The sequence below is a fragment of the Ranitomeya variabilis genome, chromosome 6 (genome assembly GCF_051348905.1).
Source record: "Ranitomeya variabilis isolate aRanVar5 chromosome 6, aRanVar5.hap1, whole genome shotgun sequence".
NCBI lineage: Eukaryota > Metazoa > Chordata > Amphibia > Anura > Dendrobatidae > Ranitomeya > Ranitomeya variabilis.
In genome coordinates, this window is record NC_135237.1 from 538,675,025 (window position 1) to 538,963,382 (window position 288,358).

Below are 288,358 nucleotides of genomic sequence, written 5' to 3' on the forward strand. Positions count from 1 at the left end.
TCAATGACCAGAAGAGCTGGGACCACAGTCTCAAGTATTAGTAACACACTAATCATGGATTAAAATCCTGCAGGGCACGCAAAGTCCCCCTGCTCACACCAGCACATGTCCAGGCCCGTTTGAAGTTTGCCAGTGACCATCTGGATAATCCAGAGGACACATGGGAGAAGGTCATGAGGTCTGATGAGACCAAAATATAACTTTTTGGTATCAATGCGACTCACCGTGTTTGGAGGAAGAATAAGGATGAGTATAACACCAAGAACACCGTCCCAACCATGAAGCATGGTGGTGGAAACATCAAAGTTTGGGGATGCTTTTCTACAAAATGGACAGGATGACTGCACCGTATTAAAGGGAGGATGGATGAGGTCTTGAATCGTTTTATCGATTTATATAGGCTAAATATAAGTATAGGCTATAGCTCTATTAATAATATGCTATCACAAACCATCCTTTCTGCCGTACAACCAAACGTGCTTATAGAAGGCATAGAGGAAACGTGGCTGGGGAAAAATGAAATCGCCCATGAAGGGCTATGGTACAGGTTACTCCAAACACCCAAAATGAGTGGCTGGGTCTTCTAGCATGACAATGACCCAAAACACACAGCCAGGACAATGGAGTCGCTCCGTAAGAAGCATTTCAAGGTCCTGGAGTGGCCTAGCCAGTCTCCAGCCTTGAACCCAACAGAAAATCTTTGGCGGGAGCTGAAACTCAATGCTGTCCAGTGACCGCCCCGAAACCTGAAAGACCTGGAGAAGATCTGTATGGAGGAGGGGGCCAAAATCCCTGCTGCAGTTTGTGCAAACTTGGTCAAGAACTACAGGAAATATCTGACCACTGTAATTGCAAACAAAGGTTTCTGTATCAAATACTTATTTCATGCAATGAAATGCAAATTAATTATGTAAAAATCATACAATGTGATTTTTCTGGTTTTTATTTTTTAGATTCTGTCTCACAGGTGAAGTGTACCTACGATAAAAATTACAGACCTCTCTATTTTTTGTAGGTGAGAAAACTTGTAAAATTGTCAGTGTATCAAATACTTATTTTCCCCACTGTATATATTCCGGATGAGGGGGGTCCACATCTTGCACCGGGGCCCATCAGACTCCAGTTATGCCGCTGCCCATAGGCTTTGAATATAGGGGGCACCTCGCATGATCCAGATTTGCTACATGAAAAGGGGGGGGATGTAGGAAGCCCATTCTTGTGATTGATCAGGATCCCAGCGATCTGACACATCGCCAATCCAATGTATTATTGTGATTCTGGGACAACACCACTAAAGAAGTATTCTAGAATCTGACTAATCGGAGCTGCCCTAAACCACTTGGGAAGTGAGCATCATCTGTCCCGTGACCCCGGGCCACCAGGGAACATATCTCCGCCAGCAGACTAGGCCAATGGGATGATTACTTCTTTCAGAGCCCTTTTTTAAGAGGCACGACCCCAGTGTATAAATACCTGTGTGCTCGTGCTGTAGCGTCCAAGAACAGCCATGCCTACGAAGACCATTTCCATTCAGCTATTCTTCGTGTCGGCTGGAACTTCTGGGCCGTATGATTATCTAATCCTTTGTATACGCCGGTCAGACCGCGGCTCAGAAAAATCCAAAGCTTCCCTCAGCAATAGCTGCAATTAAAGTATTTCAGGAGCGTTGTGTGTAAAGTGTGGGAAATGTACAGATCGTGATGAACACACCAGGCCGACGTTCATTTTTATACTTTTTTATTTACAATAATTGTCAGCAAGAAGTGTTTTATCAATAAAATTACAACCAAATTATCCAATTAAAAGCTTTATAGAAATAAAATCTACTAAAATAATTAACTGAATCATTATTTATTTTTAATTTTTTTTATGAAAAGTACCAATATGTTGTATCCTGTGGGTGCAGGGGTCTCGCCAGGTCTCCTCGTACAGAACACAACAATTATACGAAGAAAAGGACTTATTTATAGACTGTACACAGATGCTTGATGCTATGTGAGACACGGCTCCCCATATAAAATAAATCTCTGGGAAATATGTCACTGACTCTTACGCTTTTGAGAAAGCTGGGTTACAGTAGGGTCTAGAAAAGCTGAGTCACTCATGGTGGCAGATGTAATTGTGGCCATATTGTTTGTCGCCCAGTTTGGTGACAGGATACAGCAGGGCATAAAACCTGCTTGTATAAAGTAAAAAACAGAATTACCATTAAAGGTCTTTTTATAATTCTCGGGGAAATGTTATTTTGCATATAAATTATTATTACAGGTACTTAAAAGCAATATCTTATGCGCTTGGAAAATGTAGATTTTGTACCGGGTGTTAATGCTGCTGTTCTCCTGAATCCGACAATGTTTCTCTTTTGTTCCTGCGCCTCTCCGTTCACGAGATATGCCTCCTCTTCCAGGTATATGAATCTAGTCTTGCTAGCTCAGTAGGCGTGGTCAGCTTTGTGGGCGTTTCCTTGAACCACACCCCCTGACTAACAAGACAAGATTTACATACAAAGAAGAGGAGGCCATATCTCAGGAACAGAGAGGCGCCGGAACAAAATAAAAATATCGCTGGATTCAGGAGAATAGCGGCAATTACACCGGACTTATTTATGAAAAGTGACAGGTCCTCTTAAAATTGAAGTGGGCTGCTCATTTGATATTTCCGCTTTAGCAAATGTTGTTTCATGTGAAATACAATTAAAGGAACTCTCTGCAAGTTTTGGCTACCTCATCTGTGTAGGAAAAAAATACTCCGATTTCAATGATGTATCACTTAATTTACTGGGTGCAAATGTTGCGTTGTTAGATGTAGCAAAGCTCAGAAATCTGACCCTGCCTACACCATAGCTTTCGGAGTAATCGTCTATTGACAGTGAGCTGCTTATCACAGGAGGGGGCGTGGTAGGATGTTTCGGCACAAGGCGGCTAGTCCCAACAATGCTGATGTGCTAGTGATAAAACCTTCATTATAAGTAAACAGCACACAGCCTGGTTTGTTACACATAGCTGAGTTTAGTGTTTTAACCGCTACATCGTGCTGTCCTCAGATTACATAGCAAAACCTGCTGACAGATTCCCTTTAAGGAGCATCTTTTCTTATTGTCTGTCCTTCTGTTATTCCTCATGGAATTGTATGTATGAATTATCTGGGTTTTACAATTTCTCCATCCATCGTTTGCGTGGCTGTAGTCGGTGTGACATTATCCATACCGATTGGTCAGTGTGAGTACGCGCCATATTGGCGAGGAATGGAAAGACTCCGTTATCATTGGTGTTCTTTAACAGATTTGTCACCAGGGGCCACTATCTTTCTGGGGCAGTCTGTTGGTGCGGCCTCTTTTCCTCCAGTCTAATGGCACCTTATGGTATTAGAAAGTGAATAGGGTTAATACGTGAGGGTGCCAAGTCCTCCCGAGTGCTAACATTGCACCCCCCAGCTCGTTGGTTTCTTGGGATGCAGCTGGTGAAATGGGTAAGTACACAAGATGGCACTGTTATGATGGCACAGACTATGGTGGTCAATGTAATAGGGTCACTGTGGCATCAAAAAAAGTTCGGTTTTGTTCAGGAAATTTGTGCAAAGAATCCTGACGTGTGCACATAGCCTTAATGGGAACCCAGACAGCGGGTACATGATTGCCAACGTAAGTATTTTAGAAATTCTGGAATTTTATTATATAAGGCCCTTAGGAAAAAAAAAAGTCTTTCCAGTGTATAAAATGTATTGAGTTGTGCGTTGGTTGGCGGGGGGCATTAAAGAACCGTAGAGGAAGCGCCAGACTTTAATAAGATAATTGTGCCATAATGTGTCTCATAAACCAGACCGATCGATCGATTGAGTCTTGCTGTGTCTATAGCAACGGTGGACCCCCACCAATTATCCATATATCAACCATCTCGTGGATGGGGAGGGGGATAGGTTTATATGTAAGCCCCTTGTTAAGACCTGATTGGAAGGTCAGAGGAAGAGGGGGTCAAGGTGAGAACTGACAGTAATGAGCACCGATCTGATGTTGTAAAACCCTTAATGGGGTATTCTGGTTGGAAGAAGTTATTGCCATGGGACAGGTGGTGACTTTTATATCAGTGGGTCTCCGAGGGCTGGGACCTCAAATGACCTCCAGAATGGTGCCTAGCAGAGCACATGTTTGACCACCGCTCCATTTATCGGTCTTACGGCGAGAGGAATTCTGTATTCTCCAGGAGCCCTATAAGGAATGACTGGAGCAGCGGTCAAGCATGTGCAAAGCCGCTCCACAGTGTCAGGGATTAGAGCTTCCCCTTTCTGGTAATCCCAACATTTGGGTCTGTGTACAGGTGATAACGCCTTCCAACCAGAGTACCCTAAAGAGATGACCTTGTAATCTGTATCGATCATCCAAAGACAAGACATCTTGGGCAAAGCAGGACGATTTTATTCAGAAACCACCATATTTCCATCTGATCCACTGCAGTACCAGTCAGGGCCTTTAAATTCGAGTGGCGCTGTTTCGGGAAGATGGCAGTCATGTTTTTCTAATAACCTTTCTAATATCTTAAATCATTGCTTGTACAGCAGCTCTACGCTGGTGACATCTGTTTTATAGGTTCCTCACAATAACACTCCTTTCAGTAGATGAAGACCCCGGACCTTGCTCCCTCCACTGGATGGTCCTTGTTTAGGAATTTATTTGCTGCAGGCAAAAATCACAGTATTTATTCCAAGACTCCTGTTATAAAGTAATGATTAGAGTTATTACCATGACCCGAGGGTTCCTCCCCTTCCAAAAAATTAATAAAAACCTATGATTCTGTGCTGCCGTCGGCTGTAGAGTTCCCCACCCATCGCTCTGCTCCGGAGATTCTCTCCATTCAAGTACCTAGTAGTAGAGAAATTCTGCTTGGAGAGTTTCCTTCTCGATAGTCCTCCATGGAGCTGGGGTCCGGCTCTTAAAACCTGGTGGACGCCTCGTTCTGGAGTGACGGTTTCCCCCAAATTGTCCTCACGCCACTAATCCTAGTCTTGTGATCTTGGCAGAGAGGAAGGAATGAATGATGAAGACGATGGGCTTTGGACAACACTGAAGATCCAATTGCTGCGGAGAGAAGAGAAATACTGTAAGAATGAGAAGTAGGCAGGAACGACAGCTGCTCGCGTCTCCTCTGCCTTAGGAAGTACAGTGGATCTGCTCCAGCGCTCCACCATGACTGAAGCAGCTGTCAGATGACCGCTCGTGGATTAAGGCTCTACAAAAAGAATTCGGAGGCCACCGGATTTGCAATGACATTTGACGACTTTAACTCCTTGGTGACATCCGTCGTAGATGTGCGCTCTGCAAGTAAGGAGCAGATTCGGGAGCTCATAGTGCGGAGCCGGCACCCGAGAGTACCTGATGAAATCAGAGCCAGATCTGATGGTAACCGTTAAAACTCTTGGGTGGCGCTGACAATTGTGGCACCTAGGCGGAAAAGTTGGGTATTGGGTAGGGTTGAGCGAAACGGATCGGTCAATTTCATAAGTCGCCGACTTTCGGCAAAGTCGGGTTTCGTGAAACCCGAGCCGATCCCAGTGTTGGATCGGCCATGCGGTCGGTGGATCTTCGCGCCAAAGTCGCGTTTCGTATGACGCTTTAACCACTATTTTTTCAGCCAATGAAGGAGTGTGGGCAGCGTGATGACATAGGTCTCGTCTTGCTTCCTGCGGCGTCACGGGGTGGGGGTATAAACGCCATCTTACCGTTTTGGATGTAGCGATTTAGACTGTCCGAGGAAAGAGAGAGAGAATATGAATATCCCCATTGACTTGCATTGGGTTTCGTGTTTCGGTTGGCCCCCGACTTTTCACAATAATCGGCCGATTTCACACGATCCGACTTTTGAGAAAGTCGGGTTTCACGAAACCCGACTCGATCCTAAAAAAGTAAGTCGCTCAACCCTAGTATTGGGTATACACAGTCATGGCCAAAAGTGTTGTCACCCTTGATATTGATCCAGAAAATTATTGCAATTACACTTGTTTTGTTATAAACCTATATTTCTTTGAATTTGAACAACATAAAATAAAAAAACCCATAAAAACGCAAAGTGGACATAATTTCACACAAAACCAAAATGGGGCAGACAAAATTGTTGGCACCCTCAACTTAATATTTGGTTGCACACGCTTTGGAATAAATAACTGCAATCAATCGCTTCCTATAACCATCAAGCTTCTCACACCTCACAGCTGGAATTTGTGACCACTCTTCTTTTGCAAACTGCTCCAGGTCTCTCATTTGAAGGCGCCTTCTCCCAACAAAAAGATTTCTCCACAGATGTTTAATGGGATTTAGATCTGGACTCATTGCTGCCACTTCAGAACTCTTCAGTGCTTTGTTTATATCCACTTCTGGGGGCGTCATGAAGTATGTTTAGGGTCATAATCCTGCTGGAAGACCCATGACTTAGACACTGGGCACTACATTGTGACGCAAAATCCTTTTGGTAATCGTCACATTTCATGATGCCTTGCACACAGTCAAGGCACGAGGGCAGCAAAACAACCCCAAAACATCTTTGAACCTCCACCATATTTGACTGTAGGTACTATGCTGTTTTCTTTGCAGACCACATTCTGTTTTAGGTAAACAGTAGAATGATGTGCTGTACCAAAAAGCTCTATCGTGGTCTCATGTGTCCAAAAGATGCTTTCAAAGAATTCTGGCAATTTTTTTCAACATTTTTCATCCATTTTAATTGAGAAAAAAAGCGCATTTTCCACAGCGTTATTCCTGCCAACATTACAGTATTTTTCTGCTGCAAATTCAGAACATGTATTGGTATTTTTATGAAATCGTTTTTTTTTTCCCCCCAATTTCACCAACCTTGGATTTTCTTTTCAGTTTTTCACTACATTGTTATATGGTAAGTGAATGGCATCATGCAAAACTAAAACTGTAAACTAAACAATCTCTCATACGGCTTTGGAAGAAGGGAAGAGAAAAAAAAAGAAAACAATCGAGTCTCCATGGGGTTGATATTCATTCCCCTTATACAACAGTGTGTTACAAGGAACTTAGCGGCCATTGTTGAGTTTTAGTTTTTTCCCCTACAAAAACAAGAACTTTTCTCTTCCAAAAAAATCACAGAAAACTATCGCAACGAGTATTTGGACAAGGATTCGAATTAAAGGTTGAAATCTCTGTTTTGTTTTGCAGCAGATTGGAACATCCATGCTCAGGTTTTTCCGTGCGAACCACTTCTTCTGCACGTGAACACTGTAAATTGCTGTGGATTGGCATTCCAGAACCTGTACCACAAATCCGCCATATCTAAATTTTCATCTGTTCTCTCCATCCTGCACTGATCTTCAGTAATCACGGGGTCGTCAACCACTGAGTAAAGGGACATTAGCTTAAGTTATAATATACCTATCTGTTAAAGGGGTTGTCACTAGTGATGAGCGAGCATGCTCGTGTGCTAATGGAGTGACTTCGGCATGCTCGAAAAATATGTTCTAGTCCCCGCGGCTGCATTATCTGGATTTCCTAAAAGCCACGAGACGTGCAGCCGCAGGGACTCGAACATATTTTTCGAGCATGCCGAAGACACTGTTAGCACCCGAGCATGCTCAGATAACACCTTATCCCAGCACGTTCACTCATCACTACTTGTCACATAAACAATGGTACTGAGCATGTGCAACCATATGGGAGCAGTGGTCGCACATGCTCAGTATGACTTAAATCACATGGTGGATTTTACACCCACACCACAATCTTAAATGAGATTTTCCAGTTCTACGCTCAGACCCGACAGCTCTACAAATTTCCTCGCCATCTCTGTTTGCTGTCAATGGATGAAAACGTTTTATTTTTTTGTTTTAAATTTCCTTTTTTCGTGTCGCATGGAAACGGTAAAAGTTTCACTTCACTGACAGCGAGAAGAGATTGTGGGAACATTGAGAAACTGAAATGCAAAACTTGGATGCCGGCATTTTTTATGATGACAGTCAGAACCGGTATTATGTTTTTTTTTGTTTTTTTTTTTTTTTTCCATATTGCGGTGATCCTCATACTTACTACGTTTCCATCTTTAGCTTCAAATTCTAAAAACAGCATTTTAACTCCGTCATCTGAGGACATTTTCAGTTTGTCGTAAGGAAATTGTGCTAAGAGCTTAGTAAAAGTACCGTCCGGCGCCTGAGCGGCAATCGAGAATCCGTGCTCGTAGTTTATCACCAGCCGACATTCCTGGTATCTGTAAGAACAGGCTGAGAACAGAGAGAAAGCCGTCAGTATGTGTAATGCACGACTTACTGATCCTGAAGCGACGGCCGTCCTAGTCATTATTCACATGACCGCTGCAGCCAATCACCAGCATCATGTGAACAACAGAGCGACATCGCGAGTGGCGGCACTGGATTTAAATACTAGTTCTGTATATTCCCTTTTTTTATTATTTTTTTTTTTACATGAAATGCATTGACAGAAAAACAGCAATTTTATTGTCTTGTTTTTAATACTTTTTTTCACACCATTTACCATATAGATTAATTTTAGATTTTTAATCTAAATTGGGCTTTTCCGGATGCAGCAATACCAAATATTCAGGGTTTTTTATTTTCAGATTGGGGAAAAAGAGGGGCGATTCCAATATTTTATGCATTTTTTTTTTTCTCCTTTTTATGCATTTTAGATATTATTTATTTTTCAGATATATTTTTTTTAGTTTTCCAAGAGAGTTGAACCTGCTATCGTTTGATTGCCAATGGCATTTAAGTGGTTATACCAGGGCTGCGGAGTCGGAGCCCATTTTGGTGGAGTCAGAGTCGGTGTCATGGAAATTGAGGAGTCGGAGGTTTGGCTTGCGGACTCTACAGCCCTGGGTTATACAGAAGCTGCAGTTGCCGGCTGTACATCACAGCTGACACCTGTATTGCATGGTGTTGGGGCAGCATTTAAGCCTGATCTGTAACTCCTGCATGTGCTTTGGACAATCCCTGCTTACTAGAAGGGTCTTTCCCAATTTAGATGATCGCAAATTAATCGCTTTCTAAGACCGTTAAAATCAGTTGTACTATGGATGGTGGAAAGAAAGGCCAGCAGTAATTTTCAGTTATCCTGCAGCTCCCCCACAGGAGAAGTGAAGCATTACACATTAGGCATTCATATCACTGTGCTCACAGTGTAACGTAGGAAAGGACAGGTCCTCCAGAGCAGGAGACACTTACTAACTACTCTCCTCTCTGGATCCTGATTGTGACCCCTCTCTTCACCTAAAATTCATTATTCTAAACTAGACACTTCATTAAGAAATTAATTAATACAGAATTTTGAATGCATTTAGGAAAAAAGGGATCCTCAAGGGTTAATATTTGAATGGTGCATTAACAATACCTTGTAGGAACCTTTCTTCCAGAAACAGAACCACAACGGTTCATGGGTTTTACAAGGATGCTTGAAATTTTGTGAACCCTTCAGAATTTTACAAAATTCTGCATAAATTTGACAATATGACTTAAGCAATGTTCTTTTTGGTGATTCTTATTGCAATTCTGCCATGCACACCATTGCTGTTCAATGTCCTCCTGATGGTGGAACTCAAGAACGTTAACATTAGAGAGAGGCCTTTAGTGACTTAGAGGCTGCTCTTGGGTTTCTTTATGACTTCTCAGACAATTATTTGCCTTGTTCTTGGAGTGAGTTTAGACAGTCCGCCACTCCTGGGGAGGGTAATAATGATCTTTTTAAGTTTCCACCATTTATACACAATCTGACTGATTATGGATTGGTGGAGTCCAAACCTTTTAGAGATGGTTTTGTAACCTTATCCAGCCTGATGAGCACAAACAATTCTAATTCTGGGGTTCTCAGAAATCTCCTTTGGCCATGCCGCAATGCGCATCCACAAACATGTTCTTTAAATAAAACAGGTCGCCCATTCACATGTGATTGTCATCCCATTGATTGACAACACCCGATACTAATGTCAACTTCAAATTATCTGCGAATCCTAAGGGTACGTGTCCATGGTCAGGATGGCCGGCGGTATCGCCGCAGCGGAGAAGCCGCTCGGCGCTAAGCCCCGCCCCCTTTCTGGGACGCGATCATGCCGGATGTGTACAGTACACATCCGGGATCATCGCACCCCTCGCCATAGGGTCCTGTGATATTACCTGCGGCGACCGAGCGTCGCCGCAGGTAGCACGGACATGCTGCGATCTGAAAAGACGCGCAGCATGTCCGGAGTCGCAGGGCCGCCGCGTGCGGGTTTCCACGCATAGTGGACACGGGATTTCAAAAAATCCCCTCCACTATGCTGGAACATCTGGACGCTGCGTGTTTGACGCTGCAGCGTCAATCACGCAACGTTTACTTACCGTGGACACTCACCCTAAGGATACATTCCACAATGCGTTCCTGATTTTTTTTATGCTGCGTATTTTCGAAAAAAAATGCAAGTAACCTATTTTACTTAATGGGTGCAGAAAATCTGCAACATCAAAAACTCCCCAAAACCTCATTGTGAGAACGCAGCCTTACAGTTCACATACTTTTGCCAGTCACATACATGTGATATTGGATCTTTCTTTTTTTCATTGAAAAATGGGAACGTCTAAGGAAATGTTCACATGCTGCATTTTTTCTGCAGTAAAAACACTGTTCAGAATGCCCGTTTTGCTGTGTATCTGTTGCAGCTTTTTTTTAATTTGCATTTTTTTTGGGTGTGGATTACATCTGTGCTTTGTACATTGTGATATATGTGATGCAGTAACCCCTGTAACAGGTAGGGGGCGCTGCATGGTCTCCCCGGGATGTGCACGGAGTTGTATTGAGGCCGTGAGAATTGACCTGCAGTGATGTCAGGATCACGTGACCAGCCCATGTGATCCATTACTGTGGGTGTGGTTACAGGTACATAACGTGACCAGGGTGTGGGTCACAAGTTCCTGTGTGGTTCCAGTGTTGGACCTGAAGGGTCCAAGTGCAAAATCCCTGAGGGAGTTCCTGAGGGCTCGGTGTGTTCCTGTGTTGGAAGCCTGAGAGGAGGCTTCCTGGAAAGCACCTGCTGGCGCGGGAGATCCTAGTAGGAGGACCGGATCCCGGAGCAGTGCACAGTGGAACTGGGGAAGCTGGAGTCCTTCGGTGAGGTCTGGACTGACTACTGTATGCCGGGCAGGCAAGTTGGGGATCCCTGTTAGGCAGCTTACCCAGAAGAGTGTTGACGGAGTCTGGGGAAGCTGGAGTCCTTCGGTGAGGTCTGGACTGACTACTGTATGCCGGGCAGGCAAGTTGGGGATCCCTGTTAGGCAGCTTACCCAGAAGAGTGTTGACGGAGTCTGGGGAAGCTGGAGTCCTTCGGTGAGGTCTGGACTGACTACTGTATGCCGGGCAGGCAAGTTGGGGATCCCTGTTAGGCAGCTTACCCAGAAGAGTGTTGACGGAGTCTGGGGAAGCTGGAGTCCTTCGGTGAGGTCTGGACTGACTAGTGCGTGCCGGCCAGGCAAGTTGGTGATCCCTGTAAGGCAGCTTACCCGGAGGTGCGGACTGGCAAGGAGTCAGCAGGTGGAGCCGGAGCTCCCGTCAGGTATCGTACAGGCCGGTAGTGCTTGTGAAGTTCTATGAACTGTGTGGTCTCCCTTGGGAACTGGTTAAGGGAGGACCAGCGTGTTAGTGGCCGTGAGGCAAAGCCGTACACTGAAGTGTTAGAAGCTGCAAGTAAATATCACCAGTTGGTGCCTGTTGTGTTTCATGTTATGAACTGTGCGTACCCCGGTTTATGAGGCTTAATAAACCGCATGGACTGCTTTGTTTTATAAACCCATGCCCGTGTGCTTGAATATCGCGGCCAAGTGAGTGTCCCCCAACACTCTCAGTAAGAGAAACCTTACAACATGTTTAATAAAAGTTCATTTTATTCACCGAAACGCTACAAAAACATTTTGTTTATTTTTTTGCAGCATTTTTCACTTTCTCATAGCGTTCTATGGGAGAGAAAAAAAACGCTGAAAGAATCGATATGCTGCAGATTTCAACACACTGCCAGCTTTCGACACTGTTGACCACCCTCTCCTACTCTCTAGGCTCCAGTCACTAGGCATTAAGGACACTGCTCTCTCCTGGTTCTCTTCCTATCTTTCTGACCCCACTTCAGTGTTCTGTTCTCTGGCTCCACTTTATCTCCTCTTCCGCTCACTGTTGGGGTACCTCAGGGCTCAGTCCTTGGCCCCCTTCTCTTCTCCCTCTACACAGCCCCAATAGGACAGAACATCAGCAGATTTGGCTTTCAGTACCATCTTTATGCTGATGACACACAACTATACACGTCATCCCCTGACCTTACCCCCGCTGTACTACAGAACGCCAGTGACTGTCTGTCTGCAGTCTCCAACAGTCCGCACTCTATCTGAAACTCAACCTCTCCAAAACTGAACTTCTTCTGCTCCCGCCTTCTACTAACCTCCCTAAATCTGACATTTCCCTCTCTGTGGGTGGCACCATAATAACACCCCGGCAGCAGGCGTGCTGTCTGGGTGTTATGTTTGACTCCGATCTCTCCTTCACCTCCCACATACAATCTCTTGCCTGCTCGTGCCGCTTACACCTAAAGAACATCTCTAGAATCCGCCCTTTTCTCACCATGGAGACAACAAAAACTCTCTCACTGTCGCCCTAATCCACTCCCGCCTGGACTACTGCAACTCTCTTTTAATTGGCCTCCCCTCACGCGACTTTCCCCTCTCCAGTCTATCCTTAATGCAGCAGCCAGGGTCGTCCATCTGGCTAATCGTTACTTGGACGTGTCCGCTCTTCGCCAGTCATTACACTGGCTGCCCATTCATTACAGGATACAATTCAAAGTACTTGTTCTCACCCACAAAGCTCTCCACAGTGCGGCACCCCCTTACATCTCCTCCCTCATTTCTGTCTATCGGCCTAGCCGACCGCTGCGCTCTGCAAACGACTTTCGACTAACCTCTGCACTAATCCGTACCTCACACTCCCGACTCCAAGACTTCTCCCGTGCTGCGCCAATCCTCTGGAATGCTCTACCCCAAGATATTAGGACCATCCACAACTTGCATAGCTTTAGGCGCTCACTCAAAACTCATTTGTTCAGAGCGGCCTATCACGTTCCCTAATCAGTCATTTTATGTTTGTGTGTGTGTGTAGCCCATTCACTATCTCATCTACCCCCACCCCCGGAAGATGGCTGGACCATCATTGTAAATACATCATTGTAAATACACCCCTGTACTTTGTATCTCCCCACCTCATTGTAGATTGTAAGCTCTCACGAGCAGGGTCGTCTTATTTTGCTTTATTGCTGTATTGTTAACATTGTTACCTATGACTGTTGTGTTTGAAACTGTTAAACTGTAAAGCGCTGCGGAATATGTTGGCGCTATATAAAGATTATTATTATTAAGTGTGGGCATGAGATTTCGGATATCTCATCGCTGGTTCTGTAAAAAACAGATTTTAATTTGCAAAAAAATGCAGCATGTGAACATAGCCTAATATTTTTGATTAGCGTGATTTGATCCTCTTTATCTGCTTTTAGCACTTCTATGATTTTCTCATGTAGTTTTGGATCTAGGAAGAAATGTGGAAAATTCTGAATCGTTCACAAACTTTCCACTACAAGAATATGGGATATTGCAGTTCAGCTCCATTGACGTGAATGGGACTTAGCTGCACTACCACACCCAACCTGTGGACAGGCGTGGCGCTGTTTTGTGTAAACCTACAGCCATTTATTACTCCCCAGACCTATGGATGGATCTGGTGCTTACGGGTGGTGATCTCCTTGATGAGCTCCGCTGCGTTGTGACATCCCTGCACGATATGTCTGGTCCACAGTGAGAGGTCTCTGCTGGTTTCCACTCTGAACAGATGGGTCTCTATCCCTTGTCGGGAACCAGTTCTTGTGGCAAAAGAAAATTCTGTTCCCAGTAGTGTAGAGCTTTTTCCTGGTCCAGAATGCACCAGCCTGTGGGAAAATAGAGGAAAACCATAACAGTTTACGGCGCTCGTGTCGGACGGCGCTCGTGTCGGACGGCGCTCGTGTCGGACTGTGCTTAGATTGGTAGTAGACAGCAACAGACATCCATGGTTAAAGGGGTTTTCCACCTTTAGAAAACATTCCAATACTAATACCAAAAAACCACAGATGCTACTTATCCTCCCTGGGTCCAGCGTTTGTGATTGCCTGCAGCGGTGATGTCAGGGCTGGACCTGATGAAGGCGAGTATTATCACCATTTGGTTTTTTTTCTATTTTTCTCTACTATCCAACTTTTTCTAACATTGGAAAAACCCTTTTAAGGGATTTGTACATTTTTTTTGCAAATAATTTTAGAATACAACAAAACTTCTAATAGTTTTGATTAAAAAATAAAATAAAATCTGTATTGTGCGCACAGCACAGTTCCAGACTACAAATAAATCCTGAGGTCTCGTCATAGACAACCCATTTTGTATCGGAGCTGGTGTCGAAGAGGATTTAGTTCCCAGCACCCATCCTTCCCAAACAAACGCCCCGGTACCCCTCCAGAGGATGTCTATACCCCTTTAAAAAGCTGTTAGGCGCTGGTTATTTCTTACCCCTACATATGGACGCTCGGCTCTACAGTCATGTGATCAAAGGGAAGACAGGAGAAAGCCCCTGTCGGACATCTCTGCCGGTGGCTTATTCTTCATGGAGAACAATTAAACCGTTGGATCCTTATTTCCCCTGATATAATCTGTTGGGGGGAGAGTTGGGAGACCCCCATACACATTAGACTGTTGATATTGGCAGGATTGGCCAACTTTAATCTAAAGTGAGGACCCCCGTCCATGACATCTATAAGGTCCTGATGGGACAATCACTGTATAGTTACATTTTTGGTGATTTATCCGCTGATTATTACATCTATAATTGCATTTCACGGCTCGGACCCCCAACAGAATATTATAATTAGGCAGCTTGTATCCACTATTCTTAATCTAATATTGTGTGCTATGTATGACCCCCACCCCTTTAAAAAAAAAAAAAAAAAAAAAAAACCTCCCCCACCCACAAACGACACGCTTTTTCTTCTTCAAAAGACATTATCGCGGTAATAGATCACCTTCCCCTGAAGTGTGACACTAAATACACCCTGTACTGACACAACCTGCACTCATTAATTTGCGCTTGTGATGCTGGATGTTCTTGATGATGATCAGCCCGAGTCGTGACCGTTTAAGCACCTGACAGAAAGGGTTAATCCCCGTCACGCCTTCTTCCAGACACTAATTCCCTCTCGTTTTGTACCGACGATCAGAACGTGTTCTCCGGTGACAAAGCAAAAAAAAAAAAAAATAATAATATCTACCTGAAAGGGAACGGCTACAGAAAGCTTCACAGTTCACTTTTTAGGTTATTGGATAATTTTATTTTTTTTCTATTTTTTTTTCCTTTTTTACTAAATTTTTCAGCTAAGTTAAGAAGCAAAAGAGAATTTCAGGTCAAATCCTTCGATGACCAGATGAGATTAATCCTAAAGGATTTTGTATGTTTTTTTTTTTTTTTTTTTAACCAATGGTTCTGATTTTTTTTTTCCTTTCATTTTAATTTTTTTAAAGCACCAAAATTGGTAACCAACCCAAACTCAACAGCTTCATCGGCACACAGTCCTAACGTTGGCACCATTGAAATTGTTCCAGAAAATTATTTCAATTATGTTTTGTTATACACGTGTTTATTTCCTTTGTGTGTATTGGAAAAACACAAAAAAAGAGAAAAATTGGATATAATTTCACACAAAACCCCAAATATGGGCCGCACAAAATTGTTGGCACCTTACCATGCTTGTGGGCAAAAACAACTTTATTTCAAGCAGATGATACTCGTTTAAACTCACCTGTGGCAAGTAACAGGAGTGGGCAATATGAAAAGAACACCTGAGAACAGGTAAAAAGAGATTCAATCTTTGCATTGTGTCTGTGTGTGCCACACTAAGCATGGAGAACAGAAAGTAGAAGAGAACTCTCTGAGGACTTGAGAACCAAATTGTTGAAATACACAGGAAAATAAGTATTTGATACACTGCCGATTTTGCAAGTTCTGCCACTTACAAAGGATGTAGAGGTCTGAAATTTTTATCGTACGTACACTTCACCTGTGAGAGACAGAATCTAAAAATAAAACTCAGAAAATCACAATGTATGATTTTTTAAATAATTAAATTGCATTTTATTGCATGAAATAAGTATTTGATCACTGACCAACCACCAAGAATTCTGGCTCTCACAGACCTGTTAGTTTTCCTCTAAGAAACCTCCTACTCTGCACTCATTACCTGTATTAATTGCACCTATTTGAACTCGTTACCTGTATGTGTGGACAGGTGTCTTTTAATCAATCGCACTCCAACCTCTCCACCGTGGCCAAAACCAAAGAGCTGTCTAATGACAACAGGGGCAAAATTGTAGACCTGCACAAGGCTGGGATGGGATACAGGACAATAGGCAAGCAGCTTGGTGAGAAAGCAACAACTGTTAGCACAATTATTAAAAAATGGAATAAACACAAGATGACTGTCAATCTTCCTCGGTCTGAGGCTCTATGCATGACCTCACCTCCTGGGGTAAGGATGATTCTGAGAGAGGTCAGGAATCCGCCCAGGAGTACATGGGATGACCTGGTCAATGACCTGAAGAGACCTGGGACCACAGTCTCAAAGATTATCATTAGTCATACACTACCCGGTCATGGATTAAAATCCTTCAGGACATGCAAGGTCCCCCTGCTCATGCCAGCACATGTCCAGGTCAATTTGAAGTTCGCCAATCACCATTTGAATGATCCAGAGGAGGCATGGGAGAAGATATGATCAGAGGAGAACCAAAGTAAAACTTTTGGTATCAATTCCACTCACCATGTTTGGAGAAAGAAGAAGGATGAGTACAACCCTAAGAACACCGCCCCAACCGTGAAGCATGGTGGGGGAAACATCATACGTGCTTTACTTCAAAGTGGACAGGAAGACTGCTCCATATTGATGGAAGGATGGATGGGGTCAGGCATCGCAAAATTTTGGCCAACAACCTCCTGTCAGGACTCTGAACATTTTTTATTACCTTTTTGTGCATTACTGCCCTTTTCCAAGATGGCGTCTTTGTTCTCATGTGCACTGTCTTCCTGCTATAAAACTCCACCCCAGCCTTCAGTCTGTGCTAGAGTATTCTGCCTTGCATCCAGCTCCTGACCTCTGGTGACTCCCTGGCTATACACCTGCTCCTGTGAACCTGTGGGGTTATCCCGCTACTCTGCTCTGAGTTTCTGGTGCATACACCAGTTCCAGTAATCCTCCTTCATCTGCTGCTCGTGTTTACTTCCATCTGCATTTGCTGGACATGTAAGCTGTTTCTGCTCTGCAAGAACCTGAGACTATTACCCAGACCTCCCTGGTTGATCTAAGATATGATTTGAACTGCCTATAAGCATATCTATCTGTGCCTGGACTAAGACAAGGATTTATTCGTGTCAAGTATCCTCAAGAATAATTGTGCTTCATAGACTTTCTGCGTGATTGCATTTTCCTCTGAAGTTTCCTATAGACTGCTAAGCTGCGTTTAATATTTACTCCAAGTGTTGTGGACTTGAGTTTCTCTCTGCACCTGTTTGAATCACCGTGTGATAATATAGACTTTACCACTTATAAAACTGTGTTCTGTAGTTGTCTTGTTCCACGCAAAGAGTCTCCTGAGTTATCCCCTATAATTATTACACCTCCTTCCCTCAGTAAGAGCATTGAAGATGGGCCATGGCTGGGTCTTCCAGCATGAAAATTACCAGAAACACACAGCCAGGGCAACTAAGTAGTGGCTCCGTAAGAAGCATTTCAAGGTCCTGGAGTGGCCTAGCCAGTCTCCAGACCTAAACCCAATAGAAAAGCTTTGGAGGGAGCTGAAACTCATTGTTGCCCAGTGACAGCCTGAAACCTGAGAGATCTGGAGAAGATCTGTATAGAGGAGTTGGTCAAAATCCCTGCTGCAGTTTGTGCAAACTTGGTCAAGAAGGTTGTCCAGCTCGAGAGACCTTTATGTTCCTTTGCCCACGATGCGCAACATAATCAAGAAGTTTACAACCCATGGCACTGTAGCTAATGTCACTGGACATGGGTGGCAGAGAAAAATTGATGAAAGAATGCAATGCAGGATGGTAGATAAGCAGCCCCGAACAGGTTCTAAATAAATTCAAGCTGTCCTGCAGGCTCAGGGTGCATCAGTGTCGGTGTGAAATATCCGTTGACATTTGAATGAAATGACACACTATGGTAGGAGACCCAGGAGGACCCAGTAGTGACATAAAAAGCTAGAATAAAGTGTGCCCAAATGTATGCGAGTAGGACAAAATCCTTCTGGGAAAGCGTCTTGTGGACAGATGAGACCAAGATAGAGCTTTTTGGTAAAGCACATCATTCTACTGTTTACCAAAATTTAATGAGTCCTACAAAGAAAAAGAATGCCATACCTGCAGTCAAATATGGTGGATGTTCAAAGCTATTTTGAGGCTGTCTTGGTGCCTCTGGCACTGGGCGCCTTGAGTGTGCAAGGCATCATGAAATCTGAAGATTACCAAAGGATTTTGGGTTTCAATGTAGTGCCCATTGTCAGAAAGCTTGGTTTGTGTCCTAGGTCATGGGTCTTCCAGCAGGATAATGACCTCAAACATATTTCAAGAAGCACCTAGAAATGGATGGAAAAAAAAAGCGCCGGAGAGTTCTGAAGTGGCAGCAATGAGTCCGGATCTAAATCCCATTGAACACCTGTGGAGAGATCTTAAAATTGCTGTTGGGAGAAGGCGCCCTCAAATATGAGAGACCTGGAGCAGTTTGCAGAAGAAGACTGGTCACAAATTCCAGATGAGTTGTAAGAAGCTTGTCGATGGTTATAGGAAGTGACTGATGGCAATTATTTATTCCAAAGGATGTGCAACCAAATATTAAGTTGAGGGTGCCAACAATTTTGTTCGGCCCATTTTTGTCCGTTTGTGTGAAATTCTGTCCAATTTGCCTTTTTTCTCTGTGTTTTTGTGTTGTTCCGATACACACAGAGGAAATAAACATGTGTACAACAAAACATGTGTAATTGCGAACATTTTCTGGGCGAAATACTTCATTTTCTGGAACAATTTTTAAGGGTACCAATATTTTCAGCTAAGACTCTTTATAACAGCTAAGTTTGGGACAGGAAACTCACGGTCGGTCGGTGCATCATGGTTCATACTCTTTCTACCCGTAGCCTGAAAGGGAGTCTATCAGCATAAAATGACGGTGCAAACCAAGCACAGATGCACGGTGCACCATTGACAAGGCCGAGAAGTTCAGCGCACCTTCCCAACTACTTCTTTTCCTCTCTATCTCAGCCCTTCTCTTCCCTGATTGACTGGGAGCTATAGAGCCATGGCAAACATGCAGGTGGGAAGGTGCACTGAACTGTTTGGCCGCACCAAGGGTGCACCGAGCGCCTGTGCTTTGTTTTAATAGTTAGAGTTCCTTTAAGTGGGCACCATGTCAATGAATTACTATCTGGACTGAAATCATTTTCAAGGGAGTCCCTGAGTTTGTGCACTGCCCTCCCCCAGCTTGTATAGGACATGGGTCCCACTCCTGAACCTTAGTGGAGGTAGGGTTCCTTGGCCTGAAGAGGTTCGGTACCTGCGGCTATATCCTTTAGAGTCACATAGAAGATATTGAATGATGGATGATCGGCCAACTGGGGACTCGTACAATCTACACATCTTATTACTAAAGGAATAAGAACAAAGTTGTGATTATGATCTGTATGTCCCTCGAGTACTTTCTGAAGATTTGGGATTTTTTTTTTTTCTTGGGGGCAGGGGGTTAAACAAGAAGTGGCGCAGTCTCCGCTTCCCATATAATAGATTGATTGTATTCACTTTCAGTTGTAATCCGGCCTCATTATTCACAGTTGTTACACAGATAGGGAACCAGGACAGCGTGACGGAGGAAGTGTAACCGCGCTGTGTTTCATTTCAGTTATCTAACTTTTCTAATGACCTCAGAAAAAAATCCCCAAAGTCCATTATAATAAGAGTCCGATGCAAACGAGGCAAATAGGTAATTAAAGCCAATAACAAATCTTTGCTTTTTATTGTTATAACTGAGCCCCGTTACATAGAATTACTGCCCAGCGTAATGTACAAATTACAGGTTGATCAGTACAGGATCAGTAATGTAATGTATGTACACAGTGACTGCACCAGCAGAATAGTGAGTGCAGCTCTGGGGTATAATACAGGAGGTAACTCAGGATCAGTAATGTAATGTATGTACACAGTGACTGCACCAGCAGAATAGTGAGTGCAGCTCTGCAGTATAATACAGGATGTAACTCAGGATCAGTAATGTAATGTATGTACACAGTGACTGCACCAGCAGAATAGTGAGTGCAGCTCTGGGGTATAATACAGGATGTAACTCGGGATCAGTAATGTAATGTATGTACACAGTGACTGCACCAGCAGAATAGTGAGTGCAGCTCTGGGTATAATACAGGATATAACTCGGGATCAGTAATGTAATGTATGTACACAGTGACTGCTCCAGCAGAATAGTGAATGCAGCTCTGGGGTATAATACAGGATGTAACTCAGGATCAGTAATGTATGTACACTGTGACTGCACCAGCAGAATAGTGAGTGCAGCTCTGCAGTATAATACAGGATGTAACTGAGGATCAGTACAGGATCAGTAATGTAATGTATGTACACAGTGACTGCACCAGCAGAATAGTGAGTGCAGCTCTGGGTATAATACAGGATGTAACTCAGGATCAGTAATGTATGTACACAGTGACTGCACCAGCAGAATAGTGAGTGCAGCTCTGGGGGATAATACAGGATGTAAGTCAGTATCAGTAATGTAATGTATGTACACCGTGACTGCACCAGCAGAATAGTGAGTGCTGCTCTGGAGTATAATAAACGATGTAACTCAGGGTCAGTAATGTAATGTATGTACACAGTGACTGCACCAGCAGAATAGTGAGTGCAGCTCTGAGTATAATACAGGAGGTAACTCAGTATCAGTAATGTATGTACACCGTGACTGCACCAGCAGAATAGCGAGTGCAGCTCTGGAGTATAATACAGGATGTAACTCAGGATCAGTACAGGATCAGTAATGTAATGTATGTACACCGTGACTGCACCAGCAGAATAGTGAGTGCAGCTCTGGAGTATAATACAGGATGTAACTCAGGATCAGTAATGTAATGTATGTACACCGTGACTGCACCAGCAGAATAGTGAGTGCAGCTCTGGAGTATAATACAGGATGTAACTCAGGATCAGTAATGTAATGTATGTACACAGTGACAGCACCAGCAGAATAGTGAGTGCAGCTCTGGGGTATAATACAGGATGTAACTCAGGATCAGTAATGTAATGTATGTACACAGTGACTGCACCAGCAGAATAGTGAGTGCAGCTCTGGGGTATAATACAGGATGTAACTCAGGATCAGTAATGTAATGTATGTACACAGTGACTGCACCAGCAGAATAGTGAGTGCAGCTCTGGAGTATAATACAGGAAGTAACTCAGGATCAGTAATGTAATGTATGTACACAGTGACTGCACAAGCAGAATAGTGAGTGCAGCTGTGGGGTATAATACAGGATGTAACTCAGGATCAGTAATGTAATGTATGTACACAGTGACTGCACAAGCAGAATAGTGAGTGCAGCTCTGGAGTATAATACAGGATGTAACTCAGGATCAGTAATGTAATGTATGTACACAGTGACTGTACCAGCAGAATAGTGAGTGCAGCTCTGGGGTATAATACAGGATGTAACTCAGGATCAGTAATGTAATGTATGTACACAGTGACTGCACCAGCAGAATAGTGAGTGCAGCTCTGGGGTATAATACAGGATAAATAATATATTTACAGTTACTAAACCTTTTTAAATATCAGCATATACAGTTTATAAAGGAAAATTGACTTCAATCAAACAATCCTACATTGTGATGTGATAGATTCGGGAAGGGCGTACATGCAGCATTACATTGCATTATTCCCAGTCCTTGTAGGTAATTGTCAGTAGTGCAGTGGACGTGGTACCTGGTGGCAATGAGGGGGTAACTGTGCACGGGGCTGCACCAGGCGTCCTTCATGCGGGGCATGCTCTCATACATGAGTAGGTCTTTCTCTGTGACAACAATCAGGACCGGCTTCCAGTGTTTCTCATTTTCTCCCGGGACCTAAAAGAGACAGACGGTGACCATAAGAGATTGACCGGAGGCGGTGAGTTTTTCAGGTTATGTGTCGTCTATCTTATCGATCAGAGGTTTATAATAATCAGATGATACAGCCATTCTGACATGGATTTTCAAAGTAAGTACACCAGTCTTATCCAGTCTAAGAGATCAATTTAATAATGTTTGCAGGTTTTCTAGTAAAATCTAGTGACAGATCCGCTTTCACAGACACGCACCTCTTAATAAATCCGTTTAAAATCGATTAGAAATGGTAGTAGTTAGTTGAAAAGTTATACAGTGATGTTGTGCACTTTCTATTAAAACCAGAACATCCCTTGATAACAAAACAAAAAAAGCAGCAACATTCCCTGAGTGAAGAGTATAATGTGCCAGAGTCAGCCGGTACAGAGTTTCCTCCGCAGACGCCTCCCTGGGCTGAGCGCTGCTCCTGAGCACAGCCTGACTGCGGTTTGTAGTGGAGCACAAGCTTCGGATCTCTGGTTTCACCGGTAATTTTCAGGACCGTACAACGTTGTGACTCAACCACCCTGAAAAACTGCCAAATTCTCCCACATACGAAGGACGTGACTGGAGCTCTGGACAACCACAAACAGAATGTCTGACACGTCTTTACTCTTGAGTTGTACTTCATGTACCCGGGATATTCAAACCACCGGATGACCATGAATAGAAGATTGTAGTGAAAGACAGGTTCAGTCTAATGTGCGTATGACGGGGCGTAGAGGAACCACACACCCCTGAGACTAGGCGAGAGCTAAAGACTCCACCATAGTACCAGTAATGATTGTCACAGCTAAGGTGGGCTCAGGAGCTTAAATTCATCACAAAGACCCTACAGTCTGCACCCATTGGGGCTCACAATCTAAATCTCCGATCAGTATGTCTTTGGACTGTAGGAGGAAACCGGAGCACCTGGAGGAAACCCACGCAAACACGGGGAGAACATACAAACTCCTGGCAGATGTTGTCCATGGTGGGTTTTGAACCCAGGACCCCAGTGCTGCAATGCTAACCACGAGGACATGGTTAAGCCCCAACCCATCCACTTTTGGCCGTTGTTTAGTGTATTCCACCCCATTTTAGGTGGAGGACACAGGGTTGTTCCAGCAAAAATTGGGACTATTGGCAAATGTGCGGAGGTTACAATGTGTTTTCTTGAATCTTCCCATACCAGAAATGGACTTAAGAAAAATCCCGGAAAAAAGGGACCGTGCAGTAAGAGAAAAGTTTGCCTCTTTGAAAATCTTTCCTGCTATGTATGTCTGCTATGCTATATATGCTATGCATGTCTCTGAAGTTCCAAGCAATAAATTTTGGTTGTTTTTTTTCTGAAAAGGAGAAATGGTCCAAATAAAAACAAAACAAAACAGTGCTTTCAGACTTCAAATAATGCAAAAAAAAAAAAACAAGTTCATAATCATTTAGAAACAACAATACTGATGTTTTATCTCAGGAAGAGTTCAGAAATCAATATTTTGTGGAATAACCATGATTGTTAATCACAGCTTTCATGCGTTTTGGCATGCTTTCCACCAGTCCTTCACACTGCTACTGGCACAAAAATTTAAGCAGTTCTTCGTTGTTTGATGGCTTGTGACTATCCATCATTGGGCTGCCTATGACATGACAGGGATTTGATGTGGTTGTCTCTTAATTTTTGCCAGAGCTGTATTCATGAATGAGTCAATAGTTTTACGCTGGTTTCACATTTGCGTCTGTGCGCGCAGTGTTCGATCCGCATATATCCGCATGCGTCATGCGTCCATATATTTAACATGATGTATGCATGGACATGTGTTTGTATGTCCTTGCGTACGCATGTGTTCGATGCGCTAGCGTACTTCGGACTGCGCATGTCCAGGAACTGATTGAGACATGCCCTCCTGGAAAGGAAAAAATAAAGTTATTGACGCTAAATGTAAAACCTGGTCATAAATGAGGCCATACACTTGCTAAAAGTTGACCAAACTTCTGGTACACGCACTAAAGTTGAAAAAGGAGGGGTTTCTTGAACTGTCGTCAAGCCTATGAGGTGTGCCACAACCGGGCACAGAAATAAATGAGTAGTCCTGCCCGCTCTTTCCATTTGCTTCAAAGAAAGTTATGGCCACCTCCCCAAGAGGACAAAGACTAAAGTGAGTCCCATAGTTATGAAGCTGCACCTAGCCAGCATTTATTGCGTAAACTGTGAATATATCAAAAAGGTCTTGGTTGGGAATACAACTTTAATAGAGTGTTGTCAATGTTCACCATCCATTTTTATCGTAGTCCCGGCTGGTGATATTTAAAGGGGTTGGCCTACGAAAACAAGTTTTCTCTTATCCACTGTTGAGCAGCTCACCGCTCCATTCTAACGGGGACAAAAGTGCCCAGTTCTGCCAATCTGTGCTGAGCCCAGTGGACGGACCCCCCACTGGTCAACAAGTTATCACCTATCCTATGGATAGATGACAAAGGGGATATCCGGTGGAAGAACGTTAAGCCTGAAATGCAGGTGACTGGATGCAACAAAGGCAAGGACAGTCAGTGAACGATATAATACGGTTTAAATGCAATAGTAATTTACAGTTAGTGATAAAAACAAGGCAAACCAAACAATAAACCAAATAACGATAGGAGTGAAATAGCAACGAAAGTTCTTCACTACATAATAGTAAAGTTCTCTTCACGAAGGTAGAACGCCCGTTCACAGGAGTTACCATGTAGGTTTTCTCTTTAACTCCGGCCCTAGCGGGGGGGGGGTCATCAAGTTTTTCCACTAGGACTCAGTCTCTCTGACAAAGTCTATTAAAGCACAATGAGCCTCCCATGCACCAACCGCCCCCCTCCCAACCTGTTGTCCTCACACTGGACAACCCCAGTACTGTATGTTAAAACTGGAAGTGACGGCCCTGCACACTCACAATCGCAAGCGTCTCTCTTTAGTCCTTGCTTCCTCTCGGATTGTCGCTGCTTGACCATTGATGAACGTCTGCTGGGTCTGGAGCGGAGAGAGCTGGGGCTCGGCTCTTGACAGGCGACATCTGGTCTCTGAGTCTTGACCGGCGTAGGGCGCAGGTCCTGGTCTTGGAACTCTGGGTCTTTCCAGACATAGTGTGAACCTTGACAGTCGGTGAACAGCACCCTTGTAACTCAGCGCCATCCCTGGTTCTCGTCTGCTCCTCTCACTTGGCCCCAAATCTGCCTGTGGTTTGGCGGGCAGGGCTTTTATATCCTGAGACTCTGTCCTGTGAGCAGTTCTTCCTCACTATGGTCACATCTCGCAAGGCCCTTCAGGGGTATCACTGCTTCCTCTTACAAGCCTGGGATGGTTTTCTCTAACTGAATCCCATAAACTAAATTTGGTTAACTGGGTAGTGGTCCATTGAAGTCCGCCATCATTTAGGGCAGCCTGTATTCTGTGACAGGACACAACAGACGGGCTGCAGACCATAATTAATCACATCAGTCCCTACAATATATTCTGTTTCATACACCATGGTCCAGTACTTTGGAAGCCTATCGGTATGTGGAGCCATTAATACGTATTGAATGAAGAAGCTTGGTCCTTCCATTATTCCCCTCGGGTTTTCGTCCTCTCTCATTAATCCCTTTTGCTTTTCCAACCAAGGTTTCAGCAACTGTATTCTCCTCCCGAACAAACACTTTAGCGCTGCTACTTGAAGTAGAGCAATGTCGCCGCTATAATCAGCGGGCAGGTACTAATTATCTTTGTTTTATTACACAAGCAGTTGAGTGTAATTGCCGGCTTCAGGATGAAAAGAATCGGGCACGGGAATCGCATTCACATTAGCAGCACAAGAGCCTGCGGACGGAGGGGAAGGAAGGCGCGGGCTCCTCCGATGATGCTCACATTCCTGGCAATAGTTCCCTTTTTTTCTTTTTGTAGTTAACCGAGAAATTTTCATAAAGCGTTTGCTTTGATTGGAACTTGTGCCATGATTATGCATTATTCACAGGTTGTGAGGCCGGAATTGAACCGGTGGCAGGAAAATGCTGAATTCATTAAGTCTGTGTTATCCAGCGTTCATACACGTGTCTTATATTACTCCGTGTCTGCGTCAGGAGAGGGTTAAACAGAACAAACCTGATCTAATAATATCTGTAGAATTTTATTCAAAGCCTTTATCACACATCCATGTTTCACGTTCCGAGTACGGACCGGCCAAGGGACCCCTGACCCAAACTAAACTCCCTCAGAAGACCCCCAGGGAGTCCGTACATTGTGGTCTGTGCTCGGACCTTGAAACATGGATGTGGGAAACCAACCTAAGAAAGAATAATACTACATACGTTTACCCATTCGTACATATATCACCAGGACCTTAGGATAGGTATATCAGTGGGCATCCGAAGGCTGGGACACTACTAATCCTGACGAGTCTCAGTAGTGGCCATGCTCAACCAGAGCTACATTTACTTCTACAGGACTGACGAAGCGGCCGTCTCCTTCAGACCCATGTATGTAAGTGGCGCGGTGACCAAACATGAACACCACTTCTCTACTCCTACAGGGGCGTTGTCCGGTGCAAACAAATCCACAGGATATATTATCATTTTTTGTTCAGTGGATGTCCAACCGCTGGGATCCCCAACCATCGGTGGAAAGGGGAACTTTTATCCCCAGCATAGAATGGGGGGGCAGTGCCGATGCTTGACCGAAGTGCCATTTCCTATGGAGCTGCCGAGTGCGGTGCTCCACTTTTAACATCAGTCCCATAGAGAATTACTGGAACTAACGTTCAATTTTGAAACGGTGATGAAAGTTCCCCAACGGGGATGAACATTTCTCAATCTGCCGATCTCTGTGGTCAGACACCCACAGATCAGGATTTTCTAAGGATAGGTGATGACTTGTTTTCACAGGTAACCCTTTAAGTATCAGCTCACTGATTTCAATGAAAAATGGGTAATGCTTAATTTCACCTGCGGAGGCACTGTAGAGAAACTGAACACTTGCTGACAAGTTCCTCCCCAGATTACACCCAATCTCTGGAGGTCCCGGGACCCTGTGATCATCAAATCATTGAGCGACCCTTCTAATAAAAGCAGACCTCCCCCTTTAAAAAAAAAACCTGTCCACCCACTACAGAATAATAATATACTTCACATCCTGTGGAAATATGCTCACAAGAGTACGCGTGCACGGCGCTGTGCCCACACAACATGGAGGAGGCTTATATAGTCCTCTATCACATCATCAACTTTTTGATGAACTACGGTTTCAGGTTGATTCATTCTAGACGATGGTTGTACATCTATGAACTAAAATTTTTTTTTAAAAAAAATACCCCCCCCCCTCCTTACCAGCTGAACTTTATGAGTTGTTTTCCCAGAGTATTTTGGGAAATCCCTGTCAACACTTCACCTCCGACATATAGATGATGATGGTGACCACATTTTTCCAAGCAGAAGTGGTAGAAGATGTGGAATAAACAGTCGGCCGGAGTTAATGTTTTGTCTCGTCCGCTGTTCAAATTTGCTTTACGGGGGGAAAAAAAGAATCCTGGCTCCCGCCCAAGTTCTCCAAATATTAGAAGTCCCCTAGCAACTCGACCCCTCTGATGCTGGGAGCTCAGTGACTACGTCTTAGCTATCATAACACGACGTCCTCCGGCCACCATGTGTTGTGCGGGGCACAGGTGTTTCCTTCAGCCGACTGATGGAGCCGATGATCGTGACGACTCTCGGGAAGTAACATCATTTGTAGAAAACACTAAAATTATTTCATCTGTTCTCATTTCTGCAATCACCAGCTAGAAAAAAACGTTTTATCTCATTAATTTAATTGTGAAATTAGAACCTACGCCAAAAATGATGGTGGGTCGCAGTCCCTGCTGTACCACTAGACAATCATGTTTCTCTTACCTTCATTTTTATTTATTACTTATTTGTAATGTATTAATTTAGAATTTATTCATTCATTTACCATCTTTATTTTCTAATTATAACATTTTCCTCTCTAAACATTTATACTGTCAATGTTTTTTGTTGTATTTTTTTTTACAATATTAATTTAGAATTTATTTATTCATTTACAATCTTTATTTTCTAACATGAATATATCCGAGTATATATAAATATATACTCCTGCCCCTTTCATTTAGATTAAGCTCTGGAGGCAGATTCTCGGGGAGATCTATGTCCGGCCCATAGATCTTAACAGCTCATTTGCATATTAAGAAAAATGTGGATTTCTCTAGAATAAGACATCGGATCGCTGATATCATGGTATCATTTTATTCAGCTTCCTATGACCTACAAGCTCATATAAAACACCGCCGAGTGACTCCATGCTTGCTGATCGAGGTTGTTTAATGTCCAATTTAGACTGGTCGACCATAACTCTATGAACACAAAAATCATTAATACGATCGTTTTGTGTTCTCCTTACTCACCCTCTCCAGGTCCAGCGCTGAGTCTTTCCTGCTTTGTTATTGTCTGCAGCGCTGATGTCATGTCGAGAGCACTGCAGCCAATCAGTGACTTGCGCCGTACACTCGGGATTTGTCTACAGTGCTGTCGACATGACGTCAGACAATAGCAGCCACTGTTAAAGTGGACACTCAGTGCTGGACCTGGGAAGGGAGAGTAAAGCTCTTTTTTTCTAAACCCAGAAGGTGTTTTTTTTTTATAAGGGAAATCTTCTTTAAGTTTGTACACCCCCAGGCATCGAGCGCCCATTTGGCATAACTTTGACTCAGTCGATGTCACCCTGCATTAAAGGGAGTGTTCCTTGTACAGATCGGACTCACGAGTCTTATTTCCCAGCAGCCCCTCCAGACCTCCCGGCCTGTGGCTTTTCTGTCACTATTCATTAGCCCGTTCCGTTAATGACAGAGCGGATCTCGGGCCGTGCTCCCCCCACATCAGAGCCCCCGACGATCGGCACATACTCATTTCACGTCTTTCCTCGTCTCAAATTTATTTTTGAAAACAAACAAGTTAATTTCAGCTGCAAAGTCCAAACATAGAAAACTTCAAGTCGTCCCTTTTTGTTCTAGCCGCAGACCCACCCCCAATAACAAACACTTTCTAGCATCCCACATGCCGGGAGAATTCACGAGCCGCATTTCTGTGGTCGCTTTGTCTGATTGTGCAAGAACGAGGATCGTGCTGTTGTCAGACGCTGTATATTGTGGGACGGCCCGAGACCGGAGACGTGCAGATGTAGCACTGATGAGGTTGTCAATTCACTATTTGGGGCTTTACCCACTGTGCGTCAAGATTAGGTAGTTACTATTTATGGGGGTACATGGGAATCTTGGGGACCCCACGATCTGGACCTTCTCCTGTGGGCACCTGCACAAGAACCTTTTGTGTTCTAGATGCAATGGTCGCAGCATCTAAAGGGTTAATTGGAGATAGCGCCAATCGCAGCAGGTACTGGCAAGTGCCGGCTGTACATGTACAGCTGATGTCGGGAGAGGTGGGCATACATCGGGGGCAACGAGCAGCATCAGGGCCCCAAACCCACAGGATCCATAGCAGTGGTGTCGCCACAGACCGCCATTGGTGGTGCGCCGCTGTTAGCAGGCTTACCGGCAGCCTCATCACACCGGAGGTGCTTTGCACATGGAAACTGAAAATTGCATAGTGGCATATTTCCCCTCTTCTTAATGCCACAAATATATGGTGATATACAAGGGGCCTGGTGTGTATAAAGTGCCCAACTCAGGTCTGGCACTAAATAAACCTCCCCCATCTGAGTGCAAACTTGGTCATATAATTACACATTACAGAACGGGTAGGGTTGCAGAGGTAATTATCTCAGAAGTAATAGTTGCAGAGGTAATAGCTGCACAGAGATAAGCATTGCAGAGGCAATATTCTCAGAGGCAATAGTTGCAGTGGTAATGGGTACAGAGGTAATGGTTATAGAGGTAACAGTTGCAGAGGTAATGGTTACAGAGGTAACAGTTGCACAGGTAATGGTTACAGAGGTAACAATTGCAAAGGTAACAGTTACAGAGGTAATGGTTACAGAGGTAATGGTTACAGAGGTAATGGTTACAGAGGTAACGGTTACAGAGGTAACAGTTGCAGAGGTAACAGTTGCAGAGGTAACGGTTGCAGAGGTAACAGTTGCAGAGGTAACAGTTGCAGAGGTAACCGTTGCAGAGGTAATGGTTGCAGAGGTAACCCTTGAAGAAGTAATGGTTGCAGAGGTAATGGTTGCAGAGGTAATGGTTACAGAGGTAATGGTTACAGAGGTAACAATTGCAGAGGTGATGGTTGCAGAGGTAATGGTTACAGAGGTAATGGTTGCAGAGGTAACCGTTGAAGAAGTAATGGTTACAGAGGTAACAATTGCAGAGGTGATGGTTGCAGAGGTAACAGCTGCAGAGGTAACCGTTGCAGAGGTAATGGTTACAGAGGTAACAGTTGCAGAGGTAACAGTTGCAGAGGTAACGGTTTCAGAGGTAATGGTTACAGAGGTAACAGTTGCAGAGGTAATGGTTGCAAAGGTAACGGTTGCAGAGGTAATATTTACAGAGGTAATAGTTGCAGAGGTAATAGTTACAGAGGTAATAGTTACAGAGGTAATGGTTACAGAGGTAATGGTTGCAGAGGTAACCGTTGAAGAAGTAATGGTTGCAGAGGTAATGGTTACAGAGGTAACAATTGCAGAGGTGATGGTTGCAGAGGTAATGGTTACAGAGGTAATAGTTACAGAGGTAACCGTTACAGAGGTAATGGTTACAGAGGTAACCGTTGAAGAAGTAATGGTTACAGAGGTAACAATTGCAGAGGTAATGGTTGCAGAGGTAACAGTTGCAGAGGTAACCGTTGCAGAGGTAATGGTTACAGAGGTAACGGTTACAGAGGTAACGGTTTCAGAGGTAATGGTTACAGAGGTAACAGTTGCAGAGGTAATGGTTGCAAAGGTAACGGTTGCAGAGGTAATATATACAGAGGTAATAGTTGCAGAGGTAATAGTTACAGAGGTAATGGTTACAGAGGTAATGGTTGCAGAGGTAACCCTTGAAGAAGTAATGGTTGCAGAGGTAATGGTTGCAGATGTAATGGTTGCAGAGGTAACAATTGCAGAGGTGATGGTTGCAGAGGTAATGGTTACAGAGGTAACCGTTGAAGAAGTAATGGTTACAGAGGTAACAATTGCAGAGGTGATGGTTGCAGAGGTAACAGCTGCAGAGGTAATGGTTACAGAGGTAACAGTTGCAGAGGTAACAGTTGCAGAGGTAACGGTTTCAGAGGTAATGGTTACAGAGGTAACAGTTGCAGAGGTAATGGTTGCAAAGGTAACGGTTGCAGAGGTAATATTTACAGAGGTAATAGTTGCAGAGGTAATAGTTACAGAGGTAATGGTTACAGAGGTAATGGTTGCAGAGGTAACCGTTGCAGAAGTAATGGTTGCAGAGGTAATGGTTACAGAGGTAACAATTGCAGAGGTGATGGTTGCAGAGGTAATGGTTACAGAGGTAACCGTTACAGAGGTAATGGTTACAGAGGTAACCGTTGAAGAAGTAATGGTTACAGAGGTAACAATTGCAGAGGTAATGGTTGCAGAGGTAACAGTTGCAGAGGTAACCGTTGCAGAGGTAATGGTTACAGAGGTAACAGTTGCAGAGGTAACAGTTGCAGAGGTAACAGTTGCAGAGGTAACGGTTTCAGAGGTAACGGTTTCAGAGGTAATGGTTACAGAGGTAACAGTTGCAGAGGTAATGGTTGCAAAGGTAACGGTTGCAGAGGTAATATTTACAGAGGTAATAGTTGCAGAGGTAATAGTTACAGAGGTAATGGTTACAGAGGTAATGGTTGCAGAGGTAACCGTTGAAGAAGTAATGGTTGCAGAGGTAATGGTTGCAGAGGTAATGGTTACAGAGGTAACAATTGCAGAGGTGATGGTTGCAGAGGTAATGGTTACAGAGGTAATGGTTGCAGAGGTAACCGTTGAAGAAGTAATGGTTACAGAGGTAACAATTGCAGAGGTGATGGTTGCAGAGGTAATGGTTACAGAGGTAACCGTTGAAGAAGTAATGGTTACAGAGGTAACAATTGCAGAGGTGATGGTTGCAGAGGTAATGGTTACAGAGGTAACCGTTGAAGAAGTAATGGTTACAGAGGTAACAATTGCAGAGGTGATGGTTGCAGAGGTAACGGTTACAGAGGTAACCGTTGAAGAAGTAATGGTTGCAGAGGTGATGGTTACATTCACTGCTGTGAGATTCTCGATACAACCGAGTGCATTTGTTTGGATGTATTCAGAACTGCCATAGTAGTGAGTGGAGTTGGTCACTGGTGGGAACGAGGATCCAGCCGGTGGTCCCTGGACTCCCTGCATCTATTAGGCATTTGTGGCATATCCTACGGATCGGTGATGAGGGGCCTACAGATGTGCGCAGATGAATACACTCAGTCATGCTGCAAGTCTCAATAAAAGGTCCGACATTGACTTACAGGATAGCTGCTGACTATAGGTGGCACTGGCAAAGGAGAGAGCTAATTTGCATGTTTTCCCATGATGCACTGCCTATAAGACTCCATACTCCGCTGGTAAATCAAAATCCCTTTGCAATCCATCCAACTGTACTTTGAAAACTATTGTAAAGTCCACGTTATCTACCAACTCCCGCACCTCCCGTCAGGCTGACCCTAGTGTACCTGCACGCAGCTGCGTGTACTGAATGAGTCCGCTGTACAATAGCCTGCCTCTGCTTCTTGCACAGACTTGTTTACATGCATGAGAAGAATTTACAATAAATCATTACATTTTAGGAGAAAAACACAAGTGGCAAAACAAAAGATTCTAACATGTTTAGTACATTGTGCCGAGGTTTTCATGCCATGTGCGCCATTTTGATCCATTTAGCGCCATTTTTGCTATTGGGTAAACTGATGCATTTTTATGATTACTGATAAATCTCCCGTGTGAGCGATGGAGACTTTCTCGTCTTTGTCCGCGTTCCCTTGTGTGATCTCCATATTCTCAGGAACAGACGGGCACAGCAGAGACTGGAGGACGTGGAATACTCTGCACAGCGCTGCCCCTCTGTGGTCTGTCCGTCTGGGGGGCGAGAGACGAGCCGCACGGGTCCCTGTGGGGGTCTGAAAACTCTCCGAGAGCCGTGGTGGGAAGAGGTGAAGAAAACAAAACATTTCCATTTCACAGTGTCGGCTTCAATTGATGTCAAACTGGAGCGCGCACATCATCATCTGGGAGAAGCGTCGCATCCTCTCGCGTCCCATTTATTTCCACGGAAGAAATCTTGTCTTACAATGACAGAATTAACTTTTAGCTGATCCATGTTTTCAGCGGAAATTATTATTATTTTGTATTATTATTACATTAAAACATTTGCACTATATATAAACGGTGTTACACTGGCTGCAGAATGAGTCAACCGAGAATCTGTCAGTGAGCTCATTCTAAGAGTTTATAATCTTATCCTTTCTTTTTTTGAGCTCCTCTCAGTTGATTTATGACCACATGGCCATCAAAGAGCCGAGAGGAGGTCAGAAGATGGTTTCCTTCAGTCCGTGTACACCTATCCGTGCTCAGATCAGGCCGACTATTAGATCTCCTGTAGCAGATAACGGAGTAGACCCAACGTTTGAACCCAATGTTTGAACAGTCCATGTTTTATGGATATGTGATACCTGCCTAAGGCCTCATTCACACGTCAGTATTTTTTTGTTCAGTATTTCTCTGCCAAAACCAGGAGAGTCTCCAAAAAGCAGAACAGGTGTCAGTCTTTCAATGAAAGTTTTCTCGGTAAGTTCCACTCCTGGTTCTGACATATAAATATTGTTTTTTTCCACTTCAGGTCTTGCTACCATGCTGGATTTATCATATGGAGTTATCGTTCTATCGGCCTCCTGAGGAAGCTTGACACGGCGAAACGTGTAGAGACTTTACCCAAATGACAGCAAAAAATTTCATTAAGCTAAATGCCTTCGGTTTATTGACCACAGCATTTTTTTTTTTGTTTCACTGCCTGTTTGAAACATTATATATTATAATTTTGTCCCCTCATGATTGACCATGACTGGTTTTCGATTGTAATCAGGGAAGGTACCTTCACACGAAGCGACGCTGCAGCGATAGCGACAACGATGCCGATCGCTGCAGCGTCGCTGTTTGATCGCTGGAGAGCTGTCACACAGACCGCTCTCCAGCGACCAACGATGCCGAGGTCCCCGGGTAACCAGGGTAAACATCGGGTTGCTAAGCGCAGGGCCGCGCTTAGTAACCCGATGTTTACCCTGGTTACCAGCGTAAAAGTAAAAAAAACAAACAGCACATACTTACATGCGTCCCCCAGCGTCTGCTTCCTGACACTGACTGAGCTCCGGCCCTAACAGCAGAGCGGTGACGTCACCGCTGTGCTTTCACTTTCACTTTAGGTGCCGGCGCTCAGTAAGTGTCAGCAGACGCTGGGGGACGCATGTAAGTATGTGCTGTTTGTTTTTTTTACTTTTACGCTGGTAACCAGGGTAAACATCGGGTTACTAAGCGCGGCCCTGCGCTTGGTAACCCGATGTTTACCCTGGTTACCAGTGTAAAACATCGCTGGGTATCGTTGCTTTTGCTTTCAAACACAACGATACACAGCGATCGGACGACCAAATAAAGTTCTGGACTTTATTCAGCGACCAGCGACATCACAGCAGGATCCTGATCGCTGCTGCGTGTCAAACGAAACGATATCGCTAGCCAGGACGCTGCAACGTCACGGATCGCTAGCGATGTCGTTTCGTGTGAAGGTACCTTAAAGGTACCTTCACACGAAGCGACGCTGCAGCGATAGCGACAACGATGACGATCGCTGCAGCGTCGCTGTTTGATCGCTGGAGAGCTGTCACACAGACCGCTCTCCAGCGACCAACGATGCCGAGGTCCCCGGGTAACCAGGGTAAACATCGGGTTGCTAAGTGCAGGGCCGCGCTTAGTAACCCGATGTTTACCCTGGTTACCAGCGTAAAAGTAAAAAAAACAAACAGTACATGCTCACCTGCGCGTCCCCCAGCGTCTGCTTCCTGACACTGACTGAGCTCCGGCCCTAACAGCACAGCGGTGACGTCACCGCTGTGCTTTCACTTTCACTTTAGGGCCGGATCTCAGTCAGAGCAGGAAGCAGACGCGCAGGTGAGCATGTACTGTTTGTTTTTTTTACTTTTACGCTGGTAACCAGGGTAAACATCGGGTTACTAAGCGCGGCCCTGCGCTTAGTAACCCGATGTTTACCCTGGTTACCAGTGTAAAACATCGCTGGTATCGTTGCTTTTGGTGTCAAACACAACGATACACGGCGATCGGACGACCAAATAAAGTTCTGGACTTTATTCAGCGACCAGCGACATCACAGCAGGATCCTGATCGCTGCTGCGTGTCAAACGAAACGATATCGCTAGCGAGGACGCTGCAACGTCACGGATCGCTAGCGATATCGTTTAGTGTGACGGTAAGGGAGAGTTGTCGAGTTCATCATCAAATAGGGTGCGAACCGCTGCAGGACAGGCAGGTGTGAGGGCTAGGGTATTAATTAGTGAATTAGCAGTTGGTCATTGCCAGAGGATATCTGAGCACCAAAACAATTCCGTTTTTTGTTTTTGCACACCATTTTGGCATTTTGTTGGCCTTGGTATATTCCTTGCCAGAACGGTACTGTGCACTTATCTTAATCACCCCACTATTACCTTAGGGATACCTAGGAAACGGAGAGGGATACCAAGGAAACGGAGGGAAAGCCGCCGAGCAGCGAGGAAGCAATTCTTGTTAATATAGGGTGCCAACCTCGGCTAGCTGGTTGGTTGGTGCTGGAGTCAGTGTATATCCAATAAATGTTAATTTTTAGGGGTAATTCATGTTAGACCTATGTGTTCGCACTCCAAATACAAATATATGTATAGTGAAATGACCACTTCAATATCTTGAATATCAATCTCTCGGCAAAAGGAAAGAGCATGAAGCATCTGGTGATGGAATACGCTCCAAACTAGGCATTGTCCAATTAAAAGGCTGCAAAAACACATTTCAGGGGGGAAAAAAAAAAACTTTTTCAAAACACTTCAAAAACTTTTTAAACTGCTTCAGGAAATGAAAAACTCCTCCAACTCCCCCACCCCTAAAATGATCGTTTCCTAAAACAGTTTACGTTCGAATATTTGACTTTTTGATTGCCACAAAAAACGCTCCATGAGCACATATCCTGCTTTCTGTAGCTCACTTTTTAGCTTTGCTGTATAGACTGGGAGATGATTAGCAGAGTCATATCATTATCATTGGAGAATGAAAGAGATAAATGGATATTTCCATCATAAAAAGTATTGGCATAACATCAGTTTATGAACAGTGAGGGCTGATTCGATTCTAAGAACGAAGGGGTCACAGCACTAATTTGTTTGGCTAAATTTATCCAATTAGCGTATAGATGGCACAAACATACCTCCAAAACATTCTGAATCTAGCGGGGCAGTCACAAATTTGGGGAGCTGGCTGTCCCACGATGTTGGGGATATGTCACAACTTCAAATGCCTGCTTCAATACAGTTGAATATAATGGTGGAGTAGGGAGCATGGCGGTTACATGACTGGCAGTAGAGACAGTCCAGCAGCACAGGAGCAGCAAACAGGGGTGTAGTAAACATGTGTGACGCTTGGGTGGTGCATCATACCGTGTGGGAGCGACTAGAGGGGTCGTCATACCGTGTGTGGGAAGAATGTAGTGGCTTCATGCCGTATTGAGGAACTGTGGGGTAACATACTGTGTTGGGGGACTGTGAAGGGTATCATACTGCTTTAGGGGAATGTGGGGCATCATACTTTGTGTGGGGGGGACTGATGTTGACATAATTCTGTGTAGACAAATGTACTGTGAGGCATCATACTGTGTAAGGAGAACTACAGGGGAATCATACTGGGATCGTGTACTCTGGTGGCATTAGTGTGTGTTTGGGTGAATCATTTTGTATTTGTGGGGAAATATACTTATGGGGCATTATACTGTGTGTGGGGGAATGAACTGTGGGGAATTTATACTGCATGTTAGGGACTATGGGGCATCATACTAAGTGTAGCGAGATGTACTATGGAAGCATCATATTTTTGTGTGGTGGGATGTACTGTAGGGGCGCTATACTGTGCGAGAGACTGTGGGAGCATCATACACTGTGTGGGGGACTGGGTGTAATACAGTTTGAGGGGGAATTTGGGAGCATCATACTGTGCGTGGGGGAATGTACTGTAGAGACATCATACTGTGTTGGGGTATCGTGGAAGCGTCATACTATGATTGGCGGAATGTACTCTGGAGGCATTATACAGTGTAGGGGGGACTCTTGTGGCATCATACTGTGTGTGACGGGATGCACTATAAAGGCATCATACTGTGTGAGGTGGACTGAGCGTGAATCATATTGTGAGGGAATGTATTGTGGGGACATCATACTGTATGTGAAGGAATGTACTGTAGGGGCATCATACTGTATGTGGTGGAATATAGTATGTGCGGGGCATCATACTGTGTATGTGTGGTGGGGGTTGTAGGGGCATACTGTATGTGGAGGAGTGTATTGTGGGGGCATCATACTGTGTGTGGGGGAATATAGTATGTGCGGGGCATCATACTGTGTATGTGTGGTGGGGGTTGTAGGGGCATACTGTATGTGAAGGAATGTACTGTAGGGGCATCATACTGTGTGTGGGGGAATATAGTATGTGCGGGGCATCATACTGTGTATGTGTGGTGGGGGTTGTAGGGGCATACTGTATGTGAAGGAATGTACTGTAGGGGCATCATACTGTATGTGGTGGAATATAGTATGTGCGGGGCATCATACTGTGTATGTGTGGTGGGGGTTGTAGGGGCATACTGTATGTGGAGGAGTGTATTGTGGGGCATCATACTGTGTATGTGTGGTGGGGGTTGAAAGGGCATACTGTATATGGAGGAATGTACTGTAGGGGGCATCATACTGTGTGTAGTGGAATAGTAGAACGTGAGGGGCATCATACTGCATGTGGGGAATGTAGTGTGTGAGAATCACCATACTGTGTGTGTGGCAGGGTTGTGGGAACATCATACTGTGTGAAGGGAAGTGGAATTTAGTGTGGGACATCATACTGTGTGTAGTGGGAGCACTTTGGGGGGCCATGAAAGCAGTACTATATTGTGTGATAACTCAAATGGGCTTCACTTGGAGCAATACCTCTGTGTGGTCACATACCGTATTAAGAACTGGGTGAGATAAGAGAAGTGACTTTATCCCGTCTTTCAAATTTTGGGGGAAAAAAAAAAAGACGCTGGCAGAGCCTGTCGGTAGCTTCTCACTATGGCACATGCCATCACGACTGGATTGGAGACTGTAAATCAATTCTCCAGCTGGAGATCTGGAATGTAGGCATCAAGGAGAAAACGTGACAAAACTGCGCATGTACAGATATTCACAATAAACTTCGACTAATTCAAAGACAAAATATTTAAATGACCGCAGTCTTCGGAAAAGAAGCGGAATGCAGAGTGGACGAGAATAGAACGCGGAGCCCCTTCATGGAATTAACTACTTCAGTTCCGAGCTAAGGTTTTGTTTGTTTGTTTTTTACATTTTTAGATGTGGTGAGGATAATGCATGTTGGTAGGCTCAGGGTTAATGCTGTGTGGCAAAGGAGGTGTTTTGTAAGCACGGGTCAGCGTCTTGGCCGCAGATCTGTCATCCATCAGGGAAATAATAAGGCCAACTAGCGCTGGGCCTCATTAAAAAACAGAAAAGAGTTAAACCCCTTTGAAAGTCTCAACTATCAATTTATTTGCAAGTCTTTATTAAGCTGTAATAATGCTGCTCAGACAATGGGGAGCTACCGGCCAAGTACAATGAGTTATGAGGCCGTAATCACCTTTCAGGGTTTTTGTTTCACTCATTAATGCTGGATAACAGTGGTAAGGCTTCCTGAGCGGAATTAATGCACCGAGCATGGAGGAGAATACAGAAGGGCTCCCACCGGCCTGCCAGTCTGCAGCCAGTCTGCAGCCAGTCTGCAGCCGTGCCCTCCACAGCTAAACCACTGATCACTGCTGAGCATGAGATCAGGGCGAAATACTCTCTGAAAGGAGTCCTCTAGAGGAACATAGATAGCCTCCTTTAGACCGCCATGAAAGGGTCCTCCAAGATGATGCAAAATATATTCTCTTAGGAAGTCCTCTAGAATAACATGAATATACAATCAAAAATGAGTCAAGTAAAATAAGTAAAAAAAAAAATTAATATAAATATATATGTATATATATATATATATATATATATATATATATATACATACACACATATACACATACACCTATATATGTATATATGAAGAGAGAATCATATATAACTCTTTTAAAGGAATCTTCTAAGATGATAGAAACAGACTCTTATTTTAGAAAACCCCTTTAAGTGACTACTTTAAGACAGTCTATTTATATCATTCTATAGGACTCCCTTAAGAAAGTTTATGTACTCGTCTCAAAATTGAAAATGCAACGCCAAGAAGGAAAAGTCCAAGAATGATGGAAATCACAGGATGGATAAACATGTTACTTATCTGGAAATCATGGGAAAATTAAAAAAAACAAAACATATAAAATATGTCGACTTATTCAGTATGGAGAAATTCCGCCATCCCAGCTTCGACTGCTATCTGTGAGGTTAATAATGGTTGACTGAGGAAGGTTCTCCCGCGCTGAATGCATTTAGGTAAATCATCAAGATCCGCTGCTGGCAGCTCCTCTGTAATCACAGACCAAATGACATCCCTGATGTGCTCGCTGGGGAGACAAGTCTGGAAACGCTGTCGGCCACGGTAGCACGTTTAGGCTACATAGGCTGTTCATAGTTGCAAGATCAACATGCTGCCTGACAATTTTGTGTTAAAAAATGCTTCCTGGGAGACTCAGGAGTAATTGCCATCACAAATTTTCAAGTTTTAAAGAATATTTGTCAATAGGAATCAACCCCCCCAACCTGACACATTTATATATTCTATTTGTCATCACATTTTCCTGAAAACCATAGTTTTAACTCATATGCAAGTTAGGTGATAAGTGCTCTGGACGTGGCAGAGCACTTCCCGAGCCTCTACTTCCCGCCATTATTTCCCTGCCCAGCACCAGCCTCTTTAGCTTGTTTGAATGGTCACTGTATTATTTCCTTGTCTGGCACCTGATGCGACAGAGACTATGAGCTATCAATCAAGCTGGTTGCAGGCAGGAAAACAACCTAGAGAGACAGAGGTATCAGAAGTGCTATGATACGTCCAGAGCACTTAATGCCTCATTTACATATTTATTATTTGGTGTTATTATTTGGAGAGACGCATGAGCAAAATAAAATATCTTTTGGGGCAGTTTAGATTTAAGATCGAATTTATACGGAGCGAATCAAGCAAGTCTGCCATAATCTGTTTTAGTAGATACGCTGATCTCTACTAAGTAACCTAAGAACCCTAGGCAGAATATTAAAGTGCTACCTGCAATGGAGGCTGGCATTACATTTTCAGCATTAGGGAGACTAATTTAGCACAGAACTAATCAATTTAATAGCCAAAAACCTTATGAGGAAGATGCTAATCCTTCTATATTATTTCTGAACACTCTTTTTCGGGGATTACTTTGTATCTCCATTCATACTGCACCCACACACACAAATGATGCAACATTTGAAAGGTAAACTTACCCCCTTCAGCAAGAAAATAGCCAAACAAACCACACATCCATGATGTGATCACAAAATACAGTTTAAACATTACTTTTCATAAACCTGCAGTAAGGAAAAATGACCTGCAGGTGGTATCACACTACCCCAAAGCACAATGCCACAAAGCTGCTTACAGACATCACAAACAAATCCTAACAGTTGCTTTGGGGGCTTTCCAGCTTGCCAAACTCCTTACCCAGCCGATTTCAGGAACATTGGAGGATTGCACACTTCACTGCAGGTGAGTCACATATGCAAACACATTTGTAAACATGCACTGGCTATTCAATTGCACACTTGCTCCATTTATACTCCACCGACACACAAATGACACACCATTTCAAAGGTCAAATTACCTGCAGGTGGCATTTGCCTTGGGGTCTTTGCAGATTGCCGAAATGCTTGCCCAGCCTATTTCAGGCAAATTCGAGGATTGCACACTTCACTACAGGTGAGTCACATATGCAAACACATTTGTAAACATACACTTTTTATTACTTCGCCCCACACACAAATAATACACCATTTGAAAGGTAAACTTGACCCCTTCAGCAAGAAAAGACACAAACAAACCACACATTCACGATTTGATCAATAAATACAGTTTAAACATTCATTTTCAGAAACCTGCAGAAAAAAACAATAACCTGCAGGTGGCACCACAACCTCAAGACATTTTTTTAGCCTCTACTTATCAAACTAATTAATTGTATTACCAATCTACATATATAAATACCTCTCTGTGTTCATCATCGCATTAAATACATTAACATTTGACCAGCTTGATTTTCCTGAAATTGCCTGCGCCCCGACAACCAATGTGCGAAAATTTCGCAGGGGCCAACTAGTTACCTCATATTAGGAGAAAAAATTCCTTCTTGGTTCCATATACGGCAATCAGACTAGTTCTCTGGATCAACGTCCCATCACAGAAATGTGTTCCTGCCCCTAAGGATTCATCAGGGAGTGGTAGAAAGTGGATCAATGGCTGTGCATAGTGCTAGAGGTGCAAAGTTTTTGTGACACCTCATGTATTTCTTCAGCTGAGGTTTCTAGGGATTCCACTTATACATTCCGACAAAATGCTGATGGCACTAACGAGAACACATATCCTAATTGGCAAATTAGGCAAGTGCCTGGGGGAGCCGAACTCATCATCTTAACAACTCTATAATTATGGTTTCATTCCTCTAGCTCTCCAGAACGTCTCGCTGTCTATGGAGAGACAAGATATATTATATATGTGGCCGCCAAACCTCACATACACAGTTCCCGCTAGACACACATTCTTAAAGAGTAACCATAGTTTACTTTTTTTTTTCATGACTCCATAGTACATGGACGGCGATTGCGGGGACAGAGGAGGCGTTGAGTACACTGCGGAGGCTCCCATAGGATCGGATGGCGCCAATTAGAAAGTGGAGAGGAGCAATAATAAAAGGTATATTGCTCAGGTATGGGGGGGAGCAGTGATCTTAAGAAGAGGTTGCAGGAGAGCTAGTAACGATGACCGATGGGTGGAGGTTATAGTTTCTGTAGGGAAAACAGTGACAATTTCCCGTAAAATTATGTGGAGTTTCCGGTCTGGGGGTCTTCATTTGTTTAGGGGGCCTGGTATGGGTTTGTATTTGCCAAGGTGATTGCGTCTGTATTAAGTTACGGGTCTGTATTTGTCTAGGGGTCTGGTCTGAGCTCTTGATTTGTGTAGGCCGCGTGGTGTGGGATTAGGTCTGGGGTCTGTATTAATTTAGGGGTCTTAGGTCTGTATTTGTCAAGAGGTCTGGTCTGAGGTCAGTATCTGATTATATGGTTGGGTCTGGGTCTGTAGTTGTTAGAGGGTTAGATCTAGGGTCTGCATTAGTTTAAGGGGATGTCCGGGACTTTACTATTGATGGTCTATCCTTAGGAAAGGTCATGAATGTCTTATCGGTGGGGGTGCCTCAACCGGCACCCCCACAAATCAGCTGTTCCCGGTGTCGGCGTTGAACAGAACTGCTTGGTTATGGAGATGCACAACACAGCTCTGTCGATGGAATAGTGGCCGCGGCTGGGTACTGCACATTCACTCCCGATTGATTTGACTAGGGACTGAATGTGCAGTACTCATCCACGGCCACAATACTGTAGACGAACCTGTGCCATGCAGCTCCGTAACTGAGCAGATTTGGCAGCCGCCGACAACAGGAACAAGATGATCGGTGGGAGTGCTGGGTGACGCACCCCCACCAATAAGACATTGATGACGTATCCTAAGGATAGGCCATCAATGTTAAAGTCCCGGATATTCCCTGTAAAGGTTTGGTGTAGGGGTCTGTTTTTATTAATAGGGTTAGTTGTGAGGTATGCGTTAGTTTAGGAGTCTGCTTTGGGGTCTGCAATTGTTTTGAGGGTCAAGGCTAGATATCTATTTAAATGGGGTCTATATTAATTTCAGTATCTTGTGTGGGGTCTTTACTTGTTAAGGGTGTATGGTCTGGGTCTGCCAGTCATTTTGGAGTGTAGTGAAGGGGGTCACATGCTCTACTAGGGATTCAAATGCATACGGTTTTAATGGTGCCATGAATAAAAGATGGGCATATGTGTAAAAAAAAAAAATTGTGTGGCCACTTGATACAGACTGTATCTACGGGGATGGCCAGAAGTTTTGAGACTGACACAAATTTTGGTTGTTGTAGTTTTCTGCTTCAGTTTTTATAGTAGCAATTTGTATAAACTTTGCATTGTTATAAAGAGCGGTGAGATGAATTTGCAAACATTTGGAAAGTTACTCCTTGGAATAAAAATTAACTTAATCACGAAAAAAATAAAATAAACATTTCCACTAAATTTCAGCCTTGCCATAAAATGACCTGCTTACATCACTTGAGAGATCTTCACTTTAGCACAGGAGAAAGTGTTAGGCTAAGTTCACATTTGCGTTGGGCAGAACTGCGGAGGGCTGCGTACTTCCTCCGTTAAGCCCTGCCTGCTGTCGCACCTCTTCCATTCAGCTCCGCCTATATCTGCATGCGTCCTGCATACCTATCTTTAACATTGGGTACGCAGGCCATGCGGATGTATGTAGATGCGTCCGCATGGGTCGTATTGATGCTGCACCGACCGCAACATGTTGTGTTCGATGCAGTTCGGCGCAGTGTCAAAATGACGCATGCGGATGCATCCGCATGGCCTGCGTACCCAATTTTAATGATAGGGTACGCAGGACGCATGCAGACATAGGCAGAGCTGAATGGAAGAGGTGCCGCAGTGGGCGGCGCTTAACGGAGGAAATACGCAGCCCTCCACAGTTCTGCCCAATGCAAATGTGAACTTAGCCTTAATGGGGACAAGGCAGCTGATATTCTGTCATACTGATTGCTTTATAAGTGCAAACTGTTGGTTTAAAAGGAAGCTGGTCCTTGTAATCATTGTCTTCTTCTGTTAACCATGCTAGCTTCAAGAATATATGTGCAGTCTTTATTGCTTTGCATCAAAAAGGCTTTACAGGCAAGGACATTGCTGTTTGTAAGCCCAACCCATTTAATGGATCATCGGGAACTTCAAAAAAAGAGGTTCTGTTGCTGTGAAGGTTTCAGGGCGCCCAAGAAAATTCAGCAAGTGTCAGGACCAACTCTTAAAGAGGATTCAGCTACGGAATCAATTCAATAATTCAATACCGATGCAGAGCTTTCTCAGGAATGACAGCAAGCAGGTGTTAGTGCATCTGTGCGGTAACCTACACGTCTTCTCAATGCCTTCCTACTCAATGCGTTCACCTCTTTGCTCAACCCAGTGTCAGGCCATCACACTGTCTGAACTCCCTCTTGCAGCATTTCCATCACTGCCAGAATCCGTCCCTTCCTCAGACCACAATCTACTAAAACTCTTGTGCATGCCCTCATCATCTCCCGCCTCGATTACTGTGACACCCTCCTCTGTGGCCTCCCCGCTAACTCTCTGCATCGCTCCAGTCTGTCCTCAACTCTGCTGCCCGGCTAATCCACCTCTCTCCTCGCTACTCCCCTCTGAAAATCCCTCCACTGGCTCCCAATTCCAGAACGAATCCAGTTCAAACTACGAACACTGATGTACAAAGTTATCCACAACTTGTCCCCTCCCTATATCTCTGAACTAATCTCCCACTATCTTCCCTCACGTAATCTTCGATCCTCCCAAGACCTCCTACTCTCCTCCACACTTATTCGTTCCTCACACAACCGCCTCCAAGATATCTCCCGAATATTCCCCATCCTCTGGAACTCCACGCCTCAACACATCCGATTATCCACCACCCTCGGATCCTTCAGACGGAACATGAAAAGCCATCTCTTCAGGAAAGCCTACAGCCTGCAATAACCATTCTGCTGCCTCACCACCACCCGAGCTGCCGCATCAACAACTGCCGGATCTGCCGCATCAACAACTGCCGGAGCTGTCGCGTCACCAACTGCTGGAGCTGCCGCTTCACCAACCGCCAGAGCTGCGGCTCCCCCGACCTTCTGTCTCCTCCCCATTATCCCGTAGAATATAAGTCCGCGAGGACAGGATCCTCTCCCCTCTGCACCAGTCTGTCATTGTAAATTTGTTTATTGTAAACGTTATCTATAACCCTGTACGTAACCCCTTTCTCACGTACAGCACCACGGAATTAATGGCGCTATATAAATAAATAATAATAAATAATAATAACTGCTGTATTCCCTTGTTGATGGAGAGTCTCCTCCTGGCTATAGGGAGGCACGGCAAGACTCTGCAGAATTTAACCCACCGTACCCAGGAGAGTTTTGCTTCCATAGCATATCCCCTGCCAGCTGGGGATATATTAGGAATATACTAGGCAGCACATCCCTCCCCACCTTGCCTGAACTTAGGTTCCTAGTTTCCAGTCAGTCTCTAGTTACCTATCTTGGCGCATTATTATTTTTTCTCTCCTGTTACTGACCCGGCTTGTTTACTCATCTATTCTGATCTCTTCGCTACTAACTCCGGCTTTGTATTCTAAACCAGTGCTGCCCACCCCGATCTTGGACTGTCTGACCATGGTCAGCTGCTTCAGGTCCGGGCAACTGTCCTGGAGTAGGATCTGGTGACTACCCTAACGGCCAAGTCTGTTCTCGCCACTGGAGCCTCTAGTAAAGACAAGGTAGTGGTACAGTGGTCCACACCAACTGCCGTAACAATCTGTAGAGAGGCAAAACCATTTGGAGGTTGGTCTGGTGTCAATAAGGGTAACATATAAGTCACTTCTCTCTAAGAAAAACACCAAAGACAGGCTGATGTTCTGCAGGAAGTACAGAGATTGGACTGCAATGAACTGGGGTATAGTTATTTTCTCTGATGAAGCCCCTTCGGAATGTTTGGAGCATTAGGAAGAATAATTGTTCGGAGTCCAGAAATGAAAAAGTGAACGCTATCATGAGTCCTGTGTCATGACAATAGTAAATCCTCATTAGACCACTCATGTGTGGGGGTTTTATCAATGGAAGGGGCTCACTCACAATTTTACCTAAAACACTCTCATGAATAAAGAATGAGATCTAAACCTCCTCCAAGAGAAATATCTCCCAACGATCCAGTAGCAATGAGGTGATAACCATGCTTTTTCTAGCATAATGGAGACCATGTCACAAGGCAAAAGTGATAACTCAGTCTGGTTTCACATTTGCGGTTGTGTCCGCAGCGTTTCTACCGCATATATCCGCATGCGTTGTGTATTCCTATATTTAACATTAGGGATGCATGCGTTTTTGATTTTTCGCATTTTGCCGCGTTTGACGACGCATGTGTCGTTTCGTCGTTTGCCTCGTCAGATTGGTAAGTATTCACTATCACATCTACACATGTGACAATTTGAATTTTTCATTTTTTTAGATCTCTTCTTCAACTGCGGCACCAACTGGGCAGGAGCAGCGGACTCAAGGTCGGGTGGAAAGACAGCAGCGGCTTTCATCTGTGACTAGTGTTGCAGTCAAAAGAGAAAATGGCGGACATACAGTGCAGAACTCTACTGAACAGGTCAGGTGTCAAAAAACTCATTAGTTAGGACACCTGACCTGTTGAGTAGAGAACTGCCTTGTGTAACCTCCATTTTCTCCTCTTTATACATAATCTATTACACACAAATTGAAGGGACGATGGTGATCACACACTACATATCTATGCTCACCTGCACAGGTGTCAGAAGTAGGGAATTCATGAGGCTGTAATATGTGCATCATGAATTCATTATTTCTGACACCTGACTTGATGAGTATAGATTTCTTTAGTGTGACAGTCATTGTCTCTTCAGTTTGTGTCCAATGGATACAGCAGAACAGAATCAGGAAGCAATGACGTCAACAAGCTTACCAATAAAGCAACATGGCTGCCATAACACTAGCAGTATGTGGCCGGTGCTTTATATCAGTATAAGCCAAAACAAGGAGTGGAACAATTAGAGGTAAATTATGATATTAACATAATAACTAGCACCTCTGCCTCTATCACTCACTCCTGGTTTTGGATTACAAAAACTGATATTAAATACAGACCAAATACTGCCAGTTTTAGGACAGCCTTGGTTTGTAGAAGAAATACATAGGAGACACGGTCAACACAACCAAAACTAAAGTTTATTAATGAGAAATATTATTATCATTGTAGAAAATTACTGGTACCGATCGAATTACAACAGGACATTTACACAACATTGTCCTGCCATGACACACGTCCAATATCTGAATCAAAAAAGGCAGCAAATTGGTCCCGCATGTGACCAACGGCTGCAGTTGACCGCAGCGGGTGATGCTGGAAATCGGGCAGTGGGTGTGCAACTGGTTCATCCAGTTCAATGTTGGGTTGCTCCTTAACCATTATATAATTGTGCAGAACCACACAGGCTTTGACCACCTCGTCGACTGTTTCCACTTTTAGATTTATGGCTGATGCTAGAATGCGCCATTTAGCAACCAGAATGCCAAAGGTACACTCTACAGTTCTTCGGGCCCTGGTCAGTCTGCAGTTAAAGATCCTTCTAGTGTGGTTCAAGTCCCGACTGGAATAGGGCTTCAGTAGGTTTTCACACATCTGAAAGGCCTCATCCCCAACCATAACAAATGGCATCGGTGGACCTTGAGTGTTGGGGAGAGGTTGTGGCGGGGGAAAATTGAAATTTTTGCCATACACACGGCGGCCCATATCCGAGTTCTTGAAAGTCTGGGAATCGTTGCCACGGCCAAAAGCTCCAATGTCCACGGCGATGAAGCGACAGTTCGCATCTGCTATTGCCATGAGCACAACACAAAAATATTTTTTATAGTTGAAATACTCCGATCCTGTTCTGGCAGGTTTGATAATGTGAATGTGCTTTCCATCCACCGCTCCTAAACAGTTGGGGAAATCACACACACTCCAGAATTTTTCCGAAATTTCAAGCCACATGTCGACGGTGGGTAGGGGTATAAACTCATCCCGGAGTACATTCCACAAAGCCCGGCAGGTGTCCGCAACTATTCCGGACAGGGTGGATATTCCAAGCCGGTATTGGAAGTGGAGGGATGATAAACTCTCTCCGGTTGCCAGAAATCTGTAAGAAAAAGAAACCCCAAAAAACATTACAATCTATTCTTTTTATGGTGTGGTTACGCTAAAGAAAGAAAGGAAAATACCCAAAACATACATGTCAGAAAACACAAAATTTGGACTGTCATTGTTTTAGATTTGGAACGTACCTTATTGTAACCAGCAGACGTTCCTCCGGTGGAATCGCTCTACGGAGCTGGGTGTCCTGTCTCCGTATGGCTCCTTGGACACGAGCAAGCAAATCCCAGAACGAATCTTGCGACATCCTTGTGTATTCCTGGAAATTCTCCGGGTTGGCATTAAGCTCGCCATACAGTGTGTGATAGGCTCCACGGCTCTCACGTAGTTTGATAATGGGGTGCCTCCAAAAACGCCTACGTTGTCTCCTTCTCCATCTTTCGCGATTTCTGTCTTGCTCCCAAGCTAAAGCACAGTCAAGAAACAGCTTGATGCTTAAATCCAGGTTGAAATAAAAGCTCTCCATGTGAAGATCCATCATGACACAGGATACAGGAGCAAAATCTGAAGATTCCAGCTGTTCAGGGGTCTATATAAAGAAATCCCATAATACACGCCCTCTGTAGTCCCATTGACGGTGTCTGGTTATCTTGATTTTTCTCTTGTGAAATTTCTCATCATGCGCACCAAAAACGCAAACGCATGAAAAAACGCATATAAACGCGTACAAACGCGGTGTTTTTTTAACCGCAAGCGGGAACGCATGCGTCTAAAAAACGAAGCGTTTGTTCGCGTTTATATGCGTTTTTTCCAATACTCGTGTATGCGGATTAAACGCTGCGGATTTAAACGCTAATGTGAAACTAGCCTCAGTGGCTCAATGAACAAAACATTTACATTTTGGGTCCATGGCCAGAAAACTCCCCCCGATCCCAATCCCATTGATTACCGTAGGTTAATCCTCAAAAAAACAGGTTGACAAATGAAAACACAGAAATTGTGATAAACTCCAAGCACTGGCGAGACAAGAATGGGCGGTCATCAGTCGGGATTTGGCCCAAAAGCTGATATCCGACTGCCAGGACGAAGGGCGGAAGTCTGGAAAAATAAGGGGCAACTCTGTAGATATTAAGTTTTTACATAAACTCCATGTATTTGCCAAAAAAAATTTAAAAACTTATGAAATGCTGATAATTGTACTCCAGCAAGCAGAGAAACATACGACTAAAAGATCTAATAACACTGAAGCAGCAAAACCAACGACGTCAGTCTCAAAAGCATTGGTCACGACTGTGCTCTTGGTCTCCATGATGTCCCTTCTCAATGGTTGACATTTACGGATTTGATAAATCTAGCCAGGGGGTCTCCAGTACCCAAACAAAACAATGTTGTGTATATGAGGCTAAATAAGAAAAGTAACCTTAAAAGTGTCCTATCGAAGCCCATCTAGAGCAGAGGTCCCTCTGTATCGTCTAAGGCAGAAGCCCCATACTTCATCAGCAGAGGACTGATGGGCGGACGGCACGGTTCACTGGACGTTTTGTGTACTTTGGATGCTGATGTAGAGAGAATGAACATAACCACTGTGGCTCCCCCGTAGCAAACAGCTGATCAAACTAGTGAAGGGCAGGACAAGGTGACACCGCCACCAAACGGGCAGCAATGTGACATCCCATCAAGAAGCTTCCCACAGCCCTAACATTATGTTGTACCCATCTGTGGACACAACAGAGGTGACTGCAGCGTATCTCTAACATCATGGCCAGGACGACGCGGACCCAACGATCCCAACATCTGATGCCGACATCTTATATAGAAACTCGTGGCACAACACGTTTCATAGAGGAAATTCTCAGTGGGTAACTATTCTTCTGTCCACATAAAAAATATAATTCGTAAGCAGTAATGACACTCAAAGACCAGAAATAATATATATATATATATATATAGGCGGTATGTATAATCAGAGAGAAAGATTAAGAAGAAAACCATGTAATAATTCCTGAATGAATAGATTAAAAAAAGATTTGAGTTAGATACAGTATATTATATAAAAGACAAATAGACTATAAACACGTATAATTATTATTTTCAGTATTATTGAAGTTATATTCTTGTACATAGGGGCAGTATTATAGTAGCTATATTCTTGTACATAGGAGCAGTATTATAGTAGCTATATTCTTGTACATAGGGGGCAGTATTATAGTAGTTATATTCTTGTACATAGGAGCAGTATTATAGTAGTTATATTCTTGTACATAGGAGCAGTATTATAGTAGCTATATTCTTGTACATAGGGGGCAGTATTATAGTAGTTATATTCTTGTACATAGGAGCAGTATTATAGTAGTTATATTCTTGTACGTAGGGGCAGTATTATAGTAGTTATATTCTTGTACATAGGGGCAGTATTATAGTAGTTATATTCTTGTACATAGGAGCAGTATTATAGTAGTTATATTCTTGTACATAGGGGCAGTATTATAGTAGTTATATTCTTGTACATAGGAGCAGTATAATAGTAGTTATATTCTTGTACATAGGGAGCAGTATTATAGTAGTTATATTCTTGTATATAGGGGCATTATTATAGTAGTTATATTCTTGTACATAGGAGCAGTATTATAGTGGTTATATTCTTGTAAATAGGGGCAGTATTATAGTAGTTATATTCTTGTACGTAGGGGCAGTATTATAGTAGTTATATTCTTATACATAGGGGGCAGTATTATAATAGCTATATCCTTGTACATGGGGTCAGTATTATAGTAGATATTCTTGTACATAGGAGCAGTATTATAGTAATTATATTCTTGTACATAGTCGCAGTATTATAGTAGTTATATTCTTGTACATAGGAGCAGTATTATAGTAGCTATATTCTTGTACATAGGGAGCAGTATTATAGTAGTTATATTCTTGTACATAGGGGCAGTATTATAGTAGTTATATTCTTGTACGTAGGGGCAGTATTATAGTAGTTATATTATTGTACATAGGAGCAGTACAATAGTAGTCATATTCTTGTACATAGGAGCAGTATTATAGTAGTTATATACTTGTACATAGGGGCAGTATTATAGTAGTTATATTCTTGTACATAGGGGCAGTATTATAGTAGTTATATTCTTGTACATAGGAGCAGTATTATAGTAGTTATATTCTTGTACATAGGGGCAGTATTATAGTAGTTATATTCTTGTACATAGGAGCAGTATAATAGTAGTTATATTCTTGTACATAGGGAGCAGTATTATAGTAGTTATATTCTTGTATATAGGGGCATTATTATAGTAGTTATATTCTTGTACATAGGAGCAGTATTATAGTGGTTATATTCTTGTAAATAGGGGCAGTATTATAGTAGTTATATTCTTGTACGTAGGGGCAGTATTATAGTAGTTATATTCTTGTACATAGGGGCAGTATTATAGTAGTCATATTCTTGTACATAGGAGCAGTATTATATTAGTTATATTCTTGTACACAGGGGCAGTATTATAGTAGTTATATTCTTGTACATAGGGGGCAGTATTATAGTAGTCATATTCTTGTACATAGCAGCAGTATTATAGTAGTTGTATTCTTGTACATAGGGGCAGTATTATAGTAGTTATATTCTTGTACATAGTAGCAGTATTATAGTAGTTATATTCTTGTACATAGGGGCAGTATTATAGTAGTTATGTTCTTGTACATAGGGGCAGTATCATGTTACTTTTATTATTCATCTAGAACCTGAGAACATTATATTTATAATGACAAGGTTCAGGTATATTGTAGCTTTCCTTGTACTTTATATATCATTTTCTGTGTCTCCTTTTATTAGCTCTTTGTCCTTGGACATTCTTGGTTACCCCTCTATACAGAGATACATGTGAGCATACAGTACGTGCTCCGTCTCTGCTACCTACCAAGCATATACATGTCATATATCCATACAATATTTCTTCCTCGGTAAATCCTTCCTGTTGTTTAGTCTGGAAGCTGCAGGAAGTTCAGTGGGGAGTCAGGTAATATTTAGCACGATGAGGTAATGAGATTGTACTTGCCATCCTGTTATTCTATTGATCTGAACAAAGACACAAATAAATAAACTAAACAGTCTGGAAGCATACTGACCCATCTTCTTTCCCAGGTCGGCGTCTATTCAGCTGATTGCTTCCACATTGGGCAAAAGCTTCGTGTCTATACAAGTCATTTGCCCATAGCATGTACAAGAATATAACTACTATAATACTGCTCCTATGTACAAGAATATCACTACTATAATACTGCTCCCTATGTACAAGAATATAACTACTATAATACTGCTCCTATGTACAAGAATATCACTACTATAATACTGCTCCCTATGTACAAGAATATCACTACTATAATACTGCCCCTATGTACAAGAATATAACTACTATAATACTGCTCCTATGTACAAGAATATATCTACTATAATACTGCCCCCTATGTACAAGAATATAACTACTATAATACTGCTCCTATGTACAAGAATATAACTACTATAATACTGCCCTTATGTACAAGAGTATAACTACTATAATACTGCTCCTATGTACAAGAATATCACTACTATAATACTGCTCCTATGTACAAGAATATATCTACTATAATACTGCTCCCTATGTACAAGAATATAACTACTATAATACTCCTCCTATGTACAAGAATATAACTAGTATAATACTGCCCCTATGTACAAGAATATAACTACTATAATAGTGCTCCTATGTACAAGAATATAACTACTATAATACTGCCCCTATGTACAAGAATATAACTACTATAATACTGCCCCTATGTACAAGAATATAACTACTATAATACTGCCCCTATGCACAAGAACGTAAGTACTATAATACTGCCTCATGTACAAGAATATAACTACTATAATACTGCCCCTATGTACAAGAATATAACTACTATAGTACTATCCCCTATGTACAAGAATATAACTACTATAATACTGCTCCTATGTACAAGAATATAACTACTATAATACTACTCCTATGTACAAGAATATAACTACTATAGTACTATCCTCATGTACAAGAATATAACTACTATAATACTGCTCCTATATACAAGAATATAACTACTATAATACTTCCCCTATGTACAAGAATATAACTACTATAATACTGCTCCCTATGTACAAGAATATAACTACTATAGTACTATCCCCTATGTACAAGAATATAACTACTATAATACTGCTCCTATGTACAAGAATATAACTACTATAATACTGCTCCTATGTACAAGAATATAACTACTATAATACTGCTCCTATGTACAAGAATATAACTACTATAATACTGCTTCTATGTACAAGAATATAACTACTATAATACTGCTCCTATGTACAAGAATATAACTACTATAATACTGCTATGTACAAGAATATAACTACTATAATACTGCTCCTATGTACTAGAATATAACTACTATAATACTGCTCCCTATGTACAAGAATATAACTACTATAATACTGCTCCTATGTACTAGAATATAACTACTATAATACTGCTCCCTATGTACAAGAATATAACTACTATAATACTACTCCTATGTACAAGAATATAACTACTATAGTACTATCCTTATGTACAAGATGCTTCTATGTACAAGAATATAACTGTTATGATCTGGTGGCCTAAGAGCAGCATGAGACGTACTCTGGAGAAGGTGGTACCTGTACTGACCGCAGACCCTGAACTTAACACCGCAACTAGAAGTAGCCGTGGAATGTACCTAGCGCTCCCTAGACATCTCGACACAGCCGGAGGACTAATTACCCCTAGAGATAGAAAATTAAAACTCTTGCCTCAGAGAAAATCCCCAAAGGATAGGCAGCCCCCCACAAATATTGACTGTGAGAGGAGAGGGAAAAAACATACACAGACTGAAATGAGAATTTAGCAAAGGAGGCCACTTCTAGCTAAATAGAAAGGATAGGACAGAGTACTATGCGGTCAGTATAAAAATACTAGAAAATATCCACCACAGAAAATACAAAATCTCCACAGCTAACTAAAGATATGGAGGGTATATCTGCATCTCCAGAGATACCAGCTTGGCTAAATAAATCCTTATACAGACCAAGCTGGACAAGACAAAACATAGAAAAGAACTGAACAACAAGGCCACAGAATGTGGACAGCAAAATAAAGGCCAAAACTTATCTTTGTTGAGCTGAACTGCAAAGCAGAAGAGACCAGGCAGGGAAGTGAATCCTCCAGGAACAATGGACAACTGGCACTGACTAAAGGGTGAAGCAAGACTAAATAGCCCAGTCAGATTTGCAAAAAGTGAACACACCTGACAAATGCTGCGACTCAGAGACAGCAGCGCTACCACTTACAACCACTGGAGGGAGCCCAAGAGCAGAATTCACAACATATAACTACTATAATACTGCTCCTATGTACAAGAATATAACTACTATAATACTACTCCTATGTACAAGAATATAACTACTATAGTACTATCCTTATGTACAAGAATATAACTACTATAATACTGCTCCTATGTACAAGAATATAACTACTATAATACTGCCTATGTACAAGAATATAACTACTATAATACTGCCCCCATGTACAAGAATATAACTACTATAATACTGCCCCTATGTACAAGAATATAACTACTATAATACTGCCCCTATGTACAAGAATATAACTACTATAATACTACTCCTATGTACAAGAATATAACTACTATAATACTGCCCCCTATGTACAAGAATATAACTACTATAATACTGCCTATGTACAAGAATATAACTACTATAATACTGCCCCCATGTACAAGAATATAACTACTATAATACTGCCCCTATGTACAAGAATATAACTACTATAATACTGCCCCTATGTACAAGAATATAACTACTATAATACTACTCCTATGTACAAGAATATAACTACTATAATACTGCTCCTATGTACAAGAATATAGCTACTATAATACTGCCCCCTATGTACAAGAATATAACTACTATAATACTGCTCCTATGTACAAGAATATAACTACTATAATACTGCTCCTTATGTACAAGAATATAACTACTATAATACTGCCTCTATGCACAAGTATATAACTACTATAATACTGCTCCTATGTACAAGAATATAACTACTATAATACTGCTCCTATGTACAAGAATATAACTAATATAATACTGCTCCTATGTACAAGAATATAACTACTATAATACTGCCTCTATGTACAAGAATATAACTACTATAATACTGCTCCTATATACAAGAATATAACTACTATAATACTGCCTATGTACAAGAATATAACTACTATAATACTGCTCCTATGTACAAGAATATAACTACTATAATACTGCTCCTATGTACAAGAATATAACTACTATAATACTGCTCCTATGTACAAGAATATAACTACTATAATACAGCTCCTATGTACAAGAATATAACTACTATAATACTGCTCCTATATACAAGAATATAACTACTATAATACTGCCTATGTACAAGAATATAACTACTATAATACTGCCCCTATGTACAAGAATATAACTACTATAATACTGCCCCTATGTACAAGAATATAACTACTATAATGCTGCCCCTATGTACAAGAATATAACTACTATAATACTGCCCCTATGTACAAGAATATAACTACTATAATACTGCTCCTATGTACAAGAATATAACTACTATAATACAGCTCCTATGTACAAGAATATAACTACTATAATACTGCTCCTATATACAAGAATATAACTACTATAATACTGCCTATGTACAAGAATATAACTACTATAATACTGCCCCTATGTACAAGAATATAACTACTATAATACTGCCTATAATACTGCCTATGTACAAGAATATACCTACTTAAATGGGTTGTTCCAGCTAGATAACGGAGAGCTAACACACCCCATGGAACAGATTAGTAGCCGTGTTTGAGCGCCAACCCTTCATTCTTTGTTACAGGACAGCCACAGTCCTCGCCCATCTCTGCCAGTCCCGCAGACAATAAATGGAGCAGTTGCGTGCAAACATGGCCACCAAATCCATTTATTCTTGGGACAGATAGGTGTTCCTAACAGTAAAACAAGTTATTTTACCTAATCTGTGGAAAAATGAGAACCCTTTTAATGAGAGGTTCACACGGTTGGAAATATTTTGAAAACCTTTTTGACATATTCCAAGAAATGTCATCTTCTAGCAGAAATTAATGATAAAAGCTGCGTAACTTTCACTGCTAAGTAAACTTTCCACTGACATCTTAAGGAATGTGACTGTCAACATATAACTTGGTGTAGTGGCGGTATTGAGTGACACAGCTGAGGGGCATTTATAAAAAAAAAATGTACAAAAAAAACCCCAAACACGCAAAGCAATAGAAAAGCAGTAGAATAATTACTTTTTTTTAAAAATTAACATAAAAGCAGCACTCTTCCTCTTCCTCCTTCTCTTCCCACCAATGTATTTATCCTCTTGATATATTGCAGTCATCATATACAGCACTGTGTACTTACAATTGCTTATTTTGCTTTTCTACCCGGCCAATTCTTCTCTTTTCTCTGCTCTATGTAGAGAAAAGAGGAAACTGGAAGTCTCTTCTCCCGCATGAGTCATCTCCCTGTTCAACTCCCGACAAAGCTGCTCCGCTCCTTCCCTCTGCCAGCGACTTTTGCAGTGATGACTCATACAGGGAAAATTGATCTCCTGTTTCTACATGGAACTTAGAAGGATTCAGCTACTCTGCTTTTACTCTTTTAATCACAGACCTAATGGAAAAGAGAAGAATCAGCAGGGTAGAAAGGTAAAATGAGCAATTGTAAGTACACAGCGCTGTTTAATATGGTGACTGCAGTATATTAGGAGTTAAAAACTTTTACGGGAGCACTTTTTTAATATAGCCAAGAATGTTTTGGAAGCAGCTGAGAGAACAGGAACATTAAAAATGGAGCCAAACGGTATTTACTAAACAAATAGCCAAATAATCACAAAGGTCGGAATGTCTTAATAAGGCAAAACCCAAAACAAGCAGCAATTATCAGTCCTGCTCGGAGACAGAGGCGCACGTGCGTCATACGACGGCTTGGAGTATAAAGAACATTAAAAAAAAAAAAAAGATTGGTTTGGATCTCAAACGTAATCAATAATTTTTTGTTTTCGATGAAACGCAGTGATCGGTTTTCTAAGCTGTTCTGATGTACCTGGCAGGGTGTGACGTGACGGGACCAACACTGTGCTGAGCTTTGTTATCAAAAAATAAAGAAATAAGCTTGTCCTATTTTTCACAATGACTTTCGCTAATTTAAGGAACCGACTCAAATTGTTAAATGGGTAAAATTGCAAAATGTTTGTAAAAAAAAATCAACTTCACAACTTGTCTCTCCGCTATCAAGAACAGAAGCGCACGGCCCTCTGGCAAATAGGAAGTCAGGAGACAGCGGAGAAACAAAAAAGTTTAGAGAATTCCATTATCTAAAGGGCCAAGTCATTGGTAGCAGCTTCTACTGCAGCAAGTCCCCTCCAGGACAGAGACGCTCATTCACATGTTCAATTTTTCTGTACGAGTGCTGCGATTTTCATGGTTCGCACTCAGACCTGTGATAGTCTGTATGGGCATTCACATGTCTGATTTTTTTCCTCGGACAATGAGGTTGACGGAAAATATTGGAGACCTGTTGTATTTTGATACTAGGGTCATATCAAAATCAGCAATGCAAGTCAAAGAGTCCGTGAAAAAATCAGATTGAATTCGGATGACTTCCGAGAGTGGTCCAATATTTACATTGTCACAAATCGAGGGTCACCAGGGCCAAAGGCTCCTTCTCTGTACCTAATGCTAGGGGCGCCCTATTCCCCAGATTACTTCTGATGGTGAAGATGCCAAGGCCACGTACCTGGCTTTAGCTGCTGAATCCGCCCTCAGTCTGTACCCTTCCCCCACCCAGGGAAGAGGGGAGTATTTGTATACCGTAATACACCAACCAGACTAACAGGGGTAAAGAAAAATACCAAACCTATAATATACTCACACATAAAACAGAGGAATACACCAGGGAGTGGAGGATGGGGTTAAGTCAAAGTAGGAGAAAAAAGGGAATTATCACACACTCAAAACAAAGCAAAAGTCACAGATAAACCCACCACACGACTTTTCCAATAACAACCATCAGCAACCTCTAGACATGCAGCATAAGCTACCTCTGACATTGAGTGCTAGCCAGGGCCCAGATTATATAGGAGATGGGGTGGCTGACAGTGCACAGCTGAGAGCCTTAATGCAGGAAAGCTTCCAGGAGCTCTCAACTGAGCAAATTAACCCTTGCACTGCTAAAACAAATTTACACCGTTTAATATGAAGGTGAAGGGCTTCTGATCAGTGTAGATGTAGGAGAAATCAGACGCTATGGTCTTCTGCTCCTCTCTGTCGCTACACGTTGCCGGCCAATCAGAGGCCAGCAGCTGACGTCGGTGAGGCCGTGACTGGGGGTGCATGGCAGTTACGTCATGTGCTGCCCGTCGTTTGCATGCTGAAGTCAGCTGCCACCTTCAGAAGAGGACATCACGTGGCGATGGCGTGGGGGCAAGGTGAGTAAAATCATTTTATTTTTTTACATGAAGGAACAGTGGAAGAAAGGGGGCTATATATACCAGGATTGGGCACAGGATGGGGACATGTATACTAGGATGGGGCACAGGATGAGGACATACATACCAGGATGGGGCACAGGATGGGGCCATATACCAGGATGGGGCACAGGATGGGGACATATACCAGGATGGGGCACAGGATGGGGACATATACACCAGGATGGGGCACAGGATGGGGACATATCTACCAGGATGGGGCACAGGATGGGGGCATATCTACCAGGACGGGGCACAGGATGGGGGAATATATATAAGGATGGGGCCAGGATGGAGGACATATATACCAGGATGGGGCACAGGATGGGGACATGTATACCAGGATGGGGACATATATACGAGGATGGGGCACAGGATGAGGACATATATACCAGGATGGGGCACAAGATGGGGGCATATATACCAGGATGGGGCCAGGATGGAGGACATATATACCAGGATGGAGCACAGGATGGGGATATATATATCAGGATGGGAAACAGGATGGGGACATATATACCAGGATGGGGGCATATATACCAGGATGGGGCACAGGATAGGGGGACATATATACCAGGATGGGGCACAGGATAGGGGGACATATATACCAGGATGGGGCACAGGATGGGGACATATATACCAGGATGGGGCACAGGATAGGGGGACATATATACCAGGATGGGGCACAGGATGGGGACATATATACCAGTACGGGGCACAGGATGGGGACATATATACCAGGATGGGGCACAGGATAGGGGGGCATATATACCAGGATGGGGCATATATACCAGGATGGGGCACAGGATAGGGACATATATACCAGGTTGGGGGACATATATACCAGAATATCCAACCCGCAGCATTTACTGACCGTGGGAACGTACCTTAATAGTCACCTTATAGTAGGTGGCAGACAAAGATGAGTCTGCCTTAATCATTACTTGATGGCTGAAAAAAGGTAACTGCTACAACAACCGGAAAACAAAACGGTGGAAATAATTTTGACAGGGAATTCCACCAGCTCAGATCGGACTATGAGCCAGCACAGATTTCCACTATTACTTATTGCCAATTTCTTCCCAACATCTTTTTAGTAACGCATTGAGGCTGCTGCAAAATTGAAAAATACAAAAAATTCGCTAAATTTTTGCACAAACGCGTTTTCGATGTAAAACTGTCCCAAAGGGAGAGATAAATTCCCCACAATGTACCCGACATTACACTCAGCCGCCAACCGTCCCACACTGTCCCACAGATCAGCCCGCAAAAGGAGCAAAAAAGAAGGTTTTTCGGTGCAGTTCTGAGGATGTTTTTGGGCAGAGCTGGGCTTTATATATTTCGAGGTGTTTTGTATACAGCACATTGTTTTATCAATGTCTTTGCCCTGAAACTTAATGATTATGTGATATTCCAATGCTTCCCAGTGAAAAATAAAGAATGAAAACAAGCCTGTGTGACGTGAAGAGGCAGGCTGTTGTATAGCAGACTGGATAGAAAACAGCGCCACTCTTGTGCATAAAATAGGAGTGCAGTTCAGCCCCATATGTTTGGATGATCCTGGGCAACCCCTTTAAATTCCTAGCAGGGTAACTATCACTTTAATAAAGTTATCTATATGTATGATATGAATGTCTATCTGCTGTACATATGCTGCCTTTTAATTCTACACAGACTTGTTTTAGTTTCCTATCCTAAAAAAAAGCATTTAGAACTAAGTCATCTGGGCTACAATAAAAGGAACATTGCTACCTATCTTCCAACAACAGCGCCACACCTGTCACCAGGTTGGTTTGTGGTATTACAGCTCATCCCCGTTCAATAGAACTGAGCGGCAATACCGGATCGTTATCTGTAGAAGAAAGCCGCCATGTTTTTTTCTGGACAATGCTTTAAAGGGTGGGAAATGTATTCCGGGTCTTTACTCCCTGTCCACCAGTAATGGCTGCTGCCAATGAGATGTGTATTGTGAGCATTTACCTTCTCCGCCAACCAGCCCATGTGCCGGATTTCTTGGCTCCCGGAGATGCCATTTTTTCCGAGCTGATCTTTCACCTCTGTAATCGCCCTCGCAGCCTGTTCGGCCGCTGCGCCGTGGATCGCAGTGAACCAGGTCTGGGCCGTGGCTGGATCTTTGCTTCTTAGCACGACCGTATGCTTGGCATCAGGAGAATGCAGCTCCAGGTGTCTGCAAAAAAGGAACACCGAGAACGTATCGATCAATGCAAAACCCAATGTTTATCTGCTTTCTACATCATCTATCCGGAGTGTAATGAATCTCTAGGATTTCTCCAGCAGCATACTAGAGAGAGACGCAAAACAAGTCGGTGGTGCAGGGAGCGGCAGTATACTGTATAGATCTAAAACAAGTCAGTGCAGTGCGGAGCTACATTTATTTATTTAGTTACATTGGTCCTTGCATAGATGTAGGAAACAACAGTGCGTAATTATGTATTTCAGTGTCCCCCTTTAATATTCCTACTGCTGATGGTGTGGCTTACTAGAAAGATAGATAGATAGATAGATAGATAGATAGATAGATAGATAGATAGATAGATAGATAGATAGATAGATGATAGATAATAGATAGATAGATAGATAGATAATAGATAGATGATAGATAATAGATAGATGATAGATAGAAGATAGATAATAGATAGATAATAGATGGATAGATAATACATAGATAATAGATAGATGATAGATAGAGATAGATAGATGATAGATAATAGATAGATAGATAGATAGATAGATAGATAGATAGATAGATAGATAGGTAGATAATACATAGATAATAGATAGATGATAGATAATAGATAGATGATAGATAGAAGATAGATAATAGATAGATAATAGATAGATAGATAATACATAGATAATAGATAGATGATAGATAGAGATAGATAGATGATAGATAATAGATAGATAGATAGATAGATAGATAGATAGATAGATAGATAGATAGGTAGATAATACATAGATAATAGATAGATGATAGATAATAGATAGATGATAGATAGAAGATAGATAATAGATAGATAATAGATAGATAGATAATACATAGATAATAGATAGATGATAGATAATAGATAGATGATAGATAGAGATAGATAGATGATAGATAATAGATAGATAGATAGATAGATAGGTAGATAATACATAGATAATAGATAGATGATAGATAATAGATAGATGATAGATAATAGATAGATAGATAGATAGATAGGTAGATAATACATAGATAATAGATAGATGATAGATAATAGATAGATGATAGATAGAAGATAGATAATAGATAGATAGATAATACATAGATAATAGATAGATATATCATAGATAGATGATAGATACTGTAGATAGATATTGGATTTTTAATTGATTCTTTCAGAGTATGTATCCTTAAACGGTTGCCTACTTTTTGGGACGTTTTTTTCTTCACTTTTTTCTTTTTACTTACGTGGATGTATTTGGAGCTAACAATCATTTCTGCAATTGGCTTTCTTTAAAAAAAATAATTGCATAGTTTTGCTTTTCTAGGCATTTTATTTCACCAGTGCCACGCATTATTGGTCTGTGGTCCTAAATCAGTTGAGCAGAGCTCAGAGTTCGGCATAAAAAGAACCACAATCCCCCCGTTAGACTGTCATAGCGAGCGCACTGAAAGATTCTCAGTTACCTCATTTTTCACTGCAGCAATGGTGCAAAATTTTGAACAAAATACAATTGCAAAATTATTTTTTTTCTAGCCCTAACAACAAAAATAACATGCCCTAAAAAAAAAATCATAATACGTCCTTAATGTGACCTCCATGATAGTGCTCGGCTATCACCCTGCTTTTCTAGAGTCCTGCAAATCTGCCTAATTGAGCGGTAAGACATCACCGGCTCCCAGATGGTCCCTCACATTCAGAGCCCGGAGACTTCCCAGTTCTCATGGTAATCGGCCTCCATGGTTTCTTTCCCAGTGATCTCCTGGCCAGTGATGTATTCCTTCCCGATTTAGCCTTATGTCATCATCACCTCTGTGTAATTACTCTCTATAAGCGGCACATACCAATCCTTCATCCCCCTGAATTCCACCAATAACATTTTCTTAGGTCTCCATAGGTTTTCAGCCGGGTCTATTCCTGGAGCTCATCAGAAAGACTTGATTTCCCTGCAAGTGTATTTTCTATATGGAAATCTGTCCCAAACCTTATCTGGGGCCGGCGGTCAGCGATCTGCATGGTCTGCCTGCCATGGTTATGGGAAAACATGATAAAATTGTCTCCATTGATGGCTAGAAAGTTACAATCCATCAGTATTTCTGTTCTTCTTCTGCAATTCCTTCTATAAGATATACCTGGAGCACTCGGCAGTGTCTTGGCAATGAGGAGACACAACTAATGTCTTTCTTCTCACTCACGGACACATCAGGCTGTAATATATTTCAGATGTTTCATCGAGGGCAAAGCCACATAAGGGCAAGATGAACTGACACGGCAGAACTCTCAGAGATCATTTAGAAGATTGGTCTCTGCTCTCTAAGTTTTCTTCGAAGACAAAAATGATACCATCCATTAGAACTGTGCAAGGGACAGGTGCTGCTAGGATGGCACTGGGGGAACCACAAGTTACGGTAAGACGCCTTGACCAAAGTGTCTAGATGATGACCTAGAGTAACAAGTAGGTCCTTGTTGCCAGGAATGTTCAAGATAGTCCCTCAAAAAAAGAAAATTCCTGGTCTTCTAGAAGAGTTGGAAAATCTCTCTCTCAGTTTACAAATCTCACTCAGTGTTTCCTTTGCCCAGACAGTGGTTTGTCATGAATCCCAATGGCTAGGGATAGCACAGGACAAGCAAAGTACAAATATATTACGGACGAGCTCTAGGGTGATGGAACCTGGGCTGACCGCTGCCCTACGCCTGACAAACGCAACTAGAGATAGCCAGGGAGCGTGCCTACGTTGGTTCTAGACGCCACGCACCAGCCTAAGAGCTAACTAGCACTGCAGAGAAAATAAAGACCTCACTTGCCTCCAGCGGAATGAACCCCAAAAGATATAGTTGCCCCCCACATGTATTGACGGTGAAATGAGAGGAAGGCACACACATAGAGATGATATATATAGTTTTAGCAAATTGAGGCCCGCTGTAAACTAGAAAGCAGAACGATACAAAAGGGGACTGAGCGGTCAGCAAAAAAACCTAATCAAAAAAAAACATCCTGAGATTACAAGAACCCATGTGCCAACTCATGGCACATGGGGAGAACCTCAGTCCACTAGAGCTACCAGCTAGCATAGAGACATAATACGCAAGCTGGACAAAAAACCAAACAATTGAAAATCAGCACTTAGCTTATCCTGAAAGATCTGGGAGCAGGTAGGCAGGAACCAAACAGAGCACATCTGAATACATTGATAGCCGGCAAGGGAAATGACAGAAAGGCCAGGTAAAATAGGAAACACCCAGCCACTGATGGACAGGTGGAAACCAAAGGCCGCAACCCACCAAAGTCACCCAGTACCAGCAGTAACCACCAGAGGGAGCCCACAAACAGAATCCACAACAGTACCCCCCCCTTGAGGAGGGGTCACCGAACCCTCACGAGAACCCCCGGGGCGATCAGGGTGAGCTCTATGGAAGGCGCGGACCAAATCAGTCGCATGAACATCGGAGGCGACCACCCAGGAATTATCCTCCTGACCATAACCCTTCCACTTAACCAAATACTGGAGTTTGCGTCTGGAAACACGAGAATCCAAGATCTTCTCAACAACATACTCCAATTCTCCCTCCACCAGCACCGGAGCAGGAGGCTCAACCGAAGGAACAACGGGCACCTCATACCTCCGCAACAACGACCGATGGAACACATTATGAATAGCAAACGATGCTGGGAGATCCAAACGAAAAGATACAGGGTTAAGAATCTCCGAGATCCTATAAGGACCGATGAACCGAGGCTTGAACTTAGGAGAAGAGACCTTCATAGGGACAAAACGAGAAGACAACCACACCAAATCCCCAACAAGAAGTCGGGGACCCACGCGGCGACGGCGATTAGCAAACTGCTGAGTCTTCTCCTGAGATAACTTCAAATTGTCCACCACCTGATTCCAAATCTGATGTAGCCTGTCCACCACCACGTCCACTCCAGGACAATCCGAAGGCTCCACCTGACCAGAGGAAAAACGAGGATGAAACCCCGAATTACAAAAAAAAGGAGAGACCAATGTGGCCGAACTAGCCCGATTATTAAGAGCAAATTCGGCCAGTGGCAAAAAAGCAACCCAGTCATCTTGATCAGCAGAAACAAAACACCTCAAATAAGTTTCCAAGGTCTGATTAGTTCGCTCCGTCTGGCCATTCGTCTGAGGATGGAATGCAGACGAGAAAGACAAATCAATGCCCATCTTGGCACAAAACGTCCGCCAAAATCTAGACACAAACTGGGATCCCCTGTCAGAAACGATATTCTCCGGAATCCCATGCAAACGAACCACGTTCTGAAAAAATAAAGGGACCAACTCAGAGGAGGAAGGCAACTTAGGCAAGGGCACCAAATGAACCATCTTAGAAAAGCGGTCACACACAACCCAGATAACGGACATTTTCTGTGAAACCGGGAGATCAGAAATAAAATCCATGGAAATGTGCGTCCAAGGCCTCTTCGGGATGGGCAAGGATAACAACAACCCACTGGCCCGAGAACAGCAAGGCTTAGCTCGAGCACACACTTCACAAGACTGCACAAAGGTACGCACATCCCTAGACAAGGAAGGCCACCAAAAAGACCTGGCCACCAAGTCTCTAGTACCAAATATTCCAGGATGACCAGCCAACTGTTGTGAAATTGGATTCTGGGCTCCCCCGGTGGCCACTTGTGGAATTGAACTTGTGTGCATCATCCCCTCTGTTCACCTGCTCCTATCAGGATGTGGGAGTCGCTATATAACCTTGCTCCTCTGTCAGTTTCTTGCCGGTCAACAATGTAATCAGAAGCCTTCTGTGCTTGTTCCTGCTACTAGACAACTCCCAGCTAAGTTGGACTTTTGTCCTTGTGTGTTTTTGCATTTTGTTCCTGTTCACAGCTGCTGTTTCGTTACTGTGTCTGGAAAGCTCTTGTGATCGGAAATTGCCACTCTGGTGTTATGAGTTAATGCTAGAGTCTTAAAGGAATTTCTGGATGGTGTTTTGATAGGGTTTTCTGCTGACCATGAAAGTGTCCTTTCTGTCTTCCTGCTATCTAGAAAGCGGACCTCGATTTTGCTAAACCTATTTTCATACTACGTTTGTCATTTCATCTAAAATCACCGCCAATATATGTGGGGGCCTCTGTCTGCCTTTTGGGAAAATTTCTCTAGAGGTGAGCCAGGACTGTCTTTTCCTCTGCTAGGATTAGGTAGTTCTCCGGCTGGCGCTGGGCATCTAGGGTTAAAAAACGTAGGCATGCTACCCGGCCACTTCTAGTTGTGCGGCAGGTTTAGTTCATGGTCAGTATAGTTTCCATCTTCCAAGAGCTAGTTCTCATATATGCTGGGCTATGTTCTCTCGCCATTGAGAATCATGACAGCCAACACAGAAGAATGGACCTCGGAGATGACTCTACTGGTCCAATCATCCGGAACAAACAGTCTTTCTGGTGGACAACGATCCGGTTTATCCACCTGAAACTCCTGCAATGCACGTCGCAAGTCTGGGGATACGGCGGACAATATTACCCCATCCCTAAGGATACCAGTAGGCCCAGAGTCTCCAGGAGAGTCAGGCACAAAACTCGTGGAAAGAGCATCTGCCTTCACATTCTTTGAACCTGGCAGGTATGAAACCACGAAATTGAAACGAGAAAAAAACAACGACCAACGAGCCTGTCTAGGATTCAAACGCCTGGCAGACTCAAGGTAAATGAGATTCTTGTGATCAGTCAAGACCACCACACGATGTTTAGCACCCTCAAGCCAATGACGCCACTCCTCAAATGCCCACTTCATGGCCAAAAGCTCCCGATTACCCACATCATAATTGCGCTCGGCGGGCGAGAATTTTCTAGAGAAGAATGCACATGGCTTCATCACCGAGCCATTAGAACTTCTCTGTGACAAAACCGCCCCCGCTCCAATCTCGGAAGCATCAACCTCAACCTGAAAAGGAAGTGAAACATCTGGTTGACACAACACAGGAGCAGAAGAAAACCGGCGCTTAAGTTCCTGAAAGGCCTCCACGGCCGCAGGAGACCAATCAGCAACATCAGCACCCTTTTTAGTCAAATCAGTCAAAGGTTTAACAATACTGGAAAAATTAGCAATGAACCGACGATAAAAATTAGCAAACCCCAAGAACTTCTGAAGGCTCTTAACAGATGTAGGTTGTGTCCAGTCACAAATCGCCTGAACCTTGACGGGATCCATCTCAATAGTAGAAGGAGAAAAAATGTACCCCAAAACAGAAATCTTCTGGACTCCGAAGAGACACTTTGAGCCCTTCACAAACAGAGAATTGGCCCGCAGAACCTGAAACACCTTCCTGACCTGTAGAACATGAGACTCCCAGTCATCAGAAAACACCAAAATATCATCCAAATACACAATCATAAACTTATCCAGATATTCACGGAAAATATTGTGCATAAAGGACTGAAAGACTGACGGAGCATTGGAGAGTCCAAAAGGCATTACCAAATACTCAAAATGGCCCTCAGGCGTATTAAATGCGGTTTTCCACTCATCACCCTGTTTTATCCGCACCAGATTATACGCACCGCGAAGATCTATCTTAGTGAACCACCTAGCCCCCTTAATGCGAGCAAACAAATCAGTCAATAATGGCAATGGATACTGATACTTGACTGTAATCTTATTCAGAAGGCGATAATCTATACAAGGCCTCAGGGAACCATCTTTTTTTGCCACAAAAAAAAAACCTGCTCCCAGAGGGGACGAAGATGGACGAATATGTCCCTTTTCCAAGGACTCCTTAATATAATTCCGCATAGCAGTATGCTCTGGCAGTGACAGATTAAATAAACGACCCTTAGGGAACTTACTGCCAGGAATCAATTCTATAGCACAGTCACAATCTCTATGCGGAGGGAGCGAATTGAGCTTAGGCTCCTCAAAAACATCCCTATAGTCAGACAAAAACGCAGGGATCTCAGAAGGAGTAGATGAAGCGATTGAAATCGGAGGTGCATCATCATGAACCCCCTGACATCCCCAGCTTAACACAGACATTGTTTTCCAGTCCAGGACAGGATTATGAGTTTGTAACCATGGCAGACCAAGCACTAGTACATCATGTAAATTATAAAGTACAAGGAAGCGAATCACCTCCTGATGAACGGGAGTCATGCGCATGGTCACTTGTGTCCAATACTGCGGTTTATTCATAGCCAATGGTGTAGAGTCAATTCCCTTCAGAGGAATAGGAACTTCCAGAGGTTCCAGACTAAAACCGCAGCGTTTAGCAAATGACCAATCCATAAGACTCAGGGCAGCGCCCGAATCCACATAGGCATCGACGGAAATGGAAGACAGTGAAAAAATCAGAGTCACAGACAAAATGAACTTAGGCTGCAGAGTACCAATGGCAAAAGATTTATCAACCCTTTTTGTGCGTTTAGAGCATGCTGATATAACATGAGCTGAATCACCACAATAGAAACACAATCCATTTTTCCGCCTATAATTTTGCCGTTCACTTCTGGACTGAATTCTATCACATTGCATAGTCTCAGGTGCCTGTTCAGAAGACACCGCCAACTGGTGCACGGGTTTGCGCTCCCGTAAACGCCGATCAATCTGAATGGCCATAGCCATAGACTCATTCAGACCTGTAGGCATAGGGAACCCCACCATAATATCCTTAATGGCCTCAGAAAGACCATTTCTGAAGTTTGCAGCCAGGGCGCACTCATTCCACTGAGTAAGCACCGACCATTTCCGAAACTTCTGACAATATATCTCCGCTTCATCATGCCCCTGAGAGAGGGCTAATAAAGCCTTTTCAGCCTGAATCTCCAGGTTGGGTTCCTCATAGAGCAATCCCAATGCCAGAAAAAACGCATCCACACTGAGCAATGCAGGATCCCCTGGTGCCAATGCAAATGCCCAATTCTGAGGGTCGCCCCGCAGGAAAGATATAACAATCTTGACCTGTTGAGCAGGGTCTCCAGAGGAGCGAGATTTTAAAGAAAGAAACAATTTACAATTGTTCCTGAAATTCAGGAAGGTAGATCTATCTCCAGAAAAGAACTCTGGAATAGGAATTCTAGGTTCAGACATGGGAGTGTGAACAACAAAATCCTGTATGTTTTGAACTTTTGCCGCGAGATTACTCAGGCTGGAAGCCAAACTCTGGACATCCATGTTAAACAGCTAAGATCAGAGCCATTCAAGGGTTAAGAGGAGGTAAGAAGCAGCTAGACAGCAATTAAGGGCTAGGCAGCAAAACTCTGAAGGGAAAAAAAAAAAAAAAAAATTTCCCTTAAACACTTCTCTTTCTCCTGCTTCAGCCCAAACAATTAACACTTTGTGGGCCGGCTATACTGTCATGAATCCCAATGGCTAGGGATAGCACAGGACAAGCAAAGTACAAATATATTACGGACGAGCTCTAGGGTGATGGAACCTGGGCTGACCGCTGCCCTACGCCTGACAAACGCAACTAGAGATAGCCAGGGAGCGTGCCTACGTTGGTTCTAGACGCCACGCACCAGCCTAAGAGCTAACTAGCACTGCAGAGAAAATAAAAACCTCACTTGCCTCCAGCGGAATGAACCCCAAAAGATATAGTTGCCCCCCACATGTATTGACGGTGAAATGAGAGGAAGGCACACACATAGAGATGATATATATAGTTTTAGCAAATTGAGGCCCGCTGTAAACTAGAAAGCAGAACGATACAAAAGGGGACTGAGCGGTCAGCAAAAAAACCTAATCAAAAAAAACCATCCTGAGATTACAAGAACCCATGTGCCAACTCATGGCACATGGGGAGAACCTCAGTCCACTAGAGCTACCAGCTAGCATAGAGACATAATAAGCAAGCTGGACAAAAAAACAAACAACTGAAAATCAGCACTTAGCTTATCCTGAAAGATCTGGGAGCAGGTAGGCAGGAACCAAACAGAGCACATCTGAATACATTGATAGCCGGCAAGGGAAATGACAGAAAGGCCAGGTAAAATAGGAAACACCCAGCCACTGATGGACAGGTGGAAACCAAAGGCCGCAACCCACCAAAGTCACCCAGTACCAGCAGTAACCACCAGAGGGAGCCCACAAACAGAATCCACAACAGTGGTTACCTTGAACAAGGTGTCTAGATGTTGAGCTAGAGTTACATGTGGATCCTAGTTGCCAGGAATATTCAAGATTGTCCCTCAATAAAAAAGAGAAAGTTCTTGGTCTTTTAGAAAAGTTGGAAAATCTCCCTGACACCTTACAAATGTCACCCAGTGTTTCTTTTGCCCAGACGATGGTCACCTTTACGAAGGTATCTAGATGATGACCTAAAGTTACAATTAGGTTCTAGTTGCCAGGAATGTTCAAGATAGTCCCTCAAAAAAAGAGAGAATGTTCGTGGTCTTCTAGAAGAGTTGGAAAAACTCCCTGGCACCTTACAAATCTCACCTAGCGTTTCCTTTGCCCAGACTATGATCGCCTTGACGATGGTGTCTTGTACATTATGAGCTAGAGTTACAAGTGGGTCCTTGTTGCCAGGAATGTTCAAGATAGTCCCTCAAATAAAAAGAGAAAATTCCTGGTCTTCTAGAAGAGTTGGAAAATCTCTCTCTCAGTTTACAAATCTCACTCAGTGTTTCCTTTGCCCAGACAGTGGTTACCTTGAACATGGTGTCTAGATGATGAGCTAGAGTTACATGTGGATCCTAGTTGCCAGGAATATTCAAGATTGTCCCTCAATAAAAAAGAGAAAGTTCTTGGTCTTTTAGAAAAGTTGGAAAATCTCCCTGACACCTTACAAATGTCACCCAGTGTTTCCTTTGCCCAGACGATGGTCGCCTTTACGAAGGTGTCTAGATGATGACCTAAAGTTACAATTAGGTTCTAATTGCCAGGAATGTTCAAGATAGTCCCTCAAAAAAGAGAGAATGTTTGTAGTCTTCTAGAAGAGTTGGAAAAACTCCCTGGCACCTTACAATTCTCACCTAGCGTTTCCTTTGCCCAGACTATGATCGCCTTGGCGATGGTGTCTTGTACATAATGAGCTAGAGTTACAAGTAGGCCCTAGTTGCCAGGAATGTTCAATATAGTCCCTCAAAAAAAAAAAAAAGAGAAAATCCCTGGTCTTCTAGAACAGTTGGAAAATCTCTCTCTCAGCTTACAAATCTCACCCAGTGTTTCCTTTGCCCAAAAGGTGGTCGTATTGAACAAGGTGTCTAAATGATGAGCTGAAGTTACAAGTAGGTCCTAGTTGCCGAAAAATGATCAAGATAGTCCCTCAAAAAAAGAGAAAATTCCTGGTCTTTTAGAAAAGTGTTTGCTTTGCCCAGACTATGATCCCCTTGACGAAGGTGTCTACATAATGAGCTAGAGTAACAAGTAGGTCCTAGTTGCCAGGAATGTTCAAAATAGTCCCTCAAATAAAACAAAGAGACCGTTCCTGGTTTTCTGGAAGAGTTGGAAAATCTCCCTGGCACCTTTCAAATCTCACCTAGTGTTTCCTTCACCCAGATGATGACATGCTGTGATATTAAGCAAGGGGTGGTAACGGGTAATCCCGATGTCCCACAAGGAAATTTAGAAAAGTATGACCAAAGTACAACCTCAGAAGAATAACGAACAGCTGAAGGACAACTGACGGTTCAGTTAAATCTGGTCACACATATTATTGTGGTAATCTATCTTTTAAATAAAATCAGCTGCAAATGTTATAAAACAAAAAAACAAACTGTACTCAGCTCTTCTTTCCCGCGTGACCCAGCACTGACGCTGCGGCTGTCCTTCCGGTGTTTGTTTACATCCTATCCGCATGTAAACAAACACCAGGTGGACCACCAGCACATCAGTGCTTGTACTTCCCAATGGCTTGTTTTATATTGTTGGCAACTCCTTCTATGAATTTATATTTCAGAAAATAGTCAATCTAAAATTTTCCATACTCATTAAATTACAGTCTACTCATTTTGTGACTTGACATTTTTCCCCAACTCTCTGTACACGTGCATGCTCAGTTCTGTAAAGTCGACTTATTTATTTCGAAGGGTAGAAGGGAATAATTGACTTCCAGATCCTTTCTAGTAGAGACTTGTATCTTTGAAATCCAACATGCCCAATTTTCCCTTCTCTTGTGATCTGCCATTGGAGTGGAGAGTTGGCAAGTCCCCACACTTGCGATGCTAGTAGAAAAGAACATCTTGATGCCTATGGCAAGTGATGGATCATGCCATAATATGAAATAATAAGCATGTACAGATAAAGTTCAGGCCTAAACGCGTGTATGCACACCATATCATGACTACAGATGATTTTGCTGCTCTCTGTCAGGAGATGTTTGTGCTATATGTGTCTGTAAGCTGCCATACAACAGATGAGATATGCAGTACAGAATGTTGTGGATTTTTTTGTTTGATTAATGTATTTAATTTGTATAAGGACTTGAGGTGCTCATTGGAGCCATAATATGGATGTGTGTATGAAGCCTTCTGGAGGCTTCAGAGCTGAAATCTCACAGAATTTCTTCCTGACTCAATGCCAACCGTAATGATTTACCTTACGGCTAGTGTTGTCTTCGTACCAGACACGGTACAGTCATCTTATGTTGGAAAAATAACTATTATAGGAGCCCAACTAAACTATTATGCATACAGTATGTTGACTGTTTTTACTCCTAGCCGAGGTGTCACGCAGTCATGGTCTTCGGTGAGGAAGGGGGACCTCAAACTGTCCCTGGAACTGGGAACCTAACTATCCCTTGCCCAGGGGTACTCTTGAAAGTAGAGGGGCCTGAGTCTCTGACCTTACTATGCTCCTGTTAATGTCCTAAGCTGTCCCCTCCAGCTCTCCCAGTAGGCCTGGGGCAGATATGTTTGTTAGTGTACAAACAAGTAAGACAAACAGAGATAACAAAAAGCAACTTACATACTAAAACACTCACCAAGGGTAGAGAGGAATAAAGGGAAGGATAGGAAGGTACAAACCAAATGGGAATAGGACAATGGAGAAAGCATACACCCAATAACAATCTCCAGCAGCAACTACAAACTTCAACTTCAGCACACCAACTCCAGCAAGCCAGGAAGAAAACTTTCCCAGGTGGGGATGAGAAGGTCTGGCCAGGATTTACAGAGAAAAGAAATGAGCAAGTCAGGAGCAGCTGTGAGATGGAGCTGTGTGTCTCTAACCAGCATACAAAGAGTCATTAACATCTTCAGCGCCAAAGGAAACAAAGTCTATTTAATATGAGGAACAAAACACACAGGCTAAATGGAAGACCTGTGATTCACAATATGAAATGATCGTCTAACCCCAGATCTCCCAGGAGGACGTGACACACTGGTGACACTACATCACTACCATTGAGACAGAACTTTGTTACTTTGCAACCATCTGAGTTTGATCCAACCAAGGTCACCATTTTGCACAACAATTTTATGTTCTCCCCAAATTTTTTTTTTATCTACATCTTTTTCATGTTTCCTCCCACACTCCAAAAATATATTAATCGATTTATAGCTTTCCAAGGAACCTAACCCAAATGTGTGCCTGAGGGCTCGTTCAGGCGACCGCATTTTCAGTCCGAGTGCGATCCAACAAAACATCGGATCACACTCCGACCAATATTATTTTATGGGGCCGTGCACATGTCCAGTTTATTGCTCATCCTAATTCTTTTCCTACCACACCTCTACAATGTAATGATTGTCACTGTCGGGAGGACCAAAATAACATTTGTGAGTGATATTTAGAGCGGCGATGAATTCCCATTAGCTTTTTACAGTTCATACATCACTTAGACTCAGGACTAAACATTACTAAAGATGGAAACCTGCTGCGGTCCTGGGACTCCTGGACATTCCCGTTGTTGTACCACTATATAAACAGACTTTAAAGTTCAAATGAAAGAGCCCTTAAGAAAACATTCACTTGATATCAGCCATTAAGATTTCTCGAGATTAATGCACTAAGTGCAGAGTAAGCATCGCAGGTAAATAGCAGAGGGCGGCAACATGCAGGCGCCATTTATAAAGCTCTGAAGGTTTTCACATTTATCACAAGAGCTTCACCATGAGATTAGATTAGTTTACCAACTTTTTTTTTAGAAAACTTCACATTTTTTATATGGTACTTGAAACTTTTTTTTAGATTAACAAATCCACTATTTTTTAATACTTTAATACTAAAAATATTTTTATAAAAAATAAACTATTTTAGATTTTTATTTTTTTTAGAATAAAAACCTGCAACTTCTTTTCAGTTTACAGGAAACTTGACAGCCGATCCACTGCATGACTTCAGCCATATATTGAATGTTTGACTGTGAAATGCAGCCGTGTCTAAAAAAAACTGGGGACCCACCTGTCTGAATAGTCTTCTGTGTGGCTCGGTCCCCCGCAGGTACTTCCCGCCCACTCTCCTTGAGTCACAGGTCTCTCCCTTCATGTGTGTATAGGGAGAGAACTGTCACTCCAGTGGAGCAGATGGGGAGAAACTACCGGAGACCAGACTGTATAGCATGCCATCACTTTATAAGGTGAAAATAAATGCAGCTGGTGACCGAGACGCATGAGAGACTAGTCGGACAGGTGGGTTCTACCATTGAGTCACAGGTCTCTCCCTTAATGCATGTATAGGGAGAGAACTGTCACTCCAGGGGAGCAGATGGGGAGAAGCTACTGTAGACCTGGCTGTATTTCATGCCATCGCTTTATAAGGTGAGAATAAATGTGGCCGGTGAGTGAGCCGCACGGAATCCTAGTCGGGACAGGTGGGTTCTTCCTGCCCGTCCCTTGGAGTGACAGGCCTTTCCCTTCATACATGTATAGGGAGAGACCTGTGAGTCATCAGCAGCAGGCAGGGAGAAGACAAAGGGAGACAACTTCTCCAACCAGTCTCCTGTGCAGTTTGGTCACTGGCGGCTCGAAAAATTATGTTTTTCTCTGAAATGTCGCAGCGTTCCAGAGTTAAATATAAATCGCTGAAATCATACAGCCGATGCCTGATACATGTTGCCCGTGGATCCAGCAGCATGTACTAGTTGTGAGGTTTGCTTTCATTTGTCAACCTTTTTTTTATGATACTCACAATTTTTTTTTTAGATTAATTTACCAACTTTTTTTTTTTATAAGGGTATATTTACACGCTGCATTTTTTACGCATTTTTTTTGTGTTACTGTTGTGTTTTTTGCTGCTTGCCCTGACCATATGCCTGCTTCCTATCTGACAGTAATTTAACATTTATATGACTACGTATTGGTCTAACATCCTTTTGGGATGCTGAACATCCAATTCCTCAAACTATGCTGCTGGGAAGCTCAGCTGATCTCAGACCGTGCAAAAGGGAACTTAGAGGCTGAACCCAGACCGTGCTGCAGGGAGCTTAGGAGATGATCCTAGACTGTGCTGCAGGGAGCTTAGGAGATGATCCTAGACTGTGCTGCAGGGAGCTTAGGAGATGATCCTAGACTGTGCTGCAGGGAGCTTAGAAGCTGATCCCAGACTGTGCAAAAGGGAACTTAGGGGCTGATCCCAGACCGTGCTGCAGGGAGCTTAGGAGCTGATCCCAGACCGTGCTGCAGGGAGTTTAGGAGCTAATCCCAGACCGTGCTGCAGGGAGTTTAGGAGCTGATCCCAGACCATGCTGCAGGGACCTTAGGAGCTGATCCCAGACTGTGATGCAGGGAGCTTAGGAGCTGATCCCAGACCATGCTGCAGGGACCTTAGGAGCTGATCCCAGACCATGCTGCATGGAGCTTAGGAGCTGATCCCAGACCGTGCTGCTACAGGGAAATTAGGAGCTGATCCCAGACCGTTCTGCAGGGAGCCTTGGAGCTGATCCCAGACAGTGATGCAGGAAGCTTAGGAGCTGATCCCAGACCGTGCTGCAGGGAGCTTTGGAGCTGATCCCAGACCGTGATGCAGGGAGCTTAGGAGCTGATCCCAGACCGTGATGCAAGAAGCTTAGGAGCTGATCCCAGACTGTGATGCAGGAAGCTTAGGAGCTGATCCCAGACCGTGATGCAGGGAGCTTAGGAGCTGATCCCAGACCGTGATGCAGGGAGCTTAGGAGCTGATCCCAGACCGTGGTGAAGGGAGCTTAAGAGCTAATCCCATACAGTGCTGCTGGAAGCTCAGGAGCTGATCTCCGACCGTGCTGCAGGGAGCTTTGGAGCTGATCCCAGACTGTGCAAAATGGAATTTAGAGGAGCTTATCTCAAACTGCTGCAGGGAGCATAGGAGCTGATCCTAGCCGTGCTGCAGGGAGCTTAGGAGGCGATCTCAAACTGTCTTGCAGAAGATCGAGCCGCACAGGAGACTAGTCAGATGGGTGGGTTCTTCCCTCCAGCTACCTGGAGTGACAGACCTCTCTCTTCATGCATGAAACCTGTCAGTCATTAGCAGCGGGCGTGGAGAAGCTGCTGGGGAACTGCCTGTCCAACTAGTCTCCCATGCAGATCAGTCCACGGAGGCCTTCAAGGTATGTTTTTCTCTGAAACGGTGCAGCGCTTGAGTCTCACCTGCTTGGCTGAAATTATACAAGCAGTGCTGGATACATGCTGCCTGCGGATCGGGCAGACGATATCAGCTGTCAGGTCTCCTTTACGTGCAGAAGCCTATCATTTCAATACTAAAAGTGCACTTAAAAATCTGCATCAAAAATACATGAAAGGGAGGAAAACACATTAAAAAAATTAGCAAAAGCGCAATTTTAAAAGCAGTTAAGTTATTGAATATTTTTCTGCACATGACTGCAAAAAAGCGGCATTTTCACATGTGGGAACAGGTCCTTAGTAAAAATGAATAACACAGACAGAAATAATGTTGTCACCGCCCATGTAAGGGCTCTTATCCTGTATACACAATATACCGCTGTTGACAGTCGACAGTCGAGTAAAGACGGGGGCAATTTAGTAAGACGCGGTATGTGTAGGAAAGGTCAGATAGAAATGACGCATCCGATGTAACAACAAATGAAAAAAAACACAATATGTGACTCAGGGAGACGAAAGATTAATAACCGGGGCTGAAAATGCTGCGACCTTACAGGTAATCTGAGACTTCTGAAAATGGAATGTTGTTTTACCACTTATTATTGTGGTTCAATCACTTTTTTTTTTTTGCAGTTTTATACTTTTACTGAAATTCTTTCTTTATTCTGTATGACGGACACTTTTCCGTATGCTACCTCAGGCTTCAGAACGTTTACGTCCCTTTTGTAGACACTCTTTTAAAGCTGCTAAAGTTGTCATAAAAGTGTCAAAAATCGTCACAGTCATGACCAATAATGTTACCGGCCCCTAATTACACGAAGATATTGGTTTCTGATGAAGAGTGATTTTTGGCCGCATGAAAGATGTGATAATCTGATGATCGTTTACTTAATCAGCTGATTGCCGCCGATTACTTTCAGGCTGCTTTCACACACTGTGGCCACATTCGGTCTATGTGCTGAAATTGTGACAAAAACTCATCGTTTTGCTGGAGTTTTCCAAAATTGAGGTTTTACTGCAATTATGGCAAAGAAAAGGCAACTAAGTCACATTGTGTCATAATTTGTAAATAAGATGATGTTTTCTTTCAGGTTCTAACTTGCTCCCAGGTCTTAGAGGAAACTATCATAAGAAAATAACTTAATGTTTAAATCGGGTTCATATGTTAAATGTATATTTAAAAGCATTTTGATATATATAAATCTATATAACAAAAAACAAAAACAGAAATCATGCAATTTTGCTAACACAGGATCCACCATTCACAATAGGTGATGTCACAGCTCTCCTCCTCCTCCTGTACAATGACTGATAACACCTCTATATACAGTAGATAACACAGGATCCACCATTCACAATAGGTGATGTCACAGCTCACCTCCTCCTCCTCCTGTACAATGATTGATAACACCTCTATATACAGTAGATAACACAGGATCCACCATTCACAATAGGTGATGTCACAGCTCTCCTCCTCCTCCTGTACAATGACTGATAACACCTCTATATACAGTAGATAACACAGGATCCACCATTCACAATAGGTGATGTCACAGCTCACCTCCTCCTCCTGTACAATGACTGATAACACCTCTATATACAGTAGATAACACAGGATCCACCATTCACAATAAGTGATGTCACAGCTCACCTCCTCCTCCTGTGCAATGACTGATAACACCTCTATACACAGATCACACAAGATCCACTATTCACAATAGGTGATGTCACAGCTCACTCCTCCTCCTGTACAATGACTGATAACACCTCTATATACAGTAGATAATACAGGATCCACCATTCACAATAGTTGATGTCACAGCTCACCTCCTCCTGTACAATGACTGATAACACCTCTATATACAGTAGATAAAACAGGATCCATCATTCACAATAGGTGATGTCACAGCTCACCTCCTCCTCCTGTACAATGACTGATAACACCTCTATATACTGTAGATAACACAAGATGCACCATTTACAATAGGTGATGTCACAGCTCACCTCATCCCCTCCATTCATAATGGTCTTTGCCTTGATGAATCATGCTCACAAAATGCTTCAATACAATTAAAAAAAAATTGAGCTTGGTTTGAGTTGGTATACATGCAGCACAAACGCATGTTCACATTGGCCATAAAATACAAAACCTAAAAGGAAAAAACTGAGCAAAAACCCTGCTGTAACTAAATAAGTACAAATGAAAAGAGCATTTAAATAACTCCGGGTTCTTGGTAATACTGTTATTGATCATAAACGGCATTAAAGCCATCCCACCGTCGACAAGGTGACACTGATTGGGACGAGTCCTACGCTCTCTAATATTAAAAACCATACCATGTGTCAGAGTTGACCTCAGTGTGTGAATAAGGGCAGACAAACGGACCAGGTCCTAACCAGTGGACACCAGTCTGGGGAAGCCTTTAAATGTAATTTCCAGCTCAGGAGAGGGAGGCCGCACCCCAGCTTGCACAGAATGCAAAAATACATAGAAAAAAGAAAAATTGAGCTTGGATTAAGTTGGTATACATGCAGCACAGATCAGGGGCACCTTGACGATCGTGGGATGGCTTTTATGCTATTTTTGATCGAAAACAGTATTACTAAGAACCCTGTGTTATATAAATGCACTTTTGCTTTTTACTTATTTAGTTACAGCAGGTTTTTGCTCATTTTGTTTCTTGTAGGTTTTGTATTCAATACAATTCAGTAGGGTTTGAGTCGGTCTCTTGGGGCGAATTTCCAAATGCACAACAGGAACAAGCCACCTTACTAATTTCATTTCAATGCTTCCCTGTTCCCCCAACGGTCTTTGCTTATTAGTGATGATATAACATATTAACCTTTCACCGCTGCTTCCAATCACTGTCAGCAGCAATAGCGTTTCAACATCACTGAGGTCACCACTGTGGACAGTCATTGTCAGCAGCTGTTACGTGTTGTATCAACAGGGAAAGGGCAAGACCGGCTGGGCGCCGGGGAAGCGTTCATGCTAGAGCAGGATGCGGTTAGAAAGGTAAGGATCATGTGGGCTAGGGAGCAAATGTCAGGGTAAAAGAAGGATCGGGCAGTTAGTTTTCAGCATGCCCAATACTATATTTCTGGCAACTCCTTATTCCTCTCTGCCCAATGAAAAAGTAATGCAAGCCTGAGCGAGTTAATGCATATTAACAAAATTGGGGGAAGAGTCACACGGCGGTATAACTTGGATGATTATCGCAGCGCAATGCTCGGACTGGGTTGCTATAGGGTTTCCTATAGGGTTGTAAAATTCAGATTATATTACACATAAGGCATTATACACGTGAGTGTTTAACATGTTCCTAATTCTCCACCCAAACCAGGGAGGAGGGGGCAAAACCTACGAGAAGAGTCAATCTTCAAAACTTGTCCGAAACGGAACACACAAATATTTTTCTTTTTCAACTTCAGCATGAAATCCACCCCGACTAACCATCAAAAAGAAAATTATTTGCCTTTTCCATGGTTTATTTAATGGATTAAATATCATCAAAACAGACAGACACTTAAGTTCAAGCTGGACCAAGTGATTATCTCGCGTTTATTTGCCGAAACCTCGAGAAAACGGGTTTCACATCTTATCCCTAAGAAGCCACTACTCCTCGTCTCATCACTCAATTACTGCCCGCTCAGTAGCAAATCAAGCGGCCTCCACGCCAAAAGTAGTTATTATTTTGTCACCAAGCCTTAAAAGAAAAAGCAGGAACATATGGCATCACTCTCCAAACCATCCGACCCACCAGCGTTACAGGAGGGAGCACGACAAGTCTCGAGATTATTTCACTTTCATCAAAATTATCAAATGGCTTTAAAAAGTTGGTCAATTAATTGTGTCCGGGATGACATTTTAGGGGTTCTCCAGTTTTGCATGACCCCTCTTCCTTGATGCAGTTGTTTTAAAATAAAATGAGCATTAGTCAACCTCTACAAGTCCAGTGCTGAGCCTCCGCCGCTGCTCCCGGTGACTGTTATCGTCCGCAGTACTGCCGTCACATTAACAGCGCTGCAGCAAATGGGTGTCTGCCTGGCTGCAGCGCTGTTAATGTGACGTCAGTGCAGCAGACAATAACAGACACCAGGAGCAGCGGCGGAGACTCAGCGCTGAACCCAGGTAGGGAGAGTAAAGCTCACGGGGGTTTTTTTAACAAAGGGCAGGGGTTTTACAAAACAGTAAAACCCCTTTAAGTGGTATTACACGACTGATTAATGGTCATCGTGAGTCAACAAGAGCCATCGTGCCATATCGGTTCTCCACTCATGGTCATAGAAATTGGTGAGTCACAGTGACCAGGAATGAGGGGCAGGCAGGACGGGCAGTCATGCAGTCTGGCACGCCGGCGGTCATTTTAACATCCAGTTTGGTCGAACCAATGAGATTTGGCCAAATCAGATCCCTGGGAAACAAAGTTTTTTGTGACATTTTTCACTTTATAGTCTACATTGTTACCTATGACTGTTGTGTTTGAAACTGTTAAACTGTAAAGCGCTGTGGAATATGTTGGCGCTATATAAATAAAGATTATTATTATTATTATTATTATTACAGTGCCATATAAAATGCATGGCATGACGACACTTTTGGTTTGTGCCATTTTGGGGGCTAGCAAAAAAAATTCTTCCCATAAGCTTGTCTGTAAGTTAGAAAACTCTGCAGGAATACGTTGACTTTGGGATAAAAGGAAACTATTAAAATAGTCACTGTTGATTTTTTTTTTTTATTTACATGTTTAAGGCTTTTTCACATTTTTGATGCATTTTTGGGTCTCTTGGATTTTTTCCCTAAACGCAGCACCAAACGGAAGGATTTTAAAAACTGTATGAAAATCAAGGTAATATTCACAAACCGGGAAAAAAAAATCCATAAATAAAGAATTATGGTGGGAATTTATCAGAGGGGGGGGGGGGGGGATTTCAGTAGGTTTCTCTAGTAGGTGCGTTGCTGATATTTGCACTACATTTACGAAAGCGTTGCATGATGTTTCATACATTTTGTTAGTATACTTTTTCACTGGAGTTTGTGACTTTTTGGGCTGAAGAAAAAAAATTGCAAAAATGCCCTTGGCACCAGTAGGGTTAAGCTGATTGGAAAGTCTAATTTTGCGCACCCTACACCGTCCCAGCTATTTTTGGCAGCCTGGATTTCCTTCAATGCTCTGTAAATACACAATGCTTGTTCTGTTGACTGACAGAAAGGTCAGCGCCGCTTGTTTGCAACATCTGGAGCACAGCCGCGTCCCGGGAGACCCTCGGACCCTCGTCTATTTCACAGCTGCTGGTAGCAGGCTCGCTGGTGCTGAAAATAGGAAGCCGTCTGTGTACGAGCTCGCTGCCGCTTCCTGCCCGCCGCTCTCTGAAGGTTACTGAAGACTCGGAATTTGGAAGTTGGACTTTTCGCACTTTCCTTTGTATGTTACGGGGCGAAGCGTCAGGAATGGCAACAGCTTATCCTTTACTGTGCATAAGGCTGAAGTCACACACAACGTATAAAAAAAAAATCGGTCCGTTTTACACGGACGAGAATTGCAGAAATGTTCCCTGAACAGTGATCTGTGTGTCATCCGTGTGCAGTGCGAGGATGCGATTTTCTCGCATGTAAGCATCCGTATGACATCCGCATGGCGAGATTTTCTCGCCGGCTTGCAAAATGGATATAATGGATTCATGGACTCAAATATCTGTGAAAAAATATGTACTATATATATATATATATATATATATATATATATATATATATATATATATATATATATGTGTGTGTCAGTGAGACACATATGTATCTATATTTATATTTCATATTTATATTTTCATACAGCGCTAGATAGCAGAATAGCCGGTAATTCATTTGTCGGCTTTTGCTAAATTGCAGAAGCCGACAGAATATGAGACATGGTTACATACAGTAAACCATTGCATATCCGTTAGATTTTTATATGTCCCTCACTAATAATGTTAGTTGTGTGTGTGTGTGTGTGTGTAAAATTTGGGAGCTGTAGGTGTTAAATTAAAGAATTCACGGAAAAAAACTGGCGTGGGCTGTCGCGCAATTTTCTCGGCCAGAGAGGGAAAGCCAGTGACTGAGGCCAGATATTAATAGCCTAGAGAGGGACCATGGTTATTGACCCTCCCCTGGCTGAAAACATCTGCCCCCAGCCACCCCAGAAAAGGCACATCTGTAAGCTGCACCTATTCCGGCACTTAGCCTCTCTCTTCCCACTGCCCTGTGGCATTGGCATATGAGGTAATAAGGGATTAATGTCATCTTGCTATTGTAAGGTGACATTAAGCCTGGTTAATAATGAAGAGGTAGTCAATGACTACCGCTGACGTCACTTAGGCTACGCAGACTCCCCACCTGACACGGTGAACTTGACAGCGTGGGAAAATGTTTAGAAACTTTCCCACACTAATGAGTTCATGCCCGGTCAGGCGGGGAGGCTGCACTGGCAGCTTTTCATTCATTACTCCATGGTTTACAGTCTGGTAGGTAGCATTAGCAGCGTTCCCGGTTGTAAACTAATCAACCCCTTGAGGTGGATTGCAGCGTGGGACTTGACTGTACGACGGACAAGTATGAAATATTGTTGTTGTTGAGTTTTTTTTAAATTTTTTTACAGAAGAACGAGGGCTTCGCTAGCATTGAGAGTGTAATAAAGATGGTAAACCTGTGTGTTTAATTATTTCATTAAAATACTTTATTCTTAATGTGTGTATTTTTTTAACCCATTCATACTATTGGATTAATAATGGATAGGCGTCTAATTGACACCTCTCCATTATTAACCAGGCTTAATGTCACCTTACAATAGCAAGGTGACATTAACCCCTTATTACCCCATGTGCCACCTATACAGGGCATTTGGAAGAGAGAGGCTGTCACAATAGGCACATCTTACAGATGTGCCTTTTCTGGGATGACTGGGGGCATATTTTTTAGCCAGGGGGGCCAATAACCATGGTCACTCTCTAGGCTATTAATATCTGCCCTCAGTCACTGGCTTTTTCTCTCTGGTGGAGAAAATTGCGTGGGAACCAGTTTTTTCCGTGAATTAATCCTTTAATTTAACACCTACAGCTCTAAAATTTGACACACTCACACTACTAACATTATTAGTGAGGGACATGTAAAAATATAATAGATATGAAATGGTTTACTGTATGTAAACCATGTCTAATATCCTGTCGGGTTCTGCAATGATTTTACAGAATACGACAATTGAATTATCGGCTATTCTGCTACCTAACTCTCTATGAAATATAAATATACACTGCTCAAAATAATAAAGGGAACACTCAAATAACGCATCCTAGATCTGAATGAATGAAATATTCTCATTGACTACTTTGTTCTGTACAAAGTTAAATGTGCTGACAACAAAATCACACAAAAATCATCAATGGAAATCAAATTTATTAACCAGTGGAGGCCTGGATTTGGAACGATACTTAAAATCAAAGTGGAAAATCAAATTACAGGCTGATACAAGTTCAGTGTGTGGCCTCCACGTGTCTTTATGATCTCCATACAATGCCTGGGCATGCTCCTGATGAGGCGGCGGATGGTCTCCTGAGGAATCTCCTCCCAGACCTGGACTAAAGCATCCGCCAACTCCTGGACAGTCTGTGGTGCAACGTGACGTTGGTGGATGGAGAAGAGACATGATGTCCCAGATGTGTTCACTTGGATTCAGGTCTGGGGAACGGGCGGGCCAGTCCATAGCTTCAATGCCTTCATCTTGCAGGAACTGTTGACCCACTCCAGCCACATGAGGTCTGGCATTGTCCTGCATTAGGAGGAACCCAGGGCCAACCGCACCAGCATATGGTCTCACAAGGGGTCTGAGGATCTCATCTCGGTACCTAATGGCAGTCAGGCTACCTCTGGTGAGCACATGGAGGGCTGTGCGGCCCTCCAAAGAAATGCCACCCCACACCATTACTGACCCACTGCCAAACCGGTCATGCTGAAGGATGTTGCAGGCAGCAGATCGCTCCCCATGGCGTCTCCAGACTCTGTCACGTCTGTCACAAGTGCTCAGTGTGAACCTGCTTTTATCTGTGAAGAGCACAGGGCGCCAGTGGCGAATTTGCCAATCCTGGTGTTCTGTGAAAAAAATGCCAAGAATCCTGCACGGTGTTGGGCTGTGAGCACAACCCCCATCTGTGGACATCGGGCACTCAGACCATCCTCATGGAGTTTGCTTCTAACCGTTTGTGCAGACACATGCACATTTGTGGCCTGTTGGAGGTCATTTTGTAGGGCTCTGGCAGTGCTCCTCCTGTTCCTCTTTGCACAAAGGCGGAGGTAGCTGTCCTGCTGCTGGGTTGTTGCCCTCCTACAGCCCCCTCCACGTCTCCTGGTGTACTGGCCTGTCTCCTGGCCACTTTGACTCATACAACGACGGATGGTGCGATCTGACACTGATGTTCCTTGAGCTTGATGTTCACCTTTAATCTATTTAGAAGTTTTTCTGGGCTCTTTTGTTACCATTCGTATTATCCGTCTCTTTGATTTGTTATCAGTTTTCCTCTTGCAGCCACGTCCAGGGAGGTTGGCTACAGTCCCATGGATCTTGAATTTCGGAATAATATGTGCAACTGTAGACACAGGAACATCAATCTGCTTGGAGATGGTCTTATACCTTTTACCTTTAACATGTTTGTCTATAATTTTCTCTCTAATCTCCTGAGACAACTCTTTCCTTCGCTTCCTCTGGTCCATGTTGAGTGTGATACACACCATGTCACCAAACAGCACAGTGAGTATCTGTAGCCCTATATACCGGCCACTCACTGATTCCAAGATTGTAGACACCTGTGATGCTATTTAGTGGATACACCTTGATTTAACATGTCCCTTTTGTCACATTATTTTCAGGGGTGCCATCATTTCTGTCCAGGCCGATTTCATGAGTTTTATGGTTTTTAAAATGCTGTGGAAGCATGATGGAAAAGCAATGTCTGACTTTCATTTTTACATATTTGGTATCTTCATTTCCAGAAAAGTCTGATCTATCAATATCTAAAATGATTTATCTATCAGTTATACCCAGAAAAACCTTGGGGGGGGGGGGGGGGGGGGGGGCAGGGGGTTGACAATCTTCCAAAAAATATACAACAAAAAATTATCATGATATCACATGCACCATAAAATAGTATCAATAAATTCTACAGCCCGCCACAAAAAAAAAACAAGTCATCGCACCTCTCCAGCAACAGAAAAATAAAAATGAAAAATGTTGCAGGTCACAGAAGATTAAAATACAAACCAATTTTGAGAAATAAAATAAAGTAAAAAAACCACATAAATAATAAAAAAAAAAAATCCATAATTTAGAGATTATCGCAATCCTACTGATCGGGAGAATCATGTTGTCAGGTCACTTTAACTGCATAATAAATACCATAATAACAAAACCCCAAAACATAAAAAAAAAAAAAAACATTGCCCATTTCTTTAAATGTTAAATACTTGGCTGAGAGGTTTTAATTAAAACCAAGAATCCACAAGAGACACAATTACATCTTCTTAATGATTAAATAACAAGAATCTCATGCTAAAAAAAAATATAAAAAGTTTAAAAAAAACAAAAGATAAAAAAAAAAAAAAAAAAAAAGATTATTTCCTCGAGGTTGTGAGCACAAGTGATTTATGCTTGTTCTTGCTACCTGGATTAAAACTACAGTGCTAAGTAACCGTGAATGGCCTCCGTGTGGTTGGGGACTATTTTATAAAAAAAAAAAAAGTGGCCACATGGAGAGAACGGAATATTTTAGCAATATTAATCTAACTCATGCTGCTTCCTCTCCGGAGCCTCTGGTATTATGAAGTAGGTCAAGGTAATTACTAATGCAGCAATGTTTACCTCTGCTTTATAATAAAAGTGTCATATGCCAAGGACTGACGGCGAAAAACAGTCCCTGAAAGGTAAAGTAATGGCGAACATGGCACGCGAAACGCTTCTGTCTGCCAGGACGCATTTTAAAGTCTATGGCGTGCTCAGGAATTTTTAATATCATATATTGCAAAAATGTCTTACGGGAATGGTTATGATGGTCCGACTGGCTGGAGGCCTTCATGGCCTTATACAGGAAATTGCACTGACAAGTAGGATGTTTTCTTGCCCCTCATTTACATTCCGAATGGTTGTGTCCTTTATTGCTGCTGTGTACAGGTACTCTAATATAACGGTTTCAACTCTACGATACCCAAGTACGTAGCAGACACACAATTTTACCTTCGACGCCAGCCTTTCCTTTAACTTTAGATAGAATCGAGGCACACAGCTGCCACTAGGTGCCTATAGCTTTATAATGTTAAACAGGAGGAGAAATGAGATCAAATTGGAGCAGACAAAGCCCCAGATAAAGACGGTATCCCCAGACAAAGCTATTGGCGAAACGATCTTTAAGTGTCCTTAACTGTGTAGATCTCTCTTTACTTGATATTCTTTACTTTTTATATTATCTTTGTATTCCTTGCTGCACTTTTTTAACACAGTGATCCAATATACTCTCATATATTTCTTGCTGCGCTTGCACTTTACTACTTTTTGTTAGGAGATGGAAATGCCAGGGTCTGCTTAACAACAAATAAATGGTTTTACTATATGCTTAACATTAGAGAGTGTAGTTACTGTCCTAATTGGGTATACTTTGTCGCGGTGGGACAGCTTTGTGCTTTTTTTTAATCAAAAAAAGTGTTTACTAAGCACCATATGATATTTAATGCACTTGCTTTTTTTTTACTTATTTTCATTAGGGTGCATGCACATATTGTCTTTTCTTGGGTTTTGTTTGTTTCTATGGCCAGTGTGAACATGCTTTTACATCATGCATGTTTTCAAGTCATACTCCGGCTCAGTTTTCTGTTTTTCTTCAGTACTTTTGTATTCAGAACAAATAGGGTGTGGCCCCCTTTACACCGAGCTGGGCAGTTCATATACAGCTCTGGCAAAAATTAAGAGACCACTGCACAGTTTTATAAAAATCAGCTTCTCTACATGTCTGAGAACTATTCCATTCCAGTGTCAGTTGAATTCCAACCAGAGTACACCTCATTCTACTTAATGTGCTTCTAATTGGGTGATCACCTGAACCAAATCTTATTTAACAAAGGAAAGTATAAAAAACCCTGCTGTGGTGTTCACAATCCTCTTGCAATAGGACAAGCTGGATGGCAAAACAAGTGCTAGTAATATCCCAAAAGTAATTTGAATGAAAAAATAACTTTTAACCATGTCAAAGGAGTTGAAAGTCTTGAGTAAGGAAAAGAAGGGCTTAATTCTGGCTTTTACTAGCAGAGGGACTCAGTGAGCGTCATATTTCCTCCATCCTTAAAATTTCTAAGAAAGTAGTCCATTACAACAAGGTCAAGCAGCAGATATTGGGGACAACAAAGCTACAGACGGCGAAAACGACTCTCCACTGACCGGGATGACCATCATCTTATTCAAATGTCACTCAGCAAACGCAGGATGACATCAAGTGACTTACAAAAGGAATGGCAAATGGCAGCTGGGGTGAAGAGCACGGCAAGAACAGTTCGTAACAGGCTCCTAGAGGCAGCGCTCAAGTCATGTAAAGCTAAAAAAAAGCCTTTTATCAATGAGAAGCAAAGAAGAGCCAGGCTGAAGTTTGCCAAAGACCTTAAGGATTGGACCATAGAGGACTGGAGTAAGGTAATCTTCTCTGACGAATCTTATTTTCAGCTTTGCCCAACAACTGGTCATCTAATGGTTAGACGGCGACCTGGAGAGGCATACAAGCCACAATGTCTTGCACCCATTGTGAAATTTGGTGGAGGGTCGGTGATGATCTGGGGATGCTTCAGCAAGACTGGAATTGGCCAAGTTTATCTTTGCGAAGGATGTAAGAATCAAGCCGCATACAAGGTTATCCAGGAAAAACAGTTGATTCCTTCTGCTCAGGCAATGTTCACCAACTCTGAGGACTGGTTTTTCCAGCAGGACAATGCGCCATGCCACACAGCTACGTCAATCAAGGTGTGGATGAAGGACCACCACATCAAATCCCTGTCATGGCCAGCCCAATCTGACCCCTTCCATAATAGAAATCCGCAGGGGTAAAAACCGCACAAAATCAGCACAAAATCCGCATCAAAACCACACAAAATCCGCACCTGCGGTTTCTGCCAGGAGATGCGTATTTTGTGCAGAAAATTTCTGCACCCCAATCCGCAACGTGTGCACATAGCCTAAAGCTGTGATTAAAAATCATGGTTATTCCACCAAATATTGATTTCTGAACTCTTCCTGAGTTAAAACATTAGTATTGTTGTTTCTAAATGATTATGAACTTGTTTTCTTTGCATTATTTGAGGTCTGAAAGCACTGTTCCTTTTTTATTATTTTGAAGATTTCTCATTTGCGGCAAATAAATGCAAAATTTATTGCTTGGAACTTCAGAGACATGTAAAGAACATTGTACATGTTACTTAAAAATATACCTATAATGAGAAAAATCAGAGAAAATGAAAATATTACAGTGGTCTCTTAATTTTTGCCAGAGTTGGGTGTCCGGTTGGGACCCGGTGACTCTCTGCCACTATTCACACTGGGTAGGTTTTAACATTAGAGAGTGTACTTACTGTCCTAACTGGGTACACCTTGTCGCGGTGGGACAGCTTTATGCTTTTTTTTTAATCAAAAACAGTGTTTATTAAGTACCTTATGCTAATTATTTAATGCACTTGCTTTTTACTTATTTATTTTCATTATGGTATATGCACATATGGTCTTTTCTTTGGTTTTGTTTCTTACTACCGTATATGCTTTGTTGGATTCAGACACGAGATATTCTTTTATGTGTTTGAGTAACTGTTTTTCACATCATATAATTATCTTCTTTTTGTAAATTTATAAGATAAATATTACGGTACTTATGTCCAGTACTTTTTGGGAATTTTCCTCAGTTTTTTGTCTGGTATTTTTGTGCTGTGTGTATACTGCTGTATGCAGCTTTGGTCTTTGTAGTTATGATACAGTTTCCACAAAAAGTCTCTGAACCTTAGCAATAAAGAGAAACTTGGAACAGAAACATAATCAGGCAGTAACAGATATAAACAGTAGATCCCAACAGTAACAGAGGGCAATGAAGCCAAAAATACGGACATGAAAGTGGCCATAAGAGGTGCTGAGGTAGTCGTAACACCTGGGCATAGGCATGTTAAAAAAATATTGTCAGATAAGTCTAAGACCTCAGGAACGGCAATGTGGTCAAACGAGTCGAGTAAATATTAAGTTGAAATGCAGAGTGGACTTCAACAGGTCTAACTAGGGAATAAACACCTATAACGGGTACTGAGGACGGTGTGGTACATGTAATTCGGATTGGTAAGGAGCCAAAGGGCATCTATGCTAGTCCCACACGGTGAGCACATTACACCTGGTAGCTCACAGATGAATTTTGAGAAGAAACAGTTAATAAGAAGATGAAAAGAAGGCCTCCACTGATCACTTCCTTCCATTCCAGAAAAAAATGTAAAGCGTGCAACCAACGATATATCATACGTGCTCCAATTTCTCTGAACCAACGGTTTGAGATCTACGATACTCAAGTTACCTTTCCAATCAGATGACCCAAGTTTGCTTTCAGCATAAGGTTTTCCCTTGGGGTTTAAAGATAGGTCTTTATGATTTGGGGGTCCTTTTCTGGGACTGTTATTAGGGTTTCTCTGAGGGCACTTTTGAAAACATTCTTGCGTGACAGCAACTTCTGTCCATATGCTAATATGGAAATATGGATGTCACAGAGCGAGTCCATCCTCAGGACCCATCTATTAACTAAAGCTAACGTGTTTGAGCATTTCTGAAATGTCCATTTAATACATTCTGATTTTACATCGAGAAAGAGGTAGATCTCTCCTTCCTTCCCCTGGCCAAAAAATCAACTATTCACAAAAGGTGGCGGGAGGTGGACCTACAATGCTTAACTGACTGCTGAGGTATCCCTTATTTGCCGGCGTTGTCAGGGTTGAAACAAACCCCTTTAATAGTGGCTAGTCTGTTATGATTATGGGGTGTGGCTTATACGCATGGGTGGGACTGGACTATATGCGTGGGTGGGGCTTAAATAAAAAAAATACTATCAATACTAGCTGGAATCTTTCTGAAGATTATTCCTGAGCATGTAACTTTGGTATGATTTACAAAAAAAGACCCTGGGGGACATGTACACATTTATGCTCTTTTGCCAAAAACCTTACAGAGAACTCCTTTAACCTCTTCAGTCTCGCCGATGGACTGCATAACTATGATGTCTTGCCTTAGAGTGATTTATGAGATAATGCTTTGTTTTTATACATTAAAACATCATCATTGGCCTTGAAATGCAAATAGTTGAGTTTCCCGCCTGACCGGTCTTCAGTGATGCACTGTGTATATTCATTATAGTCCTGTGCCGATCACTTTAATGAATGCACCCTGAGAAAAGGCTTTATTAGAAGCATTAATCATCAGCCTGGGCATTTACTGGTTTCCCCCACAGATAATATACATTCCCCAGATAATAACACCTTATACTGGAACTCTATACAATATACATATGCAAATGTCCTTCATAGGTGTCATTACCACATTATTTTATATTTACATAAATTAATTTCTCCTGTAACCTGATAACATTTATCAAAGAAAACAGTTGTGAATATTTACTACATGCAGCAGATCCAGAAATGTTGTGTAACCTGCATATTTTAGGAATCTTTCCTTCCCTTTGCTTCACTTTCATTCTCCATGCTTCCTCAGTGGGCGGGTTCTCCCTGGTGTCCCGTGTGCTCTGAGCCAATCACTTACCTTTCTCTGATGCTCCTCCTTTCCTCTCACAGACTGCAGTCTCACAGACACAACTGCAGCCGCAGCTCCCTCTTCCCTTTTTTTTTTTTTTTTTAACTGGAGGAATTTGTTTATTTTTCCTCAAATCTGTGGCTAACCACTGTCTGCTCGGGAGTAACCACAGAACAATAATTTTAAACTTATGGAACTCTCCCTCTCTTCTATACTGCAGGAGGAACCATACCATGTCAGGGGAGGCACTTGGAATTAAAAAGATGAAGAAGACCTTATTGGTGGGCTCATTGGGGACATTTTTGGGTAGGGCACTCAGTGAGCATTGTTATTCGTTCAGTGACACTTTTCATTGTTAATGGAGCTCTCAGGGGACATCATTATTTTTTGGAGACACCCGTGGCTCAATTAATTGTTAAGGGGCACTCAGGGGGCATTATTACATGGTTAGGAACACACTGGGCCATATTAAATGTTAAGGGGGAACGGAAAGGGCATTATCACTCTATAAGGGACACTCAGAGAATTACTACGTTGTAAAGGGACACTTGGAGCAAATTTATTTTATGTTACGCCAGACACTCGCGCATCTTCTAAGCACCGCCCCACTCACCGCGTGTTTCGCTCTACTCCACTTAGTACCTGATCATCGCTTTGAGCTGCCTAGTGCCATCTTCCAGCTCGGCGATTCCACCCTCCATTCCTCACCTGAACTTAGGTTCTTAGTAACTCTGTCTCCAGTTCCTGTATTGGCGTATTCCTGTTTTGTCTCACCTGTTATCGACCCGGCTTGCCTTCTCGTTTATCCTGATCTATCCGCTCCTGACCTCGACTACACGAGTTCTGAACCTGTGCTGCCTGCTCCGACCTCGGACTGTCTGACCTGGCTTTCGTCTTGCCCACCTGTACCCAAGTCTCTGACCCTATGATCAGCTGCTGCAGACCTGGGGACTGCCCTGGAATGGTACCCGTGTCTACTGGCTGGCCAACTTATTCTCACCACCAAAGGCTCTAGTAAAGACCCAATAGAAACCTAGTCATGCCCTTCCAGAGTAAGCCCGGCCCATGGTGCAGTCGGTCCACACCTACCACTGTTATATTTTATAAGGGTGTACTCAGGACATTGTCGCTTTTTAAAGGGGCTCTGAAGGGCAATATTACTTTACAAGGGGCCACTTGGGGCATTACTACTTGGGAAAAGGATGTTAAAAGGTCATTAAAACTTTATAAGGGGCACCCAGTGCATTGCGACTTTAAAAGGGGGAACTCGGTAATAAGTACTTTATGAGGGGGATTTGAGGCATTACTATTTTATAAGAGGGCAATTGGGACATTAATACTTTATAAGAGGGTACTTAGGGCATTTTAACATTGGACTTCAATGCAATGTGGCTCTGGAGGTATGAAAAGATGGGGACCCCTGCTGTGGACAGTAAAATAGGGTGTCGAATGCTCACATCACTGCTGACGCCAATCTTTGAGTTCAGCCGTTTGGGTGAAATGGATGACAACAACCACTGAGCTCAATCACTGACTGCAGCGGTGATGTGAGCCGTTGAAGGAGAGCTGCGCTGGAGTTATTTTACTTGACAGGCAACATTTGGGGTCCACTTTTCTTAAAGTGCCCCCACACACCACAGAATATGCAATAAATAGCTGTAATAAGAAAGTCCCCAAAAATGTGACAACTCATTTTTTAAGCCAGAAATGATAGTAGTTGTCACTCCCCTTTCCCCACTTGTATCTACAGTTCATTACTCAGCAGGTGCGGGGGAGGCGATGACAAAGGTATATAACACCTATGCTCCATCCCGAGGTACGATGGGTGTGATGATCTCCTTGTAATAGATTTACCTGTTCTCTGGATCAGGAACGGTCAGGTTCCTCGTCACAAAACACATCTTGAGTGGAATGGTTTTCTTGTCCCCATAACTGGGCAAAGAGAGAGGCGATGGCGGACACTTCGATGAGTTACCAAGCCGCGGAGATTCTGGAGGAGGAGTCTCCCATCCGATCTCAGACACCGGGGAACCCTTCTTGACGTAAGGCGTGGCCTCTCGCATGTACTTCACTGCAAAAAGTCATAAAACACCACGATTACTCCACCTCATCCATCAGCTGCAGCGCCCATCCACATTACCAGTTTACAAGCTACGTAAGGCCTTGTCTTGTCTTCCCGGCCGCAACCAACTTCAAAGCGCTCGTCTCATCTACTGTATATTATGTATTCTGCATTTAATAAGTGAGACGTCTTGTAATAAGATCAAAAGGAACAAGTGATGGAGACCGTGAGAGGCAAAAGTGAATCAGGGAATGGGATCCCCGAGAGCGGCGGTGGTGCGTAATGTCAGGTCACCGTGCGTCACAATAACGAGGAATATTGTCAGCATCTGTCTATCTACATAGCAAAGAAATACTCTAGACTTCATACGTAGATGTCATTTATGGCTACACCATTATTGCAGTTCTTGCCAAAAAATGCTGCAAAAATGCGACGTGTGAACATAGAATAAGTGTTTTAACCACAGATATAACCCTGCACGACGTTATGCTCCATGACTGACGCGTCTCGGTATCTTGGACGGTGCTATATCTCGCGGCATTTATCACACTTGTTCTTTGCACAAGATTCAATTCTGATCATGTAAAATCCTCATTTACCGATGACATCAGTGAATTAAAACAAAAGAATCCATTTTTCATTTACTGTAGACAAGAAGACGGACTTGCCAAAAAAGCTGAGTGCGGAATTATCTCTTGTTCCACAGAACATCCATTGTCTCCATTGTCTGATGTCTGGATGACATTTTCGAGACCAGACGTCACATTGCTTATTGATTGGCCTCTGGAAAGATTTAGGATGATCATTAAAGGGGTCGGTCCAGGAAAACGCATTGAGGACCAATCTTTACAGTGAGAATATGCAAATGCTCTAATGCACCTGGAAAAACATTGAGGGGGTCACAATGTTCTTTTTAGATCTAAGCCCGGACTCTACAAATATAAAACTCTTCTCTAAAATATTCTACTCTTCCCTTGAGAGTTATGCCCTAATGCATAGCATAGAACCTAAGATACCTGATCTCAACACTATTTACCAGCACCATGAACAAAACAATAACAGATCCCACGGCCATTCAGCAGACCTCAAATGTTCCCACTACTAGCACCAGACCCCAGCACCCATCAACAAAACTAATCACCTTTCAACAGACCAACATGGTCTCAGAACTACTAGAGTTTAGCAAATTTTTCAAAATTCGGTTCCGATTATGATCAGGGGGCGAATGTTGTATTTGCCGAACACAGCAGAATGTCATTGGAGTCAATGGGAGTAGAAGTGACCGAATATGTTCGGAACCGATCATCAAACATAAATTCGTCACGAATAGGGTAACAATATGTCACGGATATGGAATTCAAAAGATTCCAGCAAATCCCACCAACGTAGCACAAAATTCAACACCCATTAGCAAAACCCGGAATTTTCAGCAGACCCCAGCACCCTTAAAAAAATTAAAAAAAAAAAACAAAACCCCACCATTCAGCAGACACTAGATAATTTCCCCACCATTCACCAAACTCCAACAACCATAAAAAAACAAGCACCATTCAGTGAAGTTCTGGAAGGCTCTTAATACTGGAGGGGGGGGGGGGGACAACAGCAAAAGGTCCTACCTGACCACCCCTTTTTATTGTGTTTTTTCTTAAGAAAAAAACGAAATTCTCTTGGAAACAAGATAGATGGTTGTTTTTGGTGTCATTTTGGGTTGGCGGAGCAAGGGGGTCCTTGGACTTGGTGGAAAATTGTGGTGTGGGGTTGTATATCAAGTAGCTGTGGCCAACAAATTGTGTCTGGAATTTGATAATGGCCTGGTGGAGTTTTGTCACTCTTCAGGGTGGGGACCCTAGGGAGTTGGTGTCCTGGAGAAGGTTTTCCTGCCATGGAGGTGCCCCCCGAGCAGGTGGTTGCAGATGGAGGTAAAGCCAGAAGATTTCAATATTTAGATACCAATAGTCCTTTGGAGCTCCAAGAACCTCCTTCAACCCAAATTGATTATTGATTGTTATGTTTGTTAAAATAGAAGCTGACTTGGCCAATTTAATACAAAACAATGGGTCTGTTTTATTTGAGGGAAAAACGGAATTCAATCGGGGGGTGTTTGATAGACGGTGGTTGAAGGACGGCCTCTACAATACTTGAGTAATGGATTAATCACAGCCATTTACCGTCACAACCACTATAGTATTGAGAAGTCTGCAGTTTAGGGAATCAGCAAGGATGGACCACCTCATAGAGGAGAACCCACCGCAGAATGTAGAATTGTGAATCTCAACAGTGCAACCTATGAGCAATAGAAAAATGTCCTATCCTGGGAGTCAGGGAAGTTTCCCATTTTCCAAGAGTTTTGTAGAAAGTAATACTGCGAGCAAAATGTAAATAATTCTATGATTAATAGAACGACTGCAATATAGTCTATGGAGAGTCGGTATGACCAATAGCGATGAGCCAACGTGCTGGGATAAGGTGTTAGAGCATGCTCGGGTGCTAACTGAGTGTCTTCGGCATTCTCGAAAAATATGTTTGGGTCCCCGCGGCTGCATGTCTTTCAGCTGATCGACAGCCTCAACACATGCAGGGTTGGATACCTGTTTGTTAGGCAGTCCAAGTATGTGTTGCGGCTGTCGATCAGCAGCAAGACATGCGGCTGCTAGGACTCAACCGTATTTTTCGAGCCTGCTGAAGACGAAGACACTCGGTTAGCACCCAAGCATGATCAGATAACACCTTATCCCAGCACGTTTGCTCATCACTAATGACCAATTAATAGTGCAAGGAAAACATGTGAAGAAAGGGATGCCAACCTCTAGACAGGCACTCAAGTCTGAGTTTTGATGAAGGGTGGTTAGGCTGGCTCATACCGTAGATCGGTGGGGGTCCAACCATCGTGTGCCGCAACGATCTACAGAATGAGTCACTTTTTTTCACGATAGAATGGAGAAGTAGTGCGCATGCTCGACCGCCACTCCATTTATTCCCTAAGGGGCTGCCAAGCTCTGTGCTCAGCTTTATTCGACGTCCCCTTAGACAATGAATAGATCGTTGTTCGGGTGTCTGATCTGCCGGTCCATTCCATGACGGGGATAACAGTGCTCCCTTAGTGATAAAATTTCCCATTTTTGCCAATTGGTGGTTCAAGAGGTCGGACACCCCTCAATCAATAAGTTTTCACCTATTCTATGAAATAGTCGATAACTTTCTTTGGACCCCTCTTTTGACTAAACATGTTACTCTATAGGGCATGTTTTATGCTATACGTGTTTGTGTGAGAACATACTACATTTGTATGAAAAATTGGGTTTCTTCATGAAATGTACCGAAAGGTAAAGATGGACACCTCTTTATCCATAATATCGATTTATCTACCTAGTTTGATTTAAAAAAACTCAAAAAAACTAAATGTACTAGATTGCAATGGGGAAAAATTGGAATCAATGCGCCCCTTGCAATATAGACACATCCGTTGACTTTTCAAGGGATTGAATACTTTTGCAAGCTACTCTGTGTACCTGATAAAAAAAATCCTTACCATGGGGTTAACACTTTTAGATTTTCCAAATACATTGTGTCCTATTCCATTTTTCATTTTACCTTCTCAAGTAATGACGACCCTACAAGTCGCTACAAAAAAGTCCAGATGGAGACGTATTACCGGAAAGCAAATCTATGTCTCAGTTAGCTTTTATATTTTAAAAAAAAAATGTAAAAAGTTTCAGCATTTCCCTCAAAATAAAAAAAATCCCAGCAAATCTGCTCCCCTTCTTAATTGTTAAAATTGGAGCAGAGGACGCATTACTGGGCAGATTTCCTATCCAGGTGTCCAGGCTGCCCACCATTGATCATATTATTCATTTATATTTCTACTAGTGATGTATGAATCCTTTTTTTAATAATTAGTATTTTTTTATTATTATTTTTAAATTATTATTCATTATTATTTTTTATTTTGTGGTATATAATATTGCTTTACAGCTTCTTGCAGCGCCTTGCTTTTCTCTGCTGCTGCAAACCATTAGCTCGTTTTTTTCGCAAGGTACGACACTGATAAAAGCGAGAGTTTAGGATTGTTCGGTCTCAGAAGTAAACTTTCTGTGATTACGTGGACTTCGGGTCACGGAGACACAATCCATGGCAGCGTTAGGCTGGCGCTGAATGCTGCTCCGCACAATCAGCTTATTCTTCTAGCAGAGAGCCAATTATAAATGGAAGAGAGTTGGCATGACATTACAAAGCCTCCCGAAGAATAAACACAGCGTAATTACCAGGAGGAGAAATGCTACGTGTCCCCTCATTGTGTCACCGCAGGGCACCGCGCCGAATCAGAGGCTCCTTGGTAAACCGGCAGACTTGACAGCATTACTATATACCTATACCTACTATATACACTGCACACTGTAATCCAACTTCACTCCATAGGTAGCTAACATGTGACATGGCGGCTACCGAGAGACTACAAGTCCCAGCATATCACGCCAGCCAAATCCGTGACAGCAGCAGAACATTAAACATTTCACAAATCTTCTGCTTCTGCGGACATTATCTCCAGCTGGTATCTAATACAGAGTACCAGTAACACTTCCCAAAGGAGGCAAAGAGGAGAAAATAAGGTGTCACTTTCCATAAAGGGAAGCAAGAGCACAAAAAGGTTTATGTGTCATGGTTACACTTTGCGGATTGTTGCAGTATTACAGTAGTTATATTCCTGTACATAGGGGCAGTATTATAGTAGTTATATTCTTGTACATAGGAGCAGTATTATGGTAGTTATATTCTTGTACATAGGAGCAGTATTATAGTGGTTATATTCTTGTACATAGGGGCAGTATTATAGTAGTTATATTCTTGTACATAGGGGCAGTATTATAGTAGTTATATTCTTGTACATAGGGGCAGTATTATAGTAGTTATATTCTTGTACATAGGAGCAGCATTATAGTAGTTATATTCTTGTACATAGGAGCAGTATTATAGTAGTTATATTCTTGTACATAGGGGCAGTATTATAGTAGTTATATTCTTGTACATAGGAGCAGCATTATAGTAGTTATATTCTTGTACATAGAAGCAGTATTATGGTAGTTATATTCTTGTACATAGAAGCAGTATTATAGTAGTTATATTCTTGTACATAGGAGGCAGTATTATAGTAGTTATATTCTTGTACATAGGAGGCAGTATTATAGTAGTTATATTCTTGTACATAGGGGCAGTATTATAGTATTTATATTCTTGTACATAGGAGCAGTATTATAGTAGTTATATTCTTGTACATAGAAGCAGTATTATGGTAGTTATATTCTTGTACATAGAAGCAGTATTATAGTAGTTATATTCTTGTACATAGGAGGCAGTATTATAGTAGTTATATTCTTGTACATAGGAGGCAGTATTATAGTAGTTATATTCTTGTACATAGGAGGCAGTATTATAGTAGTTATATTCTTGTACATAGGAGGCAGTATTATAGTAGTTATATTCTTGTACATAGGGACAGTATTTTAGTAGCTATATTCTTATACATAGGGGCAGTATTATAGTAGTTATATTCTTGTACATAGGGGCAGTATTATAGTAGTTATATTCTTGTACATAGGGTCAGTATTATAGTAGTTATATTCTTGTACATAGGGAGCAGTATTATAGTAGTTATATTTTTGTACATAGGGGCAGTATTATAGTAGTTATATTCTTGTACATAGGAGCAGTATTATAGTAGTTATATTCTTGTACATAGGGGCAGTATTATTGTAGTTATATTCTTGTATTATAGTAGTTATATTCTTGTACATAGGGGCAGTATTATAGTACTTATATTCTTGTATTATAGTAGTTATATTCTTGTACATAGGGACAGTATTATAGTAGTTATATTCTTGTACATAGGAGGCAGTATTATAGTAGTTATATTCTTGTACATAGGAGGCAGTATTATAGTAGTTATATTCTTGTACATAGGGACAGTATTTTAGTAGCTATATTCTTATACATAGGGGCAGTATTATAGTAGTTATATTCTTGTACATAGGGGCAGTATTATAGTAGTTATATTCTTGTACATAGGGTCAGTATTATAGTAGTTATATTCTTGTACATAGGAGGCAGTATTATAGTAGTTATATTTTTGTACATAGGGGCAGTATTATAGTAGTTATATTCTTGTACATAGGGTCAGTATTATAGTAGTTATATTCTTGTACATAGGGAGCAGTATTATAGTAGTTATATTCTTGTACATAGGGTCAGTATTATAGTAGTTATATTCTTGTACATAGGAGCAGTATTATAGTAGTTATACTCTTGTATATAGAGGGCAGTGTTATAGTAGTTATATTCTTGTACATAGGGACAGTATTATAGTAGTTATATTCTTGTACATAGGGGCAGTATTATAGTAGTTATAATCTTGTACATAGGGGCAGTATTATAGTAGTTATATTCTTGTACATAGGGTCAGTATTATAGTAGCTATATTTTTGTACATAGGGAGCAGTATTATAGTAGTTATATTCTTGTACATAGGAGGCAGTATTATAGTAGTTATATTTTTGTACATAGGGGCAGTATTATAGTAGATATATTCTTGTACATAGGGTCAGTATTATAGTAGTTATATTCTTGTACATAGGGGCAGTATTATAGTAGTTATATTCTTGTACATAGGGACAGTATGATAGTAGTTATATTCTTGTACATAAGGGCAGTATTATAGTAGTTATATTCTTGTACATAGGGGCAGTATTATAGACGAAAGCTAGGGGTCAGCCTTTATGTGCACTGTGAAGACTACTCGGTAGTTGTCACCTACTGAAGTCCAGTATCTGTTAGACCAAAGTAATAATCTTTTTACTTAGTTCTCCTAGTTATTCTCCTTTACTGTATATATGCTGAATCCCCAAATGCCGGCCTCTTGTGTTCCAGCAATCCTAATTATATTCACGACCGTTCTCTACTGTAACCTGCAGACGCTGCGCTGGTTTATTGAAGGTTTTTATAAAATGTTTATTGCTATAAAAAAAAAATGCCCCAAGGATTATATGTGGTAAATTTAATCAAAAAGATCAGCGGGGTTTGAGATGTAGGATTCAGTTTGGAGCACTGGCATCTCGCTGCTCGCAGTCACTGATAGCGATGACCGATGTCATTTGCAGTTCAGCAGCTGAGCTCCGTGTTACATCCAGATGCACTAAATGCCAAAAAAGAATAACGAAAAACGACCTCAAGTAAGAACTCAACACATAAAAAGTTCAACACTACATACTACATGTAGCAGAGCCAACGAAGAGGTAGCAGAGATAAGAAGAGCTAGCAGAGCCAACAAAGAGGTAGCAGAGCTAAGAGGCAGCAGAGATAACTAAGAGCTAACAGAGATAACAGAGGTAGCAGAGCTAAAAGAGGTAGTAGAGATAACTAAGAGATAGCAGAGCTACATAAGAGCTCACAGAGCTAACTAAGAGGAAGCAGAGCTAACAAAGAGGTAGCAGAGCTAACAAAGAGGTAGCAGAGCTAACAAAGAGGGAGCAGAGCTAAGACATAGAGATAACTAAGAGCTAGCAGACCTAACTAAGAGGCATCAGAGATAACTAAGAGCTAGCAGAGCTAACAAGGAGGTAGAAGAGATAGCAGAGGTAGCAGAGCTAACAATGAGGTAGCAGAGATAACAAAGAGGTAGCAGAGCTAACAAGGAGGTAGCAGAGCTAACTAAGAAGTAGCAGAGATAACTAAGATAGCAGAGCTACCTAAGAGCTCACAAAGCTAACTAAGAGACAGCAGAGATAACTAAGAGGCAGCAGAGGTAACTAAGAGGCAGCAGAGCTAACAATGAGGTAGCAGAGATAACAAAGAGGTAGCAGAGCTAATTAAGAGGCAGCAGAGCTAACTAAGAGGTAGCAGAGATAACTAACAGCTAGCAGAGCTAACAATGATGTAGAAGAGATAACAGAGGGAGCAGAGCTAACAATGAGGTAGCAGAGCTAAATAAGAGGCAGCAGAGATAACTAAGAGGTAGCAGAGCTAACTAAGTCATTTAGGGCTCCTCATGATGTTGGTTTTATACATAGCTGCCCATACTCACTATTCTGCTGGTGCAGTCACTGTGTACATACATTATATTACTGATCCGGAGTTACATCCTGTATTATACTCCAGAGCTGCACTCACTATTCTGCTGGTACAGTCACTATGTACATACATTACATTACTGATCCTGAGTTACATCCTGTATTATACTCCAGAGCTGCACTCACTATTCTGCTGGTACAGTCACTGTGTACATACATTACATTACTGATCCTGAGATACCTCCTGTATTATACTCCAGAGCTGCACTCACTATTCTGCTGGTGCACTCACTGTGTACATACATTACATTACTGGTCCTGAGATACCTCCTGTATTATACTCCAGAGCTGCACTCACTATTCTGCTGGTGCAGTCACTGTGTACATACATTACATTACTGATCCTGAGTTATATCCTGTATTATACTCCAGAGCTGCACTCACTATTCTGCTGGTGCAGTCACTGTGTACATACATTACATTACTGATCCTGAGTTACATCCTGTATTATACTCCAGAGCTGCACTCACTATTCTGCTGGTGCAGTCACTGTGTACATACATTACATTACTGGTCCTGAGAGACCTCCTGTATTATACTCCAGAGCTGCACTCACTATTCTGCTGGTGCAGTCACTGTGTACATACATTACATTACTGGTCCTGAGATACCTCCTGTATTATACCCCAGAGCTGCACTCACTATTCTTCTGGTGCAGTCACTGTGTACATACATTACATTACTGATCCTGAGTTATATCCTGTATTATACTCCAGAGCTGCACTCACTATCCTGCTGGTGCAGTCACTGTGTACATACATTACATTACTGATCCTGAGTTACATCCTGTAATATACTCCAGAGCTGCACTCACTATTCTTCTGGTGCAGTCACTGTGCACATACATTACATTACTGATCCCGTACTGATCCTGAGTTACATCCCGTTACAATTTTTTTAAACACAGTTTGAACTTTTTCCTAGATTTATTCTGTGATCAGGAGCAGCACTCACACCCTGCCCCAGGTAGACTTACAGCAATGCCAAGGTCGTGCTATCGGCTAACTGTTCATACAGAGCAGAGCTAATAATATAGTAATACATGATGCAACAGGGAACACTTTAGGTCACACAGATCATGTGAACAAAGCAAAAGGGAATCTGTCAGTAGGATCACCCGTCCTCAGCCGTTTATATGGGCATGCACGTCATAAGAAGCTGGATAAAATGATACCCTGATATCTGCGATTTGACATCCCATTCCTGAGAAATCCATATTCTTCTTATTATGTAAATGAGCTGTAAAGATCTATGGGCCGGACATAGATCTCCCTGAGAATCTGCCTTCAGAGATTATTGTAAATGAAAGGAGAGTTATAGTTATATTATACCCCAGAGCTGCACTCACTAGTCTGTTGGTGCAGTCACTGTGTACATACATTACATTACTGATCCTGTACTGATCCTGAGTTACATCCTGTATTATACTCCAGAGCTGCACTCACTATTCTGCTGGTGCAGTCACTGTGTACATACATTACATTACTGGTCCTGAGATACCTCCTGTATTATACCCCAGAGCTGCACTCACTATTCTGCTGGTGCAGTCACTGTGTACATACATTACATTACTGATCCTGAGTTATATCCTGTATTATACTCCAGAGCTGCACTCACTATTCTGCTGGTGTAGTCACTGTGTACATACATTACATTACTGATCCTGAGTTACATCCTGTATTATACTCCAGAGCTGCACTCACTATTCTGCTGGTGCACTCACTGTGTACATACATTACATTACTGATCCTGAGTTACATCCTGTATTATACCCCAGAGCTGCACTCACTATTCTGCTGGTGCAGTCACTGTGTACATACATTACATTACTGATCCTGTACTGATCCGGAGTTACATCCTGTATTATACTCCAGAGCTGCACTCACTATTCTGCTGGTACAGTCACTATGTACATACATTACATTACTGATCCTGAGTTACATCCTGTATTATACTCCAGAGCTGCACTCATTATTCTGCTGGTACAGTCACTGTGTACATACATTACATTACTGATCCTGAGTTACATCCTGTATTATACTCCAGAGCTGCACTCACTATTCTGCTGGTGCACTCACTGTGTACATACATTACATTACTGGTCCTGAGATACATCCTGTATTATACTCCAGAGCTGCACTCACTATTCTGCTGGTGCAGTCACTGTGTACATACATTACATTACTGATCCTGAGTTATATCCTGTATTATACTCCAGAGCTGCACTCACTATTCTGCTGGTGCAGTCACTGTGTACATACATTACATTACTGATCCTGAGTTACATCCTGTATTATACTCCAGAGCTGCACTCACTATTCTGCTGGTGCAGTCACTGTGTACATACATTACATTACTGGTCCTGAGAGACCTCCTGTATTATACTCCAGAGCTGCACTCACTATTCTGCTGGTGCAGTCACTGTGTACATACATTACATTACTGGTCCTGAGATACCTCCTGTATTATACCCCAGAGCTGCACTCACTATTCTGCTGGTGCAGTCACTGTGTACATACATTACATTACTGATCCTGAGTTACATCCTGTATTATACTCCAGAGCTGCACTCACTATTCTGCTGGTGCAGTCACTGTGTACATACATTACATTACTGGTCCTGAGAGACCTCCTGTATTATACTCCAGAGCTGCACTCACTATTCTGCTGGTGCAGTCACTGTGTACATACATTACATTACTGGTCCTGAGATACCTCCTGTATTATACCCCAGAGCTGCACTCACTATTCTGCTGGTGCAGTCACTGTGTACATACATTACATTACTGATCCTGAGTTATATCCTGTATTATACTCCAGAGCTGCACTCACTATCCTGCTGGTGCAGTCACTGTGTACATACATTACATTACTGATCCTGAGTTACATCCTGTAATATACTCCAGAGCTGCACTCACTATTCTTCTGGTGCAGTCACTGTGCACATACATTACATTACTGATCCCGTACTGATCCTGAGTTACATCCCGTTACAATTTTTTTAAACACAGTTTGAACTTTTTCCTAGATTTATTCTGTGATCAGGAGCAGCACTCACACCCTGCCCCAGGTAGACTTACAGCAATGCCAAGGTCGTGCTATCGGCTAACTGTTCATACAGAGCAGAGCTAATAATATAGTAATACATGATGCAACAGGGAACACTTTAGGTCACACAGATCATGTGAACAAAGCAAAAGGGAATCTGTCAGTAGGATCACCCGTCCTCAGCCGTTTATATGGGCATGCACGTCATAAGAAGCTGGATAAAATGATACCCTGATATCTGCGATTTGACATCCCATTCCTGAGAAATCCATATTCTTCTTATTATGTAAATGAGCTGTAAAGATCTATGGGCCGGACATAGATCTCCCTGAGAATCTGCCTTCAGAGATTATTGTAAATGAAAGGAGAGTTACCAGTGTGAGACAGGAGAGCAGACTGCCAGTCATTACATGTCTCACACTGGTAACACTCTTTTTCACTTAAAATGATCTTTGGAGCAGATTCTTGGTTAGATCTATGTCCGGCCCATAGATCTTAACGGCTCATTTACATATGAAGAAAAATGTGCATTTCTCTGGAATAAAACATCGGATCTCTGATATCATGGTGTCATTTTATTCAGCTTCTTATGTCCTTCATGCCCATATAGACAGCTTAGGAGGATTGACCCTACTGACACATTCCCTTTAAGGATCTATTTCCAAAGCATTACCCTAACGGTTACAACAAGGCTGTATTTTAATGTGCACAATATTGACACGAGATCCAAGAGTTTCATATGATTTATATACTGTCATTAACACATGCACCCAATATGGCCGTCTAAAGAGACCTTTATGGGAACTGTACACCCTGAAACAGTTACATATAGCTGATCTTTAAATGTTCTTACACCCGAACATGTACCAATGGTATGATGTGACTGCGATGGCCGACCATGAAGGAGAGGCAGCATCCATCCCAGGGTAATGAAGTGACGCCTCATCATTTACTGTACATACATTATACTACGACCATATGGCACTGTCCTCACTGTGATTTATGCTGCATTTTTGTGCCAGGCAATCGTAGTTTTAACCTCTTTGAGACTAGGTAGGTCATTTTAGACCTTTTTTTCTTCTTCTCATCTCTCTATCCTGGAAGTAATAACTTATTTTTTGGCATCAGTGCAGCCAAACTATGTTGTTATTTTTTCTTATTTTTTTTGTTGTACATTATTTGAATAATTTCTTTTATTTTATTTTTTTATTCTCTTTTTCCTATAAAGGGAAATTTTACATGGATTTCTAAATATCATCACGCTGTATCCTTATGTACGGCAGTATTTTTCTGCCTATGCCTAAAAATACTGGTATCTCCACATAGGCTTGGCCAAGTGGCAAACTTGGGGACCTCAATTTGGTCATGTCCTGGCTACCTCGGTTATAAAACCTTGCTCACTCTTCGTGTCCTCATGGGATGGTTTATTGGTTCCTCAAACCCAGGTCCCTTTTATAGACCAAACTTCTCTACCCAACTTTCACATCCTGTTTTTATCGTACTTGAACACCAAGACTCCTCATCCAGAAGGGCCATTTTTGGGAGGAGCTTTCAGCAGTACCAACACTTCTAGGAGTTCATAAGGTCTCCTCTTTTTCTGGGGAGACTCCTGGATGATCCGAGAGATTAAGCAAAGACAGAGCTATGCCCCTTATACAACGTAAGGATCAGGTTCACATTAAAAACCTAATTTAAAAGACCCTGTGAGTTTCAAGCCCTCCGCATCATATTTCCCACCCCCTGAATTTGCAATTGGACACCATGGCTCTGCATAAGAAACCATCCAGAAGGTCCATTTTTCAAGGCTTTAGCAGTGTCCCGCAGATTTGCCAACAGTTCTAGGACTTTCTTTTTCCTGGAGTCTAACAGCTGCTCTGAGACATTGGGCAAAGCTAGTGGTACCCCCTTTATATCCATCCTCTCAATTTGCTAATGGACACCAAAGCTCTGCCTGATGTTGGTCCTCCTCAGAATTATGCATGAGAAAACACCTGAAAATGGAGGTCTAAGCACTGACCGAAAGATTTGCCAACTCTTCCGGTAGTGCGAATCGATAAATTATTACCCAAGAAATAAATAGCTAAGGTCCTGGATGTATTATGGAGCATTAAAGGGGTTTTCCAGGATTATAACTACATGTCAGCTTTCCTCCAAAAAAAGCACCACCCCTGTCCACTTTAAGTTCCTACTAAGAATTACACACTCGGCACAATCTCCGAGCTCAGCGTGCTCCACTAACCCATCACTGGGCGTCTCTGACAGATGAAGGCTTCCCATATATTCCAAGTTAACAATGATTCAATGTGTAATTATACAGGAGATTAAAACAGAGTGCCCGAGAATCTACCATTAATATTCGTGTTCTACTGTAGCAGCGTGCAGAAAACGAAATTCATCATTTAATCAATTATGGCTTCCACCAAGACAGAGAAAAATCCCTTCAATATGAGAAAGCTTGTCTCTATCTATAACCATAAAGAGCCTGGAGAAGTAGTGATGGAGCATCAGTCTACAGTCCTCTCCCAATAAATACTGATAGACCGGCTGGATCTCTATATTTGAAGCCTTCACAATCTATTCCCCCCCCCCCAAAAAAAAAAATAAGCTGCAGAATACAGACTTTTCCGGTGCTGAACTCCGAACACAGACATCTTTCAGAAGTCCGTTTTAGTGTTTGGAGCTCGGATGTAGAGAAAGAGATCACTACACCTTACTACGACAATTTTACGGCACCAAAGTTTGGGTTTTCATTGACGTCTTTTGCGTTCAAGTTCAGGAAGAGTTCTGATTCCAAACTGAACTTTTTTTGTTCATCAATGTAGTCTTGTATGGTGAGCTGCATACAGGCCATGGAGGTTGAGTGCCTTTCTTGTAGTTTTCATTTAAACAATTGTACTTGCTGATTCCAGGATTTTCTGTAGCTCTCCACAGGTGGTCCTTGGTTCTTGGATAACTCTTCTACTGAAATCTTGCGGAGAGCATGTGGCTATGGCTGGTTTATGGTGAAATGATGTTCTTTCCACTTCAGGATAGTGGCACCAACAGTAATCACTGGATCCTTCAGTAATTTAGAAATTCTTCTGTAACCAATGCCATCAGTATGTTTTGCAACAATAAGGTTGTGAAGGTCTTGAGACAGCTCACTAGTTTTACTCACCATGAGATGTTTCTTATGTGGTAATGAGACAACTTTTTATAGGCCATCAGCTGAACCAGATGATATTATTTTTTCACTAAATGACAGGATTGCTTTCTAATTATTGACAGATTTCAGCTGGTGTCATGACTTGCCATGGGTTTTTGCACCTGTATATATGTTAACTTTATGCTTGTATTGTATAATCCTACTCTTATGATACAATATCCTCAGCATCTCTATGACACAGGATTCTTTTTCTTAGACCGGACCCCAAGGCTGACTAAACATGGGCCCCCAAGTCTACGACTGTGACCTGGTGATGGAAGCTGCAAGGAAAAGAACATGGCTGACACTAAGGGACACGGCGTAAAACATGTACAGTACAATAAGGCCCCACACCAGCATTACTAACAAGGGCACTAAAGCCATAAGGGACACAGCGTAAAACGCGTACAGTACAATAAGGCCCCGTACCAGGTTTACTAACAAGGGCACTAAAGCCATAAGGGACGCGGCCGTGGCCCTGCCGTGCATGTTCATACAGTCTGCGCTGCCAGCAAGGGACAAAGGTTCTCAGGCAACATGATATATATGTGTACAGGCGCGCCGTGTCATGTGTGACATATACATACATGATATATGGCCATACTGCACTCCTCAGTAACCCGCAGGCGTAACAACGCATCTACACGGCAAGAGGGACTGTGTGCAATCCAAAGCCAGGACGGAATGTCAGACCCACCCAAAGGAAGGGAACGAGAAAAGTATGACGAGGGGAAACTGAAGAATGAGAAGAAGTGGTAGTAGCAACACGGGATGATGAGAAGTAGTAGTTATAACATCTGAGGATGATGAGAAGTAGTAGTTACAACAACTGAGGATGATGAGAAGCAGTAGTTACAACAACAGAGGATGATGAGAAGTAGTAGTTATAACAACAGAGGATGATGAGAAGTAGTAGTTACAACTGAGGATGATGAGAAGTAGTAGTTACAATGGAGGATGATGAGAAGTAGTAGTTACAATGGAGGATGATGAGAAGTAGTAGTCATAACAACTGAGGATGATGAGAAGTAGCAGTTACAATGGAGGATGATGAGAAGTAGTAGTCATAACAACTGAGGATGATGAGAAGTAGTAGTTACAACTGAGGATGATGAGAAGTAGTAGTTACAATGGAGGATGATGAGAAGTAGTAGTTATAACAACTGAGAATGACGTGAAGCAGTAGTTATAACAACTGAGGATGATGAGAAGTAGTAGTTACAATGGAGGATGATGAGAAGTAGTAGTCATAACAACTGAGGATGATGAGAAGTAGTAGTTACAACTGAGGATGATGAGAAGTAGTAGTTACAACAACTGAGGATGATGAGAAGTAGTAGTTACAACAACTGAGGATGATGAGAAGTAGTAGTTACAACTGAGGATGATGAGAAGTAATAGTTATAACAACTGAGGATGATGAGAAGTAGTAGTTACAACAACTGAGGATGATGAGAAGTAGTAGTTATAACAACTGAGGATGATGAGAAGTAATAGTTATAACAACTGAGGATGATGAGAAGTAGTAGTTATAACAACTGAGGATGATGAGAAGTAGTAGTTATAACAACTGAGGATGATGAGAAGTAGTAGTTATAACAACTGAGGATGATGAGAAGTAGTAGTTACAACTGAGGATGATGAGAAGTAGTAGTTACAACAACTGAGGATGATGAGAAGTAGTAGTTACAACAACTGAGGATGATGAGAAGTAGTAGTTACAACTGAGGATGATGAGAAGTAGTAGTTATAACAACTGAGGATGATGAGAAGTAGTAGTTATAACAACTGAGGATGATGAGAAGTAGTAGTTATAACAACTGAGGATGATGAGAAGTAGTAGTTACAACTGAGGATGATGAGAAGTAGTAGTTACAACAACTGAGGATGATGAGAAGTAGTAGTTACAACAACTGAGGATGATGAGAAGTAGTAGTTACAACTGAGGATGATGAGAAGTAGTAGTTATAACAACTGAGGATGATGAGAAGTAGTAGTTACAACAACTGAGGATGATGAGAAGTAGTAGTTATAACAACTGAGGATGATGAGAAGTAATAGTTATAACAACTGAGGATGATGAGAAGTAGTAGTTATAACAACTGAGGATGATGAGAAGTAGTAGTTATAACAACTGAGGATGATGAGAAGTAGTAGTTATAACAACTGAGGATGATGAGAAGTAGTAGTTACAACTGAGGATGATGAGAAGTAATAGTTATAACAACTGAGGATGATGAGAAGTAGTAGTTATAACAACTGAGGATGATGAGAAGTAGTAGTTACAACAACTGAGGATGATGAGAAGTAGTTGTAGTAATAGAGGATGTTGAGACGTGGTAGTAGTAGTAGTAACAGCAAAGGATGTGAGAAGGAGTAGTACCGACAAGAGAAGAAAGCAGAATCAAAAGAGGATACAGAAAAAGACAAAAAGTCAGAGGATAATAAAGGAGCAGAGATCCAGTACATGACGACAAGGAAGAAAAACAGAAGATGAGAAGTAGCAGCCACAATGAAGAAGATGAAGGAGGCGTAGATTGTATCCACATGGCTGATCACCCTGAATTTCAGGAGGCTGGAGAGCGCAGGATTGGGGCCATATCAGCGCCCTCTTCCTTATACCGCTGTGCTAAAACATTGAGGAGAGGTGTAATTTTTCATTTCTCCTGTGGAGGCACTGCAGGGAAAATGAACACTCACTGCTGGGTTCTTCCACAAGTTGCAACTGATTGTAGCAGTGGGACAGACTGTTGAAAGTGGACAACCTGTTTAAAGCCACAGGGATTTTTAAGTCAACTATTAGAGTTGGTTTTGTGGGATGAGCTGTAATTTTCGGCAGCATCTTATCAGCTTTTCCAAGATCCTACATCACTTTCTAAAAGAGATTTCAGCTCCTAAACTTTGCAGAATTATGAATACAGCTCCAGGCTATAATATAGATGGTAATTGTGAAGCTGTAAATATAACGCACTTACAAAATTACCTAATGCACAGATCATAAAATAAAGTAAGGGAGGAAGTAATCACATTTAGTGGAGTTACGGTATATAAAAAGTGAGAATTAAAAAAAAAATCATATGATATAAAATCATTCCTATTTTATTTAGTGGTTGAAGCTTACGAGATGAGGTGAATGCACTGCTGGTCACGGAGAATCAGGAGGATCTGACACATAAACCGTAATCAGAAGATCTCGCAATCAAAGAATTCGATCACCAGTATCAACAAGGGCATGGAGGCAATAAAGTACTAAAAAAATCTAAAGTAACGAATGACATATAAAATAAAAAATTAGCCAAGTTGCAGAAAGGTCATATTAGCCGAATTGTTTAGTTATCCATAAACTAGGTGCTATACAGGGGTGTAACGACTGTGGTCACAGAGGTTACGACCGCGACCAGGCCCGTGTGGGTGGGGATCCCTCTGACATCAGCACAAACCTCAACTGGATGTACGTTCTCAGACACACATTCAGCTGAAGTGTATTGTGGCGCAGAGACCCATCGAGTCCGTGCACTGCAATACACACTGCCGGCAGTGACGTCATGCTCTCCCGTCGCTTCCACAATGAAATCAGCTGCCCGCTTCAGAAGAGGGCACCACGTGACGGAGGAGTGGAGGGAAGGTGAGTATAATAGTTTATTTTATTTATGCATTAAAGAAAAGCATGACGAACACATCAAAACGATGTGACAAACGATCAGATATCCTGAGTGGTTGGGCCTGGGCGTGGATGTGTCCCATGTGGTTGATGCGTTGCGTGTTCTAACATAGAGTGCATCGACACATTCTGCGATTCATCTGACTGAAAAACTTATGAAAATTAGAAAACGTATGTCGTGTACATCCAGATTCGTAATATATAAGGCTACGTGTCCCTTTAATTTAATCCACATTGGTCTTGCTACACGTCAACTAAAAATAAGTGGGAGACAACACGTTATTAGTATCGCTGCGGCAGTCCACCACATGGACACATCCACACTAAAGACTATACCTCGTCAAATCCCCATAGATGTGACTGTACCTTACAGTTAACCCTAACCCTGACGTTAAAATCCCCATAGATGTGACTGTACCTTACAGTTAACCCTAACCCTGACATTAAAATCCCCATAGATGTGACTGTACCTTACAGTTAACCCTAACCCGGACGTTAAAATCCCCATAGATGTGACCGTACCTTACAGTTAACCCTAACCCTGACCCTACTTAGAGTTAGGGGCATCAACCAGATTGATGTCAATGTTCGTGGAGAGAAAGTAAGTCAGAGACTGGCCCAAATAGAATCTGAACGTTAAATGCAATACACCCTAAAGGCCTAAACAAAAATATCAGTTTTGTCCTATACCTTTTATAGCCGCACGGTTCTACATTATTCATTTGTTGTATATATTTTTACATTTGTTTTTATTGTTCTTTACCAGTACCTCCTTCATTACTACTACTCCATGTTCACGACAGGTATTCACTAATGGTGATATGGATGGTTTGGACTTTTCAAGTATTTCATCGTTCTACAGTATTGACAAGTATATAGCAGACTTATTGTGCCATAACATGGGAAAGCATATTGCACATCCTCGCTTTAGTTTGGACAATATAAATGTTATACTGGACTGATTTTTGTGTTTTCCTCGACTATCTAATTCTGATGGTGTATGTAGTTGCATCTATGCTCCAGTTCTATGTATCTTATGATAATTACTACGAATAATTAATGCATGTTATTGTGACTATATGCCATTGATGCACATATACTTGGTGGTATTTTTTAGATTGTTTATTGTATTATTTTGGTGGCCTTGGTGGGTGACATAGATGCGCTTATGTAATCAATACATGTTATACTATAGACAGTGGTCTGAAAAAGTGTTTGCCCCCTTCCTGATTTCCTATTCCTTTGCATGTTTGTCACATTTTAAATATTTCAGATCATTAAACAAATTTAAATATTAGACAAAGATAACACAAGTAACCACAGAATGCAGTTTATAAATGAAGGTCTTTATTATTAAGGGAAAAAGAAATCCAAACCTACAGGGCCCTGTGTGAAAAAGTGATTGCCCCCTAAACCTAATAACTGGTTGGGCCACCCTTAGCAGCAACAACTGCAATCAAGCATTTGCGATAACTGGCAATGAGTTTTTTCCAACACTCTGGAGGAATTTTGGCCACTCATCTTTGCAGAATTGGTGTAATTCAGCCACAATGGAGGGTTTCCGTGCATGAACTGCCATTTTAAGGTCATGCCACAGCATCACAATTGGATTAAGGTCAGAACTTTGACTAGACCACTCCAAAGTTTTAATTTTGTTTAGAGGTGTACTTGCTGGTGTGTTTTGGATCATTGTCCTGTTGCATAACCCAAGTGACCAGTATAGGGCCCAGGATAGGATATGCATATGTATACCTGGATGGGGGATATGTTGTGAATTCCGTTTTTGGGCTCCCTCTGGTGGTTTCTAGTGGAACTTAGCAGCTGCATTCACTAATCGGTTCCCTGGTCTTGTTATTTAACTGGGCTCTAGTCTGTAGTCAATGCCAGCTGTCAATGTTCCTCCTGTGGACTCAGTCCTTTCCTGGAAGTGCTCTGTTGGCCAGTTCATTTCAGCTTAAGATAAGTCTGCTAGTTTTTGCGGTATTTCCCTGCTTATGACCTTCAGTTCAAGTTAATGTTATGTCTTTTGTCCAGCATGCCAGTATGAATTATTTTGGCTAGTTGGAAGCTCTGGGGTAGCAGATTTGCCCCTCCACACCGTGAGTAGGTGTGGAGGTTATTTTTTGTAAACTCTGCGTGGATATTTCGTTTTTTAATACTGACCGCCTGTCTATTTAGATAGTAATGGCCTCCTTTGCTAAAATCTAGTTTCATTTCTGCGTGTGTCATTTCCCTCTCCACTCACCGTCAATATTTGTGGGGGGCTATCTTTCCTTTGGGGGTTTCTCTGAGGCGAGTTAGTTTTCCATTTCCATCTTCAGGGGTAGTTAGCTCTTAGGCTGTGAAGAGGCGTCTAGGCAGAGATAGGAACGCTCCACGGCTATTTCTAGTGTTGGTGTTAGGTGTAGGGCTTGCGGTCAGTAAAGTTACCACCTCCCCAGAGCTTGTACATGTTTGGTTTTACCCACCAGGTCATCTCAGTACTGCTTCGTAACCACCAGGTCATAACAGTACAGCTGGCCCACAACGTGTTAAATGCTTCTCAAAAGAGGGGAAAAAAAGAAGGGTTCTGAGTCAGTGTTTTTTTTTTTTTTTTGTGCTGCTTGTTTTGTCCTTTTTTTTTTTTTCCCCTTGATCTTTGGATGGTTCAGAATTTGGGTACTGAGATGGAGGTTCAGGGTCTGTCTGCGCGTGTTGATCATCTCGCTGCTAGGGTACAGAGTATCCAAGATTATGTTGTCCAGACTCCGGTTTCTGAGCCTAGAATTCCTATTCCTGATTTGTTTTCTGGGGATAAATCTAAATTTTTGAACTTCAAAAATAATTGTAGATTGTTTTTTGCTCTGAGACCCCGTTCCTCTGGTGACTCCGTTCAGCAGGTGAAGATTGTTATTTCTCTGCCCCGGGGAGACCCGCAAGACTGGGTATTCTCCCTTGAGCCAGGGAATCCTGCATTGCTCAATGTAGATGTAGATTTGGTTTTACCCACCAGGTCATCTCAGTACTGCTTCGTAACCACCAGGTCATAACAGGGATATATATATATATATATATATATATATATATATATATATATATATATATATATATAAACACATATATATATATATATACTGTATATGTATATATATATATATATATACACTCACTGGCCACTTTATTAGGTACACCTGTCCAACTTCTTGTTAACACTTAATTTCTAATCAGCCAATCACATGGCGGCAACTCAGTGCATTTAGGCATGTAGACATGGTCAAGACAATCTCCTGCAGTTCAAACCGAGCATCAGTATGGGGAAGAAAGGTGATTTGAGTGCCTTTGAACGTGGCATGGTTATTGGTGCCAGAAGGGCTGGTCTGAGTATTTCAGAAACTGCTGATCTACTGGGATTTTCACGCACAACCATCTCTAGGGTTTACAGAGAATGGTCCGAAAAAGAAAAAAAATTCAGTGAGCGGCAGTTCTGTGGGCGGAAATGCCTTGTTGATGCCAGAGGTCAGAGGAGAATGGGCAGACTGGTTCGAGCTGATAGAAAGGCAACAGTGACTCAAATCGCCACCCGTTACAACCAAGGTAGGCCTAAGAGCATCTCTGAACGCACAGTGCGTCGAACTTTGAGGCAGATGGGCTACAGCAGCAGAAGACCACACCGGGTACCACTCCTTTCAGCTAAGAACAGGAAACTGAGGCTACAATTTGTACAAGCTCATCGAAATTGGACAGTAGAAGATTGGAAAAACGTTGCTTGGTCTGATGAGTCTCGATTTCTGCTGCGACATTCGGATGGTAGGGTCAGAATTTGGCGTAAACAACATGAAAGCATGGATCCATCCTGCCTTGTATGGAGCATCTTTGGGATGTGCAGCCGACAAATCTGCGGCAACTGTGTGATGCCATCATGTCAATATGGACCAAAATCTCTGAGGAATGCTTCCAGCACCTTGTTGAATCTATGCCACGAAGAATTGAGGCAGTTCTGAAGGCAAAAGGGGGTCCAACCCGTTACTAGCATGGTGTACCTAATAAAGTGGCCGGTGAGTGTATATATATATATATATATATATATATACACACACACACCAGCAGAATGGGGTCCAATTTAAGGGACATATATACCAGGATGGGGGTATATATAACAGGATGGAGCCCAGGTTAAGTGACTTATATACCAGGATTGGTGAAGGATAAGAGACATATATACCAGGATGGAGGGCATATATATACCAGAATAGGGCTGGTACAAGTGACTTATATACCAGGATGGAGGGCATATATGGTATATTTACCAGGATAGGGCCAGGATGTGGGACATATGTACCAGAACGGAGGTCATATATATATATAACAGGATGAGGGAGCCTGGTCCAAATCTTGCATCGGGGCACATCAGACTCTACTTACAGCACTGGTGTTATATAAAGACAAATTGTTCTTATTTTTTAAGGACTTTTGAAAATAATACATTTCCATGGATGACTCTATCCTTTTTATTCATCAGTTTTCTAAAGTTCTAAATCGTATGCCTTCTGTCCGTTACTGCATCCCGCTAGCTGCTCACAACTGGATTTTAGTTCCGAGTTTTTGGAGTTACCAAAAGAACCTAGCAGAGAAAATTCGATCCTATGATCCAGTCCGTGGTTTACAGGCCTATGGAGTGTGGTAAGACTATAGAAAATCAGAGCTGCTGGTTAGTCTGCTCTGGAAAAAGAGGTGTGCTGGAGCAAAACAGAGGTTTAGTTTGGTGAAAACGTTTAATAGAAGTGTTAGCTGCTGCTGGGAGTACTGAGGATGATGAGGCTGCTATTCATGTTTTTACATTCTGCCTGAAGAAAATGACTGTTTATGCTATCTATTGATTCTGACTGAAGACTATTTTCGTTTGGAGCTGTAAAGTTTATGATGGACCATAAATTACATGCTATTTTGATATAAAAATTGTACCTGTACATAGAGAGATTTCTCTTTATTCCAGTAAATCTCTCTATTTATTTATATTACGGGTAAAACATGAGTAATGTCTATAGGTGTATATTTTATATATGCTTGTGTTAGTGCACGTGTAACATATTAGCTTGTGTGTATTTGATATATGTGAATATACGTGTAAACGTGCAGAAGTCGATGCAGATGGGGTCTGATGTATGGAGTGAGGGGACAAACATAAGTCCTTTCACTGTCCACCCCTGTGACAAATATAAGCCTCCTTAGAGAACCACCCACAGTGACAGAGCCGGTTTGTTGGGGTTAGGGGATCCTAAAAGGAACAGGAAAAATCACACGTTTTCTGTTTCAATATTTGCTTTTTCTTCTGACTTTTGTTCTATTGTAATCACAGGTTCACGTCAAACAGATCTTTGAAGTTTCTTGCTCCAGGGCATGTAGTTCCACACGGTAGACCATAAGGTTAAAGAAGACGTCAATGGTAATTCCTAGAGAATTAACTCCTGATAGAAATACAAGAACAGACTGTTGGAATCAACATTTATCATTTTGTCCAACCATTAGAACCGAAAATGTGGGTTCCAAAGACTCCTGTGTGAATTGGGTAGTAGTGAGCATGTGCGACCACTGACCTATTCACTATTTATAGGACTGGTGGTCGCACATGCTCACTAGTGCTGCATTCACACAATGGATTTTGGTCACCCCCTTGGTGAGGGTCTTAGCAGCTGGATCAGAAATGTATCATCTATGCTAGACTGCTTATCACTGAAATACCAACACCAAGAACACCACATCAAGATCCACTGCTGGCAGCTCCTTTGCAGGTTCTGACCAATGACGTCCCAGATGTGCTCGATGGGAGACAAGTCCGGAGGCGCTGCAGCCATGGCAGGACTTTTAGACCATTTTTAACAAATATCTTCATGCTGGCGCTCTTTAATCACTTTTTTAGCATTTTACTATTTTCAAGCTGCTGCTTAGGTTGTTGCCCGATTTTGACAATATCACTTTCTTAGGCTTTTGTTTCAGCAAACATTTCCCCCCCAGAATTCTGGTGTAAAACTAATTGTAGTAAATTTTGGTGTAACTTGTAGCTGTGCAGAAAATCTGTGACTTTTGTTATTTTTATGCCCGTTCAAGGCAACTTTTCCAACTTTTTAAAAAGTGGGCAAAACTCTGTTGTGAGGAGGCGTCACCATGCTGTGCAGTCAGCAAATTCATGTTAATTTATGCCATAAAAGTTGCATTAATTAGGAAAGATAAGTACTCCAGTTTCTGACTTGGGTGCTTTTCTTATGGTGGCGTCCAGCAAACGGAAAGATGAGCCAAATTCACTAAAGGAGTACATCACTTTTCAGCAGGATTTTGCTCAGTAAACTACAAACAGTGTCAGGTTGGCGCCATTATACTGATTAATATGATACCTGGTGATGAAATTCGTCTTGTGGTTGTTTAATCTTTATTTGCAGTTTTCAGTTAATGAGATTCTCGTGCTCCAGGGCGGACATGTAGGTGGGGTTTGGGCAGGCATGTGGGCGGGTCTTTATGTGTGGTTCCCTTTAATGAATTTGGAACATCTTAGTGCAGTGCATTCTTCATCACGACTGGCAGGGGAAATGTCAGTCTTGATGAATCGCGGCCTTTTTATTAGTATATTTGGCTCTGTTACTTACATTAAAAAGATGGTGGGGCATCGTCATGCACGCCACCAAGAATTTCAGGCCCGACTGACGGTATAATAACAATGAGGTCACATTCTTGCCAAGATTTCTGATTTTGCCGAAACAGTCCCTTGATCTGAAAAAAGGTGTGGTTTATGGAAGTATAACCCAAAATAGGTGTGCCTGGGCAAATTAGGGGTGTTCTACAGCAGTCTGAGGGACAGGGATTGAATATCCCAATTCTGAGGTTCAAATCGTTCTTGAGTAAGAAAGATGAAGCGCTAACCACAATTCTAAAAAAGTGTTGTAAGCTCTTCAGGCGTGTGTGAGCTAGAGGTATTACAGGCGCTTCTCACAAAATTAGAATATCATCAAAAAGTTAATTTATTTCAGTTCTTCAATACAAAAAAGTAAAACTGATATTATATAGAGTCATTACAAACAGAGTGATCTATTTCAAGTGTTTATTTCTGTTAATGTTGATGATTATGGCTTACAGCCAATGAAAACCCAAAAGTCATTATTTCATTAAATTAGAATAATTAACAAAAAAACACCTGCAAAGGCTTCCTAAGCATTTACAAAGGTCCCTTAGTCTGTTTCAGTAGCTCCACAATCATGGGGAAGACTGCTGACTTGGCAGATATCCAAAAGACAGTCATTGACACACTCCACTCTGTTTGTAAAGACTCTATATAATATATGAGTTTCACTTTTTGTGTTGAATAACTGAAATGAATTACCGTAACTTTTTGATGATATTCTAATTTTGTGAGAAGCACTTGTAGATAATGCGCCAATTGGTTCCACTGCTAGGTCCCAAGTTGGAGCAAACGTTCCTTACGATGTCACACAACACAATCATAGTCTATTACGGTAATTATGGGCTTTCAGTAAAGGGGATGTTTCATGGGGGTAATTATTGTCCATCTATCCTAAAATTAGGACACGTGGATATCAAAGAGGGGCTTTCCTTCTCAGGACCCCTCCCTCTATAAGCTAGAATGGAGAGCTGTGCTATAAACGTCGAAAATCTCCTTAACAGCAGTAACGCCCTTATTGACTTTATTCTCAATCTCTTCTTGGAAAAAGAAATCAGAGGAACTGCCAACAAAGCCGGATACATTCCAGAACTGGCAGACATGACCCGCAGTTACTTATCATGGAGCAAATCACTGCTACATGTGAGGTGATGTCTCTTTATCTCTTCCCTTACTTCCCTGCAAAGCATGTAAGGACTCATCTACTAATCATCCACCAGCGACATGTGGTCCTCGCTAGATCTGTCAATTACTTTACTACTACTACTACAATCTGCCCTAGGCTCTCCAGCTGCTGCAAAATTACATACATACAGAAGTCATATTGAAGGCTGTTGTCTGTTTCTTATCTCTGTCCTATCTCTCTTTCTTGCTCTCTATCTCATATCTATTTATCCACCTGTCCAATATCACTTATATTTATTGCAGAAAAGCCAAGAAGACTAGGGTTAAATCCTAGCTATAGAGGTTCTGATTAGTTCACCTGGCTTGCCCTGCATAGTACCAGGTTAGCTGTTCTCCTCAGTCAGTCAGATCAGGGAAGTTGACCAGACTGGATGTGTCTTGGGGCTAAAGAAAGATAAACCATCAGTGGATGCTATGGACAATAACTGGTTTGTTTGACCGAGCTAGGGCTAGCTCCACCGTGTACGAGTAGCCAGGATCTCTTCTGTTTAGTCAGCACTTGGACAAGGCAACCAAATAATATTTATGAGATTGCTGTGCAACCTGTGGAAAGTAATAATAATCTATCCCTCCATCCATCCAGTTTCTATCTATCTATCTATCTATCTATCTATCTATCTATCTATCTATCTATCTATCATCTGTCTATCTATCTATCTATCTATCTATCTATCCATCCGGATAAGAGCAGTAAGGCTTCTTTCACACTTCCGTCGGTACGGGGGCGTCACGAAGCGTCAGCGCGACGTACCGACCGAAGTGTTTTCTTTCACATTTCCGTCTGCGTTGCCGAGCAGGAAAGATCGTGAGAGCGATATTTCCTGCTGGGCATGCGCAGTGTGAAACACTGGATGCGACGTACGGAATAACGTTCCCTTGAACGTTTTTCCAAGACGACGGTCCGCCAAAACCCGACGCATCCAGTGCACGATGCATGCAACATGTGGCCATACGTCGCAATGTGTCGCTAAGGCTACGTTCACATTAGCGTTGTGCGACGCAGCGTCGGGCGCCGCTGCGGCGACGCATGCATCATGCGCCCCTATATTTAACATGGGGGCGCATGGACATGCGTTGCACTTGCGTTTAGTGATGCATGCATCACTGCGGCGCACGCGTCAGGGCGCACAGGACGCAGCAAGTTGCATTTTTTGTGCGTCCAAAATCTAGCAAAAAAAGGACGCATGCGTCACAAAACACTGCGTTGTGCATGCGTTTACATTTGCGTTGTGCGTTGCGTCGCCGACGCTGCGGCGCACAACGCAAATGTGAACGTAGCCTAATGCAAGTCTATGGAGAAAAAAACGCATCCTGCGGGCAACTTTGCAGGGTGCATTATTTTCTCCAAAACGACGCATTGCGACGTTGGCCAAACGACGGAAGTGTGAAAGTAGCCTTACTCATTGTAACACTGTTCTAGATCTTTTTCCGGGGGCAGCAGAGTGATGGTTTTATGTAACGGTTTGTTCATCTCACATAGGACAGATTCTGTCTTGCCTGAATGAGAATGACTCCATCTCTACATTCTTATCATACCTGTCCGCCAACACGTGCAGGGACAATCGGTATCTCAAATCTTCTATTACTTTCTGAACATAATAACACAGAACATTGGGGGCGTTTAAAAAAAAAAAAAAACTTGTCATTTTTATTTATTTATTTTTCAGAAATTCATCAAATTTGCTTCCTTTATACAGACTCCAACAAGCCTCCCCCTGGGCCTGACCTCGTGTAGGCTGACAGCTTGTTTGTACTGAAAATATTGCGGCCAGTTACACCACACGACAAGGTGAAAATTGACGAAACAAGGAGAACATGCAAAAATGTGGATGTTGAATAAATATGGCAGACGTGGCTGGATAGTTTTGGGGTTCCTGGTCTAGGACTGCTGTGGATCTGGAAAACTGCAACTGGGTTCACTTTAGTGTTTTTTTCCCCGCACATCAAGGCAGCCGGTACCACTCCGGTCCCTTCATTCTGAGATCTCATTCAGACGTCCATGTTTTTCATGTTTTTGACAGATTGAACACGTACCCATCACAGTCTATGGGGCTGTTCACATGGCCATGTTTTTTTACGGACCGAGTATTCACAAGAAAAGGAAAAATAGAGACGTTCAAAAAAGTAGACAGCACAGAGATGGCATCCATGCGTCATCCAAGCGGTGTCCGTTTATATACGGTTTAACGAGAAGTAACGTGGAATTTTTTTTTTGCTTGAGAACAGATGAAACACTGATGGCAAAAATGTACACGGACCAAAAAAATCTATGAAAATCGGATCATGGACAAAGCCTTAAAGATCAACAATTCTACTCTCACCTAGCGGCATAACGTGCCCATGCGGGAGGAGAGCCCACCATTGTTAGCGGCTATTTCTGATGAATGTGCGTCTGAAAATGCACAATAAGCTGAAATGTACTGAGGCACGGAGGCCCACCGGTCTCTACACCGCAATACGTGCTACCGGTCAATAAGAGACCGTCAGCTGATGTCAGCAGGCGGCACATGGCAGTGACATCTTACGTCATATGTCGCCTACAGACGAGTACGACGTGCATGATAGGAGAGGGGGAAGGCGAGTAGAAGATTTTTTTATTATTATGCAGAGCTGGGACATATAAATCCGGAAGAGGCACAGGATGAGGGACATATATGCCAGGATGAGGGACATATATACCAGGATGAGGGACATATATGCCAGGGAGAGGCCCAGAATGGGAGAGATATATACCAGGAAAGGACCCAGGGTGAGGTACATATATACCAGGATGAGGGACAAACAGACGGAAGTGCCCCTTAGACAAATATATATATAGATTATATATAATCGTCTAAGGGGCACTTCCGTCTGTTTGTCTGTCTGTCTGTCTGTCACGGAAATCCCGCGTCGCTGATTGGTCGCGGCCGGCAGGCGGGCACAGTCCGGCCGCGAATTCACCCCTTCCTACTCTCTGTCAGTGCCCCTCCATACTCCCCTCCAGTCAGCGCTCACACAGGGTTAATGGCTGCGTTACACCGCGTTATGCCGCGGTGTAACGCAGTCCGTTAACGCTGCTATTAACCCTGTGTGACCAACTTTTTACTATTGATGCTGCCTATGCAGCATCAATAGTAAAAAGATCTAATGTTAAAAATAATAATAATAAAAAAAATCATTATATACTCACCTTCTGGCACCTTTCCCGCTCCTCGCGACGCTCAGGGCCATGCATTGCAGTCTCGCGAGATGATGACGTAGCGGTCTCACGAGACCGCTACGTCATCATCTCGTGAGACCGCAATGCATTCTTGGGACCGGAGCGTCGCGAGGGGCATCGCTAAACGCCTCGCCTGGATCCGGGGGCCGACGGAAGGTGAGTATATAACTATTTTTTATTTTAATTCTTTTTTTTAACAGGGACATGGTGCCCAGATTGCTATATACTACGTGGGCTGTGTTATATACTACGTGGGCTGTGTTATATACTGCGTGGGCTGTGTTATATACTACGACTCTGTGCTATATACTACGACTCTGTGCTATATACTACGTGGGCTGTGCTATATACTACATCGCTGTGCTATATACTACGTGGGCTGTGTTATATACTCCGTGAGCTGTGTTATATACTGCGTCTCTGTGCTATATGCTATGTGGGCTGTGCTATATACTGCGTGGGCTGTGTTATACACTGTGTGGGCTGTGCTATATACTACGTGGGCTGTTATACACTGCGTGGGCTGTGCTATATACTACGTGGGCTGTGCTATATACTACGTGGGCTGTGTTATACACTACGTGGGCTGTGTTATACACTGCGTGGGCTGTGCTATATACTACGTGGGCTGTGCTATATACAGCGTGGGCTGTGCTATATACTAAGTGGGCTGTGTTATACACTACGTGGGCTGTGTTATACACTGCGTGGGCTGTGCTATATACTACGTGGGCTGTTATACACTGCGTGGGCTGTGCTATATACTACGTGGGCTGAGCTATATACTACGTGGGCTGTGTTATACACTACGTGGGCTGTGTTATACACTATGTGGGCTGTGCTATATACTACGTGGCTGTGCTATATTCTACTTGGCTGATTTATATGCTACGTGGCTGTGCTATATGCTACGTGGGCTGTGTTATTTGCTACGTGGGCTGTGTTATATACTATGTGGCCTGTGCTATATACAACGTGGCCTGTGCTATATGCTACGTGGCTGTGCTATATGCTATGTGGGCTGTTTTATATGCTACGTGGGCTGTGTTATATGCTACTTGGCTGTGGTATATTTCTCTGCTGTATCTGTGCATCATGAATCGGGGTATGTGTTAAAGAGGGCGGCCCACTGAGACTCTTTCGCCCGGGGCACTCAAAAACCTGGAGCCGGCCCTGGCTTCACTGATTGTTCGCGGCCGGCCGGGCGTGACCAATCAGCGACAGGCGCAGTCCGGACGCGAATTGGCGCAGAATTTGAACCACGCTTCGCTAATTGGTCGCGCCCGGCCGGCCGAATCCTGTGTATAAATTGCATTATTCTGAAAGCTTCATAAATAAACTACATACATATTCTAGAATGCCCGATGCATTAGAATCGGGCCACCATCTAGTGTTGTATATATACCAGGAAAGGACCCATTATGAAAGACATATATACCAGGAAGGGGCTCAGGATGGGAGACAAATACACCAGGATAGGGGACATATATGCAAGCACGGGCTCCATGGTGGGTGACATATATATCTGGAAGGAGCCCAGAATGGGGGACATAAATACAGGATGGGGGACATTACTATAGAATATTGGGGGTGGGGGAAAACATGTCCTTATTGGATTTAAACTGCTTTAAGGGCCCATATATCTGACCAATATGCATGGGAAATCAGGTCCAAATTTTGCACTAAGGACCATCGGGCTCTAGTGATTCCACTGCTCTCACCACCAGTCGATAATGGTAATGGGGCGTTGTACTGTGACACCATCACATAATGGAAACTCCCTTTAATAAGAACCCGTGCTTTAATTCTATACAGAGGCATGCTGGGACTAGTAGTTTCACAAACAGTTGGTAGCCGCAGAGTTCCAGGTCTCTCACCACTGTCTGCCGTATACAATGGTCTCCTGCAGTGAGGAATGATCGGTATGTGTCCTAGAACTGATCTCGCAGAACAATGGTCCGCTTGTTGGAGGGGCTCAGCCAGGAGAATGAACACACCTGATGCCTTGTACAACTCCTCACAACGATATCATCTGCGATTCTCAAATAATTACCCTCCCGGCCAAAAGAAATGGGATGTCTCATTATTCCGGGTCAATGACAACTGTATTGGCAGAGAGATACATGACGAGCGCTCACCGTGAGATCAAACTGGGAATCAAAGTCTCTGTTAATGGTTTACCGCTGGAAATGAAGTTACAGAACGATGCTATGATCCATATCAGGTTATATGAGATGAAAGTTACCCTCATATCAGGAATGAAAGAAGCGTCTGTAAACTCGGGCTGAGCTTTTTCATTTATAATATTTTTATTTCAAGCTTTACAGTATTTTTAAAGGCACATTCACCTATAATATGTTAATGGGGGGTCTGTTGGGCACTGGTGATATCTTCCTGTTTTTGCCAAGATGCAGTGGAAAATTAAATTATTTGGTGGTCTTCAGAATTACTGCTGTTGGACCCATTGTGATAGGGGGGTAGCTAATAGCAAAGATTGGAAAGTAATCTTTTCTGGTCCTCGGTGCCTAAAGTAGTCTGTGGTAATTAAAGGTGTATTCCCAACTTGACAAGTTAACATCTATCAACAAGTTAGATGATAACTAGCTGATGGGTGGTCGTCTGACTGCCAGGAATGGATCTACACTTGGCTATTTCCGACAGACCCATAGACAATGAATAAAGTGGAGGTGCGCATGTGCTAAATTTTAGCATGGCATGGCACAACCTTCTCGGGGATCTCAATGGTCGGACTCCAGAGATCAGCAAATTATCACCTACCCTGTCGCTGGGAAAAGTTATCACTTACCCTGTCGCTGGGAATAGTTATCACCTACCCTGTCGCTGGGAATAGTTATCACCTACCCTGTCACTGGGAATAGTTATCACCTATCCTGTCTCTGGGAATAGTTATCACCTATCCTGTCTCTGGGAATAGTTATCACCTATCCTGTCTCTGGTAATAATTATCACCTATCCTGTAGTTGAGATTAGGTATGACCTACCCTGTCGCTGGGATTAGTTATAACCTATCCTGTTGCTGGGAATAGTTATCACCTATCCTGTTGTTGGGAATAGTTATCACCTACCCTGTTGTTGGGATTAGTTATGACCTACCCTGTCGCTGGGAATAGTTATGACCTACCCTGTTGTTGGGATTAGTTATGACCTACCCTGTTGCTGGGATTAGTTATCACCTACACTGTTGCTGGGAATAGTTATCACCTACCCTGTTGCTGGGAATAGTTATCACCTACCCTGTTGCTGGGAATAGTTATCACCTACCCTGTTGCTGGGAATAGTTATTACCTACCCTGTTGCTGGAAATAGGTATCACCTACCCTGTTGCTGGGAATAGTTATCACCTACACTGTTGCTGGGAATAGTTATGACCTACACTGTTGCTGGGAATAGTTATCACCTACCCTGTTGCTGGGAATAGTTATCACCTACCCTGTTGTTGGGATTAGTTATCACCTACACTGTTGCTGGGAATAGTTATGACCTACACTGTTGCTGGGAATAGTTATCACCTACCCTGTTGCTGGGAATAGTTATCACCTACCCTGTTGCTGGGAATAGGTATCACCTACCCTGTTGCTGGGAATAGTTATCACCTACACTGTTGCTGGGAATAGTTATCACCTACCCTGTTGCTGGGATTAGTTATGACCTACCCTGTTGCTGGGAATAGTTATCACCTACCCTGTTGCTGGGAATAGTTATCACCTATCCTGTTGTTGAGATTGCCCTTTTAGGAATATGTCAGTATTCTAACTGGACTTAAGTAGGTTGGGGCTCACTTACAAATTTTTCAGTGGGCCTAGGAATTTTTGAGCCGGACTATGGGTAGTAGTTGCATACAGACCTGGTCCGTACTGTAAGACCTCTCTATCACATTACAATATGTGATTAGCAGTCCAAATAATTGTGTAGATAAATCCTTTTTAGAAAATCTAGATTTGACTCCCATAATGCTTCCGGATGGCAACCAGATTTTTTTTTTAACCTGGGAGGAACTCAATATCGCCCTCTACTGAGTAATACTTTATATGTACTCTCAAAAAAAGCGGAAAGGAAGCAAATTCTTGGTGCATATTTCTGGCTCAGAGAAGAGTTGTCAACTGTCCATCCCCTTCAACCATTATCTTAACTATGGGTGCCGTAAGGACTAGCAGAATATAAGGCTACCGGTGACTGGATATTCACATCAGAGTAAAATGTAGCTTGAGTTTATCCAACATTTTAACTAACCTCAACCATGTGAGAGATTGTTTTTGGTATTTGGCCCCTGGAAGAGCAATTTTGCAGATTCACGTACAATGGAAATCCTTGACTGAGCAATTATTATAATTATACCATAATTACATACAGATCCTCCTAAATCCATGTATACGTCAATCCTCCAGACACATTACATTACCTTCCTTTCACTAAGGACATTTTGGTGTGAAATTATGAGGAGGAGGAGGACGAGTCTTTGGGCAGGTTTTATGAGTATTTAGAGATTTAACTTTAGTGGAACCTCATCCACCCATCATCCAGTTAGTTAAATAGGTTTGTGTTGTTCCGGCTCTGTACAAAATTTTCAGCCTCTGCTGGTGCCGGATATTGAATTCCCACAACACGATATTTTCAATTGGATAGATTCGTGGATATTACTCGGGCTGTTGCATAAAGGAATATCCAGGCGTATTGGAGGTACAAATGGTGGTTTATTCTCAACGTGTTTCAAAGTCACTAGGACTTCTTCAGGAGATCATACCTGAATCTTCTCCTGAAGATGAAGTCCTAGTGACTTTGAAACGCGTTGAGAATAAACCACCATTTGTACCTCCAATACGCCTGGATATTCCTTTATGCAACAGCGCGGGTAATATCCACGAATCTCTTCAATTGAAAATTCTGAACCGATCATTGTCTGACAAGTGGATCTGCCGCAGCTACTAACGCTGATGAGTTCCTTTTATGCCATAATTCCAAGAAATATCAGGTGAGTGCAAATTCATTAATACTCTGTGATCTCCATTGCATAACACCCTAGGGTGTGCTAGCTTTGGTGCTACTATTTAGTAACTCTCGTATATATATAATTTGGGGGCATCACACTATACAAGCCCATCCATTACTTTGAGAATAACAGATGGACTATTTGATTTCAGGTATCTCTAAATACTGTTAGAGTCTTTGAGGTTTTCGGAAACCCATGACAGGTTCTCCAGGTACCACACGGGGACTAACCATACTTGGGCTACGTCACTCCTTTTTATCCGTTCCTCTCTGCCCCTCCATCACAACAACGCACCGAGCTACTTCATATTTTCCAGACTTTCAAATGGTTAAATTTGACTACTTTGGAGGGCATCTCTAGGACTGACACTCTATCCATAGGACGAGCCAACGATATCGATCGGTGGGCGCTAACCCCCTCTGTACCCTGTCAATCAGCACGATTCAATGGATCCCAATAAATCCAGAGCAAACAAGGGTCTTAAGTTTGGATTTGTCTGCTCATCGATATGTACCGGTATGTGTCAGACATAAGGGACAAACATGACGTGAGCAGATCTTTACCTTATGCAAGAAAAATGTCGAGAGCGCGGAGGAAGAATTTGTGCTGGGGGCAAGGAATCCTAGCTGAGAATTAGCCATGGGCTCCTGGTTGTAGAGTGGTTGAACGTGATCGACCGGTGCATGTCAACATATGGCAAGCCATGGAGAACGTCAGGGTAAGCCGATCATACACTGTACGGGTAACACCACCGTTCATTCACCCGTAACAGGTCCTGATATGCCGTAATGTTATCTTTATTGAGTGCACAGATCAAGGACATTCCTCCTGGTTTCTGTTTATTGCAGGAAACATTAGGAGATTCTTCCAGAAATTATACAGGAGTGGCCTCCAAGTTGTTTCTCGCCAGCTGTAGTAAAAGTACAAACTTTGACCTCTTCATTTCTGGGCAATTTTTCATTTTTTCACTTTCATTTTCTCCTTCTCTTCTTCCAAGAGCCATAACATTTTCATTCTTCTGTCCATATGGCCATATGATGGCTTTTTTTTCTATGGGAAGTGATATGATTTTGGATTTCACCTTTCATTTTACCATACAATGTACTGGGCAATGGCAAAACAAAATCCTAGTTCAGTTAAAAAAAGCCACGGTTCCGCCATTGTTTTTTGGGCTTTGTTTTTATGCCGTTCTTGGCAACATCATTCTCCATACCAGTACGATTAAGACAATATCAAGGATTCCCAAAATATTTTAGAGGTTAAAAAAAAATGTTGTACTTTTCCATCACTGGAGTTGTGTGAGGGCTAATTTTTTTCTCGCTACGCAGTTTAACGATCAGGTTAATCCTTTTTTTTTTTTTTATAGATTATGTGATTCAGAATGCGGCAATACCAAATATGTGTAGGTTTGATATTTTTTTTTATTGTTTTATTTTGAATGGGGTGAAAGGGGGGTGATTTGAACCTCATATTTTTCTATTTTTTTTTTCATATTTTTTATGTTTGCCATGCTTCAATAGCCTCCATGGGAGCCTAGGAGCTGGTATAGCCTAATCGGCTCTGCCACATAGGAGCGAAGCTCAGTTCGCTCCTATGTAGCTGAATTACAGGCTTCCTATGAGCCCCGACCACAGGGTGGCGCTCACAGCAATCTGGCATCAACAACCATAGAGGTCTTCAGGAGACCTCTGGTTATCATGCCGACACATCGCTGACCCCCGATCACGTGACGGCGGTCACCGGTGCGCGCATTTCCGGCCCGATAGTCGGAAGCGCTTGTTAAAAGTCGATGTCAAAGTTTGTCACGGCTTTGATGCGGGCTCACCGCCGGAGCCTGCATCAAAGCGGGGGTTCTGTGCTCAGACGTACTATTCCGTCCGTGGACAGAAAGGGGTTGATGTTAGTAGTTTGAACTGGATACGCTGGGGAATTGGGAGCCAGTGAAGGGATCTGCAGAGCGGAGGAGTAGCGAGGAGAGAGGTGAATTAATTGGACAGCAGGGTTATAAATGGACTGGAGAGGTGCAAGAGTGTTAGCAGGGAGGCTACAGAGGAGGATATTGCAGTAGTAGAGGCAGCAGATGATGAGGGCACTAACATTTTAGAAGATTCAGGGTTGAGAAAAGAAAGGATTCTGTAAATATCTTTGAGTTGGAGGTGGCAAGAGGTTGTAAGTGCTTGGATGTGCGGTTTGAAGGTCAAGGCAGAGTCGAAGGTTACTCCGAGGCAGTGGACTTCATGTAGAGGAGAAAACGTGATGTCATTTATTGTGATGGATAAATCAAGTAGAGGAATTAAGTGGCATGGAGGAAAGATGAGGAATTTGGGTTTGTTCACTTTGAGTTTTAGGAAAAGTGATGAGAAGGAGGAGGAGGTCCTGGAGAGAGTAAGGTCAAGGGAAGAGAGGATTTGTAGTAGGAGGGAGTGGTCGATTGTGTCAAAGGCAGAGGACAAGTCTAGAAGGTTTATAGACGATTGTCTGCTATATTTGGCAGTAAGTCATTAGCAATTTTGGTCAGGGCAGTTTCAGTGGAGTGTTGGGGACTGTAAGCTGTCAAAGAGCGAGTCAAATAAGAGGTGGGTAGAAAGTTTCTTGTGGACTTCTCGCAAGAGGAGTCTGAAGGCGAAAGGGATAGTGATATTGGACAAAATCTGGCTAGGTCTGGTCACTCGACTCTTCATTTGTGTCTGGTCCCTAGATTTGGAGGCCATAAGTCAACCTCGTGGCACCACGTGTCCCTGCTGCTATAGGTTCAGGCACCAACTTCTCACCTTCACTGGCCTCTTGGGCCTTTTATAATTATTTAAGGGGTATTATTATTATTACACATACTACATATTGGGATAGGATCTTGGAGATGGGAATACCCCTTTATCTGCACCACAGCTGTCACCTGACCTGGTGTCTCCTCCAATCTCTTCCCCTCAGGAATCAGGTGCTTCATTATGCAGTTCCTGCTGATGCAATCCTTTCTACTTTTTCTTGTCCTACAATCTTTGGCCCTAGATGGCGGTGCTGACTTGCAGACATCCTGTTAATAGATTAACTGTGAAATCTTCCCTTTGTCCAACTCCTTAGGCCTCTTTCACATTTCAGTCGTTTGGCGTCAGTAACTTCCGACAAAGTGACGGATCGACGGATCCGTCGCAGTTGTTGAAAAAACGGATGTAACGGATCCGTTTTTTTGACGGATCCATTACTCGGGGGTTGTATATACTTTTTGGAGCATGCGCAATTGAAAAAACTTGAAAAAACGGATTGGGGCGACGGATCCGCCAAAAAACGGATCGCGACGGATCCGTCGCCCATAGGTGGCCATTCTATGAAATGACGGACGAGATGGATCCGTCGCGATCCGCCAATTCAACGGAGACAAAAAACGTCTAGATGAACGTCAATGTCTAGATGACGTCTGCTAAATTTTGACGGATCCGTCGCATGACGGATGGAACGGACGACCATCCGTCACAATCCGTCGCTAATGCAAGTCTATGGGGAAAAAAACGGATCCGTCGAAAAAAAAAACGGATCCGTTTTTTGAGGAAAATGACGGTTTTAGACTGACGCCAAACAACTGAAGTGTGAAAGAGGCCTTACACTATGAAGATAGAGAAGTGATCCAAAACATGTTACATTCTTGCACTTGTCTCTTGTCTGTTGTCCATAGGTTATTCAATAAAGCCGAATGGATTATGGAAGCTGGGACTGATGACTAAGAATCACATGTTCAGTTTAGAAAATGTTGCCAGTTCACTGATCAATGTGTGATATTTGGATGAGCACTCCATGGCTTTTTCTAAATTGATGATATATTTCGCTTCGTGTAGTAAAATTATTGAACTCCTATGAAGCCCAGCTTTGGAGCAGCAAGATGGCGGTCGAATCATAGGACATAGGCCATGACTAGTGTTGAGCGATACTTTCCGATATCGGAAAGTATCGGTATCGGAAAGTATCGGCCGATACCGTCACAGTATCGGAATCCAATCCGATACCGATACCCGATCCCAATGCAAGTCAATGGGACGAAAATATCGGAATTAAAATAAACCCTTTATACACTTGTAGGTTCATTCTACATGAAGGAAAACAACTAAGAATATTGTAGGATGTATTGGGGGACGTGGCGGAGATATTAAAGGGACAGAGGTTTAGCCCAATGTAATAGAATAGCAGGATTTTTTATTTTTTTTTATGAAGTTCGGCGTTAGAAAGAATTTGACTATGTTTTTTTTTTTTTTTTTATGTCAGATATTGATGTTTCACTACTTCCACGCCCTTCACCTTCTTTTTTACTTCTCCCACACTTTCTTCTTCATTATCCTCATCATCAGCTTCTTTGACATCAACTTCTTCACCTTATTCATCTTCTTCTTCATCTTCTACCTATTATTTTTTGGGTTACATTGTTCATATTCTTTTTATTTTACTATTATCTTCATCATATTCAACTTCTTCATCATATTCTTATTTGTGACAGGCATTCCCGTAGTTGTTATCTATAAAAGTTTGAAGATTACACCTTCCGTTCTGCCTGTCACAAAACAGTTACATTTGTCCGCGTTCAGTTTGGCCTGCAGCATCAGGCTTTATCCAGGGGCACCACGAGGAGGAACGGACTCACCCCCATACACTGCTTAGTCTTCTTCTGCTTATAATTTAGATAATATTTTTTGCTCTGATATTTAGTGTTATGCTTAATGTTCTTCTGCTCTTTGTTCTGCAGCCTCTTGTTCTTCTGCTTCTCGGTCTTCCAGGTCGTCGTCGTCTCCAGGGTCGTCGTCTCCGGGGTCGTCGTCATCGGGGTGGTCTTCAGGGTCGTCGTCTCCGGGGTCGTCGTCATCGGGGTGGTCTTCGGGGTCATCGTCTCCAGGGTCGTCGTCATCACGGTGGTTGTCGTCTCTGGTGTCGTCGTCATCTTAGGGGTGGTCTTCTGGGTCATTGTGTTTAGTCTCTTGAACTTGGAAATGTAGCAGAAGGTACAAGAAGGCTGAGAAAATGCCGAGAACCAGCTGATGGAACTGGAACTCGGATGGCTACCCGAAGGTCCAAGAGCCAATGGAACTACCGAGGACCAGCTGACGTTACTGGAACCCGGTTACTAAGCAGGAGGTACCTGTGCTGAAAGCACTACCAAGGACCACCTGACGTTGGTGGAACTCGGATACCCAGAGGGAGGCACCTAAGCCAAAGGCTCTGCCCGGAATCAGCTGACGGTACTGGAACCAGGATGGGGAGCAGAAGGTACAAGAGCAAAAGACACTGCCGAGAACCAGCTGACGGTGCTGGAACCCGGATGGGTAGCCGAAGGTCCAAGAGCCAATGGAACTACCGAGGACCAGCTGACGTTACTGGAACCCGGTTACTAAGCAGGAGGTACCCGTGCCTGAAAGCACTACCAAGGACCACCTGACGTTGGTGGAACTCGGATACCAAAGGGAGGCACCTAAGCCAAAGGCTCTGCCCGGAACCAGCTGACGGTACTGGAACCAGGATGGGGAGCAGAAGGTACAAGAGCAAGTGTCTGCGTGGCTTTTGCAGGACACGATGCCGGCTGCACAGCAGGGGAACAGCTGGCGGTGCTGGACCCCACTGACACATTGGCGAGGTGTTTTTCTCTGTGCAGCTAGCACATCTGGGCCCCAACTGGCGGTTTGTTAGAGCCCAGGGTCAGCAGGAGGAGGAGCAGGAGGAGGAGGAGCAGGGGGAGGGGAGTGTAGGCCGAAGCCTGCACTGGCGGCAGCTTTGGGTCTGTTGTGTCTGCGTGGCTTTTGCAGGACACGTTGCCGGCTACACAGCAGGGGAACAGCTGGCGGTGCTGGACCCCACTGACACATTGGCGAGGTGTTTGGCTCTGTGCAGCCAGCACTTCCGGACAGCAACTAGCGTTGTTGGAGCCCGGGCTCTGCAGGTGGAGCAGAGTGTAGGCCGAAGCCTAATTGAACCGATTTCAAAAGTCACCTTTAACCCCCCCTCAGGGGTTACAAAGTAGAAGAGCCACAGCTTATGCAGCAGCAGTGCTGCGCAAGTCAAAGGTTGCTCTTGTAATTTTTCTCCTTGCACACGCTGAATGGAACACGTATAACATTCAGCCCTTTATACAGTCAAACTGTGTAATGGAGGCGCGAGTTCCCTTTGTAATGAGACGCAGCACAGGTGTCAAGAATCCCACCTTGGTGCTGGGTGCAGCCTCCCGAGCGTTGTTATTTGCTGTACAGGAGTCTGCGCTGTCGTGTTATCCCCTGGCCTAGCGCCGTTAGCGCTGCCCATCTTCTGGCATCATGTAATGTCGGCCGGTGCGGTTCGCGATGACCATGAATCCCAGCCCCGCAGTGTCTTAACATTGTTAAAACACTGCGGGGCTGGGATTCAGGGCCTGGCGCAGCACATATGTTGGCCTCTCACACTCGGGTCCTTACACCCGCTTCAGACTGTGCGGCGTCATCTGATCCCTTATCGCATGCCACGGCCATGAAGCCGCACAGTCCGAAGAAGGCGGAAGGAGAGGAGGGACAGGCGAACTGATGCACTGATCCTGCCCATGAATCACACCCTCGCAGTCCCAATAAATAAGACACCGAGGGGTGTTGTGTGGGTCAGGGCGGCCGCAGAGGCGCAGCCAGCCAAACAATGATGCCAGAAGACGGGCAGCGCTACCAAGGGGGTTGCAGCGTGTCATTACAAAGGAAAGTCACACCACCGGGACGGTTAAATGGTCACACAGAGGACACATTTCAGACGTGTTTTCAGTTCCACATGTGCGAGGAGAATACGTTTCTGAGCCACCTTGCACACATGCAGCATTACCGCTGTACAAGGTGGCTGGATAACGTAAAAACGCCTGGGGGAGGGGGGACAGGTTCCCTTCAATTTCAGTTCTTGTGTCTGCGTGGCTTTTGCAGGACACGTTGCCGGCTGCACAGCAGGGGAACAGCTGGCGGTGCTGGACCCCACTGACACATTGGCTGGTGTTTTTCTCTGTGCAGCTAGCACATCTGGGCCCCAACTGGCGGTGTGTTAGAGCCCAGGGACAGCAGGAGGAGGAGCAGGAGGAGGAGGAGCAGGGGGAGGGGAGTGTAGGCCGAAGCCTGCACTGGCGGCAGCTTTGGGTCTGTTGTGTCTGCGTGGCTTTTGCAGGACACGTTGCCGGCTACACAGCAGGGGAACAGCTGGCGGTGCTGGACCCCACTGACACATTGGCGAGGTGTTTGGCTCTGTGCAGCCAGCACTTCCGGACAGCAACTAGCGTTGTTGGAGCCCGGGCTCTGCAGGTGGAGCAGAGTGTAGGCCGAAGCCTAATTGAACCGATTTCAAAAGTCACCTTTAACCCCCCCTCAGGGGTTACAAAGTAGAAGAGCCACAGCTTATGCAGCAGCAGTGCTGCGCAAGTCAAAGGTTGCTCTTGTAATTTTTCTCCTTGCACACGCTGAATGGAACACGTATAACATTCAGCCCTTTATACAGTCAAACTGTGTAATGGAGGCGCGAGTTCCCTTTGTAATGAGACGCAGCACAGGTGTCAAGAATCCCACCTTGGTGCTGGGTGCAGCCTCCCGAGCGTTGTTATTTGCTGTACAGGAGTCTGCGCTGTCGTGTTATCCCCTGGCCTAGCGCCGTTAGCGCTGCCCATCTTCTGGCATCATGTAATGTCGGCCGGTGCGGTTCGCGATGACCATGAATCCCAGCCCCGCAGTGTCTTAACATTGTTAAAACACTGCGGGGCTGGGATTCAGGGCCTGGCGCAGCACATATGTTGGCCTCTCACACTCGGGTCCTTACACCCGCTTCAGACTGTGCGGCGTCATCTGATCCCTTATCGCATGCCACGGCCATGAAGCCGCACAGTCCGAAGAAGGCGGAAGGAGAGGAGGGACAGGCGAACTGATGCACTGATCCTGCCCATGAATCACACCCTCGCAGTCCCAATAAATAAGACACCGAGGGGCGTTGTGTGGGTCAGGGCGGCCGCAGAGGCGCAGCCAGCCAAACAATGATGCCAGAAGACGGGCAGCGCTACCAAGGGGGTTGCAGCGTGTCATTACAAAGGAAAGTCACACCACCGGGACGGTTAAATGGTCACACAGAGGACACATTTCAGACGTGTTTTCAGTTCCACATGTGCGAGGAGAATACGTTTCTGAGCCACCTTGCACACATGCAGCATTACCGCTGTACAAGGTGGCTGGATAACGTAAAAACGCCTGGGGGAGGGGGGACAGGTTCCCTTCAATTTCAGTTCTTGTGTCTGCGTGGCTTTTGCAGGACACGTTGCCGGCTGCACAGCAGGGGAACAGCTGGCGGTGCTGGACCCCACTGACACATTGGCTGGTGTTTTTCTCTGTGCAGCTAGCACATCTGGGCCCCAACTGGCGGTGTGTTAGAGCCCAGGGACAGCAGGAGGAGGAGCAGGAGGAGGAGGAGCAGGGGGAGGGGAGTGTAGGCCGAAGCCTGCACTGGCGGCAGCTTTGGGTCTGTTGTGTCTGCGTGGCTTTTGCAGGACACGTTGCCGGCTACACAGCAGGGGAACAGCTGGCGGTGCTGGACCCCACTGACACATTGGCGAGGTGTTTGGCTCTGTGCAGCCAGCACTTCCGGACAGCAACTAGCGTTGTTGGAGCCCGGGCTCTGCAGGTGGAGCAGAGTGTAGGCCGAAGCCTAATTGAACCGATTTCAAAAGTCACCTTTAACCCCCCCTCAGGGGTTACAAAGTAGAAGAGCCACAGCTTATGCAGCAGCAGTGCTGCGCAAGTCAAAGGTTGCTCTTGTAATTTTTCTCCTTGCACACGCTGAATGGAACACGTATAACATTCAGCCCTTTATACAGTCAAACTGTGTAATGGAGGCGCGAGTTCCCTTTGTAATGAGACGCAGCACAGGTGTCAAGAATCCCACCTTGGTGCTGGGTGCAGCCTCCCGAGCGTTGTTATTTGCTGTACAGGAGTCTGCGCTGTCGTGTTATCCCCTGGCCTAGCGCCGTTAGCGCTGCCCATCTTCTGGCATCATGTAATGTCGGCCGGTGCGGTTCGCGATGACCATGAATCCCAGCCCCGCAGTGTCTTAACATTGTTAAAACACTGCGGGGCTGGGATTCAGGGCCTGGCGCAGCACATATGTTGGCCTCTCACACTCGGGTCCTTACACCCGCTTCAGACTGTGCGGCGTCATCTGATCCCTTATCGCATGCCACGGCCATGAAGCCGCACAGTCCGAAGAAGGCGGAAGGAGAGGAGGGACAGGCGAACTGATGCACTGATCCTGCCCATGAATCACACCCTCGCAGTCCCAATAAATAAGACACCGAGGGGCGTTGTGTGGGTCAGGGCGGCCGCAGAGGCGCAGCCAGCCAAACAATGATGCCAGAAGACGGGCAGCGCTACCAAGGGGGTTGCAGCGTGTCATTACAAAGGAAAGTCACACCACCGGGACGGTTAAATGGTCACACAGAGGACACATTTCAGACGTGTTTTCAGTTCCACATGTGCGAGGAGAATACGTTTCTGAGCCACCTTGCACACATGCAGCATTACCGCTGTACAAGGTGGCTGGATAACGTAAAAACGCCTGGGGGAGGGGGGACAGGTTCCCTTCAATTTCAGTTCTTGTGTCTGCGTGGCTTTTGCAGGACACGTTGCCGGCTGCACAGCAGGGGAACAGCTGGCGGTGCTGGACCCCACTGACACATTGGCTGGTGTTTTTCTCTGTGCAGCTAGCACATCTGGGCCCCAACTGGCGGTGTGTTAGAGCCCAGGGACAGCAGGAGGAGGAGCAGGAGGAGGAGGAGCAGGGGGAGGGGAGTGTAGGCCGAAGCCTGCACTGGCGGCAGCTTTGGGTCTGTTGTGTCTGCGTGGCTTTTGCAGGACACGTTGCCGGCTACACAGCAGGGGAACAGCTGGCGGTGCTGGACCCCACTGACACATTGGCGAGGTGTTTTTCTCTGTGCAGCTAGCACATCTGGGCCCCAACTGGCGGTGTTAGAGCCCAGGGTCAGCAGGAGGAGCAGGGGGAGCGGAGTGTAGGCCGAAGCCTGCACTGGAGCAAGTTGAAAGGAAACCTTTAACCCCCCCCCCCAGGCGTTTGTAGCTGGAAGAGCCATCGTGTACAGCACTAATGCTGGAAAAGGTAAACTTAGCTCTTTTAATTATGGTCCTTGCAGATGCTGAACCTAACACTTATGAAATGTGTCCCCTCACAGCGTTCAACCGTCCGGTCGGTGGAACTTTCCTTTGTCATGTGACGCAGCACAGCCGTCATTTTTACCCCCTTGTCGCCGTGCGCCGCCTCCTCAGCGTTGTTTGAATCTGTCCCGGAGCCTGCGCTGTTAGGTTACCCCTTGGCCATGCACACATTTTGCGCTGCCCGTCTTCTGACATCATTTGCTGTCAGGCTGGCTGCGCCTGTGCGGGTGCGCTGTCCGAGATTCAGCCTCGCGGTGTCGTCTAATGTAATCCCACCGCGGGCCTGGGATCCGTGTCCATGCGCAGTGCATATCCTCGCCTCTCACTCCCCTCCCTACGGCTTCTAAAGACTGTGCGGTGTCACGGCCGTGGCATGCTATTAGGGACCAGCTGACACCGAACAGTCTTTAGAAGCCGTAGGGAGGGGAGTGAGAGGCGAGGATATGCACTGCGCATGGACACGGATCCCAGGCCCGCGGTGGGATTACATTAGACGACACCGCGAGGCTGAATCTCGGACAGCGCACCCGCACAGGCGCAGCCAGCCTGACAGCAAATGATGTCAGAAGACGGGCAGCGCAAAATGTGTGCATGGCCAAGGGGTAACCTAACAGCGCAGGCTCCGGGACAGATTCAAACAACGCTGAGGAGGCGGCGCACGGCGACAAGGGGGTAAAAATGACGGCTGTGCTGCGTCACATGACAAAGGAAAGTTCCACCTACCGGACGGTTGAACGCTGTGAGGGGACACATTTCATAAGTGTTAGGTTCAGCATATGCAAGGAGCACCACGAAAAGAGGCACTTTTTCCCTTTGCATCATTACTGCTGCACAAGGTGGCTCCTTCAGTAACAAACGCATGGGGGGGGGGGGACAGGTTCCCTTAAATTTAACTTGTTGTGCCTGCGTGGTGGTCGCAGTACACGTTGCCGTATACACAGCAGGGGAACAGCTGGCGGTGCTGAACCCCACTAACACATAGGCGAGGTGTTTGGCTCTGTGCGTACAGCACTTCTGGACGGCAACTGGCGGTGTTGGAGCCCAGGGACAGGTGGAGGAGGAGGAGGTTGGAGGAGGTAGGAGGGATTGCCACACACACAGCAGGGGAACAGCTGACGTTACTGAACCCCAATAACAGAGGAGGGACTGTTGACTGTGCGTACAGCACTTCTGGACGGCAACTGGCGGTGTTGGAGCCCAGGGACAGGTGGAGGAGGAGGAGGTTGGAGGAGGTAGGAGGGATTGCCACACACACAGCAGGGGAACAGCTGACGTTACTGAACCCCAATAACAGAGGAGGGACTGTTGACTGTGCGTACAGCACTTCTGGACGGCAACTGGCAGTGTTGGAGCCCAGGGACAGGTGGAGGAGGAGGAGGTTGGAGGAGGTAGGAGGGATTGCCACACACACAGCAGGGGAACAGCTGACGTTACTGAACCCCAATAACAGAGGAGGGACTGTTGACTGTGCGTACAGCACTTCTGGACGGCAACTGGCGGTGTTGGAGCCCAGGGACAGGTGGAGGAGGAGGAGGTTGGAGGAGGTAGGAGGGATTGCCACACACACAGCAGGGGAACAGCTGACGTTACTGAACCCCAATAACAGAGGAGGGACTGTTGACTGTGCGTACAGCACTTCTGGATGGCAACTGGCAGTGTTGGAGCCCAGGGACAGGTGGAGGAGGAGGAGGTTGGAGGAGGTAGGAGGGATTGCCACACACACAGCAGGGGAACAGCTGACGTTACTGAACCCCAATAACAGAGGAGGGACTGTTGACTGTGCGTACAGCACTTCTGGACGGCAACTGGCAGTGTTGGAGCCCAGGGACAGGTGGAGGAGGAGGAGGTTGGAGGAGGTAGGAGGGATTGCCACACACACAGCAGGGGAACAGCTGACGTTACTGAACCCCAATAACAGAGGAGGGACTGTTGACTGTGCGTACAGCACTTCTGGACGGCAACTGGCGGTGTTGGAGCCCAGGGACAGGTGGAGGAGGAGGAGGTTGGAGGAGGTTGGAGGAGGTAGGAGGGATTGCCACACACACAGCAGGGGAACAGCTGACGTTACTGAACCCCAATAACAGAGGAGGGACTGTTGACTGTGCGTACAGCACTTCTGGACGGCAACTGGCAGTGTTGGAGCCCAGGGACAGGTGGAGGAGGAGGAGGTTGCAGGAGGTAGGAGGGATTGCCACACACACAGCAGGGGAACAGCTGACGTTACTGAACCCCAATAACAGAGGAGGGACTGTTGACTGTGCGTACAGCACTTCTGGACGGCAACTGGCGGTGTTGGAGCCCAGGGACAGGTGGAGGAGGAGGAGGTTGGAGGAGGTTGGAGGAGGTAGGAGGGATTGCCACACACACAGCAGGGGAACAGCTGACGTTACTGAACCCCAATAACAGAGGAGGGACTGTTGACTGTGCGTACAGCACTTCTGGACGGCAACTGGCGGTGTTGGAGCCCAGGGACAGGTGGAGGAGGAGGAGGTTGGAGGAGGTAGGAGGGATTGCCACACACACAGCAGGGGAACAGCTGACGTTACTGAACCCCAATAACAGAGGAGGGACTGTTGACTGTGCGTACAGCACTTCTGGACGGCAACTGGCGGTGTTGGAGCCCAGGGACAGGTGGAGGAGGAGGAGGTTGGAGGAGGTTGGAGGAGGTAGGAGGGATTGCCACACACACAGCAGGGGAACAGCTGACGTTACTGAACCCCAATAACAGAGGAGGGACTGTTGACTGTGCGTACAGCACTTCTGGACGGCAACTGGCGGTGTTGGAGCCCAGGGACAGGTGGAGGAGGAGGAGGTTGGAGGAGGTTGGAGGAGGTAGGAGGGATTGCCACACACACAGCAGGGGAACAGCTGACGTTACTGAACCCCAATAACAGAGGAGGGACTGTTGACTGTGCGTACAGCACTTCTGGACGGCAACTGGCGGTGTTGGAGCCCAGGGACAGGTGGAGGAGGAGGAGGTTGGAGGAGGTAGGAGGGATTGCCACACACACAGCAGGGGAACAGCTGACGTTACTGAACCCCAATAACAGAGGAGCGACTGTTGACTGTGCGTACAGCACTTCTGGACGGCAACTAGCGGTGTTGGAGCCCAGGGGCAGGTGGAAAAGCAGAGGAACACAATGTAGGCCGAAGCCTGAGAAAGTCGAAAGGGAACCTTTAACCCCCCCCCCAAGGCGTTTGTAGCTGAAAGAGCCAGCTTGTGCAGCACAAAAGATGCAAAAGGAAAAGGTGGCTCTTTTCATCATGCTCCTTGCAAACACAGAACTAAACACTTATAAAATGTGTCCCCTGAAGCCGTGAAACCGTCCCGGAGGTGGGACTTTCCTTCGTAATATGACGCAGCACAGCCATCATTACTACCCCCCCGCCGCCGTGCCCCGGCTCCTCAGCGTTGTTTGATTCCGTCCCGGAGCCTGCGCTGTTATGTTATCCCGTGGCCAGGCACACTTAGCGCTGCCCATCTTCTGACATCATTTGGTGTCAGGCTGGCTGCGCCTGTGCGGCCGCGCTGGCCGAGAGCCCGCCTCGCAGTGTCTTCTGATGTAATCCCACTGGGGGCCTGGGATCCATGGCCATGCGCAGTGCATATCCTCGCCTCTCACTCCCCTCCCTACGGCTTCTTTTTCAGACTGTGCGGTGTCACGGCCGTGGCATGCTATTAGGGACCAGCTGACACCGAACAGTCTGAAGAAGCCATAGGGAGATGAGTGAGAGGTGGAGGTTCAGATATGCACTGCGCATGTCCATAGATCCCAGGCCCCCAGTGGGATTAAATCAGAAGACACTGCGAGGCGGGCTCTCGGCCAGCGTGGCCGCACAGGCGCAGCCAGCCTGACACCAAATGATGCCAGAAGACGGGCAGCGCTAAGTGTGCCTGGCCACGGGATAACATAACAGCGCAGGCTCCGGGACGGAATCAAACAACGCTGAGGAGCCGGGGCGCGGCGCCGGGGGGGTAGGAATGACGGCTGTGCTGCGTCATATTACGAAGGAAAGTCCCACCTCCGGGACGGTTTTACGGTATCAGTGGACACATTTTATAAGTGTTAAGTTTTGCGTGTGCAAGGAGCAAAACCAAAATAGCTACCTTTTTCCTTGTGCAGCATTACTGCTGCACAAGGTGGCTCTTTCAGTAACAAACGCCTTGGGGGGGGGGGGGACAGATTCCCTTACATTTCAGTTGTTGTGTCAGCGTGGCGGTCGCATGACACATTGCCGGCTACACAGCTGGGGATCAGCTGACGTTACTGAAACCCAATAACACTGGGTCGTATGTTTTGACTGTGCAGACGGCACGTCTGAGCCTCAACTGGCGGTGTTGGAGCCCAGGAATTTAAGTTCAGGTGGTAGAAAGATGAACACAACAGGAGACCTGGATAACGTATACAGTGACCTAATTATTTAATCAGGAGGAGGAGTGGCAAATTCCTGCGAGATCCAGGCCTTGTTCATTTTCAGAAAAGTAAGCCGGTCAACGTTATCGGAGGATAGTCGCATGCGACGGTCAGTTAGTACACCACCTGCAGCACTAAAGACACGTTCCGATAATACACTGGCCGCAGGGCAAGACAGCACCTCCAATGCATACTGGCTTAGCTCTGGCCATGTATCCAGCTTTGAGACCCAAAACTTGAAAGGGGAAGAGCCGTCTGGGAGTACAGCAAGAGGGCAAGACATGTAGTCTGTCACCATCTGACGGTACCGTTGCCTCCTGCTGACTGGAGCCGTCTGTGATGGTGTAGACTTTTGTGGGGGGCACACAAAACTGTGCCACAGTTGGGCCATACTGGTCTTGCCTTGGGCAGAGGCACTGCTTCTGCTCCCTCTTTGTGCAGAGCCTCCACCACTGCCTGGACGCACTGAGCTGCTTTGGAATGCAGTAGCAGCACTTCTCTCAGTTGGAATGGAGAAGATGATGGAACTGACCAGTGTGTCTTGGTACTCCCGCATTTTTCGCTCCCGGTTCAACGGTGTGATGAGGCTTTCTACGTTGTCCCGGTAGCGAGGATCGAGGAGGGTGAACACCCAATAATCAGACATGTTGAGAATGTGGTCGATGCGGCGGTCGTTTCTCAGGCACTGCAGCATGTAATCCACCATGTGCTGCAGACTGCCAACTGCCCAAGAAACGCTGTCCCCAGCTGGAGGCGTGATCTCTGCCCGCTCGTCATCACCCCACCCTCGCTGTACACACTGAGTACTGGACAATTGTGTAACTCCCTCCTCTGGACGGATGTCTTCCTCCTCCATTGACTCCTCCTCATCCTCCTCACAAACTGTCCCCTGCCTACGCGTTTGTGAGGAACCACGTGGCGCTGACTGTCCAGAAGATGATGGAAGTGGTGAATCCTCATCCTCCACCTCTTCCACAACATCATCCCTTAGCGCTTGCAGTGATTTTTCAAGCAGGCAGATAAGGGGGACAGTCATGCTGACTAGTGCATCATCTGCACTCGCCATCCGCGTGGAATAATCAAAGGGACGCAAAACCTGGCAGACATCCTTCATAGTGGCCCACTCTGTGGTTGTGAAGTCTGTACGGCGCTGACTGCGACTTTTTTGCGCCTGATACAGCTGGTACTCCATTACAGCTTGCTGCTGCTCACACAACCGCTCCAACATATGTAACGTGGAATTCCACCTGGTAGGTAGGTCACATATGATGCGATGTTCCGGCAGGCGGTGTCGGCGCTGCAGAGCCGCAATGCGCGCTTTTGCCGTGCTGGAACGCCGCAAGTGAGCACACTCTAGGCGGACCTTGTGCAGCAGTGCATCAAGATCCGGATAGTCCCTCAAAAAACTCTGCACGACCAAATTGAGCACATGTGCCAGACATGGGATGTGAGTGAGGTTGCCGAGGCCCAGGGCTGCCACCAGATTTCGGCCATTATCACACACTACCATGCCTGGCTGGAGATTCGCTGGCTCAAACCACACATCGCTCTCCTGCTTGATGGCATTCCAGAGCTCCTGCGCTGTGTGGCTACGATTCCCCAAAAAAATTAATTTCAAGACGGCCTGTTGACGTTTGGCCACGGCTGTGCTCATGTCGGTCGTAACAGGTACACGTTCATCACGGGTCCATGTGGAGGTGGACTGTGACGGCTCCTGCAGCGATGATTCTGAGGAACTGGTGTAAGAGGAGGAGTCAATGCGTACAGAATGGATTCCTGCAATCCTTGGAGTGGGCAGGACACGTCCTGCGCCACTCGCACGGTCTGTACCCGGCTCAACTACATTAACCCAATGGGCAGTGAGGGAAAGGTATCGCCCCTGTCCATGTTGACTGGTCCACGCATCGGTGGTGAGGTGGACCTTGCTACTGACGGCGTTCAGTAGCGCGTGTTTTATGTGTCCCTCCACATGCTTGTGCAGGGCAGGGACGGCTTGCCTGCTGAAGTAAAAGCGGCTGGGCACATTGTACTGTGGGACTGCCAATGACATCAAGTCACGGAAGCTGTCAGTCTCCACCAGCCTGAATGACAGCATTTCCAGTGACAGAAGTTTGGCAATGCCTGCAGTCAGAGCCTGTGCTCGTGGGTGGTTTGACGAGAAAGGCCGCCTTTTCTCCCATGCCTGTACTACCGATGGCTGTAGACTGGGCTGGGAGTGTGTGGATGACTGGGAAAGTGGTGCTGCGGGTGGAATGACAGCGGGTCTCTGGACAACAGGGCCAGAGGTTCTTCCACGGCGATCCTGGGAGGAAGCCGAACCAGCTGCGTGTGAGCTAGAGGAAGAGGCAACACGAGCTGAAGAGGTGGTAGCTGCCGCTGTTGGTTGGCCTAGCTCTTCAGTGTGTTTGTCTAACTCCGCCGGGTGCCTGTTGCGCACATGTTTCCACATGTTGGAGGTATTGAGGTTGGCGACTTTTTGACCTCTTTTGATTTTTTGATGACACACCTTGCATCTGACATAGCAAATGTCATCTGCAACTGGGTCAAAAAAGGACCAGGCACTGCAAGTCTTGGGAGCCCCCCTTTTGACTTTTGGAAGAGACATGCTCCTTACGGGTGCCAAAGCGGAGGCTGCAGGATCCGCAGTCTTCCCCCTCCCTCTCCCTCTTTGGGCCGTACGGGGAATCTCTTCCTCAGAGCTGCTCCCACCACCTTCCTGTCCCTGACGCCAAGATGGGTCAAGGACCTCATCATCTACACTACCCTCTGCCCCCAACTGCTCCTCCTGGGTAGTCTCAGCAGCAGAGCACGCACCAGTAAGTGGCACCTGAGTGTCATCATCAGCTGATGCGGCCTGCGAGGTGGTGACCGGAGCCACTGGCCCACCCGCCTCTTCAGAGGAAGACAGAAAAAGCGGTTGGGCATCACTGCACCCTGCCTCTTCTTCCATTTCTCCAATGCTGCTTGGCTGGCCCCCTGTTTCCAAGCCAAGAGATGATTCAGAGAACAGAAGTAGAGACTGCTCCTGTCCTGGGATCTCTGTCTGCCTGGGCAATTTTGCAGGTGGTGAAGAGACAGATGGCTGCTCTCCAGTGCTCTGTGTCTGAGAGGATGTGGCACTAATGGAAGTTGATGCATTAGCTGCCATCCATCCCACAACGGCTTCAATTTGGTCTTCACGCAGCAGCGGTGTACGGCGCTCGGCGACAAAGCTGCGCATGAACGACTGTTCCCTTGTGAAAGTGGGTGCTGATGACTCACCGGTGCCCGCAGCAGGCACAGAATCCCCACGTCCCCTCCCTGCTCCGCGCCCACGCCCACGCCCACGTGCCTTACTCACTGCCTTCTTCATCTTGGTTGACTGATAAAGATAAGCAGAAAAGTACTAACGGCTTTGTGTGCTTATTCCTGAGCAACTCCTCCTAACAGGTATAAGACACACTAATTTTCTAAAGTGTGGACTAGACTTGAATATGAGCTAATGTGGCCTACACAAATGTAAAGTGGTGTGTAACTGGTGTGTTTGGTGAACTTTATTATTTATTTATTTTTTTGGGGCTGAACTGACAACGGATAGAGCTGCAATCACACGGAGACCGTGCAGACAGCCGTAAACGGCGCTGCAAGGCCCAAAAACCCTCCTCTACTTTATCCTATGTAGTGTTTTTCCACAAATTAGCTGGAGACGGGTGGAAAGACACTAATAGGATTTTTTAAAATAAATTAGCAGCAGACTACACTACTTTGAAAAAAAAGAAAATTGATTTGGCGGTATGACGCAGTGAAAAACCCTGAGCTGCAGACAACCAGGCTACGGCTGCTCACAGACTACAGGGCGAGCTGCAGTCACACGGAGACCGTGCAGACAGCCGTAAACGGCGCTGCAAGGCCCAAAAACCCTCCTCTACTTTATCCTATGTAGTGTTTTTCCACAAATTAGCTGGAGACGGGTGGAAAGACACTAATAGGATTTTTTAAAATAAATTAGCAGCAGACTACACTACTTTGAAAAAAAAGAAAATTGATTTGGCGGTATGACGCAGTGAAAAACCCTGAGCTGGAGACAACCAGGCTATAGCTGCTCACAGATTACAGGGCGAGCTGCAGTCACACGGAGACCGTGCAGACAGCCGTAAACGGCGCTGCAAGGCCCAAAAACCCTCCTCTACTTTATCCTATGTAGTGTTTTTCCACAAATTAGCTGGAGACGGGTGGAAAGACACTAATAGGATTTTTTAAAATAAATTAGCAGCAGACTACACTACTTTGAAAAAAAAGAAAATTGATTTGGCGGTATGACGCAGTGAAAAACCCTGAGCTGGAGACAACCAGGCTATAGCTGCTCACAGATTACAGGGCGAGCTGCAGTCACACGGAGACCGTGCAGACAGCCGTAAACGGCGCTGCAAGGCCCAAAAACCCTCCTCTACTTTATCCTATGTAGTGTTTTTCCACAAATTAGCTGGAGACGGGTGGAAAGACACTAATAGGAATTTTTGGAAAAAATGTGCAGCAGCCTGCACTACTTCAAAAAAAAAAAAAAAAAAGGACAGTATGAGGCAATGAACCACCCTCCCTGAACTGAATACAACCAGCTATGGATGGCCTATGTGGCTGCACTCAGACTAGAGAGTGGGCTGCACTCACACACACACACACACACAGACCTTGCAGATCGCTGTGAAAACAGCGCTACAAGGCAAAAGCAAGGTGAATAGTAGGTGAACACAGCGGTTGCTAAATTAGCCTTTGGAAAGCACAAAGAAGCAAATCGCTATCTCTAAACTGTCCCTCAGTCAGCAAACAGCGTCCTGTCACTAACTGAATTCACAGCAGAGTGATCGCAAAATGGCGCCAGCGACTTTTAAACTGCATCATGACATCATTTCAGCAGCCAATCACAGCCATGCCAGTAGTTTCATGCCCTCCATGCTGAACAGGATGTGCCCACACTTGAAATCATTCTCATTGGCTGAATTTCTGCATTTTGAATCTGGGAACTTCCGATTCCGGTATCCGATACGCGGCAAGTATCGGAATCCCGGTATCGGAATTCCGATACCGCAAGTATCGGCCGATACCCGATACTTGCGGTATCGGAATGCTCAACACTAGCCATGACCAAAACATTAATGTTGGTCATCCTTCCTATTTCCACATGCGACTTATCATTAAAATGTTTTTATTTCATACTATTGTTTGGAAGGACGTCCCCTACCACGGAGCACCACTGTCTCCCAGTTATGAGAGCTGATTAGAATCTTATTGAATCGCTAACAATCACGTCTGTGATTGGCTGGGATGGTCATGTGGATGTACGTGATGTCATCCCTCAACCACCAAGGAGTCAGTGCTGGTGTGGTCGGATTTTTAAGAGGTGAGTACTGGTTATTTTTAGCATTTTATCATACTTCCTACTGTCATACTATATCTGTCCTGTCCTGGATACTGTCCTGGATAACTGCATTTTAAATCTCCAGCAACCTTGATATGAAAGGGTATAAACAATGGAACAAAACTAACCAATCAGATTTAGAAATTGATTTCTTTTTATTTTTTTTAGACCAGTATATAATACAGAGAGCATGTCCTATAGACCAGTATATAATACAGAGAGTATGTCCTATAGACCAGCATATAATACAGAGAGCATGTCCTATAGACCAGTATATAATGCAGAGAACATGCCCTATACACCAGTATATAATACAGAGAGCATGTCCTATAGACCAGTATACAATACAGAGAGCATGTCCTATAGACCAGTATATAATACAGGGAGCATGTCCTATAGACCAGTATACAATACAGAGAGCATGTCCTATAGACCAGTATATAATACAGGGAGCATGTCCTATAGACCAGTATACAATACAGAGAGCATGTCCTATAGACCAGTATATAATACAGGGAGCATGTCCTATAGACCAGTATACAATACAGGGAGCATGTCCTATAGACCAGTATACAATACAGAGAGCATGTCCTATAGACCAGTATACAATACAGAGTATGTCCTATAGACCAGTATACAATACAGAGAGTATGTCCTATAGACCAGCATATAATACAGAGAGCATGTCCTATAGACCAGTATACAATACAGAGTATGTCCGATAGACCAGTATATAATACAGGGAGCATGTCATATAGACCAGTATACAATACAGAGAGCATGTCCTATAGACCAGTATATAATGCAGAGAACATGCCCTATACACCAGTATATAATGCAGAGAGCATGTCCTATAGACCAGTATACAATACAGAGAGCATGTCCTATAGAACAGTATATAATACAGGGAGCATGTCCTATAGACCAGTATACAATACAGAGAACATGCCCTATACACCAGTATATAATACAGAGAGCATGTCCTATAGACCAGTATATAATACAGGGAGCATGTCCTATAGACCAGTATACAATATAGAGAGCATGTCCTATAGACCAGTATATAATACAGAGAACATGCCCTATACACCAGTACATAATATAGAGCATGTCCTATAAACCAGTATATAATACAGAGAGCATGTCCTATAGACCAGTATATAATACAGGGAGCATGTCCTATAGCCCAGTATACAATACAGAGAGCATGTCCTATACACCAGTATATAATACAGAGAGCATGTCCTATAGACCAGTATATAATACAGGGAGCATGTCCTATAGACCAGTATATAATACAGGGAGCATGTCCTATAGACCAGTATATAATACAGAGAGCATGTCCTATAGACCAGTATACAATACAGAGTATGTCCTATAGACCAGTATATAATACAGGGAGCATGTCATATAGACCAGTATACAATACAGAGAGCATGTCCTATAGACCAGTATATAATGCAGAGAACATGCCCTATACACCAGTATATAATGCAGAGAGCATGTCCTATAGACCAGTATACAATACAGAGAGCATGTCCTATAGAACAGTATATAATACAGGGAGCATGTCCTATAGACCAGTATACAATACAGAGAACATGCCCTATACACCAGTATATAATACAGAGAGCATGTCCTATAGACCAGTATATAATACAGGGAGCATGTCCTATAGACCAGTATACAATACAGAGAGCATGTCCTATAGACCAGTATATAATACAGAGAACATGCCCTATACACCAGTACATAATATAGAGCATGTCCTATAAACCAGTATATAATACAGAGAGCATGTCCTATAGACCAGTATATAATACAGGGAGCATGTCCTATAGACCAGTATACAATACAGAGAGCATGTCCTATACACCAGTATATAATACAGAGAGCATGTCCTATAGACCAGTATATAATACAGGGAGCATGTCCTATAGACCAGTATATAATACAGGGAGCATGTCCTATAGACCAGTATATAATACAGAGAGCATGTCCTATAGACCAGTATATAATACAGAGAGCATGTCCTATAGACCAGTATATAATACAGAGAACATGTCCTATAGACCAGTATATAATACAGAGAGTATGTCCTATAGACCAGCATATAATACAGGGAGCATGTCCTATAGACCAGCATATAATACATAGAGCATGTCCTATAGACCAGTATACAATACAGAGAATGCCTACAGACCAGCATATAATACAGAGAATGCCTATAGACCAGTATACAATACAGAGAGCATGTCCTATAGACCAGTATACAATACAGAGTATGTCCTATAGACCAGTATATAATACAGCGAGCATGTCCTATAGACCAGTATACAATACAGAGTATGTCCTATAGTCCAGCATATAATACAGAGAGCATGTCCTAGACCAGTATATAATACAGGGAGCATGTCCTATAGACCAGTATACAATACAGAGAGCATGTCCTATAGACCAGTATATAATGCAGAGAACATGCCCTATACACCAGTATATAATACAGAGAGCATGTCCTATAGACCAGTATACAATACAGAGAGCATGTCCTATAGACCAGTATATAATACAGGGAGCATGTCCTATAGACCAGTATACAATACAGGGAGCATGTCCTATAGACCAGTATACAATACAGAGAGCATGTCCTATAGACCAGTATACAATACAGAGTATGTCCTATAGACCAGTATACAATACAGAGAGTATGTCCTATAGACCAGCATATAATACAGAGAGCATGTCCTATAGACCAGTATACAATACAGGGAGCATGTCCTATAGACCAGTATATAATACAGGGAGCATGTCATATAGACCAGTATACAATACAGAGAGCATGTCCTATAGACCAGTATATAATGCAGAGAACATGCCCTATACACCAGTATATAATGCAGAGAGCACGTCCTATAGACCAGTATACAATACAGAGAACATGCCCTATACACCAGTATATAATACAGGGAGCATGTCCTATAGACCAGTATACAATACAGAGAGCATGTCCTATAGACCAGTATATAATACAGAGAGCATGTCCTATAGACCAGTATATAATACAGAGTATGTCCTATAGACCAGTATACAATACAGAGAGCATGTCCTATAGACCAGTATATAATACAGAGAGCATGTCCTATAGACCAGTATATAATACAGGGAGCATGTCCTATAAACCAGTATACAATACAGAGAGCATGTCCTATAGACCAGTATATAATACAGAGAACATGCCCTATACACCAGTACATAATATAGAGCATGTCCTATAAACCAGCATATAATACAGAGAGCATGTCCTATAGACCAGCATATAATACAGAGAGCATGTTCTATAGACCAGCATATAATACAGAGAGCATGTCCTATACACCAGTATATAATACAGAGAGCATGTCCTATAGACCAGTATATAATACAGGGAGCATGTCCTATAGACCAGTATATAATACAGGGAGCATGTCCTATAGACCAGTATATAATACAGAGAGCATGTCCTATAGACCAGTATATAATACAGAGAGCATGTCCTATAGACCAGTATATAATACAGAGAACATGTCCTATAGACCAGTATATAATACAGAGAGTATGTCCTATAGACCAGCATATAATACAGGGAGCATGTCCTATAGACCAGCATATAATACATAGAGCATGTCCTATAGACCAGTATACAATACAGAGAATGCCTACAGACCAGCATATAATACAGAGAATGCCTATAGACCAGTATACAATACAGAGAGCATGTCCTATAGACCAGTATACAATACAGAGTATGTCCTATAGACCAGTATATAATACAGCGAGCATGTCCTATAGACCAGTATACAATACAGAGTATGTCCTATAGTCCAGCATATAATACAGAGAGCATGTCCTAGACCAGTATATAATACAGGGAGCATGTCCTATAGACCAGTATACAATACAGAGAGCATGTCCTATAGACCAGTATATAATGCAGAGAACATGCCCTATACACCAGTATATAATACAGAGAGCATGTCCTATAGACCAGTATACAATACAGAGAGCATGTCCTATAGACCAGTATATAATACAGGGAGCATGTCCTATAGACCAGTATACAATACAGGGAGCATGTCCTATAGACCAGTATACAATACAGAGAGCATGTCCTATAGACCAGTATACAATACAGAGTATGTCCTATAGACCAGTATACAATACAGAGAGTATGTCCTATAGACCAGCATATAATACAGAGAGCATGTCCTATAGACCAGTATACAATACAGGGAGCATGTCCTATAGACCAGTATATAATACAGGGAGCATGTCATATAGACCAGTATACAATACAGAGAGCATGTCCTATAGACCAGTATATAATGCAGAGAACATGCCCTATACACCAGTATATAATGCAGAGAGCATGTCCTATAGACCAGTATACAATACAGAGAACATGCCCTATACACCAGTATATAATACAGGGAGCATGTCCTATAGACCAGTATACAATACAGAGAGCATGTCCTATAGACCAGTATATAATACAGAGAGCATGTCCTATAGACCAGTATATAATAGAGTATGTCCTATAGACCAGTATACAATACAGAGAGCATGTCCTATAGACCAGTATATAATACAGAGAGCATGTCCTATAGACCAGTATATAATACAGGGAGCATGTCCTATAAACCAGTATACAATACAGAGAGCATGTCCTATAGACCAGTATATAATACAGAGAACATGCCCTATACACCAGTACATAATATAGAGCATGTCCTATAAACCAGCATATAATACAGAGAGCATGTCCTATAGACCAGCATATAATACAGAGAGCATGTTCTATAGACCAGCATATAATACAGAGAGCATGTCCTATAGACCAGTATATAATACAAGGAGCATGTCCTATAGACCAGTATACAATACAGAGAGCATGTCCTATAGACCAGTATATAATACAGGGAGCATGTCCTATAGACCAGTATACAATACAGAGAGCATGTCCTATACACCAGTATATAATACAGAGAGCATGTCCTATAGACCAGTATATAATACAGGGAGCATGTCCTATAGACCAGTATATAATACAGGGAGCATGTCCTATAGACCAGTATATAATACAGAGAGCATGTCCTATAGACCAGTATATAATACAGAGAGCATGTCCTATAGACCAGTATATAATACAGAGAACATGTCCTATAGACCAGTATACAATACAGAGAGCATGTCCTATAGACCAGTATACAATACAGAGTATGTCCTATAGACCAGTATATAATACAGAGAGTATGTCCTATAGACCAGTATATAATACAGAGAGCATGTCCTATAGACCAGTATATAATACAGAGAGCATGTCTATAGACCAGTATATAATACAGAGAGCATGTCCTATAGACCAGTATATAATACAGAGAGCATGTCCTATAGACCAGTATATAATACAGGGAGCATGTCCTATAGACCAGTATATAATACAGAGAGCATGTCCTATAGACCAGTATATAATACAGAGAGCATGTCCTATAGACCAGCATATAATACAGAGAGCATGTCCTATAGACCAGTATATAATACAGAGAGCATGTCCTATAGACCAGTATACAATACAGAGAGCATGTCCTATAGACCAGTATACAATACAGAGAGTATGTCCTATAGACCAGTATACAATACAGAGAGCATGTCCTATAGACCAGTATACAATACAGAAAGCATGTCCTATAGACCAGTATACAATACAGAAAGCATGTCCTATAGACCAGTATACAATACAGAGAGCATGTCCTATAGACCAGTATATAATACCGAGAGCATGTCCTGTAGACCAGTATATAATACAGAGAGCATGTCCTATAGACCAGTATATAATACCGAGAGCATGTCCTATAGACCAGTATATAATACCGAGAGCATGTCCTATAGACCAGTATATAATACAGAGAGCATGTCCTATAGACCAGTATATAATACAGAGAGCATGTCCTATAGACCAGTATATAATACAGGGAGCATGTCCTATAGACCAGTATATAATACAGGGAGCATGTCCTATAGACCAGTATATAATACAGGGAGCATGTCCTATAGACCTGTATATAATACAGAGAGCATGTCCTATAGACCAGTATACAATACAGAGAGCATGTCCTATAGACCAGTATATAATACAGGGAGCATGTCCTATAGACCAGTATACAATACAGAGAGCATGTCCTATAGACCAGTATACAATACAGAGAGCATGTCCTATAGACCAGTATACAATACAGAGAGCATGTCCTATAGACCAGTATATAATACAGGGAGCATGTCCTATAGACCAGTATACAATACAGAGAGCATGTCCTATAGACCAGTATATAATACAGAGAACATGTCCTATAGACCAGTATATCATACAGGGAGCATGTCCTATAGACCAGTATATAATACAGAGAGCATGTCCTATAGACCAGTATATAATACAGGGAGCATGTCCTATAGACCAGTATATAATACAGAGAGCATGTCCTATAGACCAGTATATAATACAGGGAGCATGTCCTACAGACCAGTATATAATACAGGGAGCATGTCCTATAGACCAGTAAATAATACAGGGAGCATGTCCTACAGACCAGTATATAATACAGGGAGCATGTCCTATAGACCTGTATATAATACAGAGAGCATGTCCTATAGACCAGTATATAATACAGGGAGCATGTCCTATAGACCAGTATATAATACAGGGAGCATGTCCTATAGACCAGTATATAATACAGACAGCATGTCCTATAGACCAGTATATAATACAGAGAACATGTCCTATAGACCAGTATATAATACAGGGAGCATGTCCTATAGACCAGTATATAATACAGGGAGCATGTCCTATAGACCAGTATATAATACAGAGAGCATGTCCTATAGACCAGTATATAATACAGAGAACATGTCCTATAGACCAGTATATAATACAGGGAGCATGTCCTATAGACCAGTATATAATACAGAGAACATGCCCTATACATCAGTATATAATACATAGAGCATGTCCTATAGACCAGTATATAATACAGAGAGCATGTCCTATAGACCAGCATATAATACAGGGAGCATGTCCTACAGACCAGTATATAATACAGGGAGCATGTCCTATAGACCAGTATATAATACAGAGAGCATGTCCTATAGACCAGTATATATTACAGAGAGCATGTCCTATAGACCAGTATACAATACAGAGAGCATGTCCTATAGACCAGTATACAATACAGAGAACATGCCCTATACACCAGTATATAATACATAGAGCATGTCCTATAGACCAGTATATAATACAGAGAGCATGTCCTATAGACCAGTATATATTACAGAGAGCATGTCCTATAGACCAGTATATAATACAGGGAGCATGTCCTATAGACCAGTATACAATACAGAGAGCATGTCCTATAGACCAGTATATAATACAGGGAGCATGTCCTATAGACCAGTATATAATACAGGGAGCATGTCCTATAGACCAGTATACAATACAGAGAGCATGTCCTATAGACCAGTATATAATACAGAGAGCATGTCCTATAGACCAGTATACAATACAGGGAGCATGTCCTATAGACCAGTATATAATACAGAGAGCATGTCCTATAGACCAGTATATAATGCAGAGAACATGCCCTATACACCAGTATATAATACAGAGAGCATGTCATATAGACCAGTATACAATACAGAGAGCATGTCCTATAGACCAGTATATAATACAGGGAGCATGTCCTATAGACCAGTATACAATACAGGGAGCATGTCCTATAGACCAGTATACAATACAGAGAGCATGTCCTATAGACCAGTATACAATACAGAGTATGTCCTATAGACCAGTATACAATACAGAGAGTATGTCCTATAGACCAGCATATAATACAGAGAGCATGTCCTATAGACCAGTATACAATACAGAGTATGTCCTATAGACCAGTATATAATACAGGGAGCATGTCATATAGACCAGTATACAATACAGAGAGCATGTCCTATAGACCAGTATATAATGCAGAGAACATGCCCTATACACCAGTATATAATGCAGAGAGCATGTCCTATAGACCAGTATACAATACAGAGAGCATGTCCTATAGACCAGTATATAATACAGGGAGCATGTCCTATAGACCAGTATACAATACAGAGAACATGCCCTATACACCAGTATATAATACAGAGAGCATGTCCTATAGACCAGTATATAATACAGGGAGCATGTCCTATAGACCAGTATACAATACAGAGAGCATGTCCTATAGACCAGTATATAATACAGAGAACATGCCCTATACACCAGTACATAATATAGAGCATGTCCTATAAATCAGTATATAATACAGAGAGCATGTCCTATAGACCAGTATATAATACAGGGAGCATGTCCTATAGACCAGTATACAATACAGAGAGCATGTCCTATACACCAGTATATAATACAGAGAGCATGTCCTATAGACCAGTATATAATACAGGGAGCATGTCCTATAGACCAGTATATAATACAGGGAGCATGTCCTATAGACCAGTATATAATACAGAGAGCATGTCCTATAGACCAGTATACAATACAGGGAGCATGTCCTATAGACCAGTATATAATACAGAGAACATGTCCTATAGACCAGTATATAATACAGAGAGCATGTCCTATAGACCAGCATATAATACAGGGAGCATGTCTTATAGACCAGCATATAATACATAGAGCATGTCCTATAGACCAGTATATAATACAGAGAATGCCTACAGACCAGCATATAATACAGAGAATGCCTATAGACCAGTATACAATACAGAGAGCATGTCCTATAGACCAGTATACAATACAGAGTATGTCCTATGGACCAGTATATAATACAGCGAGCATGTCCTATAGACCAGTATACAATACAGAGTATGTCCTATAGACCAGCATATAATACAGAGAGCATGTCCTATAGACCAGTATATAATACAGGGAGCATGTCCTATAGACCAGTATACAATACAGAGAGCATGTCCTATAGACCAGTATATAATGCAGAGAACATGCCCTATACACCAGTATATAATACAGAGAGCATGTCCTATAGACCAGTATACAATACAGAGAGCATGTCCTATAGACCAGTATATAATACAGGGAGCATGTCCTATAGACCAGTATACAATACAGGGAGCATGTCCTATAGACCAGTATACAATACAGGGAGCATGTCCTATAGACCAGTATACAATACAGAGAGCATGTCCTATAGACCAGTATACAATACAGAGTATGTCCTATAGATCAGTATACAATACAGAGAGTATGTCCTATAGACCAGCATATAATACAGAGAGCATGTCCTATAGACCAGTATACAATACAGAGTATGTCCTATAGACCAGTATATAATACAGGGAGCATGTCATATAGACCAGTATACAATACAGAGAGCATGTCCTATAGACCAGTATATAATGCAGAGAACATGCCCTATACACCAGTATATAATGCAGAGAGCATGTCCTATAGACCAGTATACAATACAGAGAGCATGTCCTATAGACCAGTATATAATACAGGGAGCATGTCCTATAGACCAGTATACAATACAGAGAACATGCCCTATACACCAGTATATAATACAGGGAGCATGTCCTATAGACCAGTATACAATACAGAGAGCATGTCCTATAGACCAGTATATAATACAGAGAGCATGTCCTATAGACCAGTATATAATACAGAGTATGTCCTATAGACCAGTATACAATACAGAGAGCATGTCCTATAGACCAGTATATAATACAGAGAGCATGTCCTATAGACCAGTATATAATACAGGGAGCATGTCCTATAGACCAGTATATAATACAGAGAACATGCCCTATACACCAGTACATAATATAGAGCATGTCCTATAAACCAGTATTTAATACAGAGAGCATGTCCTATAGACCAGCATATAATACAGAGAGCATGTTCTATAGACCAGCATATAATACAGAGAGCATGTCCTATAGACCAGTATATAATACAGGGAGCATGTCCTATAGACCAGTATACAATACAGAGAGCATGTCCTATAGACCAGTATATAATACAGGGAGCATGTCCTATAGACCTGTATACAATACAGAGAGCATGTCCTATACACCAGTATATAATACAGAGAGCATGTCCTATAGACCAGTATATAATACAGGGAGCATGTCCTATAGACCAGTATATAATACAGGGAGCATGTCCTATAGACCAGTATATAATACAGAGAGCATGTCCTATAGACCAGTATATAATACAGAGAACATGTCCTATAGACCAGTATATAATACAGGGAGCATGTCCTATAGACCAGTATATAATACAGAGAACATGCCCTATACATCAGTATATAATACATAGAGCATGTCCTATAGACCAGTATATAATACAGAGAGCATGTCCTATAGACCAGCATATAATACAGGGAGCATGTCCTACAGACCAGTATATAATACAGGGAGCATGTCCTATAGACCAGTATATAATACAGAGAGCATGTCCTATAGACCAGTATATATTACAGAGAGCATGTCCTATAGACCAGTATACAATACAGAGAGCATGTCCTATAGACCAGTATACAATACAGAGAACATGCCCTATACACCAGTATATAATACATAGAGCATGTCCTATAGACCAGTATATAATACAGAGAGCATGTCCTATAGACCAGTATATATTACAGAGAGCATGTCCTATAGACCAGTATATAATACAGGGAGCATGTCCTATAGACCAGTATACAATACAGAGAGCATGTCCTATAGACCAGTATATAATACAGGGAGCATGTCCTATAGACCAGTATATAATACAGGGAGCATGTCCTATAGACCAGTATACAATACAGAGAGCATGTCCTATAGACCAGTATATAATACAGAGAGCATGTCCTATAGACCAGTATACAATACAGGGAGCATGTCCTATAGACCAGTATACAATACAGAGAGCATGTCCTATAGACCAGTATACAATACAGAGAGCATGTCCTATAGACCAGTATACAATATAGAGAGCATGTCCTATAGACCAGTATACAATACAGGGAGCATGTCCTATAGACCAGTATACAATACAGAGAGCATGTCCTATAGACCAGTATACAATACAGAGTATGTCCTATAGACCAGTATACAATACAGAGAGTATGTCCTATAGACCAGCATATAATACAGAGTATGTCCTATAGACCAGTATATAATACAGGGAGCATGTCCTATAGACCAGTATACAATACAGAGAGCATGTCCTATAGACCAGTATACAATACAGAGTATGTCCTATAGACCAGTATACAATACAGAGAGTATGTCCTATAGACCAGTATACAATACAGAGTATGTCCTATAGACCAGTATATAATACAGGGAGCATGTCATATAGACCAGTATACAATACAGAGAGCATGTCCTATAGACCAGTATATAATGCAGAGAACATGCCCTATACACCAGTATATAATGCAGAGAGCATGTCCTATAGACCAGTATACAATACAGAGAGCATGTCCTATAGACCAGTATATAATACAGGGAGCATGTCCTATAGACCAGTATACAATACAGAGAACATGCCCTATACACCAGTATATAATACAGAGAGCATGTCCTATAGACCAGTATATAATACAGGGAGCATGTCCTATAGACCAGTATACAATACAGAGAGCATGTCCTATAGACCAGTATATAATACAGAGAACATGCCCTATACACCAGTACATAATATAGAGCATGTCCTATAAATCAGTATATAATACAGAGAGCATGTCCTATAGACCAGTATATAATACAGGGAGCATGTCCTATAGACCAGTATACAATACAGAGAGCATGTCCTATACACCAGTATATAATACAGAGAGCATGTCCTATAGACCAGTATATAATACAGGGAGCATGTCCTATAGACCAGTATATAATACAGGGAGCATGTCCTATAGACCAGTATATAATACAGAGAGCATGTCCTATAGACCAGTATACAATACAGGGAGCATGTCCTATAGACCAGTATATAATACAGAGAACATGCTCTATAGACCAGTATATAATACAGAGAGCATGTCCTATAGACCAGCATATAATACAGGGAGCATGTCCTATAGACCAGCATATAATACATAGAGCATGTCCTATAGACCAGTATATAATACAGAGAATGCCTACAGACCAGCATATAATACAGAGAATGCCTATAGACCAGTATACAATACAGAGAGCATGTCCTATAGACCAGTATACAATACAGAGTATGTCCTATAGACCAGTATATAATACAGCGAGCATGTCCTATAGACCAGTATACAATACAGAGTATGTCCTATAGACCAGCATATAATACAGAGAGCATGTCCTATAGACCAGTATATAATACAGGGAGCATGTCCTATAGACCAGTATACAATACAGAGAGCATGTCCTATAGACCAGTATATAATGCAGAGAACATGCCCTATACACCAGTATATAATACAGAGAGCATGTCCTATAGACCAGTATACAATACAGAGAGCATGTCCTATAGACCAGTATATAATACAGGGAGCATGTCCTATAGACCAGTATACAATACAGGGAGCATGTCCTATAGACCAGTATATAATACAGAGAGCATGTCCTATAGACCAGTATACAATACAGAGTATGTCCTATAGATCAGTATACAATACAGAGAGTATGTCCTATAGACCAGCATATAATACAGAGAGCATGTCCTATAGACCAGTATACAATACAGAGTATGTCCTATAGACCAGTATATAATACAGGGAGCATGTCATATAGACCAGTATACAATACAGAGAGCATGTCCTATAGACCAGTATATAATGCAGAGAACATGCCCTATACACCAGTATATAATGCAGAGAGCATGTCCTATAGACCAGTATACAATACAGAGAGCATGTCCTATAGACCAGTATATAATACAGGGAGCATGTCCTATAGACCAGTATACAATACAGAGAACATGCCCTATACACCAGTATATAATACAGGGAGCATGTCCTATAGACCAGTATACAATACAGAGAGCATGTCCTATAGACCAGTATATAATACAGAGCATGTCCTATAGACCAGTATATAATACAGAGTATGTCCTATAGACCAGTATACAATACAGAGAGCATGTCCTATAGACCAGTATATAATACAGAGAGCATGTCCTATAGACCAGTATATAATACAGGGAGCATGTCCTATAGACCAGTATATAATACAGAGAACATGCCCTATACACCAGTACATAATATAGAGCATGTCCTATAAACCAGTATTTAATACAGAGAGCATGTCCTATAGACCAGCATATAATACAGAGAGCATGTTCTATAGACCAGCATATAATACAGAGAGCATGTCCTATAGACCAGTATATATTACAGAGAGCATGTCCTATAGACCAGTATACAATACAGAGAGCATGTCCTATAGACCAGTATATAATACAGAGAGCATGTCCTATAGACCAGCATATAATACAGGGAGCATGTCCTATAGACCAGTATACAATACAGGGAGCATGTCCTATAGACCAGTATATAATACAGAGAGCATGTCCTATAGACCAGTATATAATACAGGGAGCATGTCCTATAGACCAGTATACAATACAGAGAGCATGTCCTATAGACCAGTATATAATACAGAGAGCATGTCCTATAGACCAGCATATAATACAGGGAGCATGTCCTATAGACCAGTATACAATACAGGGAGCATGTCCTATAGACCAGTATATAATACAGAGAGCATGTCCTATAGACCAGTATACAATACAGGGAGCATGTCCTATAGACCAGTATATAATACAGGGAGCATGTCCTATAGACCAGTATATAATACAGGGAGCATGTCCTATAGACCAGTATACAATACAGAGAGCATGTCCTATAGACCAGTATATAATACAGGGAGCATGTCCTATAGACCAGTATATAATACAGAGAGCATGTCCTATAGACCAGTATATAATACAGAGAGCATGTCCTATAGACCAGTATACAATACAGGGAGCATGTCCTATAGACCAGTATATAATACAGAGAGCATGTCCTATAGACCAGTATATAATACAGAGAGCATGTCCTATAGACCAGTATATAATACAGAGAGTATGTCCTATAGACCAGTATATAATACAGGGAGCATGTCCTATAGACCAGTATATAATACAGAGAGTATGTCCTATAGACCAGTATATAATACAGGGAGCATGTCCTATAGACCAGTATATAATACAGAGTAGGTATTGTCATAATTCGTATGGACATGGGTGTGATCTGTGATCTGCTGTCACCTTGTAACCGTTATGGCAGCCTGGATTCTGCAAGTAGCTTCTCATTGGACATATTGGAATGTGGTGATATACAGCCACTGAGAGATCACCAGAGTACAGGCTGCCATACATTGCTCCTGTATTCTGCTGACAGTGCAATACTCTAATGAAGTATACAGCAAACACTTCACTCCAGGAGCAACCTGTGTGTAGTCTATAGAACTCTTCTACTAGAGGTGTATTACCGGGACACGACCTGCCACCATATATACTGTACAGCTAGTTTATCCAGTGAGCGTGATTCTCAAGAAGACTCCAACAGAGAAGAGTTTAGGTCTGCACACCCCCTTAGAGGACAAAATAATTTTTTTTGTTTCATTTGCGCCGTTTTTAAAATATTTTTTATATTTATTCGCTTATATATTTTAAATATTCATTATTATGTCGAGGTTTGGGGTTTCCAGATGTTTTCAGCTAATTCTATTTCTTTTTTGTTCTTCATTCCCCCAAAAGAATTATTCTTATATACGCCTGAAATTTTTTGTGCAAACTTTGCATCATTTTAGCAGCACATGCAGCTTTCTGTGTTACAAAAACTGCCCAAAAAAATTAAAGACAAAAATAACCAAAATAATGATAATAGCATTTTTTTTAAAAATCTTGCACAATAGTCATAAACCGTGTGCGCTATTGTGAAAAATTTGGGGTAAGAAAAATCTTAACGAATGCTGCAGAGCAAAAAGAAAAAAACAACAACAAATACAAATAATGAATTCGGGTGCTATGTTTTCATATAGCCAAGAGGAGGGCCATATTTCTGGAAAAAAAGAAAAAACATCACCGGATTCAGTAGGATAGCGCCATTTACTCCAGGAAAAAAAATAAATTATATATATATATATATATATATATATATATATATATATATATATATATATATATATATATATATATATTTTTTTTTTTCTTGGTGTAAATGCTGCTATTCTACTGAATCCCGTGATGGATTTTCTTTCGTTCCTGAAATATATATATATATATATATATATATATATATATATATATATATAAAATAAATAAATAAATAATAAATAAATAATTAAATAGAATAAATAAATACTATATATATATATATATATACATATACACACACACACACATACACACACACTATATATATAAAAAACAGGCCGTCTTTAAAGGGATAGCCTTATCTTGGACACTGATGACGTATCCTCAGGATAGGCCATATTATATGTCTATAGATAGCCTTTGTGATGTATAGTCTATTGCTGGCTGCAGAATGAGCTTACTGGGAATCCATCAGCGAGCTCATTTTGGCAGTCTGACAGGATAGTCTTTACCGCTGGCCGTAAATGTTAGATGGCTGTCGGATGTACGATGTTCTAGCTGATCTTTTGTCCGACAACCGCCAATATACCCATACACAGGTCGCAGAGCGCTCCTATGTTCTCTATGACTGAACAATGCATCGGCAGTCCGAAATCGGTCACGTCCTACCGACATCTCCCCCGACCATCAGTTGGCCGGAGCCCCATTACCCATCTTACTGTTGGCCGAACCCAGCAGGTACAGCCGACTTTAGGGGTCCGTAAGCATTCTATCGCTCTTTTTGTCTGAGCTCCTCTCTGCTGATTTATGACCCCCAGGGGCGGACATAGCATTGGTGTAACCTGTGCAGCCACACAAGGGCCAGCTAGGTAAGCCTAGTGTAAAACAACAAGCAGCTTCTGCTACATAAAGGGATCCATTATTGGACTGTAAGGGACCATATAACGATCTTGCACCAGAGCCCTCTTTTGTCTGTGTCCGCCCCAGATGATCATAGCTACAAAGTATAATGAGAGATCCTGTAAAACCCAGAAGGGTGCAACATTTTCTAATGAAACCAAAAGGAAAAAAAAAAAGAATATTAGCTCCTAAAAAAAGCAAACGAAAAAAGTGGACAACCCCTTGAGTCCTGGCGGAGAGCTCCGCACTGCCGAGCCCACTCATTGGCAGCACAATGCCGAATACATGAGCGTGGACGGACTGGCAGGCTATAACATGATATAAAAAGACAGTGTGACTGCATACAATGTGGAGGGAAGCAGATGCTCAGCATACCAGTCCTTCCATTATCAAGCAGCAGATTAAACGGCATTGTGCAAGCGCAGACACGCCACCGGCTGCACACACCGTGCTAGGATCCCAGGGACCCACGCTAATTGGCAATGCTAATGTATAGGACTCTTGGTGTACGATTCTATACGGAATAATGGATCCGCAATGAGAGCCCCTGAAAAAGCCCAGATGAAGCAGAGCTAAAGGCGTCATTCATTCATCAAAGAATAGCAGGAAGTTTAACTGCAGATCCAAGTCACACATCTCACCCCATGTTCAGCCAAAGAACAAAATCAGCTCCACTACCCCAGAAATTATATGTGAATAATAATGAAAACTACTATTCTATATGAAGTAACTTCACTGAAAAGTTACGGAACTTTGTTTTATCCTTTCTTCATTTTTTTCCTCCTTTTTTTTCCAACACCCATAACTTTATCATTATAGGTGTATGAAGGCTCAGGATTTTTCTTTTTGTAGTTTTGAATGACACTATTCATTTTACCATATAATACACTGAAAAGAAATGAGAGAAAAAATTCCTAGTGGGGTGAAAATGGTGAAAAAAACTCTGCAACTGCGCCATTGTTTTAGCTTTCATTTTTCCGGCGCTCATTCTGTGGTAGGAACGTATCCTTTAGGTCCGTGCAATTACACTGATTCCAAACTTGTCATTTTTCTTTTTAGTGGTTTAAAAAAAATTAAGAACTTTGAAAAAAAATAAAGTTTTTTTGTTTTCTTTTTTTTTTGGCGTGGTGAGCTGCAGTTTTTACATTTTAATTGCTTTGTATTGCACTTTTTTGGGAGGAGCGAGTATCCAAAAAATGGCAATTCTGTCTTTTTTTTTCCATTTAACTTATAAGTTAAACAATTTTATATTTTGATTGATCGGACATTTATAGATGGCGCAAAACCGGTTGTTTTTTTTTTCTAATGTTTTTGCATTTCTTTTATTTTGGATGGGGAAAGAGGAGAAAGGATTAGTGATGAGCGAACGTGCTAGGATGAGGTGTTATCTGAGCATGCTCAGGTGCTAACTGAGTGACTTCGGTGTGCTCAAAGAATATGTTCGAGTCCTCGCAGCTGTTCGACAGCTGCAACACATGCAGGGATTACCTGTTTGTTAGGCAGTCCGTGCATTGTTGCGGTTCTAGTGTAGCTGCGACACATGCAGCCACAGCGACTCAAGCAGATTTTTCAAGCACGCCAAAAATACTAGATTAGGACATGAGCATGCTCAGATAACACCTTATCCGAGCACCCTCGCTCATCACTAGCTCCTTACCCTAAGGCTGTGTGCACACGCTGCATTTTTTAAAAGTGCAGATTTGTCACAAAACTTGAAGGATTTCCTGATACCAGCAAAGTGAGTGAGAATCCTGAAGTCTCATGCACATGTTGCTTTTTGGCAGCAGATATTTGAGTGGGGGAAAATCTGCACCAAAAATGCAAGTAAAAATCGCAGCAAAACTTTTTGCCGCTAGAGATACAGAAATAGAGCTGAAATTTCTGCTCCAAATACTTAACGTGTGCACATACGCTTATGCGTCATTCAGATGTCTATGAAACATGGTCTGAACCGGGACCACAATCCAAGGGCCGGCCGTGGGTCTCCTGACCCGACAGCCCTATAGGCCTATGAACAGATTCCCAAAAGACTCAGGAATAAATGTGCGGCTATGAATTTTTGTTTCCTTTGAGGAAAAAAAACATCAGAAAAGGTTGTTACGAGGCACAAATTTGGTGCCCAACTCCTGAGGTAAAGTTCACTGACTGAGGTAAAGTTCACTGACTGAGGTAAAGTTCGCTGACAAGAACCCTTCAAAATGCCACACTAATTAGTGCACATACACCTTGTCCTCTGTTCCCAAAAGAGGAAATGACACAATTCATATGTGGGAAAATGTATGAAAACAGTGTAAAGAACAAATCTGTCATTGCTGCCTGTAGCAACCAATCACAGCGCAGCTTTCATTTTACTCGCGCTGTTAAACAAATGAAAGCCGAGTTATGATTGGTTGCTATGGGCAACAAAGACAGTTTTACCTTTAGACAATTTTGATAAATGAGGCCCAATTTTAGTTATTCTACCGTCCTCGAGTCAGCTCTTTTTTCCAATTAACTTCTTAGGCCGGCCTCACACTAGCGAGTTTTACGGACGTATGAGCGCATAAACTACGTCCGTAAAATACGCATAACACACGGCCCAATGATTCTCTATGTCCCAGCTCCTATCAGCCGTATTTTACTGATCCGTATTATACGGTCTTGTACGGCTGTACAAAATCGCAGCATGCTGCGTTTGTCACCGTATTGCGCAAAAAAATCGCCAATGAAAGTCTATGGGGGCGAGAAAAATACGGATTACACACGGACCAGCAGTGTGACTTGCGAGAAATACGCAGCAGTGTTCTATAGAAAAGGAAATACGCAGCAGTGTTCTATAGAAAAGCCGGTAATTCAGTTGCCAGCTTTTTCTTTCTCCTTCACAAACCCGACATGATATGAGACATGGTTTACATACAGTAAACAATCTCATATCCCTTTTTTTTTTGCATATTCCACACTACTAATGTTAGTAGTGTGTATGTGCAAAATTTGGGGGGCAGTAGCTTGTAAAATAAAGGGTTAAATCGCGGAAAAAATTGGCGTGGGCTCCCGCGCAATTTTCTCCGTCAGAGTGGTAAAGCCAGTGACTGAGGGCAGATATTAATAGCCTAGAGAGGGTCCATGGTTATTGGCCCCCCCTGGCTACAAACATCTGCCCCCAGCCACCCCAGAAAAGGCACATCTGGAAGATGCGCCTATTCTGGCACTTGGCCACTCTCTTCCCACTCCCGTGTAGCGGTGGGATATGGGGTAATGAAGGGTTAATGTCACCTTGCTATTGTAAGGTGACATTAAGCCAGATTAATAATGGAGAGGCGTCAATTATGACACCTATCCATTATTAATCCAATAGTACGAAATGGTTAATAAAACACACACACATTTTTAAAAAGTATTTTAATGAAATAAAGAGACAGGGTGTTTTAGTATTTTATTATACTGGTAATCCACCTGATGACCCTCGTTCTGTAACAAAGGAAAAATAAAAAAACAACAATATCTCATACCTTCCGTCGCTCAGGTCAAGTCCCACGAAGTAAATCCATCTGAGGCTGGCGTCACACATGCGTGTTTTACGGATGTAAGCGCGCAGAAACTACGTCCGTAAAACTCGCATTACATACGGCACAATGATTCTCAATGGGTCTAGTCCTATCAGGCGTATATTACGGATCCGTAATATACGGCGTTGTACGGGCGCAGAAAATCGCAGCATGCTGCGTTTGTCAGCGTATCGCGCAAAAAATACGCCAATGCAAGTCTATGGGAGAGCGTATAATACGGAATGCTTACGGACCATGCGTGTGCCTTGCGAGAAATACGCAACATACTGGCAGATGTCCTGAAATGTCCAAAGGCCTCAATCAGGCAGGTGAGACATGCTCATTAGCTGAAAAAGCCAGACAGTGAACCCGGAAGTCTGCTGCACGCCTCCACGGAGTGATAGTCAGCATGGCCAACATTGTCAACGCGGACATGCTTATCATTTTGGTACAAGAGAGGCCTGTCATCTGGGACCAAAGAGACCCAAATTATGCCAACAGGGCACAAAAAGAGGCAGCATGGAGGAGCGTGTGTGTGGCCCTCTTCCCACATTATGACCAGCAGCCACGTGCGGCACAGCGACAGATAAGTAAGTACACCCATGTTTGAAATGTAATGTTATTGTGAATCATCAGGCGCTTACTACTTTGAATTTCTCATCAAGAATTTCTAAAATATTCCTGAAGGAAATAGAAAGCCCACCAGTAGATACATGGTGTTGGAAATGATAAAGGGATATAATTAATGATTAGAATCGGTGTCCCTTTTACTAAACAGTGTTTCCCATTATTTGTCCTTTCTGTGATAGAGGTTAGGGGACTCTGTCCTTGTGGCCTTGCTTGCTAATTGTGTGTGTTTTTTAAATTTAATATTAAATGTGCTCCCCAAACGCCTATTTGGATGCTACACTTAAATCTGGGTAGTCAATTACACCTTTTGTGAGCTCACTGATTAATGGGCTAATGAATGTGTGTATTTTTTGTTGTTTCAGTGGGTGATGTTACAACAAGGTGGCGGAGTATCCGTGACCAATATAGGAGGGAGAGGCAGCAGCGGGAAAGAAGTGGAGCTGGGGCACCTCCCAAAAAAAAGAAATATATATATTTTGACCGGCTAAACTTTCTGAATCCCAGCATGGACCTCAGGCCGTAAGTGACAACATCAATAACTTTTTATCCTATTTTTTTTTTGAGCAAATTTTTAGTTAGAAATTTGGAACATAAACCATTGTTCTTTTTCAGAACTCAGTCTAACCTCACTGACAGGGAGACAGAGTCTGACTCGGAACTGGTCATTGACCCAGTTGGGGAAGGTGAAGAGGTGGCTGGTCCATCTGCTGCTCCCTGAGGTATGTGCACACGTCAGGATTTTGTCAGGATTTTTCATCAGGATTTGTAGCCAAAACCAGGAGTGGAACAATTAGAGGAAAAGTGTAATAGAAACATATGCACCACTTCTGCATTTATCACCCACTCCTGGTTTTGGCTACAAAACCTGATGAAAAATCCTGACAAAATCCTGACGTGTGCACATAGCCTCAGGCTCCATCCCTCCTGGATCCTCCTCATCTGGTCAGGCAGCTCCATCTGCATCCGGACCACACCAAGAGGCCCCACAGTTTGCCTCTTCCGCCGCAGCATCATCAGCAGCACCACCACCTAGCCAGGATGACCCTGGAAATAGCAGCAGCCCAACTGTTGCCCTGGATTAATCCCTACAGGCTGCAGTCAGACCACAGCGTGCACACCGCAGAAGAGAGCTGATCCAAAGCCGGCGAAACGTGGATGCTGGGGTCATGAGCTATTTGGCACGTGTTCGAGAGGATGATGGGGAGGAGGGCTTTACCAGGAGCCTTGCCCAGTACTTAAGGTCCATAGAGCGGGAGTTAAGGCTTCGTGTGAGAGGCTGTTTTCAGATCCTTGTTGACGCATGCACCCCCCCAAATAACCCATACAATCTCATGCTGATGATTGAACAGTGGCAGATGTCACCTGAAAATATTCTGCGGCCTCAGAGATTACAAGGCCTGGCTGCTCAACAAGGATCTGAAGCACCCCCTCCACGTCAGCCAACACCTCAGCCCCAACCCACACCGAACACACAATGGCCACCTCAGCAACATATGGCGGGATATCATCAACCATCCCAATATGGCCACTTGTCCACACCCAGTGCTGGAGGCTGGTCCCAACCTGGGTTTGGACAATATGGTCATTTTGGGTTGGGTTATGATTCCCGGCCATATGGTCATCAACAGCAGGGGTATCTCCAAAATCCACGCCCCACTCTTCCAAGTTCCCAGCATCATAGCTGGGCTAATGTCCCTCAGGCCACTACAACATCTGCACAGGGTGCTGGACAATTGGGCCTACAAAGGCCACCTGATGCAGACCCTGAGCAAGCTACGTCTCCTGCCCCAACCTACCAGGACTTGTAATTTTTTTCTTTTCTTTTTTTTTTTTTTTGTTTCTTTTACCATTTTTTTTTTTTTTTTTATATGATTTGTATACACAATTTTCGTTTGTATTGTCCCTACAGAGCAGTGTTTATTGTGGATGTTGTTACGATTTTTTGGGGCCCACAAAAATAGGCCATTTAGAGGCCAAAAAATGGTTAGGTCAAAAAAATAACCTAGACATTTAAAAAAGTTATACAGTAAAACGTTATATTAATAACAATCAACGTCTGGATGCGCTGTATTCATTCTTCCATCACACACACATGATATGCTGATAACCATATGTGAAATAATAAAATACAACACACAGAGTTTTTAACTTGGTTAACACATACTTTATAGAGCAAATTAATTACACATGCAAAAAGGCATAGTCTTGCCAGGGAGTAGCACCTTGAGGAGTAAAAAAATAATTTGTAAAGATATCACGAACTTTAAGACCAGAAAGTGGACGACGCGGAGGAAGGACATATGGGGTAGGCCTACTAACATTGTTCATGAGGTTATCTTCAAAATTTGGAGAGGAACAATCATGTATTCTTGTGAAATTATGTAGAATTACACAGGCTTTTATCACTTCGTTGATTGTAGCCTCACTCAGCTGGATGGCAGACTGAAGAACACGCCATTTGGCCACAAGAATCCCAAAGGCGCACTCAACCAGTCTCCGTGCCCTGGCAAGTCTCAAATTAAACACCCTCCGCCGGTGGTCAAGGTTGCGCCTGGGGTAAGGCCTCATGACGTGCCTCGACAGTTGGAAGGCCTCATCTCCAACCAAAACAAAAGGCACTGCTTCCGCATTGGAGCCTGGGAGTTGTTGTGGTGGTGGGAGGTTCAACTGGTTGTCACGTAGCCGCCGACCCATTATGGACGAATTGAAGACCCTAGAGTCTCCAGTTCGCCCATAGGCCCCAATGTCTACAATTATAAACCTGTAGTTACTGTCAGCAACTGCTAACAGAACTACAGAGAAAAACTGCTTGTAATTGTAGAATTGGGAACCAGAGTTCGGCGGCTTACGCACCCTGATATGTTTCCCATCCACAGCTCCAATGCAATTAGGGAAGTCACAATTATTTTGGAAACCTGTGGCGATTTTAAGCCAATCGTCCTGTTTTGGCTCAGGCAACACAACTTCATGTAGTTTCTGCCAGATTTGGGAACAGGTTGTCCTAACAATGCCTGAAATGGTCGACCGCCCAATCAGAAACTCCAGGTGTAGACCCGCATAGGACAAACCTGTGGACAGGAAGCTGCAATACAACAAAAAGGGAAAAAAAAAAAAAAACATGAGGACTACGAAAAAAGGAATAAGCACAAGTGTATATTTCATTTACTATTACATTATTTACAGTAGAAAAAGTTTCATTTGAAAATCTAAATAGACTAGAATATTGACACCATTCTTTTATATGTGCTTGTGGCTTCATGTCCAAGTTAAGTTAATGAAACATAGTAGGACACCACACATTTTGACAGAAAACAAAATAACAAAACAGTATGTGCGAATGTGGAATACATACCGTAAGGTTAGTAGCAGACGCTCCTCAGCAGAGATGGCTTTTCTCATCCAGGTGTCCTGAAAGGTGATCCCAGGACGTAAGATCTCCAACAACATGTCAAAAGTCCGGATGGACATGCGAGTATACAGGTAAAACTTCTCTGGATGTGCCCTCAAAGCTGAATATAGTCTCTGGAAATGGCCTTTACTCTGGCGTTGGGTCAATAGAGGATGTACCCACAATCTTTGTCTCCTCCTTCGCGGATCCACATTGACCTGATATGGCTGGCCAAAGCGACGAGACAACACCCAGTGAAGCAACACCCGCTGAGTTGTGCTTAAATACACAGGGCCAGACATGTTTGTAATCTCAAAGCAACACAGCCAAAATATGCTAGAGAACATATAGGGCAGATGGGAGGGCTCCACCTGTTGTAGAGGGCTTAAATAGTGTGGTTAATGATGGTTTAAATGATTTGCAGGCCTGAAAACCGTTAAATGTCCATTTTGTCATGGTGCGTGATAAATACGCCATACGGATCACATACGGATTACACACGCACAAGCACATGCGCAAAATACGCGACCACACCTAAGCTTTGCAGGAACTACGGAAGTCGATTACGGAGACATTTTGGCGTATTGAACGCGTAGTACGGACGTATAATACGTGGCGTATTGTCTTACGCCAAGTGTGATGCCGGCCTGAAGGGGTTAAATCATTTTACAGCCAGGAGCTGTGCTAAAGCACTGCTGGTGGCTGTAAAGCCCACGGGAATGAATGGATTGCAGGGGAATGACCTGTAGTTACCTTGAGTTGCGGTGATGCGCCCTCTGCTGGATGTCCTCAAATGAACTCGAGCGTGGGAACTTTTACCAGGCTCCAGTTCATGAGGACATCCAGCAGAGGGCGCCTCACCGCAAATCAAGGTAACTACAGGTCATTCCCCTGCAATCCATTCATTCCCGGGGGCTTTACAGCTACGAGCAGTGCTTTAGCACAGCTCCTGGCTGTAAAATGATTTAACCCCTTCAGATGGATTTACTTCGTGGGACTTGACCTGAGCGACGGAAGGTATGAGATATTGTTGTTTTTTTATTTTTCCTTTGTTACAGGATGAGGGTCATCAGGTGGATTACCAGTATAATAAAATATTACAACAACCTGTGTCTTTATTTCATTAAAATACTTTTAAAAAATGTGTGTGTGCTTTATTAACCATTTCGTACTATTGGATTAATAATGGATAGGTGTCATAATTGACGCCTCTCCATTATTAATCTGGCTTAATGTCACCTTACAATAGCAAGGTGACATTAACCCTTCATTACCCCATATCCCACCGCTACACGGGAGTGGGAAGAGAGTGGCCGAGTGCCAGAATAGGCGCATCTTCCAGATGTGCCTTTTCTGGGGTGGCTGGGGGCAGATGTTTGTAGCCAGGGGGGGCCAATAACCATGGACCCTCTCTAGGCTATTAATATCTGCCCTCAGTCACTGGCTTTACCACTCTGGTGGAGAAAATTGCGGGAGCCCACGCCAATTTTTTCCGCCATTTAACCCTTTATTTTACAAGCTAGACTGCCCACATTTTGCACATACACACTACTAACATTAGTAGTGTGGAATATGCAAAAAAAAAGGGATATGAGATGGTTTACTGTATGTAATCATGTCTCATATCATGTCGGGTTTGGGAAGGAGAAAGAAAAATCCGGCAATTGAATTACCGGCTTTTCACATATCTCGCACTGAATTAAATATAAATACAGTATATATATATATATATATATATATATATATATATATATATATATATGTGTATCAATGACATATATATATATATATATATATATACTGTATATATGTTTTTCTGAATATATATATATATATATATATATATATATATATATATATATACACTGTATATATGTTTTTCTGAACATTTGAGCACATAAATCCATTAGATGTCGGTTTTGCTAGCCTGCGAGAAAATCTCGCAGTACGGATGCCATACGGATTACATACGGAGGATGCCATGCGCAAAATACGCTGCAACACCCTGCCTACGGATGACATACGGATCACTATTTTGGGAACATTTCTGCGTATTACGACCGTAAAAAATGGACCGTATTTTGATTTGCTGAGTGTGACGCCGGCCTTAGAACTCGCCGCCACCTTGTTGAAGCCTTTTAAATGTCTTCCGAGATTTAAAGGGGTTTTCCACTTTCATCTAAGTGGACCCTAAAAGCTGTCAGGCATTTAAATTATCAAAGCCAGCTGCTACTCAACCTGCGCTGCTCAGATATCTATGGAACGGTTGAACCACATGCATGGTGATGTAGACGGTACGAACTGCTGAGCTCAGTGATTGGCTGCAGTGGTGATTTGGGTTGTTGACGTGACATCACTGCTGCAGCCAAACCACAGATATCGGAGCAGCGGCAGAAAAGCCAGTGCTGGAGCTGGGGAGGGTGAGTACCAGCTGGTTTGTTACGGTATTTTACATGTCTGCCAGCGTTTTGGGGTCGACTTTGCTAAAAGTTGAGAACCCCTTTAAGCAATGTACAATATTCCCCGGACTCCATCTTGTACTTTGTGACTTCTAGGCCTCATACGGTAAAGTGATAGACATATCACTCTGCAGAGTTGTGCCATATTCCAGTGGGACCAGCGTCAAAGTTTTCTTGATTTTAATGTATGGAGAAATAAAATAGTTCAGGAATCAGCGGAAATTTTAGTAAATTTTTCAGAGTTTAATGTGGAAGCAGAAAACCCATTAAAGTTCGTAAATAATTGAGAAGAAAATCATAAAGTTCTATTAACGGAAAATCTCCCACCAGCGCAGGTGATAATTGTCCTGGTATTCACCTACGAATCCCCTGCTCTGCAGAAAAAGGAAATTGTTTGGGAATTGGTAAAATTCCTCAGTGACTCTTGCGCAGAGTAAAATGTCTTCATAATATATTGAATTGAAGACCCAATGGAATTTTTGCAAATAATTGCAAGAGAGAGGGAATCACGAGTTCAAAAGAAGGACGCTTGTAAAAAGTCATCCTCCTAAGCTCAGCTTGTTATGAACTTCCTTAAAGGGGTTGCACAGGATTCGAAAAACATGGCTACTTTATTCTAAAAAAGGCCCCACTTTCGCCTATTGGTCAGGAGTGGTATTATAGCTCAGCCCCATTAACTTCAAAGGACCCGAGCGGATACAAGCACGGGTGTATGGCACTGGAAGCTAGCTGACATGATTTGCACGTCACTTACAATCCCTTTTAGATACTCCTGGGCCCCAATTTAATATTTCCCTTTGTGCCCCCACTATGAGGTGATCCATCGTTTTAGTACAAGACTGTTTATATTGGACAAAGACGTCTTTTGGTCTTCCTCAGGCCACGGGGCTTGGACCCCCTATAGTTATGCTCCTTGTACTAGTCTCCAATCGCAACCAAACATGTTAATGGTAGAATAAATGTTAAAGTTTTTTAAAGAGGCCCTTATACTGAATTATTTTTTAATATTTACACCGAGTCCGTGCTCCAATTGCCGCTGTTCCGCTGAATCCAGAACAGTTTTTCTTTTTCTTCTGTGCCCCTCTGTTCCCAAGTTATGCCCTCCGGTAATAAAGGTGCAAGTATTCCATTCAACTACGTTCTCGGTGGGCGTTTGCCTTTTCTCCTCTAATGCTGGCCAATCAAAAAAAGGCCACGCCCACAGAGTTCTGTGGCACGCACTCAGCTGGTGTAACGGAGAATTTGCATCTTCATTATGAGGGGGCATAACTTAGGAACAGAGGGTCACAGAAGAAAAAGAAAAACTGTTCCAGAATCAACGGAGCAGTGGCAATTGGAGGAACTTCTCGGGTTAAAGTAAGAATTTAAGTGAAGTTCCCCTTCAAGAGAACGGTTCTAGTTACAGAGTCACATTTGGACTGATTTTAGGATGTGACATTACAGAATATTCCCCAGGTATTCATTACTTTTATGACGTTGTGCGATTTAGTTACCAGTATAAAAACTCTATAGGATTTTTTTATATGGAAAACTAAAAAACTTTAAAAAAAAGTTTATAATAAAAACTTGATTAAATAAAGTCATTTTTTAAATACCGTTATGGTATTAGTTAATAAATGGATATAACCCAGGAGATGAACCCACTGGCAGCAGGTGCATGCGCAGTGAAGTGAGGTGAGGTGGACCCTCCTCGGTTTCATCTGCGACTTGCTCATGTTCCGGCTGTCGCTGGATTCGATTCCTGGCTGCCTCCTGATAATGTAATAATCTTTTTAATACCTAACGCTGAAATTCTAGGTTTTGACATGGGCATGTTTGAGATGCCAAACCCCGTGTGTTTAATGGCATGGAGGGAATAATCTAATTTAAAGAATATCCCCAAATTATTCTCCAAAATTTTAAATATGTCAATGGGCGATGAAACAACTTCAGAGGTAAACTTCAAGTTCAGCGACTGGCGGCAAATGCTGAGCTCCATGACAGCTGGCCGTTCCGCAGGCTTCCTACTACATGGGAGTGAGCCGCCTGGCAGAACACGCTGCACATGCTACAAGCTGCGGCCTGCCCCAACCGCATCAACTCTGCTCAATCCAGGGAAAACACTCATCTACAAGGCTAAAACGGGAACAGAAAAAATAACAAGTTCCTGAGAAAGGGTTATACTTTCTGAGAATAAACGGCCTCTGAGCCAATTCTTCTGAATTCACCAAAGAAATTCCCCAATGTTCATTTTTTTAGGACACAAGACAACAAACAAAGTACCGTATGCCCTCCTCTTACTTGTTAAAAACAAATTTCTTGTAATTTCTGCTCTCATAATACCACGATAGAGAGCTAAAATAATGTTGCCATATACATCCCACATACCACCACCGCTATCCATATAATACTACATTAAAAGGTTTATATAATGCCACCAAATAATTCACATAGGTTAACAAATGTGCCATACATAATACCGCCATATACTTCCCATATATTAAAAAGTTCACATAGTGGTGTAATCTAATTCACATATGTTAAAAAAAATGTACATAACACTTCCATTTAATTGCCATATATTCAAAAGTTCACATAATACCGCCATTTAATTATCATGTGTTAAAAAAATAAACATAATGTCGCCATTTAATCCCCATATATTAAAAAAAAAAATGTACTTACTACCAACAGGTAATAATTCTGCTATATAATTCCCATATATGGTATTCAAAAGTCCACATAATACCGCCATTTAATTCCCATATGTAGAAAAACAAAAAATCAAATAATACCGCCATATAATTCCCATATATTCAAAAGTTTGCATAATACTGCCATATAATTCCTATATATTCAAAAGTTTACATAATACCGCCATATAGTTCCCATATATTCAAAAGTTTACATAATACCGCCATATAATTCCCATATATTCAAAAGTTCACATATCGCCATATAATTCCCATATAGTCAAAAGTCTACATAATACCGCCATATAATTCCCGTACATTTAAAAAGTTTACGTAATACCGCCATATAATTCCCGTACATTTAAAAAGTTTACGTAATACCACCATATAATTCCCGTATATTCAAAAGTTTACATAATACCGCCATATACGGTAATTCCCTTATATTCAAAGTTTACATAATACCGCCATATACGGTAATTCCCTTATATTCAAAGTTTACATAATGCCGCCATATAATTCCCATATATTCAAAAGTTTACATATCCTGACACATTTATGGTAAATCTCACATCCTTAAGCCCCGCCCCTGCTTAGCTTGATAACACCCCTGAGCACCCTAGACATGGTTGCATGCACCACATATATTCCTTCAGGCTCCCTAAAAAATAGATTTACTGGGGGAGACTGAAGGGGACACAGATTGACTGCAGGGCTCACGTGACATAACACCACAGCGAGACCACCCGGGAGACCGGGCGCTGCCGGCACGGGATGGAGAATAGGCTGTTGCTACTTTACACGGCGGAATATGGCAATTGGGAATAGGTTGTGCAAGAGGTGACAATCCCTTTAACCCATACAGGCATTGTAGCATGAGGTCATTTAAAGGTGATGTCACAAACTGACCATTTGCTCTTATTTTATCCCTACTGCTCCTCGGAGTATTCTTCTATTAAATGCACTATATGGTTCCAGAAATATGGACCTTTTATTAAGTACTAATTTGTATGATCATTCCAAGGGGGTGGAGCTCGCAGGATTTTCTGGGGGGGGGGGTGTCTTTTGACCGGCATTATTGCCTTTTGAGCACCGAATCCTTGGAAAAGACCAGAACAGCTGACCTGGCACTCACTCAAAATCCATTATCGACTGTTAAACTTACAGGCCCCAAGAGCCACAAATATCTGGTGAAATGTGCCCCGTCACTGCTGCTGCTGCAGAACATCTTTAAAAGCAGCGATTCCTGCACAGCTGACCATTTAGCGATATTTTATTCAAAACCTATTATTGCCTACTGTTACGTACACCAATACAAGAGCCACAAATGGCCGGCAATATGTGCCACGCCGCAGCTGCTGCAGAACATCTCTCAGCATAGAACGGTCAGTTGTCATAGTTCAGACTGCCAGAAGTGATATACAAGTAACAAACCACGACCTAGTCATCTAAAAACACTGACGCATCAGCAGCTGCTGCAGAACATCTTTGAATGGAATAGGGAAGTGTCAATTATCATCCAGTGTGGTTAAAGGAATGATTGTCTGCAGTGATGTAAACTCAGCAAGTGCGCGCTCCAGTCACAACGTCAGCATGAGCAATCATTCCTGCTAAACAGCTGCTGCAGAACAGCTTTACATGTAGACAGTTCTAGTTAAGCGGGTCTCCAGCCCAGCTTGTAAAGACTTCAGTAGTGCGATACCTACACATATATGACCTAGTTAACCCAACTAGTAACGAGGCAGCACTCTGACACTAAAGCTGCTGCAGAACATCTTTGAGTGTAGGTAGCACTGACAGTTCTAATTGAGCAGGTCTACAGCCCAGCTTCTGCTGCCAGTAACAGCGACTACTGACCTAGTTACACATAAAACACCAGAAAAAGGGTCAATGCTCTGGAGCTAAAGCTGCTGCAGAACATCTTTGAGTGTAGGTAGCACTAACAGTTCAATGTAAGCAGGTCTACAGCCCAGCTTATCCAGCCTGTACCAGTGAATAGCTGCACATACATGACCTAGTCACACACATATGAGTAAATGATTGGTACTCTAAAGCTCAAGCTGCTGCAGAACATCTTTAAATGCAGAAAGTTCTAAACAAGCAAGTCTACAGCCCAGCTTATCCTAGTGCAATACCTATGCATATAAGATCTAGTTGCTCCAGTAAAGGATCAGTGCTCTGAAGCTAAAGCTGCTGCAGAACATCTTTGAATTCAGAACTGACAGGCAGATCTACAGGCCAACATATAAAGCCTGTAAGTGTAATACCTATGCATGTATCACCTAGTCACACATGCTCATAAAAAGATCAGTGCTGTGAATGTAAATCAGCTGCTGCAGAACCTCTTTGAGTGCAGAACTGACAGGCAGGTCTACAGTCCAACATATAAAGCCATATACTAATGAAAGGATCAGTGCTGTGAATGTAAAGCAGCTGCTGCAGAAGCTCTTTGAATGGAGCGCAGCACACTCACCCTCCAGGGTGACCTCCCTGCCAGCCCTCTTCAGCGCCTGCACAGCCTCATCATGGGTGGCATCCCTCAGGTCCACCCGGTTGACAGCCAGGATGGCATCCCCGACGTACAGCGCCTGGGTGAGGTCGGCCGCCAGCCCCGGGAAGATCTTGCTCACCAGGATGGGCATCTTGTTCTCCTTGCCCCCCTTGATGCTGATGCCCAGCCCCCCCAGCTCCTGCTTCACCACCGTCACTGCCCGCTTCTGGTTGGCGATGGCCTCGGGCACCGGCGGCGGCTCTGTGAGGGCGGACCTCGGGGGGCTGCCGGGCTCCGGGGGGCTTCTGTACGAGCCGTTGGTGAGGCCATTGGAGCCGAGGTCGTCGCTGCTCAGCACCAGGGAGTCCTCACACAACTTCACCCCGACTTTGTGCCAGCGCTCCCGCACCAGCACCTCCAGCAGCCCCCCGCCGCCGCCTGCGCCCGCCGCCGCTGCAGCTACCGCCATGCTGGGCGCATCGTCCGGGACTTTACTCCCACTTCACACACTGGGAAATAGTTTTAGTGCCAACTAATGGCTCTCTGCCTTCTGATCCCCAGCGGGGTGGAGCAAAGCGCTGGGAAACCCGAGAAGAGCTGAGCACACAAAGCCGGGCACACAATGCACCGAATCATCAGCTCATGGGCGCAGAGGGCAGGGACGGTGGGAGCCGGCATCACCCCGAGCGCAAGGTGGCCGCCCGGGCAGCGAGGGGTTAATGGGGGGGCCTGCCGCAACAATGTACAGCGCAGCGACATCTAGTGGGCGCTCTGGGCATTACAGCGCAGCGAGAGAGTGGGGACAGCGGCATCTAGTGGGCGCTCTGGGCATTACAGCGCAGCGAGAGAGTGGGGACAGCGGCATCTAGTGGGCGCTCTGGGCATTACAGCCCGGCAAAGCAACTTTGGTGTCAACTTTCTTTTTTTTACTTTTTACAATGTATTATTATTATTAATGGAGGTTACATACCTCAGCGTGTATATGGGGCGAGAAAACATGGCAGCGCACTCTGACCAATGTTATTGAATGAGTCAGCCCTCAGCTGTAATCAGTCTGAGGCCGGAGTCACACTAGAGCCTAATACGAACGAGTGCTATGCGATAAAAAATTAAATAGCACTCAGACTGATGTTAATCTATGGGGCAGCTCGCATCAGGCACAGTTTTCTCGGCCGTATTATATGTGCGTATGAAATCGCAGCATGCTGCGATTGTCACTGTATTACACCCAAAATCTGCCAATGCAAGTCTATGGGTGCGAGAAAAACTCACACACCACACGGACCATCAGTGTGACTAGCGAGAAATACGCAGCGGTGTTCTATAGAAAAGCCGGCAATTCAGTGCGGTGTACAGTAACATCACACTGACAGGTTACAATAGAATAGAGAAAATAAATGTCTACACATAGTATAGGTATATCTTTATATTTCATAGAGAGATAGCAGAATAGCCGATAATTCAATTGTTGGGTTCTGTAAAATCATTACCAAACCCGACAGGATATGAGACATGGTTACATACAGTAAACCATTTCATATCCATTATTTTTTTACATATCCCTCACTAATAATGTTAGAAGTGTTTGTGTGTAAAATTTGGGAGCTCTAGGTGTTAAAATGAAGGGTAAATTGCGGAAAAAACTGGCAACTCCCACGCAATTTTCTCCAGCAGAGAGGGAAAGCCAGTGACTGAGGGCAGATATTAATAGCCTAGAGAGGATCCATGGTTATTGGCCCCCCTGGCTAAAAACATCTGCCCCCAGCCACCCCAGAAAAGGCACATCTGGAAGATACACCTATTCTGGCACTTGGCCACTCTCTTCCCACTCCCTGTAGCGGTGGGCTATGGGGTAATGAAGGGTTAATGTCACCTTGCTATTGTAAGGTGACATTAAGCCGGGTTAATAATGAAGAGGCGTCAATAAGACACCTATCAATTATTAATCCAATAGTATGAAAGGGTTAAAAATACACACACATTAAGAATAAAGTATTTTAATGAAATAATGAAACACACAGGTTTAACATCTTTATTGCGCTCTCAATCCAAGTGAAGCCCTCGTTCTCCTGTAAAAAAAATAAAAAAAAAACAATATCCCATAGCTGTCCGTCGTACAGTCATGTCCCACGCTGTAAATACATCTCAAGCGGTTAATTAGGTTACAACTGGGAGCGCTGCTAATGCGACCGGCCGGGCTGTAAACCACAGAGGAATGAATGAAAAGCCGCTTGCGCAGCCTTCCCGCCAGACCGGACAGGAACTGAATATTTCTGAATATTTTCCCACGCTGTCAGTTCACCGCGTCAGGCCAGTCTCACACATCCAGATGTTTCCGGTACGTGAAGAATCGGTACCGGAGCTATCTGTGTCTGTGTGTGCACGTAGGCCATCCGTGTGTCATCCGTGTGTACATGTTTCTCGTCCGTGTTTCTTGTCCGTGTGCTCTTCGTTTATTGCCCATGTTTGTCCTTGTCCGAGTTTTGAAACAATTTGTTTCAATTTTAACCCTATGACTTTAAAAAAGCACACGGACACCACACGGACGGCATCCGTGTGCGGTACGTGTTTACATGCACCCATTGACTTGTATGGGTCCGTGTGATCCGTGCGCTCCCACGAACACTGACATGTGCAGAGACACATTCATTTTAATGGGTCTACGTGTGTCAGTGTCTCCGGTATGTGAGGAAACTGTCACCTCACGTACCGGAGCCACTGACGTGTGAAACCGGCCTCAGGCGGGGCCAACTACCGCTGACGTCACTGAGCATGCGCAGACTCCCTGCCTGACCTGAGGTGAACTGACAGCGTGGGAAAATGTTCAGAAACTTTCCCACAGTAGAGTTCATGTCCGGTCTGGCGGGGAGGCTGCACTGGCAGCTTTTCATTCATTTCTCCGTGGTTTACAGCCCGGCCTAGCATTAGCAGCACTCCTGGTCGTAAACTATTTAACCCCTTGAGATGGATTGCAGCGTGCAATATGACTGCACAGCGGACAGCTATGGGATATTGTTGTTTTTTTATTTGGGATTTTTTTACAGAAGAACGAGGGCCTCGCTAGGATTAAGAATGTAATAAAGATATTAAACCTGTGTGTTTCATTATTTCATTAAAAGACTTTATTCTTAATGTGTGTGTATTTTTAACCCTTTCATACTATTGGATTAACAATAGAAAGGTGTCTTATTGACACCTCTCCATTATTAACCCAGCAAAAGCAAGGTGACATTAACCCCTTAGTACCCCATATGCCACCGCTACAGGGCAATGGGAAGAGTGAGGCTAAGTGCCAGAATAGGCCCATCTTACAGATGTGTCTTTTCTGGGGTGGCTGGGGGCAGATGTTTTTAGCCAGGGGGGGGGCAATAACCACGGTCCCTTTCTAGGCTATTAATATCTGCCCTCAGTCACCGGCTTTCCCCCGCTGGTGGAGAAAATTGCGCGGGAGCCCACGCCAGTTTTTTCCGTGAATTAATCCTTTAATTTAACACCTACAGCTCCAAAATCTTACACACACACTACTAACATTATTAGTGAGGGATATGTAAAAATATAACGGATATGAAATGGTTTACTGTATGTAACCATGTCTCATATCCTGTCGGGTTCTGCAATGATTTAGCAAAAGCCGACAATTGAATTACCGGCTATTCTGCTAACTAGCTATGTATGAAATATAAATATATACAGTGTATATATATGTGTCTCACTGACATATATATATATATATATATATATATATATATATATATATACACTCACTGGCCACTTTATTAGGTACACCTGTCCAACTTCTTGTTAACACTTAATTTCTAATCAGCCAATCACATGGCGGCAACTCAGTGCATTTAGGCATGTAGACATGGTCAAGACAATCTCCTGCAGTTCAAACCGAGCATCAGTATGGGGAAGAAAGGTGATTTGAGTGCCTTTGAACGTGGCATGGTTGTTGGTGCCAGAAGGGCTGGTCTGAGTATTTCAGAAACTGCTGATCTACTGGGATTTTCACGCACAACCATCTCTAGGGTTTACAGAGAATGGTCCGAAAAAGAAAAAAAATCCAGTGAGCGGCAGTTCTGTGGGCGGAAATGCCTTGTTGATGCCAGAGGTCAGAGGAGAATGGGCAGACTGGTTCGAGCTGATAGAAAGGCAACAGTGACTCAAATCGCCACCCGTTACAACCAAGGTAGGCCTAAGAGCATCTCTGAACGCACAGTGCGTCGAACTTTGAGGCAGATGGGCTACAGCAGCAGAAGACCACACCGGGTACCACTCCTTTCAGCTAAGAACAGGAAACTGAGGCTACAATTTGTACAAGCTCATCGAAATTGGACAGTAGAAGATTGGAAAAACGTTGCTTGGTCTGATGAGTCTCGATTTCTGCTGCGACATTCGGATGGTAGGGTCAGAATTTGGCGTAAACAACATGAAAGCATGGATCCATCCTGCCTTGTATGGAGCATCTTTGGGATGTGCAGCCGACAAATCTGCGGCAACTGTGTGATGCCATCATGTCAATATGGACCAAAATCTCTGAGGAATGCTTCCAGCACCTTGTTGAATCTATGCCACGAAGAATTGAGGCAGTTCTGAAGGCAAAAGGGGGTCCAACCCATTACTAGCATGGTGTACCTAATAAAGTGGCCGGTGAGTGTATATATATACACAGTATATAGACTATATATAGGTTTTCACGAATATTTGAGCCCATGGATCCATTATATGTCCATTTTGCAAGCCGGCGAGAAAATCGCATCCTCGCATTGCACATGGATGACATACAGATCACTGTTCTGGGAACATTTCTGTGATTTTCGTCCTTGTAAAACGGAGCGTTTTTTTATACTTTGTGTGTGACTCCTGCCTGAGGATAAAAATCGAAGCGTGTCGCGAGCGGTCACGTATACTGCAACCTCCTGCTCTGTGGTCTCCCCTCGAACACTCTCGCACCCCTCCAATCTATTCTAAACTCTGCTGCCCGACTAATCCACCTGTCCCCCCGCTATTCCCCGGCCTCTCCCCTCTGTCAATCCCTACACTGGCTCCCCATTGCCCAGAGACTCCAGTACAAAACCCTAACCATGTCATACAAAGCCATCCACAACCTGTCTCCTCCATACATCTGTGACCTCGTCTCCCGGTACTTTCCTGCACGCAACCTCCGATCCTCACAAGATCTCCTTCTCTACTCCCCTATTATCTCCCCTTCCCACAATTGTATACAAGATTTCTCTCGCGTATCACCCCTACTCTGGAACCCTCTACCACAACACATCAGACTCTCGCCTACCATCGAAACCTTCAAAAAGAACCTGAAGACCCACCTCTTCCGACAAGCCTACAACCTGCAGTAACCACCGATCGACCAAACCACTGCATGACCAGCTCTATCCTCGCCTACTGTATTCTCACCCATCCCTTGTAGATTGTGAGCCTTCGCGGGCAGGGTCCTCTCTCCTCCTGTACCAGTTGTGAGTTGTATTGTTTAAGATTATTGTACTTGTTTTTATTATGTATACCCCTCCTCACATGTAAAGCGCCATGGAATAAATGGCGCTATAACAATAAATAATAATAATAATACTGGACGAGACTCGCCAACACAAGTCAATGGGTGCTGGGAAAAAATGGGAACACAGACGAAACGTATGCCGTCCTATTTTTACGCATAAATCTCGAAAGCCAAAGTCATTAGCCAAGTACAGAAAATTCACAGCATGAACCAGCAGAATAGAATAGATATACAGATAAATATCCTGTAGATCTATAATGTCACAAGCCCCAACTACATGTAATAAACTTGCACAATTTAGTGCCTTTCATGTGGCACTAAATGGTGTTTGGTCTTATACAGGTCCTTCTCAAAAAATTAGCATATAGTGTTAAATTTCATTATTTACCATAATGTAATGATTACAATTAAACTTTCATATATTATAGATTCATTATCCACCAACTGAAATTTGTCAGGTCTTTTCTTGTTTTAATACTGATGATTTTGGCCTACAACTCCTGATAACCCAAAAAACCTGTCTCAATAAATTAGCATATCAAGAAAAGGTTCTCTAAACGACCTATTACCCTAATCTTCTGAATCAACTAATTAACTCTAAACACATGCAAAAGATACCTGAGGCTTTTAAAAACTCCCTGCCTGGTTCATTACTCAAAACCCCCATCATGGGTAAGACTAGCGACCTGACAGATGTCAAGAAGGCCATCATTGACACCCTCAAGCAAGAGGGTAAGACCCAGAAAGAAATTTCTCAACAAATAGGTTGTTCCCAGAGTGCTGTATCAAGGCACCTCAATGGTAAGTCTGTTGGAAGGAAACAATGTGGCAGAAAACGCTGTACAACGAGAAGAGGTGACCGGACCCTGAGGAAGATTGTGGAGAAGGACCGATTCCAGACCTTGGGGAACCCGAGGAAGCAGTGGACTGAGTCTGGTGTGGAAACATCCAGAGCCACCGTGCACAGGCGTGTGCAGGAAATGGGCTACAGGTGCCGCATTCCCCAGGTAAAGCCACTTTTGAACCATAAACAGCGGCAGAAGCGCCTGACCTGGGCTACAGAGAAGCAGCACTGGACTGTTGCTAAGTGGTCCCAAGTACTTTTTTCTGATGAAAGCAAATTTTGCATGTCATTCGGAAATCAAGGTGCCAGAGTCTGGAGGAAGACTGGGGAGAAGGAAATGCCAAAATGCCTGAAGTCCAGTGTCAAGTACCCACAGTCAGTGATGGTGTGGGGTGCCATGTCAGCTGCTGGTGTTGGTCCACTGTGTTTCATCAAGGGCAGGGTCAATGCAGCTAGCTATCAGGAGATTTTGGAGCACTTCATGCTTCCATCGGCTGAAATGCTTTATGGAGATGAAGATTTCATTTTTCAGCACGACCTGGCACCTGCTCACAGTGCCAAAACCACTGGTAAATGGTTTACTGACCATGGTATTACTGTGCTCAATTGGCCTGCCAACTCTCCTGACCTGAACCCCATAGAGAATCTGTGGGATATTGTGAAGAGAAAGTTGAGAGACGCAAGACCCAACACTCTGGATGAGCTTAAGGCCGCTATTGAAGCATCCTGGGCCTCCATAACATCTCAGCAGTGTCACAGGCTGATTGCCTCCATGCCACGCCGCATTGAAGCAGTCATTTCTGCCAAAGGATTCCCGACCAAGTATTGAGTGCATAACTGAACATTATTATTTGATGGTTTTTTTGTTTGTTATTAAAAAACACTTTTATTTGATTGGACGGGTGAAATATGCTAATTTATTGAGACAGGTTTTGTGGGTTATCAGGAGTTGTAGGCCAAAATCATCAGTATTAAAACAATAAAAGACCTGACAAATTTCAGTTGGTGGATAATGAATCTATAATATATGAAAGTTTAATTGTAATCATTACATTATGGTAAATAATGAAATTTAACACTATATGCTAATTTTTTGAGAAGGACCTGTATAACCTAATAGATCATTTTTTAAACATTACATGGCGCCCCCCCCCCACACACACACACACTTTTTAATAACCAGCAAAGGTAAAGCAGAAAGCTGTAGGCTGATATCAGGCTGGTTGTTGGACCCTTCCTGGCTTAAAAATACCAGCCCACAGCCAGCACAGAATTGGCGCATCACATTAGCTGCGCCAATTCTGGTACTTTGCCCAGCTCTTCCAGATACCCTGGTGCGGTGGTAATCGGGGTAATGGTAGTTGGGGTTGATGCCAGCTGTGATTTGTAAAAAAAAAAAATCACAGCTGGCATCAAGTCCTAGGATTAGTAATGGAGATCAGAGACCCCCATTAATCCAGTAATCAAATATAAACGCACAAACATTTTTTTCTCTATTTCAGTCTTTCAGGTGTGGACTGTGGCGGATTCCCCGGACTAAGGGGGAAATGCATGGCTTTTTTTCTAATATATTTCAGTTTTATTAGCACCATTAGAAATATAAACTATCCCATAAAGGAATGAAGTCCTCTAATGGTTTATGTTGATGAGAAAAAAGTTAAGGTTTTTGGAAAACAGGGATAAAAACTGACTGATAACATGTACCCTAAGGCCGACATCTCCTTTAATGAAGGAGCGTTAAGAAGTAGGATGCGCCAAATTCATTAAAATGCGCCCACCACCTGATCGCATTGCATCTTCTTTGTGGCCTCACAGAAATATTACTCCAGTCAGTGACTGGAGTAATATTTCTGGCATGAGTTACGGCACTAAAGTTTTCTGTATCAGCCCAATAAGAATATATTCCCCTATAATTTTTTTTCGGGCGGGTTTCGAAAGGGTCTGCTCCAAAACCCACCTGAAAAAGCGCTCTGAAATCGCTCCAACAAACGACTTGCTGTGCTCATGTTCCGCGTTTTGGGCAACTTATAACCACTTCAAGTTTCCAAAGACGTCAAAAACAGTTAATAGAAGCGAGCGGACCACCCATCGGGCGTTTTCTGCTTTGGAAGATACTCCATACGTGACAACAGGAGTCAATAGGAAGGAAAAAATAATGCCTCGGAGACTTCTTGGCATCACTTATAGCGTTTTATGAGCCTATAACAAAACTACCGCATTATGTAATCGCTTAATGGACTTAAAGAAAACGCCCACAAATTGCATAAAAAAACCTAAAAAAAAAGTCCCAAAAAACAGGTTAAGAAAACGGCAATAAAAGATTATTTACAATCCTTTTTTTGGACATGCCTGAAAAAAACAAGCATACAAATTTTCATATTATATTTGCATATTAAATACTGAACATCTGAACATGGCCTGTTGTGAATTTGGATTCTGGGCTCCCCCGGTGGCCGCTTGTGGAATTGGACTTGTCATCCTCTTTCCTGTTTCACCTGGTTCCATCAGTAGTGGGTGTCGCTATTTAAGCTCATTTCTCTGGTGGTTTCTTGCCGGTCAACAATGTTATCTGATGCCTCTCAGTGCTTGTTCCTGCTTCTAGACTACTACTAGATAAGTTGGACTTTTGTCCATGTTTTGTTTTGCCTATTTGTTCCAGTTCACAGCTGAAGTTTTGTTACTGTGTCTGGAAAGCTCTCGTTGATCAGGGATTGCTACTCTGGCGTTATGAGTTAATGCCAGAGTTTAAGGTAATCTCTGGATGGTGTTTTGTTAGTGTTTTTCTGCTGACCATGAAAGTATACTATCTGTCTTCTGCTATCTAGTAAGCGGACCTCAAATTTGCTAAGACTATTTTCCTGCTGCGTTTGTTGTTTCATCTGAACTCACCGTCATTATATGTGGGGGTCTACTGTCTTCTTTGGAATATTTCTCTAGAGGTGAGCCAGGTCTTATATTTCCCTCTGCTAGCTATTTAGGTCTTAGGCCAGAGCTGGGCATCTAGCGATAAATAGGAAATGCTACCTGGCTATTTCTAGTTGCGCGGCAGGCTTAGTTCATGGTCAGTATAGTTCCATCTTCCGAGAGCTTGTCCCTCTATAGGCTTGCTATGATATCTGCCTGCAGAGATCATGACAGTTTGACCGGCCAGTAAAGTGTTAAAGACCCAGGTTGAGAAAGGAGAGTTATAAGAAGTCTGCTGAAATTTTTTTTTTTTTTTTTCCTCCAGTCTGCCTTGCTGCAGTCTTTTCTCTCTCTCTCCTCCTAATCTCTGTATGCTCTGTGTGCACCTGACAATAATGGATCTCCAGAGTGTAACTGCGGGTTTGAATAATCTCATCACGAAAGTACAAAATTTACAAGATTTTGTGGTACATGCTCCGGTATCTGAGCCGAGAATTCCTTTGCCGGAGTTCTTCACAGGGAATAGAGCTAGCTTCCAGAATTTCCGAAATAATTGTAAGCTTTATTTGTCCCTGAAGTCTCGTTCAGCTGGAGACCCTGCTCAGCAGGTTAGGATTGTGATTTCCTTGCTCAGGGGTGACCCTCAAGATTGGGCCTTCTCATTGCCAGCAGGGGATCCTGCGTTACGCGATGTGGATGCGTTTTTTCTGGCCTTGGGCTTGCTTTATGAGGAACCTCATTTGGAACTTCAGGCAGAAAAAACTTTGATGGCACTATCTCAGGGGCAAGACGAAGCTGAAGTTTTCTGCCAAAAATTCCGTAAATGGTCTGTGCTTACTCAGTGGAATGAGTGCGCCTTGGCGGCAACTTTCAGAGAAGGTCTCTCTGATGCCGTTAAGGATGTTATGGTGGGGTTCCCTTTGCCTGCAGGTCTGAATGAGTCCATGACAATGGCTATTCAGATTGATAGGCGTCTGCGGGAGCGCAAACCGGTGCACCATCTGGCGGTGTCTATGGAAAAGACGCCAGAAAGTATGCAGTGTGATAGAATTCTGTCCAGGAGCGAGCGACAGAATTTTAGACGGAAGAATGGATTGTGTTTCTATTGTGGGGATTCTACTCATGTTATATCGGCATGCTCTAGGCGTACAAAGAAGCTTGATAAGTCTGTTTCCATTAGCACCATTCAGTCTAAGTTTATTTTGTCTGTAACCCTGATTTGCTCTTTGTCATCCATTGCCACGGACGCCTATGTTGACTCTGGCGCCGCTCTGAGTCTTATGGATTGGTCCTTTGCCAATCGTTGTGGTTTTGATTTAGAGCCTTTGGAGACTCTTATTCCTCTGAAGGGGATTGACTCCACCCCATTGGCTAATAATAAACCACAATACTGGACACAAGTAACCATGCGTATCAATCCGGATCACCAGGAGATTATTCGTTTCCTGGTGCTGTATAATTTACATGACGATTTGGTACTGGGATTGCCATGGTTGCAGTCTCACAACCCAGTCTTGGACTGGAGAGCAATGTCTGTGTTGAGCTGGGGATGTAAGGGTATTCATGGGGACGTACCTTTGGTTTCTATTTCGTCGTCCATTCCCTCTGAAGTCCCTGAGTTCCTCTCTGATTATCAAGACGTCTTTGACGAACCCAAGCTTGGGTCGTTACCTCCGCACCGTGAGTGCGATTGTGCCATAGATTTGATACCGGGTTGTAAATATCCAAAGGGTCGTTTGTTTAATTTGTCTGTGCCGGAACATGCTGCTATGCGGGAATATATAAAGGAGTCTTTGGAAAAGGGACATATTCGTCCATCCTCTTCTCCCTTGGGAGCTGGGTTTTTCTTTGTCTCAAAAAAAGACGGCTCTTTGAGACCATGTATTGATTATCGGCTTCTGAATAAGATCACTGTTAAGTATCAATACCCATTGCCATTGCTTACTGATTTGTTTGCTCGTATAGAGGGTGCTAAGTGGTTCTCTAAAATTGATCTTCGTGGGGCGTATAATTTGGTGCGGATCAGGCAGGGGGATGAGTGGAAGACCGCATTTAATACGCCCGAGGGCCACTTTGAGTATTTGGTCATGCCTTTTGGTCTTTCTAATGCCCCTTCAGTTTTCCAGTCTTTTATGCATGATATTTTCCGCGATTTTCTGGATAAATTTATGATAATATATCTGGATGATATTCTGATTTTTTCTGATGACTGGGACTCTCATGTCCAGCAGGTCAGGAGAGTTTTTCAGGTTCTGCGGTCTAATTCTTTATGTGTGAAGGGGTCTAAGTGCGTTTTTGGGGTCCAGAAAATTTCCTTTTTGGGGTATATTTTTTCTCCCTCTTCCATTGAGATGGATCCCGTCAAGGTGCAAGCTATTTGTGACTGGACTCAGCCCTCCTCTCTTAAGGGTCTTCAGAGATTTTTGGGCTTTGCCAACTTTTACCGCCGATTTATTGCTGGTTTTTCGGATGTCGTTAAACCACTGACTGATTTGACCAGACAAGGCGCTGATGTTGCTAATTGGTCCCCTCATGCTGTAGAGGCCTTTCAGGAGCTTAAGCGCCGTTTTGCCTCTGCCCCTGTGTTGCGTCAGCCTGATGTGAATCTGCCTTTTCAGGTTGAGGTTGACGCTTCGGAGATCGGAGCTGGGGCAGTGTTGTCGCAGAAAGGTTCCGACTGCTCCGTCATTAGGCCTTGTGCCTTCTTTTCTCGCAAATTTTCGCCCGCAGAGCGGAATTATGATGTTGGGAATCGGGAGCTTTTGGCCATGAAGTGGGCGTTTGAGGAGTGGCGCCATTGGCTCGAGGGGGCTAGACATCAGGTGGTGGTATTGACTGACCACAAAAATTTGATTTATCTTGAGACTGCCAGACGCCTGAATCCTAGACAGGCGCGCTGGTCTTTATTTTTTTCTCGCTTTAATTTTGTGGTGTCATACCTACCGGGTTCTAAGAATGTTAAGGCAGATGCCCTTTCTAGGAGTTTTGACCCGGACTCTCCTGGTAATTCTGAACCCACAGGTATCCTTAGGGAGGGAGTAATTTTGTCGGCCGTTTCTCCTGATCTGCGGCGGTCCTTGCAAGAGTTTCAGGCGGATAGACCGGATCGTTGTCCGCCTGTTAGACTGTTTGTTCCGGATGATTGGACCAGCAGAGTCATCTCTGAGGTACATTCTTCTGCATTGGCAGGTCATCCCGGAATTTTTGGTACCAGGGATTTGGTGGCAAGATCCTTCTGGTGGCCTTCTCTGTCACGAGATGTGCGAGTCTTTGTGCAGTCATGTGACGTTTGTGCTCGGGCCAAGTCTTGTAGTTCTCGGGCTAGCGGACTGCTGTTGCCCTTGCCTATTCCTAAGAGGCCTTGGACACACATCTCGATGGATTTTATTTCAGATCTGCCTGTTTCCCAGAAGATGTCTGTCATCTGGGTGGTCTGTGACCGTTTCTCTAAAATGGTCCATTTGGTTCCTCTGCCCAAGTTGCCTTCTTCTTCTGAGTTGGTTCCTCTGTTTTTTCAGAATGTTGTCCGATTGCACGGTATTCCTGAGAATATTGTTTCTGACAGAGGTACCCAATTTGTGTCTAGATTTTGGCGGGCATTCTGTGCTAGGATGGGCATAGATTTGTCTTTTTCGTCTGCTTTTCACCCTCAGACTAATGGCCAGACCGAGCGGACTAATCAGACCCTTGAGACATATCTGAGGTGTTTTGTCTCTGCTGACCAGGATGATTGGGTTGCTTTTTTGCCATTGGCAGAGTTCGCCCTCAATAATCGGGCCAGTTCTTCCACCTTGGTGTCCCCGTTTTTCTGTAATTCGGGGTTTCACCCTCGATTTTCCTCCGGTCAGGTGGAATCCTCGGATTGTCCTGGAGTGGATGCGGTGGTAGAGAGATTGCATCACATTTGGGGGCAGGTTATGGACAATTTGAAGTTGTCCCAGGAGAAGACTCAGCGTTTTGCCAACCGTCATCGTCGTGTTGGTTCTCGGCTTTGTGTTGGAGATTTAGTGTGGTTGTCTTCTCGTTTTGTCCCTATGAGGGTCTCTTCTCCTAAGTTTAAACCTCGGTTCATCGGCCCTTATAGAATATTGGAGATTCTTAATCCTGTTTCTTTCCGTTTGGACCTCCCTGCGTCCTTTTCCATTCATAACGTTTTTCATCGGTCGTTATTGCGCAGGTATGAGGTACCTGTTGTACCTTCAGTTGAGCCTCCTGCTCCGGTGTTGGTTGAGGGTGAGTTGGAGTACGTTGTGGAGAAAATTTTGGACTCTCGTGTTTCCAGACGGAAACTCCAGTATCTGGTCAACTGGAAGGGTTACGGCCAGGAGGATAATTCTTGGGTCAATGCATCTGATGTTCATGCTTCTGATCTTGTTCGTGCCTTCCATAGGGCTCATCCTGGTCGCCCTGGTGGATCTGGTGAGGGTTCGGTGCCCCCTCCTTGAGGGGGGGGTACTGTTGTGAATTTGGATTCTGGGCTCCCCCGGTGGCCGCTTGTGGAATTGGACTTGTCATCCTCTTTCCTGTTTCACCTGATTCCATCAGTAGTGGGTGTCGCTATTTAAGCTCATTTCTCTGGTGGTTTCTTGCCGGTCAACAATGTTATCTGATGCCTCTCAGTGCTTGTTCCTGCTTCTAGACTACTACTAGATAAGTTGGACTTTTGTCCATGTTTTGTTTTGCCTATTTGTTCCAGTTCACAGCTGAAGTTTTGTTACTGTGTCTGGAAAGCTCTCGTTGATCAGGGATTGCTACTCTGGCGTTATGAGTTAATGCCAGAGTTTAAGGTAATCTCTGGATGGTGTTTTGTTAGTGTTTTTCTGCTGACCATGAAAGTATACTATCTGTCTTCTGCTATCTAGTAAGCGGACCTCAAATTTGCTAAGACTATTTTCCTGCTGCGTTTGTTGTTTCATCTGAACTCACCGTCATTATATGTGGGGGTCTACTGTCTTCTTTGGAATATTTCTCTAGAGGTGAGCCAGGTCTTATATTTCCCTCTGCTAGCTATTTAGGTCTTAGGCCAGAGCTGGGCATCTAGCGATAAATAGGAAATGCTACCTGGCTATTTCTAGTTGCGCGGCAGGCTTAGTTCATGGTCAGTATAGTTCCATCTTCCGAGAGCTTGTCCCTCTATAGGCTTGCTATGATATCTGCCTGCAGAGATCATGACAATGGCCTTAAATTTCTTTTGGAAAAAGTCAGGTCATTTAAACATTAATATCTTGTAATGGTTTTATTAATAAGATTTTTGCGTCTTATTTTTATGCTTTTAAGCCCACTGATCACTTGATCCTGATTTTAATCACTATTTCGGTGTATTGTCATGTCAGTGTCCCCCTGCTGGTAAGACACTGATTAAGTGATAAACGTTTAGATTCATGGGTCGCTATTGACTGTGGCACATCAGAGAATAGTCTGCCATGATTAGAGAGATCCCCGATCCCCGCAGTTGCAGGCAGGTGTCACCTGTATAACACAGCTGGCGCCTGTTGTGTATGGAGTAAGCTCACTCCATAAACTCCCTGCATACATGTAAGTAATATGTACATCAAATGTTACCAAGTGCTTAAACAGGATATTTCATCAAATTTTTCATGTTGAACTGTAATCACGATGTAATAGTCTCTGCGGAAGAAAATGTTTTTGTTTGTTTTTAATTTCGCCTCTCTGTTGCTGAGATACTAGCAATCAAAGTATTTGGCACCTAAACAGTTAATATTTCTAAAGGTGAAGTGGGCGTTACCAGAGAGATTTCACTGGAGGGCGTGGTCTTCTTACTCTCTCTGACACTGACCAATCATAAGCAGACGGCGAAACACTGGGGAAGTCTAACTCTCAAGACATCAGCAGGAAGGAATTTACAAACTACTAAGGAGATGATATAGGGTGAGAATCAAGCGCCATAAAATGTTCCCTTCCGTGGACCACACAAGTGCCACGAGGGCAGTTTTTTTGCACATGTGTTGGTCATGTCCAGTTATAAAATCCATTTGGAGAGAGGTGAGAATAATAAGGTAGGATTAGGGGAGTGGGGCAGAGATGGATCTCGAGCTGTTCCTCCTCCATCATGGTGGCACTTCTGCTTCCTTTTCCCTCCTCCTCTTCCCTTTCCTTATTCCTGTTCTTTCTCATAAGGTGCTGGCCGCTCCCACTGTCGACATAAACACTATTTTTATTGTATTGTCATCACTGATCGTCATCATGAGTAATGTTTTTTAGAAAGTTCTTATGAGGATCCTCCCTCTTCTAAGTCAATTGTTTTACGGTTTATGACAATAGATAAGCAGGACCGGGCGGCTTCTTGCTTTATAGTGATAAATAAAGAATAATAATCATACAAAAAGTGGTGTTAGGGCTCCTTCAAATATTCATATTAAATAGATGGATCAAATACAGTTTTTTTACATGTTCTTTATTTTTTTCATTTTTGCAGTTTGTTATTAGTTGTCCCGTTTTTCTCATGTTTCTATATTTTTAAATTCTTCTTTATTCTTTTGCAATTTATTTTTTTTAAATATTAATGATAAAAATGGAACAAAAAAAACGTGAACTATGAAAAATGGAGCATTTTGTTTCTTCAGAATCTGTATTATGGAGCATGCGCGATTAATACTTTTCTACAATGCTATGTTATTGGGCCCCTTCCTGTTCCACGGCCCCATTATATATATATATATATATATATATATATATATATATATATATATATATATAAATATATTATATAAGTATATATATATATAATATATATGTATATATATATATAATATATATATATATATATATATATATATATATAATATAAATACATAATATAATAAATATATTAAATCACACATACAGATATTATATATATAATGTATAGGGACGTTAGGAAAAAGTGAGGGCAGAATGGAACATATAAAAAATGTTTCTCCGTATCTCTGTGATCACTTCTTAGCCTCCTGGCCACGGCAGACTATCATTAGGAGTCTTGTGAAGTTTAATAAGCAGGTAACTTTTATCTATCTCATTGGACTTTGCAGTGAAAGAAACATTTACAACCCTTAATGAATAGCTGGAAAAGGTCAAACTGCCGCCATGTCAGCGAGCTGCGAGTCATAATGACAAACCCTGGACTTTGATTTGTGTCACTTGACCAGATGTTCGTTGTGAATAAAGATGGTCCAGTTGGCGGCTCACATATTAAGGCCGGTTTCACACGTCAGTGGCTCCGGTACGTGAGGTGACAGTTTCCTCACGTACCGGAGCCACTGACACACGTAGACACATTAAAATCAATGCATCTGTGCAGATGTCATTGATTTTTTGCAGACCGTGTCTCCGTGTGCCAAACACGGAGACATGTCAGTGTTCGTGGGAGCGCATGTATTACACGGACCCATTAAAGTCAATGGGTCCGTGTAAAACACGTACCTCACACGGACGTTCTCTGTGTGCCGTGCAGGAGACAGCCCTCCAGTAAGCGCTGTCCCCCCCACATGGTGATGAAGCCGCGATTCATATCTTCTGTGTTTGCTGCATAGAAGATATGAATAATAGTGTTTAAAAGAAAGATCTATCTGTCCGCCGCCCTCCCACCCCCTGTGCGCCCCCCCGCTGTTCTGAAAATACTCACCCGACTCCCTTGTTGGCTGTCGCTGCTTCCTGTCCTGGCCGCCCCTTCTACTGTATGCGGTCACGTGGGGCCGCCGATTACAGTCATGAATATGCGGCTCCACCTCCCATAGGGGTGGAGCCGCCTATTCATGACTGTAAATGAGCGGCCCCAAGTGACCGCATACAGTAGAAGGTGCGGTCAAGACAGGAAGCAGCGACAGCCAACGAGGGAAGCGGGTGAGTATTTTCAGAACAGCGGGGGGGGGGGGGGCGCACAGGGGGTGGGAGGGCGGCAGACAGATAGATCTTTCTTTTAAACACTATTATTCATATCTTCTATGCAGCAAACACAGAAGATATGAATCGCGGCTTCAGCACGATGCAGGGGACAGCGCTAAACTTTAGTGCTGTCTCCTGCACGCTCCGTGTGGTACCCAGTCGGCACACGGGCGGCACACGTGTGCCGCACGTATGGCCTACGTGAGCTCACGGGCACATGGACACGGATAACTCCGGTACCGATTTTTTCCGGTACCGGAATTATCTGGACGTGTGAGACTGCCCTTATACAGTATATTGATGGAACTGCTGTATAGATTATCACTGACCCTTTCAGTGTAAATGATGGTCTCCTAACAAGATGGCAGCCTCTTGGGAGCTAGTGTGTGCGTGAACCACCAATCTCTGCCGCTAATGTCAGTGATTGGCATCAAAGAGGTTAAACATCAGCAGGGGACTAAAAAAAATAACAAAAAAGTATTGTAATTTATAAAAAACGTATCAAGAAAAAATATTTAAGTTCCCGAGTTGAAGTTTAAGTCCCCTAAGGGGGCTACAAAAAATACAGAAAGCTATAATAAAAAAAAAGTTTTAGAAACTTAAGCTGACAATTAAAAATGTATTTTACCTCATTAAAATGAAAAATAAAAATAACATGCATATTGATATCATTCTATGCATAAACGTCTGATTAATCAAAATGTTAATTACGGTAACTGCATTGAAAAGAAAAAAAATCAAAATGCCAGATATGCATTTTTTTTTTTGCGCTCAAAATGTCTTCTATAACTCATCTACTATATAATTGTCTAAGGGTCACTTCTGTCTTTCTGTCTGTCCTTCTGTCTCTCTGTCTGTCTGTCTTTCTGTCATGGATGTTCATTGGTCGCGGCCTCTGTCTGTCATGGAAATCCAAGTCGCTGATTGATCGTGGCAAAACACCTACGACCATTGCCACGACCAATCAGCGACGGCCATAGTCCGGCGGCAAAATGGCCGGTATTTCCTCCCCGCAGTCAGTGCCCGCTCCATACTCCCCTCCAGTCATCCAGTCAGCCCTCACACAGGGTTAATGCCAGCATTACCGGAGCGCGGTGTAACGCACTCCATTAACGCTGCTATTAACCCTGTGTGACCAGCTTTTTACTATTGATGCTGCGTATGCAGCATCAATAGTAAAAAGATCTAATGTTACAAATAAGAATTAAAAAAAAAAAGGTTATTCTCACCCTCCGACGTCACCCGCTGTCCTCGGCAGTGCAAGCGGTAGGTTCCGGTGCCAAGGATGCTATGCGAGAAGGACCTTCCATGGCGTCACGGCCATCTGACCGCGACGTCATCACAGGTCCTGCGCTCATACCAACCCTGGGACCGGAAGCTACCGCGTGCACCGCACACAGGCGCCAGGACTTCAAGGGGCCTTCGGAAGGTGAGTAAATGTTTATATGTTTATTTTTTATTTTAAGTCTTTTTAACCACGCATATAGTGCCCATATTGCTATATACTACGTGGGCTGTGTTACATACTGCGTGGGCTCTGTTATATACTACATCTCTGTGCTATATACTAACGTGGCTATGTTATATACTGCGTGGCTGCTATATATTACATGGCCAGTGTTATATACTGCGGGGGCTGTGCTATATACTGCGTGGCTGCTATGTACTGCGTGGGCTGTGCTATATACTGTTTGGGCTGTGTTATATACTTCGTGGCCACTGTTATATACTGCGTGGCCTGTATTAACGCATCGGATATTCTACAATATGTATGTATGTATGTATATAGCAGCCACATACTATATAGCACAGGCCACGTAGTATTTGTCTGCTATATACTACATGCCTCCTATATACTACGTGGCTCCTATATACTACGTGGCCTGTGCTATATGCTATGTGGCTGCTATATACATACATACATATTCTAGAATACCCGATGCGTTAGAATCAGGCCACCATCTAGTGACATCAATAAAATCCTCAGCTTGTCACCCCAAAAAAACAAGCTCTCACACAGCTCTGTCAATAAAAATTAGAAATGTCACGGGTCTCAGAAAATGTCGACACAATCGAAAATTGTTTATTGCTAAATTCCCCAAAAAAGAAAACTACCGGTCTGGTGTCAGTGTAATCATACTAATCTGTAGAGTCGTATGTCCAGGGTGATTTTACTACACAATAAATACCGGGGGAAAAAATGGCAAAATTGCATTTTTCGCAACATTTATCTGCACTAGGATTTTCTTTCCCATTTTTCCCCAATAAATGGGGTCATTCAAAGCTACAACTCGCCCTACAGTAAAACAAGCCAACACATAACTATGGGATCGGAAAAATAAACAAAAATATGCTTGGAAGAAGTGCAGGCACACAAAGCACAAAAATGAAATTTGGACTCAGCAAGAAGAGTTAAAGGATAAAGACAATACACTACATCACACATGAGAGCTGACATATCTTCTATGTACCCCACACAAGACAGATCCTCTATATCATTGGCCTCAAACACAGCCTCCGACACGATTGTGTCCAGAAAGTCAGAGGGCTGCCAACGCCAGCACTTATTTCACCTGAATGTGCACCATCAGATGCACATTCAGTTGAAATGTATCGTTGGGCAGAGACCGGCTCTCTGCATAGCAATATCTATACCAGCCACCGGGAAAATCAAAGAATGGCAGCTGACGTCGGCGTGCCCGTCACGGCAACACATGACATCACTGCCATGTGCCTTCCCGTTTGTGGAGGAGGAAGAGGATGTTGTTCGCTGAGAGCACGAGGGTGGGTGAGAAGACATTTTTATATTTTTTTGTATGTGAAGAATGCAGAATTAGGGACATTACTACAAGAAAGGAACCAGGAAGGGGGACGTTACTACAAGAAGGGGGCCAAGATGAGTGACGCTGCTACAAGATGAGAACCAGGATGGGGGACATTATTACAAGATTGGGACCAGGATGGTGGACGTTATTACAAGATGATACCAAGATGGGGGACATTGCTACAAGATGTGGACCAATATGGGGAACCTTACTACAAGATTTGGACCAGGATGGAGGAAATCACTACAAGAAGAGGACACAATGATTGACATTACTACAAGATCGGGACCATGATGGGGGACGTTGCTACACGATGAGGACCAGGATGTTGGACATTACTACAAGACGAGACACGGATGGAGGAAAATACTACAAGATGAGGACCGGAGGAGGGACATTATTACAAGATTGGGACTAGGATGGGGACATTGGTACAAGAAGGGGACCTGGATGGTGGACATTACTACAGGATGAGACCAGGATCGGCTACAATGTTGCAAGATGAGGAACATTACTACAATATGGGACCAGGATAGAGGACATTACTACAACATGAGGACAGGAATGAGGGACATTATTACAAGATTGGGACTAGGATAGGGACATTGGTGCAAGAAGGGGATCAAAATAGGGACATTATTACCGGATGGGAAGCAATATTACAGGACAGGGACATTACTACAAAATGTGCACCAGGATGGGGAACATTGCTACAAGAAGGAGACAAGGATGAAGGATATTATTTTCGGATGAGGGACATTATTACAAGATGGGGACCAGGCTGGAGGGACAATATTGCAGGACAGGAAATATTATTACGGGATGAGTGACATTACTACAAAACATGGAGCAGGATGAGGGACATTATTATAGGATGGGCACCCTGATGGTGGGCATTATTACAGGTTTGGGGCCAAAATCACCTATGGGTCAAATTGTTAAACAGTATTATTGTATGAGGATGACTGGGGAGCAAAAAAAGGAAAAAAAAAAGTAAAATAAAGTATGGAAAATTCTTGAAAATATTTTGCCACCAAAAAATAATGTTTTTTTTTCTACAAACTGAAGTAAAAAAGAAAACCTGTTCCATAAACAAATGATAAATGCCATTAAAAAAAATTAAAATGAGCCAAAAATGTTAAAAAAAATGATTAAAAGGTCATATAGAAAAAAAACAATGGTGTCACTGAAAGCATCATTTTTGTGTCGCAACGAAAGAGGCCCTTCATGTTCAATTTTTTTCTCTGTGCGGCTAATTTCCCCGGCTGAGTTTCAGACCCCTGATCTACATATTGCCCCACATGGGAGAGCTGGCAGATCGTCTTCATTAATTCTGAATAACGGGTTAAGGATCATTTTTAGGAAATATTGCACGGACACAGGCATCTATGATGACTTGTGCGGTTATTTCATGGCCTTTGATAGATTTCTAGACGAACTCCTTTGGTGGAGTAACCACACGCTGACTTTAATACAAGCGTCCGTCTTCTGCACTGACCGGTGTGGAATGAGAAAATGTATTTTGCAATAAAGTCAACATTTATTTTATGTGCTGTTTTCCCACTGGAATGTCTTCTCTCTAGGATTACAGCTTGTTTGTTTTCTTTTTACATTTTTTTTTTTTACTTTTATTTTTAACAGCAATGAAAATCTTTTTTTAGCTCAACTCAAATATACATTCTAAGCAAAAGTTAAAATCTAATGAAAATGAGTGATTATAAATATTTTTCCAAAATAAATTCCAACTTTTCTCTTTTTTGAATCGCCCCCATCATGTTTCAGGATGGCACACAGATTTAAGACTCCTTATTTTTATTTAAAATGGATGCCCAGAAGTTGTTTTTTTAAAAATTAGGGATGGATTGACTAAAATCTTCTAGTGCGTCTGCAGATCCAGTGCAGCGCGCGCCACAGCTTTGTGGTGGGTCCGGAAGCGGTGAGGGACAAGAAGAGTGCGCCATTAGTGAAGCACCAGCTTCCTTAGCCGCCGCCATAGACCTCTGGGGCGGGTAGTGCTGGATCCGCAGGGGAGGTGCAAGAAGAGTATGCTTCTGTTTATTATTTTTAATAAGACAACGCACTGAAGTGTTTTTTTCTTTCTTCTTGCTTTTGCTTTCTGATGTGTAATAATAATAATAATTTTTATTTATATAGCACCAACATATTCAGCAGCGCTTTACAATTATTTTATGAGTAGAAAATTGTGACAAAAATTGTATTGTTAATAAAGACCCTTACGTGACAGCAGAGGATCACTTTTGTGGTGACAGAACTCTTAAAAATTACGGGTTGCATGGTAGTCTTGCAAAAAACTAGACCTGAACTTGGAAAATAAATTTGCTTTTCCCTGGATTATGACTCTTTGTGGACATGTACAGGTGCTACTAACAAAATTAGAATATCATCAAAAAGTTTGGTTCAGTTCTTCAATACAAAAAGTGAAACTCATATATAGAGTCATTACACACAGAGTGATCTATTTCACGTGATTATTTCTGTTAATATTGATGATTATGGCTTACAGCCAATGAAAACCCAAAAGTCACTATCTCAGTAAATTAGAATACTTTATAACACCAGCTTGAAAAAATGATTTTAAAATCTGAAATGTTGGCCTACTGAAATGTATGATCAGTAAATGCACTCAATACTTGGTCGGGGATCCTTTTGCATCAATTACTGCATCAATGCGGCGTGGCATGGAGGTGATCAGCCTGTGGCACTGCTGAGGGGCTATGGAAGCCCAGGTTGCTTTATAGCAGCCTTCAGCTTGTCTGCATTGTTGGGTCTGGTGTCTCTCATCTTCCTCTTGACAATATCCTATAGATTCTCTATGGGGTTAAGGTCAGGAGAGTTTGCTGCCAATCAAGCACCTTAAACGACTCCTCCGGAAGAGTGATGGCACACAGTGATACTGTTGTGTGTAAACCAGGTATTGGTACTTTTGGCAGTGTGGACAGGGGCCAAGTCCTGCCGGAGAATGAAATTTCCATCTCCAAAAAGCTTGTCGGCAGAGGGAAGCATGAAGTGCTCTAAAATCTCCTGGTAGACGGCTGCACTGACTTTGGTCTTGATAAAACACAGTGTACCTACACCAGCAGATGACATGGCTCCCCAAACCATCACTGATTGTGGAAACTTCACACTAGACCTCCAGCAGCTTGGATTGTGGCCTCTCCACTCTTCCTCCAGACTGTGGGACTTCGATTTCCGAGGTCTAGTGTGAAGTTTCCACAATCAGTGATGGTTTGGGGAGCCATGTCATCCAGCAGCTCCAAGTCACAGATTGGACAGCAGAGCTGTCAATTAAGACACATACAACTCAGCAAGACAGTTTCCATGGAACAGCATAGCAATCTCTCACTGAGTGGAGGAATCGTGACAGTCTTGCTTTAGAGAATAATCTAAAGAGACAGGAGAGAAAACTCAGCAGCGCAACGAGCCTCAGCACCAACATCTTCCCCTGCACTGACAACACTTATCATATCTGCACGTATCAGCTTCCTCACTGGGGCTTTGTCGACCATGGACCCCTGTGCAGCTGTTTTACTAGTATTTCCACCCGTTATCAAATTTATTTGTAGCTTTTGGGCATAAAATGCAAAATGTACAACAATGATGCCTGTGCCATTAATAATACAGGTGTCTTCTTATGTAGCAGAGAGCCCCCGTCAAACACCAAGGCACGGCTCACGAATGTCTGCTACCACTGTACCCCAGCTTCAGTTTGGCCCTTTAATTAAAAAAAACCCAAAAAACAGGTTGGCAATAAGGAAATAGTTGTTTCCCTTGAAATAAAGTGAAATCACTTGGGGGAATGTTATTCTTGGGTGGAATTTATATTACTTATCCATTCCTATTTGATGCCCTACTGCCTGCTGTAATTACATTCTCAACATACCGGTCTGCATCGCTATAGTCACCATTATCCGCAGGAAATGACATCAATCGACAGGACAGAGGATCTAAATAACATTCTTTACAGGTAAACTATGATGGTAGGGCTTCATACAGAATAAGATGGAAGATTAAAGGGTATAATGGAATCCAAGAATCTTAGCCGCTGATTTGTGTATGATCATGTTGTAATTTATGTATTTACCACATCCGGGAGCAACTCTGCCTAGTGTAGGTGCCATTCTCTGATCTGTGAATCTTTTTTTTAGCTTTCAGCTTAATTCTGTATTGTAAAACCCATGTATATAAATAAGTGCTGAAAAAAATATTTCTTTTTGTAAACTTAGGAGCAGTATTATAGTAGTTATATCCTTGTACATAGGGGCAGTATTATAGTAGTTATATTCTTGTACATAGGGGCAGTATTATAGTAATTATATTATTGTACATAGGGAGCAGTATTATAGTAGTTATATTCTTGTACATAGGGGCAGTATTATAGTAATTATATTCTTGTACATAGGAGCAGTATTATAGTAGTTATATTCTTGTACATAGGGGCAGTATTATAGTAGTTATATTCTTGTATATAGAAGCAGTATTATAGTAGTTATATTCTTGTATATAGGGGCAGTATTATAGTAGTTATATTCTTGTACATAGGGGCAGTATTATAGTAGTTATATTCTTGTACATAGGGGCAGTATTATAGTATTTATATTCTTGTTCATAGGAGCAGTATTATAGTAGCTATATTCTTGTACATAGGAGCAGTATTATAGTAGTTATATTCTTGTACATAGGAGCAGTATTATAGTAGTTATATTCTTGTACATAGGGGGCAGTATTATAGTAGTTATATTCTTGTACATAGGAGCAGTATTATAGTAGTTATATTCTTGTACATAGGAGCAGTATTATAGTAGTTATATTCTTGTACATAGGGGCAGTATTATAGTAGTTATATTCTTGTACATAGGAGCAGTATTATAGTAGTTATATTCTTGTACATAGGAGCAGTATTATAGTAGTTATATTCTTGTACATAGGGGCAGTATTATAGTAGTTATATTCTTGTACATAGGAGCAGTATTATAGTAGTTATATTCTTGTACATAGGGGCAGTATTATAGTAGTTATATTCTTGAGCATAGGGAGCAGTATTATAGTAGTTATATTCTTGTACATAGGGACAGCATTATAGTAGTTATATTCTTGTACATACGGGCAGCATTATAGTAGTTATATTCTTGTACATAGGAGCAGTATTATAGTAGTTATATCCTTGTACATAGGAGCCGTATTATAGTAGTTATATTCTTGTACATAGGAGCAGTATTATAGTAGTTATATTCTTGTACATAGGGGCAGTGTTATAGTAGTTATAGTCTTGTACATACGGGCAGTATTATAGTAGTTATATCCTTGTACATAGGAGCAGTATTATAGTAGTTATATCCTTGTACATAGGAGCCGTATTATAGTAGTTATATTCTTGTACATAGGAGCAGTATTATAGTAGTTATATTCTTGTACATAGGGGCAGTATTATAGTAGTTATATTCTTGTACATAGGAGCAGTATTATAGTAGTTATATTCTTGTACATAGGGGCAGTATTATAGTAGTTATATTCTTGTACATAGGAGCAGTATTATAGTAGTTATATTCTTGTACATAGGGCAGTATTATAGTAGTTATATTCTTGTACATAGGGGTAGTATTATAGTAGTTATATTCCTGTACATAGGGGCAGTATTATAGTAGTTATATTCTTGAGCATAGGGAGCAGTATTATAGTAGTTATATTCTTGTACATAGGAGCAGTATTATAGTAGTTATATCCTTGTACATAGGAGCCGTATTATAGTAGTTATATTCTTGTACATAGGAGCAGTATTATAGTAGTTATATTCTTGTACATAGGGGCAGTGTTATAGTAGTTATATTCTTGTACATACGGGCAGTATTATAGTAGTTATATTCTTGTACATAGGAGCAGTATTATAGTAGTTATATTCTTGTACATAGGAGCAGTATTATAATAGTTATATCCTTGTACATAGGAGCAGTATTATAGTAGTTATATCCTTGTACATAGGAGCCGTATTATAGTAGTTATATTCTTGTACATAGGAGCAGTATTATAGTAGTTATATTCTTGTACATAGGGGCAGTATTATAGTAGTTATATTCTTGTATATAAGAGGAGTATTATAGTAGTTATATTCTTGTACATAGGGGCAGTATTATAGTAGTTATATTCTTGTACATAGGGCCAGTATTATAGTAGTTATATTCTTGTACATAGGGGTAGTATTATAGTAGTTATATTCCTGTACATAGGGGCAGTATTATAGTAGTTATATTCTTGAGCATAGGGAGCAGTATTATAGTAGTTATATTCTTGTACATAGGGACAGCATTATAGTAGTTACATTCTTGTTCATAGGAGCAGTATTATAATAGTTATATCCTTGTACATAGGAGCAGTATTATAGTAGTTATATTCTTGTACATAGGAGCAGTATTATAGTAGTTATATTCTTGTACATAGGGGCAGTATTATAGTAGTTATATTCTTGTATATAAGAGGAGTATTATAGTAGTTATATTCTTGTACATAGGGGCAGTATTATAGTAGTTATATTCTTGTACATAGGGCCAGTATTATAGTAGTTATATTCTTGTACATAGGAGCAGTATTATAGTAGTTATATTCTTGTACATAGGGGCAGTATTATAGTAGTTATATTCTTGTACATAGGGCCAGTATTATAGTAGTTATATTCTTGTACATAGGAGCAGTATTATAGTAGTTATATTCTTGTACATAGGAGCAGTATTATAGTAGTTATATTCTTGTACATAGGGGCAGTATTATAGTAGTTATATTCTTGTACATAGGGGCAGTATTATAGTAGTTATATTCTTGTACATAGTGGCAGTATTATAGTAGTTATATTCTTGTACAAGAACATAACTACTATAATACTGCCCCTATGTAGAAGATTATAACATTCAATCACAGCACACATGAAAAATAGACATAAATCATCAGGACCAAAGCTGAGAACAGCAGAATGAAGGTAAATATCCAGTTTTCCAGATCTTGATAAATATCTCGTGCATCTATCTACACATATAGATACTCTGTGTGATTCATACCTGACCCCTTCCGTTTTGCTCCATAACAGCAGTAAACAGTGTAAATTCTATAATTTACAGAGTCAGGTGAATATTAATCTTAATACAAGTGTAATTTACATTACTATTTTCGCTCGATCTTTTCAGTTAACACCAGTAACTTTTAATACATTTACAATCTATGTTGAATAGGAAAAACAAGAAACTACAAATTAATATAAAAAATGCTGAAGTTCCAACACGACATTGTTATAAGGTAGAGTAAATAGTAATAAATCTCCATTAGTATCCAAGCCTTTGGATTAGTAACTTTCTTTTCCTGCAGGCAGATAAAAGTAATGTTATAGCCCTGTTGCTTCCTCTCTTCTTGCCCACAGAAAGGGTAGCGTAGCGCACTGAACCACATTTTTTTTCCGTCTGTACAGCACTATACAAAAGAATAAATGATACTATGAAATAAGGGATAGCGCTATACACAACAAGAAAGGAGGCTATATAATAAGGGACGATGCTGTATATTACAAGAGAGGATGGTATGTAATATGGGATGTTGCTGTACATAAAAAGGATGACACTATATAATAAGGGACGGCACTATACATAACAGAAGACAACATGTAATAAAAGACAGTGCTGTACATAACAAGAAAGGACACTATATAATAAGGGACAATACTATATATTTCAATAGAGAATGGAAAGTAATAAGGGATTGCGCTATACATAACAAGGAAGGACACTGTGTAATATGAGTGGGCGCTATGTAATAAGGGACAGCTATATATAACAAGAGAGGATAGTACTGTATGTAGTAAGGGACCGCACCATACTGTATATAATAATTTCTTTTACAACCAACTGATTGGTGATGGTATAAACAGACCCTTATACTTTGTTGATACAGAATTTAGAGTAACTCACCGCTGACATCTAGCGATGAGCGAATATACTCGTTGCTCGGGTTTTCCAGAGCACGCTTGGGTGGTCTCCGAGTATTTGTGACTGCTCGGAGATTTAGTTTTTGTTGATGCAGCTGCATGATTTATGGCTGCTAGCCAGCCTGAGTACATGTGGGGGTTTCCTGGTTGCTAGGGAATCCCCACATGTAATCAAACTGTCTAGCAGTCGTAAATCATGCAGGTGAGGCGAAGAAAACTAAATCTCCGAGCAGTCACAAATACTCGGAGACCACCCGAGCGTGCTCTGGAAAACTCGAGCTCATCACTACTGACATCTCGTCTGATTACAGCCATTTCTTTGCTTCTTCCCTATTTTAACCTTCATGTCACATCGTAGCGCCATTCCAGGTCAAATATATGTATACACACATTTGTTTCCTGTGTAAGATATGCCCCAGCATGCATTCCTGAAGACAAACATGCCCCCACCATTGATGTATAGCTAGCCATTGTGCAATCCACCATCCAGAAAATAAATTGATAATCCACCACTGTGCCCCCACTAACTAGAATTAGACACTCCCCCCCCATTTAAAATTTTAAGCTAATTAGCCTCCGTACTTTACCCCCGATTCATCAACAGGCACTCTGCTGTGTCCTCAACCATCCACCCCAGTAGTGCTCCCCCCACTCGCCCAGTTTATTATAATTTCATGTCCTTGCCCCGTTTGATCATAATTACGTATCCTCACCAATTTACTATGTCATTTTTTTCTCATGCCTCCTCAATTCATTATAATGTGATTACCTCTCTTGACGACGCCTCACGGCTCCTGTCTCTTCCTCTTATGGCCAGTGGATGCGTGCTAAATGCCGCCCTGCTAGACGATGTACGCTGCACATGCTGGTGCAAAAATATTAAAATGCGGCAATCTGACCATGGGTCTTCCCAGAGGCTTGGACCCCGGCTGGTGGTGATTTTGGCCTGATAACATGCACAGAAGTTGACACAAATCGGTTTGAATGGCTACTAAAGGTAACATCCTCACCTGTGACCTGTTTGCTTGTAATCAGTGTGTGCATAAACGCTGAGTGAGTTTCTGGGATCCAGACAGACTCTTGCATTCTTGCATCTTTCATCCAGCCACTGATGTTTCTGGATTGTGAGTCATGGGGAAAACAAAAGAATGGTAGTTGAACTGTATAAAACAGGAAAGGGATACAAAAGGATATCCAAGGAATTGATAATGCCAGTCATCAACGTTCAAGCTGTGATTAACAAAGGGAAAATCAGGGGCTCTGTAAAAACAAAACCACGGTCAGGTAGACCAACAAAAATGTTGCCCACAACTGCCAGGAAAAGTGTTCGGGATTAGTGTTGAGCATTCCGATACTGCAAGTATCGGGTATCGGCCGATACTTGCTGTATCGGAATTCCGATACCGAGATCCGATATTTTTGTGATATCGGGTATCGGTATCGAAACAACATTAATGTAAAAATGTGTAAAAGAGAGAATTAAAATAAAAAATATTGCTATACTCACCTCTCCGACGCAGCCTGCACCTTACCGAGGGAAGCGGCAGCGTTCTTTGTTTAAAATTCGCGCTTTTCTTTCCTTTACGTGAGTCCCGGCTTGTGATTGGTTGCGTGCCGCCCATGTGACCGGGACGCAACCAATCACAGCAAGCCGTGACGTAATTTCAGGTCCTTCAGGATTTTAAAATTACGTTCCGGCGTTGTGATTGGTTGCGTCGCAGTCACATGGGCGACGCAACCAATCACAGCAAGCCGTGACGTAATTTCAGGTCCTTAAGGATTTTAAAATTACGTCCCGGCTTTGTGATTGGTTGCGTCGCAGTCACATGGGAGACGCAACCAATCACAAGCCGTGACGTCACGGGAGGCTGGACACGCGCGCATTTTAAAATGGGCGCGTGTCCAGCCTCCCGTGACGTCCCGGCTTGTGATTGGTTGATCGCGGCGCAACCAATCACAAGCCGGGAGGCTGGACACGCGCGCATTTTAAAATGCGCGCGTGTCCAGCCTCCCGGCTTGTGATTGGTTGACCGCGGCGCAACCAATCACAAGCCGGGACGTCACGGGAGGCTGGACACGCGCCCATTTTAAAATTTTAAAATGCGCGCGTGTCCAGCCTCCCGGCTTGTGATTGGTTGACCGCGGCGCACAAAATGAGTGAGGATGAACTAAACCAAACAAGGGGAAACTGCCAATGTTGTCAAAACATCAATTATTGCATAATAAGTTTGGTCGAATTTGCAGGATGTGTCTCACATTCCCATGTATCACCTCTCAGCTGATGTATTATACAAGCCTCTCGGCTTGTGATTGGTTGACCGCGGCGCAACCAATCACAAGCCGGGACGTCACGGGAGGCTGGACACGCGCCCATTTTAAAAAGCGCGCGTGTCCAGCCTCCCGTGATGTCACGGCTTGTGATTGGTTAATGGCGGCCATGTTGCCGGGACGCGGACCAATCACAGCAAGCCGTGACGTAATTTCGTCACGGCTTGCTGTGATTGGTCCGCGTCCCGGCAACATGGCCGCCCTGACCAATCACAAGCCGGGACTTCATGTAACCAAGTAAAAGCGCGAATTTTAAACAAACAACGCTGCCGGTTCCCTCGCTGAGGTCCAGGCTGCGTCGGACAGGTGAGTATAGCGATATTTTTTATTTTAATTCTTTCTTTTACACATTTATATGGATCCCAGGGCCTGAAGGAGAGTTTCCTCTCCTTCAGACCCTGGGAACCATCAGGAATACAGTCCGATACTTGAGTCCCATTGACTTGTATTGGTATCGGGTATCGGTATCGGATTGGATCCGATACTTTGCCGGTATCGGCCGATACTTTCCGATACCGATACTTTCAAGTATCGGACGGTATCGCTCAACACTATTCGGGATACAAAGAAAAACACACAATTAATATCAGCTGAAATACAGGACTGGTGGCACCGTAGGTCTGAGGTAACTACTTATCCTTTTTTCTCCTTGCCATTAGATCCTTTCACTACCTTTTGGTAATATATATCAGTGGTCTTAATTCTTTTTCACACTGACTTAATACTTACTCAGTACACAGATGACTTTATGTGACTATAAACAGGCAATCTGAACCCAGCGGAGTAGTTTGGTAGTTTGGGCCCACCAGAGAAAATCATTCTTAGGGCCCACCATGCCTAAGGGATACTAGCTGCATAGTCTTCCCTTAGCTTCCATCTAGTCAAGCTGATAAACAGGGAATTTTTTTCAACTATATACCTGTCCAAACAATCACCTGACAAACAAACAAAACGCTCATTTGTTGAGTGCAATGATTTTTACACTTGATTTAAAATCATCCTTTTTGGCAGCAGATAATTTTGTATAAAACAAGTCAAGTGCTGCCGAGATCAATTATATTCAATTAGCACACAAAAATTGTGTGTCAACCCCACTTGCCCTGTAGTGGTGGCAAGTGGGGTTGATATCACCTTTGTATTGTCAGGTGACATCAAGCCCACAGCTTAGTAATGGAGAAGTGTCTATAAGACACCTATGCATTACTAATCCTATAGCTACATGGTAAATAAAGACAGCCAGAATAAAATCCTTTAATTGAAAGAAAGACACAGAGTCCTTTAATGATTCTAAATTAAACTATACTCACCTAACGCCCATTCCATTGAATCCCATGTCTGCTGTAATAAAACAGAAATAAAAAACATCAATATACCATACCTATCCGTCATTTTGTCCCACGCCGTAATCCATGTCTGGATGATAAACAGTTTTCAACCTGGACGGTGCCAAGATGCGCCCGTCCAGGCTAAGAACCACTGGAAGAATGAGCTGCTGCAACTTTGACCGGTGGTGATGTCATTGAGGTTAACAAAAGGTCACTGAGGCTGCGTTCCCAGTCAGGTCAATGAAATGTGGTGACCTCAGTGAGATCCCTGCTAGCATTGTGAGAAAAAGTCTGACGGTGTAGCGCTGAGATCAGAGAGTTCACAGCAGTTCACTTTGCAACATTTCTCCTGGTGAACTCTGAGCTCAGCGCTGCACCATGAGACTTTTTCTCACTCCTCACTCTCTCGAAACAGCCCCTCATCATCCCTACTCCAAACAGCCCCTCATCATCCCCCCCATTCTCCACACAGCCCCTCATCATCATCTTCTCTATGCAGCCCATTCAAGTTACGTCAACCCTTTCCAAAATACGTTTTCAGAGTACTCACTGAGTCCTGGGTCCCCATTCCCATCTGTACACGGCTCCATGGTGCCGCCCCTCAGTCCTCCCTTCACACTGCTCCATGTTTCCCTCTCCAGTTGCCTCAGCACAACGCTGCTTCTTGCTGTTGGGTCTTCACTAGACAGGAGGCCCTGCCCTTTCCGGTGACATAATTCCCTCAAAAAAATCAACTCCGTTCTAGACGCTCCCGTGCTATGTGTGCAGTCTACCAGTCTGTGTTGGCTTTACTGTGAGTGCATTATTCATTACCCAGTCCTGGCGGCCGCCTGCACTGCTCAGCAACAAGTGATGTAAAGTGAGTCCTTTCTCGTCACCTGCTGCTGCGGCTTCTATTCATCTTATTGTGCTCACCGCTCTCAACTGCGGAGTGCTTGATGAGATCAATAGAAGCCACAGCAGCAGATGATGAGAAGGCAATCACTGCAGGTCACTAATTGCTGAGCAATGCAGGCGGCCCCAAATATGGAATGATGATAGGAATACAGGGCAGAGCAGGCACTAGTGAAGTAGGCAGGAGTTGTGGTGCTGGTCAAGGTGTGGGCCCACTGGAGAATTCTCTGATTTCCCGGTGGGCCAATCCGAACCTGTCTGAACCTGCCTTCTTTTTTTTCCTCTGATCTACGGTTCCACTCTTTTGGTACTTCACACTGTCAAATCAACTTTTGTTTTGGATTTTAATATTATTGTATTTCTTAACATAAATTTTGTCAATAAAATATGATCTTGGTTCTTCTTGTCTCTTTCTATGTGTATTTCATTCTTCATATGTTTCATAGTATAAAGTATATAGTGTAAGTGTACAGGTAACACACTGACTCACCAGTGACTTTATAATAATAATATAATAATTTTTATTTATATAGCGCCAACATATTCTGCAGCGCTTTACAACTTATAGAGGGGACTTGTACAGACAGTAGACATTACAGCATAACAGAAATCACAGTTCAAAACAGATACCAGGAGGAATGAGGGCCCTGCTGCTCGCAAGCTTACAATCTATAGGAAAACGGGAGACACGAGAGGTGGATAGTAACAATTGCTTTAGTTATTTGAACCAGCCATAGTGTAAGGCTCGGGTGTTCATGTAAAGCTGCATGAACCAGTTAAATGCCTAAGTATGTAACAGTACAGACACAGAGGCTATTAACTGCATAAAGTGTATGAGAACATGATGAGAGGAACCTGATTATGTTTTTTTTTTTTTTTAATAGGCCACACAGGGATAGTTAGGTTAATGCGTTGAGGCGGTAGGCCAGTCTGAACAAATATGTAGGAGCTCTGTATATAGCGTATTGTGTACAGGTAATAAAGTGATCACTAGTGAAATTATACACAGGAGCTCTGTATATAGTGTATTGGTAATACAGTGATCACCAGTGATATCATACACATAGGAGCTCTGTATATAGTGTCAGTGTACAGGTAATACAGTGATCGCCAGGGACATTTTACACAGGAGCTCTGTAAATAGTGTATAGTGTACAGGTAATGCAGTGATCACCAGTGACAATATACACAGGAGCTCTGTATATAGTGTCAGTGTACAAATAATACAGAGATCACTAGTGGCATTATACACAAGAGCTCTGTATATAGTGTCAGTGCACAGGCAATACAGGTATCACCAGTGACATTTTACACAGGAGCCCTGTATATAGCATATAATGTATAGTGTAACTCTACATATAACACACTGACATTATAAACAGGAGCTCTGTCTATAGTGTACAGGTGAGAGAAAATAAAAAGCTCAGTCCAAGGAGCTCCAAGAAGAAGGAATCTGACACCAGGTTTGGAGTTGAAACGCGTTGTGGTTAACTCCAAACCTGGTGTTAGAGTCCTTCTTCTTGGCGCTCCTTGGACTGAGCTTTTTATTTTCTCTTGTTATATCCTCCATCGGAGGTGTTTGGCTGGAGCTGCGGGGACTCTGCACTTTCTTTCATTCTTTCCCTGGGTCTACCTTCTAGCGCTCCTATTAAACCGCCCACCATTTACTTTGTTATAGTGTACAGGTAGCACACTGACTCACCACTGACATTAAACACAAGAGCTCTGGATATAGTGTCAGTGTACATGTAATACAGTGATCACAGGTGACATTATACACAGGAGCTCTGTGTATAGTGTCACTGCACAGATAATACAGTGATCACCAGTGACATTATACACAGGAGCTCTGTATATAGTGTTAGTGTACAGGTAATACAGTAATCACCAGTGACATTATACACAGGAGCTCTGTATATAGTGTACAGGTAATACAGTGATCAACTGTGATATTTTACACAGCCCTGTATATAGCATATAGTGTATAGTGTAACTGTACAGGTAACACACGGACATAAACAGAAGCTCGGTATATAGAGTACAGGTGGCACACTGACTCACCACTGACATTATACACAAGAGCTCTGGATATAGTGTCAGAGTACAGGTAATACAGTGCTCACTGGTGACATTATACACAGGAGCTCTGTATATGGCACATACTGTATAGTGTACTGTAAGTGTAACTTACTCAGGGCCGGTGTCAGCACCCGGCGTACCCGGGCAAGTCCCGGGGCCCTGGCGAGACAGGGGGGCCCATTCAGGGCCGGCGTTAGGGGCAGGCAGCTGCCAGTGCCTAGGGCCCCTGCTCCCCCAGGGGCCCTCAGCTAGCAGCACATCACGCAGCTGCTATGGGGCCCCTGTGAGGCAGGGGGGCCCGCCTGTCGCAAGCGCCAACTCCCCCGCCGCCGCTTTGAACTTTACCGTCACATGACGCTCCCTCTCCCATCATTCCCCACTCTGCCTCTGACACTGCCACTGCGGGTGCGCGATGATGTCATCGCGCACTCGCTGTGTGTCAGGCAGGGCAGCGGCAGCCGCCAAGGCTGGAGCAGGGAGCAGCGCGGCGCGGGAACGTTGAGAGGTGAGGAGTGTTTTTTTTTTTTTTGTAACTATAACAGTGATAGTGAGTACTGGACTATGGGGCCATTCTTGAGGGGAGGGGGGCTGTGCTGTATACTACATGTCTGTGCTATATACTACATGGCTGTTCTATATACTACATGGCTGTTCTATATACTACATGGCTGTGCTATATACTGCGTGGGCCGTGTTATATACTACGTGGGCTGTTATATGCTACGTGGGCTGTGCTATATACTACATGGGCCGTGTTATACACTATGTGGCTGTGCTATATACTATATGGGCTGTTATATGCTACGTGGGCTGGGTTATATACTACATGGCTGTGTTATATGCTACGTGGCTGTGCTATATACTACGTGGGCTGTGTTATATACTACATGGCTGTGTTATATGCGATCACGAATCGTGGTATTTGTTAAAAGGGGGGTCCACTGAGACTTTCGCCCCCGGGGCTCTCAAAAACCTGGAGCCGGCCCTGAACATACTGACTCACTAGTGACATTATGCACAGGAGCTCTGTGTATAGTATCATTGTACAGGTAATACAGTGTGTACTAGTGACATTATACACATGAGATCTCTATATAGTGTACAGTATACAGTGTCAGTGTACAAGTAATGTAGTGATTACCAGTGACATTATACACAGGAGCTCTGTATATAGTGTCAGTGTTTAGGTTATACAGGGATCACCAGTGGCATTATACACAGGAGCCCTGTATATAGTTATATAGTGTAAATGTACAGGTAACACACCGACTTACTAGTGACATCTTTAGTTGAAGTCCTTCATCTTCATTTTTCTTCTTCAGCCAGTGCAGACCGCCATCACTTCTTTTAGCCAGGACTCGTCTCTGCAGAAAATAGCACACAATTATCTAGAGCACTGTTTCCAGAGCACATTCCCCAATTTTTCCACAACTTCTACACTACATCAGATGAAGAACTAAAAATGACACAGTGCTGCCCTGCATAGCAAGAGGCCAGTGGATTCCTGCACAGCAATAAATGTCAACTGAATGTGCGTCCCAGGATGCACATTCAGTTGTTGAACCAGCTGAATTCTTCCCCTGAGGCCTGGCGAGCAGAAGCTAAAAGAGGGGGCCTCCCTCCTTGCTTCTGCTCACCAGGCTCCATACATCAGTAAGGGCAGTAATGCCCTTATGGCGGCCCTATGTAAATGGAGGTGTTATCAGTCATTGTACAGGAGGGGGAGGTGAGCTGTGTCATCACCTATTATGAATATTGAATCCTGTATTATCTGCTGTACATAGAGGTGATAATTGCGTCTAATATGCTAATGAGATTGCTGAAAAGTATTCTGTACAGAACAGGATGTTTTGGCCAGTGTAAATACTTGAAAGTTATCTGAGTTTGTTTTATATGAATAGTGAAACAAACACATTATAAAGATGGTTAAAAATGCAGTAACATACAAATCTGATTTTCCTAATTGGTCATTTTCTGATTACATATCCCTTTTATGAACCCTAACCCTGAACAGTAAGGACGTCTCCATTACAGATATTCAGTGGGGAAAACAAAATAGGAATTTCCTGGGAAACTGGTCCACATGGGATATATATAGAAGGTGGCCACTATGAATAGAACATGAATATGAAACCATTATCACCCTCAGTGGCCACGTGTGAGCAAGTCATGGTTATAAAGCCTGGGAAGATGAGCAGAAGCTCCACAGGAATTGGCTTGTGCTTTTGTATTATATGAGCTTTTATCCGATTCTTCACTCTTGTAAAATAAGAACAGAAGGAATGATTAATCCCTATGAACAGTAAGAGGAATAACTAGGAGGACAGGGCGAGTCAAAAGCCAGGGACCTTTCAGATACAAGTAAGTCAGTATACAATATATGCTATATTTTCTTATATTTTCTTTTGACAGTTTCTGTGCATTTTTTATGCATATTTTTTACTGTGGTGTAAACAAAATCTCATGTAATTATACTCTAAGCCTATGACAGTGAGCCTGTGTTGTGGTTTTTGGATTGGTTACCTGTAACTAGTTATAGGTGAAGTTCATTAAAAATTCAGCAGTTTACGGTAAGGGTATCTGATAATATCAGTCTGGGAGAGTCCATGGATATTCGCCCCTTCCCAGCCTTAAAATACCAACCCGCGGCTACCACAGAAGTGGAGCTTCACTTGAGATGCTCCAATTCTGCCACTTCGCCCTGGCTCTTACCGATTACCTGGTGCATTGGTGATCTGGGTAATGGGGCTTGGGGTTGATATCAGCTGTAAATTGTCCAAAAACAAAGCTGACATCAAGCCCCTGGTGTTAATAATTGAGAAGTGTCTATCCCCATTACCAACACCCCCATTACTTACCCATAAAAAAAAAACTTTATGGAAATAAACCTTCCCCAGCACCATCCTTTGTTCACCACTTTATTACAAAAAAAAAATCCCACTCAGGTCTGACGTACGGAATCCGACTTAGTCCAGCGAATCCGACTTAGTCCACCGAATCCGACTTAGTCCACCGAATCCGACCTAGTCCACCGAATCCAATGTAGTCCAGCGAATGGAAACCTGAAAAGAACACACACAAAACACAAAGAAGTAAAACAAAGTCTCTTTCCTTCACTCACCACTTTATTAAGCAATACCCAGCGAAACTGGAGATTGGTGACATCAGTAACGGTACCGCTCAACAGAATCACCGGGTCTCGCACAGCTCAGCCTAACCCGGATGTGGCTGTTTGCAAAGACTTTGGAGCGTGAGAACGAGGCTCCATACGGTTTGTATGGAGGATTCGAAGGATTTCGCTGGATTTGCTTGCGCTACGCCGGATTGGATGAACTACGTCGGATCTGAGTGGGAATGTTTTTTTAATAAAGTGGTGAATGAGGGAAAGTGTCTGTTTTAGTTCTCTGTGTTCTTTTCAGGTTTCCATTTATTGGGCTTCGTTGGATGGTACACACGGACGGCCAACAGAAAACCACACGGATAGTAAAAACGGACTGTCTCATGTGTACTTTTTTTTTATGTAGAAGTTTGAAGGAGGCCTAACCTAAAGTTATATGGGGTCTCTGTTTTTTTGCTGATATTTATATAAAAAATAAATAAAATATAAAAAAAAACATAAAAAAAATAATCATTTAGCTATACGTTATTCTATGAAACAGGCATATACACCAATAGGCTGAATAATACGTTTGTCCAATGAACAGCTATTTTGCTGATCCTCTATTAGGGCACAGTCAGGCTGCTGTATAAATCGGACTGAGGTCGGACCACCGTGCTTGAACTGGCCGGCGCTCTCCCAATGCGAGTGTGACAGCTGCATAGAAATATTTGAAATTGTCACTCTTGGGTCAGGAGATCCGCCGGCCAGTCCGAGCACTGCGGTACGACCTCAGTCCGATTTATACGGCCACCTTACCAAGGGCGGAGTGAATGATTTTTGCACCAATTTCATAGAACATAAGCGTGAAGAGTTATTCCCACCTGATATATTTATAGCATGTCCACAAATCCATATCTGTCTGACAGATGGGGGTCTCACCCAACGTTTGCTCAGCTCATTTTCAGAATTCCCATATAAGTGGCCATGCCATGTTACCAGAGGAAGGGTTCGTACAGACGAGCACATTATCGGTCAGGGTGCACCATGGACCACCGACGGAGAGCACCAGCCACATTATAGTCAGCGTGCCAGTGCCTGTGACCAATCAATGGTCTTTGTGGAAAAAAAAGTGTGGCATGCCCCATCAGACCAGAATAATTCCAGCAATGTAAAGGCAGCTCTGATACATGTCCGAAATGTGGATGAGCTCGCGGAGCTGAACATGGAGACAGTCATGGATGCAATTTGGGGATGTGACTAGTCCGATCCCTGATATTGTTATGTGACTCTAGTCTAAAGAGCAGAAGAGGATTTAGGGGAGGTGTCCCTCCTTTGGCTACAAGTCTTTAGTCACTGTAGACTTGTGTGTCCCGCCTTTGGCTACAAGTCTTTAGTCACTGTAGACTTGTGTGTCCTGCCTTTGGCTACAAGTCTTTAGTCACTGTAGACTTGTGTGTCCCACCTTTGGCTACAAGTCTTTAGTCACTGTAGACTTGTGTGTCCCACCTTTGGCTACAAGTCTTTAGTCACTGTAGACTTGTGTGTCCCACCTTTGGCTACAAGTCTTTAGTCACTGTAGACTTGTGAATCCTCACAAGGGGAACAGTATACTCTGAGGATTCTCCTGTGCTGGTGTCGGGAGAGACAGTTGTGATTTGCATACATGCCGACTAGACTGAGCGAGGCCAGGCACGTCTAGTCGGAATGTGGCTTGGAGTATGTAAATTGCTTACTTGCGGTCACATAACCACCCGCTCCTTGCACCAGCACAGGAAAATCTTCAGAATCTTCTCAGTGCGCTCAATGTGAGGATTCACAAGTTTCTAGTCACATACACTGACTGCAGATTTGTAGCCTAAGGTTAGACATCCCCTTTAAAGGGAGCATCAATAGGGTTTTGTTTAAAGCCCCCCATACACAGTAGATTAAAGTCAATCAAATCTGCTGATTTAGGTAAGACCATATGACCACTTGATGTGCAGGGGACCTCCCATCCCCCCTCCCCCATAGATGATGATGGAACACTATTTCTGATAATACAGATGAAAATTAGTTTTTCATCTGAAAAAATATGTTTCTTACTCTTGTGTGAAGTTTCTGTGTCAAAAGTTGATATCACTGGAAACCCCTTAGCCCCAGGATCACTAGTACAATACTTTTTTTTTGGAGTTCATGAGAAATGAACAGATTTTCATCAGTGTTCGGTCAGTTTTTAGCTTCAGGGTTTCATACAAAACAAATTGATAAAAGTTTCCAAAGTTTCTCCTATTAAACATTCAGTGAAAATCGCACAGCTCTAGGACGCCATCCGTGCTCCCGTAGACTTGTATGGGGGAGTTTCATCTGTGACTAGAATAAAAAATGGACGGGGACGGGTTCTATCTCTGAAAAATGTGGATAAATTCAGACAGAGCCTCACTGCTCCTTGGAAACTCTACCATAACAGGATCAGAATTAAGGATTTCTCGTGAACGCGATGAAGCAATATTGTCTTCTTGGTATCGTTCTATTTCTGCGATGAAAATACCAACAAATTCCCATAAACGCCCGTTATTGATACCAGATGCTTGACCTCAGGGGCCATTTTGCGGTAAGTGAAACTTCGGGGCTATTTATACCGTGGAGGTTCCACTCTTATAAGAGCATCGTGCTGTGAAGCCAAAACAGAAATCACAATGTTCGTTTCTCAGGGACCAGAGGGAAATGAAAAGTCGTCGTAGCATTTAGCATCAGGCTGCATCCCGTCCACATCAATGGAGCTGAGCTGCAATGCCAAACGCAACCTGTGGACAAGTGTGGCGCTGTTTCTGAAACCAGCTGTATTTCTTCTTCTGACCCCTTTAAAGTTATTTTCAAATGTATAAAGAGGTCATATAGTTAGTGATCTCCTCTTCATAATAGGCCCCCAGAATAGTCTTGTGGTACTATACGTCCCTCAGCTTTACAGGAGTGCAGAGGCAGGAGTCATACCCTGGGCCCCTCTGCCCCAAAATAGACCCCCAGTATTGTACACGTCACTGATGTGGGGGTCTCCTTTATAGATTCTGCCACTTGCAGAACCTGCTGACGTTCTGAGCGCCTCTGGTGACGTCACCCTCCCTCAGCCTGCCGACGTTCTCCGCCCAGTGCTAGGGACATGTCTTATAGACTATGCATGGATGACAAATATCTCCCCAGCGGGAGGATCCAGGCTGCTGTCCATCATATCAATATGCTGTGTATTATGTGTATGATGATGTGCTGCAGCAGCTGAGGTGTACTATGAGGTTCTGCACAGCAGCTGAGGTGTGTACTATGAGGTTCTGCAGCAGCTGAGATGTGTACCATGATGTTCTGCAGCAGCTGAGGTGTGTACTATGAGGTACTGCAGCAGCTGAGATGTGTACTATGAGGTTCTGCACAGCAGCTGAGGTGTGTACTATGAGGTTCTGCAGCAGCTGAGGTGTGTAGTATGATGTACTGCAGTAGCCGAAGTGTGTACAAGGTTCTGCAGCAGCTGAAGTGTGTAATATGATGTTCTACAGCAGCTGAGGTGTGTACTAGAAGGTTCTGCAGCAGGTGAGATCTGTACTTTTGATCAAAAACAGGGTTTTTGCTCATTTTCTTTCTTGTAGGTCTTGTCTGATGTTCTGCAGCAGCTGAGGTGTGTACTATGATATTCAGCAGCAGCTGAGGTGTGTACTATGAGATTCTGCAGCAGCTAAGGTGTGTACTATGAGATTCTGCAGCAGCTGAAGTGTTTACTATGAGGTTCTGCAACAGCTGAGGCGTGTACTATGAGGTTCTGCAGCACCTGAGGTGTGTACTGTGATGTTCTGCAGCAGTTGAGGTGTGTACTACGAGTTTCTGCAGCAGCTGAGGTGTGTAGTATGATGTTCTGCAGCACCTGAGGTGTGTAATATGATGTTCTGCAGCAGCTGAGGTGTGTAGTATGATGTTCTGCAGCAGCTGAGGTGTGTAGTATGATGTTCTGCAGCAGCTGAGGTGTGTAGTATGATGTTCTGCAGCACCTGAGGTGTGTAGTATGATGTTCTGCAGCAGCTGAGGTGTGTAGTATGATGTTCTGCAGCAGCTGAGGTGTGTAGTATGATGTTCTGCAGCACCTGAGGTGTGTAATATGATGTTCTGCAGCGGCATCAGATTCTGACATTATTCATAAGACATCTTGATACAAATTATTTTTAGAAATGACTCTGAGAATTTCCACTGCTGTTTGCTGTAACCCAATGTCTTGTATTGTGTGATATAAGGAATGGATCTGAAGACGCCGATCACAGGAAGCAGACAAGACTGAGACTTTTCCTTTGCTTTACAGTAACTTGCAGTAATGTTCTGCCCTCTAGTGTTTATGGGGAGAATTACATGCAAGAAATTACATTTCACATCATTACAAATTACGGATAATATTATCTCATTGTTATTAATAATAATAATAATAATAATAATAATAATAATTAATCATTTACTGTATGAATTTCTGGTCTGGTACTGATGTCAAATGATTAAAAGGGTGTTCTGTGATTCGGGCAAATTTCAAAAGCCTCTTTGCTAAATGTGAGAACTGACAATGCTGGGAATACAGGGGCAGGCATATCGCCGGCATAGCCGGTGTAGTTGCATCAGGGCTCTGATATGGAGGGGGCCACAGCCACCAGAGACTACTTCAGCAGGATGTGCATCTGAGGACGCACATTCAGCTGAAATGTATTGTGGTGCAGGGAACCAAGTTGGGGACATATATACCAAGACGGGCACATATACTATATACAGGGATGGGGCACATGTATACGAGGATGAGGCACATTAATGTAAAGATGGGGCACATATATATGAGGATGGGACACATGTATATAAGGATGAGGTACATATATTGTCACACTGTGACAGTCTTAGGTAGGGAAATGGGGGCCTCAAACTGTCCCTGGTACCCTAACTATCCCTGTCCCGAGGTAGACTTGATGGTATAGAAGCCTTGGTCTCCGACTTCACTATGCTCCTGTTAATCCATGGCCTGTCCCCTTTGCCACCCCATGGAGCCTGGGACAGAAATGTAATGTGAACAAGACACCTAACACAAAACAGGGATAACAGAAAACTTTTATCTTTCTAAAGCACTCACTAACAATAGGGAAGAGGATAGGGACAGGGAGGAATAAACTAAATGGGAACAGGGACCAAGAGATAAACACACGTACAACAGAACACCTCTGCAAAAACTCTCTCTAAACACTTACTGTAGCTTTAGCACACAGCACCGGAAGACGGATCTTCAATAGCAACAACAAACTCCTCTTCAGCACAGCGTCTCCTAAGAGTAAGGAAGCAAAGCTTTCACTGGGAAGACAGAGAGGGTCTGGCCAGTTTAATAGGAAGAGTTAACAATCAGATCAGAAGCAGCTGAAACAGAGCTGCAAGTTTCTGATCAGCATAGAAACAACCTCTTCAGCACTAAAGGAAACTAAATTCATTTAATATGAGATTCAAACACACAGGCTAAATGGAAGATCTGCTATTATCAATCCACAGTGATCTTCTACCAATATATACCAGGATGGGTCACACACAGTATATACAAGGATGGGGAACATTATACCAGTATGGGGGACTTTTATAGGAGGATGGGGCACATATATATAAGGATGGGGCATATTATATCAGGATGGAGGACATATCTACTAGAATGGAGGACATATATGCGAGGATGTGGTACATTATACCAGTATGGGGGACATATATATGAGGATCGGGCACATTGTACCAAGATGAGGCATATATATATGAGGATAAGGCATATACATATATATATATGAGGATGGGGGAAGTACTGTATATTCCAGGATGGGACACATTACACCTGGATGAGGTACACACATATACACACATATATATATATATATATATATATATATATATATATATATATATATATATATACTAGCTGTACTACCCGGCTTCGCCCGGGTTAATGACTGCTGTTAGCAAAATAGAATGTGTTAACAAAAATTTATTCTGCACACAAAAACCACAAAACAAATAGATAGAAATGTAATTATTAAAAGGCAAAAACTAAGCTAATAGAAGAATTTCACAACATATATTAGCTTTTATTAACCAATCAGAGCTCAGATTAATTAACTGTAGCAAAATAGAAGCTGAGCTGTGATTGGTTGCTATTGGCAGCCTGATAAATCCCCAGCCAACAGTAAGCCCACCCCCTGGCAGTATATATTAGCTCACACATACGCATAGTAGACTGGTCATGTGACTGACAGCTGCCGGATTCCTATATGGTACATTTGTTGCTCTTGTAGTTTGTCTGCTTATTAATCAGATTTTTATTTTTGAAGGATAATACCAGACTTGTGTGTGTTTTAGGGCGAGTTTCATGTGTCACGTTGTGTGTGTTGAGTTGCGTGTGGCGACATGCATGTAGCGACTTTTGTGAGATGAGCTTTGTGTGGCGACATGCGTGTAGCAATTTTTTGTGTGTCGAGTTGCATGTGCCAGGTTAGTGTAGCAAGTTGTGTGCAGCAAGTTTTGCGCATGGCGAGTTTTGCGCGTGGCGAGTTTTATGTGTGGTGCCTTTTGAGTATGTGCAAGTTTTGTGTGAGGCAACTTTTGCATGTGTTTGCAACTTTTGTGCATGTGGCAATTTTTCCGCGTGTGCAAGTTTTGCGTGTGGTGAGTTTTCCATGAGGTGAGTTTTGCACGTGTGGCGAGTTTTGCATGTGGAGAGTTTTGCGCGTGGCGAGTTTTGAGCGGCGACTTTTGTGTTTCAACTTTTATGTGGCGAGGTTGGTGTATGTGTGGTGAAATGTGCGCTGAGGGTGGTATATGTGTTCGAGCACGTGGTAGTGTGTGGCGCATTTTGTGTGTGTGTTCATATCCCCGTGGTGGTGTGGTGATTATCCCATGTTGGGGCCCCACCTTAGCAACTGTACAGTATATACTCTTTGGCGCCATCGCTCTCATTCTTTAAGTCCCCCTTGTTCACATCTGGCAGCTGTTAATTTGCCTCCAACACTTTTCCTTTCACTTTTTCCCCATTATGTAGATAGGGGCAAAATTGTTTGGTGAATTGGAAAGCGCGGGGTTAAAATTTCACCTCACAACATAGCCTATGACGCTCTCGGGGTCCAGACGTGTGACTGTGCAAAATTTTGTGGCTGTAGCTGCGACGGTTCAGATGCCAATCCCGGACATACACACACACATACATACATACATACACACATTCAGCTTTATACAGTATATTAGATATAAATATATATATATATATATATATATATATATATATATATATATATATATATACAGTAAAGAAGGGCAAATAGATATTTGAGGATGTGGCACATTATACCAGGATAGGGGTCATACATACAAGGATGGGGCACATATATACCTGGATGGGGGACATTTGTAATATGATAGGGCACATATATGAGAGAATGGGGACATTATACCAGTATGGGCCACATTATAATACTATCGTTCCAGTAATAATGAAGCTGGCGTAGCGTAGACTGGGAGTGGATCTGTGCCTGAGCTCTTCCTGGGACTAAGCGCACAAGAAACCGGACATCGGAGTCCATGGTTGCACGGGTACTAAAGGTCCAGCAACTAGAACCGGAGGGCAGGAGAATGCAGGTCCCCTGGCCCATCTGACACTTGGAGGCACCACAGCAAGTGAGGAGCCTGGGGCTGCCATTGAGAAGACAGTGCTCATGAAAGACTCAGGCTGTCAGCCATACGGGTTAGGAGTAACAGACACTGAGAGGAACTTGTGCAAAGCTTCAGGCAGCAAGGGACAGAAAATAAAGCACAGAAGGAAGGCTTCCAAACCCACTTGGCTAGGTGGATCCCAAGATACTCCCAGGCTGCCCTGACCCCATCATCACCTGTATCCTGTGTCACGGACTGCACCTGCAATTCACCAGTAAAAGGTAAAGGAAACTGCAATACCTGCGTCCTACAATTATTTCAACAGTAGAATGAATAACAATAAGTTTACAAAACCAAGGAAGTCTTTTACTATTTAACATTAATGTTCTTTTCACAAAGGTGCTGTGCCCAGTCATGAGAGTCACCATGTAAGTTCTCTCTGTAGCTCTGGTCCTAGTGGTGGGTCATCAGGTTTTCCCACAAGTCTCTTCCAGATGTAGTCTATAAAAGCCCGTTGAGCCTCCCACGAACCAACCGGCCTCCTTCCAACCTGTATTCCTAGTCCCAGCCGGCCCTGGTACCATAGGTGATAGCTGGAAGTGATGGCCCTGCTCCCTCGTGCTGTTCCTCGGCAATCGTAGGCGTGCCTCTCCTGTCGCAGTTTCGACTTGGAGATCTCCTCCGGGGAATCCAGACCTTGCCAGGTGGTGGCCAGAACTTGGGTGGTGCAGACTTCCCGCTGAGGCCTGTTAGATGTGTTTCTGAAGAACGTCTGCTCCACTGTGTTTCCGGAGAAACACAGGTCTCAGCTGTGTTTCTGGCGAACGCCTGCTCAACTCTCCTCCTTGGCGCCAAATCTCCTTGTAGTCTGGTGCGCAGGGTTTTTATATCAGGGAATTCCTTCCTGTGGGTCTCTTGATCCAGTCCAGAACACGAGGTTTCTTCCCCTGAAAATCTTCCAGAACACTTTGGTTCCGTTTGATTTTGGCTGGCTAGCAGATGGCAGTCTCTCCTCATTAATGGCACATCCTGCAAGAGTTCGTCGGAGATATCATGGTCTCTTATTACATATATCTGGAGGCTTTAGGAAGTTTATATTAAGTAATAATTCAATGAAATCCTTGCAGAACACGGTGTCTACAATTTATTTATTTTTTTAAAGCATGTTCAAAAATCCCTTTTTATGGCCACTGAGTTACAGGATAAAAATTGTTTTGCTAATTTTTTCATACTAGTATTGGGTCCAAAAATAATTTCATAGGCTGCGAACTCCTCATTGAGGAATAAGGCAATTTGTGTCTTACTGTAAACAGGTCAGATGGGGAGGCTCTTGCTGCAGCTAGTTGTCTGACAGCCAGACACAGAAAAGTGAGAAGACCTTCTCAATTACACCTGCTATTTCCAGCAAATTCTCACCAACATAGATGCTAGAAGAACTTCCCTTCACCTCCTCACCCACTAACACTGTTTTTTTGAGTTGACATTTTTGCCATTAAAAAAGATTCCCTATGATACTACATTATAAATCTGTGTGCTGCCATGTTGCAGCAGAGGTGCAACAAAATTGACACAAACTGCTGCAAAAATTTGGCAAAAGTCAATGGGGGCCATTCATTAAAGTGCTGGCACCAGAAATCTGGATTAAGCAGCTTTATAATTTACAATATTTTTGCGCAACTCGGCGGTTGCACAAAAATATTGCGACTTTTGTTTTATTCAATACTTTAACTAATTATTTATTAAAAAAAACACACTCCCAGTGCACATAGTCAAAAACATAAGTTATCAATAACCTAGCAATTCCCTATGCTTGCCTGCTAACCCTTCCTAGCAGTGGAGGTTGGCACCCTATTAGATACCGCCTTGAGGCAGAAAGCTAAGTTTGGGATAACTCCCGGCTTCTCTTTGTTTTTTTAGATATCAATATCAATGTATTGATGACTTATGTTTTTGACTATGTGCACTGGGAGGGTGTTTTTTAATAAATAATTCATTAAAGTATTAAATTTTATGGGAATATATGTTTCACGACTTTTGTTTTATACAGACCAGTCCCAGGCAGGACGTGGGCGGGATGGGGTGTGGGCACTAAAGAGGCATAACTGACTTCAGAAATATACGTCAACCACTGACCAGCGACCATTTCTGATGATGGAGCTTGCTGGGTATCAGACCAATGACCTATACATCATCACCCACTGTCGAAGGCTATAAACCCCATTACAAACCTGGGTGTGCTGGCTCTGCAATACAGCTGGCGAGCCCGGACCACACAGTAAGTGCACACATCTACTGTACGTGTGCGGCTGATGTCGCCGAGGGGTTAGAGGGAAACTACTCCAATTTTACTGATCCTGTTTAACCCAGACTACCACTTTGGTAACTCATTCTGATCTACAGGTGCATCTCACAAAATTAGAATATCATCAAAAAGTTCATTTATTTCAGTTCTTTAATACAAAAAGTGAAACTCATATATTATATAGAGTCATTACACACAGAGCCATCTATTTCAAGTGTTTATTTCTGTTAATGTTGATGATTATGGCTTACAGCCAATGAAAATCCAAAAGTCATTATCTCAGTAAATTAGAATCCTTTATAACACAGCTTGAAAATCTGATTTTAAAATCTGAAATGTTGGCCTACTGAAATATATGTTCAGTAAATGCACTCAATACCTGGTTGGGGCTCCTTTTGCATTAATTACTGCATCAATGCGGAGTGGCATGGAGGTGATCAGCCTGTGGCACTGCTGAGGGGTTATGGAAGCTCAGGTTGCTTTGATAGCAGTCTTCAGCTTGTCTGCATTGTTGGATCTGGTGTCTCTCATCTTCCTCTTGATAATACTCCATAGATTCTCTATGGGGTTACTGTCAGGTGAGTTTGCTGCCAATCAAGCACAGTGATACTGTTGTTTGTAAACCAGGTATTGGTACTTTTGGCAGTGTGGACAGGGGCCAAGTCCTGCTGGAGAATGACATTTCCATCACCAAAAAGCTTGTCGGCAGAGGGAAGCATGAAGTGCTCTAAAATTTCCTGGCAGATGGCTGCGCTGACTTTGGTCTTGATAAAGCACAGTGGACCTACACCAGCAGATGACATGGCTCCCCAAACCATCACTGATTGTGGAGACTTCACACCAGACCTCCAGCAGCTTGGATTGTGGCCTCTCCACTCTTCCTCCAGACTCTGGGACCTCGATTTCCAAGGTGTAGTTTCTGGATATTTACCATAATCTATGTGATTTACTCATTAACAATGTTGAATATTTTTCATATAGAATACATCATTTATTCAGTATTCTTTTAGTGACAAATGTAATACCTTGTGCTTGCAGCCGTTTTTGTGTCTGTATCCCCATCTTTTAATATGTATTGTACTGTATATGTTTAATACAGCATGTTTAGTTTTTTTTCTATATTTTGGCATTTGCTTCCATTTGTTTGTAGGATTGGTTATGATATTGGAAGTGTCATTATTCTAGGCCTATTGATTGTCTTCTTTAGCAATGACCTTATGTGGCTTCCCCTCCTTGTGGAGTGTGTCAGTGACTGCCTTCTAGACATCTCTCCGGTCAGCAGTCTTTCTCATGATTGTGGAGCTACTGAAAAAGACTAAGGGACCATTTAAATGCTTAGGAAGCCTTTTCAGGTTTTTTTTTCCTAATTATTCTAATTTACTGTGATAAAGACTTTTGGGCTTTCATTGGCTGTAAGCCATAATCATCAACATTAACAGAAATAAACACGTGAAATAGATCACTCCATGTGTAATGACTTAGATCACTGTTTGTACTGACTCTGTATAATATATGAGATTCACTTTTTGTATTGAAGAACTGAAATAAACTAACTTTTTGACAATATTCTAATTTTGTGAGAAGCACTTGTATGTGTGACTGCACTGCATTCATTCTCTAGGGAGCCCCATAGACAATGAATGGAGCAACAGCCAGACATCTGACCTGAAGCGCCATTTTGTAATGGAGATAAAAGTTCACTGCTGGGATAAAAAAAATTCCCTTCTCTGCTGAATGGTGCAGGTCCCAGTAGTTGGAATCCCACCGATCAGCAAACTATCACCAGGATAACTTGTTTTCGCCTGCAATGCCTTTGAGTAATTGCCTTATAAGTTATATTCTCATATTGTTGGTAAGGTTAGAAACTCCTTTCAGCCTAGATCCCCTACTACTATGGGAAATTTTATCTGGGTCAGTAATAAAGGCACATCCGTAATCTACAAAAAACACAAACTCTAATAGATTCCAATGTGCATCCTACAGGACAATGACATTTCTGCACTGCGTATCGCCCTGTATAATGCGTAAGTGGAGGGCGTTACCGCCTTTCATCTGCAGACCCCCCGCACTGATACAGCGCACTGAGCCTAATATATTAGCCACTAATGCACCACCAGGGAGTCCATGTCTCCAGCCACTGGTTCCGGTCATGTTAGGAGTGTGGTTTCTAACTGACCAGCTGATCTTTTTGGCTCATCCTCTGATAGCTGTCAAAGCCACCTGCTGCAGAACATCTAATAATCCAGCTGCTGGATCTGGACTGGATGTCTTCCTGTGTACTCCCCACTTTCCAAATCTTTGCTCGCATCTCTTGCTGGACAGTATGTTTCTCCATCTACAGGTCAGATTATGTTACTTTGCAGATTTAGTTACAACATGTCACACTATGACGATCTTCAGTAAGGAAGAGGAGCCTCAAACTGTCCCTGGAACTGGGACCCTAACTATCTCTGTCCTGGGGGTACTCTTGAGGGTAGAGAGGCCTGCATGTCTGACCTTACTATGCTCCTGTTAAACCCTCATCTGTTCCCTCCCCCACCCCATGATGTTTGCTACAGAAATGTAAGGTAAACAAGACACAAAGACGAAACAGGGATAACAGAAAGCAACAAACATACAAACACTCACCAAAGATAGAGAGGTATATAGGGAAGGATAGGAATGTGCCAACCAAACGGGAATAGGACAATGAAGAAAGCATACACCCAAAAACAACACACAGTAATCTCCAGTAGCAACAATGATCTCCAACTCAGCACAGAGTCTCCAAGGAGCTAGGAAGCAAAGCTTTCACTGGCAAGGCAGAGAAGGTCTGGCCAGGATTTATAGGGAGAGGTAATGACCAGATCAGAAGCAGCTAAAATGGAGCTGCAAGCTTCTGACCAGCATAGAAAGTGTCATTAACCTCTTCAGCACCAAAGGAAACCAAATTCATTTAATATGGGACACAAACACACAGGCTAAATGGAATACCTGCTATTCAAAATATGTAGTGATCTTCTAACCTCAGATCTCCCAGAAGGACACAACACACTCGTGACAGTACCACCAATTCTTCGAGGGGCCACAGGACTCTCGGGGCCGGGTTTACCTGGATGGGCCAAATGAAAGGACCGTATCAACCTACTAATTTCAGATGCTGTCACCCACATCCTCTTCTCTGGACCATACCCCTTTCAATGTACCAGGTACTGTTCAGAGTGGCGAACCATAGGGGAATCAATGATTTTCAATACCTGAAATTCTAAGTTGCCATCAACAATAACTGGTGGCGGCGGCAAAGGTGACGATTCCACAGGTGCAACAAATTTCTTGAGAAAAGACCTGTGAAAAATATTATGGATCTTGAGAGTCAACGGAGGCTTGAGACAAAAAGCTTTCAGTTTATTGTTTTGGTGGACAGCCATACTAAATTATTCACCCTCACGTCCAGACCTGACATTTGTTTTTTACCAGCCATGCATTTGTATTTATCCCACATGATCTTTAAATTAATTGGAACCTCTTCCCATACAAATTATAGCGAAGAAGAAAATTGTTCCTCCCCAGGAACCCCCAAAGATTCCTCTTTACTGAAGGTACAGAATTGTGGATGGAAGCCATATATGCCAAAAAATGGAGACTTACGAGTAGACTGACTACAACGATTTTTTAACCCAAACTCAGCCAGGGGTAAAAAAAGATCAGTCCTCCTGGTTATCTGCCAAAAAAAACATCTGAGGTAAGTCTCCAAACTTTGCTTTAGGAGCTCAGTCTGGCCATTACTTTGATGATGGAATGCCAGTGAAAAGGATAGATGTATCCCTAAATGAGAACAAAACGCTCTCCAAAATTTAGCTACAAATTGGGTCCCCCGATCTGACACATCGGTCCCCTGATCTGACACCACATCGGAGGGAATCCCGTGAAGCTTCACGACCTCAGTGACATACACCTGAGCCAGTGTCTTTAGGGAAAGCAGGTAAAGCAATGCTCTCTGGGCTTCTCTCACACTGGCTGATCCCAGTGTGACCTGCCGCGGTAGTCTATTGTGCCTGGATGAACAAGGGTTGTGCCGCCAGTATTAGCTGACATAGTCTGGCTCCCGAGTGTTGACCGCCGCAGGTCTGGGCATCAGGTTCTGACCAGTGTGGTCTGATCCACTGGTCTTGACTGGCACTGTTTGGACCTCGTTCACAGGTGCTCAACCATCCTGGTTTGGGCCTACTGGCTCACTCTGAGGTCTTGGCCTCTGAGGCCCACTCTGTGCGTGTCCCACTGGTTGGCGCCAAATCCCTTCCCGACTTCTTGCTCTGACTTCTTATATCAGGGAACTGCATCACGGAGGTCATCTGACCCAGTGCTTCATCTAGACTCTTCCTTCCTGGAACTCTTCCCTGTCCTGTTAGTTCTGCGGGGTTCTGCTTGGGCAGCAGGTGGCAGTCTTTAAACACAATAAGCTGCACAGTGCCAGGGAATCTCATCTTCTTCACCCTCTTACTTTGACACCAAGTCCACAGCATTGCTGCCAATCACTTGAATGGCTTCAGCATTGCAGACAATAGCAGCTGCGGTGGAGACTCAGAGCAGGACCCAGTGAGGGTGAGGAAAAAGTTTGTTTTCTAAAAACCTGATGAACAGGATTTTCTGAAAATGGAAAACTCCTTTAAGTAAAAAATTAAATTGACCTCTCCAAGATGGACATTTCCTTTAAGAGAGGACATAAAGTTATATTATTTTTTTGAAAGACCTGCTTGACTATCATCTCTCCAGACTATCCGGTGACAGCCTACAAGTTATTTATAGTAATCTAGGGAATAAAGGCTGTAAAACATAAATAATAATAATAATAATAATAGTTTGTTTTTGGTCTTTATCATGAGTTGTAGAATGAACAACAGCCTCACTTTCAGTGTCTTCATTTACTTCCAGTTTTCAGCAGCAGTGATAAGACATTAGGGCTGTGCATTAACATGTAAACTATGGGGGTCTGATTCTTGGGTTTCCCTCTTATCAACAATAGGAAGGTGTTGTGACACTTCGCAGAACACTGTGGTCCCGTCTTTATAAATCCAGGTCCAACAACGAGTCCATACTTGGGGTTGAGCCTTTAAAGGGTCCAGTTTGCACTTTTTTTTATCCGTGAGCCCTCTAAAGTGCTGCCGAGCAGGCCTTAAAGTAGACGTATCACTAGTTCAAAAGTGTCCAGTTTTTGTTCTTTTTCCATTACCTCTGCTCCCCTGTGTATTCATCTCTTTTCTTTATTTGGATCCTTCATACAGTTCCAGAGATATGGGTCTTTTTATTTTTGTGCTATTTTTTAAATGGTTTTTCCAAAAGGGCGTGGCTCACAGTGTAATTATGCAGAACAGCCTAAAGACACGCCCCCAGAGAATGCTCAGAGCCCCGCCTCCTTAGTGAAGACCACAAAAATTTGCCCTAAATGAAAAGGCCCATATCTCTGGAACTATGGGGCGAATTTAAAAAAACAAAACAGAAAACAGAATAATCAGGGGAGGAGCGGGAATTAAATAAGAGCAAAAACTGGACGCTTTTGACCTGGTAATGGGTCCTCTTTAAATGTCTGTAGAGAGCTACAATGAGTTGGGTAGAACAATGGGCCTTTAAAACCTGGTTATATTAGAGCCGTGTAAATCCAACATTTTGGATAATTTGGACTAAAATTGTTAATTTTTAAAAAAATACTTAATTACACAACACAAGCAATGTCCAAACATTTCCATCAGAAAGCTGCGATACAAGTCCTCGACCACAGAGAAGTGTCCTCATCTAACCTCAGGAGCTGAACATAAAGGAAATTAGGAAATTTCACAAAAACAATATATAAAGGCCGGCAGCCAAAATCTTGTCAGACATCCCACGTTGCCTAGCAAAAACTTCCCAAATATAATAAAGCTGGCTGATAATCTGCAGAGAATATTCATGGAAGTAAGGAATGTGTGGACTCCGCAGTGATAGTCGGCGAGAGCCGGACGTCATTTGTGCGCTGTAATGGATGCGTCTGTCAGACGTCACTGTAGTCTGAGGCGTCGCCCTGGCAGGGATGTGACTCCCCTCTAAATTAAAACTGACAGTAAGGAACCACTCCTTGACTCCATGTTGTCTTTTTGTGTCCTGATTCGAGTTGTTTCTAAGATTTATCCTATCATCAATTGTTCTCCATCCATAATTGGGAAACTAAAGGACGTAATGATTTATGGTCGCGTTTGGAAGCAACGCCGAACCCTTCGATGAGTGATAAAACAGTAGAAGCTGCCATACCGCTGCCGGTCACTAGGTGGCACATGATGTACGCTGATGTTAAAGACAACTTTTTCTACAATTAAATTTTCAATAGATTTATTTTACAGAGGACACAGGAGCCAACTGGCTAGTATATGGATTTACTGCGGCCTGGGGATTCCCTAGAAAAAAACCCCTGACATTTATGAAAATAAAAGAATAATAAAAGAATCTATCTATCTATCATCTATGTATTATCTATCTATCTCATATCTATCTATTATCTATCTATCTATCTATCTATCATCTATCTATTATCTATCTATCATCTATCTATCTATCTATCTATCTATCTATCTATCTATCTTATCTATCTACTATCTATCTATCTTTCTATATATCTATTATCTATTTATCTATCTATCTGTCTATCATCTATCTATCTATTATCTATCTATCTATCTATCTATCTATCTATTATCTATCTATCTATCAAGTATCTATATTATCAAGAAGAAAAAAATGGAACAGCACCGTATAGATGAATTCAGGGTGCAGATCCCTCCAAACAAATATCCATTTGTATAAATAATAAAAAAAGAAAAAAGGAGGCAGCGCTCCAATAAATGATGACAAAAGTGGACTTTATTAGCCCATATGGTGTGGCAATGTTTCGGCTGTGACCAGCCTCTCTGTAGCCTGATCAGGTGCCTAGTTCGTGCTATAGGCACAGACATTACGGAAAGGTCCGCAGAAAATTTGGTACAAACTCATACTGCTAAAAGAGTATGTATTTCACATGCCTCTAGTCCACTGCATCTTGAACTTGATCTTGACATGAACCTCACACTAACTCAGACTCTCTTTAACTCAACCAGGAACTGGTTCTCCTTTTAACTTGACTTTGTCCCCACCTATACTGGGGTGGTCCCAAACATTTAAGTATACCATATACTATTCCTATCACTTATAAACTATTTAGGCCCACCACCACCTCTACTGCTTTACCTGTGACTGCTCTAAAGTCACTATTTGTCTCTATCCTAAGCACTAAACTATGTCCTATGCTTTCTCCACCCCTAAACGGAGCATACCGGAGTTACCAGTCTGCTCTATGGCCGAGAGCCAGTGGCCTACCATTTCTAGCTAGGACCAAGTGGCCACTATGGGACCTGTGCCGAATGGCCTCTCTGATTCTCTATTTGCAGTGTATCTGCATTCTCAGTTTGCAGATATAGTTGAATTCATCCCGGTTTCTTCATTCAGTGTCTGAGTCTCAGAGCAGCAGGCGCCATGATGTCACTAGATCGTGTCTGCTCCTCATAGCCTCAGTCCACATGATGCACAGACCAGAGCAGCACATCAGGGGAGCAGGGTTAGGTGAGTAGATTATTATTTTTAATGTCATCAGTTCTTATGGGGGCATCATATTGTGTGTGTGGGGGAGGTATACTGTGATGCCATTATTCTCTATGGGGGCCATCATACAGTGTGGGAGGTATGTAACAATATGTGTGGCCTTGTTGGGACATAATAGTGTGTTGGGGCTGTGGGGGAGTTATTTTTTGTGGGGAGAAACTGTGGGGCCATCAAACTGTGTGTGGGGGGCTGTGTTGGCCATGATCCAGCTTAGGTGTCATTAAATAGGGTTGCTGTGGGCGAATCATACTGTATGTGGGAGGCTGTGGAACCATCATACTGTGTAGTGTGCCGTGGGGGTGTAGGGGGATGGGCTATGCATGACCTACCTGCCGTCCCGGTACCGTTATGTTATGGTTATATCCACTTGTGTACAAGATATTGTATAAGAAATAGATAATGTTGTACTTTGATATGTCACTTAATGCAGGAGATTGGTACTGCTACACGAACATGTGTATTACCACTATTCCTCATTGGTACTGCTACACAAATCAGTGTATTACCACTATGTAAACTGTATACAAGGTGTAATTGATTTACTGTTGTTCTCACTATAATAGGGTAAGGGTAGTTACTATTATGGCTACTAGATGGGGCACTATAGTATTCGTAGTATAATATAATATAACTGTAGGACGGGCTGCTGTGTGTAAAGCTAGGAATGTTCCCTTAGGTAGAAAGAAGGGCCTAGGCACCCGAAGTGTCCACACGGGCTGTAGGCCCAGGACATCGCAGCAGCCACGCAACGTTTGAGAAGAGAACCCAGCCATTCAAAATCCTATAGGGACAGAAGGACAGTGTACAGCAGCAGAGTTACAGCAGCTTGGAGTGGAGAAAAGAAAGCGGTCTGGGGAAGCACAGGGCGCAGATGGTTCAAGATGTGGCAGATCATTGCTTGGGCAGATGCTCTCAGACCCGTTGTGAAACGGATGAGGGAACTCCCAAAAATAGTGAGTCTGGAGAAGGAGAACACTGCAGTACCGCCTACGGTGCTATTACCCCGTAATGTGCTGAAGGACGTAGAACTCAGTACAGGGAAGATGCAGGATGTGTACTGCATGGAAACTGATTTATGCTGATTCTGACAATAATGTACTGCAAAGTGTATCGACAGGGCCGCCATCAGGGCATTACAGGCATTACTGCTGTATGGGGCCCGGTCAGCAGCAGTGCACAGAGGGGCCCGCAGATTCGGGGCCCCACTGTTGTGCTTCTACTGATCGGGCCCCATCATGCACTAAAATACTGTGCACTGCGGCGCACATGTCGGCACTGGGGCCCGGGAGCCGTCTAGGAGCTGTGCATGGCCGTCTTACCTAGTCGGCTGTGCAGCTCCTGCTCGGCTGTAGCTAGAATGTATGGGCTCCCTGCAGGTCCATGCGCCCCCATGTTAAATATAGGGGCACATGACGCATGCGGGGACGCTGCAGCGCCCGACGCTGCAGTGCCGAACGCAAATGTGAACGTAGCCTTAGTCTCTGCTTGGCTCCGTCTCCTGCAGTTTGTGGCCTGTCCGAGGCTCCAGTGTTTCATGGAGCAGCGCAGAGGTCACTAATCAATGTGAGTCTGTGGGAGCCTCGTTCTGGCCTCTTTCTCACTCTCAGGCTATGTGCACACGGTGCGGATTAGCCGCTGCGGATCTGCAGCAGTTTTCCATCTGGTTTACAGTACCATTTAAACCTATGGAAAACCAAATCCACAGTGCACATGGTGCGGAAACGCTGCATTGTATTTTCCGTAGCATGTCAATTCTATTTGCAGATTCCGCAGCATTTTACACCTGCTCCTGTATAGGATTCCGCAGGTGGTAAAACGCAGGTGAAATCTGCACAAAAAACACAGGAAATCCGCAGTAAATCCGCAACAAAGTGCACATAGCCTCATAGTCTTACATTGAGCGCTTTTGACATAGCTTCTAACTTCTGGCCTGTCAGAAGCTGCGCTCACAAGTTTGACCAGCGGCACTGCAGCAGTGCCCCAAAATACTGAATACGCCGGTGGATGAGTAAATGCCCATCATACTGTGTATACGGGAGCTGCGGGTCCATCATACTGTGTATAAGGGAGCTGTGGTCCTATCATACTGTGTATAAGGGAGCTGTGAGTCCATCATAATGTGTATAAGGGAGCTGCGGGCCCATCATACTGTGTATAAGGGAGCTTTAAGTCCATCATTCTGTGTATACGGGAGCTGTAAGTCCATCATACTGTGTATACGGGAGCTGCAGGCCCATCATACTGTGTATACAGGAGCTGCGGGCCCATCATACTGTGTATAAGGGAGCTGGGGGTCCATCATACTGTGTATATGGGAGCTGTGGGCCCATCATACTGTGTATATGGGAGCTGCGGGCCCATCATACTGTGTATAAGGGAGCTGGGGGTCCATCATACTGTGTATATGGGAGCTGTGGGCCCATCATACTGTGTGTAAGGGAACTGCGGGCCCATTATACTGTGTATAAGGGAGCTGCGGGCCCATCATACTGTGTATAAGGGAGCTGCAGGCCCATCATACTGTGTACAGGGGAACTGTGAGGGACATCATACTGTTTGATGGGAGCTGCCGGCCCATCATACTGGGTATAGGAAACTGTGAAGGCATATTGTGCATATGGGAGCTGTTGGCCCATTACACTGTATATAGGGGAGCTCTGGGGGGCATTATACTTTCTATCGTGGAGTTCTGTCAGCATTATACTGTGTATAGGGGAGCATTGGGCTCATTATCTATAGGGAGCAGTGGGAACATCATACTGTGTAAATAGGGGAGAAGTGGGAACATCATACTGTGTAGAGGGGAGCAGTGGGAACATCATACGGTGTATCGGGGAGTTATAGAATCATCATACTGTGTATAGGGGAGCTGTGGGGGCCTTAGACTGTGTATAGGGAAGCTTTAAGCTCACCATACTGTGTATAATGGAGCAGTACATGAGGGAACTTAGGGGACATTATTAAATGTTAAGTGGGCACTTAAGCATCATTGTTATAGGGGCACTCGGAGTATTGTGACCATCAAAGTTGCATATGGTCACAATATGGCGGTAAAGTCAATGTTCGTTTTTGTATAGAGATTTATTTTCAATAACAGAGCGGTCATATTCTGAGGTTCCCCTACATTCACAACTAGAGTGCGCAACCGTAGCTGTAATCAGGGTTAGCTGGTTAGGGGCCCACTCAGATGTTTCGCCCCCCCTAAGTTGAAACCCTAGCTACGCCTCTGATTCTAGCAGTCTCAGTAGTGAATGTGCTAGAATGTATGGGCTCCTGTCAGGTCCTCTCAGCAGCCCATCCATTCTAGCTGCTGCTTCACTGCTGGAAACACTAGACGCCCCGGAACGACTGAGGTAAGTATAAAAAACATTTTTATTTTTGTTTTTTTAAATGGGTGAGGTGGGTGAGAGTGAGACTGCAGATGATGAAGTGTGTTTAAGGGGGCACTGCGCATGATGAAATGATAGGGGGCTGCAGATGATGAAGTGTGGTTGAGGGGGCACTGCGCATGATGAAATGATAGGGGGCTGCAGATGATGAAGTGTGGTTGAGGGGGCACTGTGCATGATGAAATGATAGGGGGCTGCAGATGATGAAGTGTGTTTAAGGGGGCACTGCGCATGATGAAATGATAGGGGGCTGCAGATGATGAAGTGTGGTTGAGGGGGCACTGTGCATGATGAAATGATAGGGGGCTGCAGATGATGAAGTGTGGTTGAGTGGGCACTGCACATGATGAAATGATAGTGGGCTGCAGATGATGAAGTGTGTTTAAGGGGGCACTGCGCATGATGAAATGATAGGGGGCTGCAGATGATGAAGTGTGGTTGAGGGGGCACTGTGCATGATGAAATGATGGGCTGCAGATGATGAAGTGTGGTTGAGGGGGCACTGTGCATGATGAAATGATAGGGGGCTGCAGATGATGAAGTGTGTTTAAGGGGGCACTGCGCATGATGAAATGATAAGGGGCTGCAGATGATGAAGTGTGGTTGAGGGGGCACTGTGCATGATGAAATGATAGGGGGCTGCAGATGATGAAGTGTGGTTGAGGGGGCACTGTGCATGATGAAATGATAGGGGGCTGCAGATGATTAAGTGTGTTTAAGGGGGCACTGCGCATGATGAACTGATAGGGGGCTGCAGATGATGAAGTGTGGTTGAGTGGGCACTGCACATGATGAAATGATAGTGGGCTGCAGATGATGAAGTGTGTTTAAGGGGGCACTGCGCATGATGAAATGATAGGGGGCTGCAGATGATGAAGTGTGGTTGAGGGGGCACTGTGCATGATGAAATGATAGGGGGCTGCAGATGATGAAGTGTGGTTGAGGGGGCACTGTGCATGATGAAATAATAGGGGGCTGCAGATGATGAAGTGTGTTTAAGGGGGCACTGCGCATGATGAAATGATAAGGGGCTGCAGATGATGAAGTGTGGTTGAGGGGGCACTGTGCATGATGAAATGATAGGGGGCTGCAGATGATGAAGTGTGTTTAAGGGGGCACTGCGCATGATGAAATGATAAGGGGCTGCAGATAATGAAGTGTGGTTGAGGGGGCACTGTGCATGATGAAATGATAGGGGGCTGCAGATGATGAAGTGTGGTTGAGGGGGCACTGTGCATGATGAAATGATAGGGGGCTGCAGATGATGAAGTGTGTTTAAGGGGGCACTGCGCATGATGAAATGATAGGGGGCTGCAGATGATGAAGTGTGGTTGAGGGGGCACTGTGCATGATGAAATGATAGGGGGCTGCAGATGATGAAGTGTGTTTGAGGGGGCACTGCGCATGATGAAATGATAGGGGGCTGCAGATGATGAAGTGTGCTTGAGGGGACACTGCGCATGATGAAATGATAGTGGGCTGCAGATGATGAAGTGTGTTTAAGGGGGCACTGCACATGATGAAATGATAGGGGGCTGCAAATGATAAAGTAAGGGGGACTGCAGATGAAGTGAAGGGGGATAGGGGACTAAATGATGAAGTAAGGTGGACTGCAAATGATGAAGTGGGGGTGATGGGGACTGCACATCAAGTAAGTGTGAGGGACGGTGGACAGCAATTGAATTGTAGGTGGGGGTGGGGAGAGCCAATGGTATATTGAAGGTAGGGAGAGCAAATAATGAATTTTGAGGGTGGGGAAGAGCAGTTGATAATGAATAGAGGGTGGGAGAGAGAGAAGACATGACAATGAATTGAGGCAGAAGGGGCATGTAGCTATAATGAATCAGAGTTAGGGTTAGAGCGGGAGGTGCATAGTGGGATCGTTGAGGATAAAGTGACTGGAAATAAATTGGGAGAAAGAGTACAGGTGCTAATTAATTTATATATTAAATGGGGAAAGTGGCTATGTATAGCTAGAAGGGGCTCAGTGGCGTATTATAATTTATATTTGGAATGGTGGGTTGCATAATAACCAATTACAGTATATATTAATGGTGGGTGAATGTCTATTCAGATGTGTAGTGTAGAAGAAAGGAAAAAAGTGGGGAATGTGCTCTGGAAGCGGTGCTCTAGATAACTGTGTTATTTTATGCAGAGACGAGTCCTGGCTGAAAGAAGTGATGGCGGTCTGCGCTGGATTAAAAAGAAACGCAAAGATGAAGGACTTCAGCTAGAGACATCACTGGTGAGTCAGTATGTTACCTGTACACTGACACCATACACTATATACTGTATACAGAGCTCCTGTGTATCATGTCACTAGTGATCCCTGTATTACCTATACACTGACACCATACACTGTATACTGTATACAGAGCTCCTGTGTATAATGTCACTGGTGATCACTATATTATCTGTACAGTAAACACTATATACAGAGCTCCTGTGTATAATGTCACTAGTGATCACTGTATTACATGTACACTGACACTATATAAAGAGCTCCTGTGTATAATGTCACTGGTGATCCCTTTATTACCTGTACACTGACACTATATATAGAGCTCCTGTGTATAATGGCATCGGTGACCACTGTATTACCTGTACACAGACACTGCATACTAAGTACAGATCTCCTATGTATAATAGCACTTATGGTGATAGTATTTTTTTTTTATTAATGATCAGTATTGTACTATTCAGTCACAATGTGGTGGTAATATGTTGTCCGGCCATGGTGTGGCGGTATTTGTTCCTTGTATGTGCTATTATTTGGTCACTATGTGGTGGTAATATGTGGTCTGGTCATGGTGTGGTGGCATTTGTTCCTTGTACGTGCTATTATTCGGTCACCGTGTGGTGGTAATATGTGGTCTGGTCATGTTGTGTTAGTATTTGTTCCTTGTATGTAGTTGGTCACCATGTGGTGGTAATATGTGGTCTGTACATGCTGCTGTGGTATTTGTCCCTTGTATGCGATATTGTTCGGTGACTGTGGTGGTAATATGTGGTCTGCACATGGTGTGGCAGTATTTATTCCTTGTAGATAGTATTATAGGTCACTATGTGGTGATAATGTGGTGTCTGGTCATGGTGTTGTGTTATTTGTCCCTTGTATGTGGAATTATTGGTCATTTGAAAAATTGAAAAATAAATAAAAATATACCTAAATTGTATTGCATATTTTAACAAATGTTTAATAAGTTAAAGTAGAGTAGGGCCCGGCCAAAAGAGTCTACCTTGTCATTGTGGCAGATTAAAAAAACCTTTTGGCCAAAACAAAATCTGCTGGCTATGTGTGTGATCTGGTGATGGGAACTGTTAATGTGTGATTGGTGAGAAGTGTAGTTTTTCCAAGAGTCAGCGGTGGTGCTGTAGACAGTTCGAGGTTTGGAGGCGGGGCTGAGGTGGAGCCTGGGCGGAGTCTTAAGGGGGCCCCGAAAATGTTGCCAATATGGGGCCCCGAAATTTCTAGTGGCAGCCCTGTGTATCGAGTAAAGTTCTTCATTTTGCATTTGAGCCGGACTGTGTCTTAATTCTTGTGAAGTCGATTACAGAAAGTCCCCAGCACCGCAGAGGAGTCCCTGACGGTGTGGTGAGAAAAGACACTGGTATGCTGATGGAAGAATGTTATTTTTCTGTGAGGGGAGGCCAGGACACAAATGCCCCGGTGTCCTCGGCCATGTCTACGGTTCTGTCCCAACCTTACAGGGGCACCATATTTTGCCTGGGGGGCTAACGATATTGTAGGTGGGTGCCATGATGCTATGTGGAGACATCATACTTTTTGAGGGCCATGATACTGTGTTTAGGGATGTGGGGAGTGGGGGCCATTATACGCTATGTGGTGGCCATGATGCTGTGTGTGCATTGAAAAGGTCAGGGCATCATACTGTGTGTGGGGAGCTGTGAGAGTATCATACTATGTGTGGGGATCATACTGTGTGAGGGCATCATGCTTTGTGTGGGTGCTGTAAGGGCATCATACGATTGTGTTGGTGCCTCATGATGCGTATGGGAAAGTTATGGGGACATCATAATGTGTGGGCGTAACTGTTATTAAAGGCATCATACAGTGTTTGGTGCTGTGGGGGTTTTTATACTTTTTTAGGTGGCTGTTGGGGGCACAGTGGGGACATAAAATTATGTTGGGTGCACTGTTGCAGCATCATAACATGGGGCACTGCGTGGGCATCATATTATGTTGTGGTACTGTGGAGGCAAATTGTGTGGTGGAATTAACTGTTTGGGATGTCATAATGTGTTGGGGTGCATTTTTGGGGAGTCATACTCTATGAAAGCCATAAAAATGGTATTGTAGTAGGTGAGAACACTTGGGGGTTTCAGTAGGGGCAAAATTACTTTATAGATTCCCTCTCCCTGTCTTTTAAGGATAAGAGATATGCTCTTCTATGACTGCACCTATGTGTCGTGACCCCACCTGTTTTGCCGATTATATATTTTTGAAGGGTAAATGTGAAGGGGGCCAAATAAAATGTTTGCCTTGGAGCCCCATTATTTTTATGTTTGCCCTTGTCTATAAAATACAGTGAGCTTTTCCATGTCTCCTGGCTTGTACTGTGCCTGCCTCAGTCAGACTGCATGGTTGTCCACAGGTGTCTTACTGAAATTGTCACTATATGTTCTCGACCATAGGGCAGGCAGACAGCTACATAGAACAATGCTGCCCTTCTCCTTCATAAGAACGGTCCGATTGTGTGCAATGTTATGAGCGCTCCTCCGAATGGGCTCCCTGGTCTCCGCACACGTCACCCATTTACAGAAAATATCTGCGCAGGCTCGACCAGAACGGGAGACGTCACCTACAGGACGGACTATACTGTTAGCAGCAATAAGAAGACAAGTGATCAGGATCTATGGGTGAGCCTGACATTGAAACATTAAGACATTTTTTAAAAGCCTAACTTTTTTCAAACATTTTTTATACCGAATGGACTTATTACCGTGGGAAAAAAACCCCTGTAATGAAACTAACAATTTTCCTATGCAGCGCCCCAGAGTCCTGGTTGTTGCAGTACTGTCGCTCCGCCGCTAAGGGGGGTGATGGTACGTCTGATGGCACTGAAGGAGTTCACCTGACCAGATATCACAGACACCAATACACTTCACAGTCTGGCCTCCAGGGGGAGCTAAGGGTGCTATGTATTAGGCCACTCCTCACAATCTGGTAAAACTGGGGGTTAGATAGGAAGTTAGGCAGAAAGCTGACTGGGTTGGAACCAGGCAACATCCTGTGGCAGAGGGTGTTGTAGGGGGAAGATTCAGAGGGGTCCCTGTCAGGGGTGGGATCCTGACAGAAGCCTAGCAAAGAGAAAGAACGTTACGGGACCGCGCCTGCACTTCATCGCGGCGGTACTCTAAGAAAGGACAAGAAGCGAGGTTTATTGTGAAGAGTGAGAAACGAGATCAAAGCAACAAGGAGAAACGCCAGTAGGAGTCGTGCTGTAAGACCAAGGCAACATCCTACTGAGGCGCGTAGCCGGTGGCCTGGAAACGCCGAGGAAGTATTAGGCTCCAAGCATTACTTCAAACCTGCAGCAGGGCAGAAGGAACCAAACAGAGATGTGAAGCCTCCAAGAACAATGGACAACTGGCAAGGACTAATGGATCCTGCACACCTAAATACCCAGTGAGAAAGCAATAAGCAGGGACACCTGAGCAGCATTACAACCCAGGGACAACTGCATTACAACCAACAACCACCGGAGAGAACCCAAGAGCAGAAATCACAACAGGTGTGGTGGTGTTCTTCAACTCCCGGGAAGGACGAGGAGTCATCCAAGAAATCGGAGAGCCGCTGCAGGTCCGTGTTGACCGGAAAGAAGTGGAGCCCTGCGGAGGAAGGTACGACCGCGACCTGCAGCCCGGGGATGCAGTAACCTACACCCGGTGGAGGAGGGCTGGGTGGCTCGTGGTGTCCAGCGGTGTGTCGCACTCCAGGCCGCTGCCAGAACGTCGGAGGACGAATCCCCTGCGGAGAAGGCGAAGGAACCTGCCCCCGCGGAACCCCAGGAAAGCCAGACCCACCGCGTATCGATGGGTCGTGGTCGCTCTCGGCTGAGGAGGGCGTCCCAAAGAGGAATCCTGTCCTGAGGCCAGGACCGGTTTTTGTCACACCACCACGACCCGTCTGCCAGGTGAGACCCGGAAGGAGACCATCTCCTGCTCCGCCAGAACCTGAATAGGCGTTAATGCCTTACCAAATGTATATAGTTGACTGTTCGTCTTTTATGTTTTCCTGCTGCTACAACCCGACTAGGGTTAACTCTTAAGGGGATCCCTTAGTTTACCCGGGATCCCTATTTTTGCCTTTTTGTTTTATTTTGTTTGTCATTGTTGAACAGAACTGCTGGATCATGATCACTGCATGATTACAAACTTATTGTAAATAGTTTGCACCTTCTTAAGGGTGCCCTCTACTGGTTTTACAAGAAAAGGACTCTTTGCAAAGAAACTGTTCCTGGAAACAGTACAGAAGTTGTGCTACCTCTAAGAGACTTGGTTCCCTCTTAAAGGGAACGTTCCGCTAATAATACTTAACGTATAATGTTGTCATAAAAAAGAAAAATGGATAGAAATAATGTTTCATATAGAAGAGTTGTATGTAACTAGTTAGTTAATTGTAACAATTGTTTAATAATGTGCTAGAAAATGAGGACGGGGAGGTGAACCCGTATGGGGTTAGATGGTGAGTCCTCCTAGGAGCCATAGAGAGATGGTTCAGTGTTCCTGTGCTAAGAAAAGAGACAGTAGGCCTGGGCAGATAGACAGGCGGTCCTGCACGAGATGAATCAAGAAGAAAGTGTTGCACTTATGTAAGGAGGTTGCTTTCCCTGCTCCTTGCCTGGAACCACTTAGTCAGACAGCTGGGTTGCTGGGGGGAAGACTTTCTGCCCTGGACAGAGGGGACCAGGGGACTGCTGGGAAAAGAGAGGTGTGGTCAGAAAAGAGCGGGAGAGCAGAGAGAAAGCAGCGCGCCAAAGAGAGGGCAGGCTGCATCGCCGCGCTCCCCTAAAAGTAGTGCTCCCCGTGAGGGCACTGAGGTTGAGATACCCACCAGAGTGAAGTCTGGATGTGGGGGTGTAGATTTGGAAGCCTCCAGAATCAGAGACAGTGACTGTACAGCCCTGGTGACCGCAGTGACAAGCAAAGAATCCCTGGTGACCGCAGTGACAAGCAAAGAATCCCTGAGTGTGATAAGTAACTACCCAGTGTGTGTGTGACAGCGTTAATACAGGGAGACTGTCAGCCTGGTGCACAGAGGCTCTTGCAGCAGCGACGGAGACTGTGCTATTTCCTGGTTTCAGTTTCACTTTGAGAAGAACAGATTGCAGAGAGACTTAACCCCGGACCTTCCAGGAGACACAGAAGAGACTTCAGGATCTCAAGCCCTGCTGGTGACTGTATCCACATTGGGAAAAGGACCCTCCAGTCAGGACCTCCCTGGGCTGATAAGTTACAAGAACACTCGTTAACCCTTTGATTCCGCTTAACTGTTTACTGTTTTACTTGACTCTATTAACCCCGTTTACTCCCTGCGAGGAGAATTTTACCCCTGTTAATAAATCCCCTTCAACAGTTGGTCTGTCTGTTCCGTGGTGACATACGAAACCCTGCACTCTATTACACTTAGAAGAGAGAAGTGATAAAAGTTAATTTATATTTTAGAAGTTTTATAATAGGCCTTTAGTGGATTCAGCTCATACGTCCTTAAGGGCAAAGTTAAATTATTGTTTAGAATTTGCACTAAGTAGAATGCCCGGCTGGGTAATAGAAGTTATTTATAGATTGTTATTTAAAATAATAAACCATGTTTGTAACGTTCAAGTGTTCTCACCTCCCATAAAGGGAAGCATTGTTCTTATTGCTTATTACCTGTTATTGCATTTCATAATTGTATGTCTTTTTGCTGACATGTATTGCTGTTTTCTTCCCAGTCCGGGAGTACTGGATTTAACCGGGGGGGAGTGCAGCGCCCCAGAGTCCTGGTCGTTGCAGTACTGTCGCTCCGCCGCTAGGGGTGATGGTACGTCTGATGGCACTGAAGGAGTTCACCTGATCAGGTATCACAGACACCAATACACTTCACAGTCTGGCCTCCAGGGGGAGCTAAGGGTGCTATGTATTAGGCCACTCCTCACAATCTGGTAAAACTGGGGGTTAGATAGGAAGTTAGGCAGAAAGCTGACTGGGTTGGAACCAGGCAACATCCTGTGGCAGAGGGTGTTGGGGGAAGATTCAGGGGGGTCCCTGTCAGGGGTGGGATCCTGACAGAGGCCTAGCAAACAGAAAGAACGTTACGGGACCACGCCTGCACTTCATCGCGGCGGTACCCTAAGAAAGGACAAGAAGCGAGGTTTATTGTGAAGAGTGAGAAACGAGATCAAAGCAACAAGGTGAAACGCCAGTAGGAGTCGTGCTGTAAGACCGAGGCAACATCCTACTGTTGCGCGTAGCCGGTGGCCGGAAACGCTGAGGAAGTATTAGGCTCCAAGCATTACTTCAAACCAACGGCAGGACAGTCAGTTATAGGCGGGCTGTCTCACCTAAATCACCTAAGAAGACATAGGGGGCAACAGTGGGAGAGGGGCGACTCTAGGGTCCCGGAAGATCTCCAGGCCTACCCGTCATACGGGTGCGTCCTATCCATATCATCTGGGGGACGGAGAAGAACATCAGAATCAGTTGTGAGGGAACATCAGAAACAGACACAACAGTTGTGAGGACTATCCCGTGAGCTCAGCAGGGAAGGACTACAACACACAAGCGCTAGAAGGAAGGCACAGATTTCCACCTGCGAAGGGAACTCTGGAGGTGCCATCGGACCGGCCGGTCTCAGCCAGCTCTGTTAGCCGTACTCTGGACTGAGGATCCTGAAGCCTTCAGTAAAGAGGTAAAGAGGCTGCAACCTTGCGTCCTCGTTATTCATCGCGACCTGCACCGCACACTCCCATCCACACCTTTCATTGTTCGCCCCTCAGCAGGGTCACGGACCGGGTCTAGCCACCGTGACAACCCCAGAACTGCGACAGAGAGGCCCGGTACCGGGTACCCCTCAGCCCTGTGACAGTGGGGGCGCTCCAACTACTGGTCCTGAAATCTCCCTACAATGCTGCGGCACAGTTTTCCACTTTCCTCTCCATCTAAGAACTCTTCTACGACTTTCTTCTCCATCAGTAACACATCGCCTGTGCTGCACCTTATCTGTAGAATTCACTTCCCTGGAATTTTTCGACTTTATCCAAACATTCCCAGTTTAATGCATGCCTTGGAAGCGAATTTTTTTCCAGATCTCTGCCCGATCTGATAGATATAGACTTATCTGTGAGCCCGATAGGTATTGACACACTGTGGATTTTTCTATTTCACTCGTGTGGGACATATTTGGGGAAAAGTTCACGTTCACAATTTTCTTTATTTGCTGTATAGTGGAATTTTACATCGAAGAGGAAAAATTATATTTTTGGATTTTCGGGGGCCCATGTATGTGGCATTATTCCTGGTGAAGAAAGTCTGGTACCCCACTGCAATATCCCTGCTTTACTTACAAATAATTGATTGCCGGCGTAATCGTATTAGAAGGAAGCAATTGAAAGCATTCGTCCTCGCCTGCCTCACCTCTTCAGACGCAGCGGGCACTTGATTCATTACAAAGACCGAGGTTTCAGACGCAGCACAAAAAAAAAGGCCTGGTGGAATGAAATATGCCATTTGTTCTTTCATCCCGCACCTGGAACCTTTCTAGGCCATGTGGTCGCTGCCTTCGAGGATCGGGCCTCCGTGATTGTCTGCATTTCCTGCATTCAATTTAACTTTTCCTCCTTGGCAACTTTGAAGAATGAATAGTTACGTTTTTCAATACTTGGCTGTTTCCAGTAAGGACGGCAGAAGAAGTCATTTACTGCTGATTAAATGTGGGGGGCTATCAATTACACAAGAGGAAAGGACGGAGGGTGCTGGATAAACAAATATGTTTCACGGCTTGAAACCTAACAAAGCTTGCGTTTTCTGGATTGCTGGATGGGGGATACAGCATGTCGATGTAGTAGAGCTGAGGTTGTCAGATGCAGCAGAGCTGAGCTTGTCGGATGCAGCAGAGCTGAGCTTGTCGGATGCAGCAGAGCTGAGCTTGTCAGATGTAGCAGATCTGTCGATATATATGGAATGTGGAGGTATCGGTCGCCCCTGAAGGGTTGGGGTTGTATTCATCATGACATCTCCTTTTTTTCAATTAAAGCCAATCTTCAGGGACCATTTAACACTAAAATACAATTTTTTTGCAGAAAGAAGACATAGCTCTTAGCTAGACCCGGCAAAATACAATCATATGATCTTGTAATCATTACAACCATTAATCCGCCTCTATATGAGACCTGTCATACATTCTTACATAGGGGCATTTAGAGGATAGTGATATTATTGCTATACTATCCCTAATGGTCTATCCTCTATGAAGAGTCTATGGTGCCGATGAGTGGGTGGTAATGTGATCACATGCATGTGATTTGCATACTTCTGGCCACATGCCTACTAGACGTGTCCAGCCTCGCTCTATACACTTGCATTGAACAAGGCAGTTCATGTCTAGTTGGCATGTGACCGCATGTATGCAAATGGAATACTTGTGGTCATACGCCCGACCAATGCGAGATGGCAGACTTGGATTTTAAGGTCGGACAGCCCCTTTTCGAAATATCTTCAGTATCAAGAAGAACAAGGAGTCCTGGAAGTCATGATCCGGCCCCGCAGTCTATCTGGGATCACATGAAGAGATAGAAGGACATTATCAGAAGCTCTGTGGTTAGTTCTCCAAGATGTTTGGAACAAACTCTCTGAGATGTTCATAAACTTTGTGCAAGCGACAAGTACCTCGAAGCGGTTTTGAAGGCACCAAATATTGGCTTGACTCAGATTTATCTTTGGTTCATTCACTTTGCATTATTTTAATTGATAAAAATATGGAGGCCAATAGACTTTCGTACACCACTTTGGATTTCCACATCTTAGAATAATATTTTCTTTTTTTTTTCTTTTACTTAAATGCATGTATTTGGAGTTAAAAAAAAATAAATCATTTTTACAACTGGGCTTCATTAAAAATTTTGCACCATTTTGATATTACGGGCTCTTTGTTTCCTACACATGTACCGTACACCGCCTGTGGTTATAAATCAACTAAGAAAGGCTAAAAGAAAATAAAAAGAGATAAAAGAGTTAGAAACTGTCCCATTCAAACCCTCCGAGCGAGCTCACTGACGGACTTTCATTTAACTCATTCTGCAGCCAGCAAAACACAGCGCAACACAGAGGCTATTGGGGTCAAACGATGCAACATTTTTCATAAAACCCAATTACAAAAATAATATTTAGCCCCAATTACATGCATTTAAGTAAGAAATAATTACATTTTAAAAATATAGGAAGAGGGTTTCTGCCCCGTAGATTGAGCGATAAATGGGGGACTCTAGAACCAGTTTGCTGAGCCGATGTGGAAACAAGACATGACCTGGTCTTTTGACTCTCTAAATGACTCCACAGCCTCACGTAGGAGACTAATTGTCAGCCATATTAGTTGGTTTGTCACCGGCCGTGACACAGCGATGCAGCAGCCATTACTAATGTCGATCCTCCGCTAGGTCCGCTAGTAAATCAGACTCCTGTCTCAGTTCTCCTCTTACCCCTATTTACAATCCACTTGAAGTTATTCCTAAAATGTTTTCCTTCAGTCCTAAACGTCAGAGGCAGACATGAAGTCAGGGGTAGAATTAATCCTAATTAGGCTCCATGTATATGTATAATGTACGGCAGAGATGCTAAATGTTACATGCTGGAAATCACCGGGTATTACTCACAGGGGCGATGGAAAACGCTGATCTACAGCTAATGCTAAATGGACCAATTATCCTGCACCCCGAGACCTTGACTCAGGTCTCCACATGCCCTTGTTTCACTTTTTCTACATTAGGTACGGATGTAGCAGAGCTGACTCTGTCATTTAAACGGGTTGTCTCAAGTTCTTCAATGGATAAACTTGCAAAGTTCTTGTAAAAAGGAACAACTTAATTTACCTCTTATTAAAAATCCTCTCCATTGTTAAGACGGGAGGCATGAGTCTGGATGAGAGACCGGAGTCAGCTTCTCGCTTCTTGCAGAGGCAAATATCCTTCCTAGGAGAGCGCTCAGGCCAGCAGTGCAACCGCCGCTGATCAGGAGCATAACGGTCGTAGTCGCAGAGGGTTCGACTGGGCCCCGGGGGGAGGAGGGACCTCCGAGGCCAGATCACAGATCCGCTGGCTCCCAATCAGAGGCCGTCAGCAGGCATTGGCGTACCCATGGGCGCCGCATGGCAGTGATGTTATGTGCTGCCCGGGCTAGCTTTCCGAAGTTTGCTGTCGGCTTCTGCACCAGCTATAGATGAGGACGCCGCTCATTGTCAATAATCATTTTCCTTTTTAAAATGTACTGGAGAAGAATGGAAGGGGCCCAGGATGGGGGACATTATACCAGGAAGGGGCCCAGCATGGGGGACATTGTTACAAGAAGGGGCCCATGATGAGGGACATTATACCAAGAAGGGGCCAAGGATTGGGTACATTATATCAGGAAGGGCCCAGGATGGGCGACATTATACCAGAAAGGGGCCCATGATGGGGGACATTATACCAGGAAGGAGCCAAGGAAGGTGGACATTATATCAGGAATGAGCCCAGGATGGGGGACATTGTTTCAAGAAGAGGCCCAGAATGGGGGATATTATACCAAGAAGGGGCCCAGGATGGAAACATTATACCAGTAAGGGCCCCAGGATGGAGACATTATACCAGTAAGGATAAGGCTATGACAGGGGACAATATTACATAGGGGGAAAACATGTATGTCTTTATAGAATCTAGAATGCTACAAGGGCTATATATGTATATCTATATATTCTCAAGATGGATGAATAGGTTCTCCTTCCTAAAATTTCTCCTACTTCACTTAAATGACACTGTCTTGAGGCTCTCGTGCAGTCGATCATGTTACAGGTGCTGGCCCTGGCACCTCTCAGGCTAAGTGCACTGTAGGAGAGCAATGAATAATGTAGCATATTAATTTATTACAATATTAGCTCTCTGGAACCATCAGCGTCACCGCCATTTGCCAAAGCCTCCAGTTATTAAGCTTACTATTCTTCTCCGTGAAATTTGCTCTTCTTTTTCATCTCCCTTCCTCCCGATACACATCCCCAGTCATTCAACACTTGCCAACCACTGGTCATGACCCCATGGACATTACTGTTCACAACACATTGCGAGAGAGCCACTGGCTGAGTACTGCCTTTTGCATGCAGAGTTGTGCTTGACTGACAGGCTAGGTTTTGTCCAAAGCACAGACTGGAACTCTCTGTACTCTGTGCTTTGAATGGACAGTAGTGGGCAGTTAGGAGCTAGAGGACACATAACCACATATGACAGCTCAGGACAAGGCAGAATTTTAACAGCAAATAATTTATGAAGTGTGTATGGAAAACCCCTTTAAATTGTTCTCGCTTTATTGGCTAATTACAAACAGCATTTGTCAAAGTAATTAGTAAACCTAATTTGCAATGTGTGGTTGAATAATTTTGGTAACAACTATACAGCGGGTGAAATAAGTGCAGAACACATCACCAATTTCCTAAGAAAATCTATTTCTAAAGGTGAAATTTTCACCAGATGTCAGTAACAACTAGTGTTGAGCATTCCGATACCGCAAGTATCGGGTATCGGCCGATACTTGCGGTATCGGAATTCCGATACCGGGATTCCGATACTTGCCGCGTATCGGATACCGGAATCGGAAGTTCCCAGATTCAAAATTCCGAAATTCAGCCAATGAGAATGATTTCAAGTGTGGGCACATCCTGTTTAGCATGGAGGGCATGAAACTACTGGCAAGGCTGTGATTGGCTGCTGAAATGATGTCATGATGCAGTTTAAAAGTCGCTGGCGCCATTTTGCGATCACTCTGCTGTGAATTCAGTTAGTGACAGGACGCTGTTTGCTGACTGAGGGACAGTTTAGAGATAGCGATTTGCTTCTTTGTGCTTTCCAAAGGCTAATTTAGCAACCGCTGTGTTCACCTACTATTCACCTTGCTTTTGCCTTGTAGCGCTGTTTTCACAGCGATCTGCAAGGTCTGTGTGTGTGTGTGTGTGTGAGTGCAGCCCACTCTCTAGTCTGAGTGCAGCCACATAGGCCATCCATAGCTGGTTGTATTCAGTTCAGGGAGGGTGGTTCATTGCCTCATACTGTTCTTTTTTTTTTTTTTTTTTTTTTTTCAAGTAGTGTAGTCTGCTGCTAATTTATTCAAAAAAATCCTATTAGTGTCTTTCCACCCGTCTCCAGCTAATTTGTGGAAAAACACTACATAGGATAAAGTAGAGGAGGGTTTTTGGGCCTTGCAGCGCCGTTTACGGCTGTCTGCACGGTCTCCGTGTGACTGCAGCTCGCCCTGTAGTCTGTGAGCAGCCGTAGCCTGGTTGTCTCCAGCTCAGGGTTGTTCACTGCGTCATACCGCCAAATCAATTTTAATTTTTTTTCAAGTAGTGTAGTCTGCTGCTAATTAATTTAAAAAAATCCTATTAGTGTCTTTCCACCCGTCTCCAGCTAATTTGTGGAAAAACACTACATAGGATAAAGTAGAGGAGGGTTTTTGGGCCTTGCAGCGCCGTTTACGGCTGTCTGCACGGTCTCCGTGTGACTGCAGCTCGCCCTGTAGTCTGTGAGCAGCCGTAGCCTGGTTGTCTCCAGCTCAGGGTTGTTCACTGCGTCATACCGCCAAATCAATTTTATTTTTTTTTCAAGTAGTGTAGTCTGCTGCTAATTAATTTAAAAAAATCCTATTAGTGTCTTTCCACCCGTCTCCAGCTAATTTGTGGAAAAACACTACATAGGATAAAGTAGAGGAGGGTTTTTGGGCCTTGCAGCGCCGTTTACGGCTGTCTGCACGGTCTCCGTGTGACTGCAGCTCGCCCTGTAGTCTGTGAGCAGCCGTAGCCTGGTTGTCTCCAGCTCAGGGTTGTTCACTGCGTCATACCGCCAAATCAATTTTAATTTTTTTTCAAGTAGTGTAGTCTGCTGCTAATTAATTTAAAAAAATCCTATTAGTGTCTTTCCACCCGTCTCCAGCTAATTTGTGGAAAAACACTACATAGGATAACGTAGAGGAGGGTTTTTGGGCCTTGCAGCGCCGTTTACGTCTGTCTGCACGGTCTCCGTGTGACTGCAGCTCTATCTGTTGTCAGTTCAGCCCCCAAAAAAGAAATAAATAATAAAGTTCACCAAACACACCAGTTACACCACTTTACATTTCTGTAGGCCACATTAGCTCATATTAAAGTCTAGTCCACACTTTAGAAAATTAGTGTTTCTTATACCTGTTAGGAGGAGTTGCTCAGGAATAAGCACACAAATCCGTTAGTACTTTTCTGCTTATCTTTATCAGTCAACCAAGATGAAGAAGGCAGTGAGTAAGGCACGTGGGCGTGGGCGTGGGCGCGGAGCAGGGAGGGGACATGGGGATTCTGTGCCTGCTGCGGGCACCGGTGACTCATCAGCACCCACTTTCACCAGGCAACAGTCGTTCATGCGCAGCTTTGTGTCAGAGCGCCGTACACCGCTGCTGCGTCAAGACCAAATTGAAGCTGTTGTCGGATGGATGGCAGCTAATGCATCAACTTCCATTAGTGCCACATCCTCTCAGACACAGAGCACTGGAGAGCAGCCATCTGTCTCTTCACCACCTGCCAAATTGCCCAGGCAGACAGAGAGCCCAGGACAGGAGCCGTCTCTACTTCTGTTCTCTGAATCTCTTGGCTTGGAAACAGGGGGCCAGCCAAGCAGCATTGGAGAAATGGAAGAAGAGGCAGGGTGCAGTGATGCCCAACAGCTTTTTCTGTCTTCCTCTGAAGAGGCGGGTGGGCCAGTGGCTCCGGTCACCACATCGCAGGCCGCATCAGCTGATGATGACACTCAGGTGCCACTTACTGGTGCGTGCTCTGCTGCTGAGACTACCCAGGAGGAGCAGTTGGGGGCAGAGGGTAGTGTAGATGATGAGGTCCTCAACCCATCTTGGCGTGAGGGACAGGAAGGTGGTGGGAGCAGCTCTGAGGAAGAGATTCCCCGTACGGCCCAAAGAGGGAGAGGGAGGGGGAAGACTGCGGATCCTGCAGCCTCCGCTTTGGCACCCGTTAGGAGCATGTCTCTTCCAAAAGCCAAAAAGGGCGCTCCCAAGACTTGCAGTGCCTGGTCCTTTTTTGACACAGTTGCAGATGACATTTGCTATGTCAGATGCAACGTGTGTCATCAAAAAGTCAAAAGAGGGAAAAATGTCAGCAACCTCAATACCTCCAACATGTGGAAACATGTGCGCAACAGGCACCCGGCGGAGTTAGAAAAACACACTGAAGAGGTAGGCCAACCAACAGCGGCAGCTACCACCTCTTCAGCTCGTGTTGCCTCTTCCTCTAGCTCACACGCAGCTGGTTCGGCTTCCTCCCAGGATCGCCGTGGAAGAACCTCTGGCCCTGTTGTCCAGAGACCCGCTGTAATTCCACCCGCAGCGCCACTTTCCCAGTCATCCACACACTCCCAGCCCAGTCTACAGCCATCGGTAGTACAGGCATGGGAGAAAAGGCGGCCTTTCTCGTCAAACCACCCACGAGCACAGGCTCTGACTGCAGGCATTGCCAAACTTCTGTCACTGGAAATGCTGTCATTCAGGCTGGTGGAGACTGACAGCTTCCGTGACTTGATGTCATTGGCAGTCCCACAGTACAATGTGCCCAGCCGCTTTTACTTCAGCAGGCAAGCCGTCCCTGCCCTGCACAAGCATGTGGAGGGACACATAAAACACGCGCTACTGAACGCCGTCAGTAGCAAGGTCCACCTCACCACCGATGCGTGGACCAGTCAACATGGACAGGGGCGATACCTTTCCCTCACTGCCCATTGGGTTAATGTTGTTGAGCCAGGTACAGACCGTGCGAGTGGCGCAGGACGTGTCCTGCCCACTCCAAGGATTGCAGGAATCCATTCTGTACGCATTGACTCCTCCTCTTACACCAGTTCCTCAGAATCATCGCTGCAGGAGCCGTCACAGTCCACCTCCACATGGACCCGTGATGAACGTGTACCTGTTACGACCGACATGAGCACAGCCGTGGCCAAACGTCAACAGGCCGTGTTGAAATTAATTTTTTTGGGGAATCGTAGCCACACAGCGCAGGAGCTCTGGAATGCCATCAAGCAGGAGAGCGATGTGTGGTTTGTGCCAGCGAATCTCCAGCCAGGCATGGTAGTGTGTGATAATGGCCGAAATCTGGTGGCAGCTCTGGGCCTCGGCAACCTCACTCACATCCCATGTCTGGCACATGTGCTCAATTTGGTCGTGCAGAGCTTTTTGAGGGACTATCCGGATCTTGATGCACTGCTGCACAAGGTCCGCCTAGAGTGTGCTCACTTGCGGCGTTCCAGCACGGCAAAAGCGCGCATTGCGGCTCTGCAGCGCCGACACCGCCTGCCGGAACATCGCATCATATGTGACCTACCTACCAGGTGGAATTCCACGTTACATATGTTGGAGCGGTTGTGTGAGCAGCAGCAAGCTGTAATGGAGTACCAGCTGCTTCAGGCGCAAAAAAGTCGCAGTCAGCGCCGTACAGACTTCACAACCACAGAGTGGGCCACTATGAATGACGTCTGCCAGGTTTTGCGTCCCTTTGATTATTCCACGCGGATGGCGAGTGCAGATGATGCACTAGTCAGCATGACTGTCCCCCTTATCTGCCTGCTTGAAAAATCACTGCAAGCGCTAAGGGATGATGTTGTGGAAGAGGTGGAGGATGAGGATTCACCATTTCCATCATCTTCTGGACAGTCAGCGCCACGTGGTTCCTCACAAACGCGTAGGCAGGGGACAGTTTGTGAGGAGGATGAGGAGGAGTCAATGGAGGAGGAAGACGTCCGTCCAGAGGAGGGAGTTACCGAATTGTCCAGTACTCAGTGTGTACAGCGAGGGTGGGGTGATGACGAGCAGGCAGAGATCACGCCTCCAGCAGGGGACAGCGTTTCTTGGGCAGTTGGCAGTCTGCAGCACATGGTGGATTACATGCTGCAGTGCCTGAGAAACGACCGCCGCATCGCCCACATTCTCAACATGTCTGATTATTGGGTGTTCACCCTCCTCGATCCTCGCTACCGGGACAACGTAGAAAGCCTCATCACACCGTTGAACCGGGAGCGAAAAATGCGGGAGTACCAAGACACACTGGTCAATTCCATCATCTTCTCCATTCCAACTGAGAGAAGTGCTGCTAGTGCATTACAAAGCAGCTCAGTGCGTCCAGGCAGTGGAGGAGGCTCTGCACAAAGAGGGAGCAGAAGCAGTGCCTCTGCCCAAGGCAAGACCAGTATGGCCCAACTGTGGCACAGTTTTCTGTGCCCCCCACAAAAGTCTACACCATCACAGACGGCTCCAGTCAGCAGGAGGCAACGGTTCCGTCAGATGGTGACAGACTACATGTCTTGCCCTCTTGCTGTACTCCCAGACGGCTCTTCCCCTTTCAAGTTTTGGGTCTCAAAGCTGGATACATGGCCAGAGCTAAGCCAGTATGCATTGGAGGTGCTGTCTTGCCCTGCGGCCAGTGTATTATCGGAACGTGTCTTTAGTGCTGCAGGTGGTGTACTAACTGACCGTCGCATGCGACTATCCTCCGATAACGTTGACCGGCTTACTTTCCTGAAAATGAACAAGGCCTGGATCTCGCAGGAATTTGCCACTCCTCCTCCTGATTAAATAATTAGGTCACTGTATACGTTATCCAGGTCTCCTGTTGTGTTCATCTTTCTACCACCTGAACTTAAATTCCTGTGCTCCAACACCGCCAGTTGAGGCTCAGAAGTGCCGTCTGCACAGTCAAAACATACGACCCAGTGTTATTGGGTTTCAGTAACGTCAGCTGATCCCCAGCTGTGTAGCCGGCAATGTGTCATGCGACCGCCACGCTGACACAACAACTGAAATGTAAGGGAATCTGTCCCCCCCCCCCAAGGCGTTTGTTACTGAAAGAGCCACCTTGTGCAGCAGTAATGCTGCACAAGGAAAAGGTAGCTATTTTTGTTTAGCTCCTTGCACACGCAGAACTTAACACTTATAAAATGTGTCCACTGATACCGTAAAACCGTCCCGGAGGTGGGACTTTCCTTCGTAATGTGACGCAGCACAGCCGTCATTCCTAAACCCCCGGCGCCGCGCACCGGCTCCTCAGCGTTGTTTTATTCCGTCCCGGAGCCTGCGCTGTTATGTTATCCCGTGGCCAGGCACACTTAGGGCTGCCCGTCTTCTGGCATCATTTGGTGTCAGGATGGCTGCGCCTGTGCGGCCGTGCTGGCAGAGAGCCCGCCTCGCAGTGTCTTCTGATTTAATCCCACTGGGGGCCTGGGATCCATGGACATGCGCAGTGCATATCTGAACCTCCACCTCTCACTCATTTCCCTATGGCTTCTTCAGACTGTTCGGTGTCAGCTGGTCCCTAATAGCATGCCACGGCCGTGACACCGCACAGTCTTAAGAAGCCGTAGGGAGGGGAGTGAGAGGCGAGGATATGCACTGCGCATGTCCATGGATCCCAGGCCCCCAGTGGGATTAAATCAGAAGACACTGCGAGGCGGGCTCTCTGCCAGCGCGGCCGCACAGGCGCAGCCATCCTGACACCAAATGATGCCAGAAGACGGGCAGCGCTAAGTGTGCCTGGCCACGGGATAACATAACAGCGCAGGCTCCGGGACGGAATAAAACAACGCGGAGGAGCCGGTGCGCGGCGCCGGGGGGGTAGGAATGACGGCTGTGCTGCGTCACATTACGAAGGAAAGTCCCACCTCCGGGACGGTTTTACGGTTGCAGGGGACACATTTTATAAGTGTTTAGTTCTGTGTTTGCAAGGAGCATGATGAAAAGAGCCACCTTTTCCTTTTGCATCTTTTGTGCTGCACAAGCTGGCTCTTTCAGCTACAAACGCCTTGGGGGGGGTTAAAGGTTCCCTTTCGACTTTCTCAGGCTTCGGCCTACATTGTGTTCCTCTGCTTTTCCACCTGTCCCTGGGCTCCAACACCACCAGTTGCCGTCCAGAAGTGCTGTACGCACAGTCAACAGTCCCTCCTCTGTTATTGGGGTTCAGTAACGTCAGCTGTTCCCCTGCTGTGTGTGTGGCAATCCCTCCTACCTCCTCCAACCTCCTCCTCCTCCACCTGTCCCTGGGCTCCAACACCGCCAGTTGCCGTCCAGAAGTGCTGTACGCACAGTCAACAGTCCCTCCTCTGTTATTGGGGTTCAGTAACGTCAGCTGTTCCCCTGCTGTGTGTGTGGCAATCCCTCCTACCTCCTCCAACCTCCTCCTCCTCCACCTGTCCCTGGGCTCCAACACCGCCAGTTGCCGTCCAGAAGTGCTGTACGCACAGTCAACAGTCCCTCCTCTGTTATTGGGGTTCAGTAACGTCAGCTGTTCCCCTGCTGTGTGTGTGGCAATCCCTCCTACCTCCTCCAACCTCCTCCTCCTCCACCTGCCCCTGGGCTCCAACACCGCCAGTTGCCGTCCAGAAGTGCTGTACGCACAGTCAACAGTCCCTCCTCTGTTATTGGGGTTCAGTAACGTCAGCTGTTCCCCTGCTGTGTGTGTGGCAATCCCTCCTACCTCCTCCAACCTCCTCCTCCTCCACCTGTCCCTGGGCTCCAACACCGCCAGTTGCCGTCCAGAAGTGCTGTACGCACAGTCAACAGTCCCTCCTCTGTTATTGGGGTTCAGTAACGTCAGCTGTTCCCCTGCTGTGTGTGTGGCAATCCCTCCTACCTCCTCCAACCTCCTCCTCCTCCACCTGCCCCTGGGCTCCAACACCGCCAGTTGCCGTCCAGAAGTGCTGTACGCACAGTCAACAGTCCCTCCTCTGTTATTGGGGTTCAGTAACGTCAGCTGTTCCCCTGCTGTGTGTGTGGCAATCCCTCCTACCTCCTCCAACCTCCTCCTCCTCCACCTGTCCCTGGGCTCCAACACCGCCAGTTGCCGTCCAGAAGTGCTGTACGCACAGTCAACAGTCCCTCCTCTGTTATTGGGGTTCAGTAACGTCAGCTGTTCCCCTGCTGTGTGTGTGGCAATCCCTCCTACCTCCTCCAACCTCCTCCTCCTCCACCTGTCCCTGGGCTCCAACACCGCCAGTTGCCGTCCAGAAGTGCTGTACGCACAGTCAACAGTCCCTCCTCTGTTATTGGGGTTCAGTAACGTCAGCTGTTCCCCTGCTGTGTGTGTGGCAATCCCTCCTACCTCCTCCAACCTCCTCCTCCTCCACCTGTCCCTGGGCTCCAACACCGCCAGTTGCCGTCCAGAAGTGCTGTACGCACAGTCAACAGTCCCTCCTCTGTTATTGGGGTTCAGTAACGTCAGCTGTTCCCCTGCTGTGTGTGTGGCAATCCCTCCTACCTCCTCCAACCTCCTCCTCCTCCACCTGTCCCTGGGCTCCAACGCCGCCAGTTGCCGTCCAGAAGTGCTGTACGCACAGTCAACAGTCCCTCCTCTGTTATTGGGGTTCAGTAACGTCAGCTGTTCCCCTGCTGTGTGTGTGGCAATCCCTCCTACCTCCTCCAACCTCCTCCTCCTCCACCTGCCCCTGGGCTCCAACACCGCCAGTTGCCGTCCAGAAGTGCTGTACGCACAGTCAACAGTCCCTCCTCTGTTATTGGGGTTCAGTAACGTCAGCTGTTCCCCTGCTGTGTGTGTGGCAATCCCTCCTACCTCCTCCAACCTCCTCCTCCTCCACCTGCCCCTGGGCTCCAACACCGCCAGTTGCCGTCCAGAAGTGCTGTACGCACAGTCAACAGTCCCTCCTCTGTTATTGGGGTTCAGTAACGTCAGCTGTTCCCCTGCTGTGTGTGTGGCAATCCCTCCTACCTCCTCCAACCTCCTCCTCCTCCACCTGCCCCTGGGCTCCAACACCGCCAGTTGCCGTCCAGAAGTGTTGTACGCACAGTCAACAGTCCCTCCTCTGTTATTGGGGTTCAGTAACGTCAGCTGTTCCCCTGCTGTGTGTGTGGCAATCCCTCCTACCTCCTCCAACCTCCTCCTCCTCCACCTGTCCCTGGGCTCCAACACCGCCAGTTGCCGTCCAGAAGTGCTGTACGCACAGAGCCAAACACCTCGCCAATGTGTTAGTGGGGTTCAGCACCGCCAGCTGTTCCCCTGCTGTGTATACGGCAACGTGTACTGCGACCGCCACGCAGGCACAACAAGTTAAATTTAAGGGAACCTGTCCCCCCCCCCCCCAGGCGTTTGTTACTGAAGGAGCCACCTTGTGCAGCAGTAATGATGCAAAGGGAAAAAGTGCCTCTTTTCGTGGTGCTCCTTGCAGATGCTGAACCTAACACTTATGAAATGTGTCCCCTCACAGCGTTCAACCGTCTGGTAGGTGGAACTTTCCTTTGTCATGTGACGCAGCACAGCCGTCATTTTTACCCCCTTGTCGCCGTGCGCCGCCTCCTCAGCGTTGTTTGAATCTGTCCCGGAGCCTGCGCTGTTAGGTTACCCCTTGGCCATGCACACATTTTGCGCTGCCCGTCTTCTGACATCATTTGCTGTCAGGCTGGCTGCGCCTGTGCGGGTGCGCTGTCCGAGATTCAGCCTCGCGGTGTCGTCTAATGTAATCCCACCGCGGGCCTGGGATCCGTGTCCATGCGCAGTGCATATCCTCGCCTCTCACTCCCCTCCCTACGGCTTCTAAAGACTGTTCGGTGTCAGCTGATCCCTAATAGCATGCCACGGCCGTGACACCGCACAGTCTTAAGAAGCCGTAGGGAGGGGAGTGAGAGGCGAGGATATGCACTGCGCATGGACACGGATCCCAGGCCCGCGGTGGGATTACATTAGACGACACCGCGAGGCTGAATCTCGGACAGCGCACCCGCACAGGCGCAGCCAGCCTGACAGCAAATGATGTCAGAAGACGGGCAGCGCAAAATGTGTGCATGGCCAAGGGGTAACCTAACAGCGCAGGCTCCGGGACAGATTCAAACAACGCTGAGGAGGCGGCGCACGGCGACAAGGGGGTAAAAATGACGGCTGTGCTGCGTCACATGACAAAGGAAAGTTCCACCTACCGGATGGTTGAACGCTGTGAGGGGACACATTTCATAAGTGTTAGGTTCAGCATCTGCAAGGACCATAATTAAAAGAGCTAAGTTTACCTTTTCCAGCATTAGTGCTGTACACGATGGCTCTTCCAGCTACAAACGCCTGGGGGGGGGGGGTTAAAGGTTTCCTTTCAACTTGCTCCAGTGCAGGCTTCGGCCTACACTCCGCTCCCCCTGCTCCTCCTGCTGACCCTGGGCTCTAACACCGCCAGTTGGGGCCCAGATGTGCTAGCTGCACAGAGAAAAACACCTCGCCAATGTGTCAGTGGGGTTCAGCACCGCCAGCTGTTCCCCTGCTGTGCAGCCGGCAACGTGTCCTGCAACAGCCACGCAGGCACAACAGACCCAAAGCTGCCGCCAGTGCAGGCTTCGGCCTACACTCTGCTCCCTCTCCTCCTCCTGCTGACCCCGGGCTCCAACACCGCCAGTTGGGGCCCGGTACTGCTAGCTGCACAGAGAAAAACACCTCGCCAATGTGTCAGTGGGGTTCAGCACCGCCAGCTGTTCCCCTGCTGTGCAGCCGGCATCGTGTCCTGCAAAAGCCACGCAGACACCAGAACTGAAATTGAAGGGAACCTGTCCCCCCTCCCCCAGGCGTTTGTACGTTTTTAAGGCCACCTTGTACAGCGGTAATGCTGCATGTGTGCAAGGTGGCTCATAAACGTATTCTCCTCGCACATGTGGAACGGAAAACACGTCTAAAATGTGTCCTCTGTGTGACCATTTAACCGTCCCGGTGGTGTGACTTTCCTTTGTAATGACACGCTGCAACCCCCTTGGTAGCGCTGCCCGTCTTCTGGCATCATTGTTTGGCTGCCTGCGCCTCTGCGGCCGCCCTGACCCACACAACGCCCCTCGGTGTCTTATTTCTTGGGAGTGCGAGGGTGTGTTTGATGGGCATGAGCAGTGCATCAGTTCGCCTGTCCCTCATCTCCTTCCGCCTTCTTCAGACTGTGCGGCTTCATGGCCGTGGCATGCGATAAGGGATCAGCTGACGCCACATAGTCTGAAGCAGGTGTAAGAACCCAAGCGAGAGGCGAACATATGTACTGCGCCAGGCCATGAATCCCAGCCCCGCAGTGTTTTAACTATGTCAATACACTGCGGGGCTGTGATTCATGGGCATCGCGAACCGCACCAGCCAACATTAAATGAGGTCAGAAGATGGGCAGCGCTAACAGCGCTAGGCCAGGGGATAACACGACAGCGCAGACTCCTGTACAGCAAATAACAACGCTCAGGAGGCTGCACCCAGCACCAAGGTGGGATTCTTGACATCTGTGCTGCGTCTCATTACAAAGGGAACTCGCGCCTCCAACACAGTTTGACTGTATAAAGGGCTAAATGTTATACGTGTTCCATTCAGCGTGTGCAAGGAGCCAAATTAAAAGAGCAACCTTTGACTTGTGCACCACTACTGCTGCATAAGCTGTGGCTCTTCTACTTTGTAACCCCTGAGGGGGGGTTAAAGGTTACCTTTGAAATTGGTTCGATTAGGCTTCGGCCTACACTCTGCTCCCCCTGCAGAGCCCGGGCTCCAACACCGCCAGTTGGGGCCCGGTACTGCTAGCTGCACAGAGAAAAACACCTCGCCAATGTGTCAGTGGGGTTCAGCACCGCCAGCTGTTCCCCTGCTGTGCAGCCGGCAACGTGTCCTGCAACAGCCACGCAGGCACAACAGACCCAAAGCTGCCGCCAGTGCAGGCTTCGGCCTACACTCTGCTCCCTCTCCTCCTCCTGCTGACCCCGGGCTCCAACACCGCCAGTTGGGGCCCGGTACTGCTAGCTGCACAGAGAAAAACACCTCGCCAATGTGTCAGTGGGGTTCAGCACCGCCAGCTGTTCCCCTGCTGTGCAGCCGGCATCGTGTCCTGCAAAAGCCACGCAGACACCAGAACTGAAATTGAAGGGAACCTGTCCCCCCTCCCCCAGGCGTTTGTACGTTTTTAAGGCCACCTTGTACAGCGGTAATGCTGCATGTGTGCAAGGTGGCTCATAAACGTATTCTCCTCGCACATGTGGAACGGAAAACACGTCTAAAATGTGTCCTCTGTGTGACCATTTAACCGTCCCGGTGGTGTGACTTTCCTTTGTAATGACACGCTACAACCCCCTTGGTAGCGCTGCCCGTCTTCTGGCATCATTGTTTGGCTGCCTGCGCCTCTGCGGCCGCCCTGACCCACACAACGCCCCTCGGTGTCTTATTTCTTGGGAGTGCGAGGGTGTGTTTGATGGGCATGAGCAGTGCATCAGTTCGCCTGTCCCTCATCTCCTTCCGCCTTCTTCAGACTGTGCGGCTTCATGGCCGTGGCATGCGATAAGGGATCAGCTGACGCCACATAGTCTGAAGCAGGTGTAAGAACCCAAGCGAGAGGCGAACATATGTACTGCGCCAGGCCATGAATCCCAGCCCCGCAGTGTTTTAACTATGTCAATACACTGCGGGGCTGTGATTCATGGGCATCGCGAACCGCACCAGCCAACATTAAATGAGGTCAGAAGATGGGCAGCGCTAACAGCGCTAGGCCAGGGGATAACACGACAGCGCAGACTCCTGTACAGCAAATAACAACGCTCAGGAGGCTGCACCCAGCACCAAGGTGGGATTCTTGACATCTGTGCTGCGTCTCATTACAAAGGGAACTCGCGCCTCCAACACAGTTTGACTGTATAAAGGGCTAAATGTTATACGTGTTCCATTCAGCGTGTGCAAGGAGCCAAATTAAAAGAGCAACCTTTGACTTGTGCACCACTACTGCTGCATAAGCTGTGGCTCTTCTACTTTGTAACCCCTGAGGGGGGTTAAAGGTTACCTTTGAAATTGGTTCGATTAGGCTTCGGCCTACACTCTGCTCCCCCTGCAGAGCCCGGGCTCCAACACCGCCAGTTGGGGCCCGGTACTGCTAGCTGCACAGAGAAAAACACCTCGCCAATGTGTCAGTGGGGTTCAGCACCGCCAGCTGTTCCCCTGCTGTGCAGCCGGCAACGTGTCCTGCAACAGCCACGCAGGCACAACAGACCCAAAGCTGCCGCCAGTGCAGGCTTCGGCCTACACTCTGCTCCCTCTCCTCCCCCTGCAGAGCCCGGGCTCCAACACCGCCAGTTGGGGCCCGGTACTGCTAGCTGCACAGAGAAAAACACCTCGCCAATGTGTCAGTGGGGTTCAGCACCGCCAGCTGTTCCCCTGCTGTGCAGCCGGCAACGTGTCCTGCAACAGCCACGCAGGCACAACAGACCCAAAGCTGCCGCCAGTGCAGGCTTCGGCCTACACTCTGCTCCCTCTCCTCCTCCTGCTGACCCCGGGCTCCAACACCGCCAGTTGGGGCCCGGTACTGCTAGCTGCACAGAGAAAAACACCTCGCCAATGTGTCAGTGGGGTTCAGCACCGCCAGCTGTTCCCCTGCTGTGCAGCCGGCATCGTGTCCTGCAAAAGCCACGCAGACACCAGAACTGAAATTGAAGGGAACCTGTCCCCCCTCCCCCAGGCGTTTGTACGTTTTTAAGGCCACCTTGTACAGCGGTAATGCTGCATGTGTGCAAGGTGGCTCATAAATGTATTCTCCTCGCACATGTGGAACGGAAAACACGTCTAAAATGTGTCCTCTGTGTGACCATTTAACCGTCCCGGTGGTGTGACTTTCCTTTGTAATGACACGCTGCAACCCCCTTGGTAGCGCTGCCCGTCTTCTGGCATCATTGTTTGGCTGCCTGCGCCTCTGCGGCCGCCCTGACCCACACAACGCCCCTCGGTGTCTTATTTCTTGGGAGTGCGAGGGTGTGTTTGATGGGCATGAGCAGTGCATCAGTTCGCCTGTCCCTCATCTCCTTCCGCCTTCTTCAGACTGTGCGGCTTCATGGCCGTGGCATGCGATAAGGGATCAGCTGACGCCACATAGTCTGAAGCAGGTGTAAGAACCCAAGCGAGAGGCGAACATATGTACTGCGCCAGGCCATGAATCCCAGCCCCGCAGTGTTTTAACTATGTCAATACACTGCGGGGCTGTGATTCATGGGCATCGCGAACCGCACCAGCCAACATTAAATGAGGTCAGAAGATGGGCAACGCTAACAGCGCTAGGCCAGGGGATAACACGACAGCGCAGACTCCTGTACAGCAAATAACAACGCTCAGGAGGCTGCACCCAGCACCAAGGTGGGATTCTTGACATCTGTGCTGCGTCTCATTACAAAGGGAACTCGCGCCTCCAACACAGTTTGACTGTATAAAGGGCTAAATGTTATACGTGTTCCATTCAGCGTGTGCAAGGAGCCAAATTAAAAGAGCAACCTTTGACTTGTGCACCACTACTGCTGCATAAGCTGTGGCTCTTCTACTTTGTAACCCCTGAGGGGGGGTTAAAGGTTACCTTTGAAATTGGTTCGATTAGGCTTCGGCCTACACTCTGCTCCCCCTGCAGAGCCCGGGCTCCAACACCGCCAGTTGGGGCCCGGTACTGCTAGCTGCACAGAGAAAAACACCTCGCCAATGTGTCAGTGGGGTTCAGCACCGCCAGCTGTTCCCCTGCTGTGCAGCCGGCAACGTGTCCTGCAACAGCCACGCAGGCACAACAGACCCAAAGCTGCCGCCAGTGCAGGCTTCGGCCTACACTCTGCTCCCTCTCCTCCTCCTGCTGACCCCGGGCTCCAACACCGCCAGTTGGGGCCCGGTACTGCTAGCTGCACAGAGAAAAACACCTCGCCAATGTGTCAGTGGGGTTCAGCACCGCCAGCTGTTCCCCTGCTGTGCAGCCGGCATCGTGTCCTGCAAAAGCCACGCAGACACTTGCTCTTGTACCTTCTGCTCCCCATCCTGGTTCCAGTACCGTCAGCTGGTTCCGGGCAGAGCCTTTGGCTTAGGTGCCTCCCTCTGGGTATCCGAGTTCCACCAACGTCAGGTGGTCCTTGGTAGTGCTTTCAGGCACGGGTACCTCCTGCTTAGTAACCGGGTTCCAGTAACGTCAGCTGGTCCTCGGTAGTTCCATTGGCTCTTGGACCTTCGGCTACCCATCCGGGTTCCAGCACCGTCAGCTGGTTCTCGGCACTGTCTTTTGCTCTTGTACCTTCTGCTCCCCATCCTGGTTCCAGTACCGTCAGCTGGTTCCGGGCAGAGCCTTTGGCTTAGGTGCCTCCCTCTGGGTATCCGAGTTCCACCAACGTCAGGTGGTCCTTGGTAGTGCTTTCAGGCACGGGTACCTCCTGCTTAGTAACCGGGTTCCAGTAACGTCAGCTGGTCCTCGGTAGTTCCATTGGCTCTTGGACCTTCGGCTACCCATCCGGGTTCCAGCACCGTCAGCTGGTTCTCGGCATTTTCTCAGCCTTCTTGTACCTTCTGCTACATTTCCAAGTTCAAGAGACTAAACACGATGACCCGGAAGAACACCCCTAAGATGACGACGACACCAGAGACGACAACCACCGTGATGACGACGACCCTGGAGACGATGACCCTGAAGACCACCGTGATGACGACGACCCCGGAGACGACGACCCTGAAGACCACCCCGATGACGATGACCCGGGAGACGACGACCCTGGAGACGACGACCCTGGAGACGACGACGACCTGGAAGACCGAGAAGCAGAAGAACAAGAGGCTGCAGAACAAAGAGCAGAAGAACATTAAGCATAACACTAAATATCAGAGCAAAAAATATTATCTAAATTATAAGCAGAAGAAGACTAAGCAGTGTATGGGGGTGAGTCCGTTCCTCCTCGTGGTGCCCCTGGATAAAGCCTGATGCTGCAGGCCAAACTGAACGCGGACAAATGTAACTGTTTTGTGACAGGCAGAACGGAAGGTGTAATCTTCAAACTTTTATAGATAACAACTACAGGAATGCCTGTCACAAATAAGAATATGATGAAGAAGTAGAATATGATGAAGATAATAGTAAAATAAAAAGAATATGAACAATGTAACCCAAAAAATAATAGGTAGAAGATGAAGAAGAAGATGAATAAGGTGAAGAAGTTGATGTCAAAGAAGCTGATGATGAGGATAATGAAGAAGAAAGCGTGGGAGAAGAAAAAAAGAAGGTGAAGGGCGTTGAAGTAGTGAAACATCAATATGTGGCATAAAAAAAAAAAAAAAATTAACATAGTCAAATTCTTTCTAACGCCGAACGTCATCCAAAAAAAAAAAAATCCTGCTATTCTATTACATTGGGCTAAACCTCTGTGCCTTTAATGTCTCCGCCACGTCCCCCAATACATCCTACATTATTCTTAGTTGTTTTCCTTCATGTAGAATGAACCTACAAGTGTATAAAGGGTTTATTTTAATTCCGATATTTTCGTCCCATTGACTTGCATTGGGATCGGGTATCGGTATCGGATTGGATCCGATATTTTGACGGTATCGGCCGATACTTTCCGATACCGATACTTTCCGATATCGGAAAGTATCGCTCAACACTAGTAACAACCCATCCAATCCACACAGGCAAAGAAATCAAATCATAGATGTCCATAAATTATGTGTAATAATGAGAAATGACACAGGGAAAAAGTATTGAACACATGAAGAAAGAGAAGTGCAGTAGGGCATTAATCAGAGAGGCAGCACGGAGGCCAAAGGTAACCCTGAAGGAGCTGAAGGGTTCCCAAACAGAGACTGGAATATCTGTCCATATGACCACAGTAATCCGTACACTCCATAGAGGTGGCTTTTATGGAAGAGTGAGCACAAAAAAGCCTTTACGTACACACAAAAATTGTAAGGCTCTTTTTGCGTTTACCAAGAGACATGTGGGAAAATGCACAATTGTATGGAGGAAGGTGTTCTGGTCAGATGAGACCAAAATTGAACTTTTTGGCCACTAAGGTAAACGCTATGTCTCAATCACCCCAAGAACACCATCCCCACAGTGAAACATGGTGGTTGCAGCATCATGCTGCAAGGATGTTTTTCAGCAGCAGAAACAGGGAAAATGATCCGAGTCGAGTTGAAGATGGATGGTGCGATATACAGGGATATTCTTGAGCAAAACCTGTTTCGGTCTGTCAGTGACTTGAGATTGGAACGGAGGTTCAACTTGGAACAAGACAATGACCCAAAGCATACAGCTAAAGCAATACTCGAGTGGTTTAAGGAGAAACGTGTAAATATTTTGGAGTGGCCAATAGAGAATCTGTGGTCAGACTTGAAGATTTCTCTTCACCAGAGGAAACCATGGAACTTGAAGGAACTGGAGCTGTTTTGCCTTGAGGAATGGGCAATAATCCCAGTGACAAGATGTGGAAAGCTCATAGAGACTGATCCAAAGTGACTTGCAGCTGTAATTACCACAAAAGGAGGCTCTACAAAGTACTGACTTTAGGGGGGTGAATAGTTATGCACTCAGAAGGTTTCAGTTATTTTGTTCTATTTGTTGCTTGATTCACAATAAAAATAAAACCAACTGCTCACAGCTTTGGCATGTTTTCTACATGAACTGATGCAAACCGTCAAAGAATAACAGTGAAATTCCAGGTTGTTAGGTAGCAAAACAAGAAAAATCCAAAGGGGGTGAATACTTTTGCACGCCACTAGAGATATACTACAAATTGATGCTGTTTCTGGAAGAAATCATTGTTTATAAACCCTTTTAAGTCTAAATTTTGTAAATTATGTAGGGTTATTCGGCGACTGAATTTTATAATAGTCTTTCACCCCTTCACCATTGTTAAAATAGTAGACGTTCAGTTTCTGTTCATTTCAACTGTCAGTGTTGGCTCTCAGCTATTACATCTGTGTCTCCCATCTTCCTCCCGGCATCAGTCTTCTTTACTTGCAGCCAGTATCACATAATATGAATGGGATTCCTGCCGTGAAGAGATGGGAAATTGGGAAAGCTCTCGGATTTTGACAGAATTCAAGTGACTGTTACAATAACTACTAAGTTATTATGATACTGGTTCTGCCCAACATTAGATAAAAAGGTCTCATTTTCTTCCAAAAGCAGCTCAACAGATTTCCCGATACAAACCATGCTTTATTGATTGGATCTCTCTGATGAAGCTGGTGTACTTATTGTGAAGATTCTTATCAGAATATATAATCCTACTTGAAACTTTTCCTCATAATACATTTAGCAAAATGCTCATCTTAATATCAGGATTATACAGCTTCTATGGACTGACTGGATTTTCAAAGTATGTACACCCATCTCATAAGGTCTACTATATACAGCTCTGGGAAAAATGAAGAGACCACTGCAAAATGTTCAGTTTGTCTGATTTTTCTCTTTATAGGTATATTTTTGAGTAAAATGTAAATTGTTCTTTTATTCTATAAACTTCTGGCAACGTCTCCGAGTTTCCAACCAATAAATTTTGTATTTATTTTTTGAAAAGAAGAAATGGTCCAAATTAAAAAAAAAGCAGGGCTTTCAGACCTCAAATAATGCAAAGAAAACAAGTTCATAATCATTTAGAAACAACAATACTAATGTTTTAACTGGGGAAGAGTTCAGAAATCAATATTTTGTGGAATAACCGTGATTTTTAATCACAGCTTTCATGCATCTTGGCATGCTCTCCACCAGTCTTTCACACTGCTCCTGGTACAAAAATGTAAGCAGTTCTTCTTTGTTTGATGGCTTGTGACTATCCATCATCCTCTTGAAAACAGAGGTTTTCAGTGGGGTTCAGGTCTGGAGATTGGGCTGCCCATGACAGGGTTTTGATGTGGTGGTCTCTTATTTTTTTTCCAGAGCTGTATATAGGGATTTTCTCATAACAAACATTGAGATACATTGATGATAAATGGATGGAATGCAATGTCTGGATGGTAGTAATTCTTCATCTATGGGTTCTTGTGGGGTATGAATGTGACCCTGTGAATCCAAGTCAGCACCAGAAGATCTGTAGACCAGAGGGTGGAAGATGTGAGGACAACATAATCTGTGATTAACCATGGTCAAGGGCCAGCTTCCATAATAACATGACTGAGGGAGATTGGTAGAAGGACATGACCGCCGCACAGAGAACGGGCCTCAACCCCATCCAACACCTTTGGGATGAACTAGAATGGAAATTGTGATCCCGGCCTCACCCCCAACATCAGCATCTGACCTCAAAAATGCTCTTCTGGATGAAGGAGCAAAAATTCCCACAGACACCTTAAAAATCTTGTCGAAAACCTTCCCAGAAGAGCGGAAGTGATATAATAAAATCTCCTCTAGGTGTAATGTGGAAGGGGCACAATACTTTTTATGTCAAATTTCAATGCATTGATGAAACTATAGGAGAACATTGTTTCTGAGCTGTAACCACAGAAGAAAGCGCGGTCACTCCAGGACCCCCACGTACATAGGTGGTAGATGTTTACCACTGGATAACCCCTCTAAATCTACAGTATGAGAACACAGACCTCTCTATATCTGATCCTCTCTGTCCTCTGCATTGCTGTGTGGGTACATGATACCAAGTTGCTGGTTTCTGAAGATTTATAAGAACCAGATGCAGATACATAAAAATGAGATGTAAGAGCTCCGTATCTGTGGTCATGTTTGCTAATGCGGACCACATGTTTCTCTACAATCCCGTGAGAATAGATTTCCATTTCATTCACAGAAGCTTGGAACATTGTGTATCTATTCTGCAGGGCTTTCAGGGTCGAGAAAGGCCTATGCGTTGATGTGCAACGCACAATGTTCTACTTGCGGAAGCTCCTTGGTTTGTAAGGTAATGTCTGTAAGGTGCTGTGGAATTAATGGCGCTATATAAATGAGTAAAATAAATAAGGTAAAGGCTATACAATAAAACCACTGAACTAAAACTGGCCATAAGGATAAAATGCAGATTTATATAAAAGGTTTATTAACAATAAAACATTACTATACTATTGAACTCCCTCTTCATACGACGTCTTCTTCTCACCCCCTTACGCACCATGGTTAACGAAAGTCAAAATTATTTTCTGAACTATCATAGATACATGAGAAGACCATGTTGGGGAAGACCTTAATGGCAGACCACCACTGATATAAGAAGAGCAGAGCTTTACAGAGAGGTAGCAGTCAGGGGTGTAAGTTTAGTGGCTACAGAAGTGGCAATCGCACCGGACCATAAGGGGACCCAAAAGTTACCTTTAGGCCTTATGAGAAAACTTAGATTATTAAAACTGTGATAGTTGGGGGCTTTGTTGAAGATTTTGTACTGGGGCCCATGACCTTCAAGTTACGCCCCTGGTAACACTGTGCGCTCTGGAGTAAGATGTGCAATGGGTGGAAATAGATTTTCACTATAGTTTACAATAATTTTTGGCTTAAATTAGAATAAAACTGCATGTGCGATGTAAAAAAAAAAATAAAAAAAGCATTCGAATTATTGTGCAAAATATAATATGCACCAAATTTTGAGACTTTTTTTTATGCCAGAGACCTAGCTGAGGGTGAATGATATACAGATATGCTCAAAAGTTTACATACTCCGCTGAATTTTTGCTTTCTTGGCCCTTTTTCAGAGAATATGAATGATAACAACAAAAGTTTTTCTCCTCTCATGGTTAGTGGTTGGGTGAAGCCATTTAATCTCAAACTACAGTGTTTTCTCATTATAAATCATAATGACAACCCAAACCATCCAAATGACCCTGATCAAAAGTTCACATACCCCATTTCTTAATATCATGTATTACCCTCTCTAACATCAATGACAGCTTGAAGTCGTTTGTGGTAGTTGTGGATGAGGTTCTTTATTTTCTCAGATGGTAAAGCTGCCCACTCTTCTTAGCAAAAAGCCTCCAGTTCCTGTAAGTTCCAGGGCTGTCTAGCATGAACTGTGCGCTTGAGATCTCCCCAGAGTGGCTCAATGATATTGAGGTCAGGAGACTGAGATGGCCACTCCAGAACCTTCACTTTTTTCTGCTGTAGCCAATGACAGGTCGACTTGGCCTTGTGATTTGGATCGTTGTCATGTTGGAACGTCCAACATGCGCATACATCCCATGCGCAGCTTCCGGGTTGATGAATGCAAATTTGCCTCCAGTATTTGCTGACAACGTGCTGCATTCATCTTTCCTTCAACTTTGATCAAGTTTCCTGTGCCTTTGTAGCTCACACATCCCCAAAACATCATCGATCTACTTCCATTATTTACAGTAGGAATGGTGTTCCTTTCATCATAGGCCTTGTTGACCTCTCTCCAAATGTAACGTTTATGGTTGTGGCCAAAAAGTTCAATTTTAGCCTCATCACTCCAAATTACCTTGTTCCAGAAGTTTTGAAGCTTGTCTCTGTGCTGTTTTGCATATTGTACAGAGAGTCCTGTACTTCAGCTGATGTTATTTGTGGGTTTTTCTTTGCATCCCGAACAATTTTCCTGGCAGTTGTGGAGGACATTTTTGTTGTCTATCTGACCGTGGTTTTGTTTTTACAAAGCCCCTGATATTCCATTTGTTAATCACAGTTTGAACACTGCTGACTGGCATTATCAATTCCTTGGATATCTTTTTGTATCCCTTTCCTGTTTTATACAGTTCAACCACCTTTTCCTGTAGATCCGCTGACAATTCTTTTGCTTTCCCCATAACTCACAATCCAGAAATGTCAGTGGCTGGATGAAAGATGGAAGAGCCTGTCTGGATCCCAGAATCTCATTGTGCTTGTAATCAGTGTGTGTGCATAAAAGCTAACAGGTCACAGGTGAGGATGTTCCCTTTAGTAGCCATTCAAACCCATTTAGATCAACTTCTGTTCATATTATCAGGCCAAAATCACCAGGGTATGTGAACTTTTGATCAGGCTCATTTGGATGGTTTGGGTTGTCATTATGATTTAAAAAGAGAAAACACAGTAGTTTGACAATAAATGGCTTCACCCAACCACTAACCACGAGTGGAGAAAAAGTTTTGGTGTCATCATTCAAAATCTCTGAAAAAGGCCAAGAAAGTAAAAATTCTGCCTGGGTATGTAAACTTTTGAGCACAACTGTACATAAACATCATATACCTTCAACCCATTAGAGTGTCAGGGAGCAAACCATCGGCTCCACCCCTCCTACACAGAGCTGCTCCCATTGTCCTAGTGTCTGTATGGCACTGATAGATAACACTGCCCTCTCTTTTCTGCTGGGCGTCTGGCCTAGGGTCAATGACTTCCGTAAGTTCTACAGCTCTGGGTCTGAATGTTGCAGTTATACCCATTCATCTCTTGGGCATCGCAGCACTCAATTCGGTTTGTGTTCTCCCTATTCTTGAGAGGCCATGAAGGCCGTAGCAAAGCATCTGATAGCTGGGGTCTCATCTCCCTTCAGTTCTTCATCCAAATCTTGGACTGGTCGCTCATGGGTAACTCTCGATAGAGCGTCTGTATGAATATTTTCAGCCTTCACTCTATAGGCTATCTTATACCGGTACTTGGACATGCTCGCGACCCACCGTTGTTCCAATGCTTCTAGTGTCACATTTTCTAAATGGACAAGTAGGCTGTTGTCAGTCCGCACATTAACTTCAGACACTGATAGATACATCTCAGTCTTGACCCATACAAGGCTAACAATCCAAGTTTAAATGTGCTGTAATGTTCAGGATATCCCTCTGTATACTATAAGGATCAACTGGCATAGGCAATCATTTGTTCTTGGCCTTCCTGGACCTGGGCCAGCACACCTTCCAGGCTGTAAAGGCTCCCAACGGTGTGTGAGATGGTGGCCAATAGACTTGCAGTATTAGCTCCGGCCACAAGAAGTCACTGTTGCCTTTTAGATAGACTCTATTGCAGACCTCATGATGTTTTTCAGTTGAGAGAGCTGACAGAAGGAGGACGAGTGTGAGAGAGAGACCCACTGCCATCTTGGGAGTTTGAAGTTCATTGTGTTCCAGAAACTGACCAGAGTACTGGAAAAACGTGTACCTTTTCTCGTGATGCCTGTTAGAAGGAGAGCATTACTTTGAGGAGACGACTATGGTTGGATGCAGAGTCAGATTCCCCCCTAAGCCATCCTCTATGATGTGAAGGGCCTCCTGCTAGCCTATCAGGCTAATGCCACTCTTCAAGTGACAAGTCCATTATCCAGTCCTCTCAGCTAATGGCAGAACGGACAATCAACCACCCTTCTCTGAGACCAGGTTACGGTTCATAAGCCCTGAGCTCAGGCACCTCCACAGTGATCACGGTGGGATTGTGCACGCAGACCTAGACAGTTTGGCACTATAGAATCTCAGGCAGAGAGATTGTTTGCTAGCAGAACTGTATGAACTTGAGCTGACTGCTCACTATGTTAGGGAGACTAATATATACAGTCATGGCCAAAAGTATGGACACCCTGCAATTCTGTCAGATAATACTCAGTTTCTTCCTGAAAATGATTGCAATCACAAATTCTTTGGTATTATCTTCATTTAATTTGTCTTAAATGAAAAAACACAAAAGAGAATGAAGCAAAAAGCAAAACATTGATCATTTCACACAAAACTCCAAAAATGGGCCAGACAAAAGTATTGGCACCCTCAGCCTAATACTTGGTTGCACAACCTTTAGCCAAAATAACTGCAACCAACCGTTTCCAGTAACCATCAATGAGTGTCTTACAATGCTCTGCTGGAATTTTAGACCATTCTTCTTTGGCAAACTGCTCCAGGTCCCTGATATTTGAAGGGTGCCTTCTCCAAACTGCCATTTTTAGATCTCTCCACAGGTTTTCTATGGGATTCAGGTCTGGACTCATTGCTGGCCACCTTAGAAGTCTCCAGTGCTTTCTCTCAAACCATTTTCTAGTGCTTTTTGAAGTGTGTTTTGGGTCATTGTCCTGCTGGAAGACCCATGACCTCTGAGGGAGACCCAGCTTTCTCACACTGGGCCCTACATTATGCTGCAAAATTTGTTGGTAGTCTTCAGACTTCACAAAGCTATGCACACGGTCAAGCAGTCCAGTGCCAGAGGCAGCAAAGCAACCCCAAAACATCAGGGAACCTCCGCCATGTTTGACTGTAGGGACTGTGTTCTTTTCTTTGAGTGCCTCTTTTTTTCTCCTGTAAACTCTATGTTGATGCCTTTGCCCAAAAAGCTCTACTTTTGTCTCATCTGACCAGAGAACATTCTTCCAAAACGTTGTAGGCTTTTTCAGGTAAGTTTTGGCAAACTCCAGCCTGGCTTTTTTATGTCTCGGGGTAAGAAGTGGGGTCTTCCTGGGTCTCCTACCATACAGTCCCATTTCATTCAGATGCCGACGGATAGTACGGGTTGACACTGTTGTACCCTCGGACTGCAGGGCAGCTTGAACTTGTTTGGATGTTAGTCGAGGTTCTTTATCCAACATCCGCACAATCTTGCGTTGAAATCGCTTGTCAATTTTTCTTTTCCGTCCACATCTAGGGAGGTCAGCCACAGTGCCATGGGCTTTACACTTCTTAATTACAGTGCGCACGGTAGACACAGGAACATTCAGGTCTTTGGAGATGTACTTGTAGCCTTGAGATTGCTCATGCTTCCTCACAATTTGGTTTGTCAAGTCCTCAGACAGTTCTTTGGTCTTCTTTCTTTTCTCCATGCTCAATGTGGTACACACAAGGACACAGGACAGAGGTTGAGTCAACTTTAATCCATGTCAACTGGCTGCAAGTGTGATTTAGTTATTGCCAACACCTGTTAGGTGCCACAGGTAAGTTACAGGTGCTGTTAATTACACAAATTAGAGAAGCATCACATGATTTTTCGAACAGTGCCAATACTTTTGTCCACCCCCTTTTTTATGTTTGGTGTGGAATTATATCCAATTTGGCTTTAGGCCAATTCTTTTTGTGTTTTTTCATTTAAGACAAATTAAATGAAGATAATAATAACAAATAATTTGTGTTTGCAATCATTTTCAGGAAGAAACTGAGTATTATCTGACAGAATTGCAGGGGTGTCAATACTTTTGGCCATGACTGTACACCCTCGGAACAAAACCAACCCCAAGGAGAATCACCTGGAGAAAAGGGTTTATTAGAAAATTGTTACGTTTGTAAACTCGAACAGTCCCATAGAGAGGATGAAAGCCATCTACTGCTCATCTTGCTTGGCCATGGAGCCACTGGCCAAATAGAGAAGAAACTTATCTAGCTCTCCCTATCATTCTCTTCTCCTATCCTATTTGACCAGAAGATGATGCTGTTCACTTGCAGACAGTCTGTTAGGCATTAACTGGGTCTTCTCATTTGTCCATCTCTTTACATATAATTATGTTTAATACCCTATAGTTCTGCTGAACCCATGGATGAAATTGGTCGACCTCTGCAGTACTGTATATGGGAGCCTCCTGACTAACCCAACACAGAAAATATTGGAGAAAGTGATTGTGTGGTCTAAAATAAACCCTCCATGCCAGACAACATTTCTGTGAGGGCTTATTTTATGTCTGCCTGCTGAGCTTTACTTTCCTTTTTGGCACCATTTTTACCATGGTACATATGATTTTTTTTTATAACTTTTGGTAGCATGTTTTTGGGTGGGTAGAGTATGGACCAAAAAAGGTTATTTATAAAAGGTATTCATTTTTTTTCTTTACAGTGAATGTATTAGAATTTTTTTTATAGCTCTAACTTTTACTTTTTGCAGCAATACTGAATATGTTTATCTTCAATATACCGTGTATACACACTGCTCAAAAAATAAAGGGACCACTTAACAGAATATAACTGCAAGTAAATCAAACCTCTGTGAAATCAAACTGTCCACATAGGAAGCAACACTGTTTGAGAATCAATTTCACATGCTGTTGTGCAAATGGAATAGACAACAGATGGAAATTATAGTATACTGTCAGCAGGGCGCGGGAGCGCCGCTTAGCAGTCTTATACATAAGACCCTCACAGTAGGGCAGCCTATGCGTTTGTATGCCCTCAGCAATCTGGCACTTAAGTTTATGCCTCTTCCTTCAAGGATCTTTATCCTCTCTCCTCTGCATTAATAAGCGATTGTATGATTAAGGCTCTGGTAGGGCCGAAACGTCATAATTGCTTCTGGTCGCTTTCACATCGCATAGTTGTTTCTTTAAATAAATTTTCACTATTGCAAAATACTTATAGAGTGTGCGGTGTACTATATCTTCCATGTACACGGGGCTCCTCACAGCCCACTACACCTGCACCTCGCTCCCTCATCATCCTGAGTGCGCGCCAATTTTCTTTATTTGTGCAAGTAGGAACAGGAGGAGCACTGCCAGAGCCCTGCAGAATGACTTCCAGCATGTGTCTGCACAGACGGTTAGAAAACGACTCCATGAGGATGATCTGAGTGCCCGACATCCACAGATGGGGTGGCATTTCTTTGGAGGGCCGCCCAGCCCTCCATGTGCTCGCCAGAGGTAGCCTGACTGCCATTAGGTACCGAGATGAGATCCTCGGATGCCTTGTGAGACCATATGCTGCTGCGGTTGGCCCTGGGTTCCTCCTAATGCAGGAGACCTCATGTGGCTGGAGTGTGTCAGCAGTTCCTGCAATATGAAGGCATTGAAGCTATGGACTGACCCGCCAGTTCCCTAGACCTGAATCCGATTGAACACATCTGGGACATCATGTCTCGCACCATCCACCAACGTCACGTTGAACCACAGACTGCCTAGGACTTGACGGATGCTTTAGTCCAGGTCTGGGAGGAGATCTCTCAGGAGACCATCCGCTGGCTCATCAGGAGCATGCCCAGGCATTGTAGGGAGGTCATACAGGCACGTGGAGGCCACACACACTACTGAGCATCATTTCCTTGTCTTGAGGCATTTCCACTGAAGTTGGATCAGCCTGTAACTTCATTTTCCACTTTGATATTGAGCATCATTCTAACTCCAGACCTCCGTGGGATATTAGTTGTGATTTACGTTGATAATTTTTAGGTTTTATTGTTCTCAACACATTCCACTATGTAATGAATAAAGATTTACAACTGGAATACTTCATTCAGTGATATCTAGGATGTGAGATTTTAGTGTTCCTTTTATTTTTGAGCAGTGTATTTTTTATTTCAACTTTTTTTATTAGTTTTTTTTTTAATTATCTTTCACAATCAATGTCTCTTGTGATTGCCCACCTCTTCACAATCCAAGGGTGGTGCTTGCTGTGTGCTGGATTATAAAGCAATGATCAGAGGTAGCTCCAATCACTGCTGTTAGAGTTAGGCGATGACTCTACTGTACAGAAAAATATTTAGAATTGAGAGTCCTCAGTGGTTGACACCTTTTAATGGCTAACTGAAAAGATGGTAACAAATTGCAAGCTTTCAAGACTACTCAGGTCTCTTCATCAGGCACAGACTCACCGCCATAAAATAAGAGAAACAAGAATGGATCTACCTGTGGCCAAACATTTTTGTATGCCTGATCATAGCACCATGGACCTGAAATTACTTGTATTGAAAGGTAACTTCAAATCTAAGAGAGAGGAGAATTTGGGAGTATAAATATATGACACCTTTGACACACTTAGTGCAGGAATTAATGTGTTGCATGGATTTATGTCTTCTTACATCAATTAAGGAATTTGCACTTCAGACCATGTGGGGTCATCATAACAGAACCAGACCCCAATCAGAGGACAACAAAACACTCACTCCTAATCTAGGAACTTTCCAATATTTATGGATACAACTGTTTATCACTTATCACTCTCCCATAATGACCGTTCTGTGCCGTGTTGTGTATAAATATGTGATTCTTCAGAATTTGCTTTAGTCTGTGCCTGATGAAGAGACCTGAGTAGTCTCGAAAGCTTGCAATTTGTTACCATCTTTTCAGTTAGCCATTAAAAGGTATCAACCACTGAGGACTCTCAAATTCTAAATATTTTTCTATCTACTGGCTAACACGGTACCGAGATACATTTGTTTCCTGACTCTGCTGTATGGCACCCTAGACAACACATGAACATCATATATCAGGAAGAGGTTAATATGTCTAATATTCTTGTTTCCTAGCTTAACAAGCTTGAGGAGTTAGGATAGTTGACAACTTTTAGATCAGTGAGGGTTCTAACACTGTGACCCTCTCCAATTGTCAGAATGGGGGGATTTTATCCCTTATAGACTGTAAATGTAATACTGATGTTGTGGACCCACTGCCCCACAGGAGCGGCGTGACTAGGTGTCTACCGGGTGTTGACTAGAGCCTCTGGTGATGAGCATAGGCTGGGCTGCTGGTAGGCAGCAGGTCCCACTCCAGGGCAGTCCCCAGGATTGCAGCAGCTAGCCAGAGGTTCAGAAGTAGTACGCGGTACAGGAGAGCAAAGACAAAGACGTGGTCCGACAGTCTGAGGTTGTGGCAAACAGCACAGGTTCAGGATACATAGTTAAGGTCAGGACCGGAGAGGTCAGACAGGACAGGTGCACAAGCCAGGTTAATAACGGCAGAAACAAAACACATGCACAAGCATTACTCTAGCAGAACAAACTGACTAGTAACCAACATTCAGGCAAGGAGTGGTGGGAGGATTTGCCTTATATAAAGCCTGCAGTCACAAGATAGGCAGGGGAAGCAAATCTCTGTAGGATACAGCAGGGTTAAATTACTGCAGAGACCAGCCATGCTCCCTAAGGCCAATTGTAAGCAACATTCTGTTGCAGCAGTGAAGAGGAGTGCTTCAAGAGGCAAAACTTAGTGAGCCCGACTGCTGAGAGGAGAAGGCACGTGGTGACCATGGTGAGTAGGGCAGCATTTTTGGAGGCATTTGAGTTACTGCCGTGACAGTAACCCCTTTACACCCCTCCCTTTTTAGACCAGACCATCTCAAGACTGGTAGGGGTGCAGACATTTTCAGCGGGCTTAACCCTGGAGGAATTACTAGCGCACTGTGTACAGGAGGCCACAAAGTCCCAAATATTCTTGGCCGGCTTGGATTCATGTCTCCGGAAAAGGATTTTCCTCCTCCAAGTAGAAGCCAAGGTGGGTTGTCTCTTACAAGAACAGGAGCATCTTCAACAATTTTAGCTGTGTTCCTTGAATACTGCCCGTAACATCCCAACCTTTATGTTCCCAAATGAGCTTTGTCTGGGCCAGGGCTCCTCCGGACAGCAGAAAGGCTATGAACACAATCATGATCTGGTCCAAAGGAAAAAAAAATTAGCATGGAAAGTGAAGTGGATCTTGCACTGGTTAATGCATCTTGTGATCTACATCACAGCGGAACAGAAGTGGAAAGTGAAGCTTAGCTGCTCCACCAGGCACTAAAACTCCACGTAGCTCCTCTGGAGACAATGTTGATGCTGAAGAAGGTGGACCTGGCAAAGTTAAAGGGCTGGATAGGGTGGAGACAGAAGTGAACAAATCTGCAGCAGAGTTGCTATCTAGTGATGAGCGAGAATGCTCGTTGCTCCGGTTTTCCCGAGCACGCTCAGGTGGTCTCCGAGTATTAATGACTGCTCAGAGATTTAGTTTTCTTTGCCTCAACCGGATGATTTATGGCTGTTAGCCAGCCTGAGTACATGTGGGGGTTTCCTGGTTACTAGGGAATCCCCACATGTAATCAAGCAGGCTAGTAGCTGTAAATCATTCAGCTGCCGGGATGAAAACTAAATCTCCGAGCAGTCATAAATACTCTGAGACCACCCTAGCATGCTCTGGAAAACCGGAGCAACGAGTATACTCACTTATCACTATTGCTATCACATTAATTGCCTGCATTAGCTGGTCTTGATGCTTCTGTTGAGTACATACCTCCTCGTACAAGACTTGTAGTAGAGACTTGGGGTCACTGGGTCATGATTTTTCAGCGGGGTCTATGGCCAAACGTGATGTAATGATGGTGTGTGTGGAGCCGCTGCGTCGTGTCTTACCTTGGAGGGGTGTGACTAGGTGTCTACTGGGTCTTTACTAGTGCCTCTGGTAGTGAGGTTAGACTGGGCTGCCAGTAGACACCAGGTAACTGCAGCAGCTAACCGGAGGATCAGGGCACAGTTACGCGGTACACAAGGGCAAAGACAAAGATGTGGCCAGACAGTCTAAGGTCGGGTTAGGCAGCACAGGTAAAGGATATGCAGCCAAAGTCAGGAGTGGAGAGGTCAGACAGGACAGGTACTGACTAGGAACCAACATTCGAGCAAGAGCAGTGGGAGGATATGCCTTATATAGAGCCTTCATGGATAAGCTGGGAAACTTATTTCTGAAGGACACAGCAAGGTTAAAGCTTTGAAAAAAGTTTTTTTATTGCAGTCCAAAATAAAATGTTTCGGTCAACACGAGACCTTCTTCAGTAAACCGACTGCTCAAGTGGTAAGTATAGCAGGTGTCCCTGTACATCAATTGGGTCCAAATATATGGGGTACAGCCCTAAGTGACCTAACGGGAGAGTAATCTCCCAGTCATTGTTATGCGTCTAATGTGACGTGAAGGCCAAAAGCTCCAAATTTATATTGTGTCAATAACTGTTATGAGTCACTAGATGTGGGCAGAGCCGGTGTGGCTATATGTCTAATCAGGCATCAAGGTCCAGGGCTTCAAATTTGTAGTAGGGAGGACAACAAGCAGGTTAGCGGGTTATAGTAGAATACGTCACTTGGATAAAGGAGGGCGAACTCAGTGGATATGCGTGCCCATAAGTGTCTGTAGTGTTGCGCCTCTAACGCGGTGTCCGCCGCTGGTTAGAGCATCAGTAGAGGAGGCGAGGGGCTGCCGTGTTCTCACACCCTGGCACTCTACAAATAAATGGTGTCCCGATTCCCATGTACTGTGCATCATGTGCTGTAGTACCCTCACTGTTCGGACACAGGCCTCCGCTGTCTCCTTGCTTCTGGATCCAGGAACATCTGCACATAAACCAGACGACATCAGGTTCAGCTTAACCAGTTCAATTTACTTAACAGTCTCAGTTCAGGCACAACCTTCATTTCCATTACTATGGTTCCTGGCACATTACACGATCGCATTCTCCGTTCTTTCAGCCTGTTCTATCCCTCCACTTATTAGACCCTTCAGCCCCAGGGATTTTCTCATAGGCTCCACAGTACTCACAGGATCTGTCATGTCCCTCTCCTGCCTTTCCCCATTCATCTTCCGCATTATGAAAGTAATGTCAGCGCTTTCCATAGCCACTGATGTTCTAGGAATGTCTGCAGGGATTTCCATAGGATCCCATACCGCAAGAGCAATAGGTACTTCTCATGCCTCCAGCCCACTGCCCTTAAACTTCACTTTTCTTCTTACTAACAATAAACTCTCACATTATCTAATCTAATCAGAAAATGTTTATCCTTTTTGTCTGACTTTGCCCCCTCCCCTGGTGGGCTGGTCCCAACCATATAAACGGTATGCTAACCTGAAAACTTACTTCCACTTATCTAATATACCCACAACTGCATCTTTCCCTTTTCTAACTTATTTCCTATGTCCTATGCTATACCTATGTCATATACTTAACCCTGTACTTTCCCTATATACTACACATAATTTACATTAATCACAATACATTACTACTTTTGGCTGCATCACTTAGTACTGTAGCGTTTCACCCACTACGTGTCTTGGGGGCACTCGCTTGGCAGCAGAATAATCATAGACAGGCACGTTTTTTTCAGATAAACAGTCCATGTGGTTTATTATACTCTCAGCATAAACCACTGTAGTCCATGTTACGTATCACAGACCTCACTTAGTCCTTTACTTCATCATATATGGCTTTACAAACCATTCATTATTCAAGTCTGTATCTCTCCAGTCACCGGGTGACTGCACAGTTCAGTAACTGTCCTATGTTAGCGCACACAGTTCTTTTCCCCATACCAGGGGTTACCTCTCAGGAGCTCCTGCTCCACAGGTTGACTCCACGTCAGTCCCAGGTCCTCAACACGGACTGTCCAGGTCGACGGTCTCACAGTGCTTCCAGGACGTCTCCACTCCCAGGAGCCTCCAACACTGACCGTCCAGGTCCACGGTCTCTAGGTGCTTCCAGGACGTCTCCACTCCCAGGAGACTCCAACACTGACCATCCAGGACCTATAGCTCACAGGCCACTCAGTGCCAAAGCCCAACCATGTGCTATTCAGGAATTCCCAGGATTTCCAACACAGGCTTCCAGGGCCTTGCACTTGGACCATTCAGATCCAAACACAGGAAACCCACAGGAGACATGTGAGCCACACCCTGGTCACATTATATACCTGTAACCACTCCCCTGGGTGGGAGTGTGGGTGTGTGTGGCTAGTTTGACCCACCCATCTCTCATAACTAGCCCTGCCAGTCTCCCATTAGAAGTAAACATTTACATGGGGGACTGCAGGTCCCAGACCACAACACAACTTCAGACTGACAGCGCAGAGTGTCCTCCTCTGCGACACATATACCGGCCATCTACAATTCTGCCGGACTTTGTATCATCACAATTATGCCTCCAAGTGCATCTTGAAGTGCACACGCAGCGCCCCCTGGCTGTAACCTTGGTCACTGCAGCACAGTACCTATAGAACTCTATGAAGATTCACATATCACATTACTCATACAATATAATAAAACCATGTCATAACACATATTCAAATACAATTCTTGAAGACGTTGTCTCTAGGGAGAGAGGCGTATGACAGTCCCCGTCACACCCTTACATATGCGCACCACCCTTTATTCATTCTCAATGGGACTGTAGGAGCGCTGTACTTGGCTTTCTCTGAAGGCAATGCCATAAAGAATGAATGAAGCAGTGGTTGAACATGCACACTAGCACTCTATTCAGACAGGGATTAAAGTGCCCTGTTTTGGCCATTTTTTTTTACTTTGTAGTGATGGAACACCCACCAGTCTAAAAATTATCACCTTTATTACAGATAGATAATAACTTGATCCAATCAGAATTCCCCTTTAACTCTCGGCTGAACATTTATATGTATGAAGTCTGGGGAGATAGTCATCAGCCGAATCCGCTTGTTCTATATGTTGATCTAATGTTACCCCCATTACCGGTGCTACTAACAGAGTGGTATCATTTATTTTTGAGCAGTTACTGGAACAAAAGGCAAAAAAAAAGGGCAAAACTCCAGTATCTACTAATGGCTGCGTGTTCTGTACATATAAATCATAAGCAGGGCGTATCATCTCTGAGCGGTTGCTAAATGGTCAATTGATGTTCTTATATGACATCTGTAAAGCACAACTGGACTGAACGCTGCATTATCCTCCAGGCGAGTAAACTTCATTAGCAGTGAGGTAAATGTGGTAGACCAAAAAAATGCAATAAAGAGAAATTTTCAAACAATGGTGGAGTCAAAACAAAGGCTTTAAGGCTTTCAGCTAAATTGTCGTTGGCGCTGGAATGTAAAAAAAAAAAAAAAGAAATTTGGCCTTGACACAAAGTAACTGTATCGTTGCAGAGAGAAGACCGTTATTATTACAGAATCTATCGGGCCAAACTGACTTGGCCAACTGGTGCTTACAGCCCGATCACTGTGTCTTCTGTCTCCACAGGATGAGAAGAAAGGTCAGGCTAAAGGTTGACGAGATGCAGTCATAGGATTTGTCACACTAAAAGTTCTCTGTGGTGACCCTATAATGCACATAAGAGATCATGAACGCTACTCGGAGGCATGACCTCCACCCCGCTCCTTGTCGGGGAACTGCTGTAAAGATCCAAGAGCTGCACTCCGCAGTCCCATAGACAATGAATGAAGAAGAGTTTGAGCATGCACATCCTGCTCTTTTAAGGATGGAGCTGCAGAGTCTGGTTCTAGAGTTCTAGAGCTCCGATCTTGAGATCGTTTGAGGTCTCAGCGGTTAGACCGCCACCGATAAGCAAATTATCACCTATCCTGGCTCACAGAACAAAGAACCCTCGTAATTCAGTTCGTAGCTAGGAGAAGTCTTAATGGACCTGGTGATGGCACACGCACCCTCCGACTACGGCTTTTTGTCATACCCATGGACATTAAATGGAATAACATCTCTCAAGTGTGATCACAGCTCTCATCTAACCTTCCCTAGTCGGGATCTTTCAGCAGGTGCTAAAGGAGCAGGGTCCTCTGTTTTGGTGATTGGTGGGAGTTACATGTCCCACTGTTGGGACATCATCATTGCAGTTGAGACCCGTGAGGATTGGACAGCTGCCAGTTAAGCCATGGTGGCAACTGGGTGGTGGAGGCCCCTCTGATTGTCATTGTGTTGGGATATTTGTTCTTTTGGCTTATGCTTTAAAGAGGTTTTTCAATCGAAATAATTTTTACTATGGAAACAGCTCTGAATGGGGCACAAAAATATAAAACATGCTCTCCTGACCTCACCGATCCTTCACCTCTCCCGTTGCCATGCTGCATGGTTCCCCACCGGTCTCCACGTTGTACAGAAGAGGTGATTGGCTGAAGCAGTGAGAAGGTAAAGGGCCTAATTCATTATTACACTTGCACCTATTTGTTATCTAGTTTTACCTGTATTAAAGTGGTTGTCAAGGTTTGGCACAAAAGTCTACAGATACTCTATGTGACTGCAGACTTGTGAATCCTCACAGTGTTCATGGCACACACTGTCTGGATTTTTTGGTGCTGCCATCAGGAGCATTAAGGAGCATGTGAATTAAGTGAGGCCACACACGTCTAGTGAAAATGCGACCAGGAGTATGCATATAACTCTATGTGACTGCAGAATCCTCACAGTGTTCATGGTGCACACTGCCTGGATTTTTTTATTTTTTATTTTTGCACAAATGTTATAGTTGTGTGCAACGTATTAATGGATCATGAGATGTTTTGCTCTATACATCAGCAAAAGAAGGATAAAAGACAAAAATAAAGAGGATTTTTGATTTGGCACAAAATTCATAAAACCATTTTGAAGAATTTGGTGCTAAAAACGGCAACGTATATCACATAAGAAAAAAGAAAAGTGACTGAAAAAAAAAATCTACAAATACTGAATCGAGCCGTAAATGTCAGACCAGAAACTAGAGACCGGATGGGTACTGAACAGTGATGGAATGGGAGCGAAGGGAACAGTCAGGGCAGGTATTGGACAGTGATGGAATCGGAGCGAAGGGAACAGTCAGGTCACTTTGCCTTTTTTTTATTTTTCCACACCAAATAAAGTGTACTATATATAGCACAAATCTAATATTGGAAGCTAAAAAAAATAGTAAAAATTAATTTACTTCTTCCCCCCCCCCAAAAAAAAAATGATACAAAACCGAAAATTTTATAAATACCCTATAATACATCCTTTATTAAATTTTAACTTCTCCATTACGTTGCCATCACGACCACCTCCATAGCTGACTCCCACCAACTAACTTGACCCTGGGAACGAATTGCAGATGTCACAACAGTTGGGTTTCAGCACAGAGAACCTCGATACCTAAGTCCTTGCCCAGCAAGAATGCAGACATTTTATAAAAAAAAAAAGAAAACTTTTCAACAGAACAAATGTTTTACTTACTAATCCGAGCTAAAACTGTAGCCCGCTAGACAGTTGTGCTGAACATGGGACACACAAGTTTGCAGAACTGGAGGAAATGGCTTTCTGTACTTTTGGTTGGTAACTGATACTCTTGCTGCAGCTTAAGTGGCCATAAGGTTAGAGGGAAGGATGAATATGTTATTATTTTCCACATATGTTTGCAGTTGTGGCCGTTAGAAGGATCTCCCGTAATTATCCTGGACACACTGTTGGCTGAGACTTTGCGATTTTTCATCCTAACTATCCCTCTGTATTAATGTGAAGCATATACCGGCCCCTGTGCTCTATTGATGTTCTGGAGATTTATAGATAATGACCCCCACGGTAGGACTTTTTAGAAAAGTCCTAAGGGGTTTTCAGTTTACTGGGATAATAAAGTAAAAGAGTTCCACTATGTACTTGATTTGTTCCTGGGAATAAGATAAGAACCAGAAACGTTTAACATTCATAGAAATGAAAGTACAATTATTTCTTAAAGGGTTTGTCCGATTTAGTAAATAAAATCAGGACCATAATTCATTGGCCATAGGAGAGAACTTAGTCTGGAAAATCCAAGATGTCCACTGACAACTCAGTGATTTCAATAAAATTGAATTGTGTAATGCATAAGTTCTCCTCCGGGGGCACTGTGGGGAGACTGAATAGTTATCTCTGATTGTGCACAGACTGCAGCTGATCACCGGGGGTTCTGGTAGCAGAACAGCCTGTAATCAATTAAACATCATGATACCATTCTAAAAAAAATAGAGATTGTACATATATATATAAATAATAATAATAATATATATTGATAGATAGATATTTAAATGTGCTTTATGTACAATCTCTATTTTTTTTTAGAATGGTATCATGATGTTTAATTGAACACAGGGTGTTCTGCTACTGGTCCAGTCTTATGAACAACTGGGTGTGGTCTGCAAGAAGACGCTCACAGAAAGGAGTGGATGACCACGCACAGTTGGCTAAAAAGACTAGATTTCTATTCAGGGAAGAGGAAGCCATATTTCAGGAACAGAGAGGAGCAGGAATAACAGAAAAATATAACCGGATTCAGGAGAACAGCGGCATTTACACTAGGGGAACAAAAGTACATATTTATGGCCAGCGACAGGTCATCTAAAATTAGAGAGAAAATCACTTTACTATTGATAATAAAGTTATTAAATATGTTGTGCTTCCTCTAAATATTGCTTAAACTTTGCAAGAACAAGCTGGTTGCCCCACAGAGTCCGCAAACCTTTCCACAAGCCTGGGAATCATTAGTATTTGGGCTGTATATAAAATCCAGATTTTCAGCACAGGAGAATTTTTTGCTCCTTTGAACATTATCCAGGTTGTTAAAGCTTTGATAGATTCTTTTATATGCTGAAGAAGTTGTAAGGCAGTTAAACTACTTATAGATTTTTTAATCATGGAATGTTTGAAAATCACAAATGGACAAATACTCACCTTCCAAGGCCCCCGTGCCTCCAGCGCAGAGATCTTCACCACCTACGCTTGGCCTACTGCAACCTGTGATTGTGTTCAGCGTTTAAGTGAGAAGAAGCGAGCATCACCGAATATTTCTCCAATGACATTGTGACTTCCGAATGAAGAAGACCCCGAATCCAAAAGAGTGGCCTCCGCTGGATCCATTGGGGGCCTGGAACGTGAGTTTTCTTCCGATTTTTACACAATCCATGTCCTAAAAATATATATATGTATATTTTACTGTCGGAAAACACCTCTTTAACTTTTTCCAATTTTGTCACCTTTTTAGAGTATTTTATTAATTTAACACACTGGTCTCCAACCCAAAAATGTACTGTTATAGAGAAACTACCTCGCGAAACTACCTCTCCAGTTACACTGGTCTCCAACCCAAAAATGTACTGTTATAGAGAAACTACCTCTCCAGTTACACTGGTCTGCAACCCAAAAATGTACTGTTATAGAGAAACTACCTAGAGAAACTACCTCTCCAGTTACACTGGTCTGCAACCCAAAAATGTACTGTTATAGAGAAACTACCTAGAGAAACTACCTCTCCAGTTACACTGGTCTCCAACCCAAAAATGTACTGTTATAGAGAAACTACCTCGAGAAACTACCTCTACAGTTACACTGGTCTCCAACCCAAAAATGTACTGTTATAGAGAAACTACCTCGAGAAACTACCTCTCCAGTTACACTGGTCTCCAACCCAAAAATGTACTGTTATAGAGAAACTACCTCGAGAAACTACCTCTACAGTTACACTGGTCTCCAACCCAAAA

The 288,358-nt window shown here is 43.8% G+C and overlaps 1 protein-coding gene across 1 annotated transcript; it reads right to left on the reverse strand.

Moving 5' to 3' along the window:
- Positions 1–1,847: 1,847 nt before the first annotated feature.
- Positions 1,848–179,518, reverse strand: SNTB1 (syntrophin beta 1). Its single transcript, XM_077271159.1, has 7 exons — positions 178,891–179,518; positions 93,414–93,630; positions 61,063–61,270; positions 22,080–22,219; positions 13,753–13,949; positions 8,036–8,226; positions 1,848–5,071 (listed from the first exon to the last, which is right to left on the reverse strand). Exons 1-7 carry the CDS (start codon positions 179,375–179,377, stop codon positions 4,979–4,981), a joined length of 1,533 nt encoding a protein of 510 aa, XP_077127274.1. The 5' UTR covers positions 179,378–179,518; the 3' UTR covers positions 1,848–4,978.
- Between the last annotated feature and the right edge of the window lie 108,840 nt (positions 179,519–288,358).

Coding starts and splice junctions, on each gene's coding strand:
- SNTB1 (XM_077271159.1), bottom strand. CDS start 179,377: ATGGCGGTAGCTGCAGCGGCGGCGGGCGCAGGCGGCGGCGGGGGGCTG. Junction 61,271..93,413: donor GTTCCTGATCCAGAGAACAG/GTAAATCTATTA, acceptor CCTTTTTTGCAG/ACACCTGGAGCTGCATTCTC. Junction 22,220..61,062: donor TGGGCTGGTTGGCGGAGAAG/GTAAATGCTCAC, acceptor TGTCTCTTTTAG/GTCCCGGGAGAAAATGAGAA.